The sequence below is a fragment of the Carassius carassius genome, chromosome 50 (assembly GCF_963082965.1).
Source record: "Carassius carassius chromosome 50, fCarCar2.1, whole genome shotgun sequence".
NCBI lineage: Eukaryota > Metazoa > Chordata > Actinopteri > Cypriniformes > Cyprinidae > Carassius > Carassius carassius.
The window spans coordinates 20,222,883-20,511,240 of record NC_081804.1 but is presented as its reverse complement, the minus strand read 5'-3'; the positions used below and the strand labels follow the sequence as shown (position 1 = coordinate 20,511,240).

At 40.3% G+C, this 288,358-nt stretch overlaps 2 protein-coding genes, 2 non-coding genes and 2 pseudogenes across 7 annotated transcripts; 1 reads left to right on the top strand and 5 right to left on the bottom strand.

Annotated features, from left to right (window-relative positions):
* Nucleotides 1–11,386: 11,386 nt before the first annotated feature.
* LOC132133834 (5S ribosomal RNA) lies at nucleotides 11,387–11,506 on the bottom strand. The gene has a single exon (XR_009429234.1). It is a non-coding gene; the product is annotated as a 5S ribosomal RNA (ribosomal RNA).
* Nucleotides 11,507–11,589: 83 nt separating this feature from the next.
* LOC132133889 (5S ribosomal RNA) lies at nucleotides 11,590–11,708 on the bottom strand. Its single transcript, XR_009429276.1, has one exon. It is a non-coding gene; the product is annotated as a 5S ribosomal RNA (ribosomal RNA).
* A 13,138-nt stretch (nucleotides 11,709–24,846) lies between these two features.
* Nucleotides 24,847–24,975, bottom strand: LOC132133856 (5S ribosomal RNA; annotated as a pseudogene).
* Nucleotides 24,976–29,549: 4,574 nt separating this feature from the next.
* LOC132133858 (5S ribosomal RNA) lies at nucleotides 29,550–29,669 on the bottom strand (annotated as a pseudogene).
* A 73,991-nt stretch (nucleotides 29,670–103,660) lies between these two features.
* Nucleotides 103,661–131,235, top strand: LOC132133021 (excitatory amino acid transporter 2-like). Of its 3 annotated transcripts, none has more exons than XM_059545677.1 (10): nucleotides 103,661–103,820; nucleotides 104,647–104,799; nucleotides 109,894–110,144; nucleotides 111,096–111,240; nucleotides 111,325–111,451; nucleotides 111,546–111,779; nucleotides 115,840–116,034; nucleotides 127,325–127,459; nucleotides 127,634–127,822; nucleotides 130,842–131,235. In XM_059545677.1, the coding sequence occupies exons 1-10, from the start codon at nucleotides 103,691–103,693 to the stop codon at nucleotides 130,843–130,845; spliced, it is 1,563 nt and encodes a 520-aa protein (XP_059401660.1). In that variant the 5' UTR covers nucleotides 103,661–103,690; the 3' UTR covers nucleotides 130,846–131,235. The 3 variants fall into 3 exon arrangements, with proteins under 3 accessions (XP_059401660.1, XP_059401659.1, XP_059401657.1); XM_059545676.1 differs by having other exon boundaries at nucleotides 127,634–127,868; XM_059545674.1 differs by having other exon boundaries at nucleotides 127,634–127,889.
* A 13,736-nt stretch (nucleotides 131,236–144,971) lies between these two features.
* Nucleotides 144,972–282,111, bottom strand: cd44b (CD44 molecule (Indian blood group) b). Of its 2 annotated transcripts, XM_059546374.1 has the most exons (8): nucleotides 281,961–282,111; nucleotides 172,805–172,892; nucleotides 157,613–157,778; nucleotides 157,384–157,523; nucleotides 157,229–157,300; nucleotides 148,886–149,344; nucleotides 145,999–146,077; nucleotides 144,972–145,367 (listed from the first exon to the last, which is right to left on the bottom strand). In XM_059546374.1, the coding sequence occupies exons 2-6, from the start codon at nucleotides 172,869–172,871 to the stop codon at nucleotides 149,073–149,075; spliced, it is 717 nt and encodes a 238-aa protein (XP_059402357.1). In that variant the 5' UTR covers nucleotides 172,872–172,892; nucleotides 281,961–282,111; the 3' UTR covers nucleotides 144,972–145,367; nucleotides 145,999–146,077; nucleotides 148,886–149,072. The 2 variants fall into 2 exon arrangements, with proteins under 2 accessions (XP_059402357.1, XP_059402356.1); XM_059546373.1 differs by lacking the exons at nucleotides 144,972–145,367; nucleotides 281,961–282,111 and having other exon boundaries at nucleotides 145,807–146,077; nucleotides 172,805–172,984.
* Nucleotides 282,112–288,358: the final 6,247 nt, after the last annotated feature.

Below are 288,358 nucleotides of genomic sequence, written 5' to 3'. Positions count from 1 at the left end.
ATTCTCACCATAGTCTCTTTTTTTAAATACTTTCTCTTTCAGTTCTTTTTTTTAATTATATGTCTCTTTTGTACATTCTCTAAATTTGGTTTTACCTTTAGTTGTCTTCTTCTTTTCCCAGTCATTTTTGTTGTCTTGTTTTCTTCCTTGCGTTGCTTTCTCTATCATTTGCATTTCCTGCCTTTCCTTTTCCTCCTCTCTTGTTTGTTTCAAGATTTCCGTTTGTATTCCATGTCCTTCTTCCTCTTGCTCTCTTTCCATTTCACAGTACTTCTGTTCCTCCTCTGCATCTTCTCCTATTTGATTCTCTTCTTCTTCCTCAGTCTGTTCTGTTTGTTCATCCTCCTTTGCGTCGTCCACATCCTGTGATTTCTCCATTTCATCTACTTGCTCATAGTCTTTATCTGTTTCAGTATCCTCTTCTATCCAGCATTCACATTTCACCAGTACTTTTCGACACTCCGGGCATCTTACAGCATCACATTCCCTTGAAAAATGTCCCTTTTCACCACAATCTCTACAGCTAAAGTCTGGACAGTCCTTCAAAATGTGTCCCGGTTTCATACACAATCTACAGAAAATGCTTCCGGCTTTGCTACCGTTCGGACGTTCTAGCGTACTGCTCTGCGCTTTGCTTTTTATTTCTGTACTTTTCTCTGATTTTTCTAAGATTTCTAAAATCAGCAGATCAGCACAGTGCTCAAAAAACAGATTTTTTGGCACAAACGCTTAAACTAAAAACTCTTTGGGACTGGAATAATATTACAAAAAGAAAACTTTGCCTCCCACTGCCAGCAGCTTACATTCCAGAGAGGGGAAAACAACTGCCTACATTCAAACAGAAGAGAGAAAAAATGCCTCCTGTTGGATCTACTTGTTGCATGAACTGCTGCAAACTTCTACAAAGGATTGTGATTCTTGAAACAAAGTTACTTGCTGGAATTCCAAAACAGACGGAACACTTAGCAGACCGTCGCCATGGACCCTCTCAGCATACAGCCGGTGAGTCCCATGAATCTTCTGAATCTCAACAGTTTATACCAAGTGTAGAGGAACAAGCCAAAACTGATCGCCACGCTAATCGATGGCACAAACTGGGAGCGAGACCCAAAGGAACACGAAATATCAGATTGTCACGAGTTTCTCGTATTGCTGCCGTAGCTTCCTCTACCCCAGATTCGACTATGACAAGGCTTGTGAATACTGGCATTCAACCACCCCCTATACATCTTGAGAACAGATTTGAAGCATTAATGAATGTGGGTGAGGAATCCCCAAATGTATTTAAAGATGGATCTGATCAGCCAGCAGCTAACATCGCTACTAACAGGCGCTCAAGGACGAGCAGACAGCGGCTTTCAGCTCAGAGCGCAGCCGAGCCAAGGACTCTGATAGTGGGTGACTCTGTTATCAGAAACATCCGTAGCAGGACTACAACAACATTCTGCCTTCCTCAAGCAACGGTCTCTGATGTGAACAAGGAACTTCAGAACATTCTGATGAAGCACAAGACTGCAAATCGAATCATCATCCATGTGGGGAAGAATGATGAACACATGGCTACAAAGATCTTGTAATATAAAAGGAGTAAATTTCATTGACAACTTCAATCTTTTCTGGGGCCATAGACAATTGTTTAAACCGGATGGCCTCCACCCAAACAAACTTGGTGCTAGAGTGTTTAAGGACAATATCTAATTTTCCCTCCGTCATCCTTCAGCAGAGTGTGTCAATCCATTCAGCACACACACACCGGGTCCGAGTCATCATGTGGTTGACATATCCCACAAGGACACTGATAACACCACACAGCCAAAACAAGCACTGCTCATGGACACTATCCCGGCTAAGCCCTGCCCACAGAGCTCCTCACAGACAGACTGTGATATATCAAAACAGCTACAAGATTCAGCACCCAGGGATTACTTTCTGGAAAACAGCCAGGGAAGGCAGGACAACATATCACAGCCACCGGAAACACCAGAGACACAGCCCATCTCACCAGACACATTATCACTTTCTCCAGCATCTCCACTTCTGTGCTTCTCACAGAAAATGGAGGAATTGGTGTATGCTGGGACTAAACTCTCTCACTCATTTGCTGCAAGCCCGCAGATATCACAAAAAAACGGCAGGCCCCAAAACCACCAAAGCCTGTGGTCCCTGCTCCTGCGAGAGCTCTTCGACCACTGCCACAACGCCAGGGCCCAAACCCTCTATCTGCTGAAGGTGAACCAAAATAAACTGATAGCAGCTCTCAGTGATATGTGTCGGGTCCCCGCTATAATAACAGCAACATTCACAAATGCCTACTGAACAAGCGGGAACCCAGTGTGCCTGTAGCTTTCTCTATTTCAGTTTTATCACATGATAGAAAGTCTAAGGCCATCTCAAGCCGAAGGGCAAACTCATCTAATCTGCGGCCTATTATGCATCAAACTAAAATTGATGTAAAGACACAAAGCACAGCCATAAAGTTAGCATCTTTAAACATTCGCTCACTAAAAAATAAATCATTTCTAATCAATGACTTTATAACCACAAACAATCTGGATTTTGTTTCTAAACGAAACATGGCTTGAAGACAGCTGCAATGCAACAGTCCTTAATGAAGCAGCCCCTCCTAACTTCACTTACATGAGTGTCTGCAGGACTGTTAGGAGAGGTGGGGGTGTAGCTGCTATATTTAAAGATGTCTATCAATGCAAGCAAGTGTCATTTGGTCAGTACTTGTCTTTTGAATATCTAGGGATTGTGCTGAAAGGTGCTCCACGCATTCTGTTTATTATTATTTACAGGCCTCCAAAATACTCTCCAGCCTTTGTTGAAGAGGTCACAGAAATGTTATCAATGATTTCCTCAGAGTTTGACTGTTTTGCTATTGCAGGGGATTTTAATATTCACATAGATAATTCAGAAAACAAAACTACAAAAGAAATGATAACGGTTCTAAACACTTTTGACTTGACTCAGCATGTGCATGGACCCACACACAAAGGTGGACACACTCTAGACTTAATCATCAGTAGGGGTCTAAACATTTCATCCATTGTTACTAAAGACATAGCACTATCTGATCACTTCTGTATTTTCTTTGATATTTTGATGTCTGCTACAACTGAATCTAGATCTTGCCTCTGTCAGAAGGAGATGCATTAATGAGAACACAAGTGTACTATTTATGGAGGCTATATCTTTAACACCAAGCATTTCTGCAGACTCTGTTGATACTCTCCTTGATTCATTCAACTCAAAAGTTAACAATGTTATTGATGATATTGCTCCAATAATAATCAGTAAGAAAACAAACAGACAGAAATCAGCTTGGAGAAGATCAACAGCAGTTCAGACTATGAAAAGACAATGCAGAAAAGCAGAGCAGATGTCAATGTCAATGTCACCTTTATTTATATAGCGCTTTAAACAAAATACATTGCGTCAAAGCAACTGAACAACATTCATTAGGAAAACAGTGTCAATAATGCAAAAATGATAGTTAAAGGCAGTTCATCATTGGATTCAGTTATGTCATCTCTGTTCAGTTAAATAGTGTCTGTGCATTTATTTGCAATCAAGTCAACGATATCGCTGTAGATGAAGTGTCCCCAACTAAGCAAGCCAGAGGCGACAGCAGCAAGGAACCAAAACTCCATTGGTGACAGAATGGAGAAAAAAACCTTGGGAGAAACCAGGCTCAGTTGGGGGGCCAGTTCTCCTCTGACCAGACGAAACCAGTAGTTCAATTCCAGGCTGCAGCAAAGTCAGATTGTGCAGAAGAATCATCTGTTTCCTGTGGTCTTGTCCTGGTGCTCCTCTGAGACAAGGTCTTTACAGGGGATCTGTATCTGGGGCTCTAGTTGTCCTGGTCTCCACTGTCTTTCAGGGATGTAGAGGTCCTTTCTAGGTGCTGATCCAGCATCTGGTCTGGATACGTACTGGATCCGGGTGACTGCAGTGACCCTCTGATCTGGACACAGACTGGATCTGGTGGCCACGGTGACCTCGGAACAAGAGAGAAACAGACAAATATTAGCGTAGATGCCATTCTTCTAATGATGTAGCAAGTACATAGGTTGTTTATGGGAAGTGTTTCCGGTTCCGGTTTACCTAATTAATGCAGCCTAAAATTCCTTTAACGGATTTGGATAATAAAAGCATATTAGTATGTTATGTGTATGCCAGGTTAAAGAGATGGGTCTTTAATCTAGATTTAAACTGCAAGAGTGTGTCTGCCTCCCGAACAATGTTAGGTAATTTATTCCAGAGTTTGGGCGCCAAATAGGAAAAGGATCTGCCGCCTGCATTTGATTTTGATATTCTAGGTATTATCAAATTGCCTGAGTTTTGAGAACGTAGAGGACGTAGAGGATTATAATGTAAAAGGAGCTCATTCAAATACTGAGGTGCTAAACCATTCAGGGCTTTATAAGTAATAAGCAATATTTTAAAATCTATGCGATGCTTGATAGGGAGCCAGTGCAGTGTTGACAGGACCGGGCTAATATGGTCATACTTCCTGGTTCTAGTAAGAACTCTTGCTGCTGCATTTTGGACTAGCTGTAGTTTGTTTACTAAGCGTGCAGAACAACCACCCAATAAAGCATTACAATAATCTAACCTTGAGGTCATAAATGCATGGATTAACATTTCTGCATTTGACATTGAGAGCATAGGCCGTAATGTAGATATATTTTTGAGATGGAAAAATGCAGTTTTACAAATGCTAGAAACGTGGCTTTCTAAGGAAAGATTGCGATCAAATAGCACACCTAGGTTCCTAACTGATGACGAAGAATTGACAGAGCAACCATCAAGTCTTAGACAGTGTTCTAGGTTATTACAAGCAGAGTTTTTAGGTCCTATAATTAACACCTCTGTTTTTTCAGAATTTAGCAGTAAGAAATTATATATCGACTATGCAATCCATTAGTTTTTCAAATTGGTGTGTTTCACCGGGCTGCGAAGAAATATAGAGCTGAGTATCATCAGCATAACAGTGAAAGCTAACACCATGTTTCCTGATGATATCTCCCAAGGGTAACATATAAAGCGTGAAGAGTAGCGGCCCTAGTACTGAGCCTTGAGGTACTCCATACTGCACTTGTGATCGATAGGATACATCTTCATTCACTGCTACGAACTGATGGCGGTCATATAAGTACGATTTAAACCATGCTAATGCACTTCCACTGATGCCAACAAAGTATTCAAGTCTATGCAAAAGAATGTTGTGGTCAATTGTGTCAAACGCAGCACTAAGATCCAATAAAACTAATAGAGAGATACACCCACGATCAGATGATAAGAGCAGATCATTTGTAACTCTAAGAAGAGCAGTCTCAGTACTATGATACGGTCTAAATCCTGACTGGAAATCCTCACATATACCATTTTTCTCTAAGAAGGAATATAATTGTGTGGATACCACCTTTTCTAGTATCTTGGACAGAAAAGGGAGATTCGAGATTGGTCTATAATTAACTAGTTCTTTGGGGTCAAGTTGTGGTTTTTTGATGAGAGGCTTAATAACAGCCAGTTTAAAGGTTTTGGGGACATGTCCTAATGACAATGAGGAATTAATAATAGTCAGAAGAGGATCTATGACTTCTGGAAGCACCTCTTTCAGGAGCTTAGATGGTATAGGGTCTAACATACATGTTGTTGGTTTAGATGATTTAACAAGTTTATACAATTCTTCCTCTACTATGGTAGAGAATGAGTGGAACTGTTCCTCAGGGGGTCTATAGTGCACTGTCTGATGTGATACTGTAGCTGACGGCTGAATGGTTGCAATTTTATCTATAATAGTATCGATTTTAGAAGTAAAGTAGTTCATAAACTCATTACTGCTGTGGTGTTGGGAAATGTCAACACTTGTTGAGGCTTTATTTTTCGTTAATTTAGCCACTGTATTGAATAAATACCTGGGGTTATGTTTGTTTTATTCTAAAAGAGAAGAAAAGTAATCGGATCTAGCAGTTTTTAATGCTTTTCTGTAGGATATGTTACTTTCCCGCCAAGCAATACGAAATACCTCTAGTTTTGTTTTCCTCCAGCTGCGCTCCATTTTTCGGGCTGCTCTCTTTAGGGTGCGAGTATGCTCATTATACCATGGTGTCAAACTGTTTTCCTTAACCTTCCTTAAGCGTAAAGGAGCAACTTTATTTAAAGTGCTAGAAAAGAGAGAGTCCATAGTTTCTGTTACATCATCAAGTTGTTCTGAGGTTTTGGATATGCTAAGGAATTTGGATACATCAGGAAGATAACTTAAAAAGCATTCTTTTGTGTTAGAAGTGATGGTTCTTCCATACTTGTAACAAGAAGTAGAATTTACAATTTTGGCTATATGAATTTTGCAAAGAACTAAATAATGATCTGAGATATCATCACTTGGCTGAATAATTTCAACACCATCAACATCAATTCCATGTGACAGTATTAAATCTAGAGTATGATTTCGACAAAGAGTAGGTCCTGAAACGTGTTGTCTAACACCAATAGAGTTCAGAATGTCTATAAATGCTGATCCCAATGCATCGTTTTCATTATCAAGATGGATATTAAAATCACCAACTATTAAAACTTTATCTGCAGCCAGAACTAACTCGGATGTAAAATCACCAAACTCTTTAATAAAGTCTGTATGGTGCCCTGGTGGCCTGTATACAGTAGCCAGTACAAACATAACAGGGGATTTATCATTAACATTTGTTTCTTTGGATAATGTTATATGAAGCATCATTACTTCAAACGAGTTATACTTGTAGCCTGCCCTCTGAGAAATCCTGAAAACGTTGTTATAAATTGAAGCAACACCTCCACCTTTGCCTTTTAGACGTGGCTCATGTTTATAACAGTAATCTTGGGGGGTGGACTCATTTAAAATAATGTAATCATCAGGTTTTAGCCAGGTTTCTGTCAAACAGAGTACATCTATATTATGATCAGTGATCATATTATTTACAAAAAGTGTTTTCGTAGAAAGGGATCTGATATTCAATAAGCCAAGCTTTATCATTTGTTTATCCATATTGCTTCTGTTTTTTATTTGTTGAACCTCAATTAAATTGTTAATCTTAACTTGGTTTGGACGTTTTTTGTTTTTTCTGGTTCGGGGAACAGACACAGTCTCTATAGTGTGATATCTAGGTGAAAAAGTCTCTATGTGCTGAGAATTAACTGACCTCTGTGACGGGAGGCAGCTAGCAGACGGTCGGTTTAGCCAGTCTGTCTGCTTCCTGACCTGGGCCCCAGTTAGTCAAGTATAAACACGAAGACTATTTGCCATATTTCTAGAGAGAAGAGTGGCGCCACCCCAGGAGGGATGAAGACCATCTCTTTTCAACAGGTCAGGTCTGCCCCAAAAGCTCGTCCAATTGTCTATGAAACCTATGTTATTCTGTGGGCACCACTTAGACATCCAGCCATTGAGTGATGACAATCTGCTATGCATCTCATCACCACGGTAAGCAGGGAGGGGGCCAGAGCATATTACAGTGTCTGACATCGTGCTTGCAAGTTCACACACCTCTTTAATGTTATTTTTAGTGATCTCCGACTGGCAAAGTTGAACATCATTAGCGCCGGCATGAATAACAATCTTACTGTATTTACGTTTAGCATTAGCCAGCACTTTTAAATTTGCCAAGATGTCAGGCGCTCTGGCTCCCGGTAAACATTTGACTATGGTGGCTGGTGTCTCTATATTCACGTTCCGTACAATAGAATCACCAATAACTAGAGCACTTTCATCAGGTTTCTCAGTGGGTGCATCACTGAGTGGGGAGAACCTGTTTAATGTTTTGATCGGAAAAGAAGAGCGGTGTTTTGACCCACGACTACGCTGCCTCACCATCACCCAGTTGCCCTGCTGCAAGGGCTCTGTTTCCGGAACCGAACAATGTACAGGAATCCCTGAGCTAGACGCATCCAAAGCCGTATCTAGAGCCCTAACATTTTTACTGTCCTCAATTAAAGTTTGGATGCGTGTCTCTAATTCTGAAATCTTCTCTGTCAGCCTAACTATTTCCCTGCATTTATCACATGTGAATCCCTCATCAGCGACAGAGATAGATAAACTGTACATGTGGCAAGAGGTGCAAGAAACAATGATAGGAGAAGCCATTACTCACCGTGCTTGATGAAATATTCTTACTGCGGTTGTTTGATGAACTTGTGAAAAACTGGAGCGAGGGAGAGGAGAAAAGAAAACAGCGATAGGTTCAAATAAAAACGCTAATGACAAGCTAACGAGTGCTAACGCTTTGCACGCTTTGCAGATGTGGCGGAAGACAAAACTTGAAATTCACTATATCATCTACAAAGACTTCCTTCATGCTTTTAATGTGAAACTAGCCACAGCTAGACAGAATTTCTTCTCAAACCTTATAAACAGTAACTTAAATAACATTCGTACTCTTTTTGCCACTGTTGAGAGACTGACAAACCCCCCAAGTCAGATTCCCAGTGAAATGCTCTCAGACAGCAAATGCAATGAGTTTGCATCCTTCTTTTCTGAGAAGACCATCAATATCAGGAAGGCGATTAGCACATCCTCAATTAATGCAGAGGTCAGACAGATTAGGCCACAATATAAAAATGATACTATGTCGATTTTTGAAGCAATTGATAGCAAAATTCTGGAAGACATAGTGCAGCACCTAAAATCGTCAACCTGCTATCTTGACACACTTCCCACATCTTTTTTCAAAAATGTGTTTAACTGCTTAGAAGCAGATCTTTTAGAAGTGGTGAACGCCTCACTTCTTTCTGGGACATTTCCAAACTTCTTAAAAAATGCAGTTGTTAAGCCCCTCCTAAAAAAGAGCAATCTTTATAACACCATTTTGAGCAATTTTAGACCAATATCTAATCTTCCTTTTATAGGTAAAATTATAGAAAAGGTCGTTTTTAATCAGCTGAACAAATACTTAAGCTCAAATGGATACCTGGACAATTTTCAATCTGGTTTTCGACCGCATCACAGCACAGAGACAGCACTCATTAAGATAATAAATGATATTCGCTTAAATTGTGACTCTGGCAAAATATCGGTGCTGGTATTGCTAGATCTCAGTGCTGCGTTTGACACTGTCGATCATAACATACTACTAGAGAGACTGGAAAACTGGGTCGGGCTTTCTGGGATGGTACTCAAATGGTTCAGGTCATACTTAGAAGGGAGAGGTTATTATGTGAGTCTAGGAGAGCATAAGTCTAAGTGGACGTCCATGACATGCGGAGTCCCACAAGGCTCAATTCTTGCACCGCTCTTGTTTAGCCTGTATATGCTTTCCCTAAGTCAAATAATGAGAAAGAACCAAATTGCCTATCACAGCTATGCTGATGATACCCAGATTTACCTAGCCTTATATCCAAATGACTACAGCCCAATTGACTCCCTCTGCCAATGCACTGATGAAATTAATAGTTGGATGTGCCAGAACTTTCTTCAGTTAAACAAGGAAAAACTGAAGTCATTGCATTTGGAAACAAAGATATAGTGTTCAAGGTGAATGCATACCTTAACTCTAGGGGTCAAACAACTAAAAATCAAGTCAGGAATCTTGGTGTGATTCTGGAGACAGACCTTAGTTTCAATAGTCATGTCAAAGCAGTAACTAAATCAGCATACGCGATCATTTAAAAAACATTGCAAGAATTAGATCTTTTGTTTCCAGCCAAGACTTGGAGAAACTTGTTCATGCCTTCAGCACCAGCAGGGTGGACTATTGTAATGGGCTCCTCACCGGCCTTCCCAAAAAGACCATTAGACAGCTGCAGCTCATCCAGAACGCTGCTGCCAGGATTCTGACTAGAATCAGAAAATCTGAGCATATCACACCAGTCCTCAGGTCCTTACATTGGCTTCCAGTTACATTTAGGATTGATTTTAAAGTACTTTTACTCGTATATAAGTCACTAAATGACCTAGGACCAAAGTATATTGCAGATATGCTCACTGAATATAAACCTAACAGAGCACTCAGATCATTAGGATCGAGTCAATTAGAAATACCAAGGGTTCACACAAAACAAGGGGAGTCCTCCTTTAGTTACTATGCCGCCCGCAGTTGGAATCAGCTTCCAGAAGAGATCAGATGTGCTAAAACACTGGTCACATTTAAATCTAGACTTAAAACTCATCTCTTTAGCTGTGCATGTCCGAACTGATTGCAATATATATTTTCACTGTTTTTTGTATTCAATTTTATGTAAAATCATTTTCTAACTGTTTTAATTCATTTTAAATAAGTACAGTTTTAATAATTTTAAAAGTTTTAAAATTGCTTGTTTTATTCTTGTTATTATTTTTCTTCATTACTATTTTACTTTCTTTTATGTAAAGCACTTTGAATTACCATTGTGTACGAAATGTGCTATATAAATAAACTTGCCTTGCCTACAGATCTTCATTTGACGATAATGTATGATCCAAAAATATTGCACTCCCTCTGCAGTATCAAATCTCGTGCTGTAAGGCAGTGATAACACCTCCTTAGGGAATTTTACACGGACATATCTTGTTCCATCTGTGATTGTAGTGTCTGGATAGTACCTTCTTCTTATTGCAGATGTAACTTTAACTCCCCATGTTCTCAATTTTGCCGTTATTTCTTCATCTGTTACATAAGCTGGTAAGTGCATGAATGAAACAACACACTCTCTTCCTTGAAGATTCCTCACTTCAGACACAATTCCTTTTACTGTTAGTCCATCCTTTAAAACTTCACATGCTTCTTCATCCGTTACTGTTACCTCATACTCATTATTTAATCTTGGTCTTACCGCTAACACTTTACTCAGTCCAACTTTTTCAATCACCGCTTTTATCACATCCTCCACCCTTCGATCTCTTACTTCTGTAGTATTAACAATTACTGTTGCCTCCTTTGAGTAATACTTTTGTTGTTCATTGTCTTTCATCTCATTCCTTTGTCTTCTCACCTCACTTGTCTCTGTTGATTTTCTTTGCTTTATTCTTTCTCCAGTATCTTTTTGAAGTTCTTTACTGTTGCTTTTTTCCTCAGCCACATCTTTGCCATCGCCGTGTTGTTCCTCCATAATCAAACTTTAAGAGCTTTAAAGCTCCTTTGGCCCTAAGCAGTAAATTCTGCTCAGGGCCCTAAAAAATAAAGTAACAAAACAAACCAAGAAAAAAATATATATATTTAACTAAATCCAATATGACATAAAACAAACCAAAACAAACACATGGGAGAGCCTTTCTCTCCCTACTGCCACCTCTTACTTCCTGGAATGTACCAACAATCACAGGTGCTCAGGTTGGTATGGCCGTAAGTGAAGGTGGCTTCAAAGAGAGGGCTATTTTAACATCAGCCACTCTAATCTCCAGTTCATTATATAAGTTCGGAAGAAAACCCAAAACTTACAGCACCTGGTATTCCCAGGTGGTCTCCCATCCAAGTACTAACCAGGCCCAAACCTGCTTAGCTTCCCGAGATCAGATGAGATCGGGCATAGACAGGTTGGTATGGCCATAAGCGAAAGCTGCTGCAAAGCCAGGGCTATTTAAAGATCAGCCACTTTAATCTCCAGATCATTATATAAATTTGGAAGAAACTCAAAAGCTTACAGCACCTGGTATTCCCAGGCGGTCTCCCATCCAAGTACTAACCAGGCCCAAACCTGCTTAGCTTCCAAGATCAGATGAGATCGGGAATAGCCAGGTTGGTATGGCCATAAGCGAAGGCTGCTGCAAAAAGAGGGCTATTTAAAGATCCGCCACTCTAAGCGCCAGTACATTATATAAGTAGGGAAGAAAACCCAAAAGCTTACAGCACCTGGTATTATCCCCAGGCAGTCTCCCATCCAAGTAGTAACCAGAACCAAACATGCTAAGATTCAGACATCGGGCATTTACTCTTTTTAATCTTTTTTTTTTTTTTTTTTTGCAAGCTTATTATATAATTAGTGAAAAATTTTCAAAAAGCTTACAGCACCTGGTATTCCCAGGCGGTCTCCCATCCAAGTACTAACCAGGCATAGCCAGGTATGTCCGTAAGTGAAGGCTGCTGCAAAGAGAGGGCAATTTAAAGATCAGCCACTCTAATCTCCAGTACATTATATAAGTAGGGAAGAAAACCCAAAAGCTTACAGCACCTGGTATTCCCAGGCGGTCTCCCATCCAAGTAGTAACCAGAACAAAACATGCTAAGATTCAGAGATCGGCCATTGACTCTTTTTTCTTTTTTTTTTTTGCAAGATTATTACAACCCGAATTCCGGAAAAGTTGGGACGTTTTTTAAATTTTAATAAAATGAAAACTAAAAGACTTTCAAATCACATGAGCCAATATTTTATTCACAATAGAACATAGATAACATAGCAAATGTTTAAACTGAGAAAGTTTACAATTTTATGCACAAAGTGAGCTCATTTCAATTTTGATCTCTGCTACAGGTCTCAAAATAGTTGGGACGGGGCATGTTTACTATGGTGTAGCATCTCCTTTTCTTTTCAAAACAGTTTGAAGACGTCTGGGCATTGAGGCTATGAGTTGCTGGAGTTTTGCTGTTGGAATTTGGTCCCATTCTTGCCTTACATAGATTTCCAGCTGCTGAAGAGTTTGTGGTTGTCTTTGACGTATTTTTCGTTTAATGATGCACCAAATGTTCTCTATAGGTGAAAGATCTGGACTGCAGGCAGGCCAGGTTAGCACCCGGACTCTTCTACGACGAAGCCATGCTGTTGTTATAGCTGCAGTATGTGGTTTTGCATTGTCCTGCTGAAATAAACAAGGCCTTCCCTGAAATAGACGTTGTTTGGAGGGAAGCATATGTTGCTCTAAAACCTTTATATACCTTTCAGCATTCACAGAGCCTTCCAAAACATGCAAGCTGCCCATACCGTATGCACTTATACACCCCCATACCATCAGAGATGCTGGCTTTTGAACTGAACGCTGATAACATGCTGGAAGGTCTCCCTCCTCTTTAGCCCGGAGGACACGGCGTCCGTGATTTCCAACAAGAATGTCAAATTTGGACTCGTCTGACCATAAAACACTATTCCACTTTGAAATAGTCCATTTTAAATGAGCCTTGGCCCACAGGACACGACGGCGCTTCTGGACCATGTTCACATATGGCTTCCTTTTTGCATGATAGAGCTTTAGTTGGCATCTGCTGATGGCACGGCGGATTGTGTTTACCGACAGTGGTTTCTGAAAGTATTCCTGGGCCCATCTAGTAATGTCATTGACACAATCATGCCGATGAGTGATGCAGTGTCGTCTGAGAGCCCGAAGACCACGGACATCCAATAAAGGTCTCCGGCCTTGTCCCTTACGCACAGAGATTTCTCCAGTTTCTCTGAATCTTTTGATGATGTTATGCACTGTAGATGATGAGATTTGCAAAGCCTTTGCAATTTGACGTTGAGGAACATTGTTTTTAAAGTTTTCCACAATTTTTTTACGCAGTCTTTCACAGATTGGAGAGCCTCTGCCCATCTTTACTTCTGAGAGACCCTGCTTCTCTAAGACAAAGCTTTTATAACTAATCATGTTACAGACCTGATATCAATTAGCTTAATAATCACTAGATGTTCTCCCAGCTGAATCTTTTCAAAACTGCTTGCTTTTTTAGCCATTTGTTGCCCCCGTGCCATCTTTTTTGAGACCTGTAGCAGGCATTAAATTTTAAATGAGCTAATTAAGTGGATAAAAGTATAAAATTTCTCAGTTTAAACATTTGCTACGTTATCTATGTTCTATTGTGAATCAAATATTGGCTCATGTGATTTAAAATTCCTTTAGTTTTCATTTTATTAAAATTTAAAAAACGTCCCAACTTTTCCGGAATTCGGGTTGTATATAATTAGTGAAAAATTTCCAAAAAGCTTACAGCACCTGGTATTCCCAGGCGGTCTCCCATCCAAGTACTAACCAGGTATAGCCAGGTAAGTCCGTAAGCGAAGGCTGCTGCAAAGAGAGGGCTATTTAAAGATCAGGCACTCTAATCTCCAGTACATTATATAAGTTTGGAAGAAAACCCAAAAGCTTACAGCACCTGGTATTCCCAGGCAGTCTCCCATCCAAGTACTAACCAGGCCCAAACCTGCTAAGCTTCCGAGATCAGATGAGATCGGGCATAGCCTTTTTTTTTTTTTATTAAGACGTTTCAATCAATAAAATACAATAGATTAAACACAATCGATAGAAAAAACAAAAAATTGTCTTTACACATCTCTACATTACACATCTTTCCTTTACATAGATAACTTAAAAATCTCCTTCACTTTCTGGCAGCTTCCACATTAAATCATTTAAAACACAACAAACTTTTGGGGTAAAAACATCATAAAAAGGGTCTAACATATTTACACCTTTAAAGTACACATACACTCTTTCAATATATAATTCTGTTTTTCTTTTAAACACAGTCCAAACATCCAACACAATTTTTTTCTTTTTAGCCACTGTTCTTCTGTCCCATATTGCACTTTTCATTAGCATTACACACAGATTAATGAAACTTTTGTTTTGACACTTTTTTTCCCAACCAAACATCACAACTCTGTTCCATTCCATTCAATTTTCATCCCACTCCTCAGTCACAACTTTGATTAAACATTTACATTTCCTTAAAAATTCCTCTAGCTCCCTTCAATGTAAAAACATATGTAAAATCCCCTCTTCCTCTTCCTGGCACACTTTACACAGAGCATTTTCTTTCATTCCTATTTTATTTAAAATAACCTCAGTAAAAACCACTTTATGCCTTATAAAATACTCCAAACATTCCAATTTTGTTTCCACACATTTCCCCGTCATGTTTCTCCATATACACTCTTTTTATAAATCTTTGAATTTCTGCAATATCCAGTATCCATTTGCAATCGGCTCTTTAAAAACATCATCTCTAAAAGCACAATAAATCATTTTCAGAGTACATTCCTTAAAATCATACAGTTTTTCCCCTAATTTCACATGAATACATTTCTCTTTTGGCTCTCCTTCCATACTTTCTATTCTTTTAATCCACTCTTTAGGTATTGCAGTTTTAATGATTTCATATTTATTTTTTATTTCTTGTTCACTGCAATCCTCTTTTGCCTCCTCCATTGCATCTACAATAAATTGTGTTGGTAAAAACCCTTCTTTAAATTCATACAAAACATCTCTCACTCTTGTTATCCCCACTTCCATCCATTTCTTTAAAAAAATTCCTTTGTTTTGTTTTAAAATGTTTTTGTTTAAGAACAGAGGTTGATTTAAAATGTTTTCTCTCCCATGTGGATCATACAAAATTTTCCCCAAGCACTAAACATTTCTCTATAAAACTCTGGTAAGCATTCTGTCATCCAATTCTTCGTTTTCATCCATAAAATTCCATCCCCCATGTTGAAATCCCCACATTTGTTTAAAAAATATTCCATTGTCTTTTTCCATGCTGTTTTGTGACCCTCATCTAGATATTATTTTACTATTTTAATTCTTAAGCTATTTTTTCTCTGTTCCACATCAATTAATCCCATCCCTCCCTTCCCTGCTTCTCCTATTAATGTACTATATGCAATTCTTGAAGGTTTACTATTCCATAAAAAATCAAAAAAACTTTTTTTCAACCTTTTTTCCACCCACATTGGCATAGCAGTCACATATAAAACATACCACAACTTTGACACCATTAACACATTTAAAATTAAAACCTTCCCTTTTAAACTTAACCCTTAAACAGGCAAGAGTGGAAAATGATTAGCAAAAAATATTTTCATGTCATTTTTTACATCATCTGAGCTTAAGTAAAACATATCCAAAATAATTTTTGAAATATTTGATATATTTTGGATTTCATGAGTTGTGACTCCCAGGTCATGTTGCCTTATTAGGGTATAAAAAAGGACCAAGTCATTAATCTGTTAACTGTTACTGGCCTACTTGCCACTGCATGCTTAAAACAATTATATCCTATACTTTACCTGATGTAATGTTGACAAATTATATATCATTCAAAAGCTTACGAACTCAAGATTCAGCCTGTGAAAACCATTTTGAAATCGGACCTTGCTTTACCATAAAAATGGTACTCTGTTACCCCCCATTTTTTAAATAGGCATTAAAGTGCACTATCCAAACTTAAATTGCTGTAATTTATGAACACTTTGGAATATAAACCTAAGATTGGTCTCTTTTTAAAGAAGAAAAGTGGATTTGTTTCAAGAAATTGAAGTATCAAAAAGTTATAGAAGTTTAAATGTACTGTAAATAATATGCGCTATATTAATTTTATTATATTTTATTTATTATAAATATTTTACATAACAGGTTTTACTCTAAAATTGGTATAAAATTAAAGCCTTGTGTCTAAATAAGTTATGTTACAAATTTGAAGTTGATATGAAAAAATTGAGGTTCATGTGAGATTTTATTTAGGGCGTCATACCACACACATCCACTGGGAGTCATCAAAACTATTTTGAATTTTGCTTAATGATTTTTTCTCTAGATTTCTCTGTGAATTTCACTTCTATCTCAAAATAACCACCAAATATGAAATCCTGAGACTCCTTTCCAATGACATGTTTGTTGCCAAGATTATAAAAAGTTTTGGTTCTAGAAGACCGTAATGCATAATTTTTTATGACACTTGACCCTGCCCAGTAAGGGGGAGGTGACCGCCATTAGATTTTAAAGAATCCATTTCCAAAATGGTTTTCACAGGATGAATCTTGGGCTTCTAAGCTTTCAAATGATATATGATTTATGATGATTACTAAAAGATTTAGTAAAAGACAACAGAGAAAAAACAACAACAAAAAAGAGTACCAAGCGTCCCACAGGTGGGACAGTGACAGTTATGGGGTTAATTTATTTTACCTAGCTCCTCACCTAGTGGGTGGTGTCAGGTTTTGTATTACACAATTTATTTGAACTACTTTATAAAAAAAACACTTTTCTAATCTTGACAAAACACATATCATCAGAAAGTTCTTACGGTCCCATCTGCCAACTGTTTTTTGATATTGAGACTGAAATGTATAAATTGGATACAGGAGAATGCATAAAAAAACACCCAGTGGCTATTTTTGGTACAACGCCTAAAAATCTCATGGGAAGTTACATTTTGTGATATCAAATTAAAATTTAGAACACAAATTGGTTAGACATATGACTTTGATTTGATAGTAATTTTAGAGTAAAAATTATTTTGTAAATATATATATTTTATATAAAATATTTAGAGTACATTTGACTTACAGTAAATGTAATAATTTTTTGAAGTTACTTTTTCTTTTTCTTTTTTAAAACAAGACCAAACTTATGTCTATATTCCAAAACATTCTTAAATTACAACCATTTAAATTTAGTGTAATGTTACATATATTCTCAATATACTCATTACTTTCTTTTTTATACCCTAAACAGGCAACGTGACTCAGGGGTCACATACATTTCAAAACGTGCTAAATAACAACATAAACAACATATGACTAATTTTTTTTCTTCAGCACCCTAAGACAATGTTCAGAATTAATGTTAGCAGTAATATATATTTTTTTTTTCCAAAAGAAAAGTAAGTTTAATATATAATTAACTACCTCAAAATCTGAACAATCTCCACCACTGGCAGCCATGTTGGATTTAGATCAGGCTGACTAATATACCACTGAAAACTTGAAGCAAATCATGTGACCAGCATACTTGAGACAGACCAGGCATTGATAAATGATAAAAGGATTTAATAAAAAAATTGTTCTTATGCCCCAAAAAAGACAATAAAAACTATGTGACTCGAGGGTCATGTTGCCTGATTTAGGGTTAATGTCCTCAATTTCCAAAAATTTAACCTTCTTTCAATTCCTCCTACTATTTCTTCCCACATTTTTTTCTTTAAAAAAACAGTCACTCCTCCAAATCTCATATATATTGTTTTTTCTTCATTTATCTTGCCTCCTGATCCCCTACAAAACATCTGTACTACTTCCATTACTTTATTAACACTCTCTGTATCTTTAACTATTATTGTTGTATCATCCGCGTATTGAAATATTTTTTCACTTCCCCCACTTCCATCAATGTTTATCCCTCTTATGTCTTCATCTATTTTTATAGCTAATCCCAATGGTTCTGCAACTAAAGAATATAAAAGTGCTGATAATGGACATCCTTGTCTTATTGACCTAGTCATTTTAAAACATTCAGTTAAAAAACCATTACACTGTATTCTTGTTATTGCTCCCCTGTATAAAATTGTAATCGACTTGACAAAATTTTCCCCAAACCTGTACCTTCTTAAAATTCCAAATAAATATTCAAGCTCCACTCTATCAAAAGCCTTTTCGAAATCCAAACTAATAACATATCCTTTTTTGTTTTTTTCTTTCATATATCTTATTCTATCTATTATACTTAAAGTTGTGTCCGCTATATCTTTCCCTTTAACTCCATACACTTGATTTGTTTCTATTATGCTTGGCATTACCTCTTTCAATCTGTTGGTTAAAAATTTTGTTAAAATTTTCAGATCTGTATTCAGCATTGTAATTGGTCTATAATTTTTTAAGTCTACTTTATCTCCTTTTCTTTTATATATCAACTTTATTAATCCAATCCCCATTCTCTGATTCATTTCCTCTTTATTAAAAATCTCTTCATATACTTCTTTTAAAATATTGGTTAAAAAATCTTTAAAAACTATATAAAATTCACTCCCCAAACCATCTATAGCTGGACTTTTATTTTTGTTTAATTCACTTACTGCTCTCTTTATCTCTTCTTCTCTTATCTCTTCATCACACTCTTTTTTGTCTACTTCTCCTACTGTTGTTTTTATTTGCTTAAGTAACTCCAATTTCTCTTCTTCCTTCAACCCCTCAGTACTAAACAGGTTCTCATAATATGCTTTTACTTCTTTTAATATTTCCCCATTTGTTTCCACCACTACACCATTTTTTCCTCTTATTTCTTTAATCATTCCAGCTTTCCCTCTTATTTTTTCTAGATCAAAGAAAAACATTGTACATTTTTCTCCTTCCACAGTATATTTAGCTTTACTTCTTAGTCTTGCTCCTTCATATTTTTTCTCTTCCATTTCTTTCAATATTCCCTCCACATCTTTTACTTTTTGTATATCTTTCCCATTCTCTTTTAATTCATTTTCCAATTTTTCTCTTATTTCTCTCTCCTTCTTCCTCTGACATATCTGTATTAATTTGCAATACTTTATTGTGAATTTTTTTTTACTAAATATTTAACATTTTCCCACTATATCCTTTTATCTTCACTGTACATTTCATTCTCCTTTTCTTTTTCAATAATTTCTTTAATACTTAACACATACTCCTCATTCTTCAAAACCTCTGTATTTAAAAACTCATACCCCCGGCCCTCTTTTCACTGAACTCCAGTCTACTTGTATAAAAAGTGGTTTATGGTCACTTAAGCTTGATTCTTTATATTTAATGTTACCTATAAATCCTTCAATGTTCCTTTTACATAAAATAAAATCAATCTTTGTTTTACACATAAAATTCCCTACTAATTGCCTCCTTGAATATTCTTTCTCTTTTTTCATTTCTTTCTCTCCATACATCAATCATATTATTTTCTTCCATTAATAATTTCAGTTCTTTTCTTCCTTTATCATTTTTAAAAACCATTCCCTCACCCATTTCTAATTTACTGAAAACGGTATTAAAATCACCCATCATAACTTCTTTATGCTTTTTTAAAAAATCTCTTAATACATTAAAATATTCCTTCTTTTCATTGTCTACAGTCGGTGCATGAATATTAACTACAATAACTTTTTTCTCCTCATACTCCATTTCAACCGCAATACATTTCCCATCTACGTCATTATATATTGTTTTACATGATACCCCACAGTTTTCTTTTATTAAAATCGCAACTCCTCTTCCCAGCCTCCCATCACCATTGTTATATAAAATCTCTCCGCTCCACCTTTTCCTTATTTCAGTCATGTACTCTTCCCTCCAGTTAGTTTCTTGTAATAAAATCACATCCTCTCTTTTACACATTTCTTTCACCTTTTCAAATTTACCCATGTCCATCAGTCCCCTTGCATTAAAAGTAACACAACTTAAAACCATTAAAATAAATAAAAATAAATACCTAAAAACCATTATTCTCCATCTTCTCCCTCCAGCCCTCTTAACACTTCATATCTGTTTACACTTTTTACTCGGCCCCTTGTCATTAACTTTTTTCTTGCATTTTCCACATTTGGTTTTACCTTTAATGTTCTTCTTCTACTTTGTCCTCTCTCCCCTCTGTCTTTTCCCATGTTGTCCATCCTTGTTTCTTCTTCACTGTCCATTTCTTTGTTTTGATCATTCATTCCTTGTCCATCCCTCTCCACATTATCCAAAAGATTTTTAAAACTGTCCGATATTTCCATTTCTGTCCATTGGGTATTCTGTTCTGCTGTTTGTTCCTCATCCATATCATTCTTTTTTTCTTCTTCTTCTTCCTCTTGGTTGCCTGTTCCTCCTTCTGTTTCCTTTTGTGGTAATCCTTCATCCCCTTGTCCTTCATCAATATCTCCTTCCTCTTCAGTGTTTCCTTCATGCACCTGTCCGTCCACCCGATGCTCCAGACCTACTTCCTCTCCCTCCATCCAACACTCACACTTTTTTAAGATCTTTTGACACTCCGGGCATCTGACAGCATTGCAATCCCTTGCAAAATGTCCCCTTTCCTCAAACTTGTGACACTTAAATTCAGGGCATTCTTTAAGCAGATGATCTGGGCTCATGCACAGCTTACAGGTCTTCACCTGGTGGCTGTGCATCACCCTAAAGTACTGCGGCCTTTCTGCTGTTTCCAGCTTTGTGCTGTAAGGCAATGATGCCACCTCCTTGGGGAATCTCACTTTTAAAATTTCAGTGTCCGGGTAGCATCTTCTTTTTAATTCTGATATGGGATTAACTCCCTATCCCTCCAATTTTCTAAAAATGTCTTTATCATCAAGGTAGACGGGCAGGTGCATGAACGAAACAACATAATCTCTTTTTTGCAGTTTCTTTATCTCACAGTTCACTCCTTTAATTAACAATCCCTCAGTCAGTTCATCACATATTTCTTCTTTTTCCATTGTCAGTTCATATTCCTTTCCTTGTCTTGGCCTTAGTGCTAAGATTTTACCATATCCACATTTGTCCGTCACTGCTTTAATAATATCCACAGCTCTCACCTCATTTACATTCTCCACATTCACAATCACAGTTGCCTCCTTTAAGTATTTCCTTTCACCAAATGTATCTCTTGCATCTTGTTTTTAACCGTGTCCTGCTCGTTGTCGATATTCCAGTCCAGGGTCATTTGCCATACGTGTCTCTCCAGCCAGTCCAGTATCGTTTGCCAATAATCCATCCATTGTACAAAAACACAAAAAAAAATTAACCACCCCCGAGCCAGCAAGATGCTGCTGTTAGGTGGTTTAAAACTGAAAAAAAAACACACACAGAAAATAAACTAAAGTCCAAAAACAACACACAAAACAAACACTTACAGAAGAATCAAAATGGAGGAGAGCCTTCCTCTCCCAACTGCAGCCAACACTTCCTGTACCTCTCTAGCGCCCTCAGGTTGGTATGGCCATAAGCGAAGACTGCTGCAAAAAGAGGGCTATTTAAAGATCGCCAGTGTATTATAAAAGTAGGGAAGAAAAACGAAAAGCTTACAGCACCTGGTATTCCCAGGCGGTCTCCCATCCAAGTACTAACCAGGCCCAAACCTGCTTAGCTTCCGAGATCAGACAAATTTTAAACTAACACATTGCATTCTTTACCATTTAAACCAAATAAAAACAAATTTTCCCACTTCTTTTCTGTCATGTCTTCATCATATTTTTCTTTCAACATTGACTTCACCATATATATTTTTTTCCCATAAAAACTTTACATTTTTCACAATATATAAACAAATGCAATAGTCCTTCTTCACATTGTCTACATACTCTACACTTTGCATCGCTTTCTATTCCAATGTTTTGTAACCTAATTTCTGTTAACATACAATTATGCTTCAATAAAAAGTTAAAATTCTCTAGAGTTTGGGCCATATACTGTACTTCATTCCTACATTCCTCCATATCTCACCTTCACTTAAATCATCATATCTTTCTCTCCAATAATTATTTAGGAGGTTTGATAAAAGCCATTTCTCTAAACACCAAATAAATTTATTTCACTTTACATTCAATAAATTACCAATTTCCCCCATTTTTCTTTTTGAAATACAATTTAGGCATTCCTCCCTCCTCTCCTTCTTCATTCTTTTCAATTCTTACCACCCATTCATTTGTTATAGCTTTCTTCAAAACATCATATTGTTTAGCCAGTGTTCCTTTTCCAACCTTTCCTTCTTTTTCAAATATTGTATCAACAATTGCTTGCAACGGAAGATATCCTTCTATTACTTCATACAACACAGCTTTTATTTGCCTTATACCAACATCCCACCATTTCTTATAATAAATCATAGTTCCCTCCCTTGTGATATTTTGATTTAAAAATAATGGTTGTTCTAGCAATTGTGCTCTTCCTTTTGGTATAATCAATACATTATCTAAAAATTCTCTCCAGGCTTCTAAAACTTCCTCATAGAATTTTGGTTACCCTTTCAACATATCTTTTTTGGTTTTCATCCACAATACATTATTTTCCATGTTAAAATATCCACATTTTTTATAAAAAAAAAAAAAATCCATTACATTTTTCCACATTGCTTTTCTCTTTACATCAACAAATTTTTTTCACTACTTTGATCCTTAAAGTTTTCATTCTTAGAAAGTGATCTAAAAGCCCCAATCCTCCCATTTCAGTTCCTCCAGTAAGTGTATTATAAGCAATTTTCACTCTTCCCTTTCCCCATAAAAAATCTAAAACACTTTCTTTTATTCTTTTAAAATACTCAGAGGGCAATGAGGTTACACACAGCACATACCAAATTTTAGAAAGCATTAACTCTTTTATCACCAATACTTTTCCCTTTAATGTTATTTTTTTTTAATTTCCAAAATCTCAGTCTCCTTTCAATTCCTTTTAAAACTCCCTCCCAGTTAAACACATCAGCTTTATTAAAATCCACACCTACCCAGATCCCCAATATTTTTATATGTTCTTCTTCTTTCTTAAAAAGTACTTGCTGAGGTAGAAGTTCCACCTTGCCAATTCTCATACACACACTCTTTTCGACATTCACCTTTGCGCCTGACCCTTTACAGTATTAAAGTAAAATGTTAATTGCCCTCATAACACTTTGAACGTCCTCAACCAGCAATGTTGTGTCATCTGCATATTGATATATTGGCTCTTGTTCAGCCTTTCCTTCTATTCTTATACCTTTTATGTCATTATCTGCTTTTATTGCTAATCCCAGTGGCTCTGCTACAAGTGAATATAGTAAAGCAGATAACAGACATCCTTGTCTAATCGATTTCGTTGGTTTAAAACATTCAGATATAAAACCATTGCATTTAATACATGTGTAAATATTAGAATAAAAAATCATAATCCATATTCTAAAATTATCCCCAAATCCAAACTTTTTAATTACATTAAATAAATATTCATGTTCCACTCTATCAAAGGCTTTCTCTAGATCCAAACTGATTAAATACCCCCCCCCCCTATTTTTCTCTCTCATATAAAACATTGCCCCCTACATTTAGCATTTAAATGCACTTAATTGCATCGCAATCCCTTGCAAAATGTCCCAGTCTTTGAACACATGTCCTGGATTCATGCACAATCGACATGTTTTAACCTGACGATCATGCATGATCCGGAAATACTGTGTTCCCTCCTCCGTATCGAACTTTGTACTGTATGGCAGGGACACTACTTCTTTAGGGAATTTCACCCTTAGGTACCCTGTACCATCCGCAATGTCTGTGCCTGGATACATTCTTCTTCTGATGTCTGAAACAGGTGTTACGCCCCACTTTTGTAATTTGTCTAAAATGTCAGAGTCCTCAATATAGGCTGGCAAATGTATGAAAGAAACCACATACTCCCTTGTTTCAGTTGTCGAATCTCACACAGTTTTCCTTTTATCATTAATCTTTCATCTAATCCATCGCACGCCTCCCTGTTTATCAGTGTAATTTCATATTCTTTTCCTTGCCTTGGTCTGACTGCTAGAATCTTTCCTCCTCCAATCCTTTCGTTCACTGCTTTGATAATGTCCTCTGCTCTTGCATCTCTCTGATCCGCCATGTCAACAATTACCAAAGCCTCTTTAGAATAAATCCTGTTGTTATAATCCATTCGTCCTTGTCCATCTTGTTGTCCTTTATCCATTTCTTTGTCTGTTAGCACTCGTCTTCCTCCTGCTATGTCCACTTCTTTGCCATGTAATCCATCCATTTTTCAAACAAAAAAAAAATTACTCTCCAGACAGCAAACTGCTGCTGGGAAGTGTAAAAACTATAACAAACAAAAATCTATAAGATGCAAAATAAAAAAAATCTATACTCAGATAAAACAAAACAAAAAATACAAGGTGAGCCTCTCTCACCTACTACCTTCTACAAACTGCCAAGTCACTTCCTGTGTAGCTCACTAGCGCCACCAGGTTGGTATGGCCGTACGCGATAAATGCTGCAAAGAGAGGGCCTTTTAAAGATCGGCCATTCTAATCAGCAAAGCATTAAACAAGTAGGGAAGAAAACCCCAAATCTTATAGCAACTGGTTTTCCCAGGACCAAACCTGCTTAGCTTCCGAGATCAGATGAGATCGGGCATAGCCAGGATGGCATGGCCGTAAGCGAAGAGTGCTGCAAAGAGAGTGCTATTTAAAGATTAGCCACTTTAATCGCCAGTGCATTACATAAGTAGGGAAGAAAAACGAAAAGCTTACAGCACCTGGTATTCCCAGGTATTCCCAGGTGGTCTCCCATTCAAGTACTAACCAGGCCCAAACCTGCTTAGATTCTGAGATCAGACGAGACCGGGCATAGCCAGGATGGTATGGCCGTAAGCGAGGGTTGCTGCAAAGAGAGGGCTATTTAATCACCAGCGCATTATATGAGTAGGGAAGAAAACCCAAAATCTTATAGAAACTGGTTTTCCCAGGCCCAAACCTGTTTAAATTCCGAGATTGGGCATAGAAACTTTTTTTTCTTCTTTTTTTTTTCTTTTTTTTTTATCAAGATTAGTAGATAATTAGTGAAAAAATCCAAAAGCTTACAGCACACGGTATTCCCAGGCGGTCTCCCATTCAAATACTAACCAGGCCGAAACTGGCTTTGCTTCTGAAATCGGACATACAATTTTTTTTTGCTAGATTCTTATATAATTAGTGAAAAAATCCAAAAGCTTACAGCACTTGGTATTCCCAGGCCATCTCCCATTCAAGTTCTAACCAGGACCAAATCTGCTTTGCTTCTGAAATCGGACATGAACTTTTTTTTTGCTAGATTATAAGATAATTAGTGAAAAAATCCAAAATCTTACAGCACCTTGTATTCCCAGGCTGTCTCCCTTGCAAGAACTAACCAGGACCAAACCTGCTTAGATTCTGAGATCAGACGAGACTGGGCATAGCCAGGTTGGTATGGCCATAAGCAAGGGTTGCTGCAAAGAAAGGGCTATTTAAAAATCGGCCACTCTAATCACCATAGCAAGATATGAGTAGGGAAGAAACCCAAAATCTTATAGCAACTGGTTTTCCCAGGCCCAAACCTGCTTAGATTTCGAGATCGGGCATAGAAACTTTTTTTTTTTTCATTTTTTTTTTTCATCAAGATTATTAGATAATTAGTGAAAAAATTCAAAAGCTTACAGCACATGGTATTCCCAGGCAGTCTCCCATTCAAGTTCTAACCAGGACCAAACTGGCTTTGCTTCTGAAATCGGACATAGAATTTTTTTTTTTTTTTGCTAGATTATTAGATAATTAGTGAAAAAATCCAAAAGCTTACAGCACCTGATATTCCCAGGCCGTCTCCCATTCAAGTACTAACCAGGCCCAAACCTGCTTTGTATCTGAAATTGGACATAGACTTTTTTTGCAAGATTGTTAGATATTCTTTACCAAGATGGCGCCGCACATGGCTGCTTCAGTGCTTGGCTCTCCAGTGTTTGTACTGTTTTTGTTCGTTTTTCCTGTTTTTTGTTTAACAAACACAATCAGTTTCACCAGGGATGAACTGCTGAACATTCGGCAGAACACACCACAAGATGTTTTTCCGGATTTCTATTATACAGACGTTTTACTGAACATTGTTATCGGAGGAGCAGCGGCGCTGATCAAGCGCTTCAGGACGTGCAGACGGGGAAAGCGAGCGGGAGCGCTCGTCAGACTCAGGAAGCGCGGATTTCGAACGCCGTTGCCTAGCATCCATCTCGCAAATCTCCGCTCTCTACCCAACAAAACGGACGAACTCCTTCTGCTCTCTCGGACAAATAAGGATTTCACTCACTCTGCTGCTCTGTGTTTCACGGAAACCTGGCTGAATGACGCCATACCGGACAGCGCACTCCATCTGCCGGGCTTTCAGCTGTTCAGAGCGGACCGCGAAGCAGAATCAACGGGGAAATCGCGCGGCGGCGGGACATGCTTTTACATCAATGAACGGTGGTGTACAGATGTAACTGTGTTAAAGAAGATGTGCTGTCCTGATCTAGAAACGCAGTTTATGAACTGCAAGCCGTTCTATTCGCCGCGGGAGTTTCACTCGTTCATTCTGGTTAGTGTTTACATTCCACCTCAAGCGCATGTGAGCTCAACTTTACAGAAACTCGCTGATCAGATCACAGACACAGAACAACAACACCCGGACTCTGTTTTAATCATTCTTGGGGACTTTAATAAAGCCAATCTCTCCCGTGAACTGCCAAAATACAGACAGCATGTTACCTGTCCCACCAGAGACAGTAATATACTGGATCACTGTTACACCACAATAAAGGATGCATATCACTCTGTTCCACGAGCAGCTTTGAGACGTTCTGATCACCTTCTGGTTCATCTTATACCAACCTACAGGCAGAAACTTAAATCTGCTAAACCTGTAGTAAAGACTGTGAAGAGATGGACCAGAGAAACAGAGCAGGATTTACAATCTTGTTTTGACATCACAGACTGGAGCGTTTTTGAAGCTGCTACCACCGATCTGGACGAACTCACAGAGACTGTAACATCCTATATTAGTTTCTGTGAGGATATATGCATTCCTACCAGGACTTATTTAACATTCAACAATGATAAGCCATGGTTTACAGTAAAACTCAGACACCTTCGTCAGGCCAAAGAGGATGCCTACAGAAATGGGGACAGGGTCTTGTACAATCAGGCCAGGAACACACTGAACAAAGAGATTAGAGCGGCTAAAAAGACCTACGCTAAAAAGTTGGGAGACCAGTTTACTTCCAACGACTCTACTTCAGTTTGGAGAGGACTGAGAGCCATCATAAACTACAAGACACTATCCCCTTGCACTGAGGCTAATCAACGACTTGCTAACGACCTGAATGAGTTTTATTGTAGATTTGAAACCCCCAACACCCACTCTGACCATCTCCCTACACAACCATTAACACCTCCTGCAATCCCCCTCTCCATACCTCCTGCTCTTCAAATCTGTGAAGATGATGTGCGCCAGGTCTTCAAGAAAAACAAAAGAAGAAAAGCACCAGGCCCAGATGGCGTTACACCAGCCTGTCTGAAAATCTGTGCTGACCAGCTGGCCCCCATCTTTTCACAGATCTTCAACAGATCTCTGGAGTTGTGTGAAGTGCCTTCCTGCTTCAAACGCTCCACCATAATCCCCATTCCAAAGAAACCCAAGATAACAGGACTTAACGACTACAGACCTGTGGCTCTAACGTCTGTCGTCATAAAGTCGTTTGAAAAACTGGTTCTGGCTTATCTGAAGGACATCACTGGAACCTTACTGGACCCCCTGCAGTTTGCGTACCGAGCAAACAGGTCCATGGATGATGCAATCAACATGTCATTGCACTTCATCCTGCAACATCTGGACAAAACAGGGACTTATGTGAGGATCCTGTTTGTGGACTTTAGTTCGGCTTTCAACACCATCATCCCAACAACCCTCCAGACCAAACTGACCCAGCTCTCTGTTCCTAGCTCTATCTGTCAGTGGATCACCAGCTTTCTGACAGATAGGCAACAGTTAGTGAGACTGGGGAAATTCATGTCAAACAACTGCTCCACCAACACTGGTGCCCCTCAGGGATGTGTTCTCTCCCCTCTGCTCTTCTCCCTGTACACCAACGACTGCACCTCTAAAGACCCCTCTGTCAAGCTCCTGAAGTTTGCAGACGACACTACAGTCATCGGCCTCATCCAGGACGGTGACGAGTCTGCTTACAGACAGGAGGTTGAGCAGCTGGCTGGCTGGTGCAGTCTTAACAACCTGGAGCTGAACACGCTCAAAACAGTGGAGATGACTGTGGACTTTAGGAGAAACCCCCCTGCACTTTCCCCACTCACCATCATGAACAGCACTGTGGCTGCAGTGGAGTCATTCAGATTCCTGGGAACCACCATCTCTCAGGACCTGAAGTGGGACAATCACATTGGCTCCATTGTGAAAAAAGCCCAACAAAGGTTGTACTTCCTTCGCCAGCTGAGGAAGTTTAACCTGCCACAGGAGCTGCTGAAACAGTTCTACTCAGCCGTCATTGAGTCAGTCCTGTGTACTTCAATTACTGTCTGGTTTGGTTCAGCTACAAAATCAGATATCAGAAGACTACAGAGAACTGTTCGGATTGCTGAAAGGATTATTGGTGCTCCCCTGCCCACCCTCCAAGAACTGTACACATCCAGAGTGAGGAAAAGGACTCAGAAAATCACTCTGGATCCCTCACATCCAAGTCACCCCATCTTTGAACTTTTGCCATCTGGCCGGCGCCTCAGAGCCGCAAATACAAGAACAGCAAGGCACAAGAATAGTTTCTTCCCCCAGGCAATCTACCTCATGAACAGTTAAATGTTTCCCACTTAAACTTATGCTTATGCAAAAATGTGCAATATCCTTATATTTATTTGTTACCCCTCCATCCTAGAACATTCCTGCATCTCACTCAATCCTATTCCATTAACATTTATAGCACAATTGTTTATACACTTATTTATTTGCCAATTTGTAATTCTCCTGTAAATTTTTTTTTTTTTTTTCGTCTGTGTGTTGTCTCTGTTTACTGGAAGCTTATGTCACTAAAACAAATTCCTTGTATGCGCAAGCATACTTGGCAATAAAGCTCTTTCTGATTCTGATTCTGATAGATAATTAGTGAAAAAATCCAAAAGCTTACAGCACATGGTATTCCCAGGCCATCTCCCATTCAAGTTCTAACCAGGACCAAACCTGCTTTGCTTCTGAAATCGGACATAAACTTTTTTTTGCTAGATTGTTAGATAATTAGTGAAAAAATCCAAAATCTTACAGCACCTTGTATTACCAGGCTGTCTCCCAAGTACTAACCAGACCCAAACCTGCTTAGTTTCAGATATCGGGCATAGACTCTTTTTTTGTTTCTTTTTTTTTTTTGCTAGATTCTTATATAATTAGTGAAAAAAATCCAAAAGCTTACAGCACTTGGTATTCCCAGGCGGTCTTCCATCCAAGTACTAACCAGGCCCAAACCTGCTTAGCTTCCCGAGATCAGACAAGATCAGGCATAGCCAGTTTGTTATGGCCGTAAGCGAGGGTTGCTGCAAAGAGATGGCTATTTAAAGATCAGCCACTTTAATCGCTAATGCATTATATAAGTAGGGAAGAAAAATGAAAAGCTTACAGCACCTGGTTTTCCCAGGCCCAAACCTGCTTAGATTCTGTGATCGGGCATAGCAACTTTTTTTTCTTTTTTTTTTATCAAGATTATTAGATAATTAGTGAAAAAATCCAAAAGCTTACAGCACATGGTATTCCCAGGCAGTCTCCCATTCAAGTACTAACCAGGCCGAAACTGGCTTTGCTTCTGAAATCGGACATAGAATTTTTTTTTTTGCTAGATTCTTATAGAATTAGTGAAAAAATCCAAAAGCTTACAGCACTTGTTATTCCCAGGCCATCTCCCATTCAAGTTCTAACCAGGACCAAATCTGCTTTGCTTCTGAAATCGGACATGAACTTTATTTTTGCTAGATTATAAGATAATTAGTGAAAAAATCCAAAATCTTACAGCACCTTGTATTCCCAGGCTGTCTCCCTTGCAAGAACTAACCAGGACCAAACCTGCTTAGATTCTGAGATCAGACGAGACCGGGCATAGCCAGGTTGGTATGGCCATAAGCAAGGGTTGCTGCAAAGAGAGGGCTATTTAAAGATCGGCCACTCTAATCACCATAGCAATATATTAGTAGGGAAGAAAACCCAAAATCTTATAGCAACTGGTTTTCCCAGGCCCAAACCTGCTTAGATTTCGAGATCAGGCATAGAAACTTTTTTTTCTTTTTTTTTTTTATCAAGATTATTAGATAATTAGTGAAAAAATCCAAAAGCTTACAGCACATTGTATTCCCAGGCAGTCTCCCATTCAAGTACTAACCAGGCCCAAACCTGCTTTGCTTCTGAAATCGGACATAGACTTTTTTTGCAAGATTGTTAGATAATTAGTGAAAAAATCCAAAATCTTACAGCACATGGTATTCCCAGGCCATCTCCCATTCAAGTTCTAACCAGGACCAAACCGGCTTTGCTTCTGAAATCGGACATAGAATTTTTTTTTTTTTGCTAGATTATTAGATAATTAGTGAAAAAAATCCAAAAGCTTACAGCACCTGATATTCCCAGGCCGTCTCCCATTAAAGTACTAACCAGGACCAAACCTGCTTTGCTTCTGAAATCTGACATAGACTTTTTTTGCAAGATTATTAGATAATTAGTGAAAAAATCCAAAATCTTACAGCACATGGTATTCCCAGGCCATCTCCCATTCAAGTTCTAACCAGGACCAAACCTGCTTTTCTTCTGAAATCGGACATAATCTTTTTTTTTTGCTAGATTATTAGATAATTAGTGAAAAAATCCAAAATCTTACAGCACCTTGTATTACCAGGCTGTCTGCCTTCCAAGTACTAACCAGACCCAAACCTGCTTAGTTTCCGATATCGGGATATCTTTTTTTGTTTCTTTTTTTTTTTTTTGCTAGATTCTTATATAATTAGTGAAAAAATCCAAAAGCTTACAGCACCTGGTATTCCCAGGCGATCTCCCATCCAAGTACTAACCAGGCCCAAACCTGCTTAGCTTCCGAGATCAGACGAGATCGGGCATATCCTTTTTTTTTTTTTTAGTAAGAAATTTCAATCAATAAAATACAATAGATTAAACACGATCATTAAAAAATACAGAATTTCTTCTATAAAAATCTCTACATTACACATCTTTACATAGATAATTTAAAAATCTCCTTCACTTCCTGGCAGCTTCCACATTAAACCATTTAATGTTTAAACCATTTAAACCACAACTAACTTTTGGGGTAAAAACATCATAAAAAGAATCCAACATATTTCCACCTTTAAAATACACATACAGTCTTTCAATATATAATTCTGTTTTCCTTTTAAACACAGTCCAAACATCTAACACAATTTTTTTCCTTTTTAGCCACAGTTCTTCTCTCCCATATTGTATTTTTCATTAGCATTACACAAAGATTAAGTAGGGTCCTGTGCCATTTCGATACTTTTAAAACATTACTGGTGCCTTAAAAAAAAAAAAGAAAAAAAAACATGGATAACATTAAAGAATATTACAAATATTTAAAATAAATCCATAGCTTTCTCACGATCCTTGGATGCTCTCATTTCCCAAGTTGTGCTTCCCTTACACTAAGGCTAATAAATGTATTTCACAATCTGGGTCATTATTTAATACAAAAACCACACGTAATGTTTCTACTGTATCCCTGTCAATCGCTCTGATATTTAGTTAAAATGAGTGCTGTCTGCCACTGTCTTTAATTAGTTCTGTGAATTACTGTATGGTCATTCTTTATAAAGTAGCAACAATGTCGTTTGTAAAGTACAGTATTGTGCAAAATTCTTAGGCACATTAGTATTTTCTCCCCAAAAAAAGGGTTTTAAGCCAGTTATTTATATATTTTGCTGTAGTGTGTCAGTAGACATATCAGTTTGCCATTCATTTTAATAATAATCTAGTGCGATTTTCAATACACAAGCAGTCTGACAATGGCAAAATGAATGTTTGGAAAGGTAAACTGATATTTTCTACTGACACACTACAGCAAAATATATAAATAACTGTCCGAACACCATTCTTTTGGGTGAAAATACTAACGTGCCTAAGATTTTTGCACAGTAGTGTATGTATAAAGTATGTATGAATTAAAGTATGTATTAAATTAATTTTATTTAAATAAGTACAATTGAAGTATGCATTCATTCAGATGTTAGTGTTGAGGGCTAGATTGTCACTGGAGGAAACAGCTGTGGTGTGATGAGCAGTGACAAGTGAAAACATTACAGTAGATGAGAAACCGACTGCTCCCTCTGGACCTTTTGTAAACTGTATTCATGACAATAAACTGCACAGATACGGATATTCTAACAATCTATCGATAAACACACACCTTGTGTCCTCTGTTTATGTTTAAGTGCACTCGCGCTGCTCCGCCGCCACGGTCTGCAGATTAAAGGTACGCTGAAAGACGAGGAGGAGAACAGTCTTTTGCCTTTTTCATATGAAATTTAAGCGGACTGACCTTGAGGCGATTGCGAATTTGTGTACAAAATCGGATATTAATTTATATCCGTGAGTGCATTACACCTGCAAAGCGTTAGCACTCATTAGCGTGTCATTAGCGTTTTCATTCGAACCTATCGCTGTTTTCTTTTCTCCTCTCCTCTCTCTCGCTCCAGTTTTTCACAAGTTCATCAAACAACCGCAGTAAGAATATTTCATCAAGCACGGTGAGTAATGGCTTCTCCTGCTATTGTTATTTGCACCTCTTGCCACATGTACAGTTTATCTATTTCTGTCGCAGATGAGGGATTCACATGTGATAAATGCAGGGAAATAGTTAGGCTGACAGAGAAGATTTCAGAATTAGAGACACGCATGCAAATTTTAATTGAGGACAGTAAGAATGTTAGGGCTCTAGATATGGCTTTGGATGCGTCTAGCTCAGGGATTCCTGTACATTGTTCGGTTCCGGCAACAGAGCCCCTGCAGCAGGGCAACTGGGTGACAGTGAGGCAGCGTAGTCGTGGGTCAAAACACCGCTCTTCTGTTCCGATCAAAACATTAAACAGGTTCTCCCCACTCAGTGATGCACCCACTGAGAAACGTGATGAAAGTTCTCTTGTTATTGGTGATTCTATTGTATGGAACGTGAATATAGAGACACCAGCCACCATAGTCAAATGTTTACCGGGAGCCAGAGCGCCTGACATCTTGGCAAATTTAAAAGTGCTGGCTAATGCTAAACGTAAATACAGTAAGATTGTTATTCATGCTGGCGCTAATGATGTTCGACTTCGCCAGTCGGAGATCACTAAAAATAACATTAAAGAGGTGTGTGAACTTGCAAGCACGATGCCAGACACTGTAATATGCACTGTTCCCCTCCCTGCTTACCGTGGTGACGAGATGCATAGCAGATTGTCATCACTCAATGGCTGGATGTCTAAGTGGTGCCCACAGAATAACATAGTTTTCATAGACAACTGTTGAAAAGAGATGGTCTTCATCCCTCCTGGGGTGGCGCCACTCTTCTCTCTAGAAATATGGCAAATAGTCTTAGTGTTAATACTTAACTAACTGGGGCCCAGGTCAGGAAGCAGACAGACTGGCTAAACCGACCGTCTGCTAGCTGCCTCACGTCACAGAGGTCAGCTAATTCTCAGCACATAGAGACTCTTTCACATAGATATCACACTATAGAGACTGTGTCTGTTCCCCGAACTAGAAAATACAAAAAACGTCCAAACCAAGTTAAGATTAACAATTTAATTCAGGTTCAACAAATAAAAAACAGATGCAATATGGATAAACAAATGATAAAGCTTGGATTATTGAATATCAGATCCCTTTCTACGAAAACATTTTTTGTAAATAATATGATCACTAATCATAATATAGATGTGCTATATTACGCAGCGTCTAAAAGGCAAAGGGGAAGGTGTTGCTTCAAACAACGTTTTCAGGATTTCTCAGAGGGCAGGCTTCAAGTATAACTCGTTTGAAGTAATGGTGCTTCATATAACATTATCCAGAGAAACAAATGTTAATGATAAATCCCCTGTTATGTTTGTATTGGCTACTGTATACAGGTCACCAGGGCACCATACAGACTTTATTAAAGAGTTTGGTGATTTTACATCTGAGTTAGTTCTGGCTGCAGATAAAGTTTTAATAGTTGGTGATTTAAATATCCATGTTGATAATGAAAAGATACATTGGGATCAGCATTTATAGACATTCTGAACTCTATTGGGTTTAGACAACACGTTTCAAGACCTACTCATTGTCGAAATCATACTCTAGATACTCTAGGTCACATGGAATTGATGTTGATAGTGTTGAAATTATGTAGACAAGTGATGATATCTCAGATCATTATTTAGTTTTGTGCAAACTTCATATAGCCAAAATTGTAAATTCTACTTCTTGTTACAAGTATGGAAGGACCATCACTTCTACCACAAAAGACTGCTTTTTAAGTTATCTTCCTGATGTATCCAAATTCCTTAGCATATCCAAAACCTCAGAACAACTTGATGATGTAACAGAAACTATGGACTCTCTCTTTTCTAGCACTTTAAAAACAGTTGCTCCTTTACGCTTAAGGAAGGTTAAGGAAAACAGTTTGACACCATGGTATAATGAGCATACTCGCACCCTAAAGAGAGCAGCCCGAAAAATGGAGCGCAGCTGGAGGAAAACCAAACTAGAGGTATTTCGTATTGCTTGGCAGGAAAGTAACCTATCCTACAGAAAAGCATTAAAAACTGCTAGATCCGATTACTTCTCTTTTAGAAGAAAACAAACATAACCCCAGGTATTTATTCAATACAGTGGCTAAATTAACGAATAATAAAGCCTCAACAAGTGTTGACATTTCCCAATACCACAGCAGTAATGACTTTATGAATTACTTTACTTCTAAAATCGATACTACTAGTGATAAAATTGCAACCATTCAGCCGGCAGATATAGTATCGCATCAGACAGTGCACTATAGACCCCCTGAGGAACAGTTCCACTCATTCTCTACTATAGGAGAGGAAGAATTGTATAAACTTGTTAAATCATCTAAACCAACAACATGTATGTTAGACCCTATACCATCTAAGCTCCTAAAAGAGGTGCTTCCAGAAGTCATAGATCCTCTTCTGACTATTATTATTTCCTCATTGTCATTAGGATATGTACCCAAAACCTTCAAACTGGCTGTTATTAAGCCTCTCATCAAAAAAACACAACTTGACCCCAAAGAACTAGTTAATTATAGACCAATCTCGAATCTCCCTTTTCTGTCCAAGATACCAGAAAATTTGGTATCTTCACAATTATATTCCTTCTTAGAGAAAAATTGTATATGTGAGGATTTCCAGTCTGGATTTAGACCGTATCATAGTACTGAGACTGCTCTCCTTAGAGTTACAAATGATCTGCTTTTATCATCTGATCGTGGGTGTATCTCTCTATTAGTTTTATTGGATCTTAGTGCTGCGTTTGACACAACTGACCACAACATTCTTTTGCATAGACTTGAACACTTTGTTGGCATTAATGGAAGTGCATTAGCATGGTTTAAATCGTACTTATATGACCGCCATCAGTTCGTAGCAGTGAATGAAGATGTATCATTAATCACAAGTGCAGTATGGAGTACCTCAAGGCTCAGTACTAGGGCCGCTACTCTTTACGCTTTATATGTTACCCTTGGGAGATATCATGAAATCTGCCTCTCCATAAAATTGGTCAGCAGGAGGAAGCATGATGTGCTCTAAAACTTCCTGGTATGCGGGTGTGTTGACCTTGGACCTCAGAAAACACAGTGGACCAACACCAGCAGATGACATGGCACCCCAAACCATCACTGACTATGGAAACTTTACACTGGACCTCAAGCAACGTGGATTGTGTGCCTATCCTCTCTTCCTCCAGACTCTGGGACCCTGATTTCCAAAAAGGAAATGCTAAATTTACTTTCATCAGAGAACATAACTCTGGACCACTCAGCAGCAGACCATTCCTTTTTGTCTTTAGACGCTTCTGATGCTGTCTGTTGTTCAAGAGTGGCTTGACACAAGGAATGCGAGAGCTGAAACCCATGTCTTGCATACGTCTGTGCGAAGAGGTCCTTGAAGCACTCACTCCAGCTGCAGTCCACTCTTTTGTGAATCTCCGCCACATTTTTGAATGGGTTTTGTTTCGCAATCCTCTCCAGGGTGCGGTTATCCCTATTGCTTGTACATTTTTCTACCACATCTTTTCCTTCCCTTCACCTCTCTATTAATGTGCTTGGACACAGAGCTACGTGTCATTGTAGTAGTTCGTGTGAGGAAAGGAAGAGGACAAAGGGGTCGGCTGGACTGCTGACGTATTTATTAACTCAAAAAGTAACAAACTTTATAAACACCAAATGGTGACTTTTACTCTGACATCAACACAGACGTGTTCGCACAACACTTCCAGTTTACTCGTTCCGGTTTCGGTTTCCAGTTCCTGTCAGCAGTCCGTCTCTCTCTCGACTGCTTCTGTCTCTCCTGGCATTTTATACTCTCTCCGCGCCAATTACTGAAACGTGAAACAGGTGCTGATAGTTTTTGCCCAAACCACTCACTAACCGCTCGTCTCCTGATTCTCTCTCCCACTGCAGACTTTGCTAAACCACGCCCCCCCTGCCACATACCCCCACCGCCCGTCTCAGCCCCGTCCATTTCTGGAGAGGAAGTCGGCCACCGCCATCTGAACACCCGGCCTGTGGATCACCTTGAACTTAAAAGGCTGAAGAGCTAGATACCAACGAGTGATCCGCGCGTTGGTATCCTTCATGTGGTGGAGCCACTGCAGCGGAGCGTGGTCCGAACAGAGGGTGAACTCCCGTCCCTAAACGGGAGGTGCCACTAAAAAGGAGGTGCCAGATACGGTCCAGTGGACGGAGCCGTATCAGCAGGCCTTTACCCAGGTCAAGGCTGCTCTGCGTGGCGGGCCGTTGTTACACTCTCCTGATTTTTCTCTCCCTTTTCTGTTGCAGACAGACGCGTCGGACAGGGGGCTGGGGGCAGTCCTGTCCCAGGAGATAATAGCGGACGGTGAGGATGGCCCATCTGATGGCAAGGCATTCTTTCTCTATAGTGCTGTACTTAGCCTCTCTCTTCGAGAGCTTCCGGCTAATGTACAGCACCGGCCGTTCCTCCCCCTCTATCTCCTGGGACAGGACTGCCCCCAGCCCCCTGTCCGACGCGTCTGTCTGCAACAGAAAAGGGAGAGAAAAATCAGGAGAGTGTAACAACGGCCCGCCACGCAGAGCAGCCTTGACCTGGGTAAAGGCCTGCTGATACGGCTCCGTCCACTGGACCGTATCTGGCACCTCCTTTTTAGTAAGGTCAGTCAAAGGGCTGGTGAGGTCCGAATAATTAGGAATAAACCGTCTATAATATCCCGCCAGCCCCAAGAACTGCCTTGCCTCCTTTTTGGTCTTGGGACGTGGGCAGGTCGCAATAGCGGCTGTCTTATCAATTTGGGGACGCACCTGTCCATGCCCCAAGTGGAAGCCCAGATACCTTACTTCCACACGCCCAATCGCACACTTCTTTGGGTTGGCCGTGAGCCCCGCTCCCCTCAGCGACATCAGGACAGCCCTCAGATGCTGCATATGCCGCTGCCAATCATTACTAAATATAATGATATCATCCAGGTAGGCAGCCGCATATGCAGCATGGGGCCGCAGAATCTTATCCATGAGGCGCTGAAAGGTAGCTGGTGCCCCGAACAAGCCAAACGAAAGGGTAACAAACTGGTGTAATCCAAACGGCGTTGTGAAAGCTGTCTATTCTCTGGATAATGGAGACAAGGGGATCTGCCAATAGCCCTTTGCTAAGTCCAATGTCGAATAAAAACCAGCCGTGCCTAGCCGATCAAGCAACTCGTCAACCCGCGGCATTTAATACACGTCGAATTTCGACACAGCATTCACCTTGCGGTAATCCACACAGAACCGGACTGAGTCATCCGTTTTCGGAACTAAAACTATCAGGCTCGCCCAGTTACTATTGGATTCTTCTATTACCTCCATGACAAGCATAGCGCCTAATTCAGCCTGAACTACTTTTTTCTTGTGCTCAGGTAAGCGATACGGCCGGCTGCGAACTACCACGCCCGGCTCGGTCTCGATATGGTGCTGAATCAGTTTAGTATGGCCCGATAGGGGCGAGAAGACGTCGGCAAACTCTGCCTGTAATTTCGTTAAATCAGTGAGTTGGGATGGCGAGAGGTGATCTCCACCTGGAGCCAGGGTGAGGGATTGGGGTTTGATATTCGCCTCTGGTCCGAGATCATCCTCCCCCCCAATCACCGTTGCCAACATCACTGATTCCGCCTCATTCCATTATTTTAGGAGGTTGAGGTGATAGATCTGACGGGACCCATTCCTATCAGACCGTATTACCTCATAATCGAGATCTCCGACTTGTCGTGCGACCTCAAATGATCCCTGCCACTAAGCCATTAATTTAGAGCTTGACGTTGGGAGTAATACAAGTACTTTCTCTCCCGGTGCAAATTTGCGTAATCTAGTTCCCCTGTTATAGAGCTGGCTCTGGCGGTCCTGGGCTTGTAACAAATTCTCCATTGATAGCCGCCCCAACGTGTGGAGTTTTGTTCTCAAGTCCAGCACATACTGAATTTCGTTTTTGCCCTGAGATGGTCCCTCCTCTCAAGTTTCTCTCAGTACATCCAGCACACCTCGGGGCTGGCGTCCATAGAGACGCTCAAAGGGGGAAAACCCCGTGGAGGCTTGTGGGACCTCTCGCACAGTGAATAACAAGGGCTCTAGCCACCTATTCCAATTTTTGGCGTCTTCATGAACAAACTTACAGATCATGGATTTAAGTGTGTGATTAAACCGTTCGACTAGGCCGTCGGTTTCTGGGTGATAGATGCTAATTCGAATCGATTTAATGCCCAACAATCACGCCACAACTGGGCACGCCACCATGTGGTCCTCCGCCAGATGGATGGCCGAGTCCAGCAACGTGGGGTGGTGGCACTGGACCCACTCGGCCGTCTTCTTGGATAGCCGAGCGATGAACTGCTCCAGCACCACCAGGTCGATGACATGCTCCATGTCACTTCCCTCGGCCAGTAGCCACTTGAGGCAGGAGTCCCGGAGCTGTTGGGCCATCGCGAAGGGCCGACGGGCTTCGCCCAAGTCCAGAGACCGGAAGCTCTGGCGATGTTGCTCGGGCGACCGGCCGACCCGCTGGATGATGGCCCTCTTCAGTTCGTCGAATACCAGGAGGTTCGCCACCAGAAGTTGTGCGCGGCCACCTGGGCTTCGCCGGAGAGCAGGGAGATGAGGTGCACCGGCCACTGCTCGCAGGGCCACCCGCACGCCTCCGCCGACTTCTGGAAGAGCTCCAGAAACGCCTACGGATCGTCCTGGGGCCCCATCTTGTGCAACGGCAGGTGCATGGGCGCGGCGGGCGGCCCGGCGGCCCGGCGGCCTCTGCGCGAACCCCCACGATCGATCCAGCTCCGGAACCTCTCGCGGTCCTCCTGCTGGGCCTGGACGATGGCTTGGAAGCACCTCTCCTGGTCGGTCCTCAAGTCCAGCAGGGCCTGGTGTTGTTCGGGGCGGCGGTCCTTCTTCCTCCCGGTTTTCGGCACCAGTGTAGTAGTTCGTGGGAGGAAAGGAAGAGGACAAAGGGGTCGGCTGGACTGCTGACATATTTATTAACTCAAAAAGTAACAAGCTTTATAAACACCAAATGGTGACTTTTACTCTGATATCAACACAGACGCGTTCGCACAACACTTCCGGTTTACTCGTTCCGATTTCGGTTTCCAGCTCCCGTCAGCAGTCCGTCTCTCTCTCGACTGCTTCTGTCTCTCCTGACGTTTTATACTCTCTCCGCGCCAATTACTGAAACGAGAAACAGGTGCTGATAGTTTTTGCCCAAACCACTCACTTACCGCTCGTCTCCTGATTCTTTCTCCCGCTGCAGACTTCGCTAAACCATGCCCCCCCGCCACAGTCATCTTTTGGACAACTGTCAAGTCAGCAGTCTTCCCCATGATTGTGTAGCCTACAGAACTAGACTGAGAGTCATAAGGCCTTTCTAGGTGTTTTGAGTTAATTAGCTGATTAGAGTGTGGCACCAGGTGTCTTCAATATTGAACCTTTTAACAATAATTCTAATTTTCTGAGATACTGAATTTGGGATTTTCCTTTATTGTCAGTTATAATCATCAAAATTAAAAGAAATAAACATTTGAAATATATCAGTCTGTGCGTAGTGAATGAATATAATATACAACTTTCACTTATTGAATGTAATTAGTGAAAAATCAACTTTTTGGTGATATTCTAATTATATGACCATCACCTGTAAAGTAATAGGAGATTAGACAAAATTTCCTAGAACATAAAAGGACTATACAATACAACATTGATGCAGAAACACAACAAAAAATTAAAGTAAAAAGTAAAATGAGACACAGACCAGAACACAAATGCAAAGCACTGTCAAATAATAAATGCTGATTGTACAATAAATATTGCTTTATAATAATAATACTAATAATTAATGTATGAATGCATCGTTAAAAATCAAATGACCCCACCAAAATAAAAACAGTAGGTTTTATAGGCCTAATCAAAGTAAATTATGATGTAATAATTATAAAATAATTATTTCTGCCATAATTATTCTAAAGCACAATTTCACAGAAATAGTGTTTAAAGAATAATATTAAAGTAAACAGCTGAAGCCTTCAAACAGTACTGCACGAGCTCACGGGGTCAGGGTTCAAAGTACAAAGCGCAAGGAAAATCTGTGCTGAAATAGTGGTATTCGTTAGTTGCTTAGTAAAAATTTTTATTAATTTTTACAAGGCATATGACAATCTATCATCTGACTATTTCTATCTGTCAGTCTATCTATCTATCTATCTATCTATCTATCTATCTATCTATATATATATATATAGTAGGTGGACAACCTAATGGGGATTACAGCCGCCGATTCAGTCGCGTGTTGAAATCATTCACGAAACTACCGCCAGGTGGCGCTAGGGTTGGGAATCGTCCTAAATGTTCCTGTTGAAATGACCTGTAAACTAAATAATCTAACCCTCATACTTGTATAACAATAGCAGTCTATTTATTTAGTGGTCCAAGTTGAAGCCAGTATGTATATTAATGACAATATGGGACAAATATAATGTAACTTAGTGGCAGTCAGACAAAACGATGTGCACAGTTATCGAAGGCGCGAGCGCACATACAGTCGTGCAAAACAATGTGTTCGGCAATTAAAGATGGGACAGCGCAACGAGTCTGTGGAATGCGCGTCATTGGAATCAATATGCTCAGTAATTAAAGAGGCAGGGAGGCGTGTCTGTTATTCGGTTCATGACATCCTTTACGGCAGCGGTTCTCAATTCCAGTCCTCGCGCCCCACTGCTCTGTATATTTTGCACGTTTCTCTTTGTTAACACACCTGATTCAGATAATCAGCTCTTTAGAAATGAACTCCGTGCATGAACTGTGTTCCAATTGTTCATTGCTCCCTACTCCCTGAGCAGGGGAAATCTGTTGAAGTTTACCTCACATCGAAACATTCATTCACTGATTTGTGCTGTGCAGCGTCTTTAAACATGGACAACTGTGACATCATATACCTCTGTAAATCAATACAATTTAAATTCACGTCTTGCACACTTCAATGCACTTTGATTGGAACATATAGCTATGTTCGCTTTGAACTGGAATCATGGCTGAATATCCTGTGAAGTCCACTTCGCAGGGCACTTATGTTCGAATAGAACAAATGTCTGAAGCGCCAAGAGAAACGTTCAAAATGTGCAGAGCAGTGGGGCGCGAGGACTGCAATTGAGAACCGCTGCTTTATGGGAAACGCTGAATATTCAGAACACCGGCGCAAGGCTGCTCACAGCGCTTGGTCACGTGTTGCACCAGAACCGTTTTCGGAACTGAAACCTAGAAATTGCTCACGGTTCCGGTTCATTTCAAATAAACGGTTCCCATCCCTAGGTGGCGCAAAGGGACTGATTGCGAAATAAATGTTATTGTAAAATGAGATAAAAGGAGGAAGTAAAACAATAATTATATTATGATATAACATTGTAACATCTTTAAAAAATATTAAAACATTTACAGTAAGATCATTTCAAAACGTTGGATGGTCTTAGGCCACAGTCTACTCATCAAAAATGTAAAGACCTTTACACAAAGGATCATATGCATACTATTGTAATTAAACAGCAAATAAATATAAGGCCTATGTATGTGTGTACATATATATATATATATATATATATATATATATATATATATATATATATATGTATGTGTGTGTGTGTGTATATATATATATGTGTGTGTATATATATATGTATATATATATATATATATATATATATATATATATATATATATACGGATAAAAAGCTAAATGTTTTCATTTAATTTTTATTTCGGTTCAATCTTGGATTAAAAAAAATCTTCAGGTTCCTATGCAGAGCGAAATGAGATTGGTGCAGCATTTAGCAATAATTATTATTAACTGTGTTATTATTCTTGATTTTTTCAAACTACTAACACTTTGCATTTTTGAATTATGCCTTATGTGTGACCAAAAATTGAGTATTTTCTGTTTCAGCAGTTTGATCGCGCTGGTGCCTCGCGCACATATTTACTGGAAACAGTGAACGTCGTTCACCAGACATTCAGCGTTACCAGCGGTCCACTTACTCCACATATTATTAATTATGATTTTTTTTTTCATCGATACTAAAACACGTGTGAACTACAAGGCCTATTTTACCTCATGCATAATAGTTAAGCTTCAAATGGGCAACATCACGAATATGGAAACGTTGGATTTCTCCCGAGTGAGAGAATGAAAAAGCCCAACCTTACCTTATGCTTAGCTTTAAATTATTATTATTTTTGTTTGTTTATAGCTAAGACTATATTATTATATACTGCAATTAAATTTATTCATTAGAATTATATATTTTTAATTCTTGTTTTTTTCTGATATATTTGTTAAATTTAAAGAGATTTTAACCCTGCGTGAGCACAGCCGGTCTTCAAATCAACTGGTTTTAGAAGTCCCAAGGTCAAAGTACAAGCGTTGGGGTGATCAGGGGGGTATTCCAGAAAGCAAGGTTAACTTACCATTTGGTAAATCATAACCTCTGGGTTGATTTACCCCAAACCCGCATACCATGAGTATGTCGGTTCCAAAACACCTGAGAAGAGTTAGTTTAATCAACCTCCTACTGGTTACCCAGAGTTAATGCGCGTGCATAAAGGCATTTTCAATGGATCGCCGATTTCACGAGTCAAAATGGAAAATGACAACGAAAAAAAAAGAGCGGCATACTTTACTGAGGCGGAGTTGGAGGTTTTAATGCACGCATACGAAGAATTCAAGCCAATAATAATGAAAAAAAGCAATACGGCTGCATGGGCTAAAGAAAGAGAGTTGGCTTGGCAAAAAATAACGGACAGAGTAAATGCGTGAGTGTATTAAATTGCAAATTTTATATTGCCTCCCCTTTTATTATAGTGCACAATAATTAAACACCCCTTCCGCATCCTTTTGACTGTTAAATCACTACGAAAGCATTTGCTTTTCCTGCCATTCATTTCTTCAGATTAAAATAGTGTATATTGACTAGGAATATATGGTTTCTTATTTAATAAGGTGTAATCCTTCTGGAGCCAGAAGAACTTTGAGCCAAGTCAAAATGAAACACAAAAACATTCTGCAAAAAGGTAATATTTGATTACACAATTACTGAACTATTTATTAAACACGATTTAGTATATTCTTTCTGTCATGTAGCTAATAGAAAGAAGGCTGAAGCCCGTCTAACTGGCGGGGGCCCACCACCACCTCCCCTAACCCCATCTGAGGAGCTGGCTCTGTCCCTTAATAAAGGGCGACCAGTGGTTGCTGGCATTCCAGGGGGCACTTCATCACACACACCATGCACCACAAGTAACATGGTGACATGTAAGTTTGCCACTGTGATTTGTTCTCATTATGACTTAATAAATTACTCTCTGTCACTTATAAAGGCTTTTTGAACATGCTTAACGTTTTTATGCAGGCTTACATTATTTAACTACATATGATGTATAGGCTACTGTGGTCTTAGTTATATTGCTTTGATATTTTTTCCTGCATTATTGGTTTCTCTTTGATAATATTGAGAATTGTATGGGTTGTATTTTCTTATAGATACTGACAGAGGGATTGTATTATTGGACCCTACAGAAAGAACACAGTCTGTCACAGCTGTAAGTGTTTTGTTGTCAGGTACCTTTAGTTGCTTTTAGATATTTTTTATGTTTATTTTTGCCAGATAATGTATACTTGCATATTTCCACTTAAGGATGAAGATGACGATGAAGAGACCACATCTGCTGTGACAGAAGTGGACAATGCTGGTAGATCCACTGAGGTATGATGCACACCATTATAATGTATGCCCCCTTTTTACATTAGAGTAACAAACTGTCATTGTCCTTTCACAGTACATACCTGGGGATTTGCCCACAGATGAAGGTCCTTCAACCTCAATGCACAATCTAACCAGAGTAAGAATTTGAGTGCAGTTGTCCATATTTTACTTTTATTGTCTGACAGAATCTCATTCATTAAACTTTTTTTGCCTTCCTAGCAATGTTCCCTCTAAGCTGCGCGCGTGCGCGGCCGCGCAGGCCAGTTGAAGTAGCCGCGCAATAGATTTTTCAGACCGCGCACATTTTTCAGACCGCACAATTTTTTTTTCAAGGGTTAAACATCTGAGCATCAAAGGCGATGCAGGCTAGGTAATAAACATTTAAAATACTGAGATGTGACAACCAAGCCGGATGTAGCCTACGTTAGAATGTTTACATACAAGTATCCTAGGTTACTCTTGGCGGGCGCCCCGCAGCAGTTATACAGTAGGCTACCATGGCGAAGAGAAAGGCAGATCAGGTGCCCCAGAAAAAGGTCTGCCTAACGTTTAAACATGAGTGGCTAGATGAAATAGTCCAAACTGACACAAAAGATGGTCCAGGTAGGATAAAACTGTCAGACATATTTACATATGAAGAAAGGAGTGGCGTGATCTGCAAATTCTGCTCGGAGGCAAAAGTGAAAGGAGAGTTCGCTCGGGGGAAACATTGGTCCGAGTGGAAGCTTGATTACCTAAAGCGTCATCTGACACAGAAAGTCCATGTAGACGCATTGAAAACATTAAGACTTAGACATGGGAACTCTATCGATAAAATTCTCACCGAAACTAATGAATCCCGAGAGAGAAGAATTCAGAGAGCACGATCCGACCCTGAACAAATAAAAATATTGATCGACAATGTGATGCTAGCAATTAACACCAACATGTCCATGTTATCAGTTCAGGATATACACGATCATATGGCAAAATACGTCGACCTACCTCAGAGTTGGAGAAGCAAAAATTATGCTTTTGAATTTGTGGAATGCATCAATTCAGTTGTGCAGACTGAGATGATAAGCAGCATAAGAAATGCTCGTGTCCACACACTAATTGTGGATGAAAGTACCGATATCTCAGTGCATAAGATGCTTGTCCTTTACATTAAGTTTCGGGAGCAAACTGATTTCAGTTACAAGACCGTTTTTGCTGGAATCATTCAGCTTTCAGGATGCACTGCAGAAAACATCCTTGATGCCATTACCAAGTTCTACGCAGACCATGCGCTAGACATGAACAAAATGGTCATGTTTACTTCAGATGGTGCTTCTGTCATGTTAGGCAGACATAAAGGAGTGGCTGCTTTACTGAAGCGTCAGGTACCGCACCTGACTGAACAACACTGCGTGGCCCATAGGGAGGACTTAGGAATCGATGACGCATGGAAAGATGTCCCTATAATGAAAGAGGTAGAAACGCTACTCCGGACAGTATACTCCATGTTTTGCAGATCATCTGTGAAGAAAGCCAAATTCACAGAGATGGCAGAGGTTTTAGAAGTGGATTCGCTGTCTTTTAGACCGTTGAATGAAGTGCGTTGGCTGTCACGCTACCAAGCTGTGCACGCTTTTTTGCGAAATTTCAGCGCGTTGACCGAATACTGTGCAAAAGATGCTGACTCTGACCCCATTGCGAAATACTGTCATAGAAAACTAACCGACACCAAGTACAAATTTGCTATCACTGTGCTAGCAGAAGTGCTTGAGGAACTCGCTCAGCTGTGCACCTGCTTACAGCGCAGTAATCTTACGGTCATGGATGGGCACTGCATTGCCAGAGCGAAAATACAGAAACTACGAGCGCAATATTTAGGAGAGCGAGTTCACTGGGGCAAACGAGCGCTCGCAGTTTTGGAAAGTGAGAGTGCAGTGAACACACGGGACATTCTTCTGTTTGTCCATAAAGTTTGTGAGCACTTGGATGCCCGCTTCCCTGAAAATGAGCTCAAAGAGTGGGCTGCGTTTGAGCCGGACACGTTGGATCATGCAGTTGGTGAATTTGATCATGGGCTGAATGACGTGACCAGTCTGGCGAAGAAGTTTGAAGCGCTTATGCATGAAGCAGACGATTCGGTCCCGGGGCGCATTTGTCAACAATACAACGAATTCAAGTTCATGGTTAATGAAAAAAGGAAAATCGGACTGCTCAGATCATTTTCTGAGATTGTAACCTGGTCGCTGAAAAGTGAGCATTTTCCAGATCTGGCACAACTTCTTGACATTTGTGGCACATTCCAAGCATCCAGCGCCGACTGTGAACGCGGTTTCAGCCTAATGAATGCCATTAAGACAAAATCGCGCAACCGCCTTGAAGTTTTCCATTTGGACCAACTGATGAGAATTAAATTAAGGCAAAAAGAGGGTCCTATAGACCTTGACAAGGTCTACAACCACTGGAAAGGGGACAAAGACAGGCGAGAGAAGATTTGAGGTAGAAATTTATTTCCAATATTTTCAATTAGACCTATTAGGCCTACAATATAGATCAAAGTGATCTTGATTACTGCAACAACATTTTGACATAATTATGTTTAGTCATTGAATCATGTAGTTTCATTCTGTTTTAGTATATTTGCAGTTGTTTAATGTAATAATGATTTTGTGTTTTGAAGAGAAATTATGTTAATCTTTTGGTTAACCTGTTTTTCAGATGCTGTTCTTTGGAGAGATGTGTCTTTCATAGGCCTGATAGGCCTATCATCCTCAAAGAAATTCAAACGTTTTGTAACCTAGTTTGTTGCACTAGTTTGTTGCAGTTATTCAATTGTTTATATAGGCTACATTTAGGAAAATTTACACCATGTCAATTTAATAGGCCTATTTTTGTTAAGCACAGCATTAGCATTTTTCTTTCAATGAAGTTCCACTTAAATGTTGTACCTGCTGAGAAATGACTAAACATCTTGGATACTTTTATTTTTTATATATCATTATCAGTCATAATAACCAGTGAACCAGTCATAACCTCTCTAAACCTTATTGAAACCTTATCAACCAAATATCCTTTAAGTTCAACTAAACTGACTGGTAAAACACCATCATTAAAATCTTCCCAAAGTCCAAACATTATAAAGGTTATTGAATAAATATCAACCTTGTAAACATATTGATGCATTTGCTGTCATCTCTTTAAATCCCCTATGGCTAACGCAGGCTCGTGGTCATTTTCGGCAGGTCGTGTGGTTGCGAATTGCTCACAGTACTGAAATGTGCGCTCAGAAAAAAAAGAATTTGCTCAGTTCTGGAAAAAATTAGAGGGAACATTGCTTCCTAGTTGCCAGCAAAGGAGCTGTATAAGGTCCATCTTCAAAAACAAATAAGAAAAAGTGACATGGAGATGGACCTTATACAGCTTCAAATTAAAAAAGCAAAACTTGAAATTGAATTACTGGAGCATCGCCTTAAGGTGAGAACTTCTGATTAATCTGTTGCATGTTAAAAGTGTTGTGTGTATATAAAGCATTGTAATAAAAAAACAACAAATTTTATTTCAAGCTTGTTTTGCTTCATTTTATTTCATTTTTACTTTCATTGTTTTGCAGGAAATCAAGAAATGAACTGCAGAGCAGACCAGTGCAAACATTTTAATAAAAGTAATTTTGACAAATCCTGTCTCTCAATAGTCTTCCATCTCTGTTGTGTGCAAAACCCTGTTGGGGTTCCTCTGGGCCATCTTCCTCAATCCAAGGAGGGTGGCTCTCTCCTCTTATAGTGGCAATGTTGTGAAGCACAACACAAGCCACTATGATGTCGCATGCCCTCTCTGGACTGACCCGGAGCCCACGCAGACACTGAAACCTAGACTTCAGGATCCCTATGGTCATCTCCACCTTGGCCCGTGTTCGGCTGTGAGCCAGGTTAAAGCGGGTCTGTGGTCCGGGATCAGGTTCAGGGTAGGGTGTCATTAAATAGGGCAGACAAGGGTATCCTCTGTCCCCCAGCAAGTAACCATTGTACTGTCCTGTAATGATTCAAGTGTACAATACAAATATAGTAAAAAAAAAAAAAATTATACAGCAAAACATACCCTCCTGAAATGCCTGACATAATGATGACTCGCGTAAAATTCTGGCATCATGCACAGATCCTGGCCATTTTGCCTCCACATTAGTAATGATGTGGGTTGCCTCACATATTACCTATAGTTAGTGGGAAAAAGTAATGAGTTTAATGATTTTAACAAGACAAAAAATTAGGAACACAAAATGAAATTGTTACCTGCACATTGATACTATGAATGGATTTCCTATTAACATAGTCTCCCTCATTTACTGAAGGAGCTTTAATAGGAATGTGTGTGCCATCAATGCACCCAATTACATTTGGAAATCCTGAAATAGAAAGTCATATATGGAAGTTTAAAGTGTGTGTGTGTGTGTGTGCAGGATGAATACATGTATAGATATAAATAGTATGACTACATATTTAATATGCGTCATAGATTTTACTACAAAGGACAAACCTGCCACTCTGTGGAATTCCTCTTTAATAACACGCAGAGGTTTATGGCCAGGGAACTGTACAAATGTGTGTAAGAATCGTTTAAGTGCCTGACATACTGTGCGAATGGCTCTACACACAGTTGCCTTTCCCACATGCTCTGCATCGCCCACATTGTACAAAAAATGCCCTGACGCGAAAAACCGAAGTGATATGCACAGAATGTTCTCTGTTCTAAGCGCAGACCCGCGGTTTGTGACATTTGCAATATGTGGTCTCAAGAGATGTGTTAAATAAATTAACGAATCTTTTGAAAATCGATAACGCTCTTTCAAATAATCATTAGGAAATGAAAATACATCAATTCGCGGTCTTATAACTCTCTCCCGGCGAAAAAAACCTCGTATAATTTGTGCCTCCACGTCCACAGGATCGTCATCAAAAGGGCACGCCATACTCAGTAACCTTCTGAAACAAACTAACCCTGGAACATAACCTGCTACCGAGCAGGTTATCTTCAGAGAGTAAGTCCCTATGGTTACATACATACCCAGAAAGTTACCTCCATTTTTGGAACCGAAAGTTGAGGTTATCCACTAACTTACCCTTAAACTTACCCGGGTATGTCACATAACCTGCTTTCTGGAATACCCCCCAGGAGTTTGCAGTTGCTGCCCCAAGACTTTGGAACAAGTTACCCCCTGATATCCGTACAACTGCAGATGAAACTCTTTTTAGGTCTAAACTTAAAACCCACCTGTTTAGGATGGCTTTTAATACATAGTAGTGGTGACACAATTTCCCTCTTGCTGTTTTCTTTTTTGTTATATGTATTTATTGTATGATATGTATTGTATGATAATATGTTTATTGTATTCTATGATGTGAAGCACTTTGGATACCTGATGGTTGTTGTAAAGCGCTATACAAATAAATGTTGATTGATTGATTGATTGATTTGTTGTAAAGTGAAGGGAACTAAATATATCCTGTTGGTACATTATAACATTATTAGACCAGCCATTATTATTTCTAAATGTAATAAAATGCAACTTATACATGAATTATATAATATATATATATATATATATATATATATATATATATATATATATATATATATTTTTTTTTTTTTTTTTTTTTTTTTTAAAACATGAAGCAAATGAAAATAGGCGATTAATCAGTTAAAATGCATCCTATACAAGACTATATTTTATATTTTTTCCTTTCACAAACTTAATTTATTTTTTAGTGTGTTTAAAAAATAAAGAAAGAAAGAAAACATGCAAGTTAAAATGTGTTACTCTGGGTTAACAGTAATTATAATTATTATATACTTCAGAGCGGAGCTATGAATTAGTAATATGTTATCATGTTTATTCTTGTAGAAAACAAGTATTTATTCTTGGACGATCCAAATATTTGTTTTGCTTCACTTATTTATCTAGGCTACAATTACTCAAAAATAAATAAATAATAATAAAATGTCATTAAAGAATACCATAGGCCTGAGTAAATTTGACCATTATAGAATTGTGACTTTAAAGGTCAATGATTTAGGAGGTGAAAATACTGTGAAATTACAAATGGCATTGGATTTTAGAGCATAATAACTGAAGGTTTATGAAACGTTAGCCAATAAAGCATTTTTTTACACAATGGAACTTAAAGTTGTGAACTAAAATATCATTTCAACCATCCAGCATGTGAATAAATAAAATGCATACTTTTCATAACATTTCATTATTCATAAAATGCATAATGTTTCTGGTGTTTGGATTTGTACTTCAATAAAATGAGCTCCAAGTTTAAAAATAGCCGGTTCTCTCTCTCTCTCTCTCTCTCTCTCTCTCTCTCTTTCTCTCTCTCGTCTTCCTTCAGGTAGAATGAATGTTTTCCTGCTTGGTAAATGTTGGTCTCGTGATCAGTAAGTTGTATTCGCCTCAATCTGATTCAGTAAAGTCAAACCGCAGACGGTGAAGCTGCCTCAGTGAGTGGAGTCCCGCGCGCTGTGAGGCAGAGCTGCTGATGAGGATTCCGCTTGGTCTTAAAGCCTTCCTCAAACATCTGCGATCACAAATAACAATGATTTTCATAAAATAATGATCAATTGATAATTTGTTATTATCATTATGGTCTTGTGAAAATAATAATATGGGCTGCGAGAAAATAATGAATACAAAGAGTAGTGCTGCTGAGTACAGGCATTTTTCAAATTAGTAACATAAAAACACATCGTTCCTCACAGCCAAAAAACAATCCGAATTCTGTTCAGCTGGAGGGGGTTGGGTTTTTTGGGGGTAGTTATGTATGTCTTGTGGGGGTCGAGATAAAGGTGTGAATCTCTTGCTCTTTCATATGGACAGTGTCTTATGAGGCTTTCAAACTTGCTGAACAGGTTTATGTTGTTTTGGTTATAGACTAAAAATTGGTCTGCCCCCACATAATATTTTTCTAGTTCTAGTCGTTCAGTTGTTATATTCAACTAATCAAAGGTTAGGCCAGTCGGAGATCACTAAAAATAACATTAAAGAGGTGTGTGAACTTGGAAGCACGATGTCAGACACTGTAATATGCTCTGGTCCCCTCCCTGCTTACCGTGGTGATGAGATGCATAGCAGATTGTCATCACTCAATGGCTGGATGTCTAAGTGGTGCCCACAGAATAACATAGGTTTCATAGACAATTGGTCTAGCTTTTGGGGCAGACCTGACCTGTTGAAAAGAAGATGGTCTTCATCCCTCCTGGGGTGGCGCCACTCTTCTCTCTAGAAATATGGCAAATAGTCTTAGTGTTTATAATTGACTAACTGGGGCCCAGGTCAGGAAGCAGACAGACTGGCTAAACCGACCGTCTGCTAGCTGCCTCCCGTCACAGAGGTCAGTTAATTCTCAGCACATAGAGACTTTTTCACCTAGATATCCCACTATAGAGACTGTGTCGTTCCCCGAACTAGAATATACAAAAAACGTCCAAACCAAGTTAAGATTAACAATTTAATTGAGGTTCAACAAATAAAAAACAGAAGCAATATGGATAAACAAATGATAAAGCTTGGCTTATTGAATATCAGATCCCTTTCTACGAAAACACTTTTTGTAAATAATATGATCACTGATCATAATATAGATGTACTCTGTTTGACAGAAACCTGGATAAAACCTGATGATTACATTATTTTAAATGAGTCCACCCCCCAAGATTACTGTTATAAACATGAACAGCGTCTAAAATGCAAAGGTGGAGGTGTTGCTTCAATTTATAACAACGTTTTCAGGATTTCTCAGAGGACAGGCTTCAAGTATAACTCGTTTGAAGTAATGGTGCTTCATATAACATTATCCAGAGAAACAAATGTTAATGATAAATCCCGTTATGTTTGTACTGGCTACTGTATACAGGCCACCAGGGCACCATACAGACTTTATTAAAGAGTTTGGTGATTTTACATCCGAGTTAGTTCTGGCTGCAGATAAAGTTTTAATAGTTGGAGATTTTAATATCCAATGTTGATAATGAAAAAGATGCATTGGGATCAGCATTTATTCTGAACTCTATTGGTGTTAGACAACACGTTTCAGGACCTACTCATAGTCGAAATCATACTCTAGATTTAATACTGTCACATGGAATTGATGTTGATAGTGTTGAAATTATGCAGCCAAGTGATGATATCTCAGATCATTATTTAGTGCAAACTTCATATAGCCAAAATTGTAAATTCTACCTCTTGTTACAAGTATGGAAGAACTATCACTTCTACCAAAAAAGACTGCTTTTTAAGTTATCTTCCTGATGTATCCAAATTCCTTAGCATACCCAAAACCTCAGAACAACTTGATGATGTAACAGAAACTATGGACTCTCTCTTTTTTAGCACTTTAAATAAAGTTGCTCCTTTATGCTAAAGGAAGGTTAAGGAAAACCATTTGACACCATGGTATAATGAGCATACTCACACCCTAAAGAGAGCAGCCCGAAAAATGGAGCGCAGCTGGAGGAAAACCAAACTAGAGGCATTTCGTATTGCTTGGCAGGAAAGTAACCTATCCTACAAAAAAGCATTAAAAACTGCCAGATCTGATTACTTTTCTTCTCTTTTAGAAGAAAACAAACATAACCCCAGGTATTTATTCAATACAGTGGCTAAATTAACGAAAAATAAAGCCTCAACAACTGTTGACATTTCCCAAAACCACAGCAGTAATGACTTTATGAACTACTTTACTTCTAAAATCGATACTATTAGAGATAAAATTGCAACCATTCAGCCGTCAGCTACAGTATTGCATCAGACAGTGCACTATAGACCCCTTGAGGAACAGTTCCACTTATTCTCTACTATAGGAGAGGAAGAATTGTATAAACTTGTTAAATCATCTAAACCAACAACATGTATGTTAGACCCTATACCATCTAAGCTCCTAAAAGAGGTTCCAGAAGTCATAGATCCTCTTCTGACTATTATTAATTCCTCATTGTCATTAGGATATGTCCCCAAAACCTTCAAACTGGCTGTTATTAAGCCTCTCATCAAAAAAACACAACTTGACCCCAAAGAACTAGCTAATTATAGACAAATCTCGAATCTCCCTTTTCTGTCCAAGATACTAGAAAAGGTGGTATCCTCACAATTATATTCCTTCTTAGAGAAAAATGGTATATGTGAGGATTTCCAGTCAGGATTTAGACCGTATCATAGTACTGAGACTGCTCTCCTTAAGAGTTACAAATGATCTGCTCTTATCATCTGATCGTGGGTGTATCTCTCTATTAGTTTTATTGGATCTTAGTGCTGCGTTTGACACAAATGACTACAACATTCTTTTGCATAGACTTGAACACTTTGTTGGCATCAGTGGAAGTGCATTAGCATGGTTTAAATCGTACTTATATGACCGCCATCAGTTCGTAGCAGTGAATGAAGATGTATCATATCGATCACAAGTGCAGTATGGAGTACCTCAAGGCTCAGTACTAGGGCCGCTACTCTTCACGCTTTATATGTTACCCTTGGGAGATATCATCAGGAAACATGGTGTTAGCTTTCACTGTTATGCTTATGATACTCAGCTCTATTTTTCTTCGCGGCCCGGTGAAACACACCAATTTGAAAAACTAATGGAATGCATAGTCAATATAAAAAACTGGATGACGAGTAATTTCTTACTGCTAAATTCTGAGAAAACAGAGGTGTTAATTATAGGATCTAAAAACTCCATTTGTAATAACCTAGAACACTGTCTAAGACTTGATGGTTGCTCTGTCAATTCTCCGTCATCAGTTAGGAACCTAAGTGTGCTATTTGATCGCAATCTTTCCTTAGAAAGCCACGTTTCTAGCATTTGTAAAACTGCATTTTTCCATCTCAAAAATATATCTAAATTACGGCCTATGCTCTCAATGTAAAATGCAGAATTGTTAATCCATGCATTTATGACCTCAAGGTTAGATTATTGTAATGCTTTATTGGGTGGTTGTTCTGCACACTTAGTAAACAAACTACAGCTAGTCCAAAATGCAGCAGCAAGAGTTCTTACTAGAACCAGGAAGTATGACCATATTAGCCCGGTCCTGTCAACACTGCACTGGCTCCCTATCAAACATTGTATAGATTTTAAAATATCGCTTATTACTTATAAAGCCCTGAATGGTTTAGCACCTTAGTATTTGAATGAGCTCCTTTTACATTATAATCCTCTATGTCCGCTACGTTCTCAAAACTCAGGCAATTTGATAATACCTAGAATATCAAAATCAACTGCGGGCGGCAGATCCTTTTCCTATTTGGCGCCTAAACTCTGGAATAACCTACCTAACATTGTTCGGGAGGCAGACACACTCTTGCAGTTTAAATCTAGATTATAGATCCATCTCTTTAACCTGGCCTACACATAACATACTGATATGCTTTTACTATCCAAATCCGTTAAAGGATTTTTAGGCTGCATTAATTAGGTAAACTGGAACCGGAAACACTTCCCATAACACCCTATGTACTTGCTACATCATTAGAAGAATGGCATCTACGCTAATATTTGTCTGTTTCTCTCTTATTCCGAGGTCACCGTAGCCACCAGATCCAGTCTGTATCCAGATCAGAGGGTCACTGCAGACACCCGGATCCAGTACGCATCCAGACCAGATGGTGGATCAGCACCTAGAAAGGACCTCTATTGCCCTGAAAGACAGCCGAGACCAGGACAACTAGAGCCCCAGATACAGATCCCCTGTAAAGACCTTGTCTCAGAGGACCACCAGGACAAGACCACAGGAATCAGATGATTCTTCTGCACAATCTGACTTTGCTGCAGCCTGGAATTGAACTACTGGTTTCGTCTGGTCAGAGGAGAACTGCCCCCCCCCCCAACTGAGCATGGTTTCTCCCAAGGTTTTTTACTCCATTCTGTCACTGATGGAGTTTCGGTTCCTTGCCGCTGTCGCCTCTGGCTTGCTTAGTTGGGGTCACTTCATCTACAGCGATATCGTTGACTTGATTGCAAATAAATGACAATAAATGCAAAATCAAGACATCTAACCCCATCTGCTCCCGACGAGCTGGATGGCGCCTTGAATGGCTGACACCACCGTCGGTGTATGAATGAGTAAGTGAATGGGTGAATATGAGGCAACTTGTAAAGCGCTTTGGATGGCCATGGGTCTGTTGAAAGCGCTATATAAATGCAGTCCATTTACCATTTAAATGCACAGACACTATTTAACTGAACAGAGATGACATCAATGAATTCAAGGATGAACTGCCTTATCATTTTGCATTATTGACACACTGTTTTCCTAATGAATGTTGTTCAGTTGGTTTGACGCAATGTATTTTGTTTAGGTGACTTATATTAAATTTACATAATCAAGTCTTAATATATTCCGCGCTTAAGCACATGCATTAAGTTTGCCAAAAAACACATGCAGAAGTAGCCTAATAATTGTGAAAAATTAGACATTTTAATTATTTATTAATAAACAAATGTTTTCTTGTCGGCTTCAAGATGAAATTCAGAGTGCTTTCTCTCTCCAATGAGAGAAATGCAACATTCACAGATTGTTGAATGTTAAATGTTGAATATTAAAGGTCACGTTTTTCGTGTTTTTTTAAGCTTTGATTGTGTTTACAGTGTGCAATATAACGTGTTCATGTTTCGAGTCTAAAAAAACTGTATTTTTCACATAATTAACTTATCTGTATACCTCTGCTTTCACGGTCATAAAAACAGGCTGATGACTTGTTCTCTGAAGTCCCTCCTTCAGAAATACATAACGAGTTTGTCAGGAGAAAGCAGGCTGGATTCAGGTGCGGGTAAACTCAAGGCTTTATTCACAAAGCGGAGACAGAGAAGAAAGAGTCACGCTCCACAGGTTTCACTCGCAGTGACAGGATGAACAGCAGATGAGTCACGTTTCATAGGATTCACTCGTAGTGACAGGATGAACAGCAGATGAGTCACGTTTCACAGGATTCACTCGTAGTGACAGGATGAACAGCTGAAGCTACTAAGAGCTCTGGGCTTGTAAGAACTAGAGCAGAGAAATAAGCCAAACACACTGGAGCCTGAGGACAAGACACGACAGGGTGAGTACAAAGAACTGCTAGATGATCGGAGCTATTGGAACGAATAACAACAGTCTGACAATAGACAGAGAAACACAGGGAATAATAAAGGGGAAAAAATTAGAAGGACATAGAGAACAGGTGGCGAGCAATTATGGTTAACAACGGGGAACAAGGGAGGCGGGGAAAACACAAACAGGCAGACGTGGTGAGCTGTCACCATCCCAACACACACACCCACACCAAAAAGACAGGTGATTAGCCCCGAGACCCGACAGAGTTCTGATATTTCGACAGCAGCTGAGTGCACACTGCCCTCCTGGAAATGTTATTGGGCTAGTTTTGGACTAGTTTTAAGAAGCAAGTGGTCAGGATTTGTTTTGAAAACCTGGCAATCCTGATCTGAACGCACATGCTGGAGATGTACTTCTAATCACAGAACGCCTTTACTGACGAGATGGGCTTGAAAATTGCATTAAATTTTTTGCACAGCCCTACCATCTAGTTAACAAAGCTAAACAGCATTGCCCTTTGTGTAATAAGTTACAGAAACTGTTAAACGCACCAACTTAAATTATAAAATACACTTACCAGTTGTGGTCCATAAACAACGCCTTCTCCAGACAAAGAGGGAACTTATCCATCTTTCAAGAATAATCTTTGACTGATCTTTGACAAAACTGATTGAGGAAGCTGTCCTCAGCAAAATGTACTGCACATAGTTTTACATGTGGATTATCGTTTTCAGGGAATCGAGTTAAACATAAATTCTAACCATTGATCTCTTAGTACAGCATCCATGGGAAGGCCAAACAAAGGTGATTCGACTCTGAGATGAAAATAACAGCGTTTCGACGACATGGCGACAAACGCACTCTTCAAATGCAACTCGGAGCGCAACAAGAGCACGCCCCTTTTTTGTGTATTCCTGTGGGCGGACGATTTCCCAAGCCTCCGTCAAAATTTCTCAAATCTCCATCAAAGTCCAACTGTCAAAAATTTTTAATCTAAACACACTGAAGCCCATTAGCCTTAATCAGACTTCCTTTATATGTACTATTACTAACCCATTCAAACTCATTCAAGCTCATCTATCTATCTATCTATCTATCTATCTATCTATCTATCTATCTATCATACATGCTAGAAACATGCTAGCAACATGCTAGTAACTTGCTAATCATGCTAACAAAATGCTAATCATTCTACAATCGTGCTAGAGACATGTTAATCACTTGCTAATCATGCTAGCGACATGCTAGTCACTTGCTAATCATGCTAGGAACATGCTAAGCATGATAGAAACATGTTAGCAACATGTTAAGTACTTGTAATCATGCTAACGTCATGGTAATCATGCTAACAACATGTTAATCATGCTAGAAACATGTTAGCATCATGCTAGTATCTTCTCCCTGCCATTCTCCCTACGTTAGCTTTTTTTGGGCTCACTGCGGGTGTCGCTGTTGGACAGTGTTTTCTCTGCTTCCTGTTGGCCTGCTGGCCAAGCTGGCCTTGCTGTAGCTGATCGTAGCTCCGTGAAGCTGTTTAGTTTTTTTTTCTCTAGAATCTTTATCTTACTATCTCTGTTTTTTTTTTGTTTTTTTTAAGTGATAAAATAACTTCTGATATTATCGATCAATCTTATCAGATTAATTTTGATCGTTCACTTTTATTTTATATCCATGAGTGCAGTACACCTGCATTACCTTAGCACACTTAGCTTGTCATTAGCGTTGTCATTCGAACCTATCGAACCTATAGCATGGTCTTCTCCTGCTATTGTTATTTGCACCTCTTTCCACATGTAAAGTTTATCTATCTCTGTCGCAGATGAGGGATTCATATATGATAAATGCAAGGAAATAGTTAGGATGACAGAGAAGATTTCAGAATTAGAGACACGCATCCAAACTTTAATTGAGGACAGTAAGAATGGTAGGGCTCTAGATATGGCTTTGGATGCATCTGGCTCAGGGATTTCTGTACATTGATCGAGTCTGGCAAAAGAACCCGTGCAGCAGGGCAACTGGGTGACAGTGAGGCAGCATAGTCGTGGGTCAAAACACCGCTCTTCTGTTCCAATCAAAACATTAAACAGGTTCTCCCCACTCATTCACCCACTGAGAAACCTGATGAAAGTGCTCTAGTTATTGATGATTCTATTGTACGGAACGTGAATATAGAGACACCAGCCACCATAGTCAAATGTTTACCGGGAGCCAGAGCGCCTGACATCTTGGCAAATTTAAAAGTGCTGGCTAATGCTAAACGTAAATACAGTAAGATTGTTATTCATGCCGGCGCTAATGATGTTCGACTTCGCCAGTCGGAAATCACTAAAAATAACATTAAAGAGGTGTGTGAACTTGCAAGCATGATGTCAGACACTGTAATATACTCTGGTCCCCTCCCTGCTTACCGTGGTGACGAAATGCATAGCTGATGGTCATCACTCAATGGCTGGATGTCTAAGTGGTGCCCACAGAATAACATAGGTTTCATAGACAATCGGACGAGCTTTTGGGGCAGACCTGACCTGTTGAAAAGAGATGGTCTTCATCCCTCCTGGGGTGGTGCCGCTGTTCTCTCTAAAAATATGGCAAATAGTCTTAGAGTTTATACTTGACTAACTGGGGCCCAGGTCAGGAAGCAGACAGACTGGCTAAACCAACCGTCTGCTAGCTGCCTCATGTCACAGAGGTCAGTTAATTCTCAGCACATAGAGACTCTTTCACCTAGATATCACACTATAGAGACTGTGTCTGTTCCCCAAACTAGAAAATACAAAAAACGTCCAAACCAAGTTAAGATTAACAATTGAATTGAGGTTCAACAAATAGAAAAAAACAGATGCAATACGGATAAACAAATGATAAAGCTTGGCTTATTCAATATCAGATCCCTTTCTACGAAAACACTTTTTGTAAATAATATGATCACTGATCATAATCTAGATGTGCTCTGTTTGACAGAAATCAGGCTAAAACCTGATGATTACATTATTTTAAATGAGTCCACTCCCCAAGATTACTGTTATAAACATGAGCCGAGTCTAAAAGGCAGAGGGGGAGGTGTTGCTTCAATTTATAACAACGTTTTCAGGATTTCTCAGAGTGCAGGCTTCAAGTATAACTAGTTTGAAGTAATGGTGCTTTATATAACATTATACAGAGAAACAAATGTTAATGATAAATCCACTGTTATGTTTGTACTGGCTATTGTATACAGGCCACCAGGGCACCATACAGACTTTATTAAAGAGTTTGGTGATTTTACATCCGAGTTAGTTTTGGCTGCAGATAAAGTTTTAATAGTTGGTGATTTAAATATCCATTTTGATAATGAAAAAGATGCATTGGGATCAGCATCTATAGACTTTCTGAACTCTATTATTGGGGTTAGACAACACATTTCAGGACCTACTCATTGTCGAAATCATACTCTAGATAATCTAGGTCACATCGAATTGATGTTGATAGTGTTGAAATTATGCAGCCAAGTGATGATATCTCAGATTATTATTTAGTTTTGTGCAAACTTCATATAGTCAAAATTGTAAATTCTACTTCTTGTTACAAGTATGGAAGAACCATCACTTCTACCAAATAAGACTGCTTTTTAAGTTATCTTCCTGATTTATCCGAATTCCTTAGCATATCCAAAACCTCAGAAAAACCTGAGGATGTAAAACTTTGGACTCTCTCTTTTCTAGCATTTTAAATACAGTTGCTCCTTTACACTTAAGGATGGTTAAGGAAAAGTCTGTCACAATGGTATAATGAGCATACTCGCACCCTAAAGAGAGCAGCCCGAAAAATAGAGCGCAGCTGGAGGAAAACAAAACTAGAGGAATTTCGTATTGCTTGGCGGGAAAGTAACCTATCCTACAGAAAAGCATTAAAAACTGCTAGATCCGATTACTTTTCTTCTCTTTTACAAGAAAACAAACATAACCCCAGGTATTTATTCAATACAGTGGCTAAATTAACGAAAAATAAAGCCTCAACAAGTGTTGACATTTCCCAACATCACAGCAGTAATGACTTTATGAACTACTTTACTTCTAAAATCGATACTATTGGAGATAAAATTTTTACAATTCAGCCGTCAGCTACAGTATTGCATCAGACAGTGCACTATAGACCCCCTGAGGAACAGTTCCACTCATTCTCTACCATAGAAGAGAAAGAATTGTATAAACTTGTTAGATCATCTAAACCAACAACATGTATGTGAGACCCTATACCATCTAAGCTCGTGAAAGAGGTGCTTCCAGAAGTCATAGATCCTCTTCTGACTATTATTAATTCCTCATTGTCATTAGGATATGTCCCCAAAACCTTCAAACTGGCTGTTATTAAGCCTCTAATCAAAAAACCACAACTTGACCCCAAAGTACTAGTTAGTTATAGATCTCGAATCTCCTTTTTTTTGTCCAAGATACTAGAAAAGGTGGTATCCACACAATTAAATTCCTTCTTAGAGAAAAATGGTATATGTGAGGATTTCCAGTCAGGATTTAGACCATATCTGTTACGATCGGAACCCAGGGAACACAGGAGACGAGAGATCCAAACGCAGTGTGATTTTAATGGGTAATCCAAATCAGAATCCAACAAGCAGGTGTCAAAACCATAAATCCATCCAGGAAACAGGAACAGGAAACTCGGAAAACGAGGAAAGTTGGAAGACGAGGAAACTCGGAAGGCAAGGAAACTGGGTGACGGAATGAAAGGACTCCATGAAGACAAACAGAAAAATACCGGTTAATATAGGCAGGGTAATGACTATCAAGTGAAGACACCTGAGTGCAATTAACATGAGTGCAATAAATGTGATGAAGGGACAAGGCTTTGTGGGAATTGTAGTGCCTACGGTGAGGTGCCTATGGGGAAGTGAGACCACTAGTGGAGACTCAGGGAAACAGAGACCAGACAGGGTGACATTACCCCCTCCTCCACGGAGCAGCTACCAGATGCTCAACCTGAACACAAGAAGAGACTAAGGAACACAGAGATCAGGAGGGAGGTGGAGTCGCGGAGGACCAGGGGGAGGGACGGAGGGCCAGATAAAATGGGGAAACAAAGACAAGAAGTGCAAAAAACAAAAACAAGGAGCCCAGGAGGGAGGTGGACCGCCAGGAAGCCCACCAGGGCGGTGCAGAAGACCACCACATCCATGCGGTCGAGACAGAAGCCCACACGGGCGGCGCAGAAGACCACCGCAACCGTGCGGTCGAGATAGAAGCCCACCAGGATGGTGCAGAAGACCACCACATCTGTGCGGTCGAGACCGAAGCCCACCAGGTCGGAGCAGTAGACCACCACATCCGTGCGGTCGAGACAGAAGCGCACCACCCGAGCGGCGCAGAAGACCACCACAGTGGGATCGATAACACAGGAGAGAAAGTCTGGTTAGGCAAGTATGAAACAGAGAACATGGACAAGTTAAGGGTGGCCTCCGTGGCCATGACAGGATCAGTCGAGCGCTCAGAGAGTTCGGCTGAGACGTGACGAGGCTCTGGAAGTTCCGCAGAGATGAGGAGAGGCTCTGGTAGTTCAGCCAAGATGAGGAGAGGCTCTGGTAGTTCAGCAGATACGTGGGGAGGCTCTGGTAGCTCCGCAGAGGTGTGGAGAGACTCTGGTAATTCCGTGGTGTTTAGACTGGATTCAGGAAGATCAATGATGACTTGACTCTGCTCATGAAGATCATTGGTGACTTGACTCTGCTCATGAAGATCATTGGTGACCTGACTCTGCTCAGGAAGATCAATGGTGACTTGCATTTGTTCATGAAGATCAATGGTGACTTGCCTTTGCCCATGAAGATAGTCGGTGACTTGACCTTGCTCATAAAGAACACTGGTGACTGGACTTTGCTCATGAAGATCAGTGGTGACTTGCCTTTATCCATGAATATCAATGGTGGCTTGCCTTTGCCCATGAAGAACACTGGTGACTTGACTTTGCCCATGAAGATCACCGGTGACTTGACTTTGCCCATGAAGATCACCGGTGACTTGACTTGACTCCGGAGTGTCAACAGTGACTTGCCCTGACTCTGGAGTGTCAACAATGACTTGACCTGACTCTGGAGTGTCAATGGTGATTTGACCTGACTCTGGAGTGTCAACGGAAAACCATAAATCCATCCAAACAATAAACAAACAGGAAAGGAACAGGAACTGGAACAGGAAACTCGGAAGACGAGGAAACTCGGAAGGCGAGGAAGATGGGTGACGGAATGAAAGGACTCCATGAAGACAAACAGAAAAAGACCAGTTAATATAGGCAGGTTAATGACTATCAAGTGTAGACACCTGAGTGCAATTACTGTGATGAAGGGACAAGGCTTTGTGGGAATTTTAGTGCATACGGTGAGGTGCCTATGGGTAGTGAGACCACTAGTGGAGACTCAGGGAAACAGAGACCAGACAGCGTGACAATATCATAGTACTGAGACTGCTCTCCTTAGAGCATAGACTTGAACATTTTGTTGGCATTAATGGAAGTGCATTAGCATGGTTTAAATCGTACTTATATTACCGCCATAAGTTCGTAGCAATGAATGAAGAGGTATCATATCGATCACAAGTGCAGTATGGAGTACCTCAAGGCTCAGTACTGAGCCGATACTCTTCACACTTTATATTTTACCCTTGGGAGATATCATCAGGAAACATGGTGTTAGCATTCACTGTTATGCTGATGATACTCAGCTCTATATCTCTTCGCGGCCCAGTGAAACACACCAATTTGAAAAACTAATGGAATGCATAGTCGATATATAAAACTGGATGACGAGTAACTTCTTATTGCTAAATTCTGAAAAAACAGAGGTGTTAATTATAGGACCTAAAAACTTGATGACTTGATGGCTGCTCTCTCAATTCTTCGTCATCAGTTAGGAACCTAGGTGTGCTATTTGATAGCAATCTCTCCTTAGAAAGCCACGTTTCTAGCATTTGTAAAACGTACTCGGTTACTAACGTAAACTCGGTTCTCTCTAGAAGAGGGAACGAGTACTGCGTCTTAGCTAAGACGCTACGGGAAAAGTCTCTTTTCACGAAATACTGAAGCAATTGAATTGTTGTAAAGCGCATTTGCAGCAGCACGCAGCCATAGGCAAGACGGCTCGCTCGCTCATTGGCTGCTCTGCGGCAACTGCACAAGCCTATCGAGCACAGGCTGATGCATGCCACTTCCCGCCGAAACGGGAAGCCCTATAAAGGCAGCTCGAAAAGGCTGACTCACCTGATTTATTTCATCGCCAAAGCGAACCAGAGTGAATCGTGCGGCAGAGAACGCAGTACTCGTTCCCTCTTCTAGAGAGAACCGAGGTTACGTTAGTAACCGAGTACGTTCTCTTAGGAGAGTTCTCTCGTACTGCATCTTAGCTAAGACGCTACGGGAACCCCATGTAAAGCGCCGTGCGCGCAGGGGATCACACACCAATAAACCTGGAAGCAACGCCCAGGATTTACAGTGCACAGTCACCAGAGGGACTCACAGAGAGTCCAGAACAGGAGGGGGGGACCCTCCGTCCCATATCTAGCAGCGTCCGTAGGCGCGGCAATATGACATCACACAGTCAAGGCAAGGCCTGACCCATGTGGTAACGCGGGTCTTACGCAATACTGCCCATAAAATAGTCGGCAGCGCATAGCGCTTGCGATCTCAGAGTTCCAATCAGGGCCCTGATTCGGCTATACCAACAGCAGCCCTGCTTGCAGGGCGGGAACCTCCAGGTTATAGAACCTGATAAATGTAGACGGCGAGGCCCATCCTGCCACCATACATATATCCTGTAAGGAGATCCCACTAGACCACGCCCACGACGAGGCAACGCCTCTTGTGGAGTGTGCTCTGACGCCCAGTGGGCACTGAAGGCCCCTGGAAGCATAAGCTAACGCTATGGTGTCAACTATCCATCTGGATAGGCTCTGTCTCGAAACAGCCATTCCCTTGGAACGTCCACTGAACAAGACAAACAGCTGCTCAGTCTGTCTAAAGACAGCGGAGCGAGACACATAAGCTCTTAAAGCCCTAACGGGGGAAAGAAGACTCGAGTCTCCATCCTCTCCTGACACCGACAGGGCAGACAGGGAAATAACCTGAGCCTGAAACGGCATGTTGAGGGATTTTGGCACATAATCGTGCCTAGGTTTGAGTATGACCCTTGAGTCATTAGGCCCAAACTCCAAGCACGTCGGGCTCACCGAGAGCGTGTGCAGGTCATCCACACGCTTCACTGAAGCGAGAGCCAACAAGAACACTGTCTTGAACGACAGATGCTTGAGGCTAATCGTTCGGATAGGCTCGAAAGGGGAATCTTTCATGGCCTCCATAACCGTCGAGAGGTCCCATACAGGGACTGAAGGAGGTCTGGGAGGATTCAGCTTCCTAGCTCCTCTAAGGAAGCGGATGACCAAATCGTTCCTTCCTATTGACTGACCGAGCGTTGTCTCAGAAAACGCTGCGATAGCCGCCATGTAAACTTTGAGCGTGGAGGGGGCTCTGCCCTTATCCAACAGCTCCTGTAGGAAGGAGAGAACCTCCGTCACCTCACAACTAAGGGGTGAACATCCCAGAGCTGTGCACCAGCTGGAGAACACCGACCACTTCGAGGCATACAGCCGTCGTGTCAACGGAGCTCTAGCCTGAGTGATGGTATTTAGCACTCCCACTGAGAGATCAGCGGGTAACCATTGAACGCCCACACATGGAGGGACCACAACTCCGGTTGCGGGTGCCAAATCGAGCCCCTGGCCTGCGAGAGGAGATCCCTCCTCAGCGGCACTGGCCACGGGGCAGTGTCTGCTAGCTGCATCAAATCTGGAAACCATGGTTGGTTCTTCCAAAGTGGTGCTACAAGCAGTACTGAGCATCTCGTTTCCCTCACCCGTTCTACCACCTGCAGAAGTAGGGAGACGGGGGGAAGCATAGAGCGGGCAGCACGGCCACCTCCTTGACAGCGCGCTTTCGTTCTTGTAAAAGAACGCGGGGCAGTGAGCATTTTCATGGGATGCGAAGAGGTACACTTCCGCCCTGCCAAATCTCTCCCACAACAGCTGGACTGCCTGCGGGTGTAGAGACCATTCGCCCGTGGAAATGTTGCTTCTGGACAGCCTGTCTGGATCCAGATTCTGTAGCCCAGGAACATGAACTGCTCTCAGCGAGCGCAAGTTGCGCTGAGCCCAAACCAAACCGAGGCGTTCTGCCAACCTGTACAGGTTTCGGGACCTGAGACCACCCTGGCGATTTATGTAGGACACCACAGACATGTTGTCCGAACGGACTAAGACGTGGTGGCCTTTGATTCGGAGACAAAAGCGCGTCAGCGCGTTCTCCACTGCCAGCATTTCCAGACAGTTGATATGTTGGAGCTTTTCCCGTTCTGACCACAGGCCAAAGGACGGTCTGCCCTCGAGCAGCGCTCCCCATCCCGAAGTGGAGGCGTCTGTCGACACCATCTTCACTCTCGAGGAAGTCCCCAGGCTTACACCTGATTGGTACCAGTCATTCGCTGTCCAGGGTTTCAGGGCTGTAACACAGCTCTGATTGACCCTGAGACGCAACCGACCGGATATCCACGCTCCGCGCGGTACTCGCGCTTTCAGCCAGAACTGCAAGGGGTGCATGCGGAGCAGGCCCAACTGAAGAACTGGAGATGCTGAGGCCATGAGACCTAGCATCTTCTGAAATTCTCTGAGCGAGAAGGTCGTGCCGCAGCGGAGAGAGCTCGCTGCGCGCTGAATGCCCAACGCGCGCTGTGGCGACAGCCGCGCCGTCATGGAACGTGAGTCCAGAACTATACCCAAAAACAGCATCGTCTGACTGGGTTTCAGCGAACACTTCGTCCAGTTGACACTGAGACCGAGTTTCTCGAGGTGATCGAGTAAAATGGCCCCTTGTTCCACGAGCTCTGATCGTGATTGAGCCAGAATCAGCCAGTCGTCCAAATAGTTCAGCACTCGCATGCCTCTGAGTCTGAGAGGAGCGAGCGCTGGGTTCCATGTACCTCGTAAACGTATGAGGAGCCGTGGACAAGCCGAACGGCAGGACTGTATACTGGTATGTCTGGCCCTCGAAGGCGAATCTCAAGTATCGCCTGTGACGTGACGCTATCTGTATTTGAAAATATGCGTCCTTCAGATCCATCGACATGAACCAGTCCCCTCTGAGAATATGCGCGAGGAGTTTCCTGGTTGTAAGCATTCTGAAACTGTCTTTCACCAATGCCTTGTTCAGCTGTCTTAGATCCAGTATGGGCTTGAGACCCCCGTCTTTCTTGGGCACTAGAAAGTATCTGCTGTACAGCCCCCCTTCGCTTTGAGCTTGAGATACAGGCCCCACAGCCCCTTTGCTCAACAGTTTTGATATTTTGGCCCGAAGTAGGTGTGCTACTTCTGTTTTGACAGTAGTTTCGACGCGCGCTTAAAAAAAGCGCGGAGGGCGTCGAAAAAACTGTAGCGATTAGCCTCTCTTTATAATGTCTAGCACCCAATCCGAAACCCCTGGAAGCGCTGACCATGCATCTGCATGAATGGCTAAGGGTTGGATGCGAAGTGCGCTCTGTTGACTGGGCAACGGCGACGCTTCGATGTGCTGCAACATGGGCGTTATGCCTGTGGCATTTGAGGCGGGGAGCGCGCTGATCACAGCGGGCAGATCGCTCTTCCTCGACCCCGCCACGGTGCTTAACCGAGTGAGGGAGGGCTGAGTGGGTCCCGTAGGACTCGTGATGTCTGCGAGTAACTGTGGGCTGTAAGCGTGCACATTTACTGCTTTCGACTCGCTGTCTGCCTGGGCAGAGCATACGTGCTTGTGTTTCGTTTTAACAGAAACCACGCGCCGTGTGTGACATAGTGTTTGTGGGCACTGAGGAGTGGGCACGTTTACTTTGTAGTGCGCGTGATCGATCTGAGTCGATCTTATGGGCGCGAGCCCTGTGTGCAGGGCTGTGCTTATATGTGGAGATGGGCACTGAGGAGTGGGCATCGTCACTACATTTAGAGCACCATCGGCCGTGGCCGGGACACCAGAAATTACACTCTTTTCGGGAAATATCTGGGTTGCCGTGATAACGGCTTTTGTGTGCAGGCAAGCGGGCAACTGTGCAGGCTTGCACGTTGCAGAAAACGCTGAGACAGTCACCTTTATTTATTTATTTATATAGCGCTTTAAACAAAATACATTGCGTCAAAGCAACTGAACAACATTCATTAGGAAAACAGTGTCAATAATGCAAAAATGAGAGTTAAAGGCAGTTCATCATTGGATTCAGTTATGTCATCTCTGTTCAGTTAAATAGTGTCTGTGCATTTATTTGCAATCAAGTCTACGATATCGCTGTAGATGAAGTGTCCCCAACTAAGCAAGCCAGAGGCGACAGCGGCAAGGAACCGAAACTCCATCGGTGACAGAATGGAGAAAAAAACCTTGGGAGAAACCAGGCTCAGTTGGGGGGCCAGTTCTCCTCTGACCAGACGAAACCAGTAGTTCAATTCCAGGCTGCAGCAAAGTCAGATTGTGCAGAAGAATCATCTGTTTCCTGTGCTCTTGTCCTGGGGCTCCTCTGAGACAAGGTCTTTACAGGGGATCTGTATCTGGGGCTCTAGTTGTCCTGGTCTCCGCTGTCTTTCAGGGATGTAGAGGTCCTTTCTAGGTGCTGATCCACCATCTGGTCTGGATACGTACTGGATCCGGGTGACTGCAGTGACCCTCTGATCTGGACACAGACTGGATCTGGTGGCCACGGTGACCTCGGAACAAGAGAGAAATAGACAAATATTAGTGTAGATGCCATTCTTCTAATGATGTAGCAAGTACATAGGTTGTTATGGGAAGTGTTTCCGGTTCAGGTTTACCTAATTAATGCAGCCTAAAAATCCTTTAACGGATTTGGATAATAAAAGCATATTAGTATGTTATGTGTATGCCAGGTTAAAGAGATGGGTCTTTAATCTAGATTTAAACTGCAAGAGTGTGTCTGCCTCCCGAACAATGTTAGGTAGGTTATTCCAGAGTTTGGGCGCCAAATAGGAAAAGGATCTGCCGCCTGCAGTTGATTTTGATATTCTAGGTATTATCAAATTGCCTGAGTTTTGAGAACGTAGCGGACGTAGAGGATTATAATGTAAAAGGAGCTCATTCAAATACTGAGGTGCTAAACCATTCAGGGCTTTATAAGTAATAAGCAATATTTTAAAATCTATGCGATGCTTGATAGGGAGCCAGTGCAGTGTTGACAGGACCGGGCTAATATGGTCATACTTCCTGGTTCTACTAAAAACTCTTGCTGCTGCATTTTGGACTAGCTGTAGTTTGTTTACTAAGCGTGCAGAACAACCACCCAATAAAGCATTACAATAATCTAACCTTGAGGTCATAAATGCATGGATTAACATTTCTGCATTTGACATTGAGAGCATAGGCCGTAATTTAGATATATTTTTGAGATGGAAAATGCAGTTTTACAAATGCTAGAAACATGGCTTTCTAAGGAAAGATTGCGATCAAGTAGCACACCTAGGTTCCTAACTGATGATGAAGAATTGACAGAGCAACCATCAAGTCTTAGACAGTGTTCCAGGTTATTACAAGCAGAGTTTTTAGGTCCTATAATTAACACCTCTGTTTTTTCAGAATTTAGCAGTAAGAAATTACTCGTCATCCAGTTTTTATATCGACTATGCAATCCATTAGTTTTTCAAATTGGTGTGTTTCACCGGGCTGCGAAGAAATATAGAGCTGAGTATCATCAGCATAACAGTGAAAGCTAACACCATGTTTCCTGATGATATCTCCCAAGGGTAACATATAAAGCGTGAAGAGTAGCGGCCCTAGTACTGAGCCTTGAGGTACTCCATACTGCACTTGTGATCGATAGGATACATCTTCATTCACTGCTACGAACTGATGGCGGTCATATAAGTACGATTTAAACCATGCTAATGCACTTCCACTGATGCCAACAAAGTATTCAAGTCTATGCAAAAGAATGTTGTGGTCAATTGTGTCAAACGCAGCACTAAGATCCAATAAAACTAATAGAGAGATACACCCACGATCAGATGATAAGAGCAGATCATTTGTAACTCTAAGAAGAGCAGTCTCAGTACTATGATACGGTCTAAATCCTGACTGAAAATCCTCACATATACCATTTTTCTCTAAGAAGGAATATAATTGTGTGGATACCACCTTTTCTAGTATCTTGGACAGAAAAGGAAGATTCGAGATTGGTCTATAATTAACTAGTTCTTTGGGGTCAAGTTGTGGTTTTTTGATGAGAGGCTTAATAACAGCCAGTTTGAAGGTTTTGGGGACATGTCCTAATGACAATGAGGAATTAATAATAGTCAGAAGAGGATCTATGACCTCTGGAAGCACCTCTTTCAGGAGCTTAGATGGTATAGGGTCTAACATACATGTTGTTGGTTTAGATGATTTAAGAAGTTTATACAATTCTTCCTCTCCTATAGTAGAGAATGAGTGGAACTGTTCCTCAGGGGATCTATAGTGCACTGTCTGATGTGATACTGTAGCTGACGGCTGAATGGTTGCAATTTTATCTCTAATAGTATTGATTTTAGAAGTAAAGTAGTTCATAAAGTCATTACTGCTGTGGTGTTGGGAAATGTCAACACTTGTTGAGGCTTTATTTTTCGTTAATTTAGCCACTGTATTGAATAAATACCTGGGGTTATGTTTGTTTTCTTCTAAAAGAGAAGAAAAGTAATCGGATCTAGCAGTTTTTAATGCTTTTCTGTAGGATATGTTACTTTCCCGCCAAGCAATACGAAATACCTCTAGTTTTGTTTTCCTCCAGCTGCGCTCTATTTTTCGGGCTGCTCTCTTTAGGGTGCGAGTATGCTCATTATACCATGGTGTCAAACTGTTTTCCTTAACTTTCCTTAAGCGTAAAGGAGCAACTTTATTTAAAGTGCTAGAAAAGAGAGAGTCCATAGTTTCTGTTACATCATCAAGTTGTTCTGAGGTTTTGGATATGCTAAGGAATTTGGATACATCAGGAAGATAACTTAAAAAGCAGTCTTTTGTGGTAGAAGTGATGGTTCTTCCATACTTGTAACAAGAAGTAGAATTTACAATTTTGGCTATATGAATTTTGCAAAGAACTAAATAATGATCTGAGATATCATCACTTGGCTGAATAATTTCAACACCAATTCCATGTGACAGTATTAAATCTAGAGTATGATTTCGACAATGAGTAGGTCCTAAAACGTGTTGTCTAACACCAATAGAGTTCAGAATGTCTATAAATGCTGATCCCAATGCATCGTTTTCATTATCAACATGGATATTAAAATCACCAACTATTAAAACTTTATCTGCAGCCAGAACTAACTCGGATGTAAAATCACCAAACTCTTTAATAAAGTCTGTATGGTGCCCTGGTGGCATGTATACAGTAGCCAGTACAAACATAACAGGGGATTTATCATTAACATTTGTTTCTTTGGATAATGTTATATGAAGTACCATTACTTCAAATGAGTTATACTTGAAGCCTGCCCTCTGAGAAATCCTGAAAACGTTGTTATAAATTGAAGCAACACCTCCACCTTTGCCTTTTAGACGTGGCTCATGTTTATAACAGTAATCTTGGGGGGTGGACTCATTTAAAATAATGTAATCATCAGGTTTTAGCCAGGTTTCTGTCAAACAGAGTACATCCATATCATGATCAGTGATCATATTATTTACAAAAAGTGTTTTCGTAGAAAGGGATCTGATATTCAATAAGCCAAGCTTTATCATTTGTTTATCCATATTGCTTCTGTTTTTTATTTGTTGAACCTCAATTAAATTGTTAATCTTAACTTGGTTTGGACGTTTTTTGTATTTTCTAGTTCGGGGAACAGACACAGTCTCTATAGTGTGATATCTAGCTGAAAAAGTCTCTATGTGCTGAGAATTAACTGACCTCTGTGACGGGAGGCAGCTAGCAGACGGTCGGTTTAGCCAGTCTGTCTGCTTCCTGACCTGGGCCCCAGTTAGTCAAGTATAAACACTAAGACTATTTGCCATATTTCTAGAGAGAAGAGTGGCGCCACCCCAAGAGGGATGAAGACCATCTCTTTTCAACAGGTCAGGTCTGCCCCAAAAGCTCGTCCAATTGTCTATGAAACCTATGTTATTCTGTGGGCACCACTTAGACATCCAGCCATTGAGTGAAGACAATCTGCTATGCATCTCATCACCACGGTAAGCAGGGAGGGGACCAGAGCATATTACAGTGTCTGACATCATGCTTGCAAGTTCACACACCTCTTTAATGTTATTTTTAGTGATCTCCGACTGGCGAAGTCGAACATCATTAGCGCCGGCATGAATAACAATCTTACTGTATTTACGTTTAGCATTAGCCAGCACTTTTAAATTTGCAAAGATGTCAGGCGCTCTGGCTCCCGGTAAACATTTGACTATGGTGGCTGCTGTCTCTATATTCACGTTCCGTACAATAGAATCACCAATAACTAGAGCACTTTCATCAGGTTTCTCAGTGGGTGCATCACTGAGTGGGGAGAACCTGTTTAATGTTTTGATCGGAACAGAAGAGCGGTGTTTTGACCCACGACTACGCTGCCTCACCGTCACCCAGTTGCCCTGCTGCTGGGGCTCTGTTTCCGGAACCGAACAATGTACAGGAATCCCTGAGCTAGACGCATCCAAAGCCGTATCTAGAGCCCTAACATTCTTACTGTCCTCAATTAAAGTTTGGATGCGTGTCTCTAATTCTGAAATCTTCTCTGTCAGCCTAACTATTTCCCTGCATTTATCACATGTGAATCCCTCATCAGCGACAGAGATAGATAAACTGTACATGTGGCAAGAGGTGCAAGAAACAATGATAGGAGAAGCCATTACTCACCGTGCTTGATGAAAATTCTTACTGCGGTTGTTTGATGAACTTGTGAAAAACACTTTAAAAAACAGAGAGTGATAGTAAGATAAAGATTCTAGAGAAAAAAATAAAATAAAAACAGCTACACGGAGCTACAATTTGCTACAGAAGGCCAACAGGAAGTAGAGAAAACACTGTCACAATTCCTGGAACTGAAACAGCGGCGCGCTTGGGTGGGAGCTCGGCCACAGCGGAACTCGTACACCGGCGCTTTCCTAGAAGTGCTAGGATGAATTCGGGGCTTCCGGCTTCACCGTAATCCTCTGCCGCGTCTCCCGTGGCGCGGGGCGACCGCTGGTAGAGCGAGAACGGGGTCCCGAGCTGCGTTGCTGGCACTGTCGCGATGAAGCAGCTGGAGGCGGGGGGCGTGACTGAGAGCTTTGCGGGGCCGGTCTAGCGCGACTCGCTGCAGAACCGGAGCGCTTCGGCAAGAAGTGCTTAAAAGCTTGCGACGCTTTCTGGTCCTCAACGAATCTTTCAACGAACTCGTTGACAGACGATCCAAATAGGCCAGCAGGAGTCAGCAGTGCGTCGAGGAACGCAGCGCACTCAGACTCTGCCATGTCTGAAAGCGTTAGCCATAAATGTCTCTCAGCCACAGTAGCGGAAGCCATAACCTGTCCCATGGCCTGTGCAGCGGACTTAGTAGCGCGGAGGGAGAGATCCGAAGCACTCCTCAGATCCGCGAGACAGATAGCTTCAGGTCCCATCTCATCCAGCTTGCGGAGGAGATCACCCAGGAAAATCTGCAGCGTGGCCATGGTGTGTAACGCAGACGCAGCCTGCCCAGAGGCAGAGAAGATCCGCGCGATCAGAGATGACGTCATGCGGCAGGCTTTCGATGGCAACGCCGCTTTCGTCCGCCGTCCAGCAGAGGGCGGGCAAAGATGCGTGGCTATAGCCTGTTCCACCGGCGGAAGTGACTGGTAGCCTCTGTTTTTAGCATCGTCCAGTGTGGAGAATGCTGGCGAAACAGACGAACGAGTTCGAGCATTCCAAGCTTTTGCCACTTCTTCGTGAAGCTCAGGAAGAAACGGGGCGGGCTTTGAGCTAGGAGAAGTACGCTCATCCGGAAGAAAGCTACCATCCAGCCGGGAACGAGAGGGGGGCGCTGGTGCAGACCACTCGAGGCCGAGGCTCGTCGCGGCCAGCGTGAGCACTCGCATCAGCTCCTTCTCAATATCAGCCCGTCTGCTGGGCCTCAGAGCAGAAGGCGCAAGATTCCCCGAAGCTCACCCAACCCTCACTGCCCGAAGCTAGCAGAGAGCACGTGTCTTCTTCCCCAGATGCGGCCCTGAGATCCACTTCCTCGGAGGACGCGGCAGCAGACAGCGGGTGCTGACCATCGGGAAGTGATGCAGGGGAGGCCGGCGAAGCAGGGAGAACGGGCGAGCTCGGTTGAGCTGGAGGCGGTTCCGGTATACGCTTTTAAAGCGTATCTTTAAAAAGACGCAGCACTTTTATGGAGCCGTCTCGCCTATGGCTGCGTGCTGCTGCAAATGCGCTTTACAACAATTCAAAATTAAGGATAATTTTTTGCTTCAGTATTTCGTGAAAAGGGACTTTTCCCGTAGCGTCTTAGCTAAGACGCAGTACGAGAGAACTCTCATAAGAGAACTGCATTTTTCCATTTCAAAAATATATCTAAATTATGGCCCATGCTCTCAATGTCTAATGCAGAAATGTTATTCATGCATTTATGACCTCAAGGTTAGATTATTGTAATTCTTTATTGGGTGGTTGTTCTGCACGCTTAGTAAACAAACTACAGCTAGTCCAAAACGCAACAGCAAGAGTTCTTACTAGATCCATGAAGTATGACCATATTAGTCCGGTTCTGTCAACCTTACACTGACTCCCTATCAAACATCAACTAGATTTTTAAATATTGCTTATTACTTATAAAGCCCTGAATGGTTTAGCACCTCAGTATTTGAATGAGCTCCTCCTACATTATAATCCTCTACGTCCGCTATGTTCTCAACACTCAGGCAATTTTATAATACTTAGAATATCAAAATCAACTGCGGGCGGCAGATCCTTTTCCTATTTGGCTCCTAAACTCTGGAATAACCTACCTAACATTGTTCGGGAGGCAGACACACTCTTGCAGTTTAAATCTAGATTAAAGACCCATCTCTTTAACCTGGCATACACATAACATACTAATATGCTTTTAATATCCAAATCCGTTAAAGGATTTTTAGGCTGCATTAATTAGGTAAACCGGAACCGGGAACACTTCCCATAACACCCGATGTACTTGCTACATCACTAGAAGAATGGCATCTACGCTAATATTAGTCTGTTTCTCTCTTATTCCGAGGTCACCATAGCCCCCAGATCCAGTCTGTATCCAGATCAGAGGGTCACTGTAGTCACCCGGATCCCGTACGTATCCAGACCAGATGGTGGATCAGCACCTAGAAAGGACCTCTACATCCCTGAAAGACAGTGGAGACCAGGACAACTAGAGCCCCGGATACAGATCCCCTGTAAAGACCTTGTCTCAGAGGACCACCAGGACAAGACCACAGGAAACAGATGATTCTTCTACACAATCTGACTTTGCTGCAGCCTGGAATTGAACTGCTGGTTTCGTCTGGTCAGAGGAGAACTGCCCCCCCCCCCCAACTGAGTCTGGTTTCTCCCAAGGTTTTTTTCTCCATTCTGCCACCAGTGGAACTTTTTTATCTAGTTAATGTATGCAATGGTGAAAAAAAAGGCAAAATGGATGAAAACATTTGAAAAAAACATGTTTCATTTTGTTCAGCGTCGGCTAAGAATTTTCTGTCACAGTGTCTGGGTTGTGTTCCCTGGGGTTCCACTAGGTGTCCTCAGTTCCCACTGTGTTTATCATATTATCACTTCCTGTCTCCTTATTTGGTCACCTTCCTCCTTGTTTAGTTAATTGATTGTTCCCCACCTGTCTCCTGTTTCCCCATTATCCTTTTGTGTATATAACCCGGTCTGTCTTAGTATGTGTCACGGAGTCGTTGTTAATTCATGTCCGTCATCTTGTCGTGCTCTTGCCTTGTGTCCTTGTGTCCTTGTTTGTTTATGTTTGGTTTGGTTTTGTTTGGTATCGACCTCTGCCTGGACTGTTTACCCTTTTGGATTGCCCTTAATAAAAGACTTACTCGCAATTGGTTCTATCTCTGTGCCTCATTGGATCCCTGCCGTGACAGAACGACTCCGTCATTCTATGAACCAGCGGTATGTCGTCTTTCCGTTCCCCAGCCAAGATGGCGGAGCGGCGAGCCAAGTATCTTCGGTTGATCGCCCTCCGCCAAGAGGGAAATGAAGTGGGTGCCCTGGCTCAGGTGTTCTGGTCCCTGGCCGAGGGCATGGGCTACAATGATGCGGCCCTCAAGGACTATTTCAATGGCGGGCTGGATGATCCAGTGTCTCAGGAGGAGATGGCGCAGTTAGAGACACTGGAATTCTGGGAATTTGTGCGCTACCTGCAGCATCGGCTTCGGTGGGATGCCCCAGCCACTTCTGTCTCTTCCGGCGGGGTGGTCGTCAGCCCAGCACCACTGCCCAGGATGGCAACCAGCCAAGCGCCACAACCCAAGATGACCGCCATTCCAGCACCACTGCCCAGGATGGCTACCAACCAAGCGCCACAACCCAAGATGGCCGCCAGTCCAGCACCACTGCCCAGGATGGCTACCAGCCAAGCGCCACAGCACAAGATGGCCGCTAACCCAGCGCCAATGCCCAAATTGGCCACCGTTCCAGCGCCACAACCCAAGATGGCCGCCAGTCCAGCACCACTGCCCAGGCTGGCTACCAGCCAAGCGCCACAGCACAAGATGGCCGCTAACCCAGCGCCAATGCCCAAATTGGCCACCGTTCCAGCGCCACAGCCCAAGATGGCCGCCAACCCAGCGCCAATGCCCAAATTGGCCACCAGTCCAGCGCCACAGTACAAGATGGCCGCCAGCCCAGCGCCAATGCCCACTTTGGCCAACGGTTCAGTGCCACAGCCCAAGATGGCCGTCAGCCTAGCGCCACAGCACAAGATGGCCGCTAACCCAGCGCCAATGCCCAAATTGGCCACCGGTCCAGCGCCACAGTACAAGATGGCCGCCAGTCCAGCACCACAACCCCAGATGGCCGCCAGCCCAGCACCACAGTACAAGATGGCCACCTGTCCAGAGTCATGGCCCAAGATGGCTGCTTGCCCAGCGCCGCTGCACAGGATGAGAGTCTCAGCTGACCCTCCAGAGTCGAGTCAGGTGCCAGTGGACCCTCCAGAGTCAAGTCAGATGCCAGTGGACCCTCCGGAGTCGAGTCAGGTGCCCGTGGACCCTCCGGAGTCGAGTCAGGTGCCCGTGGACCCTCCGGAGTCGAGTCAGGTGCCCGTGGACCCTCCGGAGTCAAGTCAGGTGCCCGTGGACCCTCCGGAGTCGAGTCAGGTGCCCGTGGACCCTCCGGAGTCGAGTCAGGTGCCAGTGGACCCTCCGGAGTCGAGTCAGGTGCCAGTGGACCCTCTGGAGTCGAGTCAGGTGCCAGTCACCGATGACCCTCCGGAGTCGAGTCAGGTGCCAGTCACCGATGACCCTCCGGAGTCGAGTCAGGTGCCAGTCACCGATGACCCTCCGGAGTCGAGTCAGGTGCCAGTTACCGATGACCCTCCAGAGTCGAGTCAGGTGCCAGTCACCGATGACCCTCCAGAGTCAGGGCTAGTCACCGATGACCCTCCAGAGTCAGGGCTAGTCACCGATGACCCTCCAGAGTCAGGGCTAGTCACCGCTGATGCTCCAGAGTCAGGGCTAGTCACCGCTGACCTTTCAGAGTCAAGTCAAGTCACCTTTGACCTTTCAGAGCTGAGTCAAGTCAAGTCACCTTTGACCTTTCAGAGCTGAGTCAAGTCACCTTTGACCTTTCAGAGCTGATTCAAGTCACCGGTGATCTTCAAGGACTGAGTCAAGTCACCGGTGATCTTCAAGGACTGAGTCAAGTCACCTCTGATCTTCATGAACAAAGGCAAGTCACCTCTGATCTTCATGAACAAAGGCAAGTCACCTCTGATCTTCATGAACAAAGGCAAGTCACCATTGATCTTCATGAGCAAATGCAAGTCACCAATAATCTTCATGAGCAGTGTCAGGCCAGCACCGATCTTCTGGAGTCCAGTAGAGACACCATGGAATTACCAGAGTCTTGTCCTCCCGTTGATCCGGCCGCACGGAAGTGGTGGGCTTCTGATCCGCCCTGGGGAACTCTGGCCTCGACCACAAGGTTGTGGTGGTCTTCTGCTCCGCCCTGGGGGGCTTCCGCTCTGACCACACGGACATGGTGGTCTTCTGCTCCGCCCTGGGGGGCTTCCGCTCTGACCACACGGACATGGTGGTCTTCCGCTCCGCCCTGGGGGGCGCTTGCCCTGACTACACGGTTGTGGTGGTCTTCCGCTCCGCCCTGGAGGGCTCTGGCCTTGACCACAAGGGTGTGGTGGTCTTCTGCTCCGCCCTGGGAGGCTTCATGTTGTTTTTTCCTTTGGTTTTTGTCTGTCCCTGTTCCTTTCTGTTAGTCTGGCCCTCCGTCCCTCCCCCTGAACCTCCTCCTGTCCTCCTCCCTCCTGGTCTTTCTGTGTTGTGTTTACATTCTGGTGCCTGTTCCCCATGTTTTTCTTTTCTGGCCCTCCGTCCCTCCCCCTGAGCCTCCACCTGTCCGCCTCCCTCCTGGTCTCTGTTTTGTGTCTGTCTTGGAGCGTCTGGGAGCCGCTCCGTAGAAGGAGGGTACTGTCACAGTGTCTGGGTTGTGTTCCCTGGGGTTCCACTAGGTGTCCTCAGTTCCCACGGTGTTTATCATATTATCACTTCCTGTCTCCTTATTTGGTCACCTTCCTCCTTGTTTAGTTCATTGATTGTTCCCCACCTGTCTCCTGTTTCCCCATTATCCTTTTGTGTATATAACCCGGTCTGTCTTAGTATGTGTCACGGAGTCGTTGTTAATTCATGTCCGTCATCTTGTCGTGCTCTTGCCTTGTGTCCTTGTTTGTTTATGTTTGGTTTGGTTTTGTTTGGTATCGACCTCTGCCTGGACTGTTTACCCTTTTGGATTGCCCTTAATAAAAGACTTACTCGCAATTGGTTCTATCTCGGTGCCTCATTGGATCCCTGACGTGACATTTTCATTTTGGTGCATCCCTAGTAGGCTATTGGTATCAGTGATACTATCAGTGATATTTGTTAAACATAAATAAATAAATAAACAAATGAATAAATAAATAAATATTGCAACAAACATTTTAAATATTTGAAATAATTTCTTTGATTTCACATTAATTTGAAAATACAGTTGAAAATTTTTTATTATAAATTTTGAGTTATGCAATTAATCACACTAACAATTATTTACATTTACATTACATTACATTTACATTTATTCATTTAGCATACGCTTTTATCCAAAGCGACTTACAGATGAGCAGAGGCGTCATGCCCATTCGAAGTGAGGGGGCGCGTGCCCCCTCAGATTTCTGATCCAAGTGGATTTTAAATGCAGCTTCCAAACGAAAAAATAAAATAAATAAATAAATTGGATGAATAATATTTTTAATATATTTGATACATTATCACACCGGTGTGATTAGATCATTCAGTGCACAGCATCAGCTGCTAAATTCAAATCTGCGTTCGTACAACGCTTCATGATAACCAATCAGAAACATTTCTGTTGCACTTATGACTGCAATGGCCAATCAGAGACGTGCAGAAGAGTCATCACTGAAACACAGTGTTTTGTTAACTTGCTTGCTGACTGAATTATTTAGCGAATTCTCTCATCAGAAACAACAAAAAGTGCAGATGTGCATACGAATGTAAGTAAGATATTCGTTTCAGAATGTAAAGTGCTTCAGTGATTTTAATGGGAGTTTTTGAGAGTGCCTGAACTCTGGCTAGACTGAATGAAAATGTTTTTTGATAATGTACATTTTCTTAACTCTCTGTAAAATAAAAGTGTTAATATAAGTAACTTACAATATTGTTATTAAAATTTACATTAAATTCAAATTCAGTCGTATTAAAAATATTTCATGGCATGATATGGCACTTAAGTAACAAGTCTGGGATTTATGTGTAGTTAATAGATTACACTACTTTGCCCATCCCCATATATTGATCAAATAACAATCTATAAAGGTGCAAAACGCGTTAACTTACACATATTTGAGAATCGAGATATTTCCTGATATATTAAGCATGTTTGGAATTCTTTGGATAAATAGGAAAAATAAATAAATAAAACATAAGCCTATATCAGTTATACAGTGCTATCGTAGCTGCTGACATGACAACCATGACTTATATCCCCCTCCATGTGCCCCCTCAAAAATCATGAATGCATTACGCCCCTGCAGATGAGGACAGTGGAAGCAATCAAAAACAACAAAAAGAGCAATGATATACAAGTGTTATAACAAGTCTCAGTTAGGTTAACACAGTACACGTAGCATGGGATTTTAAATAATATAATAAATAAAAAGAAAACAGATAGAATAAAAAAGAATAGAGCAAGCTAGTGTTAGAGGTCTTTACACACACACACACACACATACACATACAATTGCATAATAAATGAAGAGAAAATAGAATACAAAAAGATTAGAAAGGTAGTTAGATTTTTTTTTTTAAGAATAGAATTAGAATAGTGAGTGTTAAAGTTAGAGGGTCAAATAAAGATGGAAAAGATGTGTTTTAAGCCGATTGATATTTGATGTATGATATTTACATGATTAAGTATGGATTAATTGATTTATTCATTCATTATTGGGCTGTAATGCATCTTCAAATGAATTACTCAGAGGTTAGAGGTTCGATCTCTTCTCACTACACTGCAGTCAATAAGCAGTATATATTATAAAAGGTCATTGCACTTCTTTCTCTCTCACACATAAACCACATCAAAATAGCAATATGACACAAAATACTTTTTTTATATATAGACTATATGGGAGCTTTATGAAGTGAAATTGCTTAAGATATAGTGAAAAATAGTGATAAAACTAGTGAGCACTCAGCAGTAGTGCTACAAGCTAATTTCCATATTCCGTTATGGTTCCTATTTATTTATTTATTTTAACTAACGTTTTGCAAATTTGCCAGGTGTGGGAATTATACTATACTATACATTTAAAATGCAGATTTGTAACAAAGGCAAAAGATTCCACTCCTAACATAGCCATCGGTGGATCGAGAGCAGATCCAGGAATGTGGTTTTACAAATTCATACAAATACGTCACTAATTGCCTTGAAACTGCTTTGTTTCTTCTCATCCTTTCATCACTCGACACATCACTTTCTTGCATCGCTTTCCTTCTGCTCTCTTTCCATTCATATCGGATCAAACATTCCTAAACACACCCATTTCCTTACTAAAATTATTTAACCATGGTTTTACTACAAATAAATCCAAAAAACATGCATGGTTACTATAGTTAAACCACAGTAAACACAAATTAACCATGGCTTTGCTACATTTCCCATAGTTTAACCATGGTATTTGTTGTAAAACTGTAGTTATACAAATAGTCATCAATAGCTACGCCTAAATAAATTTGCGTAAGGGTTGCTGTTTTACATGAAACGTCAGTTAACTGTGGTAGCCTACATGCCAATTATTAAACAATTCGCGAACGTCAATTTATGAAATGAATGTGAGTGGAATTACTCAAAGGTAGCCCACTTTAGAGTGTGAAGATAGGAGGAATGGTTGATGTGAGGCGGGGCGGGAAGAGTGTAAACATCGCCTGTGTTCTCACTGAGGTAGTCTTCCTTCACTGTGATTGTAGATGTGCTCGGAACACCGGATTATCCAAACAGAACGCTGCACGCGCGTCTCTTTCCGCTGCGCGCTACCAACGCGTCACATCTCACCAAAGTGCATGAAAGAACGAGAGCAAAGGGTGAAGAAAACACCAACAATTACCCGTTCCTGAATCTTCCAGGGTTGACAGGTGAGATCTGTTTAGGTTAGATTGTGTGTTTTCAAATCAGTGGATCCATATAGTAACCATAGATACATACTTGCATTAAGATTTACTAATGCGATCAATGTAATGTGTTTGAAATTGCTCTTGGGATCTTTCTTTCTTTCTTTCTTTCTTTCTTTCTTTCTTTCTTTCTTTCTTTCTTTCTTTCTTTCTCAGTCTGCATGACTGTATGAGCTGGTTGAAGCAACTGAATTATTCTTTGAGCTGTAAGAGCATTAAACTCATGTAGGCTACATTCACCTGTTATCAAATGCGCAGTTTACTCAAGAGAATAAAGAGATATCATTCAACTCTTCTCAGAATAGTACAGCAAAATAGTAATAATACAAAGAAAAAAAATATAAATTTCATACATTTTCAGTAAGATCTGGAGCCCTTAGGTGTGAGTATTTATTATATATTTATTTATTACATTTTAGGAGATGTGTGAGAGAGCCTTCATGCAGATAATCCATTATGTTCATTCTGTTGGAGTTCAAAAGCCTCCTGAGTGGCAAAATTACAAGTCCCCCTTTCATTGTGTTAAGGGACCTGTGTGTGTGTGTGTGTGTGTGTGTGTGTGTGAGAGCATAGATGCATAATGTGCACACAAATGTGTTTGTGCAGTAATAGCGTCACCATAGAATCTATTCTTATTCAAACCTTTACGCTACACAAACAGGTTGAATTTGAAGCTTATTTTTGCAGGTTGTTTCATACTTTGATTTGGAAATACAGTGGTAGATTATGAAGTATTCTTTGTCAGACCTTTTTGTGATATCCTCCCCCACTCATGTCATATCAGAGCCTTCAGCCAAAGGCTAGCCGTGAAGGCAGGTGTGATGGGGGTGAAATTAAGGCTGGGGGTTGGTGTGCTCAGGAAAAATCAATGTAAAGTATATCCCCAAGGAAATAGAGCATGCTGTAAATTCCTCTTCAACAAAGTGTAACCAGATATTAATAATAATAATAATAATTATTATTATAATAATTCAGGCATGTCTGTTTTGAACGTGGGAGTTCAAAGAGAATCACAAAGAGCTTTATTGCCAAGTGTGCTTACACACACAAGGAATTTGTCTTGGTGACAGACGTTTCAAGTGCACAGACAGATTTACAAGTAAAAAGCCAGAGAAAAAATAAATAAATAAATAAGTGAATAAAAATAAATATGTAAAAACAATAGACAAAGAGACAATAGACAGTATGTTCAGAAGTGCTATATACAAACTACACAAGGGAATGTGAAATATGTCAGATATATATTCTATACAAAAAATTTAGACTTGCACTCTATTTATTTACTAACTGCTTGATTTCTTTAAAAAAAATGAAATTTAACACTGGCTTCTAATATTTTTGTATTTCTATCTATTTGTTTGCTTTTTATTTATTATACAATTAACAAAAGCAAAAAGGCTTCTAACACTAGCTATTCTATCTGTTTTTATTTGATTTATTATATGATTCAAAAATGAATACATAAATAAATGAAAACCTTGCTACATGTACTGCGTTAAGCCAACTGAGACTTATAGCACTTGTGTATCATTGCCCTTTTTTTGATTGATTCCATTGTCCTCATTTGTGAGTCCCTTTGGATAAAAGCGTCTGATAAATGACTAAATGTAAATGTAAATATATTAAATCAATAGCATACGCATAAATATTAAGTATGGATAGTTGAGTATTGTACATGCTTTATTGCAAAGTGGGGAGAATATTTAATGAGGTAGATGGCCTGAGGGAAGAGGAGAAATGAATGAAGGTAAAGGTTGTTTTTGGATACTATGAGCATAGTAACCTACTCACATGCTCACAGAAGACTACTGAAGAGGAAGAAATGAGACTAATAAAAGTGAAAAGCTGGATGTTGAAAAATAGTGGATAAATATGTTGTGAGAGAGAAATTTAAAACGGCTTAAGGGGTGTTAGAAGTGAAAACACGAAGGAAAGAATGGCAGAGAGAGTGTGTGTGGGTGTGTGTGTGTGTGTGTGTGTGTGTGTGTGTTTTTAGGCTTGAGTAATCCTCCTGGGAACACGCCTGTGCTGCCAAAGTGCCATCCAACTTATTTCTCTCTGCGCTCTTCATCACTCCTTTCTTCCTCCTCCATCTCTGTCTCTCCATAGCCTATGTAGACTTCAAATAAATTTGGTCATGACAATGAGTAAAGATGGTGTCTTGCTCTTTTAGCTGTCAGATCTCATCTTCTGAAGTGCTAGTATTTCCCCTCACAAGACAATAGCCTCAGAGCTGGATTCCTGGACAGTAGATATCTATCTGTGTGACATTCCACAGTGTTTAACTACATCACAGAAATGAAATTATTTGTTTATATGCAATCTTGTTTTTATTATAAAGGCTCATGATCAAATATGCCTCCAAACATATGATCTTATGTAGCTCATGATCAAATATGGACTAGTTAAATCAGACCTGCTCCATTCAGGATCATGTGTACAGCCATTACTAAGTGGGATAAATACACAGGTTCTCTTACATCATGTTATAATTGTGATTGTTGTGATCCACCGGAGGGATGGGACTGTTGACTTGTCTGTCTTAGCAGTCTGTCAGAGGAACTGTGAGCTCCCTGATTTGAAATCTTTGTGAGCGAATGAACAGAAACAATCATCTGCAGAAGTGTCCAATGTTGTGTTCTGTAAAGTTAGCCACACCTTCAACACACACAATCAGAATCGAACGATGTGAATCAGTGTGTCGATGCTACAGTTTGTACATGGTGTAGCTGTTAGCAAAAAGATTAACATTCGGGTCCATAGATCTCAAACTGGAAGAAAGGGGGCTGTTTTTTTCTCTCTCCTCAACCCTTGTTGGCAGTCCTATCCAGCCCCATCCTGCCGGTGCCCCTCCCCAACCCCAGAAACATGAACCTTCTCAAAGCCACCATTTCCACTAGAGTCTCTTAAAGCCCTTTAAGGTAGCTTTGTGAGTATCTTTGTGTGCACTGTCGGAGATCACGGGGCATTAATTTCACTCTTGAGCATGTAAATAAGTGAATGTGTGGGAGCGCAGAGCCGTTACTCACTTCATCCGAGAGAGCTTTATCACCCTCGTCTTCTCTTAACGGACACGCATGAGAATCTCAGCAGCACACACAATGGCAGCACTATGCCCATCTCCATCAGCTTCCGGAGGGCCTCCATCTCTGTCTGTTTCTCCCCCTTTCCGAAGCACCCCTGGGGGAACACAGGGGTGCGTTGTGTTTACCTCCGGCTGTGGGCAACGGAACACAAAACAATCCGTTCATTGCCTGTTTGTCAGCCCCGAGCCTTTTAAAAAACCAATGAAAAAGAGAGATGAGAAAACAATTAAAAGGCCCTCCTGAACGCTGCACTAACATTTTCCCAGCTCAGGGAGCCTGTGAACAGGGACGGAGCCTCTAAACTGCTCCATTATTTCTTAGTACTTGGCATGATGCTAGAGCTGTTTGTGTTTGAATGGACAACTCCACACAGAGGCCTATTGTGGGGAAACTTGGCTCAGCACGCATGCACTGCTTAATTAAGATCTATCTGTCTGTCTGTCTGTCTACAGAATCTATCTGATCATCATAAGGTTGTGGTTTTTAGCAAAATAGCATTATATTATATAATATACTTAAACTTGAAAGATAAGATAAGATGTAAGTCTATTTTTAAAACTTACAAAATGTAGTTTTTTGCAAAAATGTAATAAATAGAATTGAACAATCCCTAATTCATTTCGTATTATGAATTACATTTACACTATATTTATGCATTTAGCAGACACTTTTATCCAAAGCGACTGACAGTGCATTCAGACTATACATTTTACCAGTATGTGTGCTCCCTGAGAATTACAACCTTTTTTCGCTTGTAATGCAATGCTCTACCACTGAGCCACAGGAACAATATGTTACACACATTCATATTTTATATGGGTGAAATGTAATTTTATAATTTTTAAAATTATAAATTATATTATTATATTATAATTTATATTATATAAATTTTATTATTGTAATTTTATTAATTTTAATTTAATATTACATTTAAACTTTGACATTAGCCTAGACATGTTGCATATTAATTGTACTGAACCTCAAAGCATATGTTTGTGTATTCTGTGTTACTCCATAATTATGTTCTATTTGAGGGCATTTGTAGTGTAGTTATAGTATAACCAGATAAGGAGCTTACATATGCCTATGTTTTTTTGTTTTTTTTTTTAAAGCAAAAGTCCATCTTTCTCATCCATGCGATATGTATATATCCATGTGACCATGCTTAAGACTACAAGACTTGATATGAGATATAGACTAACATTTCAGCATGTTTATATATTTTCATAAGAATGAAATACTTATTTTTGCATTGTAAACACAATTGTCTGACATCTGAATGTCACTCACAGATCATTTAAAAAAAAGTGAAAGTTACATGACATGTCGGAATTAGTGCTCTGCCTTCATCCCATAAAATTCAAGGGCACCTCAGTTGTGGTATTGAAGGTGGAAAGAGTGCAGTACAAACACTCTCCCTGCTGGTACGAGATTTCAACCGGCAACCTTTGGGTTACAAAACCAACTCTCTAACCATTAGGCCACGACTTCCCCCAGATGCAAATCTTACCATTTCCTTTAAATAAAGTTGTACAGTAATGATTTTAATGTTAGATAGCCTCACATGGCCTCACACCAGTGTACTGGATTTGGGCTTATATATTGATATTAATAATAGGTTTGGGCATACTATTTTACTGGGCACCAGATTGGAATTTCACATTAATAGTAGAGAAAACTCATGGAAGATTGTTAAAGAAATAAGAATTACACATATTGGAGCAAGTTGTAGTCTGACCAATCTCAAGGACTTCAGAGATATCATTAACTTGTAGAGCCTCTTACTGAATTATCAAAACAGAAGATACAAGTGTAATATAATGTTTTTTTATTAACAAAAGATAATTCTAACAGTAATAACTTATAGATGCAAGTGACTGAGTTGGATGTTTCTATGGATGTTACACATTATCTTATGGAAAGATAAATTATATTTCCTTTGTCGGTAATAAAATGCACCTTATTCTGAATTCAACAAAAATACTAAGAGATTATTTTTTATTAACTGGCATCAGTTATATAAAATCTAATGAAAATTAGATAATCATATACTGACAATACACACAAATACCAACAGTCTGCGAAAAGAATGATATTGTGCCTGATCATGTGCTGAGTCTGGGCCACATGTCTTCCACTTGTTTACCTGAGCCACGAGTGGAAAGAAAGGAGTCATATCCATTCCACAGTCTTGAACACAAAGCACTGGTGGACGATGAACTCCTGAAGATTGAGAAGTTCCTGCAGGTTTGCAAATATGAAAATAGAGGAGCCTTGAAGGTGAAGTTGTCCAGAAGATGTGGACCATCTGGAACATGCAGGAAAAGGATCCCTGAAGAGAAGGCTCTGACGTTGTTGTTGAAGATGGGGCACTAAGCTTGTGGTCGTTGTTGCTGTTTCCAAACTGCAAACTTTGTTTCTCCTTGGAATACCTTAGCGTAGCAGCTTAGCAACATAAGGCTTAGCACTTACAGTAGACAGTTTCTTTGTCTCTGAGAGAACCTTTGAATCTTTCCTGAGAAGGAGGGATTTGAAAGTTGATGCCTTTCAGATCCAGCGTTTTGATTTGCAGATGATGCCAGAGGTCATGATATGAGGTCTATATGAGGTTTCAGCTCAATCCAGCAGATATGTTTGACATTGAATATTTGCAGTATAGTGATTGTGAAGTGAGTGGTAGTCTACATGAGCAACAGAGCTTTGATGCACTGCCTGCAGTGTGACATTGTGTGTGGGTTTTTGCTGGTAAAATGAGTAAATCTAACAAAGCTATGTGTGACGAGTGGGGTGGGGCCGAGGGATGTGGGAACACGAGCGAGGCCGGTGGAGTGATTGGGAAATCAGCGACACCTGCAACCCACCACCGGTCTTGAGTCCCACAGAGGAGATGGAAGGATATAAAACTGGAGCGACGACAGTGAAGGACGAGAGAGGACCAGGCCTGGGCTTTATTTTATGTTTTGCTTTTACTTTGTGCGCATCAGTCTCCGTGAGGGGCTGATGCACTGTTTTGTGTTTATTTTGAATTATTAAAATATCATTTGATTGTCCGCCGGTTCCCGCCTCCTTCTTCCCGAAGATTACGGAGTTTTATTATTACACTATGTTAAACTCTTACCATCACAGCAGTAATCATAAATCATAAATATGAATTAAACTAAATCAGTTTCAGCTACTGGACCATTATTAAAGTGATTGGTGCTTTCAAAACACTTGATAAATTTTATAGTAGGTTCCATTTTAATGTCAAACAGACAATCCAAAACGGGGAGTGATCGTTAATAATTGGTCTAGTTAGCCAAGCCCTTATCTTTTTTATGTCTTCTGCATATTTATGTGATGAAAGGGTATGTAATAAGTGATACAACTGTGTGTTATGCCTTAAATGGCCTAATGGTTAGAGAGTCTGACTTGTAACCTGAAGGTTGGGGGTTCAAGTTTTTGTACCAGCAGGGATTGTCATGGGAGAGTGAATAACAAGTGCTCTTTTTCACCCTTAATGGTGAGACCCTTGCTCAAGAACCAAACCCCCAACTGATTCCCAGGTGCTGCCTCAATATGGCTGCCCACTGCTCTGGGTGTGAGTTCACGGTGTGTTTGTGTGTGTGTGTGTGTGTGCTTGTTACAAGCAGAAGTGAAGGTTTGTCAGTATCCACTATTGTCTTTTCATTGCTTGTCCGCTTTGTTTTCTCTGGTTCTCTCTGTGTGGACATGTGGGGGATGGGTGCTTGATTTAATGAGCTCCTCTGAGGTTCAGACTGAGATGATCAAATGCTGCTCTTCACTACAGTCAGATAACAGATGCACGGCGTTTCATGCTAGCTGAGCTTAACTCGTTGGCTACCTATACACGCACACCAATAATGAAAATATTGCTAAGAATCATGGATTTAATCCAATTATGATGTTTACATGATGACATGAGCAAACCTCTTCAGTTCTGTTTACATGCAGTTTAAAGATTGATTAAGGATAAAACTAAGATTGATTAAGGGATAAAACAACTGGGTAGTAAAATAATGGGGAAAAAGCAGTTTAGCTTGGCCCAGTGTTGGTGTTGGCTCAGTGTGGTGATGATACTCTGGAGTGTGATACAACAATGACACATATCCTATAGTAATTGAGTCTCTGAAGTTGCGATGGATCATGAGTTTCAATCCCTCCCCCTAGCATTCATTTTAGAAACATGCTTTTCTTAATAAAAGCTTTGATATATAGCAGATATTGTGAACTAATTTAACTCAAATCAATAATTCATGTTCACATATTTATTTGGTGGGTAGCTGTATAATAGGTATAAAATGTCTGATGTGCAGTCAGCTGGATATGATCTCAAAATAAACTCATATGACCCTGTATTTTATGATAATGATCTGTTGATTACATTATCTTTAGTCAGAATGAACTCCTCAGATCCTGTCATCTTCTACACCACTGTTTTGAACATGGCTTGAGCCATCATCCAGTAGTATACACATTTTAGACAGAGCAGAGGAAATTTGATTAAAGTATTCAGTAGTATTCCACATACCATACCCTCGTTATGGCTGCTCTGATTAGAAATGCTATTTAACATAATTGTCATAGAATTTAATGTACATCAAAGAATGATTACAGATTTCAGGAAACATCTTTACAGTCAGTCCCCTTACAAATTGAGTCAGCAAGAAAGACAGGTTTGAACCTTCAGGAGACATTTTTGGACAGTGGATGTTTTGACATGCACTGACAATTGTGCTTATTTCAGTTAGTCTATTCTATTATTGGACTTGTGGTCTATGCTCTTCTGGTTGTGCATTACTGGTGTAGTGAGACCTGAAAAAACGGGGTTGGGGTTTATCTGGATTCATGATGTAACAGACCCGGAAAGAAGCTCGTTGTGGTCCATTACCAGGCGTTTTTGTAGGCATTAAACTGCCAGAATTTTAAAAGAGAATATATCAGTTTGCATTGAAATTTCAGTGCTGCAATTTTGCAGATATTGTTAAGCTCAAACAGCGAAATCACAATCAACCACCCCTTTAAAAGAATGTTTACTTTACAAATGTATCTAAATTCACATACACGAGGGAACTATTTTTGCTAGCACTCCTTGCACAAATCACCTCCAAAAAACATTAGATTGAAAAATCCTGGAATATTCCTCTAGAAAAGCTTTGTGGAAGTGTACAAGACTTAAAAGAGAAGAACTTAAGACATAAAGCATAGAGTCAAAGAGACAGACAAAGCATGTGAAAAAAAAACTAAGAGAAAGAGAGGGAGAGACTGTAATGGCCCATGGCCCCTGCAGTGCCCCTCTGTGCGCTCACTATAGATGAATGGGAGCCTGGTAACCCTTCAACCAGAATGATCTTTGAACACATCATTACAAATCACATCTGAAACCTGTGCACAACACACAATTCCCTAATCACTCCCTCTTTACAGGCAGAATGTGTTTTCGTGCACAATGAGAGTGCGCCCATGCACACTGATAGAGCGCACATATGGGTCAGTAATGTGCTCATATTTTACCTCACAGCTCCTACAAAACCTGGAAAATGATGGGGATGGTTGGTACTGAATAAAACTACAGAAATGACAATAAAACAGTTATTTTGTTATGTTTCGTAAGTGGAGAAATGTATACATTAGTAGTTTATGCTCACTGCTCTGCACATTTTGTATGACGTCCTTATTTAAGGCTCCTGATTCAGATTATTAGCTCTTTAGAGTGTGTCTGATATGAGATACAAGATAATTTATTAATTTATTTGAACAATTTAAAATGAATGCAGTGATAATTTTAATTTAAATCCTTTTAAATATTAATTTTGTCAAATTATTTGTGAACTTGAACTATTATCAGCTCAACTGTATTAATAAATGTATTAATATATGTAAACTTACTGACAAGTAAGGCAAAAAGTAAGGGATAAACAAGGGGTTGAAGGGATTTATTCTGCAATAACAAGCAGCTGGATGTATATTATCCTGTTTATTACATGGCTGCTTGCTACATAAGTAAATAAAGTTGAAATATGAAGAATAACCAATCAGAATCAAGAGAGAGACATGTAATGATCCAGAATATTCTTGTGATTTATACATGCTGAGTCGTGCTTACTTTCCCCCCTAGATCTTTACTTTACTACTTAATTGGTCAATATGTTTTGAATTTGTATGTTTTAAGACAGAATCTAGTTAATTTGGTATTGGGTTGCATTGTTAGTGTGCTTCAGTCCTTAAAACTCAAATGCTAATTTGTATTTGCTATTAGTTTTGACCTAATGGGAATATACGTGTGTGTCCTCTGGATTTGACATTTACTGTTGCCCCGAGTCTTGACCCTCAACAGTGTGTGTGTGTGTGTGTGTGTGTGTGTGTGTGTGTGTGTGTGTGTGTGTGTGTGTGTGTGTGTGTGTGTAAGAGCTTATGGCACCACAGTCGTGACTCGTGGCTTTAACCTGGTTTGGACAATATGATAATGATAGATGTGCTATTTTCTGCTATTTTAACCACAATTATTGTTAATGTTATTACAATTATTGTTGAAGAGAGATTTCACAGTAAGATCACACAGTTCCATGCAGATTCTGGAACAGAACCTACAATAATGGCCAATCATGTGAACTTTGCTGTACATATAGCAATCCAAGCATGATATATTAGATCAGCACTGATATTATCCAGACTTACTGCATAGTCTGCATAGGAAATTTTGGTAAAACTTTCTAAGAAGCCCGTATTTATAATACATTATAAGGGTATTCTTAAGGCATTATAATGAATGCATAATGCATTACAGAAATATCTTATGTTATATCAACAACAATTATAATACATCAAAATACTAACGTATTTGTGGTTATAAGTTTAAGAGTAGGATATCATATTAAATCTGGAGCTAATGTTAATTAATTGATGTGAGTGCAATGTTTTATATGGTTACATTTTATTTTGATGGTCCCCTTAATCAATCGACTATAAGCGACTTTGGAACTACATGCCAACTAACTCTCATTACAGTATTAGTATGCTCAAAAATGGTAAAATCTAGTATGGTAGAATAAGCTGGTGTACTTCCAAAGACACTTAAAGTATGTCAGTTTATCTGTTGGTTGACCATCAAAATAAAGTGTTAGCATTTATTTACAGTAGCAGACATACTTATACTCTTCTGACCGCTAGTTGATGTGTAGTGTTACTTATCAACAGCCGTCTAAAGGGAACCATCAAAATAATCAAACTAATATTATAATATAAATAGTTAAAAGCAAATGTTGTCATTATTATTATTATTATTATTATTTCTACTTATAAGTGGTCTTTGACCACTTTAAGTAAAGTAGCATCACACAAATGGCAAGATATGAGACTTATAGAATATTATAACTATGAGAAATATAATCCATTGTAAAAGTGGATGCAACATGTTCATTGTGTTATAAATAATCATACTCTTAAAAGCTATAACCACAAATAATTAAATATTATATTAAGACTGTTCTTATAAATATTAATGAGATCATAAAACATATTATAAGTTTTATTATGATGCATTATGCATTCTTTATAATGCTTTAAGAATACCCTTATAATGTGTTATAAATACAGGCTTCATAGAAAGTGTTACCAAAATTTCTAGTCTAAAGCTCGCATGTATATTGTACAAATCATGTCATTAGATTACTGATTTAACATATATTGCTGTAATGATGTTTTCTTTTTACTTTAGATGTTTCAGTATATTTAATCTATATTTAACTCCAGTTTTTATTATGTTAATAAGCTGTTGATGACAGCCGTGTGTGTGGGTTGGTGTGTGTTTGTGTGTGGGTGGGTGTGTGTTTGTGTGTGTGTGTGTGTGTGTGTGTGTGTGTGTGTGTGTGTGTGTGTGTGTGTGTGTGTGTGTGCCTGTGTGTGGGTGTGCGTGTGTGTGTGTGCGTGTGTGTGCTTGATTGAAGAAGGGCCAAAAGGTTGTATTAGCTGTCAGAGAGAGAGACACAGGAAAGAAATAGAGTCAGAGAGAGAATCTTCTCCTCTGGAAGGTAGCATAAAATTGGGATAATCGCCATCAGTTGTGCCTCACAGCATGCTGCCATTACTGAAAGAGTGATTCATCCCGATAGAGAGCGGATTGAGTGAGAGGAGAATGGGTCTTTGCCCCCCTCCAAGTCCATCCGCTGCTCTCTCACGGTGGGCATATGCATGACATCAGTGGGCTGAATGGAGCTGGCATCCTCCTCACCCCTCTCCATGCCAGATAAAACCCAAATCTTTGCCCAGGGGAGTAAGAGGGGGGCACTGCCACTTTTTCGGGTAGGACAAAAGCCTTAAAATGGGTAGCTGGGAAACTTCACATGGTCCTGGCCAAGTTAGAGAGAAACAAAAAGAGTGAATACCTTTCACTGGCCTCCTTTGGCATTGCATTGAGTCACATAAAACACACACACACACACACACACACACATAGATATGTACACACATACACACACACACACTCTACAGTCCACCCATGTAGGCTTCCAAATGATGCCTGGTATAGGGAATTTAAACTCAGGGGAGTCTGTGAAATCCTAAAAGTGAAAGAAGTGAAATTGTCAAGAAATCATAATTATCTGATGTTCTGGATTGGGTACTTGTCACAGTGTCTGGGTTGTGTTCCCTGGGTGTCCACTAGGTGTCCTCCGTTCCCACGGTGTCTGTCATATTATCACTTCCTGTTTCCTTATTTGGTCACCTTCCTCCTTGTTTTAGTTAATTGATTGTTCCCCACCTGTCTCCAGTTTCCCCATTATCCTTTTGTGTATTTATACCCGGTCTGTCTGAGTCTTTGTGACAGAGTCCTTGTCTTATGTGTGATACATTTCATAGTCTGCTCTCGCCGTGTGTTCTTGTTTTGTTTTCATGTTTTATTGGATTTTCTGGTTGTGACCCTGCCTGGACTGTTTACCCCTTTGGATTTGCCCTTTTAATAAATCTCACACCTGCATTTGGATCTCTCCTCGTTTTTTGTATCACCGAACGTGACAGAAGGACTCCGTCATGCCTAGATCCAGCGGTGTGGGATTTCGAATCTGTTCCCCAGCCACCATGGAGGAACGGAGGGGGAGATTCCTGAACTTAACCACCCTTCGTCAAAGGGGGAGTGAGGTGGGTGGCCTGGCACAATTGTTTTGGACCATGGCAGTCGGGTTAGGTTATAATGACGCAGCACTGAAAGACTTGTTTAATGATTGCCTGGATGACCCTTTGCCTCAATGGGAGATGAAGGGGTTGGAGATCCTGGACTTTTGGGGGCTTACCCATTACCTGCGCCATCGTGCTCAGTGGGATGCAGCAACCACACCTGAGTCTCCAGACAAGACTAACGCCAGCCCAGCGCCACAGCACCAGATGGCCGCCAGCCCAGCGCCACAGCACCAGATGGCCGCCAGCCCAGCACAACAGCACAAGATGGCCACCAGCCCAGCACCATTGTACAGGATGGCCGAATCTACACCTGTGTTACCAGACATGATGGCTAACTCGACGCCTGAGTCTTCCGTCAAGGTGCCACCGGCTCGCCATCATAGAGGGCGGAGGAGGAGGAGACAGGCGTCCTCAAAGCCCGGAGGACGTTCCCGAGCGGGCCGCTGCCGTCCAGGAGGACGTTCCCGAGCGGGCCGCTGCCGTCCAGGAGGACATTCCCGAGCGGGCCGCTGCCGTCCAGGAGGACGTTCCCGAGCGGGCCGTCGCCGTCCCCGAGGCGGTGACCGATGCTGTTCCGGAGGCCGAGGCAGTGCTCGATGCTGTTCCGGAGGCCGAGGTGGTAGTCGATGCCGAGGCGGTGCCCGATGCTGTTCCGGAGGCCGAGGCGGTGCCCGAGGCTGTTCCGGAGGCCGAGGCGGTGCCCGATACTGTTCCGGGGGTCGAGGCGGTGCCCAATGCCGTTCCCGAGGCCGTTCCCGAGGCGGTGCCCGATGCTGTTCCGGAGGCTGAGGTGGTGCTCAATGCCGAGGCAGTGTCCGTTGCTGCTCCGGAGGCCGAAGCCGTGCTCGAAGCCGTGCTCGAGGCCGTGCTCGAGGTCGTTCCAGATGCAGTGCCCGAAGCCGAGGCATCTCATGTCTCCACAGGCAGTCCTAAGTCAAGTCACGTGCCCATTGACTTTCCAGAGTCGAGTCAGGTTCCAGTTGACCCTCCAGAGTTGAGTCAGGTTCCTGTTGACCTCCCAGAGTCGAGTCAGGTTCCAGTTGACCCTCCAGAGTCGAGTCAGGTTCCAGTGAACGCTCCAGAGTCGAATCAGGTTCCAGTGAACGCTCCAGAGTCGAGTCAGGTTCCAGTGAACTCTCCAGAGTCGAGTCAGGTTCCAGTGAACTCTTCAGAATCGAGTCAGGTGTTCGTGGACCCTTCAGAGTCAGGGCTAGTCACCGATTACCTTCCAGAGTCAGGGCTAGGTACCATGGACTTTCCAGAGACAAGGCTGGTCACCGTTGAACTTTCTGAGTCAAGTCAAGTCACTGGGTGGCCTTCTGCTCCGCCCTGTTGGACTCCGGCATCGACCACAGGGGCATGGTGGTCATCCGCTCCGCCCTGGAGGACTCTGGCGTTGACTACACGGCTGTGGTGGTCTTCCGCTCCGCCCTGGGGGGCTTCATGTTGTTGTTTTTGCTTTTTGTGTTTGTGTTCACTCCTGTCCCTGTTCCTTTCGTTTAGTCTGGCCCTCCGTCCCTCCCCCTGAACCTCCTCCGGTCCTCCTCCCTCCTGGTCTCCCTGTTTTGTGTTTTCAATTCTGGTGCCTGTTCCCCATGTTTTTCTTTTCTGACCCTCCGTCCCTCCCCCTGAGCCTCCGCCTGTCCACCTCCCTCCTGGTTTCGGTTTTGTCTATCGTGGAGCGTCTGGAAGCCGCTCCGTAGAGGGGGGGTTCTGTCACAGTGTCTGGGTTGTGTTCCCTGGGTGTCCACTAGGTGTCCTCCGTTCCCACGGTGTCTATCATATTATCACTTCCTGTTTCCTTATTTGGTCACTTTCCTCCTTGTTTTAGTTAATTAATTGTTCCCCACCTGTCTCCAGTTTCCCCATTATCCTTTTGTGTATTTATACCCGGTCTGTCTGAGTCTTTGTCACAGAGTCCTTGTCATATGTATGATACCTCCCAGAGTCTGCTCTTCCGGTGTGTTCTTGTTTTGTTTATATGTTTTGGATTTTCTGGTTTTGACCCTGCCTGGACTGTTTATGCTTTTTGGATTGCCCTCAATAAACCTTTTTACCTGCATTTGGATCTCTTCCGTGTTCCTTGTATCACCGTACGTGACAGTACTTAAAGGGTTAGTTAACCCAAAAACTAAAATTAGTCCATAAGTTATTTGTGGACTTTCAATACCATAATGCCTGATCTTCTCTCAGCCAAACTGTCTCCTGATAGACAGGCAGCAGCTGGTGAGGTTGGGCAATCTCATATCCAGGACCCTCACAATCACCACTGGTGCCCCTCAGGGATGTGTGCTCTCCCCACTACTCTTCTCCCTGTATATAAATGACTGCACCTCAAAAGAGCCTTCTGTCAAGCTCCTGAAGTTTGCGGACGACACTAAAGTCATGGGCCTATCTGCTTACAGACTGTTTAAGAGGTTAAAAAGCTGGCTGTCTGGTTCAGTCACAACAACCTGGAGCTCAGCACTCTCAAAACAGTGGATATTATTGTGGACTTCAGGAGAAACCCCCCTGCACTCCCCACTCACCATTATAAACATCACTGTGGCAGCAGTAGACTCATTCAGGTTCCTGGGCACCTCCATCTCTCAGGACCTGAAATGGAACATTCACATAGACTCTATTGTGAAAAAGGCCCAGCAGAGGTTGTATTTTCTTCTCCAGCTGAGAAAGTTCAACCTGACACAGGAGTTGCTCAAACAACATTGAGTCTGTCTTGTGTTCATAGGTATGTTTGATTTGGCTCAGCTACCAAATCAGACATCAGGAGACTACAATGGACAGTCAGGAATGCTAAGAGAATTACTGGTGCCACCCTTTCCACCCTTCAAGATCTTTACACTTTCAGTGAGGAAAAGGGCTGGTAAAATCACTATGGACTACAGACACTCGGCACACTCCCTCTTTGAACTGTTGCCCTCTTGCCGGCACTATAGAGCACTGTGGACCAAAATGGCCAGACACAAGGACAGTTTTTTCCCCCAGTCCATATCCCACCTGAACAACACATAACTTACCTCAGGACTGTAAATAACTCATCAAAACTTTCATCTGTAAATAGCACATATGTACATTCACATTTCTGTCAACTGACATTTTCTTTTTCTCTATATTTTATTACTATATTCTTATTCATAACGTTTTGTCTATTCTCTTTATTATTAGTGTTTTATTACATTATATAAATATGTCTGCAAATGTGTTTGAACTTTCTGTACCGGAAGCCTTTGACAACAAGACAAATCCCTTGTGTGTAAACAAACTTGCTAATAAAGCTTTTTTCTGATTCTGACTAATTTCAACATACTACAATTTTGGACATACTAATTCTATTTTCGAATACTATTTAGAATGGCTAATATGCAAATTGGGAAGTAGCATCAGACTTGCACTCTCAGACACCTGCACTTCTGCAAATGACTTCTTTTTTATGACGAATTGTATTCAGATTCTGCTGTTCTGTGGCCATGGATTTGCAAGTCTTTTTACTTTTTCTCCTTCAGGTGTCTGGCAGGACGCTAAACGTTATGATACTAAACTAAATTGAATCATTTAACTTCCACAGTGTCTCATTTCTATTGGCAACATGCACATTTTGTATCAGATACAAGTATCATCGCGGGTACCTGAGAGTACAGGTGACAATTGCAATTTTGTTTATTTTTTCTTGTCTTAACCACCTGACTACTATTGATAAAAAATTAAAATAAAAAAATAAAAAGATTGAAAGTGATGTCACTTGCGGAAGTACAGGTGTCGTAGAGTGTAAGTGCATGTCTGCAGCTAGATCCTATTGAAAAACTATAGTCAAGTTGATGGGCGGCCTCTCTAGACAGTATGACCTTTCCTTCAACAGCCATACCCTTGTAAACATACTCCCCTCGCCTGTAATCATTGCCCCGATTACCTGGGATATCATGGAGGAGATACAGCTCAAAGAATAATAAGGAATAAGGAAATAGGAAATAATAGGGAAATAATAAGGAAATGGAGCTTCAAATGAATGACTTGATTATTAAAGATCCATTTTCTATAGCCACCAATTTTAATAATTTCTTTATAAATTCTGTGAAAGAGATTACGCAGCATTTTGATTCAGCTCTGTGTTTTGACAATGTCTTTGATCCACATCAGCCTGTATTTAAAATCACTGAAATCTCAGACTATGAAGTAACAAAAATTATTGTTGGCATGAAAAATTCAAAAGCTCTTGATGCATTTGGCCTTAATACATACTTTTTTAGAGAGTACAAGGATCATCTAATATGTCCAATAACCCATCTTCTTAACATGTCCTTTAACCATTCTATAGTCCCTGCAGATTGGAAAGTGGCTGCAGTGACACCAATACTTAAATCAGGTGCTATAACAGACATGTCTAATTATAGACCTATCAGCATACTTCCCGTTATATCAAAAATAGCAGAGAAGTGGGTAGTCAGACAGTTGACGGCTCATCTGGAAAATGTCCAACCTTCACTACATCCATTACAGTTCGGTTTTCGGAACCATCACTCCACCGATAGTGCCCTGTGTGTGTTAAAAGAAAACATAAAAGGTCTGCTTGACAAGAGTCCTTATGTCGGAGCTATCTTCTTAGATTTGAAGAAAGCCTTTGACTCTGTTAACCATCAAATTTTAATATCCAGGTTGACTCAATTTAACATCTCTGATCAAGCACTTTTATGGTTTAAATCCTACCTGTCCCACAGGAAACAGTATGTGGTAGTAGATGGTGTCAAATCTCCTTGCTTAGATTCTGGAGTTGGTGTCCCGCAGGGGTCTGTTCTTGGGCCGGTTCTGTTCTCTCTCTTTATTAATAACCTTCCCAATTCATGTCCAAACGTCTTCTCGCAGATGTATGCGGATGACGCAGTAATTTACACTCAAGCAAAAACCATCCAACAAGCAGCTGCTGATCTCACAGCTGCCTTATCTTATGCGTAGGACTGGCTCAAGAATTCATGCCTCATGTTGAACACCAGAAAAACCGTGTGCATGTACTTCTCAAAACGTCACGTCGAAGTAAGCAGGTCAAATGTCTCTTTGAATGGAGAAGAACTTCACCTGGTTTTAGAATTCAAATATCTTGGGGTAGTCCTTGACTCAACACTTTGCTTCAAAAATCATGTAAAAAAAGTAGCAAAGGTCGTCAAATTTAATCTTCAAAATTTTTGTCACATTCGAAATAATTTAACTATGGGTGCTGCTAAAACATATTTTTATTCGATGATTATTTCTCATTTTGATTACTGTCTGACTACCTGGTCTCTTGCTTGTCCTACAACACTTAAAACCATAGAAAGTCTATATAAAAAGGCATTAAAAACATTAGATAAAAAAACGCTATCACACCACCACTGTCAAGTGCTAAAGAAACTAAATATGATTAATTTGAAAATGGCCTGTCTGATATATAAGGTCCTTCACTCCCTCGCTCCTTCACCGCTGATGGACTTTATTAAATCCAAAGAAAATTCTCTGAGGACCACACGAGCCTCTACTAGAGGAGACTTGATAATACCTCACAGGCGTACCACCTTCGGTCAGACGGTCCTGTCTGTCCGGGGTGGGAACCTGTGGAATAGTCTTCCTCTAACACCAAGAGAATGTACTACGTATAGCTCGTTTAAAGTCCAGCTGAAAAAATGGCTATGGGCAAATCAAAGCTGTACACATTAGTATGTATGCTTTATTCTTTTTTTAAATGGATGAGTGTTTGTGAAGTTGAATGTAGTCTTGTTTGAATATTGTATACAGGACTTAGCTAATTTATGAACTGACTGTAGATGTAAATTTTATTTTACAATGTTTTTGTGAGCTGTGTGATCCTAGCACGTGGGACTACGGATGGAAATTAGCCTTTGGCTATAATCCGGCATTTTTACATGCATGTACTCCATGTTATGTTCATTAAAATGCACTGTCCCAATCAAATAAAAAAATTAAAAAAAAAGAACCAGCCCCTGCTAACTGCCCACCTTGAAATATAGTCTCCTCTGACCAGACGAAACCAGCAGTTCAATTCCAGGCTGCAGCAAAGTCAGATTGTGCAGAAGAATCATCTGTTTCCTGTGTTCTTGTCCCGGTGGTCGTCTGAGACAAGGTCTTTACAGGGTCGTCCTGGTCTCCACTTTCTTTCAGGGATGTAGAGGTCCTTTCTAGGTGCTGATCCACCATCTGGTCTGGATACATACTGGATCCGGGTGAGTGCAGTGACCCTCTGATCTGGATACAGACTGGATCTGGTGGCTACGGTGACCTCAGAATAAGAGAGAAACAGACATCGGGTGTTATGGGAAGTGTTCCGGGTTCCGGTTCACCTAATTAATGCAGCCTAAAAAAATCCTTTAACGGATTTGGATATTAAAACCATATTAGTATGTTATCTGTAAGCCAGGTTAAAGAGATGGGTCTTTAATCTAGATTTAGATTTAGGTCGTCTTGTAGGCAAGCATCAGTACCTTGAATTTGATGCGAGCGGCTACTGGTAGCCAGTGTAACCTGATGAGGAGAGGAGTAACGTGAGCTTTTTCTGGCTCATTGAAGACAACCCTCGCTGCTGCATTCTGGATCAATTGCAGAGGCTTGACAGTACATGCAGGAAGGCCTGCCAGGAGAGCATTACAATAGTCCAGAAAAGGAATGCGAGCAGCTACTGTCGGGTCATCTGGTTGGAATGAGAAGTAGAGTTGGGTGTCATCAGCTTAGCAGTGATTAGAAAAGCCATGCTTCTGAATGACAGATCATAATGATGTCATGTAGATGGAGAAGAGAAGTGGTCCAAGTACTGAGCCTTGAGGAACCCCAGTAGCAAGGTGTTGTGACTTAGAAACATCACCCCTCCAAGACACACTGAAGGATCTGTCAGAGAGGTAGAACCCACAGAAGTGCGGTTCCTGAGATGCCCATCTTTCTGAGGGTGGACAGGAGAATCTGGTGATTAAAGAGAAAGTCTTGAAGAGTGTCCGAGCATCACAACAGCTGTTAATTTTGTTGTGGTAGTAGGATGTTTTAGCCGTGAATATATTTGCAGAGAAGGAAGAGAAGAGAGCCTGATACACACTGAGGTCGGTAGAGTTTCTTGATTTCTGCCATTTCCTCTCTGCAGCCCTGAGTTTAGAGCGATGTTCACAGAGAACCTCGGACAGCCAGGGGGTAGATGGGGCAGTGCGTGCTGGTTTAGACAACAGTGGGCAAAAGTTGTTCAAGCAAGATGTTAAAATGGAGCAAAGAGTGTCTGTAGCGCTGTTCGTGTCCAGAGCTGAAAACTGAGAGAGTGCAGGAAGCAAGGATGAAACCACAGAAGATAGGCGAGATGAAGAGAGTGAGCGTAGGTTCCGTCAAAAGGTGACCTGCGTTGGAGTGTGTGACGCTTCAGGAGTAAGTGCTAGGTTAGCAGTAATGAGGAAGTGGTCTGATGTGTGTAGTGGCGCAACTGAAGAATTGTGATTTGTGAGTCGCTGTAGTAGACACTCGCTTGAGATCAAATTAGGCGAGCAGAGTTTTGAAGTCAGCAGCCTGGGGTTTATCTAGGTGGATGTTAAAGTCACCACGCAGCACCAGAGGAGTACCAACTTCAGGAAACTATAAACTGAAACAAGACTATGAAAGCTATAAACTGAAACAAGACTATGAAAACTAGAAACTGAAACAAGACTATGAAAAATATAAACTTAAACAAGACTAAGAAAACAAACACGGAATGGCTTGGTATCGCAGCTAGGGGAGGGATATGTGCATAACAATACTCTGCAATTTGAAAATGATCTAAGTGAGTGCTATATAGTGAGTGTGTGATGGGTTACAGCTGTGTGCAATCAGTGCATTCAGCTGTGTGTGTATAATCATTACCTTCAGTTGTGTGTGTGTAATTAGCGCAATGGATGATGGGAACTGTAGTCCGGGGTGACGTGCAACAGTTAGTGTGGTGCAAGAGTCCATGTAGTGAGCGGGTGACCTCTGGTGGCGAGTGAATGGAAGTTCATAGACCAGATCATGACACTCATACAGGTTTGGAACAAGTGGAGGGGGGGGGGGGGGGGGGTAAATGATAATGAAAATTTGCAGAATGAACATGAAAATGTTCATTCTGCAAGTGAACTACTCCTTTCACACATGCACCGCTAGTTTTATATGCTCAAGCAATTTGTGTGTGTGCTCTTTCTCCTCAGCTTCATAAAGAAAAAGTGTGCATCAGAGTGAGGATTGTCCTTGTGTACCCAATAGACAGTCGTCCTCTGTCCCATGCCCTGCTGCTACTCAGAGGGCTGGTGGGAAAGAGGCTTGCGTGTAGAAATAATCTCAAAGAATAAGCCACACAGGTGTAATTGAAGTATCATTCCTTCCAATTATTATATTTGTAATATTTTATAATAAATAATTCAGATTCTGTTAAGCATTTCAGTTTTGATAATGTATTTTTAATAATTAGCCAAACAACTTATAATCATAATGGATAAATTATAGATTACTGTTTTTCACATAACATTAACCCTTTCGGCATCCATTTATCTGTCTGTCTCTGTGTTGAATGTCTTTGTGTTTTATAGTATTGTGTAAGAATTGTCCTCCCAGAAAAGACAGTAATAACCCATTAAACAGAACAGGATTCATATATCAGTTAACAACACACTGAACTTAGTAAAAGTGGTGTTAATTTGATATTTGGATGACAAATTTTCACTACTTTAAAAATAACAATACTTCATGATCTCCATCTGTGTTCCTTGGAGCTGAAGAGGAGATCTTCCCGTAGGGAAACCAGCATTGTCTCATTAAGACAAACAAATATGCGCATGCTGCCAGTTCCTTTCAACACGCAACCAATTAAAAATGTGCAATTACATCAGATCACACATGATCAGCCAACATGAACATCGGAGTTTTGTGTCTGTGAAACAGACTAATGCATTTTCTAGGTCTAGATGGTTTTATTTAAATTTCCTGTTTTCATTTTTTTTCATTTTTGTACCATTTTGAGGATCAGTTATGAGTTTGTTTGTTTGTTCATTCGTTCATTTATTTTAAAGTGGTTTGCTTAGATTTCAATATGTGGATTAAACAGGATTTTCAGAGATATGTAGAGCTCATTTGAAACTGCTGATATCTGACATCAGCTGATTATTAGCTTTTTTGCATTGGCCGATTACACAAAATCAACACTCATAAGAAGCTAAGTCATAGTCTCCTTATGAGCGAACACGTGGTGCTATTGTTTCAGCTTTTTCTTTCTTCAGTGCACAGTTTTCTCAGCCTGTTGTCCTATGACATGAAGTAGAATAAGTCCCCTTTTGCATGCCATCTATGGCTTTTAGAAAGTATCTTTGTATGCAGTTTATCATCTGTGGGTTTAATCAAAGGGGTAATTCATATAGTAATGCCTGTACCGAAAACCACTTTTCCAGTATGAAATCCATTCTTTTCTTGAAAGGGCAATAGAAGATGTTTCCCTCGTCAGATAGAGTGCAGTCTTTAATTTTTCTTGTGTCCAAAAATGATGACAGTATGCTTCCTATTTTGGACCTAAGATATGTCCTTTCAGAAAGCTAATGCAGAAGTATATAATGTCGGGATTGGTTTGATGTGACAGATATGAAGGCTGCAGATCTTCACCAATCTGCATTTTGAACCTGCGGATGCCTCGAATGATTGGTTGGTGCTAGCACACATTGAGAGTCTTGCTACATAACACTGAGATATTGTCAGACTGATCACATGTTCATCCCATGTATTTACTTATTTACACTTTTGTCGTTTTCTCTCTGTAGTTCTGGAAACATGCCGAAGCACGTGGAGGTAAGGATGCACGAAAGCCACCTGGAACCCATTGAGGCGAGGCCAAACTCCAAATGGGGCACAATATGCCAGAAGCTGCGCAAGAACCTGCTGCTCACACTGACTGTGATGGGTGAGTGTTCTTCAGCAATCCACAGTGAGGAAAGGGAAGAGTAGACAGAGACAAGAACACAGCAGGCATAGCATGGTCTGATGCTGCAAAGCAGAGCTACTGCTGAATAACTGCTATCTGGACAGCAGAGGCTCAGTAGAGAGCAGGTGACAGTAAAGTTTAATATTTATTCATTTTACTATTTTATCTTTCTGCAAATAAGCATGGTACATTGTGGGGAATGTATATTTCTGAAGCACTGTTTAATACAGAGTGAAAACAAGGGAATTCATCTTTATATTGCATTAATGAAGTACTTGAATAGGTGAATATATTCCTGGATGGTCTTTGGATGGTATGGATAGCAGTGCGAAAAAATCCTGAGTGGGCGAGTGTGATGCATGTGTGATTATGTGTGTGTTTCAGGATATAAAAAACAAGCTTCTTTTTAGGATTCTAAACTTAGAAACTAAAGTGCCTCGGCAGGGGTGTGTTAGTGCCATAGAGACTGTAAGGTAGGTGGTGGCTGGGACGGATGCTGAAGAGTGCACTGTGCCCAGGGATGGAATGCCTCTGTTCCACAGATATGGTTCCACAACACAACATCTGGAAACGTCCCATAGTTGATGGTATATATGACTATCTGGACCTGCATTCTCAATAAGACACTTTTTTTCCAATTCATGTACTTGTCTTGCATTATTGCAACTATTCATATTTGATTTTTTTTCTTCCCTACCTATGACCCAGAGGGACTGGGTGGAGTGATTTATTTGTTTGGAATCACATATGGCCATATATTTGTATTTACATTTAAAGCATGTTCTGGAATATTTTCCTTTCATAGGTGTGATTTTGGGAGCTGTTGCTGGTATGCTGCTGCGTGTAGCGTCTCCAATCGATGACAACATTGTCATGGTTATTTCCTTTCCTGGAGATATTCTAATGAGGATGCTAAAAATGCTCATCCTTCCCTTAATCATCTCCAGCTTAATCACAGGTAATCTGTCAACAACTTGATTGGAAATGTTAAATACATTGGCGAAACCACAAACAACTAATTCAGCTGAGATTAATGCTTAGGTGTGTTATTTTACTAACAAAGGGAGTGGAAAACAGTGAGAGAGAAAGAGAGGTCATATTTTAACCTTAGGCCTTTTCAAAATATGCGTATGCCTTTGATCTAATTATGCTAAAAGTCTTCTGATGTGAGAAGAACTGTGTTCCATATTTGTAATGTTTCGTGTTCTCACAGATTATGTTTGCTGTTGCTTCTGCTTTGTAGTTCTTTACTTCATTTAAATTGTCTATTTTGGGATCAGAAATTGTAAAAAAATATATATATATATATTTTCTGTGCATTCATTTAATTTATTTTAATACATTAATATTTAGAGAAAGGTATTTTCAGTCATTAGGTTTTGTGTCAATAAAGGTCAATGGTTGTGCCCTACATTGGGAGAAGCAAAGAGAGAGAGTTTGCTGTGATATGTAGGGTTAGGGTTAAGAGACAGAATATACAGTTTGTACAGTATAAAAACCATTACACCTATGAAGAGTTAATGGACAGTGAATATGAATGCAATTAATTTTCAAAAAAGGTTGGTAAAGCACTTAATTTATGACATTTTCCCATTTTCTGTGACCTAATCTAAGCGAGAACTACTCACAATTCATTTACTTTGAGCTAATTACTGCCTTTAACATTACTGCCTTTAACTGTCATTTTGCATTATTGACACACTGTTTTCCTAATTAATGTTGTTCAGTTGCTTTGACGCAATGTATTAATGTATCAACTATAGTTTATAAACTATGAATTAACTATAAACTAATAATTTGTTAATGATTTGTAAGTGCTTTTTTAGTGTATACTTTAGGGCTGCACGATTAATCGCATGCGATTGTCATGCGTGTCTCGTCAGTAAAACCGGCACCTGCTTTCAAATGGAGCGGCACTTACTACACAGAGCCGTAGCTCGCTGAGAAGCTATGCGATACTGTATCATAATCGCAGATGAATCGCATTCGGCGAACTACGACTCTGTGCCACTCCATTTGAAAGCAGGTGATGGACATTTACTGCTAATCACAGAACCGGCTTTACTGATGAGACACTTATGATAATCGCATGTGATTAATTGTGCAGCCCTAGTATACTTATTATAAAATGTTGCCGGAGAGGGTTTACCTTATTTCTCCACACTGAATTTGGCAGTGCTAATGCAGCATAACTTCTATAATCATGTGAGCGGCAGCTTCTGTGTATTACAGTCAGAGGTGCTGTCAAGTCAATGTCAAGACAGCAAAGTACAAAACCTGGATCATCATCTTGATCAGTACAAAACTACAAATTGTATCACATGTTGTCTCTAATGCTGTATACTCTCAGTCTAGTCAGATCTGCTAATCCCATCAAGCCACAAACATCTGCCAATCAAACACAGAATGTATCAACATGTCTGCTGTGTAGAAGTAACCACAAACTTAAATTTTATCTCATGCCAATTCACTGAAATTTAACACAAGTGTAAAAAATAAATAAATAAATACAAAGTGTTGAATCTATTTGACATTTTTGTTTTGGATAGCAACGGTAATACTATCGTTCTTGTTGTGTAAATCACAGAGGTGGAAAGTAACGAATTACATTTACTCGCGTTACTGTAATTGAGTAGCTTTTTTGTGTACTAATACTTTTTAAAGTAATTTTTTAAATTTGTAATTTTACTTTTACTTAAGTATATTTTGATTGAAGTATTGTACTTCGCTACATTTTAAAACACATTAATTACTGAGTAAAAAAAATAAAAATAAAAAAAAAAAATCGCTCCCTGGAAACTACGGCAGTAAATAATGGGCAGGAGGGCAAACTGGCGCTAAAATCACAAGAAAGATGCAGACGGACAAAACAGGCGCTAGTGGTGCAGACACCGCTGAAAACGAAACCCCGTCATATTCTGAAGTTGAACTCGAAGGAAATGAAGTGAACCCCTGGCCATATGTATGCTCTATTATGCAGTGTAAGCTGTACTTGCCTAAAACCAAACTAGCAGTTTATAAAATCTCGACAAGACATCAACCCTTCGCAAGAAGAGGTAAGCTAAATAATTGCATCGTTGCATTGGTGGTTAAAATGAAGCTTTGACATTTTAGCAAGAGGTTTTGCACAAATTAGCCAAAAAGACAGTGGTGAGGAGTGTGCTGTTTTTGTTTTAATGATGTGCGCGCGCATTTATAGTGCGTTCTTTCACTGTGTGATTCAGTCTCCTAAAATGCATTTAGAATGATCGCGAAATTGAAGATATAGGGGCAGAAAATTCACATATTTATATAATTTCATATATATTAAATCAAAATCACACAAAGAATGCCATCTTTTCCATGAATATATACATACATATATATATTGCCTTTTTTAGCTCTATTTCTACAACAGAAAATAATTCCAAACACAGCCACCAAAGCACAGTTTTGCGTCTCTGAGCAACGTGACAGTGTTTCGTTTCTGAATGAATCAAACGTTTAAATGATTCGGTTCAATCGCAATGACTCACTTATTGACAGTGACTTGCTGACACATATGGCCATTTTAATTTCACATTTAAAGTAGGCTATCTTTTGATTTTTTAAAATAATTAATTTCTTATCATTTCAAATGAGTATTCAACATTTTATGTCTTGTATATCAAAACATTATTCATGCATTTGTAACTGCAGGTTAAATGCATTCTTGTCCAGCACTACACAGTGTGATACATCTAAATGCCACTTCCAATGAATCTTCTGCATTTCCTCTGCATTAAAAGATGAGTTTGTTGATACTGATTTCCTTGGCAACAGCCCAAATGTTTTATTATTCTAAATAACTGATTCCTTTAATTAAAAACAACTACAACCCGAATTCCGGAAAATTTTAATAAAATGAAAACTAAAAGACTTTCAAATCACATGAGCCAATATTTTATTCACAATAGAACATAGATAACATAGCAAATGTTTAAACTGAGAAAGTTTACAATTTTATGCACAAAATGAGCTCATTTCAATTTTGATTTCTGCTACAGGTCTCAAAATAGTTGGGACGGGGCATGTTTACCATGGTGTAGCATCTCCTTTTCTTTTCAAAACAGTTTGAAGACGTCTGGGCATTGAGACTATGAGTTGCTGGAGTTTTGCTGTTGGAATTTGGTCCCATTCTTGCCTTATATAGATTTCCAGCTGCTGAAGAGTTCGTGGTCGTCTTTGACGTATTTTTCGTTTAATGATGCGCCAAATGTTCTCTATAGGTGAAAGATCTGGACTGAAGGCAGGCCAGGTTAGCACCTGGACTCTGCTACGACGAAGCCATGCTGTTGTTATAGCTGCAGTATGTGGTTTTGCATTGTCCTGCTGAAATAAACAAGGCCTTCCCTGAAATAGACGTTGTTTGGAGGGAAGCATATGTTGCTCTAAAACCTTTATATACCTTTCAGCATTCACAGAGCCTTCCAAAACATGCAAGCTGCCCATACCGTATGCACTTATGCACCCCCATACCATCAGAGATGCTGGCTTTTGAACTGAACGCTGATAACATGCTGGAAGGTCTCCCTCCTCTTTAGCCCGGAGGACACGGCGTCTGTGATTTCCAACAAGAATGTCAAATTTGGACTCGTCTGACCATAAAACACTATTCCACTTTGAAATAGTCCATTTTAAATGAGCCTTGGCCCACAGGACACGACGGGGCTTCTGGACCATGTTCACATATGGCTTCCTTTTTGCATGATAGAGCTTTAGTTGGCATCTGCTGATGGCACGGCGGATTGTGTTTACCGACAGTGGTTTCTGAAAGTATTCCTGGGCCCATTTAGTAATGTCATTGACACAATCATGCCGATGAGTGATGCAGTGTCGTCTGAGAGCCCGAAGACCACGGGCATCCAATAAAGGTCTCCGGCCTTGTCCCTTACGCACAGAGATTTCTCCAGTTTCTCTGAATCTTTTGATGATGTTATGCACTGTAGATGATGAGATTTGCAAAGCCTTTGCAATTTGACGTTGAGGAACATTGTTTTTAAAGTTTTCCACAATTTTTTTACGCAGTCATTCACAGATTGGAGAGCCTCTGCCCATCTTTACTTCCGAGAGACTCTGCTTCTCTAAGACAAAGCTTTTATAGCTAATCATGTTACAGACCTGATATCAATTAACTTAATTAATCACTAGAGGTTCTCCCAGCTGAATCTTTTCAAAAATGCTTGCTTTTTTAGCCATTTGTTGCCCCCGTGCCAACTTTTTTGAGACCTGTAGCAGGCATTAAATTTTAAATGAGCTAATTAAGTGGATAAAAGTGTAAAATTTCTCAGTTTAAACATTTGCTATGTTATCTGTTCTATTGTGAATAAAATATTGGCTCATGTGATTTGAAATTCCTTTAGTTTTAATTTTATTAAAATTTAAAAAACGTCCCAACTTTTCCGGAATTCGGGTTGTAGTTTGAGATTAATAGACCTATCACAGGGGTGTCAAACTCAGTTCCTGGAGGGCCGCGGCCCTGCAGAGTTTAGTTCTAACCCTGCTCCAGCACACATATCATGTAGTTTTCAAATAAACCTAAATGATTAGATTAGCTGGATCAGGTGTGTTTAATTAGGGTTAAATCTAAACTGTGCAGGACTGTGGCCCTCCAGAAACTGAGTTTGACAACCTTGGCCTGTCCCATTTTTGACTCCCTCCCACTGTTAAAATGTAACTAAGTAATTTTTACTCTGAGTAAATTTTAAATGAGCTACTTTTTACTTTTACTTGAGTAGATTTTTTAGACTGGTACTTTTACTTGTACTTAAGTAAAATTTCATTAATGTAATGGTACTTTTACTTGAGTAGAATATTTTTGTACTCTTTCCACCTCTGGTAAATCATGCATTATGATTATAAACTGTAGTAGTATATCATATATTCACAATTCATTGTTCAGAGCAATCTGACTGAACTAGATTGGCAAAAACTGGATATAAAAATATGTAATGGCACTGAAAAACACAACATTTGAGTTGTGAATATGACAGAATGATTATTTAAAATAACATGCCACTTTTCCCTTACCAAGGTCTTTCCGGTCTGGATGCAAAGTCAAGTGGACGTCTGGGTTCCAGAGCCATGATTTATTACATGACCACTACTATCATTGCTGCTGTGCTGGGGGTTATCCTAGTGCTCCTCATCCACCCCGGAAATCCTAAACTCAAGGAGAATCTAGGAGAAGGAGCTGAGAATGATGAGGTTTCCAGTCTTGATGCCTTTTTTGACCTCATCAGAAACCTCTTCCCTGAAAACTTGGTTCAGGCTTGCTTCCAGCAGGTAAGCATTTTTGCTGTTTAACCCTCTGGAGTCAAAGGGTATTTTTGGGGCCTGGAGAAGTTTTGTCATGCCCTGACATTTGTGCTTTTTTCAGTTTCTTATAAATATCTAAATGGGTAAAGTCTAATCTCACTGTAATCAGCACAAACTGGGCTATAATAATTGAAAATAATAATAATTGAAAATAATGTTGAAAATAATTAAGATAACATCATTTTTTCCTCAAGAAGCTGTGCGAATGTTCTGTCTACATATCTTTTGGGTAGCATTACAGTGTTTAGTAATTAAAGGCACCCAAAAATGAGAATTTGCTGAAAATGTGCTCATCAACAGGCTGTTAAAGATGTAGATGAGTTTGTTTCTTTATCAGGACAGATTTGGAGAAATTTAGGGTTACTGAATCAGGAATGACTGACAAACAGAAACAGCACCAAACACACTATAGAAACATAGCTACATGTAACATTACAATGGCTGTAGGTGGATATTATTACAAATTTACTTCAATTGAAAGTTTTTATAATATAAATTGATAAATCAATCAGTCTATCAATTTAGGCCTGGCTTACAGGCATACTGTTCTATCGAATGGCTAAGTAATTGCTGATTTTATGATTTCACTGTTATCATAGTGCTTATAGTAGAAAGATGCATGTTTTTTTAAATATGAAATATCAAAAATATGACTCAAAATAGATGTTATTTAAACATTCTTTTGGTGATTCAATTATGAAATATTTATAATATGATTTATGTTAGGTTACTATCAATGGTGAAATTAATTAAAGAATTCTGTGCAATTAATGCATGAAATTATAGAAATGTTAAATGTTTAATTTAATAATGTGCATTGCAGTTAAAGACATCTGATATAAAGTGGAAAGTGTACATTACATTGGTGTAATAAATTAGTGGATTGATTGAGGTGATGTGGATTGATTGAATTCACAGATCCAGACCGTTGTGAAGAAAGTAGAAGTTCAGCCTGATTTCGATGACACCAACAGCACTGACTATCTGTCAAATGCCACCAAACCACCCCCTATTTTCAAAGACAAGAAGTCTCTCCAGTTCAAGAGTGGAATGAATGTGCTGGGTAGGGTGACCGTACTCCTTGTATGAATTCCTTCCCTTGTCGTTGATTGACTGATTGATTATTTATCTTTGTCTTTCATTCCAGGGCTAATTGGATTCTTCATTGCCTTTGGTGTTTGTATGGGCAAGATGGGAGAGAAAGCTAGGCTCATGATTGACTTCTTCAGCATACTCAATGAGATTGTGATGAAACTAGTTATCATGATCATGTGGTGAGTTGTAATTTTTATGGTCTCTAGCTAAGAACAAAGTCCAGTAATGTTACGTTTTATACCGAGGGTCTCACATTATGGACTGACTTTATAGGTACTCTCCCTTTGGCATCGCCTGCTTGATCTGTGGAAAGATCATCTCTATTAAAGATCTGGAAGTGGTGGCCAGGCAGCTGGGGATGTACATGGTGACAGTTATTATTGGTCTGATTATCCATGGTGCCATATTCCTGCCATGCATCTACTTTGCAATTGTACGGAAAAACCCCTTCTCTTTCTTCATGGGTATCTTCCAGGCTTGGATTACAGCTCTGGGCACAGCCTCTAGGTATGAAATTACACTGCATGGCATAAATTATATATGAATTCTTTTAAGCCATACATTTGTATGTAAATGTTATTGAAAAGTAATATTAAGCCTTCAGGACATCAAGTCATGGCCAAATGCTTAGAGATTTGGGATCAAATCTCTTTGGGATAATCCAAAGGTTGTGAGTTTGAGTCTCGGGTTGGCATAAATTGTAGGTGGGGGGAGTGAAAGTACAGCACTCTCTCCACCTTCAGTACCATGACTGAAGTGCCCTTGAGCAAGGCACTGAACCCCCAACTGCTCCCATGCACCGCAGCATAAATGGCTGCCCACTGCTCTGGGTGTGTGTGCACTTTGGATGGATAAAATGAAGAGCACGAAATCTGAGTATGGGTCACCATACTTGGCTGTGTCATGTCACTTTTTTTTTCACTTTTCATATTTAAAAGCCTGATGGATTTTTTTATTTGAGTAACACTTTTCACAATACACATAGTATGTATCACATTGAGAGTAGCATAAAACTAATTCACAAAACTCCAGCCCCAGTCAAATATAGCAACACATCAATAACATCATATCTCATTGGTACTTGTGTCAAGTCATCATGACATTAAGTCACATGACACATCAGAAGCAGTGTGGTTTTGTGTTATTGACCTGTCACCATATTTTTCAGAGTCTGTTCACCCTTTAAAACCATTTAAAATTATTATATATTGTTGCTTAGCAGCCTGAAAAGAAGATGGACACAGTTTTTTGTCTCATCCATCTGTTTTTACTCAGTGTAACTTGTGACATTCGAGTGAAAGATAGGACACCAACATGTCAAAAAAAAAAAAAAAAACTGAATTACTGAGTTGGAAAAAGGATCACTCCCTTGTGTCAGTATTTTGTTGTAGAACCTTTTGCTCTAATTACAGCCTTTAGTCTGCTGGGATTTGTCTCTACTAGCTTTGCACATCTAGACTTTGCATTATTTGCTCACTCTTCTTTGTAGAACTGCTTAAGTTCAGTTCAATCTGATGGTGCGCATTTGTGGACTGCGGTCTTTAAGTCACTCCACAGATTTTCAGTGGGGTTTAAGTCTGAGCTCTGACTAGGACACATGCAAGGACATTCACCTTTTTCTCCTTCAACTGCTGAGTTCTCAGTTCTGCTGTGTGCTTTGGCTCATTGTCATGTAAGAACGTAAACCTTCTTCCAACTCACAACTTTCTGGCAGAGGGCGGCAGATTTTTCTCCAGAATTTCATGGTATTTTGCCCCATCCATTTGTCCTTCTATCCTGACTTGTCAAGTCAAGTCAAGTCACGTCACCTTTATTTATATAGTTCTTTTAAAGGGTTAGTTCATCCAAAAAAATTTATTATGTCATTAATTACTGACCCTCATGTCATTCCAAATCCGTAAGAACTCTGTTCATCTTCGGAACACAGTTTAAGATATTTAGATTTAGTCCGAGAGCCTTCTCCATCCATTGAAAATGTATGTACGGTATACTGTCCATAATGGCCGTAGCCAACTATGAAGTCACCGAGGTCTGGATCTCTGTAAATGTTTCATGTTTGAAAATAAAATTTGTTCTCTGATTGACTAATTTGCGGCTACACTCCTCATATGAATGTCTGCATGTATAATTCAGAATGTTTAGCATCCGTGGTATGAAAATGATCGCTGCGAGACGCTTCCGAAGTGAACGACTCTTCAGACTGTTGTGAACTAGAGCGCGAGACGCAGCCTCTGTGTTGCCAGATCCAGCTATTGTAAGCGTGTTTTGACTTGTTTTCCCACTAAATTAAAGTCGTCACCTTTATTTATATAGCGCTTTAAACACAATACATTGCGTCAAAGCAACTGAACAACATTCATTAGGAAAACAGTGTGTCAATAATGCAAAATGACAGTTAAAGGCAGTTCATCATTGGATTCAGTGATGTCATCTCTGTTCAGTTTAAATTGTCTCTGTGCAATCATTTGCAATCAAGTCAACGATATCGCTGTAAATGACGTGACCCCAACTAAGCAAGCCAGAGGCTCCGGGTGACTGCAGTGACCCTCTGATCTGGATACAGACTGGATCTGGTGTTTATGGTGACCTCGGAATAAGAGAGAATCAGACTAATATTAGCGTAGATGTCATTCTTCTAATGATGAAGCAAGTACATCGGGTGTTATGGGAAGTGTTCCCGGTTCCGGTTTACCTAATTAATGCAGCCTAAAAATCCTTTAACGTACTTGGATTAGAGGTCGACCGATATATCACTACACTACACACTACAGCGCTACTCCGCCCCGTTCACAGACAGCACCGTGCTCGGAGAGATAGCTTTCCTGGAGCTGCCCAGAACGGTAAATGACATTTGTTCGGAAGCATGGTTTGATGCAGACAATAGGTTTCCATCCAACTCATTTGCATTTAGGGAAGTCAATATTCTATAATTTCCATGATCGATCGTCATTTAAATTAACGATCAATTAATAACCTTTATGCTGCAAAATGCGTCTGCAGTGGTATTATTATGTGCAAAAGCCACTTGGAAAAAAAGCTTTCTCACCTGAATTAAAGGGGTTTTAGTTTGAATAAAATGCTAGTAGCAGGACTGTAAAATGAATGGATGTGATTATGATCATTTGATAAAATGAAGAGAGCGCGCCATACGTTTGAGATCATTTTACTTTACATCATTTTAGATACATTTTTACCGTCAAGGAGACCGCTGAATGCGCCTCTTTAAATGGTTTTGTGGTGCTCATTTTTTGTATTTTAAAATGCAATTGCAATGTTTTCAAATGATGTATTAAAAATAAAATAAAACTGTGGCGCTTGTGGCTGTGCTGCGCAGTCAGTGAACCGCTTTTTTCACATCAAACATTTTATGCAAGTATTACGACCAGTACATCATTTGTTTGATCCTGTTCTGCAAAATATTCAATTTATTTAAAGGTTATTGCTCACGTCTCGTCTCGCACATATCCAAATGTTTCCATATTCACAATGTATCTGAATGTTAAACTATAATCGTTTTTTTTTATGTAAAGAAGACAGAAAAGATCATCCTCTTCACATGAGCAAAAACGTCCTTGGCATAACAGCATAGTGGACCAGTGGTACTGGTGTACTGTGGTCTATTTAAACTGACTAGTGTAACCTTGTATATGTTTGGTTGACTGTTTAATAATGAACAGACTGCAATGTAAGTTTGAAATTACAATGCTCTTTAGATGTTCTGTGTCATTTATACAAAACACAAATGTTGCTGTTTGCTAGTGTGTTTGCAACACTACTATTATGTTTTTTATATATATTTAATTTTTTATATTTTTCAGTTTAATTGATTTTTATTTATAAAATTGTATTTAAAATTGTAATATTTATTTATTTATTAGTTGTATTGGATTTCTGTCAGATATATAATTTGGTGTTGAGGCCAAATAATTAAATTTGAAGTCTCATCTGCCTCAGAGTCTTCAAGGTGTGTTTTGGCAAAGCTCAGTGGTGACTGCATGTGGCCTTTGTTTCTTCAGCCCCCCCATACAAGCCACATTCTTTTTGAGAATCTGTGATATTTTTGTCACATGCACACAATGACCATTCTTTCATGAGTTCGCCTTACAGATAATAAAGCAATGGTATGCGTATTTGCCATACTGTCGGGGGAGAGGGCCTGGAGCTTGGTAATTCCTCCCGAACCCAGTGTACTCCCCTGTCCGGTTCATTTAGCCCGGACCCAGAGCATTCCTCCCCAGTGCTCCCCTCAAAATGAGCACAGCTGAAAATCAAATGGTTCTGTGTGCCATTGAGAAGGTGATCCTTTTTTCAGTGATTCATTTTTTTTTTTTTTTTTGACACATTGGTGTTTTATTTTTCACTTAAATGTTATAAGTTGAAGACAGCTGGATAAAACAAAAACTGTGTCCATCTTCAATTCAAAATGTGAATGTGATTATTTTAAAAGGGGGGTGATTCCTTTCTATGCCCACTGTATAGAATTACTATTATTGGAGAAAATTACAACATAACCACAAGCATAATTCATTATCTGAATTATAATTATGTTTTCCTTTTCTTCTTCTAGTGCTGGCACTCTGCCAGTAACGTTCCGTTGTCTTGAGGAAAACCTTGGTATTGACAAGAGAGTTACACGTTTCGTGCTTCCTGTTGGAGCAACAATTAACATGGACGGAACAGCCCTCTATGAGGCTGTAGCTGCCATTTTCATTGCCCAGATGAACGGAATAGATTTAGATCCCGGTCAAATCATCACTGTCAGGTAAGACAGAATATTTTCAAAAATATATATTATGAACTAACATCTACCTAATTAATTAGTTTGCTGTGCACCAATTTAATCAAGTCAAGTTAAGCTTTATTGTCATTCCGCTACATGTGTAGACATACAGTGGAACAAAATGTTGTGCTTCAGAGGACCATGGTGGGACATAAATACAGACATACAACAATTTAGTAAAACAGTATAAACCTATACACAACTAACCTACTGACAGATTTTGACTCTAAATATACTATATATAAATGTTTGCCTACTACAGGTGCCTTGTTACCACAGGTGGTTTGTACAGGCCCACTCACCTGCGAGTAGCACACTTCGAATTGCACATGGAAAAAAAGAGTTTCAGACAGTTTTTCTGTGATGTGGTAAAGTTGGGGGGTGTTTGGAGGGGTGATATGGTCTATGTTTCAGGAGGTAGTGGGTTTGTGTGGGGTTTCAGAGGAGGGCGGGGTGATTTGAGTCCAGGTCTCTCATAGCCTGGGGGAAAAAGCTGTTGAGCAGTCTGGAAGAGCGAGCTCTGATGTCTCTGGAAGAGACTGTGGGAGGGATGGGTGAGGTCCTTCACAATACTATTGGCTTTTCTGGAGCATCGTATAAGGAAAATATTCAGGATGGAGGGGAGAGGGGCACCGCTGATCTTTGCAGCTGTGTTCACTGTCTGCTGGAGGGCCTTGCGGTCTGCTGCACTACAGTTCCCATATCAGACAGTGATGCAGCTGGTCAGCACATTCTCAGTGGTTTCCCTGTAGAATGTAGTGAGGATGGTTGGAAGGAGACTTGCTCTTTTCAGCCGGCGGAGAAAGTGTAGGCGCTGTTGTGCCTTCTTGGAGAGTGACATGGTGTTGGTGGTCCAGGTGAGATCCTCTGTGATGTACACCCCCATGAATTTAGTGCTGCTGACTCTCCCCACAGTCAAGCTGTTGATGGTCAGTGACCTACCACAGTTGTGCCATTTGCATCCTTGATGATGTGGTTGGAGCTGAACTTGGTTGTGCAGATGTGGGTCAGCAGTGTGAAGAGCAGTGGACTGAGCACATAGCCTTGTGGGGCACCTGTGGGACTTTTGGGGAAGTTGTGGCTTAATGATTAGACAATTTGACTCCTAACCTCTAAGGTTGTGGGTTCGAGTCTCAGGCTGGCAATACCACGACTGAGGTGCCCTTGAGCAAGGCACCGAACCCCCAATTGCTTCCCAGGTGCCGCAGCATAAATGGCTGCCGACTGCTCAAGGTGTGTGTTCACTGTGTGTGTGTGCACTTTGGATGGGTTAAATGCAGAGCATGAATTCTGAGTATGGGTCACCATACTTGGCTGTATGTCACGTCACTTTCACTTTCACTGTACTCAGTGTGGTAGTACTAGTGATCCAATAACAAAGAGGGGTATTTAGGCCCAGCAGGTTTAGTTTATTAATGAGCTGTTGTGTTGAATGCTAAATTGAATTCGATGAACAGCATTCTGACATAGAAGTCCCTATTCTCTAGGTGGAAAACAGCCAGGTGGAGAGTTGAGGATATTGCATTGTCTGTTGAGTGGTTTGGACAGTATACAAACAGGAGCGGATTGAGTGTGTTTGGGAGGCTGGTTTTGATGTTGTGCATGACTAACCTCTCAAACGGACGGTAATAGTTTAGACAGGACACAGGTGATTTCTTTGGTACCAGTAGGATTGCTGTGGATTTGAGATATGTGGGGATGACTGCCTGGCTCAGCGAGGTATTGAAGATATCTGTTAGGACATCTGTCAGCTGTGAAGCACATTCTCTCAGTACATGGTCAGGTATGTTGTCTGGACCCGCAGCCTTGCATGGGTTAATCCTAGATAGGGTCTTCCTTATGTCAGCTGGAGACAGACAGAGCGCCTGGTCGTTTGGAGCTATGGGCAGTTTTTGTACAGGTGTGCACATTCTAAATGTCAAATCATGAATAAAAGTGGTTGAGTGCAGGAGGGATGTGTCTTTGAAGTGATTGTTGATTTTTTTGAGCATATGACAGTTTTGCATTTTTGATGCCACCAGGCAGATTGACTCTTTCTGTTTTGAACCTGTTTTTGTGGTGATGGTCTTGGTGACTGTTGCATCATCAATGCACTTTTTGTATAAGCAGTCACTGTTTCAGTGTACTCCTCCAGGTCTGTGTGGTTGTTGTAGGTTGCTGCCTCTTTAAACATGTTCCAGTTTGTGCACTGAAAGCAGTCCTGTAATGTTGAGGTAGAATCATCTGGCCAAATTGTAATGAGTTTTTTTAACCGATTTGGTGAGTTTCAGAAGTGGTCTATATGCCGGAATTAGCGTAATAGAGATGTGATCCGAGTACCCAAGGTGGGGGCGGAGTACAGCCTTGTATGCATTCTTTTCTGTTGTGTAGACAAAGTCCAGTGTGTTTTTTTTTCTTGTTGCAAAGTTCACATGTTTGTAGAACTTTGGCAAAACTGCCTTTAGGTTTGCGTGGTTGAAGTCACTGGGTATTACGAAAAATCCATTAAGGTTATTTGTTTGTTGTTCGCTGATGGCGCTGTACAGCTTGTATAGCGTATCCTTGGCATTTGCACACGGGGGAATGTAAACTGCGACAGTAACAATGGCCGTGAACTCCTGTGGCAGATAGAATGGTCAACACTTCACAAATATAAGCTTCACCAGTGATGAACAGCATTTTGTCACTACCACAGCATCGTTACACCACTCTTTGTTGACATACACATACAAGGCACCGCCATGAGTCTTACCAGACAGGGTTGTATCTCTGTCTGCTTGGAAGCAGGTTGAACCTTGCAGGTGAATAGTGGAGTCCATGATATTGTCGTTTAGCCATGTTTCAGTGAAAACAAACACACAACAATCCCTTGTCTCATGCTGTGTAGACAGACTGAGTTGAATTACATCCAGTTTATTTTCCAGAGAGCGAACGTTTGAGAGCATGAGTGATGGAATTGTTGTCTATTGGGGTTAGCCCTTAGCCTAGCTCATGTGCCTCCACACTTGACATGCTTCTGCCCTTTATCACACCGCCGACATTGCCATTTTGTGCAGGTTGCGTTAGTAGACGAGGCTGCGGTCTCTGGTTTCAGCTTCAGCAGCAGACAGACTTGGGACCTGGAGAAGCCACTGCATCCGACCATGCCACCATATTGGTTTCTAAATGTTACAGAAAGGTGGAGCTGTAAATCTTATATTAACCATATTTTTCTGTTTTCTTTTTTTTCTTTTTTTTTGTAGGTAATTATGACCAACCATAGACCTTTTTTGGTCCCACTTTATAGTAAGTGTCCCTAATACCTGTGTACTTCAAAAACACTCCAATCAGTGAGGGTGAAACAGGCTTTCAACCCTCTGGAGTCTAAGGGTATTTCTGGGGTAGTTTTGTCATGCCCTGACATTTGTACTTTTTTCAGTTTCTTATAAATATCTAAATGGGTAAAGTCTAATCTCACTGTAATCAGCACAAAGTGGGCTATAATAATATGTGAAATGCATGTATGTACATGTTTGTATTTTTGAGAAAAAAAATATTATAAGTAAAATAGAGCTGAAACAACGAATCGATTTAATCGATTAAAATCGATTATCAAAATAGTTGTCAACTAATTTAGTCATCGATTCGTTGCTAAATAATTTTATATAATTTATATAATTTTATTCGTCGTAAGCGGCTCATTTCGTGCATATTTCAAATCTGCGGTGACCAAAGTGTGGCAGTAATGAGCCACCGGAGGTTTTACTCAGCCAGTACAGCAGGAGAAGTAGCGAATAGCCAATAGCTGGCCTCGTTTTATGTCACGTGCTTCCCGAACAGCGTCTCTGCAGCATTCAAGTGTGATGTGGGAGTACTTTACTTTGAGCCTTTAAAAAAGAAGAGTAACCTGTAAACTCTGCACTACTGAACTGTTTAAGGGGACGTTCACATATCACGTCTTTTGCGCGCTCAAGTTCGTTATTTCCAAAACCGCACCGCATCGAGTAAAAACATTTCAACGTTTCAGAATGCCACAAGCGCACCGCGGGTCATGTGACAAGAACTAACCAATCAGCTTCATCCTTTCCCGTAACAACGTTAAAAGCTCAGTCAAGATGAAAGGAACAGCTGATCATAGTTGTATATGGATTTCCATTTTGAAATAAATTTAGTAGCAGAGCTACTGCAAGCGATTTTTTGAGCTGCAAATCCATTTATCCTTTGCTGAAATTTCCGCGTCTTCAAGGAGAGAGCACGTCATGGTTGCTTAGCAAAGGCAGATGCCTCAGGGGCGCTTCTGCACGAGCGCTTTGGAAAGGAGGAGAAAGCGGTGCGCCTAGCGTTTTCCACGCGTTTTTAGGTGCGATTTGAGAACGGCCCCTAAGACTTTCATTTGTGCAGATTCTCCAGTACAATGTTGTTTGCAAATGTTTAGTCGTAAAAGCTGATAACATTGCTTTTTAACAGTTAACATTTAAAGCTTTACAAACATGTTCTGTGATCGGTTTGTCGTTTACCAGTTCAAAATTCAGTCTTGCAACCTAATTATGACTGAATGAGAGATGTAAATGTTTAAAGATATTTGAAATGTACTTTTTTTTTTTTCTAAGTATTCACTGCTCTTTTTCACACAGCAGGTTTTTTGTGTGTGTCCAATTTTTTTTCTGGACAACCTTCTGATGGATTTTACTTTAAATTGTGAGTTCCATTCAGGTTTCATGCCATTGGCACTTTTTTTTGAAGGATTGTTTACAATTTCACAGCATAAGCTATAAAGCTGTTTCCCAGTAAATAATAAAATACAATGCACTGCAATTTTATTCTGTTTTATCCTTATTCTTCGTGAAAATATGTTCTGAAAGATTCCTTAATAAGCTTTGTTCGGGATGTTAAACTACTTTAGGAGGTCTAAGGACTGCCATGGTGAAAACATTATTTTAAATCTCCTTGTGAAATTTGGTAGAGTATGGGTCAGTGTTCTGATTGCAGAAGAGTTCGACAAAGGATTACTAACACAATAAAACAACTCCAGGTATATTTTTGATGAGGATATGACAGTGCAAAATGGTTAAAATCTCTTAAAAATCTATGCTGAAGGATAAAGACCATTTATTAATAATTTACTTGGGGAAAAAAATGGAAACAACTAAAATATAAGTACATAAACTGATTAATCGATTAATCGTAAAAATAATCGACAGATTAATTGATTATCAAAATAATCGTTAGTTGCAGCCCTAAAGTAAAAATGTTAAATCACTTGAATAAGGCAATAAAACACATAAAGAACATTGGTTCCCAGGACTTTTGAGAACTGGAGCTTATTGCCTAGAATTTTTCTTTCTAAATTATGTGAAAATCATCTTGTTTACTCACTTACAGAAAACAATATATTGATTTAAATTTTTAAGACACTTTTTGTTGGTAAAAGTCATATGCGAGTAGGCGTCAACTATCATGAATATCATTGTGATTTACACCTGAGAAGACAAAGGCCTGCATAATGAGCTGCATAATGAGCGTTAAGTCAGCTTGTGTCACTGAGGGGGAGGAGTTACAAGAAAGAATGTGAGGACAAAATAAATGTATATAATTTTATGTTAGTTTATTTAGAATATATTTCATTATCCCACAACATAATTTAATATCCACTTGGGGATAGCAAGCAAAAGTCAGTGTGGATTGAATTAATGAGGGATTTATATAGCAGATTATTGTGTATTGCTGTACACCCAAATTATTGTGTATTGCTGTACACCCAATGCGCTTTAAAATCATATCAGGGATCTCTCCTCAACCACCACCAGGCAAGAGTCAAGAGTTAACTATGCAAATAACTATGCAAATGACAAATAAATGCTTCTTGAAGTCAAGCATAAATTATTTTCTTTTATATTAGCAAAACAAGAAATGAATAAATTAAACCTGCACGATTTATCTAAATCAGTGAAACTCTAAAGATTGGACTGATTAATAAAATGTCCTCACGTTTAAACTCAAGTTCTCTCATTATAATCAACAAAATGCACACAATGTAAAAAAAAAAAAAGCTTCATTAATTGACAACTTCAGTGATTCAAGTTTCAAGATTTTTATTCGTCACATTTATATAGAGCATATATAACCAGCAGTGGAATGAGTCAGGTCAGCTCCATGGACAGTGCAATTATTAAAGAATACAGCACAGATGAAAATATACATAAATATAGCTATGAAAGAATGAAATAAAAGTAAACAATACAAATATAAGAATAAAATACAAAAAATATGTATATTGTAGAATTAAATATAGATTTTAACAGCTGTGCTTCTGCAGTGTTTGAGGTAGATGTCCTGCAGAGAGGGGAGAGCAGACCCGGAGATGCGCTCAGCTAAGCGCACAACTCTCTGCAGGGCTTTGCAGTCTTGACTGGAGCTGTTCCCATACCACACTGAGATACACTGAGTCAATACACTTTCTATAGCCCCTGAATAGAAAGTTTTAAGGATTGCTGGAGAGACCCTGAATTTCCTCAGCTGTCGCAGATGGTACAGTCTTTGCCTGGCTTTATTAACCTGTGTTTGAATGTGAGTAGTCCAAGTCAGGTCCTTGGAGAGGTTTACACCAAGGTACTTGAAGCTGCTCACCCTCTCCACAGGAGTCCTGCTGATCATAAGAGGTGTATAGTGCTGCTGCTGTCTCTTCCTGAAGTCCACAATCAGCTCTTTAGTTTTACTCACATTGAGAGAGACAGTTTTCCTGGCACCATGATGTTAATTTCTCTACCTCATTCAAGTATGTAGTCTCATTATTGTTGTGAATGAGGCCCAGAACCACAATATCATCAGCAAATTTGATAATAGATGTGGAGCTGTGCGAAGACACGCAGTCATCTGTGTAGAGAGAGTAGAGCAGGGGACTCAGGATACAGCCCTGTGGGGCTCCTATGTTCAGGGTGATGGAATTGGAGGTGTACTGGCCTAGTTTCACCACTTGAGGCCTTCCAGTGAGGAAATCAAGAATCCAGTTGCAGAGTGAAGAATTCAGGCCGTGGTCCATGAGTTTGGAAGCCAGCTTTAAGGGGACTATAGTATTAAAAGCTGAGCTATAGTCGATAAATACCAGCCTTACATAGTTCCCGTTATTGCTGTCAATGTGTGTGAGAGAAGAGTGCCGGATGTGAGAGATTGCATCATCAGTAGATCTGTTTGGGCGATAGGCAAACTGAAGAGGGTCTATAGTATCCGGGATGGAGGAGCAGATGATGTTTTTAACCAGTCCCTCGAATACCTTCATGAAGACAAGAGGATTTATTGTTCTTAGCCACAGGGATGATGACCGATTTTTTGAATGAGGTGGGAACCACCGATGTAGCAAGAGACTCATTAAAAATGGATGTAAACAAACCAGCGAGCTGATCAACGCAGGACCGCAGAACACGAAACCAGCCAGACCTGATGGGATTTCTGGCCATGAGGTTCACTCACTTTAGTGCCCTCCGAACCTCGTCCTCCGACACGGTGATCACATGATGATCGCTGCTCTGACTGCTGCTTCCTGACGCGCTGATCGGCAGACTCACACTGCTTAGATTGCTTTCAAAGCAGACGTAGAAAGTGTTTAGCTCGTCAGCCAGCGACGGATCTGCTCTCACCTCTGCAGAGGATTTGTTTCCAAAGGCACAGATGGTCCTTAGTCCTTGCCACATGCGTTGGGAGTCATTTAGCTGGAAATGTGACTCTATACGTTCCCTGTATCTGTGTTTGGTGGCTCTTACTGTACGTCGGAGAGCATAGCACGATGCTTTGTACTCGCTCATGTTTCCCGTCACAAGACCGGCGTTGTAAGCAGCAGTTCGTTTGTTTACTGCTGCACGGATTAAACTGTCCACCCACGGTTTCTGATTAGAGAAGGTCCTTATAGTTATTGTATCTTGTTCTTGTTCGGTGATGTTAAAGGGAGCCTTCTTTACTTGCTTTCATATATAATAATAAAATAAATAAATAAATTGCAACCGCTTTTAAATGCAGGTGTGTAAAATATCAGTGTACAAGATTTGCACGGCACACTTGATGCTGAGTGCACGTGCAGCATTTATTCTTATTTGTCTACATATTTTATCTTCATTACAAATCTTGTTTGGTTTTATTTTAGATAAGTGCATGTAAAAAATTATTTACTTTGTAATGCATATGCAAAATGTGAATTACTATTCATATTCAAGTGTGAAAATTATTAATGCGCAAGCATGACAGGGAGGCGCCCTCTCGATCACTTGAATTTGTTTTCTGATAATGAAATACAACTTAAAATTGTGGTGTCTCACATACATGAGAAATATATCTACAGAAAGCTTGAAATGTCTACTTTTAAACTAAACAATTAAAAAAGAAAGCATTATGTAATCTGTGAAGGTTGCATTTCTCTCTAAAGGCACGTCCATGTAGAGAGAGGCAGCATTGTGAATTTCATCTTGCAGCCATCAAGAAAACATTTGTTTATTAATAATAAACAAATGTCCTTTTTCACAATTACTAAGCTACTTCTGCATGTGCTTTGGGGCAAACTTAATGCATGTGCTTGATTGCAGAATATATTAAGGCTCATTATGGGTTATAGATGTAAATTTAATATAAACCTGCGATTAGTTGAATAATGGCAAATGAACGACTAGCAACTAGAAAAATCTTACATGGGGGCAGACCTATCAAAAACCCTCGAGATCTCGTTTTTAAAGCATTTTATACATGTTTGCATAAATTTCAAACGGTCCGTAATGGAGAGATGCCTTAACATTGAATTTTAAAATTTATATTTTATGTTTTGAGAATGGCCAACCCTTCTCTGCAGATATTGTGGCTTCTGGGTTGTGCATTTTAAATTGTTAAATAGAGAGTTTAAAAAAAAAATAAACATAAAACTACTGTAGGCTATTCTTAAACTAGGACCTCATTATATTGAAGTACAAATCCAAACACCAGAAGCAACCTACACTCTATAAGTGTTCTTTCATTGAAAAGTATGCATTTTGTTTATTCACAGGCTATATGGTTGAAATAATATTTTAGTTGAAAACTTAAGTGTCATTGTTTTAAAAAAAAATGCTTTATTGACTAACGTTTCATAGACCTTCAGTTGTTATGCTTTAAAATCCCATGCCATTTGTAATTTCAAAGTATTTTCACTTCCTAAATTACTACCCCAATTCTATAATGGTAAAATTTACTCATGCCGATGGCATTTTTTTATGACATTGTTTATTTTTTTTTTTATTTTTTTTTTAGAATAATCGTAGCCTACATAAATGTGTGAAGTAAAACAAATATGATAACTTTGTAACTGCAGGCAGATATAGGCCTATACTATTAAAAATATATTATCATTACAAATATTTGGATCATCCCTTATTCTTTACCTTATTTTCTTAAAGAATAAACACTTATTTTCTACAAGATGAAACATTATAAATAAAGAATGAAAGAAAGAATCTCAATTAGCCCTTATTTTCCATTTCTGAAGTTAACTGGCAACTCTAATGAGGATGTAATTATCTTTTGACTCCCTGACAGTGGCACCTTGCTCAAAAAAAAAATTATATATATATATATATATATATATATATATATATATATATATATATATATATATATCAATAATAATAATCCTCTGTTGTGGGAGATATGCGAGTGAATAATAGATTTTAAAAAGAAAAAAGTGGGTGCCTGGTTTCGGAAAACGAATACAGGTCGTAAAAAATGATATGATGAAAAAGTCATAATAACATTTATTAATTCATAGAAATAATTTAACCAATTAAAATTTTTTTATACTAGATTCAACTTGAATTTCAATTCTATTAAACTTACTTTAAAATCTCAAGGAGTTTATAAGTTGAAATGGTAAGATGGATCACAGTGGATGTTAAATTGCCTAAATGAACTTGTATCTTGTATAGTATCCGAAGACCTTGATTGCATGTTAGCATAAAACTAACAATTTATTTAGAATTGTTTTAAATGAACAATTCCTGTATAAAATGGGACAGCAACCTTTATATCAAACATTTTGAAATCATCCACAGCTGAGCAAAAAATAAATTAAGTTTGTGAGAGGAAAATAAATATAAGTCATGTATAAGTTGCATTTTATTACATTCAGCAAATTATAACGGCAGGCCTAATAATGTTATAGGCTAATGTACCAACAGGATGTTTTTAGTTCCCTTCATTTTACAACAAATCCTTTAAATTAAACAAATTTATCAGAACAGAACAAGAATTTCTCTTTTGATACAAAACCAAATGTTTCCATAATCGTGATGTTGCCCATTTGAAGCTTGAAACTATTATTCATTAGGTAAAATGGGCTTTGTAGTTCACGCGTGTTTCAGTACAGATGGAAATCATAATGAGCAAAAACATGCCAAAGTGGACCGCTGCTCGAGCCGATGGCACAGTCAATGACTGCGCTATTTCAAATGAATATGTGGGCGTGAGGCACCAGTGCGATCAAACAGCTGAAACAGATAATACTCCATTTTTGGTCACACATTAAAGACATAATTTGAAAATGCAAAGTGTTAGCAGTTTGAAAAATCGAGAATAATAACAGGGTAATAAGAATCATTTCTAAATGCTGGACCGTTCTCATTTCGCTCTGCATAGAAGATTTCTTTTAACCAAGAATGAACCGAAATGAAAACATTTAGCTTTTAATCTGTGTAATGACTGTTTAATAACAATAGAATGCATAAGAGCCTTTGTGTAAATATATTTCTTTTAATTTTTGATGAGTAGACTGTAGCCTAAGACTATCCCATGTTTTTAAATTAGCTCACTGTAAATTTTCTAATGGTTTTTAAGGATGTTACAATGTTATATTATAATGTTATCGTTGTTTTACTTCCTCCTTTCATCTCCATTAACAAACCAACATTGTACTATTACATTCAGTTCACAATCCGTCCTTTGGTGCCACCTGGCGGTAGTTTCGCGAATGATTTTTACACAGACGACTGACTTACAGCAAACGCCACGGCTCTTTGGCAGCGGTACACATGGCGGTATTACCCAATCTGGAGGTCCACCTACTGTACCACATATCTTGTGTTCTAAAAATAGTTGACTGTCTGTTGCCCAGTCTTTTGAGGCCACCCAATGTCAAAGCTTAGGTGTTCAGTAACTTGTTTGGCAAAATTCAGAATATCTTTGCCCTTTTTAAACAGTAGCCTGTTATTTTCACTTTAAGTTGCTCTGGACAAGATTGTCTTCTATTTTCTACTACTTTATGTGTAAATATGAATATAACATAAGTGTTTGCGTTCCCAAAATGTAGTCTTACAGCAACACTTGCCAGTGTTGGGGCAGCGAGTATCCCCAGTGCTGGATTGGTCACCATGTTACTCATTCTGACAGCCGTTGGACTTCCTACTCAAGACATCAGTCTGCTGGTGGCTGTTGACTGGCTTCTGTGAGTATTCTGAATCCCGACGTATTTGATGCAGACTGGGACTTGTAAATGCTAAATGAAAGCCTTCCCTGAAGCTGTTATTGTCATGTTTAAGATTGTCCTGCTGTTGTTCAGGAAATATGTGACTGCTGAACAGAGCATATCATCATTTGTTTTTGTTTGTTTTTTTCTCAGGGATCGTTTCCGTACCTCAGTTAATGTGGTTGGAGACTCATATGGGGCTGGCATCGTCTACCATCTGTCCAAGGCAGAGCTGGATGCTCTGGACGCCCAACATGCAAAGTCTGATGACATAGAGATGATGACCAAGACCCAGTCCTACTATGATGACCTCAAAAACCATCATGAAAACAACTCCAACCAGTGCGTCTATGCTGCTCAAAATTCAGTCTTATTAGATGATTGCAAGGTACAAGTCATGCTTAAGGAGGTAGAGACATCTACATAACACATCCCTGCATGTCTCTTTTCTGATATCTTTTGCATGTTCGCATATATGCATATGCATATGTATAATTGCATATTTACTCATATACTTATATTTCTTTGCATCTTTTCATAGAGCATATTTTGAGGATATTACAACATAATATTATGTTTTGAACACCAGTGCATCATAATCGATATCAAATCAAATAATTCATTATTATTTTTACTTTTACCTACACCAGTTTTTTAAATAGTATGTGAATAATGTTCACTTTAAGTTCAGTTGATATCCATGATTTAAATAATAAACTACAAGCTAAACCTATGAAAGCACCTTTCCACCAGCAGGCCGAATATTCAGAGCATGGTGTGGAATGGTTCCAGTTGCAGTTCCACTTGAGCATGATGCGAATGCAAACCATCCGTGATAATGTTTTTATAGTATTGTAGACTATTATTCTACAAGCTTTTTTCAACAAGAGGCTAGCACATTGAAACATATAATATGATATTGTTTCCTTTTTTAGCTACTATGGGAACCTTTCCCTTTCTACATGATCATCCCATACTACATAAAGGGCCCTATCATACCCCCGGCGCAATGCGATGCAAGGTGCAGCGCAAGTGTGTTTGCTGGCTTTCAGTCCAGTGCCATTCACACTTTCCCGTCCAGCGCCACGTCGTTTAATTAGCAAATGCATTTGCGCTCATTTTTGCGTCCATGGGCGTGCTGGTCTAAAAAAGAGGTGTGTTCAGGCGCACTTGCTGGCGCATTGCTATTTTAAGGAGCTGAACATAGACTGCGCCATAGACCAGCTCAGACCTGGTTTAAAGTCTGGAGCAATGTTTTTTCTTTATTTAAAGAGCGTGTTAGTATAGGCGCGTCAGCAACACGCGTACACGCTGCTTATTAAACACAGGGAAGCACAGCAGAACACAAACATGCCAAATATAAAAAGTTAAAGGATTGCAATGCATAAGAATTTTTTGTAGGCTAATTAAATATAAAAATGGCTACATGTCATAATGGATAGTCATCGCATGTATCAGAACTAGGCTATCTATTTGCTCCGTTTCATCTCGGAGACGCATTCTGTCTTTGCGCTTGCCAAATTCTGCTTGTAAATAGCAAATCTGTCATGGCAAAGCCCAACTGGCTCTTAAAGGGAATGGAAGATAAGACTCTGATTGGTTTATTGCTCGTTACGCCCAAAAAGCACCCATTACTCATTAAGAGTAATGAGTAGGGTGCGCCAACCTTTTTTCTGTCGTTAAAATAGCAAAAGTGGATTTGGACACACCCTGAGTGCAGCTGCGCCGTGCGCTTTACACTTTGCATTTAGATCATCAAAAAAGTGCCCAAATGCTCCAGGGTTTATTCACAGTATCATACCGTCACCAACTCTTGCGTCACCAAAGTAACATGCATCCTAATCTTAAAAAAAAGAAACTGTGGCAACTGGGAGCCATCTTGGTGCATGGTTTGGGAACAATTACCCTTCGCCTGATGGTGGAAAGCAGGCTTTATTCAACTCTGATGTATTTATGATACTGATGATTTATTGAGTGATTCAGTTTAAGTAATTATTAAGTTAAGTTTACATAAATTAACTGATAATCAAGTTTGAGAACATCAGCAATTAAGCATTGCCTGAGACTAAACAAACATTTATGGGAGTTAAGAATGAAAGAGAAGATCCGTCCTCCTGAGTAGACACATCTTCATCTTTTAGTTTTGAAAATTTTACAAAACAGACAGTTAGACCCATATGGTTCATGTTTTTGTTGTGTTTTACCTTGATGCAAAATAGACTAGACTAGACTAGAAAATCTGCTTCTGTTTTCTACTGTCTGTTGTTCTTGCATGCTCTGGATGCAAACAATAATTTAACAAAAACTAACACATTTTATCTGAAAATGCAATCCATTGTAGAAGCCTTGCAAAGTAACCACTCATTAATGCTTGTCCTATTGTTGTACCTTGCTATTTTTATTTATTTATTTATTTTGAGTCGAATGTTATAGAGCAGTCTGTGTATTTGTCACTGAAAAATCTCATACAGGTAAATGGTCAAATGGCTTTAGTGTCAAGGTCTATATATCTTGGAGCACAGAATTCTAAATGACAGAAACAAAAGTATTCATCACTATGCAATGTTTCATAGTAACAATTAAACAACTGGATTCAAATTTCCTGAATTAAATGGTCAAACGCAGAAGAGTGCCAGAGTAAACTATGATAACAGGCATTCATTATGACATCAGCACTGGCAGTTAGATTGTGAATTTGTTTAGTGTAAACTTTAATCATCCACATCAAGAATGATACCTGTAAAAATAACTATAACAAGTTAACTCTCTAAGAGAATCTGGCTGTTAAACCTGGTGACATGCCTTTTCTGGGACCAAACTCACTTTCAGATCACAAAGGCAAACAACATACAGTGCTAATATACTGTATGCACATGGTGTGCTGTGTAATATTTCCAAAAAATCATGGTCTTAACCAACATCTCCCAAACGAAATCTCACTTGTGATTGATCTTTTCTGAATTGTTAAAATATTGGTGTCTGGGACGCTGTAACTGGAGACTGTTTGTAGTTTTTAAAAGTATTCTCAGTTGAAACGGAGTGGATGCTTTGACCTTGAAACATTATTATACATCATGACAACAAACATATAGTGCAGTCCACACCACAACAATAATGGTAACGACACAAAGGAACAATACAAAATTGTTCCGCTTTTGGGATCACTTTTAGAAGGTTCTGAAAGGTTCAAACAGCCATCCATCCTAATTTAAATTTTTTTAAATCAAAATATTTTTTCTGCTATATTTGTACTTGTGCTAAAAGTCTCAGAATTCTTTGCTCCGGAGCTCCAGAGAGATCTTACAATTACCGTTGAAGATTCACATGGATATGACCTCAAATTTGTTGATAACTCTTTCAGGTAACCTTGGCAGCCACAAACGGCTCAACTGCGGAGAACACACTCGTTGAGGAAGAACCTTGGAAAAATGATTAATGCAAGCACACAGACCCCGGAACCCCAAAAGAGAGAGAAAAAAGCAACCTATATTCATGAACATAGAACAAATGGGTTTTGTAGTTTATTTCTATGGTTTCTATTATTTTCTAACATGTTTAACAATATCATACTGTCTCATGTAACTCACGAAAATGAGGCCAAAAGCTCACATATGCAGCTGACATAATGTTATTGAGGCAGTTACATAAATTATTTGTGATGCTAAATATATACATAAACTTCCAAACATATGTATTTTGAAAAGGGGTGAAAATTGAGGGAGAACAGACAGATAACATAGCTTCTTGCAGAGCCATCGTCTCTAGTTCCTTCGCCTTACACTAGACAGCTCAACTACGTTGCACAACACTGTAGCACCTCTTGGTCCGAACAAATGTTACAACCACTTCTCAGAAGTCTAATATGGTGTTGCTAGGATACAAAAGTAGGGATGGAGGCTACCGATGGAAGGTAAAGCACAAGTCTCTGGAGCTCCTTTTATCACAGTGCTCACTGGAGAGGGTTTTTTTTCCTATATTCTGTCAAGGAAACGGATGATAGGGTGTTTCTCGTATGTATGTTGGTGAATCAGTGGCACAATAGCACAAAAACCTTTCAGGCACATTCTATATTTACTATTTCAGGTCTTACAAGAGCCCTTTGCGTCATTCAGAAGTACTGAAATATGCAATGCATGCCTTATGTTCAGTTCATTATAAAGCACAAATTGTCTATTTATGTTGTACAACCAAAACAACGCCTGAACACTGTCAGTCATACAGTGAACATACAGCTGATGGCTTCAGTGCATCTTTTAAAATAACATGAGTATTTTTATATAATTCAGTGTGGTGTGTGCTAAACCTGGACTGGCATTATTAGTATGTCCAGTATGTTGAGAGCACACACCCCATCTAAAGTAGTTAAATGCCTTTACCCACAAACGGTATACATTTAGCCTATTTTTCATTCCACTGGTAAGATATAGAGGTATACTCAGGCATATAAAATATATACTATTTGTTTTTTCCAGGAAAAATTTTGTCAGGGAAAATAATAAAAAAATAACATTGCTAATGCACACAGAGATCATTTGTATTAAGGCCCAGTTAGCCTGCTGCAGAGAACTGTTTACCTGTTTTTATAATCCAAGTAGATATACACAGTTATAAATACTTAATGCCTTCATTTCTTTTACTAATAATGTCAACTAATTTCTTTTTTTTTTTTTTGCAATTAACAGAATTTCTTACCTCAGAGAGACATTACCCCAAGGCTATTATAACTGTTTTAAAGCAGTTTTTATATTGGGCTTTTGAAAATCAGATCTAAATTACAGTAACAATGAAGCCAAGTAGTATTACAATTAAAGGGTTAAAGCATAATAAAGAGAAGGAGTTTACAACTGAGCTGATCTGATATGCTACCTCTGGATGTTCTGTCCTCTTATTCATCTCTGACAGCATCGTTCCCTCATATTACAAATGACTGTTTCTTAGCCCCACCATGCTGCAAAACACTCATAGGCCAACTTTCTATCACTTCCTGTCAGACTGACCAATCAATATGCACATTCCACATACCTCACTATGCCAATCAGAGATTCAGACAAAAGATTCTTTCAAAAGAATGATACATTCAGACGAGCACACTTCTTCCCTGTGTGTGATCTTGGATCACAGGATTCTAATTTTGGCCTTTTTTATTTTTTAATTTGTTTATTCGTTTGATGATTCTTTTAAACATCCTGTATTTGACAAAACTAAACAAAGATATCAATAGAATTCCACCCCTAATATGATTAATTAATTTGAGACATCTCTCTATGATTCCTTGAATTCTAAACAGCTATTTGACGTTCCAGTGTTTTAACCCGTGCCAAGAGAATAAATGCCATATGAGCACAAGTTCATGTTGCCACATTATATAGAAACATAATCTGAATTTTAGATGTTGTGAGAGTTGCCCATCAAAAGGCAGATGTTTGAGACTGTTGAGATTGTTTGGTCGTTGAGTGTTGAGCCACTCTTGTCTTTTATTTCATTGCATGGACATTTAGTGTTTTGCACCAGTTTCTTAAAAAGCATGAATTTTAAAGTGTCTCCACGCAGTTTTTGTACATATTGAAGGCAGAGGCGTTGCTAGTGGGGGAACAGCGGGACAGAGTGCAACATCCTCTCTTCCTCCTCCACCCCCCACTGAGGGGGACGACAGTCCACAATTCCTATTGAGGGATATTGACCCATTGAAATGTGCTGTACAGGGGGCCAAGAAAACCTAGCGAAGCCACTGATTGTAGGTAACACTGAGTTGATGTTTAATTGATGTGACAGTTTTAACTAAGTGTTTTTGTAATCCTATAGAAAATGTATACCCTTTCTGTGCTGCATAAGATAATACTATAGTGAAAAGTATAGAAAGATAGTCTTTTGCTTGAGTTTAGTTCAGATTAGCTCTCAACAATTTCATATCAATTATTCTATCTGATCTATGTTTGGAATTTTTTCCCCTACATACATCTATGTGTCCTTACATTTCTATGTAATCTAACATCAGACTCAAAACGAAGATATTTGTATATTATTTATAGCATCTCAAAATATTCAGGCTATATTTTTGAAGATGTTATACAATAAAATATTGTTTTAATGTGATAGTCGTACATATGTTTGTTATATGTACATCAGATATATGTAACATTTTAAAATTATGATAAGATATGCTTGAATGTGAATTTGAGTTTACTTGATGATATAAAGCACACTGTATTAAGTCTGTGTTGAGCCACATCCACAGTATCTGTAAAACAGATCCTGTTCCATGCTGTCCATTTATGCACTTGACTTTCCAATGTATCTTTTCAATGTTTCTGATATATAAAAAAAAATGCACACACACACACACACACACACACTCACACACACACACTCACACACACACACACACACACACACACACACACACACACACACACACACACACACACACACACGCACACACACACACACTCACACACACACACACACACACACACACACACACACACGCACACACACACACACTCACACACACACACACACACACACACACACACACACACACACACTCACACACACACACACACACACACACACTCACACACACACACACACACACACACACACACGCACACACACACACACTCACACACACACACACACACACACACACACGCACACACACAGGGCAATTGTGAAACATTTTTTCTAGAATATCCCAGGTTTATTATTCTTACTCAATTGAATACATCTGAAACCATCATTAATAGATGGTCTGCATTTCTTACACTGGTCCTTTACGTAAACTCATCTGCTTCTCTTTTCTCTTACCCTTTTTGTGATGTGATTTTTTATGTAAAGGGAGAGGAAAATATAGTCAAAATGAAAGTGGTAAAATAAATGATTTCCTGTTTCATATCTGTGAAATAAAAGTGTATTCATGCATATCAATATGTGTTGTACCATTGGTGTACATACAGTTATTATAACTAATAAATGTTGATTCAGAACTAAATAATGTCTTTTTTTTTTCTTTTCATTTTTTTGACATGACGGTATTTAAGAGAGATGAGGATCTAGTGGGGAAGGGGGTTTGGAACTAATATTGTAGTTGTTTAAGAAATTAAGGTTAAAGGGAGTCTATGCCATTGAATACTGTGACTAAGCATGTGTTTGCATCATAAGAAATATAGAGCAGTGGGCCAAGAACAGAACTCTGAGGGACACATCAAGAAACAAAAGCTACTGGGAAAGGTTTCAAAGGGTTTTTTTTTTGGAGCAAAACATTTCTCTATTGGGAGGACATTTTTGTCACCTGAGAAAAAAACATTATACCAGAACTGTAGAGTGTGCACACACAAAAAGTGTGTAACTTTTAATTGTAATATGTTATTTGATTTGAACCTTGATGTAACTAAATTATGAACATTTTAGTTTAGTAAAATTCAATATAATAAAAAATGTAACAATTATTGCTAATGAATTCCCTTTTTGAAGTCAATTATTTATTATAATATAATATCAAAAATAAAAAATTTCAGTTAATATTTTCAAAAAATGTGAACATTTGAATTCTTATATAGTTATCTAAACACCCCTATGTACAAACCCGATTCCAAAAAAGTTGGGACACTGTACAAATTGTAAGTAAAAAAGGAATGGAATAATTTACAAATCTCATAAACTTATATTTCATTCACAATAGAATATAGAGAACATATCAAATATTGAAAGGGAGACATTTTGAAATGCCATGCCAAATATTGGCTCATTTTGGATTTCATGAGAGCTACACATTCCAAAAAAGTTGGTACAGGTAACAATAAGAGGCAGGAAAAGATACATGTACATATAAGGAACAGCTGGAGTACCAATTTGCAATTTATTAGGTCAATTGGCAACATGACTGGGTATAAAAAGAGCCTCTCAGAGTGGCAGTGTCTCTCAGAAGTAAAGATGGGCAGAGGATCACCAATTCCCCTAATGCTGCGGCAAAACATAGTGGAGCAATATCAGAAGGGAGTTTCTCAGAGAAAAAAAAAATCATCCAGAGATTCAGATAATCTGGAACAATCTCTGTGCATAAGGGTCAAGGCCAGAAAGCGGTCCTGGATGCCTGTGATCTTTGGGCCCTTAGACAGCACTGCATCCCATAAAGGAATGCTACTGTAATGGAAATCACAAATTTCAGGAATACTTTCAGAAAACATTGTCGGTGAACACAATCCATCATGCCATTTGCCGTTGCCGGCTAAAACTTTATAGGTCAAAAAAAGAAACCATATCTAAACATTATCCAGAAGTGCAGGCATTTTCTCTGGGCCAAGGCTCATTTAAAATGGACTGTGGGAAAGTGGAAAACTGTTCTGTGCCCAGACGAATCTAAATTTGAAGTTCTTTTTGGAAAACTGGGACGCCATGTCATCTGGACTAAAGAGGACAAGGACAACCTAAGATGTTATCAGCTCTCAGTTCAGAAGCCGCATCTCTGATGGTATGGGGTTGCATGAGTGCCTGTGGCATGGGCAGCTTACACATCTGGAAAGTCACCAAGTTCTAGAACAACATATGCTCCCATCCAGACGTCGTCTCTTTCAGGGAAGACCTTGCATTTTCCAACATGACAATGCCAGACCACATACTGCATCAATTACAACATCATGGCTGCGTAAAAGAAGGATCGTTTGCAGACTGTTATAAAAAGAAGAGGGGATGCCACACAGTGGTAGACATGGCCATGTCCCAACTTTTTTGAGATGTGTTGATGCCATGAAATTTAAAATAAACTTATTTTTCCCTTAAAATTTTAGATTTTCTCAGTTTAAACATTTGATATGTCATCTATGTTGTATTCTGAATAAAATATTGAAATTTGAAACTTCCACATCATTGAATTCTGTTTTTATTCACAACTTGTACAGTGTCCCAACTTTTTTGGAATCGGGTTTGTAGTAGATTTTGCACACTACTACACCTGCGTGTTGGCTAATTGTAAAAGTTTTGTTACCATTCTGTGTCCATCATCTGCTATTTCCACCACTTCTTCAAGCCACTCTTCTGTAAACCTTTCCTCAAACTGCCTTGGAGGACCCAGTTTCTTCATTGCTCCTGATGTACTAAGACATAATTATCTGCCATTTCTGCTGCTGCACAAATCAGTTACCTCCTGCTTATTAAAATGCACTGCAATATGTTTGGGTAAACTATTTTTAAATTGCTCCAGTTCCATTAACTGCTTCAAATCTGGAAAGAAATATGTTTCAGTGGCTCAACCATTTAACAGAGTATTTCCTGCTGCCTAGCTAAATCAATATAGGTCTGGCCTTGCTTTAACCTACCTTTCCGAAACTGCTGCCTATAGGCCACAGGCGCTGATGCATATGCCCGCAGAATGGCCTGTTTCACAGTTTTGTACTCAGTGTACTGAACAGCATCAAGGGCTACATAACATTTCTTGAGCTTTCTCAGCAAACTCACTCCTAACCACTGTCACCCACTCAGATTGTGGTCAATCTCTTTAATGTCTTGGAAAATACACAGACTGCATAATGAAAATCATGAAATCGAGGCAAAACAGTTGTATCAAATCTTGCTTCCTCTGTTGCTGTCTATTTAGCTGATTTGCTCTATCACGCTCCAGCTCCAATCACAGACATTCATTTTCCCAATCATGCTCCTTACTTCTCCTAATGGATTCACCTTTTTTCCCCATTAAGTTTTTTAAGCCTAGAGAGCTTTCCCTGCGTGATCTCACCTGCACAAAATTGATCCACTTCAAATTCTGGCATCCTTTTCACCTACAGAAAACAATGCACCTAAACCAGTTTGTTGCTCAACTAACTACCGGTTTTTCCGGACTATAAGTCACACTTTTTTTCATAGTTTGGCTGGTCCTGCGACTTATAGTCAGGTGTGACTTATTTATCAAAATTAATTTGACATGAACCAAGAGAAATGAACCAAGAGAAAACATTACCGTCTACAGCCGCCAGAGGGCGCTCTATACTGCTCAGTGCTCCTGTAGTCTACTAAAATGGCGGACACTTGCTAAAAACTCAATGCCACCCAACTCAAATGTTAAATCACACACACTCGGCAGTGACACAACAATTGTCTAATAACACAAATATATGAAACGCCATCCCTAGGATAAATTCTACTTTACCTAAACTACAAAAACATCAAGCAAACACGTCAACCATTCCCTACAATATACACACAACTATTCCAATCCTGGACGTGCCTCCACAACTGTTACGTCAAACAATACTCCTGATGAAATGAAATTTATTCAACATGAAAGATGAAATAATCACTTGCAGAAATATGTTAATGATATAAAATATGTAATTCCAACAATTAATAAACATACTTCTTGATATCTGTAAAATAATTCCTACATTAAAATTTAATTCACTAGTAAGACAAGGCAAGTTTGTTTATATAGCACATTTGGTTCCTTGCCGCCGTCGCCTCTGGCTTGGGGTCACTTCATCTACAGCGATATCGTTGACTTGATTGCAAATAAATGCACAGACACTTTTTAACTGAACAGAGATGACATCACTGAATTCAATGATGAACTGCCTTTAACTGTCATTTTGCATTATTGACACACTGTTTTCCTAATGAATGTTGTTCAGTTGCTTTGACCTAATGTATTTTGTTTAAAGTGTTATATAAATAAAGGTGACTTGACACATTGCAAACACAATGGTAATTCAAAGTGCTTTACATAAAAGAAAGTAAAATAATCATGAAATAAATCACAAAAATAAAACAAGTAATTAAAAAAAATAGAAAATGATTTAAAAATTGACTTAAAAAGAATTTCAGACAGTTTAAAAATAGAAAATGATTTTACATAGAATTGTCAGGACTCAGGCATGATATGTCCTTTTTTCTCTTTCTTTTTTACTTTGTTCTTTTTGTTTATTTTTTAGTTTCAGCTAATTTTCCTATCATTTTATTAATTTTGTTTCCGTTTTTTCTCTCTCATTTATTTTAATCTATTTTCTCTGGTTTCCCTTTCCTTCACTCTAGCGCCAGCTGATCCCGTTTAGCAATCTATGCTGTGACTTGTCTGACAAACCTGTTCTCTATCTCGTTACTCATCCTATTTATTCTGCTTGATTTCAGTACTCTTTGTCAGTGTGTTCTGTTATTTTTTGGTGTTTTCAGCTTCGATTTCATCCTGTCTCTCTTCTCTGGTCTGAGCGCTAGATTGTTTGTCTGCCCAGTTGGTGTAACGTGTGTTTTGCCCTCAGAGTTTCTCAGACTTTTCTTCTGGTTCTCGACCTGTTCTGCCTGTTTTTGACCCCATTGCTGTCCGCTATACTCAGCCCTGTCTGCACCTCACTTGACCACCCGTCTGCTCTACTATTCTTCTGTCTCCGTTTTCGGATTTGTTGCCCCGTTCTCTCCTGGTGCTTACAGAGGCAGAGCACATTACCTGTACGCTGTGCAGTTGAAAGCTAAAGACTGAGCCATTGTAAAGATGCCAAAAAAGATGGCGCCACCGTGTCCAATCGCCGTCCAGGTCGTTCCGCTTAGATTGTGTTTTTGTATACTTTTTTACCTACTTTTGCTTTCTCTTTTTACACACATAACCTCTGCACTGATCATTTACGACAAAGAAACACTTTTGGACATTGGACATCGCTTCACTGACCTGTTTCAGGACACTTTATCCTCCAACCCATCATGGCCATCTGAGATTCTCTGGAATGCCGAGATGAAAAATGGCCACATGAATAACCACCCGAGGTGACGGATCAAGAAACACAGCGGGAAACGCGCTGGGATCCGCAACAGACTGAGAAAAAGAGCTCACAGTCCTCCTCTACCGAGCATTCTGCTCGCCAATGTCCAGTCACTGGGGATTAAGATGGACGATCTTAGAGCCAGGATAAGTTTCCAACGGGACATTAGGGACTGTAACATCCTGTGTTTGTCTGAAACATGGCTCACGTCCTTGGTCCCGGACGCTGCTGTAACGCCGTCTGAAAACTTCTCTGTTTTACAGATGGACAGCCGAGGCCGGCAAATCCAAAGGCGGAGGAGTGTGTTTCATGATTAACAAGAATTGGTGTGACCCCAGGAATATCTCCACTCTGTCGCGCTCCTGCTCGCCTCATCTGGAACATTTATCCATTATTTGCCGCCCATTCTATCTGCCCCAGGAGTTTCCCCAGGTCATAACTGCTGTTTACATCCCACCACAAACAGCTTTGTCTGAGCTTCACGATGCGCTCAGCGGCAACATCAACAAACATCCTGACGCTGCTATTATCATCTCTGGGGACTTTAACAAAGCCAAACTCAGGCAAGTTATGTCTAATTTTTATCAACATGTATCTTGTCCAACCAGAGGACCGAATACACTGGATCATTGCTACACTCAGTTTAAGAATACCAACAAAGCTCGCTCGCTTTGCTTTTGGCAAATCGGACCATGTCGCAATTTTCCTCACACCGCCAAACACAGATACAGGGAACGCATAGAGTCACATTTCCAGCTAAATGACTCCCGACGCATGTGGCAAGGACTAAGAACCATCTGTGACTTTGGAAATAAATCCTCTGCAGAGGTGAAAGCAGATCCGTCGCTGGCTGACGAGCTAAACAATTTCTATGACCGCTGTAAAAACATTCTAAGCAGCACGAGTCTGCAGATCAGTGCGTCAGGAAGCAGCAGTCAGAGCAATGATCATCATGTGATCACCATGTCGGAGGACGAGGTTCGGAGGGCACTAAAGCGAGTGAACGTCAGGAAAGCAGCTGGACCTGATGGGATTTCTGGCCGTATTCTGCAGTCCTGCGTTGATCAGCTCGCTGGTTTGTTTACATCCATTTTTAATTAATCTCTTGCTACATCGGTGGTTCCCACCTCATTCAAAAAACCTTTCATCATCCCTGTACCTAAGAACAAAAAACCCTCTTGTCTGAATGACTATTGTCCAGTTGCCCTCACATCAGTAGTCATGAAGGTCTTCGCAGGACTGGTCCATCCCAGATACTTCAGACCCTCTTCAGTTTGCCTATCGCCTAAACAGATCTACTGATGATGCAATCTCTCACATCCTGCACTCTTCTCTCACATACATTGACAGCAATAACAGGAACTATGTAAGGCTGCTATTTATCGACTATAGCTCAGCTTTCAATACTATAGTCCCCATAAAGCTAGCTTCCAAACTCATGGACCACGGCCTGAATTCTTCACTCTGCAACTGGATTCTTGATTTCCTCACCAGCAGACCTCAGGTGGTGAAAGTAGGCCAGTACACCTCCAACTCCTTCACCCTGAATGTAGGAGCCCCACAGGGCTGTGTCCTGATTCTCCTGCTCTACTCTCTCTACACACATGACTGCGTGTCTTCGCACAGCTCCACATCTATTATCAAATTTGCTGATGATATTGTGGTTCTGGGCCTCATTCACAACAATAATGAGACTGCATATTTGGATGAGGTAGAGAAATTAACATCATGGTGCCAGGAAAACTGTCTCTCTCTGAATGTGAGCAAACTAAAGAGCTGATTGTGGACTTCAGGAAGAGACAGCAGCAGCACTATACACCTCTTATGATCAGCGGGACCCCTGTGGAGAGGGTGAGCAGCTTCAAGTACCTTGGTGTAAACATCTCAGAGGAAATGATTTGGACTACACACATTCAAACACAGGTTAATAAAGCCAGGCAAAGACTGTACCATCTGCGACAGCTGAGGAAATTCAGGGTCTCACCAGCAATCCTGAAAACTTTCTATTCAGGGGCTATAGAAAGTGTATTGACTCAGCTGTGGTATGGGAACAGCTCCAGTCAAGACTGCAAAGCCATGCAGAGAGTTGTGCGCTTAACTGATTGCATCTACTCTCCCCTCTCTGCAGGACATCTACCTCAAACACTGCAGAAGCAGAACTGCTAAAATCATCAAAGACTCCACCCACCCCAGTAACCATCTTTTCACTTTGCTGCCATCTGGTAAGCGCTTCCGTAGCCTGATGGCGAAAACAGAGAGACTCAGGAACTTAAACTCAAAACCAGCCTCTTAACATCTTCATGTCTCCACTTAACATTCCCTTATTAGTAAGATATTCATCATTCTCTACCTCTACTGGAAGTGTCAACTTGTTTGCACATTTGCCTCTTGTACATTCCAGTGTATCTTAATATTTAAGACTACAGTATAATGCACATATACACATTGCCTCTTGCACATCCCTGGGTATCTTAATATTTAAGACTACAATTTACTTTCATGCACATTATTTCCGTTATATATTTAATTCTACAGTATACATCTTTTTTTATATTTTATTTTTATATTTTTATTGTTTACTTTTATTTCAATCTTTCATAGCTATATTTATGTCTATTTTTATCTTTGTTGTATTTTTAATATTTGCACTTTCCATGGAGCGGACCTGACTCACATTTCACTGCTGGTTATATATGCTCTATATAACTGTGTATGTGACAAATAAAAATCTTGAATCTTGAAGGACCTGAGGACTGGTGTGATACGCTCCGATTTTCTGGTTCTAGTCAGAATCCTGGCAGCAGCATTCTGGATGAGCTGCAGCTGTCTAATGGTCTTTTTGTGAAGGTCGGTGAGGAGACCATTATATTAGTCCACCCTGCTGGTGATAAAGGCATTAACAAGTTTCTCCAAGTCTTGACTGGTAACAAAACATCTAATTCTTGCAATGTTTTAAATGATAGTATGCTGATTTAGAAACTAAGGTCTATCTCCAGAATCACAGCAAGATTCCTGACTTGATTTTAAGGTGTTTGACCCTTAGAGTCAAGGAATGCATTCACCTTGACAACTTCCTCTTTGTTTCCAAATGCAATGACTTCATTTTTTCCTTTTTTAACTGAAGAAAGTTCTGGCACATCCAAATGCTAATTTCATAAAAGCATTGGCAGAGGGAGTCAATGGGGCTGTAGTCATTTGGAGATAAGGCTAGGTAAATCTGGTTATCAGCAGCATAGCTGTGATAGGTAATTTGGTTATTTCTCAAACTGATTTCTGTCTGTTTGTTTTCTTACTGACTATTATTGGAGCAATATAATAAGTAACATTCTTAACCTTTGAGTTCTTTTGAACTTTTTCAAAGGTTTTCAAAAAAAAAGTGTTTAAAACAGTTATCATTTCTTTGTAGTTTTGTTTTCTGCATTGTCTAAGTGTATATTAAAATCCCCTGCAATAGCAAAACAGTTAAACACTGAGGAAATCATTGATAACATTTCTGTGACCTCTTTAACAAAGGCTGGAGGGTATTGTGGAGGCTTGTAAATAATGATAAACAGAATGTGTGGAGCGCCTTTCAACACTATCCCTAGATATTCAAAAGACAAATACTGACCACATGACACTTGCTTCCATTGATAGACATCTTTAAATAGAGCAGCTACACCTCCACCTCTCCTAACAGTCCTGCAGACACTCAAGTTAGGAGGGGCTGCTTCATTGAGGACTGTGGCACTGTTGCAGCTGTCTTCTAGCCATGTTTCGTTTAGAAACATAAAACCCAGATTGTTTTTGGTTATAAAGTCATTGATTAGAAATTACTTATTTTTTAGTGATCGAATGTTTAAAAATGCTAACTTGAGGGCAGTGCTTGACATCAATCTTAGTTTGATGCATAATAGGTTGCAGATTAGATGAGTTTGCCCTCTGGCTTGAGAAGGCCTTAGACTTTCTATCAATGATACAACTGAAATAGAGCAAGCTACAGACACTGGGTTCCCGCTTGTTCTGTAAACATTTGTGAAAGTTGCTGCTATTATAGCGGGGACCCGACACATATCACTGAGAGCTGCCATCAGTTGTTTTTGGTTCACCTTCAGCAGATAGAGGGTTTGGGCCCTGGCGTTGTGGCAGCGGTTGGAGAGCTCTCACAGGAGCAGGGCCCACAGGCTTTCATGGTTGTGGGGGGTGTTTTTTTTGTTTTGTTGATATCTGCGGGCTTGCAGTGAATGAGTGGGAGAGTTTAGTCCCAGCATACACCAATTCCTCCATTTTCTGTGAGAAGCCCAGAAGTGGAGATGCTGGAGAGAGGGATAATGTGTCTGGTGAGATGGGCTGTGTCTCTGGTGTTTCTGGTGATATGTTGTCCCGGCTTCCCTGGCTGTTTTCCAGAAAGTCGTCCTTGGGTGCTGAGTCTTGTAGCTGTTTTGATACATCACAGTCTGTCTGTGAGGAGCTCTGTGGCCAGGGCTCAGCCGGGATGGTGTCCATCAGCAGTGCTTGGAGGGAAAAGTAGATATTGTCCTTAAGCACTCTAGCACCAAGTTTGTTTGGGTGGAGGCCATCCGGTTTAAACAGTTGTCTATGGCCCCAGAAAAGATTGAAGTTGTTGTTGAAATTCACTCCTTTTATATTGCAAGATCTTTGTAGCCATGTGTTTAGCCCAAGCAACCGTGAAAACATATTTGTTCCCCTTGCTGGGAGTGGTCCACTGATGAACGACTGAACTTTGAGTCTTCGAAGTGTTTCGAAGAGTTCACTGAAGTCCTTCTTAAGGAGTTCTGACTGCTCTTTCCAAATAGCATTCTTCCCCACATGGATGATGATTTGATTTGCAGTCTTGTGCTTCATCAGAATGTTTTGAAGTTCCTTGTTCACATCAGAGACTGTTGCCTTAGGAAGGCAGCATGTTGTTGTAGTCCTGCTGAGTCACCCACTATCAGAGTCCTGGGCTCGGCTCGGCTCCTCTCTGAACTTAATGTCTGCTCATCATTGAGCGCCTGTTAGTAGCGGTGTTAGTTACTGGCTGATCCTATCCATGTTTAATCACATTTGGAGATTCCTCACCCACATTCATTAATGCTTCAAATATGTTCTCAAGATGTATAGGGGGTGGTAGAAAACCAGTATTCACAAGCCATGTCATAGTCGAATCTTGGGTAGAGGATGCTATGGCAGCAATATGAGAAACTCTAGAGGGCATTCCCCATAGTGCCCTCTATGTAAGCCATGTATTTTATCTTCCAGCTAATAATTTGTAAAGGTATCATTGTTATGACTTTACTTAATAAGCATACGATCATAAAGGGTTGAGGAGAAGTCTAGATGGTAAAAGTGTTTCTCAAGAAAAGAAACAGACTGAAGATGCAGATGATGCTCAGAAGACACGTGAGAGAAAAGGTAAGAAGTCCTTTCTCATGGTTACGCAGGACAAAAATTCAATTAAAAAACTTTTGAAAAAAAGTTGTGCAGTGAATGTAATGTCAAATAATGTATTTGAAGGATGGGCAAATTGATTAAAATCATAAACATTGGACCATATTACTTAATAATTAGTTAACAGAGTTAATAGTCAAGTGTCTCACCAAGTCATAACATAATGATATGCAAACCATTAGCTAACATGTTTATTTAATTATTTTTTTATTTATATTATTATTATTTTTAATCAGAACACTGGAAATTGCAATACATGGCTTTGACCCAATGTGGTAATTAACACATTGATTTACACTATTAGTTAATGTTAGATGTTGGTGTTGAATTAATACATGACACATTTAATTAATTCTTTAATTAATTATTTCTTAATCTATTAATCACACACTATATCAGATGCTGATGTAATTGTTAATGTATGGCTTAGTTCTACATAAATCTTACATTATCTAAAGATTATCTGTGCATTAATTCAGCTTTAATTAGTGCATCTGTATTTGTTGTTAGTGTAAAACTGCTTGTGTTCTCCTTATGCCATCTGGGTTATCTCTGTTCACTTCTCTGGACTGACGCTCACCAGCTCTGAGTCCTCTCTGATCTTCTCAGTGTTCACGAGTTTGACCATCTCCTGCTCCTTAGTCAATGAAGCTGCTGCAGCATTTTCTTCACTTCTGCTCTCTTTTGTAATAATCAGAGTCTGTTTCTTGCCACACCATCTATAGAAAAATAAATAAATAAATAAATGACTGGCAGCTATTTTATGAATCCAAAAGTTTTAAAGTTAGAAAGTGTAAACTAAACATGTTCTTTATTCCTGTGTTTCGGGGGTGGGTTCAAATCTACTGTAGCTGTTGACACTACTGTCTACTTATTATTTTGGAGCATATATGGTTGGTTAAGCATACTTGATTTAAACACATTTAGCCTGTTCAATACCCAAACTTGTGCTCTTGCCCACTTCAGGGTGCACACATGTGACAGAGAGGAAGTATAACAAGACTGTTAACACTAACACACACTAAATTCAAAGTGCAACCCACAAGCCTTCCTTCCTGAACAAAGCCGCATATTTTCACCTGCATGACAGCGATGATATTGTTTTCTAAAACTAGCTGGTATGACCTAATAGCAACTGTTTTAGCAACTTACAATTTATGATAGCTGTGTCGGTGAAACATTCCTTTATACACATTCAAGATGCACACTTGCACACAGTGGCCTGAATTATTAGCAATTCATAACACAATTAGGAAAGTCCAAATTGACAAGTGTGGGTTTTGTGGCAGGTTGGTGGTATTTTTTGTGCTTCTGCTGTGGGCTGTAATTATCTGCATTAAAACAACATACCTTTTTCTGTTGGCTGCAATAACACAGACAAGCAGAATGAAAAAAACTGCCAAAATGACCAGTAAAATGATCAGCCAGTCTGTAAGAGGATTAGAACAAATGACATGTTATTTCAAACCAAGCAATGATGAAAAATCAGTGCAGTTGTTCAAGTCTGTGTGCAAATTTCAAAATAATCACTTTGGCAGGAGGTTTAGGTGTCCTTAGGGCCAGACCTACTTATGCTTTTGCCTATTCGTGTTCTCCCAGAATGTGAGGGAAACTGCTGGTTTGTCTGCTGTCAGCAAATAATCAAATACATATTTACAATTTTTAGACGACCAAAAGCTGTTATGTACAACTGTTTGATAAACTTGTGGTTTCATTTCATTTATTCAGTACAACAGCACTCAGGGTCATCTTTGTTTAGCAATTGTATTTGTGCCACAAATTTATTTATGGGAATAAATTCTACTTAACTCCCACAATTATGAGAATATTCTTGACTAGGAACATTGTTCTGTTTTCCTTTGGTTTTGCAAGCAGATTGAGTTTTAGGGGTCAAGTCTAACTCAGAAAAAGCTGTACCTAATCATTGAAAATGCCACAACCCTTTATTTCACCCATCCATTGATGATGGTGATCATACCCCCTAAAACAGGTTTTTTTAACTCCAGTCCCGAAGGGTCAGTGTCCTGCTGAGTTTAGCTTCAGCTTGCCTCAGCTCACCTGCCGGGAAGTTTTTAGTATGCCTAGTAAGAGCTTGATTACTTTGGTTCAGGTGTTTGATTGGGGTTGGAGCTGAACACTGCAGGAAAAGTGTGTGAAAAATTGTACAACCTTCAACAGAGATGGGCATAAACACATGAACATGTATTTAAAAAAAAATGCAAAATACTGTGTTTTTATTTAAATACAAATACAATATTTTGTATTTTGAAATACACAAAACATGTGAAATTGGCCATCTATTGTAGGCATCCCTAGAGATGTGTACCACTGCTTAGAAACCTCAGTTTCCATACCTCTTCCCTACAGTGTGTATATATATATATACATATGTAAAGGTTATTTTGTTTTATATAAAGTTTATTAAAATAAGAAGGTTTATCTAAAATGTACATTTTAAAATTAGAAATCATTTAAATAGCATTTAAAACAATTTTCTGTAAGTATTTGCTAAGTTTATTTTTATTTTTTTATTTTTATTAACTATAAAAGCCAAAGCTGAAGATGTTTTGTGGTACCATTCATCAGTGTTTGCATCAGTATTATAATCAATAATCAGTATTGTTCAATTTAATGTTATATATGTTATCATATTCTAACAGTAGCCTTTGTTTTCTTCTATCATCACAAGTCATAATCTCAAGTTTACAGGGTTTTACACGATTCTTTGATTGTTTTGAATGGGTCTAAACAGGGCCAGCGCTAGGAAAATTTTGTATGTGTAAATTTGTATGTGTATGTTTATTTGTGTAAAAACTGTCAAGCAAGTCTCAAAAAAGTCGCACCCGTTTAGAGAGGAAAGTGCAGTCAGCAGGTTCACTCAGGATTAACATGCAATAATGCTCTAAACACATTTGACAAGATAGTTGGTAAAAATAAAAACTGATTAACTATCAAAAGTGATTGGTTAATGCTTTTTCTTCCCTTGATGGTGCTATTCTTTCATGTTAACTGAAGGCAAATCTGAATGATGCACTATTTTAACTTTAATCATCAAGTACAGCTGACCATGACATCCTCACCTTCTCTCCTTCCAGTCGCTCACTCAGAGCTGAATGGAGCTGTACAGCAGCAGATAACGTGAGGAATGTTGGGTTCAGAAGAGACTGTCTGAACTAGATGATGCACCAAATCAGCACCCTGATAAAGAGGGTGACTGGCACAAAGGATTTTATGTGTTTTGAAAATACAAAAGTACTAATCTTAAAAGTATTTAAATACAAATTACATTAGAGCTTTAAGATACAATATGCAATCTAGCATTTTGTATTTCAAATACGTATTTTAAATAAATGTGTCTGAAATACGGACCATCACCACAAAATTGTTACTTTATTGTAAAATATATAATTTTTTTCTACAACTGCTACCAGTATTACAACATCAATATTGTAAATAATTTGTAACATTTGAACTTTTAATTTAGTGCAATATTTTAGCTCAGCCTTCACTAACAACTGCGACTGGGTTTATATTGTAGGCTATACCTAAATTCACTGTTATCCCACCAGTCACTTTGTCACCAGCACCGTATTTACTCATTCTATGAGTTCAACAAAACTAAATATATTCATTTATTAATATTAATAAATGTATTGTCAATTCATGTATTAATATTATACACCTTAAAGATAATGTGGACCAAATATCTTTGTCATATCTTTATGTTAATACACTTTATAAGCCTTTTGTTTTGGAGCTTTGATGCAGTCATCTTCTCATGGTGTAAACCAGAATTAAACTGCTCTAGTCATGTGACAGTTTGCACTAACTTTGTGACACTGCACATATTTAATTGAGACCCTTTATTTTTTTCCATATTTGCAGAAAATGCACTAAAACATCAGACAGTAAGGTTTTTAGAGCTTTATAAATGAAATCTTTTTTATGACTTAAATGGGTTAATCAAACATGCCTGAAACTAGGAGTTCAGAGTTGCTTGCTAATTACAGACGGATGGGTTTAATTGGGATTGGTAGTAAAGTTTCCAGGACCCCGGCCCCCGGGACTGGAGTTGTTGAAGAGCCCTGACCTAAGACTGCATTATAATTCACACCCTGATGAAATTTTGTCAGAATGTTGTCAATCAAGGCTTGTTAAAGCAAATAGTAGTCTCAAATTGAGTTCAATTGATTTGGGCATTACTTTTATTACATGATTTATATTAAACCGGTCATACCTATAGACCTGTTGTTTGCGATGGCTTGTTCTGGAGTGACAACTAGACAGAAGCACAGAGACATAACAGTTCAAGTAAGAGGTCAGAAGTCATTTTCAGTAATAATCACAAACAATCCAGATAGAGAACAGTATACATTTAGTAAAGAATGAACTATCAGATATGGCTAAAAATTCCTATAATGACTTTAAACTGAAACGTCACCTGCTGTATTTGCTGATGATTCAAACACTCCCAGCCCTGTGGTGTCTGGATTTGGATGTGAAGTTGTCGACTCTATATGAGTATAACGGTTTGTCTGATCATCTGTCTGATCAGTGTGGTTCTGTTCCACGGTGCTCTGTGTGGGACTGGTCTGCGTCCAGCGAACTGGAGTAGAGGACTCAGACACAGATGTGACTTCAGATGTTGAATTTTCAGAATCTTCCCCTCCAGCATTTGGTCGCTGTGTTGTGACTTCTGTCAAATTACCATTATGCACAACTTAGTGTATCTTCTCATCAAACACTGATTGTATGAAAGAAAATGGTCCATCATGTTGTCTTATAGATATTTACATTAGTTTATTAGACAACCAGAGTTATTAGCGAAGCTAATGATCAAAACTAAACATTCAGAGCTTAGCATTCATTTGGTCATGTTTTTTGTTTTTTACAGATAACACTGGTCTACAGAACTTGTCTGCTTCAGAGATAAAATATGATATTTATTGTGTATTTTGATGTGCTGAATTCAAATACGACAATTAAAACAATTTACTTCAAAACAATTTACACAAAACTTTACGTCTATAGTACTTGTCACCTCTCCCATTTAAGTAAAACTGGTCACACTTTAATTTAAGGTACAAATATCGCTATCAACAAACAATTAGTTACAACTTTTGCCTCAATAAACTCTTAACTTGTTGCTTATTAATAGTTAGTAAAGTAGTTGTTAAGTTTAGGTTTTGGGTATGTAAGTATATAAGCTTTATAATAAACAGCCAAGATGCTAACATGCATGCTAATAAGCAACTAGTTAATAGAAAATGCACCCTATACTAAAGTGTTACCATAAAATCTATAATGAAACAAAAGGCCAAAACTATTATATACTGTAGTCCTATTAAGTGTCTACTCTGCACTTTTTCGTATTCATTAAATGGAGCATCTCTTTGAAGCGAAATCATTCACTGTGCTCGTCGTTGACTGCTCTGAGGTTCACTGGGGGGAAAATCTAGATTAAAGGGATAAGATAAGATATTTTAGATTTAGTCCGAGAGTTCTCGTTCCCTCCATTGAAACTGTGTGAACGGTATACTGTGCATGTCCAGAAAGGTAAGAAAAACATCATCAAAGTAGTCCATGTGACATCATAGGGTCAGTTAGAATATTTTGAAGCATCGAAAATTCATTTTGGTCCAAAAATTGCAAAAACTACGACTTTATTCAGCATTGTCTTCTCTTCCGTGTCTGTTGTGAGAGAGTTCAAAAAGCAGTTTGTGATATCCGGTTTGCAAACGAATCATTCTGTCACGATCATTAGATGGAGTGCCCATGAACTTCAGTAGAGGGCACTCCAATCAGGACCATTCCACATCAACCACCAGATGTCACTCGGACTCTAGCACTTCTCATCTGTTGCACCACACCCAAACTACATTCCCCATGAGTCACTGCATCACAATCACCCTGCCACACCTGCACATCATTCATCAGCCAATTTCCTTGCCACACCTGCACCTCATTTACACACACATAAAAGCAGCACACTCACTCCCACTCTCTGCGAAGTCTTGTTTAGCCAGTCTGACATTTCCGAGCGTTTTCCTTGTGTTTTCCTTCTGTTTTCCTTCATATCTGACCTTTGGATTGTTTATACCAACACTGATTCTCTGCTGCTTGCCCCCGACATCTGCCTGTTTCTGTTATCGATTCTGGTTATCCCTACATACCTGACGCCGTTACTGATAATTGCCTGTCTGACCATTCTCATCATTAAAGTTCTGCACATGGATCTAAACGTCTCTGTCTCATCATTACAGAAGACTTCGCCAAACCAGGATCCAGCAGCTTTATTGAACCCCAGACCAGGTATGGAGCCAGCTAAAAGTTCATTCAACCCTGTAGGTGTGCTTTGCTCCATTTTTCAAGATGGCCGACCAATTGAGCTCTTTGTGGAGGAATTCATCCAGTATAGTCACCTTTTGGCTGGGGATGAGGATCTGGTAAAGGACTGTTTCTGGAGTGGTCTTGACGATAAGATAAGCTTAAGTTTACCAGAAGAAGACCCTAGCTGGACCCTGGGACAGTTTATTGACTTTGTATTGCAGTTTTGTGGCTCTCCCTTTACACTTGAGGAGGTCACTTCTACAAGGTATCCAGCTCCTATCCATTCGGTGGTCCCTGTACCTGAGCTTCTGCATAAGATGGCCACCAGCCAAGCGCCGCTGAACAAGATGTTCGCCAGCCCAGCGCCGCTGCACAAGATGGCCGTCAGCCCAGCGCCGCTGCTCAAGATGGCCAGCAGCCCAGAGCCGCTGCTCAAGATGGCTGCCAGCTCAGCGCCACTGCTCAAGATGGCTGCCAGCTCAGCGCCGCTGCACAAGATGGCCACCAGCCCAGCGCCACTGCGCAAGATGGCAGCCACGGTCGACTTTCCAGAGTCAAGTCAGGTCCCCGTCGACTTTCCAGAGTCAAGTCAGGTCCCCGTCGACTTTCCAGAGTCAGGTCAAGTCACCACTAACACACAAGAGTCAAGTGAAACAACAGTTAAACTTCATGAGTCTAGTCAAGTCTCCGCTGACCGTCCAGAGTCAGGTCAAGTCACCATTACCCTCCTTGAGCCAAGTCAAGTCACAGTTGATCCTCAGGAACCAAGGCAAGTCACCAATGATCTTCATGAGCAAAGTCAAGTCACCATTAACCTCCGTGAACTAAGTCAAGTCACAGTCAATCTTCAGGAACCCAGTCAAGTCACAGTCGATCTTCATGAATCCAGTCAAATCACCACTGATCTACCAGAGCCTCGTCACATCTCAGCCGCACTTCCAGAGCTCTCGTCCTATTCTGTCACGGCCATGGAGGCCGTCTATGAGCTCTCATTCATTCCGGTCATGGCTACGGAGGTCCTCCATGAACTCACCGCCTGCCCTGTCACGGCCATGGAGGCCAGCTACCATCTCATCACGGCCACGGAGGCCGCTATTAACCTGTTTATGTTCCCTGTTTCAGTCCCACCTGACCAGACTTGCTTTCCTGTGCCATCAACTCCACTGTGGTGGTCCTCTGCTCCGCCCTGGTGGGCCTCTGTCATGTCTGCTCAACTATGGTGGTCCTCTGCTCCGCCCTAGTGGGCTTCTGTCCCCTCTTCTCAGCTGTGGTGGTCGTCTGCTCCGCCCTGGAGGGCTTTTGTCTCCTCTTCTCAGCTGTGGTGGTCGTCTGCTCCGCCCTGGAGGGCTTTTGTCTCCTCTTCTCAGCTGTGGTGGTCGTCTGCCCCACCCTGGTGGGCTCTAACGCCACCTGCTCTGCCTTGGTGGACCCCTGTTCCCGAGTTAGGCCCACAGCGGGTTCCTGTTACCGAGTTAGGCCCATGGCGGGTCCCTGTTTCCCCTGTCAGGCCCAGGAAGGGCCCTTGTTTCCCATGTCAGGTCCAGGAGAGGCTCCTGATCTCCATTTTAGGCCCAGTTCTGCCTGCTCTGCCCCGGTCCTCGACCACTGCACTTCCTCATGGACCTGGCCCTCCGTCCCTCCCCCTGTTCCGCCTCCACTCCACCACCCTCCTAGATTGTTTTGAGCATCTGGAATCCGCTCCTTTGGTGGGGGGGCTATGTCACGATCATTAGATGGAGTGTCCATGAACTTCAGTAGAGGGCACTCCAATCAGGACCATTCCACATCAACCACCAGATGTCACTCGGACTCTAGCACCTCTCATCTGTTGCACCACACCCGAACTACATTCCCCATGAGTCACTGTATCACAATCACCCTGCCACACCTGCACATCATTCATCAGCCAATTTCCTTGCCACACCTGCACCTCATTTACACACACATAAAAGCAGCACACTCACTCCCACTCTCTGCGAAGTCTTGTTTAGCCAGTCTGACATTTCCGAGCGTTTTCCTTCTGTATCTGACCTTTGGATTGTTTAAACCGACTCTGATTCTCTGCTGCTTGCCCCCGACATCTGCCTGTTTCTGTTATCGATTCTGGTTATCCCTACATACCTGACGCCGTTACTGATCATTGCCTGTCTGACCATTCTCATCATTAAAGTTCTGCACATGGATCTGAACGTCTCTGTCTCATCATTACACATTCGATGTAACCGGATCTTTTTGAACCAGTTCACCAAATCGAGCTGAATAGTTTTAAACGGTTCGCGTCTCCAATACGCATTAATCCACAAATGACTTAAGCTGTTAACTTGTTTAATGTGGCTGACACTCCCTCTGAGTTAAAACAAACCAATATCCCGGAGTAATTAATTTACTCAAACAGTACACTGACTGAACTGCTGTGAAGTGAGAACTGAAGATGAACACAGAGCCGAGCCAGATAACGAACGAACGCCAGATAACGAACGAACGATTGACTCATCGGTTTTCGGATCACCAGTAGTTCTTTCAGACAGTTCGATTAAAAAAACCGGGTGAAGAAAACGGTTCACCGGTTCTTTTGCGCTCGACGTAATGGCGTCATTTGCGATGATTGCCCTTGATTCAAGCCTTCGGTTTACCCACACTCATAACATTAGCACAGAATCAGTTCAGAATCAATCACCAAAAGAATCAGTTCGGTTCAGACGCTCTGTGTGTCAGTCTGTTTCACGCTGAATCACAAATGCACAGTATCATCAGCTCCTCGGTTCTCGAATCGGACACGTCTGACAGAAACGGTTCTTGACTCGTGAACGAGTCAGTCTTTTGTTCGTTATCTGGCTCGTCTCGGTGTTCATCTTCAGTTCTCTCTTCACAGCAGTTCAGTCAGTGTACTGTTTGAGTAAATGAATTACTCTGGGATATTGGTTTGTTTGAAGTCAGAGGGAGTGTCAGCCACATTAAAAAAGTTAACAGCTTAACTCATTTGTGGATTGATGCGTATTAGAGACACGACCGTTTAAAATTATTCAGTTTGATTTGGTGAACTGGTTCAAAAAGATCCGGTTACATCGAATGCTTCGTTCGCGAACTGGATATCACAAACTGCTTTGTTTTGAACTCTCTTACAACAGGCACGGAAAAGAAGACAATGCTGAATAAAGTCATAGTTTTTGCTATTTTTGGACCAAAATGTATTTTCGATGCTTCAAAAAATTCTAACTGACCCTCTGATGTCACATGGACTACTTTGATGATGTTTTTCTTACCTTTCTGGACATGGACAGTATACCGTACACACAGCTTCAATGGAGGGACTGAGTATGGAATGATATTCCGGACTTTATTCAAAAGGAATTGCAAATTGTATTTGCAATTGCGTTTTCAATTTGTGGACGCATAAAATGTGACATAATCCAAACGCAAATGCAAATCGCGCATTACCGTTTGCATTTTCGTTTAAGCGAATGCACAGTGTCTGCCAAATTTAAAATGGAAATGCAAAGTCCATTTGCAATTGTGTTTCCCATATCTTACGAGCTATGAGCCTGTCATATTTAAATAGCAATATTACTTACCACATTTGCCTTTTCACTCTCTCTGCACTGTGCATGTAAACTGCCAAAACTCAAATGGAATCGCAATTCCTTTTGCATTTGAATTTCCAACGTCTACACGGAAACCTGTCAATCAAGTGACATGGGTGGGGCCATTTTATTGGGCGTGTTTGCATTGGTAAGTGACATCACTCACAGTCGACAGTAATAAAAGAGGCAATTGATATAATATTTAGTTTCATTTGTAATGACTGTTTATATACACATTTTCTTGAACTAAGTACATTTCTGCTGCTATTATTATGTTTAAATGAAAAATGAAAGGAGGCAGTGGTATTTCATATCCTTTTTTGTTTTATTGTAAATATACAGTGAGGAAAATTGCAGTAGTCAAGGCGAGCTGACTGAAGTTATCATGTACGCTGCTGTTTGCAGAATTACCGGACCTGCGTCCTCACAGACATCACACTCCCGAGTCGAATGCACAAAGTCTGAACTACCGAGGATGCATGTCCAAAATCAGCGTCTATTTGCCTAATCTTCCAGGTGTTACGGTTTAACTGGTTACTGTGTTATCTGGTGACCAACTTCCTGGTTCAGGACAGGTCTCTGCTGCAGATGTGCTGGAACGACGGAAGCAGACTCGGCAATTCTGAAGGCTCAAACTGACATGATATTAAGTGTTTAATAAACGCAGACTTGCTCATTGCATGATTCAGATATTCTTGTAACGGTTTCAAGTTATTAGTATCATCGCCCGTTTCGCGGCAGAAGTAAGTAGGATAAAAAAAAAAAAAGTACGTCTGTGATGGCGCGGGTTTCGAACACGCGCTAAATGACGGAGCACCGCGCCGCGAGAGTCACTAACCACCAAGATACCGATCTACACCGAATCAGCTCCAGATCTCTCGATTGAAGACAGGACTCTCTGCGTCACATCGTGCAGCTGCTGAATCAAGGAAATGTGACCGTGTTAACTTGTGACCTGTGTTTACCTATTATGAAAATAAACCATAGCAGACCACTGACTACATTTTATGGTTCATGATGTTAAAGAACATTTCATAACGTCTCAGACAACTGTACATTTGTGGCTACTGTGGTTTAATTATAAACACTATCGATAACTCATATTTACCATAGTAAAACATGGTACATTTTAGTATGATCGAAGATACAAAAATTCTTCGAGAACAGACTTGTATATGTGCATTCCCAGAAGAGATGGATTCGTGTTCAGCATCACAAAAAGAACATAAAGTATCAATATCAGGAAACATCTTTTTTAAGTAAAGCTTCACAGGATAGAAAAGATGAAGTAATTTTTAAGACACATCCTTAACCCTATTGGTTATTAAGTATTTAGATGACACTAATTAATTAATAATTATTTATTACCGTCGACTGTGAGTGACGTCACTTCCCAATGCAAACATGCCCAATAAAATGGCCCCACCCTTGTCACTTGATTGACAGGTTTCCGTGTAGACGTTGGAAATTCAAATGCAAAAGGAATTGCAATTCCATTTGAGTTTTGGCAGTTTACATGCACAGTGCAGAGAGAGTGAAAAGGCAAATGTGGTAATTAATATTGCTATTTAAATATGACAGGCTCACAGCTCGTAAGATATGGGAAACACAATTGCAAACGGACTTTGCATTTTTATTTCAAATTTGGCAGACACTGTGCGTTCGTGTAAACGAAAATGAAAATGGTAATGCGTTTGGATTATGTCACATTTTATGCGTCCACAAATTGAAAACGCAATTGCAAATACAATTTGCAATTCCTTTTGAAAAAAAGTCTGGAATATCATTCCATAACTGAGAGCTCTCGGACTAAATCTAAAATATCTTAAACTGTGTTCTGAAGATAAACAGATGTTTCAAGGGTTTGGAACGACATGAGGGTAAGTTATTAATGACATAATTTAGCTATTTGGGTGAACTATCCTGTTTGCTGTGCCAATGCAAAAGACTGCAAATTTCATTTTAGATTTTTTTCCACTGAAGGCATAGATTTTATTTTCCAGTACAGCCACTGCAATTTTTTTTGCATTGTGTTGCAGCATGTGTGTGGGGCCCAAAATGAGTACTGATCTCCCATTTTGCAGCCAAAAAAATGTGGTAAGGCATTTCCTAACTGTGCTTTTCTGGTGCTAAAGTCACTTCACCACAAACATAGCAGAAGTAATCTGCACTGTTTAGACCATGCATCTCTGCTTGCTTTGGCTAAACAGAAATGTGTCCCTTTGCAAAATCAAGCACTCACAAATAAGAGAGCACCACACTGTATGATTTCCAGAGCTGATATAGGGCGATGAGTTCAACAGCGTTATATAAGCTTGAATTTCGGGTTGCTGTGTTTCTATATTCTGTTTCTGTCTTTTGCCATTCCCAAGTCAAGGGATATATATACTGACCCAATAGCATATCTTAAAAAAATAGAGCCAAAAAAATAAAATAAATAAGCCTCATTTTAATTCCCAGTGACTCAAAGTTAGTAAAGTTTAACTACATTTATTTCAGAAGCATACTGGCTGTAGACCAATGTAAAAAATAATGTGTTAAGAAAACAAAACCAAACATTAAATAGAAAAATTAAATCCTGTGGCATGCCTTGAATACACTTTTTTCTTTCATACAAAAGTGCCTTCCAAATGCATGCATTTAAAATGCTATTCATTGCTAACTCATACCTGTAGATGCTGAGTCACCATCTGTTTTGTTCAAACTCTCGATCTGAGCTGCGCAGTTCTTCTCTGACGTATCTGATCAAAATGAAATTTTGTTATCAAAAAAAGATGATCGATCATGTGTTGACAAAACTTACAGCATGTTTCACAAATCTAACCTTTAGCATCAAAACAGTAGGCATCAAATCTTTTTCTATCTGGAGTTTTCTTGATGATGCCAGTTTGGTTGCCAGCACAGATTTTATTTGGCTTCTGACGGACTATCACCACCACATCTGTGTTGTTTATCCATCCATACCTGCAGACAAAACATATGTTTATATTTTTGTTAATAATGAGCCTGTATGTTTAATTGTTTAATTGTTATGTTCAGCTGAATGTGAGAACCTGCATGTCTGTAGTCCTTTACTGTAGGCTTTTTCCACCTGCTCCAGATTGGCTAATGAAGAGGATAAATGCTCACACAATATACCGGCCTTCTCAAATGTCAGATTATAGCGATCTCTCCCCTCCACGTGAAACACTCCAACATAGCTGCAGCTCCGTGAGCGCACTACAACAGGTCAAACAGGACATTAATGATAGTAATTAATGGATTTTATTCATATAGTGCCACTCTAGATGCAAGATTGTTTGTAATACATAGCAGAAGAATGGAGACAAATGAAACAGTTATAGAGACTAAAGGTTAAATGAAGATTTTAGCTTAAATCTTGAAGAAGGAAAATGCTAACATCACATAAAAATCAAGAGCTTTGGTACAGTTAATAACTTCATGTTTAACTGGCAAATGTTCGTTTTAATGAAAGTATCAAAATAAACAAATAACCAGGAACACATGGTGCTTGAGAACAGAAACATGAGCAAACAGAAAGACTACAAACTGAAATAGCACATGGGACAAGAAGTAATACAAAAGTCCTAAGAAAACAAAAGGAATATGTAACATTACATTCAAATGTTGCAATCAGACACACATAACTTAAAGAGGTGGTTCACCGTTTTTTTTTTTTTTTCTAGGCCTGATTGTGTTTATGGGGTGCAGTCTAACGTGTTAATGCTAAAAAAAAATCATTATTTTTCACATAATTCATCTTTATTCCACACCGCTCTATCCCTTCTCTGAGAGACGTACTGATCATGTCAGATCTCGTCAGATCAGATGTGGGCCGGTTCTGGGCCAAAACTGCTTGCTGTTTGGGAACAGCGTCAATAATATCGCTTATCAGTTTTGAGCCTGCTTGAGAGGCAGAGAATATTACTGAAGAGGATCCTGCAGAACCTGTGCAAGCACGACTTTTAATGGTAGGCCTATTTTTTTAGTTTGTTGTTGTCTTAGACTTTTAAATATGTTGTTATTTGTAAATGCTACTGTTTATGTTATCTTTTAATATACGGTTTTATCCTTATTAAAGCTTCAGTACAGTATGGCAACTGCGCACACATCCATGTTTAATGCCTCTCATAGCTATGTGAAAATAAGTGTAAACTGCAATTGTAACAGTTGATTGCTGGAGAGAGAGAGACAGAGAGAGACAGAGAGATGCAGAATAAGGCAATGGGAGGAACAGGATTGAGAACTGCTGCTTTAGAACATTGATTTTAGAACTTGTGAATCCATTAGAATCATTAGAAGACAGAATCGCGATTCATATCTGAACAGATTTTTATGTGCACCTCTAGTTTGTCTCACCTCCTTTTGCTGCCTTTTCCAGAGGGCGTTTTTATCTGGGTTTGTGATGTCACGAACCTGGGAAGTAACTCATTGTAGTCCTTACCAGTTGTTTTTGTAGGCATTAAACTGCCAGAATTTTAAAAGACGATATCTCAGTTTGCATTAAACTTCCCAGACTCGGGCCAGATCTGGGCCAACACTATGTTGCTGTCTGGGTTGCAGCTTCATAACTTTGCAGATATTGTTTATGCTCAAACAGCAACATTACACTAGCTAATGTTCAAAAGGTGAAATCGCAATCAACCACCCCTTTAACACAAAAATCACAAACAAACAAGGTGATGATCAACATTTTTTTTTTAAGATACAAAGCATGCTTTGTTATTTGTGAAATTGTTTGTTCAGGTGACTTAAAAGTTATTACTCAATTTAATTCTTTTGTTGTTGTTGTTAAAATGTTTAGAGTATTCTTGTTTAGATTACACAAAATAATAAAATGACTCTTCAAGCTACTTTTTACTTTTGTTAGTAGAACACTTTGTCCTTCCTTGCACCACTATTGGTAGGTCCTAACCACGGCATACCCAGTCATCTAGCCATCACTATTTGGCCCTTGTCAGACTATTTTTTCCTTTTTCCAGAGGCTGCCAGTTGACTTGCTGCCTATATCCCACCGCTTGACAGATTCTATTCTAGTGATATGATCAATGCTATTCACTTCACCTGTCAGAGGTTTTAATTTTTTTTGGCTGATCAGTTTAATAATTTTGTAAACAGGAATTCAAAACCGTTTAACTTTCCAAGAGTTTACCGGTGTAAAATAATCTGACTGAAAATGTAACAACTCTCTTATTCACCAACCTACTTCTTTTCACTTTTTATAATATTATTTCCAGTATAATGTGTTGATTTAAATTAATAATCATGAAATTATTATTTTTATTTATTTTTTAATCACTCTTTGTGCTTTACCTGACATGTGTTCAGGAGATCTGGGCAGATCTAATGCATGGCAATGAGATGTCACTTCTCGTTCTCTTTTTTTTTGTGATCCGTGTTTGCAGTCATAACCTAGAGGTTCCCATTCATAGCGGAACTGTGTTGAAACTATGGGGAACCAATGTGTCACCATACTAAGGGAGTGCCTTTCTCACTAGACTATAGATATGCAGATCATAGTGGGCATAGAATATCCTGACTCTACAGTTCAACCAGCTAGAGTCAAGACGCATAAATCTCTTGGGAGCAATATGCTTCCCAATATGATACGCAAAATTCTACACGCTATAGCCAAGGAAGTCTATAGGAAGTTTTTTTTTTTTTTAACTGTCTCAAGAGATAGTACCAGTCAGTAGCGGGATGGCCTGGGATCCCTGTGACATCTAAGTCCACCCTTTTCGAAAATTAACCATGGTTTTATTGTAGTATGGTATGGTTATGGTTGATTTGAATATTGATTAATCATAGTTTAACCATGGTATTTGTAGTAAAACTGTGGTTAAACAAATGGTAGTGTAGCAAAACCATGATTCATTTGTGGTTACCAAGGGGGCGGCAGTGGCTAAGGGGTTTCATGTAGGTTGTCTACAAGCCGGAAGGTTAGTGTTTCAATCCCTGGCTCCACCTGACCAAATGTTGAGGTGTCCTTGAACAAGACAACCAACCCCAGCTGCTTCCGACGAGCTGGATGGCGCCTTGCATGGCTGACACCACCGCCACTGGTGTATGAATGAATGGGTGAATGTGAGGCAACTTATAAAATTTTTACATTTTTTGGAAAATGCATTTTGTGGTATTAATAATTAGAATAAAGTATGTTTATATGAGAAATAATAAACTGGTGTAGTTAAAACACCGCACATAATTGTTATTTTATTATATACAAAATCCACAATAGAACACAAAATACAAACACTCATAGTGAGTTCTGGGCAGAAATATTGTATTATTCTAAAACTGTGTGTAGTTTTCGCTCTGAAATAGATGTTCTAAAAGATAAAGCACTGTATGGCGTTTTACTTGGCACTGATAACAGGTAATTCCTGAGCCATTCTGATACTGTTTAAACTTCTGACTTTCATTGGTTTTCCTTTGAAATGCTAAAATTTACAACTCCCCAGTGGCATGTCTCTCCAACCAACAGAGTTTACTACCATTCCCTCAAAACAAACAAACACAAGTACACATTTCACTTTGACATGTTTCATGCTGAGTTTTTACACAAAACTGAATGTCTTTTTCACGCTGAGCGTTGAGCACTCAGGCGTTTTTTCTCAGCACTGAGATAAAAAAAAAATCAACTTTGGGTAAAACCAAAGACCACTGCTGCATCTGAAAGCTCGAAAATGCTGCCCTCTGAGAATGAAACTTCTAAATTATCTAAGCTAACAGACTGTGTTAAAAATGTAAAAGATTGGATGACCAATAATTTTCTCTTAGCAAATTCGGATAAGACAGGGATATTACTTATTGGACCAAAAAACCCTACACAGAATCTTGTAGATTACAATCTGCAACTAGACGAATGTACTGTTACTTCCTCTACAGTCAAAAATCTGGGTGTTATATTAGACAGCAACTTGTCTTTTGAAAATCATATTTCCCATGTTACAAAAACTGCATTCTTCCATCTTAGAAACATTGACAAGCTACGAAACATGTTGTCTGTTCCTGATGCAGAAAAGCTAGTTCATGCATTCATGACCTCTAGACTGGATTATTGTAACGCATTTCTAGGTGGTTGTCCTGCTTGTTCAATAAACAAGCTACAGGTTGTCCAAAATGCAGCAGCTAGAGTCCTTACCAGGTCAAGAAAATATGATCATATTACCCCAATTTTACAGTCTCTGCACTGGCTACCTATTAAGTTCTGTATCAGTTACAAAATATTATAACTTACCTATAAGGCCCTAAATGGTTTAGCTCCTGCGTACCTAACTAGCCTTCTACCACGCTACAATCCATCACGCTCCCTAAGGTCACAAACGCTGGACTTTTGGTAGTTCCTAGGATAGCAAAGTCGATTAAAGGAGGTAGAGATTTTTAGAGATTGGCTCCCAAACTCTGGAATAACCTTCCTGATAATGTTCGGGATTCAGACACACTCTCTCTGTTTAAATCTAGATTAAAAACACATCTCTTTGGCCATGCATTCAAATAATACATCTCATAATTTTGTACTGCTTGTATTATTATCCTTTAGCTTGGGTTAAACTAATTAATTTTACTTGGTTTGAACAGCAACTACGCTAATTATGTCTCTATTTGTCTCTCTGTTTTGCCACGGGATTTACACAAGCTCCAGTCTGGATCCAGAACACCTGAGAAGAGTTGATGCCAACCCTGAAACAACAAACAGAACTACCAAATTTTATATAAGTTTGATTGCATCATATAATAATATCTGTTAATAGTGTTCATCGTCTGTCTGGTTACATTTAAAAAAACATTTCTGTACATTTTTGCCATATGCACATTAACTGACAGTCACAACTGATGAGATAATACAAAATATTGTAGAAACGTAAAGTTCTGTAAAGTTACTTTGCAACGTTTTATATTGTAAAAGGCACTATAAAAATAAACTTGAATTGAATTGAATTTATTTAAATGTAATGTCTGAATCCAAAGTTAGCTTTACTTCCTGTCTCATAAGATACCTTAATCTGATTGATTTTTGAAGGCAGCATAGATATACTTCACTGCCTTTGATATCCCACAATCATGTGCATTCCATTCCATGATGGGCAGCCAGCGACGCAGTGAGACAGCACTTGCCGAGCCCTACTTGTGCCTGAGAGGGCATTTGAAAATAAAAAAGTTTCACTCTGGTAAAACGCAGCACTCATCACTGTTACTTTTTAGTCAGCTGACCAATCACAGTGGAAGAGGGGCAGGACTAAATACTGATGAGCTGTCATATAATGCATCAGGGTTACCAGGTTTTCACAACAAATCCTCCCAATCGCTACTCTAAAACTAGCCCAATCGCGTCCCCATTAAAAATCACGTTTTCGGAGGTAAAATACACTTTTTTTTTTTTTTGCATCCCAGGGGCTAAATATAACTAATTGGGTTGATTCAATCCGTGGACATTCAAGATTTTAAAATAAATATGGTCGGCAACTTAAAGACACGGTTTACAGATCACAATGCAAGCGGGATAAGTCTTATATTATGGTCATCACAACCGTGGATGAGAACATCCCAGATCAACACTGTTCATCTATCGCAGAGTACGATTAAATGAATGTACACTAAGGTAGTTTAATGTGGAGAGGCACTGAAATGTAGACATTCGTTTATGTGTTTTTGACATACACTGTACAGTCGTGGCTAAAAGTTTTGAGAATTACATAAATATTAGTTTTCAAAAAGTTTGCTGCTAAACTGCTTCTAGATCTTTGTTTCAGTTGTTTCTGTGATGTACTGAAATATAATTACGAGCACTTCATACGTTTCAAAGGCTTTTATCGACAATTACACAACATTTATGCAAAGAGTCAGTATTTGCAGTGTTGGCCCTTCTTTTTCAGGACCTCTGCAATTCGACTGGGCATGCTCTCAATCAACTTCTGGACCAAATCCTGACTGATAGCAACCCATTCTTTCATAATCACTTCTTGGAGTTTGACAGAATTAGTGGGTTTTTGTTTGTCCACCCGCCTCTTGAGGATTGACCACAAGTTCTCAATGGGATTAAGATCTGGGGAGTTTCCAGGCCATGGACCCAAAATTTCAACATTCTGGTCCCCGAGCCACTTAGTTCTCACTTTTGCCTTATGGCACGGTGCTCCATCGTGCTGGAAAATGCATTGTTCTTCACCAAACTGTTGTTGGATTGTTGGAAGAAGTTGCTGTTGGAGGGTGTTTTGGTACCATTCTTTATTCATGGCTGTGTTTTTTGGTGCAATCTTAGTAGCCACAATATCCTTGCCTGTGAAGCCATTTTTATGCAACGCAATGATGGCTGCACGCGTTTCTTTGCAGGTCACCATGGTTAACAATGGAAAAACAATGATTTCAAGCATCACCCTCCTTTTAACATGTCAAGTCTGCCATTCTAACCCAATCAGCCTGACATAATGATCTCCAGCTTTGTGCTCGTCAACATTCTCACCTGAGTTAACAAGATGATTACTGAAATGATCTCAGCAGGTCCTTTAATGACAGCAATGAAATGCAGTGGAAAGGTTTTTTTGGGATTAAGTTCATTTTCATGGCAAAGAAGGACTATGCAATTCATCTGATCACTCTTCATAACATTCTGGAGTATATGCAAATTGCTATTATAAAAACTTAAGCAGCAACTTTTCCAATTTCCAATATTTATGAAATTCTCAAAATTTTTGGCCATGACATGAGGTGAGAACAGTTCGCTATTTAGGTTTGTAATAGTATTGACTCACTAACATTAACATTAGTTACAGTAGTTTAGCCAGAGATAACTTGCTGAAACGCAAGATGACATTAACGTTCTGCTTGAGCAGATGAAATTTGTAACTTAATCAGGGCTTGAAAACGGAAAAAAAATCTATCCGTTCACTCCAAGCAGAATCGATATTTTAACGTTTCTGTTCTGCGTTCCTCTGATATTATTACCGTTCCGAAACTGGTTCAGGTGGAAGAAATACCGGTTAATATCGTATTTTTTTTAAACAATATTATTTGCCTAATAATAATATAATAATAATAATAATAATAAAGTATAGCGTTTTCTTTACTCACAGCCAATAAGCTACAGCATCATCATCTCTAGATTTTGGCCAAATGTAAGCTACTTAAAAAAAAAAATATATATATATATATATATATATATATATATATATATTTTATTTTATTTTTTTAAGTAGCTTACATTAGTAAGCTACTTAAAAAAAAACATTATAAGATTGCGTTTTGAGAGTAAAAAAGAAAAGGAAAAAAAGTCGCGGCCCACGTCGCATTTTATTAGCCATATTACTTCCGAAATAATAAAGGCTAAAATTCCTGTAGTCTAAAGCAAAATGTTTAAAAACATTATAAAAACAGTTATTAGTTTAGGCTATAAAAACGTCAATCCAAAAACAAATTAATCTAAGGTGAAGCTGATGCCTACCTCTCTCTTTCGGCATGAATCCAAATGTTTCCATGTTCCCGACGTATCTGGATGCTATTTAATATAAACAATATAGAATAATAGTAAATGTATAATAAGTAACGCTGTATATGCGTCTAAAAGTTGGACTCCAAATTTCATTCTAAGAATTATTTTGAGGTTAATATAGCAAATGAAAACTGAGAAGCTCCGCTAGGCTATTTTAGTTCCCCTCACTCCACAACAAAATAATTTCAATTAACAGTATTTAGAAAAGAACAAGAATTAAAAATATAAGAAGCTATAGCAATAACTACAAAATAAAACTAATTAATTTAGGCTAAAACGAAACTGAAACCAGTGGGTCTCTCATTCGACACAAAATCAAAGTTTCCGTATTCGCGATGTATTTGAATGACAAATGATTATACAAAATAGCCTAGTGTTTATTATAGCCTAATGTTTGTAAAAATTTTGTGTGTGCATTGTCTATTTCTGAATGAAATAAAAAAAAGTTCCTCTCTAAAAAACGTATAGGATGCATATGATCCTTTGTGTACAAGTCTTCTTTTAATTTTTGATGAGTAGACTGTAGCCTAAGACTATCTTACGTTTTAAAATTAACTCACTGTAAATGTTTGAATATTTTTTAAAGACGTTACAATGTTATATCATAATGTTATTGTTGTTTTACTTCTTCCTTTTATTTCATTTTACAATTACATTCATTTCACAATCTGTCCCTTTGCGCCACCTGGCGGGAGTTTCGTGAATGATTTTAACACGCGACTGAATTACAGTAAAGCCCAATTAGGCTGTCTACCTACTGTATAGGCTATACAAGTTTTCTCTCTCTCTCTCTCTCTCTCTCTCTCTATATATATATATATATATATATATATATATATATATATATATATACGCGTAGCTTTTTTAACCATGCAGCAAACCTTTTTAAATATTTTGATAATTTATTGAAAATAAATAAATGACTTTTTAAACCGTTTAACCAATTATTAATCGGTCAAAATTAGCTGATACAGTTTGCTACATTCATGCACTCAGAAACCGGTGACTGTGAACGAATCAGCAGAGCTTGTACGAGCTTTTGTCATCGCTGAATCTTTCTCAGACGTTTCCAAATGTCGAAATTGTTTAGCGCATCTATCTGTGCATGATGATGTCCAGTGCCCCCGGTGAGTGGAGCCTTTCAAAGTTGGGAATAATCAAAGGAGAGCTGCGGTCCTCAGTTGGGCAGGAAAGGCTAAGCATGCTGGCGCTTGAGTGTAGAATGCACATTAGTGATGTGTTGTTCGTGAACGAATCGTTCTTTTTGAACTAATCTTTTAGGTGAACGAATTGTTCTCGTTCACGTAATCCACTGACTCATATTTCTCCTTCACTAAAAGTCATGCGCAGCTCTGTATACCGGGTATCTGTGAAATGTTTCCACTGTCTATGATCCAATGGGGTCGCTGTGTCCATTTCTTTTACTGTCTATGAATGTTTCATCCTGTCAAAGCATTACCAGAGAATGTCTAAAATGGCGAGAAGTTTCACTCTCACTACACTTCCGGCTTCTGAACTGGTTACAGTTCCACTCTGATTCCATATGAGGGCACTCACAGGACGATGCAGAATGAATGGAGGTCAATGGTGGTATACCCCTCAAAATCCACTTTTCTCAAGATATAATTTTTTGTCTAGTAATTTGAATGTTGTATTCGATAGGAGTTGCAAAGAAATTACACATTGCTGGGTGTTAGATTTTTAAGATTAACTTATTTGCTTTAAAAAGTCTTTTAAAATGTCAATGACATCATACACATCGTACGACCAGAGATACTGCTTTACGTCAATCCTTCAGTCACTTTGGTGCTTTCAGAGAATGTCTATGGTGCTTTCCAGAGCCGTTGAAAAATTTTATTAACGGCTCTGGTGCTTTGTGCTCTGCACTTTCTTTTCTCTCGAGGCATCGACAACACAGCTGACACAGGTAAATACAAGTGCTAGAAGAGTTTTTGTTTTGTTGTTTGAAAGACCACGCCAAAAATACACACACAATGCCTTTGACAATTAACACAGTCCACATGGGTTACCTTTTTTCGACCTTGGGAAATAGGTCAACCCTTGCCCACTATTAGAACAATTTATCATTGCACACCTGCAAGGCATTTTTTTCCCTTTTTAAATTTTTATTGATATTTAGCACTATTGAGCGTGACATTTGTTTGTGTTTTTTTAAAGTGGCAATACTTTACCATATGTATCCAGTATTTCTTAACACAAGAATAACACAACAAGTACTCAAATTCAATTTATTTTCCGTGTACATTTCACAGTACATACATAACAATAGGCAGATAAAAGTGCCAGCAACCAAAAAAAAGTTGAGGCGAAAAATTCCGCCTTAACATTCTGATCCCACTGATTCTGATTCGGATGCCATCAAGCGGTATCTCTGGTCGTAATCAGTCCTTCACTGACCAATCAGCGTTCATTAGCATAATGCTAGCGTGTTATGGGCAACAACAAATCAACCTGTAAGAAATCGAAAGGACATAAGTACTCGTTCATTCAACTTTCGACCTATAACCCATGTTGAACTTGCAAAACCTACAATCAGATCTGAGATTTCTCAATGGCAATGGCAATCGGGTGAAAGGGACAAATTTAGCCGTCTAGCCCCATAGACTCCCACTCATGACGATCGCCCCAGTGGAACTCTGGTGGTACTGCAACAAAAATTTGGTACAATAAGACTTAATAGGGAGTTGGAAGGCTCTCCGTAGACGGGCTCTGCTATTACTTAACCTCGAGCCAATAGCCTTCGAGTATGAGATGTAACGGAGCATGTAGTAGATTTGTTGAATGTAGTGAACGAATACGCCCTTCACTGAACGCGTTTCATATGAGTCTGATTGAGATCTAGAGATCTTATCATTCTTGAACGAAATGATTGATCTGATACCCATGTCGTTCGCGAACGAGTTGAATGATTTAGTAAATCTAGTTTGTGAATGAAATGACTGAACTGGCACACATGTCGTTCGTGAATGAAATGAACTGGTACATACTGGTAGTTTTATTGGATCTTAGTGCTGCGTTTGACACAATTGACCACAAAATTCTTTTGCATAGACTTGAACACTTTGTTGGCATCAGTGGAAGTGCATTAGCATGGTTTAAATCGTACTTATATGACCGCCATCAGTTCATAGCAGTGAATGAAGATGTATCCTATCGATCACAAGTGCAGTATGGAGTACCTCAAGGCTCAGTACTAGGGCCGCTACTCTTCACGCTCTATATGTTACCCTTGGGAGATATCATCAGGAAACATGGTGTTAGCTTTCACTGTTATGCTGATGATACTCAACTCTACATTTCTTCGCAGCCCGGTGAAACACACTAACTTGAAAAACTAATGGATTGCTTAGTCGATATAAAAAACTGGATGACAAGTAATTTCTTACTGCTAAATTCTGAAAAAACAGAGGTGTTAAATATAGGATCTAAAAACTCCGCTTGTAATAACCTAGAACACTGTCTAAGACTTGATGGTTGCTCTGTCAATTCTTCGTCATCAGTTAGGAACCTAGGTGTGCTATTTGATCGCAATCTTTCCTTAGAAAACCACGTTTCTAGCATTTGTAAAACTGCATTTTTCCATCTCAAAAATATATCTAAATTACGGCCTATGCTCTCAATGTCAAATGCAGAAATGTTAATCCATGCTTTTATGACCTCAAGGTTAGATTATTGTAATGCTTTATTGGGTGGTTGTTCTGCACGCTTAGTAAACAAACTACAGCTAGTCCAAAATGCAGCAGCAAGAGTTCTTACTAGAACCAGGAAGTATGACCATATTAGCCCGGTCCTGTCAACACTGCACTGGCTCCCTATCAAGCATCGTATAGATTTTAAAATATTGCTTATTACCTATAAAGCCCTGAATGGTTTAGCACCTCAGTATTTGAATGAGCTCCTTTTACATTATAATCCTCTACGTCCGCTACGTTCTCAAAACTCAGGCAATTTGATAATACCTAGAATATCAAAATCAACTGCGGGCGGCAGATCCTTTTCCTATTTGGCGCCTAAACTCTGGAATAACCTACCTAACATTGTTCGGGAGGCAGACACACTCTTGCAGTTTAAATCTAGATTAAAGACCCATCTCTTTAACCTGGCATACACATAACATACTAATATGCTTTTATTATCCAAATCCGTTAAAGGATTTTTAGGCTGCATTTATTAGGTAAATCAGAACCGGAAACACTTCTCATAACACCCTATGTACTTGCTACATCATTAGAAGAATGGCATGTACGCTAATATTTGTCTGTTTCTCTTTTGTTCCGAGGTCACCGTGGCCACCAGATCCAGTCTGTGTCCAGATCAGAGGGTCACTGCAGTCACCCGGATCCAGTATGTATCCAGACCAGATGCTGGATCAGCACCTAGAAAGGACCTCTACATCCCTGAAAGACAGCGGAGACCAGGACAACTAGAGCCCCAGATACAGATCCCCTGTAAAGACCTTATCTCAAAGGAGCACCAGGACAAGACCACAGGAAACAGATGATTCTTCTGCACAATCTGACTTTGCTGCAGCCTGGAATTGAACTACTGGTTTCGTCTGGTCAGAGGAGAACTGGCCCCCCAACTGAGCCTGGTTTCTCCCAAGGTTTTTTTTTCCTTGCCGCTGTCGCCTCTGGCTTGCTTAGTTGGGGACACTTCATCTACAGCGATATCGTTGACTTGATTGCAAATAAATGCACAGACACTATTTAATTGAACAGAGATGACATAACTGAATTCAATAATGAACTGCCTTTAACTATCATTTTTTCATTATTGACCCCGTTTTCCTAATGAATGTTGTTCAGTTGCTTTGACGCAATGTATTTTGTTTAAAGCGCTATATAAATAAAGGTGACTTTGACTTTTGACTTTATTATCTCGTTCGAGAGCTAAATGAATGAGTAAACCGGGTCAGTTGGCAATTTAGCATGTCAATCTCTCAAAATGCAAAGCGCAGTTATAGGTAAAATTTAAATTAAATTTATGCATTTAGCAGACGCTTTTATCCAAAGCGACTTACAGTGTATTCAGGCTATCAATTTTTACCAATCATGTGTTCCCAGGGATTTAAACCCCCAACCTTGCATACAAGGACATAACTAGCATACAGAACAGAACATATTTGGGGGAAGTCGTGGCCTAATGGTTAGAGAGTCGGACTCCCAATCGAAAGGTTGTGAGTTCGAGTCCCGGGCCGGCAGGAATTGTGGGTGGGGGGAGTGCATGTACAGTTCTCTCTTCACCTTCAATACCACGACTTAGGTGCCCTTGAGCAAGGCATCGAACCCCCAACTGCTCCCCGGGCGCCGCAGCATAAATGGCTGCCCACTGCTCCGGGTGTGCGCTCACAGTGTGTGTGTGTGTTCACTGCTCTGTGTGTGTGCATTTCGGATGGGTTAAATGCAGAGCACAAATTCTGAGTATGGGTCACCATACTTGGCTGAATGTCACTTCACTCACTCTCTCTTTAGACCTTAAATCCCCGATTTATGAATGTGAATAAATAATATACGAACTGTCTGACAAAACAATTAAAATGCTAATTATGCAAGAAAACCTTGTGCTTTGTTCATCTGAACAACTTAATTAGACTTTATATATTGAATGCGATTATGCACACATTTTAATAAAGCCAAATCAGTTTTTGCCACAAGTGAATACGTTCGTCGACTTAAGACATAACACATAATACACTCTTTTTCGCCACCTGCTGGCATATTTTGTGTAATACGAAGAAATGGTCACTGAACGAATCAGTGAACGAATCTTTTTGGTGAACGAACTGAAAATGAACTAATCTCTCGAAAGAATCATAATTTCCACCACTAATGCACATGCACCAAACGCCTAGAAAAAAGGCCCTTTTTGCGCTGCGTCATCATGCCTAATTTGGTCTTAATCCGGCCCTGAAGGCGGTGCATTGTCATTGAGACTCTCCTATGATGAGTTCACAGCTGAGCGGACATTTCACTCGTTGGCTTCAGTGTCATATTTGCATATGCCAGAGTCTACTGGAATTCATGATTGGTTGACAGCAAATTTCAAATATTAAATGGAACGATAAAATAACGTTATTAACCGGTTATTGGCCATTTCAAATTTTCGATTCTGTTCGGAACTATAAAAATTGATTTCGTTTCCGTTTCTGGTTGTGTTCCTGTCAAAATTTTGTTCGTTTCCGGTTTTCGTTTTCGTTCCTTGAACTGGTTCGGAGCCCTGAACTTAATGAGAGTATGATAACCAGAAAATGAACGTTTTCCTCTTCATTGGGATTAGGGTTGAATGCTTAGGGGCATCGTGCTCGGTTTTGTTTGGATTTAGGAAATGTAATAAAATAAATTATATTGCCCATCCATCAGTGTTACAAGTATCCCAGGCACATTGTTTTTACATTTTTATAGCATAAAAACCATTAAACCGATGTGAGCTTCGGATCTTCCAATGTTTCTCGATGGCGCTGAAAGTGCTCCCCGTGTGGCTGATACTCGACTGCCATTGGCTCATCTGCGTTTGAGGGGAGGGGCTTATCCAATAGGTCAATTCTGCGGGAAATCTGCAACACTGGCTTGACTTGGCAACACTGCCCTGCATGTCATGACTGAAGTATTGAGTATTTATGTCTTTACCACATGGAATTGCAGGACTACCATATCATTGTAATGAAACATGAGGCTTGCAAAAACATTTCATTCATGATGCATCTGCCATGTTACTTCAGCGGATATCCATGTCAAGCCGTGGTCACACTACACTTTTCGTTCCATTGAATTCCATTCATACATTAGAATGCATCAGACCGGAAATGCAAGCCCATGCAAAAAGTTCAAACTTGGTGAATTCTGGCCTGTGAATTAGCATTACGTGATACTGTGTGACCAACAGCAGATCGATACATAACAGCTTGACCTCCTATCTGAATTAAAATAATATAAATCTAAAACTGCAGTGCTGCAGGAAATGGATTTGATTGTGTTTTTACATTTTAAGGTGTATTATTATTGTTTGTGTGTTGAATTTGTTTTTGTTTTTTAAATGCTGCAAAGCATGATGTCATGTCCCGACCCCAAACGAATTTTGCACGCTCAAAGTGTAGTGTGACCACAGCTTCATAGCAACCGCATCTCTACTGAAAAGACACTCACAGCTGGGCGTTTTCTGCAGAGCACCTGCCATTTTCAGCTGGCTAAAAAACGCTTTGGTGGACACAACTGAGTTTCACTTTGTTCTTCATTAAGGTATTCATTAGTATTGCTTTCATCAGTAGTGCAATCATAGAGAACCCTTAGAAGGGATTTAAGATGTGAAGAAGAGATAATAAAAATAATACACCACAGCAGCCAGATTTATCCACTCAAATGTGTCAAGACAACGGTCAAAGCTTTCAAGAACTACATGTGACAAACTTCAGAACTAAATGTTACCACAGTAACTGCTTACAGAAACAGTGACTGCATTTTTGGAGAAGTTTTAATTTCTTCGTTGCATGACAACACACAGAGATGCTACAACACAAGTTGAATATTTGTATGTGTTTTTAAGAACAATCTGATACCAGCCATTAGTCATTCCCCATCTTTCTTTCTTTTCAAACAGCTTAAACTCTTCTGGCTCTTTACTGCCATTCAGCATATCTGTCTTTCTTCAGAGCAGCTGTTGAGCAGCTGTTTATCTGTACTCAGGCATACTGACGCTGTCAATATAGACAGATGTATAATGTTCCTGTGACGGCTTTTCTTACCTGTGGTATCTTCTGATCCCAAGGAGACCAGTAATCCAGAGGCGAGTCCCAACAGCATAATCCACATCCCGATGGCTGGTGAGGAAATCTCTGTGTGAATCCAGAGGGTGTACAGTAGAGCTTAGAGTTTGCTGTCAGTTTGGAGTTTTGTAAGGTGAGATTTCAGTGTCACAGCTAATAAAGATCAGAGGAAAGGGAGGTGCATGCTTCAACACACCCCTCTATATTTCCCCATCCACTCGCCTTCACTCTCTCTCTCTCTCTCTCTCTCAGGCCTCTGTGAGCCTGACACTTTTAGTGTGTTAGTTTGGTAAGTGACCATGATTATCTGTAAATCGCTGACTGACGTAATTCTTGAATCTTCCTTCACCTCTAAATCACCCTGCTACTGATTCTCGTCATGCTTTACATTTATTTTGGCAGTCAAATAAAATTAAACTGTATGATTCAAACCAGTGCTAAAGAGATGAACAGTCACTTGAATTTTTGTTTTGTTTTGTTTCTTTTTTTCAACATATTTAAACATGTGTTGGTCTTTTTGTGTGAGTAGAAAAGATGCAAAGATGGTGAAAATAATTTTGGCAAGGGGAAAGTTTCCAAAAACTACACAGTACAACGACTGTCAGCTTACAAAGAGATCTCATGCACCGGGTCAATATAAAAAAAATATTCAGGCACAAACCAAATGAAAAAATACATGAAGCCTATTTAAGGATGAGCAAGATTTGTGACATTATTATATGTATTATTTTCAACACATTTCCCCACAAATTCTCATTAATGCATTAAACTATATATATATATATATATATATATATATATATATATATATATATATATATATATATATATATATATATATATATATATATATATATATATATATATATAAAGTTAAGAAATATTATTATGCAGTGATTTTTTTTTCACTTCCAAATTAGAAGCAGCACATCTACAACACAAGCATTTATCTTCCACATCAGTGACTTATTGAAATAACCCAAATGATTTCTCGGTTTAAGATTAACAACAGGAAGTTTCTTTGAAAAACAACAACAGCCGACAAACACAACAATATGAACAAACCTGACATTATTAGCTACATTTCAAGTTTCTCACTGTCTTCTTGTGAAAAACAGAAACTGCTTTTTGAATGAAGGTGAATTGCTTCATTGATCTTACTGCTGTTGCAGTCACAGGTCATCATGCTGTGTTGTCAACAGTACTGTTGTTATGAACAGAGTAAACAAGACACTGTCACTTCCTGTAGAGAGCTGTTGGTTTCATAGTGTTATGATTCCATACTCTGCTATGGTGATGCACAAAAACAAATGTACACAAAAACCCCTAAAGACGGATTAAGTAAAGATGAGTCTAGTCGAATGCAATTTCACTTTAACACTTTATAGTGCCTAATTTAATGTTTGTGCCATAAAGCTAATTTAAATTCACAATTAAGACATATATGAGGCACAAATCATATGGCTGCTACTACAACACTTTACTGCTCATAACGATCTGACAAAGTACAAAAAAATAAACAAATAAGTAAACATTTCTTCCCAGAAATGAAAAATACTCTCAACATTAACAAAACATAGAAAGCAGTGTGTATGAGAACAATTGAAGTCAATTCAACAGTTTCTGGTTGCTCCAGTTCAAGTTTGGTCAAGAAATTAATATATAGGTACGATTTATTTTAATTTTGAAGTGTGAAAGATGGCAGATGGCAGAAGAGTTGAGTTCGTCATGAGTTCAGGTAAGTGGAAACAACGATGCACAGCATGCCCTCTACACAAGAACTGAAGATGTGCTAAATAATGCTAACTATGTAGAGTTATTTAGAGTCTGGTTCCTGCTGGAATTTTGCTGTAAGTATTAAATTATTATTAAACATCTTACAAAGAATTCTAAAGAATTGCATTTTCACAAAATCACACTGAACTGGAAAAAACAGGAAGTGGTTGTAGTGGTTGCAGTTTTGCAATCTCACCATGGTAACACAAAAGTTTAGATGCCAATGAAACACTTCTAAGCAAGGAATTATCAATATAACCTTGCTTATCTAGTGTTATTTACATCCAACCGCTTTTAAAAGTTTACTGATGATTTAGGTTATTTCACCAAACCTACAGACCAAACTGACTGAACATTGACATATATAAACTGAATTTCTTTCATTAATATAATCAAATAAATGCATTTATATTATTGATATTATTTAGTAATTCATTAGTATTATATATAGTAGAACTGTATTAACATTAATTTTAAAACGAATAAACTATCAACTATCATCATTTTTAATGAGTGAATTCAAGCAGGAAATACATCAGCAAAGGCCAATAGTTTTGATATCAGGGCTGACTATTTTTCAGTATAAATAATTACATGATTTGCTCATTAATTAATCAATCTAAGAAAAAAACTAAACAAATGAAAAATTATAAAATGAATTGTTGCAGACAGGGCGTTGAATAAAAAACACACAAAAAAAGGGGGCTTTAAAAGTCACCATTATTTCAACACACACTTTAGTATTCTGTCTAGATTATGTTTCTGGTCCACCCAAAGATTAAAAAAACTCTCATCATTTACTCAGTCTTAATGCCACACCAGATGTTTTTGACTTTCTTCTCAAAGAAAGATTTAGTCCATATAATGCAAGTGTAAAAGTCACAAAGTGAACAAAATGGTCAAATGTAACATCTAAGTATTTTTCTTATAGACGTTGCTTCACTTCAGAAGACATTGATTGATCAGCTGTAGTCACATGGACTACCACTGTTCACTTTGTGTAGTTTTCAAACATCATCTTTGGACGTCCCATACACACTTACAGTATATGCAGAGATTATCATATGGGTTTATTTTTGTCTTTTTTTTCTGAAAGTCTTTGTTAATCATTTATATACGCAATGACTTGTTGGTGTAAAATATGGGGGTTCCCTATAAGGACTGTATTTTCTGTGAAATAAGAAAAAAAATTTGCTGAGAAAAAAAACTAAACAAATGAACAATTACAAAATGAATTGTTGCAGACAGGGCGTTGAATAAAAAACACACAAAAAAGGACTGTATTTTCTGTGAAATATATGTGCGTGTTAAAATCTTGCTAATTACTTATATAGCCCGAATGGTGTGGCTCCTCAGTACTTGAACAAGATCTCATCAAAATATATAGTTCTTCTCATATGCTGCGATCTCAAAACTTTTGATCAAATAGCCAATCTGAAATAGATTATCTATCTATCCTTTATCTAGAATATCAAAATCAACTGCGGACAGCAGATCCTTTTAATATTTAGAGCCAAAACTCTGGAATAACCTACCTAACATTGTTCGGGAGGCAGACACACTCTTGCAGTTTAAATCTAGATTAAAGACCCATCTCTTTAACCTGGCTTACACATAACACACTAATAAACTTCTAATACTCTAATCTTTTAAAGGATTGTTATGCTGTATAACGACTGCATCAGTTTGTCTGTTTCATTCTTATTCCGAGTTGACTGTAATCAGATGGTGAGAGGAAATGAGAGTGAAATCTTGCAGATGTGTCTTTGCAGCTATGGTAATGTTTTTTTTTTTTTAAATCTGGGTGTTAGTAACAGTCTGACAGTTGTTCCCCAAACACTCTGTCACCTAATTTACTTGTTGGACGAGAAGCATATATTTAAAAACAACAAATAGGTGTGTCTGTCTCAGGCACTACACAAGAAACATGACTTTATAAAGGACTCCAGTAAAAACACTGAAATGTAAAGTCTCAGCTTGCTGTGTCCCTGTGGAGCCATACGGAAAGATAATATATTCACATATACGTGAAGCACTGTTAAATATATTTTTAAAATATATTTTAAAAATACACGTTGCGTGTGTCTTTACATAGGCTTTTTGTGAAATTATATACATGCCTTATATAATTTTTAATCAGTGTGTTTTTGCAAGCATTTTATTTCTACACTTTACAATTTTTAAAGCTATTATATTATATTATGTTATCAGTGTTACAGCTTGCTGGTGTGTGAATGAAGGCGCACGAAGGAGAAGATATACTAAAGGGTACTTTTAATGATCGCGGGAGAATAAGGGCACAGCCAACATAATACAATACATCAACTCAGCATGCAACATCACTACATCAATCACGGACAAGGAGGAACTCAAAAGACAGGGTATTTAAACACGAGGGAGAAATCAGGTGAATGGAGACAGGTGGGGATTAATCATTTAACCAAACAAGAAAAGATGACCAAATAAGGGAACTGAAAGTCCATGTACGTAACAGTTCGCCCCCTCCTGGAACGGTGCGTCCTCGCACTGCAAGAGGAATACCAATACTGCAAGAGGTGGGTGTGGAGCAGGCAAGGGGGAGGCAAAGAGGGAGCAAGGAGCTTAGAACCAGGGTGGAGTAGATGGAAGAAGGAGCCAGGGGAGGAGCCCGGAGCAGGAGGAGCCAGATGGTGCTCCAGAGACCAGCCAGGATGATGATCCATGGTGGAGTCAACGGCGGGAGGAGCCATGGTGGAGGAGGAGCCGACGACACCAGGGGCCGACTGACGGAGACTGCGCCTGTGGGTGAGGAGCCCAAGATGGAGCAGAGCAGCCACAGAGCCAGGGTGATGCAGAGGGTCCGGAGGTCCAAGGCAGCGCTGAAGGAACCGGCGACCGAGGCGGAGGCAGGGCTCCAGAAGCCTGCTGCGGAGTCGGCGTGACTGAGAACGGAGGTGGAGTCGGAGGGAAGGAGGAGCCTGACAGAGCCAGAGGGATGGAATGACGAGGTGAAGCCATAGGAGTGGAGTCCCGAGGCGGCAGATGGTCGACGACTGACCAAGGTGGAGCCGGAGGGACGAGGGAGCCCGGTGGAGCAGGTCGGATGACGGGCCACGGTGAAGACGAGGGATCAGGGTGCCAAGGCGGAGCCGCAGGGTCGAAGGACCGAGGTGGAGTCCAGGGCTCGGAGGCTGGAGGCAGAGACAGGGAATCCACACGCCAATGCGGAGCTGGAGACTGGAAGTCCCTTGGTGAACCATCGCGCCCAGATGGCACTGACTGAGGGTGGGCTGCGGGACTGACTGGCACCAGAGGAGATGAGGTCGAGGAACTGGCTGGTCTAGGAGGAGATGAGAGAGGGAGTCCAGGAGGAAACACAGGAGGAACCGGGCTGGACAGAGCCAGCGGAGAAACATGAGATTCAGGGCTGGACGGAACCAGCAGAAATGGAGCAGAGGAACTGACTGGTCTAGGAGGAGGTGGGAGAGGGAGGCTGGGAGGGAACACAGGAGGATCAGGGCTGGACGGAACCAGCAAAGAAACAAGAGGATCAGGGCTGGACGGAACCAGTGGAGAAACAGGAGATTCAGGGCTGGGCGGAACCAGTGGAGAAACAGGAGATTCAGGGCTGGGCGTAACCAGTGGAGAAACAGGAGATTCAGGGCTGGGCGGAACCAGCGGAGAAACAGGAAATTCTGGGCTGGATGGAACCAGCAGAGAAACAGGAAATTCAGGGCTGGGTGGAACCAGCGAAGACACAGGGGATTCGGGTAAAACTCACTGAACAAGTCTATAAGGTCCATTTGAAAAAGGTCCATTAATTCCTCCATATAATTTGAAAAAAAACAATTGCAGCTCACCCTCAGTCACAGGAGTGTGGGCAGGGCTTTCCTCCATGCCCTCGATCTCCACCAGTAATCCCACGATGCACGGTGTTGCCGGCTCACACACCTGGTCAGTCGCGCTCTCGAATCCTTGCTCCCCGACAGTGATTGGCTCGGGCTCTGCGGCTGCGATGGGCTCTGGCTTTCGCTCCGTGCAGCAGGATGGCGGCTGGCTGGTCTCTGGTTCGGGAGTGGGGCTGGAGATATCCTCTTCAGTGGTGCAGATGGTGAACGAAGATCCATTTTTCTCCAGCACCCACTCCACGAAAGCGGTGAAATCCTCTCTGGGACCGCTGGCTGGCAGGCGTGCCTTACACCGCTCGCTCAGGCTCAGTTGGGTCCATGATTCTGTTACGGCTGCTGGGTGTGTGAATAAAGGCGCATGAAGGAAAAGATATACTAAAGGGGACTTTTAACGATCGCGGGAGAATAAGGGCACATCCAACATGATACAATACATCAAATTAGGATGCAACATCACAACATCAATCACGGACAAGAAGGAACTCAAAAGACATGAGCGTTAGGGCGTTAGCACTCATTAGCTTGTCATTAGCGTTCTCATTCGAACCTATTGCTGTTTTTCTTTTCTCCTCTCCTCTCTCTCGCTCCAGTTTTTCACAAGTTCATCAAACAACCGCAGTAAGAATATTTCATCAAGCACGGTGAGTAATGGCTTCGCCTGTTATTGTTATTTGCACCTCTTGCCACATGTACAGTTTATCTATCTCTGTCGCTGATGAGGGATTCACATGTGATAAATGCAGGGAAATAGTTAGGCTGACAGAGAAGATTTCAGAATTAGAGAAAAAAAGGGGGCTTTAAAAGTCACCATTATTTCAACACACACTTTAGTATTCCGTCTAGATTATGTTTCTGGTCCACCCAAAGATTAAAAAAACTCTCATCATTTACTCAGTCTTAATGCCACACCAGATGTTTTTGACTGTCTTTCTTCTCAAAGAAAGATTTAGTCCATATAATGCAAGTGTAAAAGTCACAAAGTGAACAAAATGGTCAAATGTAACATCTAAGTATTTTTCTTATAGACGTTGCTTCACTTCAGAAGACATTGATTGATCAGCTGTAGTCACATGGACTACCACTGTTCACTTTGTGTAGTTTTCAAACATCATCTTTGGACGTCCCATACACACTTACAGTATATGCAGAGATTATCATATGGGTTTATTTTTGTCTTTTTTTTCTGAAAGTCTTTGTTAATCATTTATATACGCAATGACTTGTTGGTGTAAAATATGGGGGTTCCCTATAAGGACTGTATTTTCTGTGAAATAAGAAAAAAAATTTGCTGAGAAAAAAAACTAAACAAATGAACAATTACAAAATGAATTGTTGCAGACAGGGCGTTGAATAAAAAACACACAAAAAAGGACTGTATTTTCTGTGAAATATATGTGCGTGTTAAAATCTTGCTAATTACTTATATAGCCCGAATGGTGTGGCTCCTCAGTACTTGAACAAGATCTCATCAAAATATATAGTTCTTCTCATATGCTGCGATCTCAAAACTTTTGATCAAATAGCCAATCTGAAATAGATTATCTATCTATCCTTTATCTAGAATATCAAAATCAACTGCGGACAGCAGATCCTTTTAATATTTAGAGCCAAAACTCTGGAATAACCTACCTAACATTGTTCGGGAGGCAGACACACTCTTGCAGTTTAAATCTAGATTAAAGACCCATCTCTTTAACCTGGCTTACACATAACACACTAATAAACTTCTAATACTCTAATCTTTTAAAGGATTGTTATGCTGTATAACGACTGCATCAGTTTGTCTGTTTCATTCTTATTCCGAGTTGACTGTAATCAGATGGTGAGAGGAAATGAGAGTGAAATCTTGCAGATGTGTCTTTGCAGCTATGGTAATGTTTTTTTTTTTTTAAATCTGGGTGTTAGTAACAGTCTGACAGTTGTTCCCCAAACACTCTGTCACCTAATTTACTTGTTGGACGAGAAGCATATATTTAAAAACAACAAATAGGTGTGTCTGTCTCAGGCACTACACAAGAAACATGACTTTATAAAGGACTCCAGTAAAAACACTGAAATGTAAAGTCTCAGCTTGCTGTGTCCCTGTGGAGCCATACGGAAAGATAATATATTCACATATACGTGAAGCACTGTTAAATATATTTTTAAAATATATTTTAAAAATACACGTTGCGTGTGTCTTTACATAGGCTTTTTGTGAAATTATATACATGCCTTATATAATTTTTAATCAGTGTGTTTTTGCAAGCATTTTATTTCTACACTTTACAATTTTTAAAGCTATTATATTATATTATGTTATCAGTGTTACAGCTTGCTGGTGTGTGAATGAAGGCGCACGAAGGAGAAGATATACTAAAGGGTACTTTTAATGATCGCGGGAGAATAAGGGCACAGCCAACATAATACAATACATCAACTCAGCATGCAACATCACTACATCAATCACGGACAAGGAGGAACTCAAAAGACAGGGTATTTAAACACGAGGGAGAAATCAGGTGAATGGAGACAGGTGGGGATTAATCATTTAACCAAACAAGAAAAGATGACCAAATAAGGGAACTGAAAGTCCATGTACGTAACAGTTCGCCCCCTCCTGGAACGGTGCGTCCTCGCACTGCAAGAGGAATACCAATACTGCAAGAGGTGGGTGTGGAGCAGGCAAGGGGGAGGCAAAGAGGGAGCAAGGAGCTTAGAACCAGGGTGGAGTAGATGGAAGAAGGAGCCAGGGGAGGAGCCCGGAGCAGGAGGAGCCAGATGGTGCTCCAGAGACCAGCCAGGATGATGATCCATGGTGGAGTCAACGGCGGGAGGAGCCATGGTGGAGGAGGAGCCGACGACACCAGGGGCCGACTGACGGAGACTGCGCCTGTGGGTGAGGAGCCCAAGATGGAGCAGAGCAGCCACAGAGCCAGGGTGATGCAGAGGGTCCGGAGGTCCAAGGCAGCGCTGAAGGAACCGGCGACCGAGGCGGAGGCAGGGCTCCAGAAGCCTGCTGCGGAGTCGGCGTGACTGAGAACGGAGGTGGAGTCGGAGGGAAGGAGGAGCCTGACAGAGCCAGAGGGATGGAATGACGAGGTGAAGCCATAGGAGTGGAGTCCCGAGGCGGCAGATGGTCGACGACTGACCAAGGTGGAGCCGGAGGGACGAAGGAGCCCGGTGGAGCAGGTCGGATGACGGGCCACGGTGAAGACGAGGGATCAGGGTGCCAAGGCGGAGCCGCAGGGTCGAAGGACCGAGGTGGAGTCCAGGGCTCGGAGGCTGGAGGCAGAGACAGGGAATCCACACGCCAATGCGGAGCTGGAGACTGGAAGTCCCTTGGTGAACCATTGCGCCCAGATGGCACTGACTGAGGGTGGGCTGCGGGACTGACTGGCACCAGAGGAGATGAGGTCGAGGAACTGGCTGGTCTAGGAGGAGATGAGAGAGGGAGTCCAGGAGGAAACACAGGAGGAACCGGCCTGGACAGAGCCAGCGGAGAAACATGAGATTCAGGGCTGGACGGAACCAGCAGAAATGGAGCAGAGGAACTGACTGGTCTAGGAGGAGGTGGGAGAGGGAGGCTGGGAGGGAACACAGGAGGATCAGGGCTGGACGGAACCAGCAAAGAAACAAGAGGATCAGGGCTGGACGGAACCAGTGGAGAAACAGGAGATTCAGGGCTGGGCGGAACCAGTGGAGAAACAGGAGATTCAGGGCTGGGCGTAACCAGTGGAGAAACAGGAGATTCAGGGCTGGGCGGAACCAGCGGAGAAACAGGAAATTCTGGGCTGGATGGAACCAGCAGAGAAACAGGAAATTCAGGGCTGGGTGGAACCAGCGAAGACACAGGGGATTCGGGTAAAACTCACTGAACAAGTCTATAAGGTCCATTTGAAAAAGGTCCATTAATTCCTCCATATAATTTGAAAAAAAACAATTGCAGCTCACCCTCAGTCACAGGAGTGTGGGCAGGGCTTTCCTCCATGCCCTCGATCTCCACCAGTAATCCCACGATGCACGGTGTTGCCGGCTCACACACCTGGTCAGTCGCGCTCTCGAGTCCTTGCTCCCCGACAGTGATTGGCTCGGGCTCTGCGGCTGCGATGGGCTCTGGCTTTCGCTCCGTGCAGCAGGATGGCGGCTGGCTGGTCTCTGGTTCGGGAGTGGGGCTGGAGATATCCTCTTCAGTGGTGCAGATGGTGAACGAAGATCCATTTTTCTCCAGCACCCACTCCACGAAAGCGGTGAAATCCTCTCTGGGACCGCTGGCTGGCAGGCGTGCCTTACACCGCTCGCTCAGGCTCAGTTGGGTCCATGATTCTGTTACGGCTGCTGGGTGTGTGAATAAAGGCGCATGAAGGAAAAGATATACTAAAGGGGACTTTTAACGATCGCGGGAGAATAAGGGCACATCCAACATGATACAATACATCAAATTAGGATGCAACATCACAACATCAATCACGGACAAGAAGGAACTCAAAAGACATGAGCGTTAGGGCGTTAGCACTCATTAGCTTGTCATTAGCGTTCTCATTCGAACCTATTGCTGTTTTTCTTTTCTCCTCTCCTCTTTCTCGCTCCAGTTTTTCACAAGTTCATCAAACAACCGCAGTAAGAATATTTCATCAAGCACGGTGAGTAATGGCTTCGCCTGTTATTGTTATTTGCACCTCTTGCCACATGTACAGTTTATCTATCTCTGTCGCTGATGAGGGATTCACATATGATAAATGCAGGGAAATAGTTAGGCTGACAGAGAAGATTTCAGAATTAGAGACATGCATCCAAACTTTAATTGAGGACAGTAAGAATGTTAGGGCTCTAGATACGGCTCTGGATGCGTCTAGCTCAGGGATTCCTGTACATTGTTCGGTTCCAGAAACAGAGCCCCTGCAGCAGGGCAACTGGGTGACGGTGAGGCAGCGTAGTTGTGGGTCAAAACACCGCTCTTCTGTTCCGATCAAAACATTAAACAGGTTCTCCCCACTCAGTGATGCACCCACTGAGAAACCTGATGAAAGTGCTCTAGTTATTGGTGATTCTATTGTACGGAACGTGAATATAGAGACACCAGCCACCATAGTCAAATGTTTACCGGGAGCCAGAGTGCCTGACATCTTGGCAAATTTAAAAGTGCTGGCTAATGCTAAACGTAAATAAAGTAAGATTGTTATTCATGCCGGCTCTAATAATGTTCGACTTCGCCAGTCGGAGATCACTAAAAATAACATTAAAGAGGTGTGTGAACTTGCAAACACGATGTCAGACACTGCAATATGCTCTGGTCCCCTCCCTGCTTACCGTGGTGATGAGATGCATAGCAGATTGTCATCACTCAATGGCTGGATGTCTAAGTGGTGCCCACAGAATAACATAGGTTTCATAGACAATTGGACGAGCTTTTGGGGCAGACCTGACCTGTTTAAAAGAGATGGTCTTCATCCCTCCTGGGGTGGCGCCACTCTTCTCTCTAGAAATATGGCAAATAGTCTTAGTGTTTATACTTGACTAACTGGGGCCCAGGTCAGGAAGCAGACAGACTGGCTAAACCGACCGTCTGCTAGCTGCCTCCCGTCACAGAGGTCAGTTCATTCTCAGCACATAGAGACTTTTTCACCTAGATATCACACTATAGAGACTGAGTCTGTTCCCCGAACTAGAAAATACAAAAAATGTCCAAACCAAGTTAAGATTAACAATTTAATTGAGGTTCAACAAATAAAAAACAGAACCAATATGGATAAACAAATGATAAAGCTTGGCTTATTGAATATTAGATCCCTTTCTACGAAAACACTTTTTGTAAATATGATCACTGATCATAATATAGATGTACTCTGTTTGACAGAAACCTGGCTAAAACCTGATGATTACATTATTTTAAATGAGTCCACCCCCCAAGATCACTGTTATAAACATGAGCCGCGTCTAAAAGGCAAAGGTGGAGGTGTTGCTTCAATTTATAACAACGTTTTCAGGATTTCTCAATGGGCAGGCTTTACGTATAACTCGTTTGAAGTAATGGTGCTTCATTTAACATTATCCAGAGAAACAAATGTTAATGATAAATCCCCTGTTATGTTTGTACTGGCTACTGTATACAGGCCACCAGGGCACCATACAGACTTTATTAAAGAGTTTGGTGATTTTACATCCGAGTTAGTTCTGGCTGCAGATAAAGTTTTAATAGTTGGTGATTTTAATATCCATGTTGATAATGAAAAAGATGCATTGGGATCAGCATTTATAGACATTCTGAACTCTATTGGTGTTAGACAACACGTTTCAGGACCTACTCATTGTCGAAATCATACTCTAGATTTAATACTGTCACTTGGAATTGATGTTGATAGTGTTGAAATTATTCAGCCAAGTGATGATATCTCAGATCATTATTTAGTTCTGTGCAAACTTCATATAGCCAAAATTGTAAATTCTACTTCTGGTTACAAGTATGGAAGAACCATCACTTCTACCACAAAAGACTGCTTTTTAAGTTATCTTCCTGATGTATCCAAATTCCTTAGCATATCCAAAACCTCAGAACAACTTGATGATGTAACAAAAACTATGGACTCTCTCTTTTCTAGCACTTTAAATAAAGTTGCTCCTTTACGCTTAAGGAAGGTTCAGGAAAACAGTATGACACCATGGTATAATGAGCATACTCGCACCCTAAAGAGAGCAGCCCGAAAAATGGAGCGCAGCTGGAAGAAAACAAAACTAGAGGTATTTCGTATTGCTTGGTGGGAAAGTAACATATCCTACAGAAAAGCATTAAAAACTGCTAGATCCGATTACTTTTCTTCTCTTTTAGAAGAAAACAAACATAACCCCAGGTATTTATTCAATACAGTGGCTAAATTAACGAAAAATAAAGCCTCAACAAGTGTTGATATTTCCCAACACCACAGCAGTAATGATTTTATGAACTACTTTACTTCTAAAATCGATACTATTAGAGATAAAATTGCAACCATTCAGCCGTCAGCTACAGTATCACATCAGACAGTGCACTATAGACCCCCTGAGGAACAGTTCCACTCATTCTCTACCATAGGAGAGGAAGAATTGTATAAACTTGTTAAATCATCTAAACCAACAACATTTATGTTAGACCCTATACCATCTAAGGTCCTAAAATAGGTGCTTCCAGAAGTCATAGATCGTCTTCTGACTATTATAAATTCCTCATTGTCATTAGGATATGTCCCCAAAACCTTCAAACTGGCTGTTATTAAGCCTCTCATCAAAAAACCACAACTTGACCCCAAAGAACTAGTTAATTATAGACCAATCTCGAATCTCCCTTTTCTGTCCAAGATACTAGAAAAGGTGGTATCCTCACAATTATACTCCTTAGAGAAAAATGGTATATGTGAGGATTTCCAGTCAGGATTTAGACCGTATCATAGTACTGAGACTGCTCTCCTTAGAGTTACAAATGATCTGCTCTTATCATCTGATCGTGGGGTGTATCTCTCTATTAGTTTTATTGGATCTTAGTGCTGTGTTTGACACAATTGACCACAGCATTCTTTTGCATAGACTTGAACACTTTGTTGGCATCAGTGGAAGTGCATTAGCATGGTTTAAATCGTACTTATATGACCGCCATCAGTTCGTAGCAGTGAAGGAAGATGTATCCTATCGATCACAAGTGCAGTATGGAGTACCTCAAGGCTCAGTACTAGGGCCGCTACTCTTCACGCTTTATATGTTACCCTTAGGAGATATCATCAGGAAACATAGTGTTAGCTTTAACTGTTATGCTGATGATACTCAGCTCTATATTTCTTCGCGGCCCGGTGAAACATACCAATTTGAAAAACTTATGGAATGCATAATTGATATAAAAAACTGGATGACGAGTAATTTCTTACTGCTAAATTCTGAAAAAAACAGAGGTGTTAATTATAGGATCGAAAAACTCCGCTTGTAATAACCTAGAACAATGTCTAAGACTTGATGGTTGCTCTGTCAATTCTTCGTCATCAGTTAGGAACCTAGGTGTGCTATTTGATCGCAATCTTTCCTTAGAAAGCCACGTTTCTAGCATTAGTAAAACTGAATTTTTCCATCTCAAAAATATATCTAAATTACGGCCTATACTCTCAATGTCAAATGCAGAAATGTTAATCCATGCATTTATGACCTCAAGGTTAGATTATTGTAATTCTTTATTGGGTGGTTGTTCTGCACGCTTAGTAAACAAACTACAGCTAGTCCAAAATGCAGCAGCAAGAGTTCTTACTAGAACCAGGAAGTATGACCATATGCACTGGCTCCCTATCAAACATCATCAAAATCGTATAGATTTTAAAATATTGCTTATTACTTATAAAGCCCTGAATGGTTTAGCACCTCAGTATTTGAATGAGCTCCTTTTACATTATAATCCTCTACGTCCGCTACGTTCTCAAAACTCAGGCAATTTGATAATACCTAGAATATCAAAATCAACTGCGGGCGGCAGATCCTTTTCCTATTTGGCGCCTAAACTCTGGAATAACCTACCTAACATTGTTCGGGAGGCAGACACACTCTTGCAGTTTAAATCTAGGTTAAAGACCCATCTCTTTAAGCTGGCATACACATAACATACTAATATGCTTTTAATATCCAAATCCGTTAAAGGATTTTTAGGCTGCATTAATTAGGTAAACCGGAACCGGAAACACTTCCCATAACACCCTATGTACTTGCTACATTATTAGAAGAATGGCATCTATGCTAATATTTGTCTGTTTCTCTCTTGTTCCGAGGTCACCGTGGCCACCAGAACCAGTCTGTGTCCAGATCAAAGGGTCACTGCAGTCACCTGGATCCAGTACGTATCCAGACCAGATGGTGGATCAGCACCTAGAAAGGACCTCTACATCCCTGAAAGACAGCGGAGACCAGGACAACTAGAGCCCCAGATACAGATCCCCTGTAAAGACCTTGTCTCAGAGGAGCACCAGGACAAGACCACAGGAAACAGATGATTCTTCTGCACAATCTGACTTTGCTGCAGCCTGGAATTGAACTACTGGTTTCGTCCGGTCAGAGGAGAACTGGCCCCCCAACTGAGCCTGGTTTCTCCCAAGGTTTTTTTCTCCATTCTGTCACTGATGGAGTTTCGGTTCCTTGCCGCTGTCGCCTCTGGCTTGCTTAGTTGGGTCACTTCATCTACAGCGATATCGCTGACTTGATTGCAAATAAATGCACAGACACTATTTAACTGAACAATGATGAACTGCCTTTAACTATCATTTTGCTTTATTGACACTGTTTTCCTAATGAATGTTGTTCAGTTGCTTTGATGCAATGTATTTTGTTTAAAGCCGGCAGCCATATCACCCTAGAGCCCAAGACCGGTTTCCCACTGAAGCTAAGCAGGGCTAAGCCTGGTCAGTACCTGGATGGGAGACCTCCTGAGAAAACTAGGTTGCTGCTGGAAGAGGTGCTAGTGAGGCCAGCAGGGGGTGCTCACCCTGTGGTCTGTGTGGGTCCTAGCGCCCCAGTGTAGTGATGGGGACACTATATTGTCAACAAGCACCGTCCTTCGGATGAGACGTTAAACCGAGGTCCTGACTCTCTGTGGTCATTAAAAATCCCAGGATGTCTTTCGAAAAGAGTAGAGGTGTGACCTCGGCATCCTGGCTAAATTCGCCCATTGGCCTCTGACCATCATGGCCTCCTAACAATCCCCATATCTGCTGATTGGCTTCATCACTCTGTCTCCTCTCCACCAGTAAGCTGGTGTGTGGTGGGCGTTCTGGCGCACTATGGCTGCCGTCGCATCATCCAGGTGGATGCTGCACACTGGTGGTGGATGAGGAGATACCCCCAGACTATGTAAAGCGCTTTGAGTGCCTAGAAAAGCGAGTTTAAGGCGGACTGCCACCGGGCTAATGATCTTGGTGACAGTAAACGGGCCAATAAATTTTGGAGCCAACTTATTAGATACGGAGCGGAGAGGAATGTTCTTAGTAGAAAGCCACACTTTTTGACCCACGACGTATACGGGAGGCGTAAACCGGTGGCGATCGGCTTTGGCCTTAGTGCGCACCCCCACTTGGAGTAGAGTCTTGCGGGCTCCTGTCCAAGTGCAGTGACACCTCTGGACGAAGGCGTGAACGGAGGGGACCACGACTTCGGATTCCAGACTGGGAAAAATAGGTGGCTGGTAACCTACACTACACTCAAAAGGAGATAGGCCCGTAGCTGATACTGGTAAGGTATTGTGGGCGTACTCCACCATAGACAATTGTTGGCTCCAGGAGGAAGGATTCTTGGAGACCAAACATCGCAACACCCTTTCCAAATCTTGGTTGGCTCTCTCGGTTTGACCATTGTTCTGGGGATGAAACCCTGAGGACAGACTTACAGTCGCTCCCAGCAATCTACAGAATTCTCGCCAAAATTTGGACACAAATTGGGGTCCCCTGTCGGAAACCACGTCTATCGGGAGGCCATGTAAACGAAAGACGTGATCTATGACGGTCAACGCTGTCTCCTTGGCTGAGGGTAATTTGGGCAAGGGAATAAAGTGGGCTGCCTTCGAGAACCGGTCCACCACGGTTAAAACTACCGTGTTGCCCTGGGAGGGCGGGAGTGCGGTAATGAAATCTAGAGCAATGTGGGACCAGGGTCTCGAAGGGACTGGCAGCGGTTGAAGTAACCCATCAGGGGGCCGATTGGAAGTCTTACCAGTGGCACAAACCGAGCAAGCCAAAACAAAACTGTGAATGTCGCGAGCCATAAGTGGCCACCAGAATCATTGCTTGACTAAAAATCTAGTGTGGTTAACCCCTGGATGGCAAGCTACATTAGAGCAATGTCCCCACTGGATAACGTTGGACCTTAATCCCTCCGGCACAAATAAGCGATTCGGTGGGCACCCGGACGGAGGCGTTACCCCTTCTAAGGCCGTTCTGACCTTCGATTCGATCTCCCATGTGAGTGCGGAGACCACTAATGTGATAAAATACACTCGGGAGTGGACGGGCGTTCGGAATGGTCAAAAATACGTGACAAAGAGTCGGGTTTAATATTTTTTGGAACCTCAGCTGTGTCTGACCACCTGAACGCAGTCTTGGCGGAGGTCAAGGTGGTCAGAGGTGCGGCTAGTTGGCTGAAGTTGCGAATAAAATGCCGGTAGAAGTTGGCGAACCCCAGAAACCTCTGTAGGGCCTTACGGGAATCTGGACTTGGCCACTCTACTACAGCCTTAACCTTCTCGGGATCCATGCGTATTCCCTCAGTCGACACGATATACCCCAGAAATGGAATTGACTGTGCATGAAACTCACATTTCTCCGCCTTGACAAAAAGCCCATTCTCTAGCAACCTCTGAAGCACTTGTCAGACGTGCTGCACATGTTCCTGGAGAGAAGAAGAAAAAATCAATATGTCGTCCAGGTAGACATATATGGACTGATCAATCATATCTCGCAGCACGTCGTTGACGAGTGCCTGGAAGACCGCTGGGGAGTTGGAAAGCCCGAAGGGCATGACCAAATATTCAAAGTGCCCTCTGGGGGTATTAAAGACGGTCTTCCATTCATCCCCCTCCCTGATACGGACCAAATGATAAGCATTGCGTAAGTCCAGTTTTGTGAAAATTGACGCTCCTTGCAACCTCTCGAAGGCGGAAGACTTCAACGGCAAAGGATAAGTATTCTTTACCGTGATGTTGTTCAGTCCCCGGTAATCAATACAAGGTCGCAGTGATCCGTCCTTCTTTCCCACAAAAAAGAACCCCGCCTCCGCAGGAGAAGAGGAAGGGCGGATGAACTTCGAAGCTAGAGAATCAGAAATATATTTTTCCATAGCCTCCCTTTCCGGACCAGAAAGTGAATATAATTTGCCTTTAGGCGGAGACTTACCTGACAATAAATCTATGGCACAGTCGTAGGGATGATGCGGAGGAAGAGAAGCAGCACGAGACTTACTGAACACTTCCTTCAAATGGAGGTACTCCACGGGCACGTTAGACAAATCCACCCCCTCCTCCTGTAACACAGACATAGACACAGACGCACAGGCAGACACTAAACCAGACTCATGACACTTTTTACACCAGGAAAGAATGGAATTGGAGGACCAGTCTATTTTGGGGTTATGGAGGAGGAGCCAAGGGTGACCGAGGACTATGGGTGCCAGGGGAGAGTCAAGTATGTGGAAGGAAATAGTTTCAGAGTGATTGTCTGATGTGATGACGGTGATGTCTTCAGTGATGTGCGAAATGGCTGGGAGTTTCTGTCCATTGAGGGCGTGAACCGTGATGTGGTGCGGAAGGGCTCTGAGGGGAATGTGGAGTCTGTGTGCCAGTGTGTCGTCCATGAAATTGCCCTCTGCCCCTGAGTCCAGTAGTGCTTGACAGTGGTGGGTCTGTGCTGACCATCTCAGTCTTACCGGAAGCAGCGTAGATGATGATGATGAGGTCTTCTCGGCGGAGATCCCACCCAATAGTAGCCTCATACGTACTACCGAGCTTGGCACTTTTACCGGACAGGTGTAGGCTTGATGTCCGGCTCCCCCGCAGTAGAGGCACAGGCCAAGGGACCTCCTCCTCTCCTTCTCCTCCCGGGAAAGCCGAGCTCACGATCGTAGGAGGGGCTGGCCGCGTCCCTGCCGCTGAATCGCACGTCCGCCGCTGTTCTGGATGTGGTGCTGGGTAAGCTCCTCCTCTCCATCTGCATCAGACGTGCATCGACCCGCAAAGCCAGTTTGATGAGCCCATTGAGAGACGAGGGGAGATCCAGGGCGTAGATCTCCTTCTGGACGTGGTCAGCCAGCCCATGCAGGAACATGTCCCACTGCGCCTCCTCGCTCCAATGACACTCCACCGCCAGGGTTCGTAACTCAATGGAATAGTCCGAGACGGATCTCTCATGCTGACATAACTCCGCCAGCCTCCTGGCCGCCTCCCTCCCGAGCGCGGCCCGATCGAAGACCCGTCTCATCTCGGCGGAGAGTGCCTGAAATGAGGCACAGCATGGATCCTGGTTCTCCCACACCGCTGTCCCCCATAATGCCGCCCTCCCAGAAAGCAGGGTTAGCGCAAAGGCCACTTTGGCCCTTTCATTGGTGAAGTTTCTGGGCTGAAGGGAAAAGTGCATGTCACAGCGGGTTAAAAATGCTCTACAGAAGTTGGCCTCACCCGAGTAAGTCTCCGTAATCGGGAGACGTGGTTCCGGCTGGGAGGGGGTCACCGATGGTACTGGTAGAACAGGCGGTGTGGGTGGCGCAGTGGGAGCTCGTAGTAGCTGGAACTGTTGGGTGAGCTCGGACACCTGCGTCACCAAGGCTTGAACCGCGCGACCAGTGTCGTTAAGACTCCTCTCCTGGGAGTCCATCCTCCGAACACTGGCGCTGAGAAACTCTTCGAGGGCGGAATGTTGACTACTCGCTGCTTCCAAAATGGTCAGATCATTCTGTAACGACTCGTATGGAGGACAGGAGGCAAATGCAAGTAAACAGAGTTTATTGACAAGAGGTGTGATGGATGAAGGTTGGAGAAAGATGCAGGTACCTCGACGGCAGCACAGACTGGTGAGTAGGTGGTTTGAGTGCGCTGGTAGAGATGATGGTGGTGGTAGATCCGTGAGAGGTGAGTATAATCCGTGAGTGAGTGATACAATCCAGCAACGACCGAACAGGAGACAAAGCAAGGGCAGGAACACGAGAGACTGAACAGACATCAACACGGAGGACCTCAAACAACGATCTGACAAACAAGAGACGAAAGACAGGGCATTAAGTAGGCTGTTGGAATGAGCTGCACCTGCCGCTGATCAGACGATCAGCGGCAACACCCACATGAAACAATCAACATGACGTAACATGAATACAGCAGGAGACGGTGCATTCATGAACCGTGACATAGAGGCTAGCTATAAGACGTAACACAGGTGATCTGAAAAACCTTATGTAACGATATCAACCTTCATATTCATCCGGAAGAAGGAGGCGGGAACCGGCGGACAATCAAAAACATTTTAATAACAAAATAAACACAAAACAGCGCACCAGCCCCTCACGGACGACTGGTGCGCATAAAATAAAAACCAAAACACAACTAAAAGCCCAGGCCTGGTCCTCTCTCGTCCTTCACTGTCGTCGCTCCAGTTTTATATCCTTCCATCTCCTCCATGGGCCTCGAGACCGGTGGGACGAACAGGTGTAGTTCATCTCCAATCACTCCCCCGGCCTCGCTCCCATGTCCCTCGGCCCCGCCCCACTCGTTACATACCCCCATCGCCCCTCGCAGGCCGGGGGGTACTCCCGAGACTGCGCTCTACTCCCCCTCCCCCCCCTCCCTCCGGGGGGGCCGCTCCCGGGGACCTGCGGGAACCTGGGGGTAGGACAGGCGAGGCGAGAGAAAAGGAGATGGAAGGAGGAGCGACAGAGACGAGAGAGGGGAGAGAGGAAAAAAAAAAAAAAAAAATTCCGGTTCCCAGACGCACCGCTGCTCGGCCCTCCACCAGCTGGGTGATCTCCTCCGCGGTGCCTGGCGGTGGCACTGGACGGCCCTCGGCGGACGGCATGACACTCCTCCGCCGCCCGGTGGACGGCGACGGCTCCTCCGGTTTTGGGCAGCCGGCAGGAGTCCCCCGTTCCCTGCTCCTCCCCGTTCCGGCGGAGGCAGCAGGCTCCGGCCACCTGGCGAACGGCGCCGACTCCTCCGCTCCCTCACGGACGGCAGCCGTCTCTCCACATCGTGGGCGGCCGGTAGCGAGCTCGCCCGTCCCCGGCAACTCGCTCCAGTCCACCGCCTCGAGCGTCCATGGCGGCACACTCCTCGCCAGCTCGATGGCACCGCGGATTCACCACAGCGGCGAGGGATCTTCAGCAGCGCGTCCCTCCTTCTCCCGGGCTTCGGCACCACTGTAACGATATCAACCTTCATATTCATCCGGAAGAAGGAGGCGGGAACCGGCGGACAATCAAAAACATTTTAATAACAAAATAAACACAAAACAGCGCACCAGCCCCTCACGGACGACTGGTGCGCATAAAATAAAAACCAAAACACAACTAAAAGCCCAGGCCTGGTCCTCTCTCGTCCTTCACTGTCGTCGCTCCAGTTTTATATCCTTCCATCTCCTCCATGGGCCTCGAGACCGGTGGGACGAACAGGTGTAGTTCATCTCCAATCACTCCCCCGGCCTCGCTCCCATGTCCCTCGGCCCCGCCCCACTCGTCACACCTTATTAAATAACTTAAAATGCTTTTTTCACAATATATTTCACCTATATCATCATGCATCTTTAACTAGCCTCTACGCGTTAGAAAATCATTTTCTCCTGATAACCCTGAAAAGATTTGAAATTACACTTTCAGTTTTGATCGTACAGATCAGAACAATACATCAATCGAATATGTAAAGGGTCTACTTATATTTGAATACAGACTTAATAACAACAAAACTTTGTGCATTTATAAAATAAATATAACAAACAAGATGTGCTCTCTGCAGCCTTTGTCTGCGCTGATCTTCATTTACAAATGCATCATTAAAATGAACTACGCCCACACAACAGAAGACAACGCAGCGAGACTGTTCAAGTTTTTTATTTATTTTACTGTTTGCTTCGCGATGAGAGAAATAAGACATAATTCACCCCAAAAAGATGTGATGAGGATTACCTCAGGATTTGAGATTTGGATTTCCTCAGAAAAAAAAGAATGAAGAGCTGTATTCACCAGAGATCATAAACATGAGTAAGTCTTTTTTTATTCATTTATATACTTGTATATATACTACTTATATACTCGTTTTCACCTAACGTGTAAACATTTTACTAGTTAGACTTTTTCCAAACTATAATTCCTGACTAAATGTATAATCAAGTGAAACATTATGAAGTTTCAATAACAATATACAATACTATACCATTCAAAAGCCTGATGTAAATAATATAAATGTAACAAATACATGTAACTGTAATAAATGTAACAAACAATGCTGTACTTTCAATTTATCCTCCCCCCCAATAAAACCTGAAAAAATATTCTCGGCTCTTTTCAACATTAATAATAATAATGATGATAATAATAACAATAAATGTTTTTTTTTTTTTTGTAGAAAATAAGATTGTTAAGGGGATTTCTGAAGGATTGTGTGACTGGAGTAATGAAATTTAGTTTAAAAGTCAGCTTTGATTGTTCCTAATAAACTGTTTAACTGCACTTCCAAGTGGATATTAAATTATGTTGTGGGATAATTAAATATATTCTAAATAAACAACAAACATAAAATTATATAAATTTATTTAGTCCTCACATTCTTCTTTTAAGTCTTCCCTCTCGGACACACAGATGACTGAAAGGCTCATTATGCAGCTCATTATGCAGGCCTTTGTCTTCTCAGGATTAAATCAGAGCCGTTGAAAAACAGAGTTGCGACTCCCATAGACTGCCATAGGAACTTTGGAATGCGGAAGTAGCACTAGTCGTGGAGCAGCCAATATTTCCAAACACTGATAGTTCCAGCGCTGAACTCCACACATTTTCAATGTTTCTGAAGTACTCTCGCTGGTAAGTTGATGAAATTACTGTATTTTCGACATTTAAACGCATTTAGCCGACCTCTCATGAATCTATATAATAGTTGTATTTTATGTAGCCAGTTTTATCTTAATCGCTGCTATCTTAAGTAACAAACACTTAAAGGGTTAGTTCACCCAGATAACAAAATTATGTAATTAATAACTTACCCTCATGTTGTTCCAAATCCGTAAGACCTCCGTTTATCTTTGGAACACAGTTTAAGATATTTTAGGTTTAGTCCGAGCTCTCAGTCCCTCCATTGAAGCTGTGTGTACGGTCTACTGTCCATGTCCAGAAAGGTAAGAAAAACATCATCAAAGTAGATGTGACATCAGAGGGTCAGTTAGAATATTTTGAAGCATTGAAAATACATTTTGGTACAAAAATAGCAAAAACTACGACTTTATTCAGCATTGTCTTCTCTTCCGTGTCTGTTGTGTGAGAGAGTTCAAAACAAAGCAGTCTGGATATCTGGTTCGCGAACGAATCATTCAGTTCACCAAATCGAACTGAATCGTTTTAAACGATTCGCATCTCCAATACGCATTAATTCACAAAGCTGTTAACTTTTTTAATGTGGCTGACACTTCCTCTGAGTTCAAACAAACCAATATCCCGGAGTAATTCATTTACTCACACAGTACACTGACTGAACTGATGTGAAGAGAGAACTGAAGATGAACACCGAGCCGATATTATACACAGACCTCTAAAGTCAGAGTGTGAAGTGAATGAATGTAAACTTTATGAATGAAAAGACCGCTAACACACTGCTGTTGCCTCTCCATGCATCTCTCAAAAATCAGAGCTTGGCAAGAATAATATCACCTATAATAATACATCATACACGTTCTATTGTATATATTCAAAAGGCAATGCTTTAAACCTTAGGCTACGATATGATACGAATGAATGGATTAAGCACAGCGCACTCACCAATCAAACAGCCGTGCTGTGCTGTGCGTCTCAGTCTCTCAAAAACCAGTTCTCTCGAGAGAGCACGCTTATAATCAACTTAGATATGGATGCATTTTCTACTTGTCCTACATGTTTGCATCTTTATCTTTTGCTGGTTTGCGCGGCGCACACACTTTGTTTAGTGAAGTTAAAGAGTTAATTGCTTAAAGAGTTAATGTAATGAAAATGTGCGCATTGAATTGATCCAGTCGTGTTCAAATGATCACTAAACGTTTGTCATTACATCTCTCTGCTTGCATGATAAATATTATTTTAGAAATTATTAATTATTTTAGTTTGACACGGCATACTTGTTCAGTGATAACTATGAAAAAAAGATAGCCATAGCGGTATTATCAAGTACTGTACGACGTTGTATGCAAATGCAGATACAAAAATGTTGTGATTGTTACAGACACACATACAAATACTGGCTGTTACATGAAAATGTAAATATGTAATGTCATAATAGTTTTGACAATTTATATATGTAATTTTTGCTTAAGGCTATGAATTAAGCGTTTATTGATAATAAAAAAAAACTATGTAATGTCTTTTCATTTACAGTAGCATGAACCACGAGTAGTCGAGTAACGAGTATTTTTTAAATAATAAATCGACTAGTAGAAATCAGTAGCCATGCAACCCCTAATGTACATACATGCTGCTCACATATTATTATAGCCCAGTTTGTGCTGATTACACAAACTAGACTAGACTTTAGCCATTTAGGTTTATAAGAAACTGAAAAAAGCACAAATGTCAGGGCATGACAAAACTTCTCCAGGCCCCAAAAATACCCTTAGACTCTTAGAGGGTTTAAACCTAAAATTGTAAATTCTCTTTTCTTAATATTGTTTGTATGTTCTGTACATTATTCTTTCTCTTTTCTGCATTTCTCCTCTGCTAAAGTTTATTTCTAATAAATCTGACATTGTATACTACGTATTGTTGACTCTGTCACAAATTGTTTATGTTCCTATATTCTTCCACGCTGATGACCGTACAGCGGACCTCTTGTTGAAGAACTTCTCCAGGCACTATGAACCATCTGACTAGTAAGTAAACCCTCAAACATTCAAAAGTTTATTAGATATTTAAAAAATATATGTATGTCTTTCTAGGCCATCCTGTGTTTAACACTGCACTGAGGACACTACAAGACACAGATGATGATAAAAAGTGCTTTGAAATGAAAATTAATAATGGTAAGACAGAACTGAGTACTGTGACTGTGCCTCACTTCAAAGTGCTATGGTCTGTAATGGTCATCTGCCATGCCAGATCGATGGAGAAGGAAGGAATAAGTAAGATTTTCTAAAATTTAAATGTAAAAAAGTGTTTGTTCAAGTATACTTTGTTGCTTGTGGAAACCTAACACAAGCCTGAAAGGTGCTTAAAACTTAAAATCTTATTTGCACTCTTGAAAACTGTTCCCTTAAAACTAAATTGCAGTTCGGCAGAATTTTCTGCCCACTTCACTACCAAGATCAAAACGAGCATTGTGAATGTAAAAGCTTCACATTACATTTATAACAACCATTTTAAATATTTGAATTATATTTCAAGGCGGTTCGTGATGTTGTGACAACCTGGACAGAATTCAGCTCCAGATCCACCCTCAACACCAGATTTCTCACGCACAAGGATTGCTGTCTACTAGCATATTATGAGTTCTCTTCAGAGGTAGGTGCATGAAGATATACATATACATACACAGTATCTCACAGAAGTGAGTACACCCCTCACATTTTGGTAAATACTGTATTTTATTATATCTTTTCATGTGACAACACTGAAGTAATGACACTTGGCTCCAATGTAAAGTAGTGAGTGTACAGCTTGTATAACAGTGTAAATTTAATTTCCCCTCAAAGTAACTCCGCACACAGCCACTAATGTCTAAACCACTGGTCACAGAAGTTAGTACACCCCTACGTGAAAATGTCTAAATTGGGCCAAATTAGCCATTTTCTCTCCCCGGTGTCATGTGACTCGTTAGTGTTACAAGGTCTCAGGTGTTAATGGGGAGCAGGTGTGTTAAATTTGTTGTTATCGCTGTCACTCTCTTATACTGGTCACTGAAGAGTAGTAGATATACTGCACCACCTGCCAAGATTTGATTGATGACTTTGACCTTTGGCCTATCCCCCACATGACCGTGACCATTTGACCTTGAACTCTCCCCATTCGACCTAGACCCCCCCCCCCACCTGACCTTGATCAGGTCACAGGTGGTGCTCTGACATCTGTTTGTAATAAATCAAGGTTATACATCAGCCATGAAATGACACCATCCGTGAATAATGGGCAGCTGTGACCCATCATCTGTTTCATAATATATCATGTCATAAGGGATTATCCTAATCACAAGTGTGATGGTCACCTGTTTGAAAAATAGACTCCGGACCTCTGGTATGTGACCATGTCCTTTAGGTGACAGATAAATCTAGTCTGTGCGTGACCATCTGGTGACCGGTGAACTTAGGGTGAAAGATCTTATGGTCTGTCACTTGTGGGGCGGGGTTTTCACAGCAGCAGCGGCAGCGGATTGGATTCACTTAGATAAATAGGATCCCCCTCAGTTTTCTGAGGAAATAAGAAAAAGAGCTGTGAAAAAATACATAGACATGGAATTCTTATACTCACCTAAACCCCCCCCGAGAAGGAATTGGATGAAGAGATGACGGAAAGCAATAAATGTTTAACAATAAATAAATAACAATAAATGTTTTTTTTTTTTTTTTTGTAGAAAATAAGATTGTTAAGGGGATTTCTGAAGGATTGTGTGACTGGAGTAATGAAATTTAGTTTAAAAGTCAGCTTTGATTGTTCCTAATAAACTGTTTAACTGCACTTCCAAGTGGATATTAAATTATGTAGTGGCATAATTAAATATATTCTAAATAAACAACAAACATAAAATTATATACATTTATTTAGTCCTCACATTCTTCTTTTAAGTCTTCCCTCTCGGACACACAGATGACTGAAAGGCTCATTATGCAGCTCATTATGCAGGCCTTTGTCTTCTCAGGATTAAATCAGAGCCGTTGAAAAACAGAGTTGCGACACTCCCATAGACTGCCATAGGAACTTTGGAATGCGGAAGTAGCACGTGTCGTGGAGCAGCCAATATTTCCAAACACTGATAGTTCCAGCGCTGAACTCCACACATTTTCAATGTTTCTGAAGTACTCTCGCTGGTAAGTTGATGAAATTACTGTATTTTCGACATTTAAACGCATTTAGCCGACCTCTCATGAATCTATATAATAGTTGTATTAGTTGTGACCTTGATCAGGTCACAGGTGGTGCTCTGACATCTGTTTGAAATAAATCAAGGTTATACATCATCAGCCATGAAATGACACCATCCGTGAATAATGGGCAGCTGTGACCCATCATCTGTTTCATAATATATCATGTCATAAGGGATTATCCTAATCACAAGTGTGATGGTCACCTGTTTTGAAAAATAGACTCCGGACCTCTGGTATGTGACCATGTCCTTTAGGTGACAGATAAATCTAGTCTGTGCGTGACCATCTGGTGACCGGTGAACTTAGGGTGAAAGATCTTATGGTCTGTCACTTGTGGGGCGGGGTTTTCACAGCAGCAGCGGCAGCGGATTGGATTCACTTAGATAAATAGGATCCCCCTCAGTTTTCTGAGGAAATAAGAAAAAGAGCTGTGAAAAAATACATAGACATGGACTTCTTATACTCACCTAAAACCCCCCGAGAAGGAATTGGATGAAGAGATGACGGAAAGCCTGACTTTACCCTGAGAAAGCCGTACAACAGACATTTGTGCCTGGCGAGGTTTCTCAGTGAAAATACTGACAGCTCGGGAGAAAAATGAATCAAGACCAAAGATAAGAGTGTGCGTACCCTCAAATATAATCTGTTGAGTGTATAAAACGTTTCACAGCAATATAATAAAGATTTTAAGGAAAAATCTAAATAATTAAATGGAAATAAAACAATCAGTAAAGAAGATGTATAATACAAGTTTTAAATAAATATCCTAACAATTAAATTGAAATAAAAGCAATCAATAAAATACGGACAGCGTGCAAGAAAAATTAATCAAGAACAAGAGAATGTGACCTCATATCATAATAAGAATCGTATAAAAGTTCCTCTTAGTACTAGTTGAATCCTCTAAAACATGGCCTCTCTTTCTCCCCAGTCTTGGAGTCTCTCTCTCTGTGTGTGTGTGTGTGTGTGTCTGTGTTAGAGACAGCCGCTCCTGGCAGTTTTGTGAGATTCAATCCCCATCTCTTTACACTCTTCCTTTGTGTTAAAACATGTAAGGTATCCATACGACGTGAGCATTTGTCGTTTCCCCAGGATATTGATCGATGATTCATCAATATTACAGTCTCTCCTCTAATCCTTTCTCATGCCGTAGACGCATCTGTGGATTACGTGGTACAAGTATTACGGTGCATTCATGTCTCTCTCTCTCTCTCTCTCTCTCTCTCTCTCTCTCCCTCTCATACACGTGAACACATTCAATTGTCTCTGAGTCTTATTTTCTTCTTTTAAATAAAAATAAACAAATGATACATTCACACACAATATAAAACAAAACATTTTCAATAGTTTTGGTCATCACTAAAAATATACATTATGCCAGGATCCGAAAAAAGAAAAAAAAATAAATAAAAAAAAAAAAAATATATATATATATATATATATATATATATATATATATATATATATAGTCGTGGCCAAAAGTTTTGAGAATTACATAAATATTAGTCTTTCCAGAGTGCTGCTAAACTGCTTTTAGATCTTTGTTTCAGTTGTTTCTGTGATGTACTGAAATATAATTACAAGCACTTCATACGTTTCAAAGGCTTTTATCGACAATTACATGACATTTATGCAAAGAGTCAGTATTTGCAGTGTTGGCCCTTCTTTTTCAGGACCTCTGCAATTCGACTGGGCATGCTCTCAATCAACTTCTGGGCCAAATCCTGACTGATAGCAACCCATTCTTTCATAATAACTTCTTGGAGTTTGTCAGAATTAGTGGGTTTTTGTTTGTCCACCCGCCTCTTGAGGATTGACCACAAGTTCTCAATGGGATTAAGATCTGGGGAGTTTCCAGGCCATGGACCCAAAATTTCAACATTCTGGTCCCCGAGCCACTTAGTTCTCACTTTTGCCTTATGGCACGGTGCTCCATCGTGCTGGAAAATGCATTGTTCTTCACCAAACTGTTGTTGGATTGTTGGAAGAAGTTGCTGTTGGAGGGTGTTTTGGTACCATTCTTTATTCATGGCTGTGTTTTTGGGCAGAATTGTGAGTGAGCACACTCCCTTGGATGAGAAGCAACCCCACACATGAATGGTGTCAGGATGCTTTACTGTTGGCATGACACAGGACTGATGGTAGCGCTCACCTTTTCTTCTCCGGACAAGTCTTTTTCCAGATGCCCCAAACAATCGGAAAGGGGCTTCATCGGAGAATATGACTTTGCCCCAGTCCTCAGCAGTCCATTCACTATACTTTCTGCAGAAGAGCAATCTGTCCCTGATGTTTTTAATGGAGAGAAGTGGCTTCTTTGCTGCCCTTCTTGACACCAGTCCATCTTCCAAAAGTCTTGGCCTCACTGTGCGTGCAGATGCGCTCACACCTGCCTGCTGCCATTCCTGAGCAAGCTCTGCACTGGTGGCACTCTGATCCCGCAGCTGAATCCTCTTTAGGAGACTATCCTGGCGCTTGCTGGACTTTCTTGGACGCCCTGAAGCTTTCTTTACAAGAATTGAACCTCTTTCCTTGAAGTTCTTGATGATCCTATAAATTGTTGATTTAGGTGCAATCTTAGTAGCCACAATATCCTTGCCTGTGAAGCCATTTTTATGCAACGCAATGATGGCTGCACGCGTTTCTTTGCAGGTCACTATGGTTAACAATGGAAGAACAATGATTTCAAGCATCACCCTCCTTTTAACATGTCAAGTCTGCCATTCTAACCCAATCAGCCTGACATAATGATCTCCAGCCTTGTGCTCGTCAACATTCTCACCTGAGTTAACAAGACGATTACTGAAATGATCTCAGCAGGTCCTTTAATGACAGCAATGAAATGCAGTGGAAAGGTTTTTTGGGGATTAAGTTAATTTTCATGGCAAAGAGGGACTATGCAATTCATCTGATCACTCTTCATAACATTCTGGAGTATATGCAAATTGCTATTATAAAAACTTAAGCAGCAACTTTTCCAATTTCCAATATTTATGTAATTCTCAAAACTTTTGGCCACGACTATATATATATATATATATATATATATATATATATATATATATATATATATATATATATATATATGTATAATTGAACAGGCTGAAGGATATGGGCCATTGGGGATCCTGGACAAATCATTGACACAATTCACTTCACTTCAGTTCACATTAATTGTCACAAAACATTTTCTACATTATATTTAGAACATTTTATATTCATATTCACATCATATTAATGATTATTGTAATCACCCCTTAAACCTACCAACACAGTAAACATTCTAAAGATCATGTAGTATAACTGATCTTTTTCAAAAGCTGTATAATTATATATTTTTACTGTACACCTATTACCACACAATACAATTCTGCATGCACATACATTTTTAATTAAATTGAGTTTTTAAGCGATCTGAATTATGACTACTCAATAAATTTCATCATAAACCACATGTACCTTGTTATATTAGTGTAATATCAGTGCCACTACAAATTTGTATTCTGATAAATCATATAAACAAGCAGACATATATATGAACATATCAAGTTAAAAAGAGACTTTTTTTTAAGATAATGAAAAACACCAATGTAGGGGCATGCCAAAATATCTCCAATGCCCCCAAAACCCCCTCAGACTCCAGGGGTTACAGAATATGGAAATAAATAATTATATAATGACATCATGCTACTAAAGCAATTCATTCATTTAAAAAAAAGTATTCAAACTTATAAAACACACCATTCTCTTCTTTTAAAAAAGAAGAAATATATGATTTTATTACCAAAAATCTGATTTTATATAACATACTATATAAAATAATATGTAAAATAATATATAAAAAACTCAGACAGCTCCGTCAGCCCAAAAAAGATGCTTACAGGAAGGGGGACAATGTCCTGTATAAACAGGCTAAATACACACAAGAAAAGGAGATCAGAGTGGCAAAGAGAAATTATTCTGGAAAAATAAGGACTCAGTTCACTTCCAACGATTCAGCATCATTGTGGAAAAGTCTGAAAGAGATTACCAACTACAAGACATGACCGCCCAGCACTGCGGAGAATCAACGACTGGCAGACGATCTGAACAAGTTTTACTGCGGTTTTATAAGTCTTACTGCAGGTTTGAAAGAACACCCATCACCCGCCCTGAACACCTCTCCAAACAACCATTCACACCATTCACAACTCCTGCAACCCACCCTGAACATCTCTCCAAACAACCATTAACACCATTTACAACTCCTGCAACCCACCCTGAACGCCTCTCCAAACAAGCGTTCACACAATTAACAACTCCTGCAATCCGCCCTGAACGCCTCTCCAATCAACCATTCACACCATTAACAAATCCTGCAACCCGCCCTGAACGCCTCTCCAATCAACCATTCACACCATTAACAACTCCTGCAACCCACCCTGAACACCTCTCCAAACAACCATTAACACCATTCACAACTCCTGCAACCCAGCCTGAACACCTCTCCAAACAACCATTAACACCATTCACAACTCCTGCAACCCGCCCTGAACGCCTCTCCAATCAACCATTCACACCATTAACAACTCCTGCAACCCGCCCTGAACGCCTCTCCAATCAACCATTCACACCATTAACAACTCCTGCAACCCACCCTGAACACCTCTCCAAACAACCATTAACACCATTCACAACTCCTGCAACCCACCCTGAACACCTCTCCAAACAAGCGTTCACACCATTCACAACTCCTGCAACCCGCCCTGAACGCCTCTCCAATCAACCATTCAATTCAATTCAATTCAATTCAAGTTTATTTGTATAGCGCTTTTTACAATACAAATCGTTACAAAGCAACTTTACAGAAAATTATGTTTCTACAATATTTAGTAGTAGCTAGTAGTTTGTGCACGTTTGACAGGATTTTAGAAAAATAAAAATAATAATAATAATAATACAAGACGTAGTCAGCTAGATGATGAACTATCAATATTATTAATTAATAGTAATTATAGGATGCAGTCACACATGTAGCAATAATTGTTAGTTCTGTTTGTTGATTCAAGGTTAGCATCATCTGGGGTCCTCTGAGGGTCAGCATCATCTCTTCTCAGGTGTTCTGGATCCAGACTGGAGCTTGTGTAAATCCTTACACATTGTGTAAATGTAAATCCCGTGGCAAAACATAGAAACAAAATAGAGACATCATTAGCATAGCTGCTGATCCAACAAAGTAAAATTAGTTTAACCCAAGCTAAAGAATAAAAATGCAGATGCAACTACACTCACAATTTAAGAGATACATTATTCGAATGCTTGGCGAAAGAGATGCGTTTTTAATCTAGATTTAAACAGAGAGAGTGTGTCTGAACCCCGAACATTATCAGGAAGGCTATTCCAGAGTTTGGGAGCCAAATGTGAAAAAGCTCTACCTCCTTTAGTGGACTTTGCTATCCTAGGAACTACCAAAAGTCCAGCGTTTTGTGACCTTAGGGTGCGTGATGGGTTGTAGCGTGGTAGAAGTCTAGTTAGGTACACAGGAGCTAAACAATTTAGGGCCTTATAGGTAAGTAATGATAATTTGTAACTGATACGGAACTTAATAGGTAGCCAGTGCAGAGACTGTAAAATTGGGGTAATATGATCATATTTTCTTGACCTGGTAAGGACTCTAGCTGCTGCATTTTGGACTACCTGTAGCTTGTTTATTGACGAAGCAGGACAACCACCTAGAAGTCCATTACAATAGTCCAGTCTAGAGGTCATGAAAGCATGAACTAGCTTTTCTGCATCAGAAACAGATAACATGTTTCGTAGCTTGGCAATGTTTCTAAGATGGAAGAATGCGGTTTTTGTAACATTGGAAATATGATTTTCAAAAGACAAATTGCTGTCCAATATAACACCCAGATTTCTGACTGTAGAGGAAGTAACAGTACATCCGTCTAGTTGCAGATTGTAATCTACAAGATTCTGTGTGGTGTTTTTTGGTCCAATAATTAATATCTCTGTCTTATCCGAATTTAATTGGAGAAAATTATTTGTCATCCAATCTTTTACATTTTTAACACACTCTGTTAGCTTAGATAATTGGGAAGTTTCATCTGGTCTCGTTGAAATATATAGCTGAGTATCATCAGCATAACAGTGGAAGCTAATTCCGTATTTTCTAATAATATTACCAAGGGGCAACATGTATATTGAAAATAGAAGGGGACCTAGGACGGATCCTTGTGGCACTCCATATTTTACTGATGATAAATGAGATGACACCCCATTTAAGTAAACAAAATGGTAGCGATCGGACAGGTAGGATCTAAACCATCTTAGAGCCTGCCCTTGAATACCTGTATAGTTTTGTAATCGATCTATGAGTATGTCATGATCTATGGTGTCGAACGCAGCACTAAGATCAAGTAAGACTAGAAATGAGATGCAGCCTTGATCTGACGCAAGAAGCAGGTCATTTGTAATTTTAACAAGTGCAGTTTCTGTGCTATGGTGGGGCCTAAAACCTGACTGAAATTCTTCATACAGATCATTTTTATGCAGGAAGGTGCTCAATTGAGCAGACACAACTTTTTCTAAAATTTTAGACATAAATGGAAGATTTGAAATAGGCCTATAATTTATAATAATACACTAGGATCTAGTTTTGGTTTCTTAATTAGAGGCTTGATAACCGCCAGCTTGAATGGTTTTGGGACGTGACCTAAAGATAACGACGAGTTAATGATATTGAGAAGCGGTTCTTCGGCTACAGGTAACAGCTCTTTTAGTAATTTAGTGGGTACAGGATCTAATAAACATGTTGTTGGTTTAGATACAGTGATACGTTTATTTAGCTCTTCCTGTCCTATATTTGTAAAGCACTGCAGTTTATCTTTGGGTGCGATGGATGAAACTGAAGTGTTAGACGCTGTAGAATCTACATTCGCTATTGTATTTCTAATGTTATCTATTCTATCAGTGAAGAAATTCATAAAGTCATTACTATTTAACGTTGGTGGAATATTTGAATCAGGTGGCGTCTGGTAATTTGTTAATTTAGCCACTGTGCTAAATAAAAACCTTGGATTGTTTTGGTTATTTTCTATGAGTTTGTGTATGTGCTCTGTCCTAGCAGTTTTTAGAGCCTGTCTATACCTGGACATACTGTTTTTCCATGCAATTTTAAAAACTTCCAAGTTAGTTTTTCTCCATTTGCGTTCAAGACTACGAGTTACTTTCTTGAGAGAGTGAGTATTACTGTTATACCATGGCACAGTACGTTTTTCTCTAACCTTTTTCAATTTGATGGGGGCAACAGCTTCTAATGTATTAGAGAAAATAGTGCCCATGTTGTCAGTAATTTCGTCTAATTCATGTGTATGTTTGGGTACAAATAGCAGTTGAGATAGATCAGGCAGGTTATTTGCGAATCTGTCTTTGGTGGCTGGAACAATAGTTCTGCCCAGACGGTAACGCTGAGACATATAGTTAATATCAGTTATACGCAGCATGCACGATACAAGGAAATGGTCTGTAATATCATCACATTGGGGTACAATATCTATAGCAGTAAGATCGATTCCATGCGATATAATTAGATCTAGTGTATGATTAAAACGACGAGTGGGCCCGGTGACATTTTGCTTGACTCCAAAGGAGTTTATTAGGTCAGTAAACGCAAGTCCTAATGTATCATTTGCATTATCAACGTGAATATTAAAATCTCCCATGATTAGCGCCTTATCAACTGTAACTAGAAGGTCTGAGAGGAAATCTGCAAATTCTTTTAGGAATTCTGTATACGGCCCTGGTGGTCTATACACAGTAGCCAAAGCAAGAGATACATTAGATTTCTTTTGCATGTCTGACAGTGTAACATTTAGCAGAAGTATTTCAAAAGAGTTAAACCTGTATCCTGTTTTCTGGGTAACATTGAGAATATCACTATATATTGTTGCAACACCTCCGCCACGACCAGTCTGACGGGGCTCATGCTTATAACAGTAGTTTGGTGGAGTAGACTCATTTAGACCAAAATAATCATTTGGTTTTAGCCAGGTTTCAGTCAAGCAGAGTACATCAAAACTATTTTCTGTGATCATTTCATTTACAATAACTGCTTTGGGTGTGAGTGATCTAATATTTATGAGCCCAAACTTTAAAAATTGTTTTTGTTCATTTACTTTACATTTTTCTGGTTTAATTACGATAAGATTTTTTCTAGATCCTACATTATATTTTGACCTCACTATTCGGGGAACAGACACAGTCTTAATAGTTTTTACAGCACAAGTACTTTTATCATTTAAGCGGGTGGAACAAAACTCATCATAATAGTTATTAGAGAATTGTCTTACTAGTCACATGGAGCGAAATGTCCTGGAGATGTTGTCAGAGAGCAGCTCCGCTCCGATTCTGCTGGGGTGTAATCCATCAGCGCGAAACAGCCTAGGACGCTCCCAGAAAAGATTCCAGTTATTAACAAATAGCAGTTTCTGTTCTTTACACCATGACAACAGCCATTCATTTAAAGCAAAAAGTCTACTGAACCTTCCGTGTCCTCGTCGATACGTGGGCAGTGGTCCTGACACGACGATCGTCTCCAAACAACCATTCACACCATTAACAACTGCAACCCGCCCTGAACACCTCTCCAATCAACCGTTCACACCATTCACAACTCCTGCAACCCATCCTGAACACCTCTCCAAACAACCGCTCACACCATTCACAACTCCTGCAACCCGCCCTGAACACCTCTCCAAACAACCGCTCACACCATTCACAACTGAGTGACAAGTGAGAGATGTCTCCAAGAGAAACGGCTAACATTGTCTTCTCCTTTTGCCCTAGACAGCAGCGTGTGACCGCCAGCCCCAACGCCACAGGAGAGCACGGACCCACACTGCACTAGAGCACTACCAAGACAGGGCGCCGAGCACCGAACATCCAAACCACCTTACAGCACCGCCAGTTCTCACACGGATTCTTTAATAAATCCACCCTTCGGGGAATTTACCCTCCTCCACGTGTCGTGTCCTACTTCACCCCGCCACAATACATAACTGCTTTTTGTAAAATACCTGCTTACAATTGTCAATTTGTATATTGTCATTCCTTACCTACTTATTTGTATTTTTTGTATTTGTATTCTTTTATTATGTGTTTTATGTTCTGTCGCTATCATTCTGTTGTACTGCGGAGCTTCTTTCACAAAAACATGTGTAAACATACCTGGCAATAAAGCTCATTCTGAAATAAACATTTCTGATAATTTATATTACGTATAATATTTATATTTGATATTATATATAATATATAATAATTTATATAATATGTCATATTATATATATGATTATATTATATTAGATGTGTTACGAATTAATCACTTTAGATTCTTTAAACGTTCTTATTTTTAGCATGATCTTGGAAATTTTAATACCCTCCCTCTCTCTCTCTCTCTCTCTCTCTCACACATATACACACACACACACACACACACACACACACACACAATGAAACATGAAGCCAGAGTCTTTCTGTATGTTAAAAATAAAAATTAAATCTTATCTAATGGCTGTAATTCTATTTTATATATTTTATATTAGAAGTATCTTTACTATCCATATTATATACTTCATATAAATATAAAACAATATATTTAACTGGCAGTATTCCCCCAACAGTTGTTTGGCCTTTAGCCTTTTCTCTTCTAGCCTTTTTTACGTAGTGCTTTTCATTTACTGTAAGATCGCTTTACACTAGTGTAATGAAAGTAAACATTCCTTAAGGTTTATTGCTGTATTTTACTGTATCTGCATCCTCCTATTTATGTCGTATACACTCAAAAAAATGATTCTTGTCAGTAATTGAAATGAAGCGATCTATATAAATAAAGTACATTTAAAAAAGCATAAAATAATTATTATTATTCCGAATTACGCTTTCTCAACATGAACGTAATGGATCCGAAACCAACCTGATCAAATTATATAACCTATGCCTAATTCGTTGCAGTAACGCGCGAATGCAGATGTTGCGCATGCTCATTAGCAAAAAAAAACTAGGCGGGAAGTCGACTAGGGCGCGACGACCATAGACATCATATGCCGACGACGGTGAGCGGTGGGAAGATTAATTTAGAATGGATGAGGGGATTATACAACTATATGTATAGTTGATGTAGACTTTAAAATATAAGCTATTTTGTATTATTTGATCGATCTTGATTTACTGTAGCTGCCAACTGCTATTTTTAGCGAATGAACTAACGTTAGCATTTGATATTTTCGGCCTTCCCGGCTAATTTTTTCTTTATCATTTTAAAATTCACTATCGTTTGAGTAACGTTATGTAGTCTACATTGTTATTTTGCACTTAAGATTATGCATGATTTCTTTAACTGTCATTTAGACATTCACTTTGCAAATATGTTAGAACATGTAACTTACGTTAAGTTGACTGTTAATGTTAACGTTTATCGTTAGGATCTCACGTAAAAACATATTGATAACATATCATTACAAAAATCAAATCATGTCGTTTTTAATATTCCAGAGACTTCGTTGTGACATAATTCCACATTGAATCTGATTAAAGTCAATCAATCACTTACTTACGGTATGTATAGTTTGTCTTTTGTAATATGTTTGTGTTTTGTAAACTGTACTCGTTTCATTTCTTTGTAAAAGTTTTGATCTTTTCTCTCTTTTTTGACATTAAGAAAACAGCAGTACAGGCCTATCAGAGATAGTATTTATTGCAAGGAAAACTATTTTTTTTTGTGGAGAAGAATTAAAATGATCTTTGTCATTGTACATTGATGATTTTGAGCTCGGTAACCCCTTAGGCACCTCACGTAAAAAGCACAAACTTTGTGGTGTCTATTGGATTTTAAATAATTTGCCACCCGGTTGCAGTTCCACTCTTTCATCTATTTATCTGGCAGTTTTATGCAAGACTGAACATGTGAAGTCCAGGCTGAATCGGTTCAGACCGGAGACTTTGCCCCTAGAACAAAGGAAATTCATGATGCACATGTTACATCTGCAAAGGAAAACTCTGCTACATTTTGTGGAGTAAAAAGAGGTTGTGTGTTAACAGAGAATTTATCTCACTTTCATGTTACTAGAGGCTATCCACCTGATATTAATTAACAAACAATGGGATAAATTATAGAACTGGTATGCTGATTTCATTTGGGTCAGCTGGTGGGCGACCAGAGTTTGCTGAAATTCTTCATATCTGTATTGTCAAAAGCAGTTTGAATTTTGTTGTGAAGGTACTGTGTGCATGGTATCAAGAACATTTAAAAGCTTTTCAGTTGATTGTCTCTCCCGATAGAGAGGTTGCCCTGGTTGATCTAGATCAGCTAACTGATTCTTATCTACTGTATGACTATATAGTAGGAGGAAGACAAATGGTGACCCTGAAGAGGCACATCCTCATTTAAGGTAATGTATTTATGAGGTGTTTTTATTTAAAATTACAGCACAAAAATTGTATTACTGATTACCTTTTTTAGAAAAGGAGAGAAAAATGTTGAAACCGGTCATTCTGAGGATTGTTTTTGGTGGGGATGATGATGCAAGAAAGCGTACACTTATTACATGAATCCCAAAGTCTGTGGATGACCTTGTACTTGAAATAATGATGTTAATAAATAATAATGTTTTTGGGGTGCAGCAAAAGTTCAGGCTCCAGTACAAAGATAAGGACTTTGGAAATGATTACATGAATCTCATGTCAACCAGTCAAATTGAAGGCAGGGATACCCTGAAACTGATTTTTCTATCAACTGATGACTATAACTCCTGCATGCAAGAGACTTCACCTGATGCACCTTCCTGTTCCAGCATTCTTATTCCTTCACCCAGATCAATTTGTAGCTCTGACACTCTTGACACAAGAGATGTTAGCCCTTGTGCCATTGACTCAGTCCAGGAATTCAACTTGTCTGATGACTCATTTTCCAGCAGCGCTGAGACTGTCTTTTTCATGTTCTGCTGAAATTCAGTTTCAGAGAGCTGACACAGAGTTCAACAAAAGTGGTAGTCAGCTTGATCAGGCAACTGAAGCCTTGATAAATGTCCACCCTTGCTTGAAGAAAAAAGAAACTTGCACTGGCCATGAAGGATGGAAACGCTACCTAAAGATTAAGATGGCTAATTTTCACTCCAAACTCAGCAAGATTGGGCACCCTGAAATTACTGTGAACTCTCTTAGCAACAAACCTAAATGTCAGGGTAAAGCAGCATCAAACATCAAAAAGCCAAAAAAAGCTAAGAGAATTTCCTTCCTTGCCATCCAAAAGGAGAAACAGCAGAAAGCATGGAGAAGGAAAGAATTGCTCTCTTAACTGAAGTGAAAAAGAAAAATAACGAGGCAGTCGTTAAGGAAAAAATGCACTTGACCTCTACCTATAGGAGGTGGCAAGAGTTGGTTGAGGACTTGCCAGTGGTTTCTGATTTACAAAGCAGGTGGCCTGCGCTGTTCACAGTAAATGAAGTAAGTGTTATTCATATTAACACAATAAATATTGTATAAGTTTCAGTGAATTTAGGGTGCCTAAAGAAGGGTCAACAGGGAAGTCGCATCGACAGCTACTTTCTGAGAAGCAGGCTGAGTCAGTCGACAGAAGTTCAGCAGCAGGACACACACCACAGTCTGCAGGACATCAACAACCCTGCCCTAAACGAGGAACAACATTGCACAAGAGGGCAACCTGAACCCAACCCAACAGGACCAACAGCAGAGAAGAAGATCCAGGGGCGAAGGCCATTAGTCAAGTGGCCAAAGGCCTGCAACAAGACGATGTGGAAGGAGGCCAACACCGATCTCTGCAACATGCTGGCAGGGATCAAAGACACAGCCATGAAAAAGTTGGATAGGATGGGCGATCTTATCTATGCCATGGATATGACAAACTGCTTTGTTTTGAACTCTCTCACAACAGACACGGAAGAGAAGACAATGCTAAATGAAGTCATAGTTTTTGCTATTTTTGGACCAAAATGTATTTTCAATGCTTCAAAATATTCTAACTGACCCTCTGATGTCACATGGACTACTTTGATGATGTTTTTCTTACCTTTCTGGACATGGACAGTAGACCGTACACACAGCTTCAATGAAGGCACTCGGACTAAATCTAAAATATCTTAAACTGTGTTCCGAAGATAAATGGAGGGCTTACTGGTTTGGAACGACATGAGGGTGAGTTATTAATGTCATGATTTAGATTTTTGGGTGAACTATCCCTTTAAGCTACCCTCAAAGTCTCAGGTTCACATTTGAATTCTTCCAGAAGGTACTGATGAATTTAGATGGCAGCAAGCTTTCCCCAAAGGTTCAAGCATTTAAAATTAAAATGTTTCAGTGAATAGGACATTCACTGGTTGCCTACATATTTCCAACAACTGGAGGAACATTGAAAACTTTTAGACAAGAATGACCTTGAAATAAATATTTCTAAAAACTGATGACACTAACTCCAGCATGCAAGAGACCGCACTTTCCTGCTTCCTGTAGCTCTGAAACTTTTAATACAGGAGATGTTACTTACATTGCTATTGAGTCCAGGAAGTCAACTTTTCAGATAACTAATTTTCCGGTAGCTTTGAGGCTCTCTCTCGACTTAACGATTCCGGTTCTTAGCCTCGTTGTAGTACTTTGTCGTTTTTCATTTTCTGCTTAAATTCAGCTTCAGAGAGTGAAAACAGAGTTCAATAAAAGAGGAATGCTACTTATACCACCACCAAAACAAAGGTCTGACATTATTGAAGGCATGGCTGAGAAGATCTTTTGGTATGCAGCACACCCCTCTGCAGTGAGTAGGACACGATGTAATGGCCTAAATGCTGAAATGTGAAAATCTGTTATATATTTTTTTTAAATATATTGAAAACTTGATATATGTGAAGTCAAATATTTGCTTTTCTTTTTTCCCTTTTATTTTAATTATTTTATTTATTTGTATCTTTTTTATTTTATAAAGGGTCCTGGTTATTTCATTGTTTTAACAAATATTTAGGAAGAGAAGGGACCATTTACATTTGTTTTTTTGTTTTTTTTATAGATCAGGCGAAAGCACATTGTTTACTGTACTATGCAATAATATGACAGTGTTACCTTGAAAATGTTAAATTAATCTTTGATGTTAAAAATATGGTTTCTTGTTGATCCCTGTTAGTTGTGGGCATTTCCACCTCCATTGCGTTGGAGAAGCAACCCCGTGTAAAATGCAGTTTGCACACTCCAGCTGTAGGCGGGAACTCACAGTCTTCCAGCCCAAGTGCATGCAACCACTGGCGCATAATTTTAAAGTCTGCTGGTAAACTATGCAGTCCAGCAGTGCTGTCGCAACCAGCAACACACCTACGTACCATCCTCACCACTGTACTAAATACAGATAAATCTACGCTAACTTGAAGATATAAATAACTCTATAATTGATATGCTAAATAGATGCTATAATAGTCTATCCTGATTGTTTTCAATACTAGCAATTCCAACTCCTGACTCACTACAGTGATTTTGACGGAACAAGATGGTTTTATACTGACAAGGGCGTGGTAGCTCGTACCAAGGGGCGTGGTGGGCTGGAAACTGCTTACGTGACCTGCCACCGCTTACGTCACTTGCCACCGCAACATCCAATAAGAAAAATCAACTGCAGTAGCCACCATTCAACCTGAAGAGGGCAGCACTCAGACGTTTTTACACCATATATTGTAGAATTAAAACACTTTATACTCAAATGTCAAAAAAGTTACTCGAATCAATGAACAGCACTAATAAAGCCCCATTCTTATAGATCATTAACTAAAAAAAGTTGGTTTAGGGTTTAGTTACTCTTTAAGTACTAGAGCTGCACCTAACGATTATTTTTTTCTGTCCACTAATCTAACATGGGCGCCGAAAGTTAGGACGATTCCAAGGGCCCGTGACTGACAGGGGCCCCAACAAATAGGTTAAAACGAATATATATTTTTTATTATATTATGTATATTTCAAATAATAATACAATGAATGATGTCTTTGAATTTACTTATTTTGGCAATAAAACTTAAATATCAAAATTGACCAAAAAATAAAACATCCATATTGACCGACCACCCCCCTGTATCTGCATGAAATGGTTTGGTCCTGCCTTAACGCACTCATCAGTGACGGTGTTTAGTTAGTTGCAGAGTCAATGCACGGCGCTAGAAATACAGAGAGAGACCATAATGTTTATGAGTAAAAAAAAATCTGGTTTTCAGAAAAGGACAGAGAGAAAAGACAAAAGAAAGGGTGTCGTTTGGTATCCCAGTTTTTCACAAAGAAAGGTGGGTAACGTTAGCCTTTAGTCTGTGAGTGGTATTAACCTGTTGTCCATAGTGAAATAAGCTAGCTAGCTGCAGGCTAGTGTTAGCCTACATTTCATCAACATTTAATCAGTACAGGGAAAAGTTTAGCAAAATATTCATATTAAATCATTGTCCATGCCCCTTTTAGCGCGTTAACAGATGAGTCAGCAGCACCCCAGTCTCCCCATAACTACACCCCTCCCTGTCCCAGTGAAGAAGGTGAGCAACACTGTGTTAATGACTTAGCATCAGTCCAGGGAGTCTGTGTGGGGTTCTCTGTCTCTCTTGCTTTTTTTTTTTTTACCATAACAAAAAAGAAAATGAAATATTTATTAATGACAGAAATCAAACACAAATTATTTTCTCACATAATGACCATTATGACATAAAAAACAACCTCCTGTATGTACTGGATGCAGTTAGAAACAATGAGTAGCTTACCTCAACCTGTTACAGACAATATTAAAATAATCCAGTTGGTTGTGTTCATTTAGACTGAATTTTGGCCGTTAAATGACATCTATAGATACAGACTTTATTATTCCCATCATGAAGGGCAATTTATTTGAGAGGCTTACACACACACACAAATCTATCGTATCTAATGTATGTAATCAAGTGCTGATAATACAGAACTATAGGTAATTTGTGTCAATGTTCTGTAGTGTTAGTGTCATTTATTGGTATATGACATTTTAATATACTGTATCTATCACAGTATATATGTATATCCACATGCATTGTGTGCATCCTACAGAGCCAGGGCCCTCTCAGGTAGAAGGAGGAAGAAGTGTGGAAGGAAGGGTAGAAGGGAAAGAAAGTTACATGATGATGAGAATGAGAGATGCATGGTGGAAGAAGGCAGAAGTCATAGGCAGGATGTTGACCCAGGTTTGTGGCCAGCAGATTTGACTGACAGGGACAGGGAGGCTTTTGTGAGGGCACTGTCTACCAGAGATGATGGTGATGTACTACTGCCACAGGATTCTGAGGGAAAACCATTCCCAGAATACTTATTGTACAGCAAGGCAGCCAATGGGAGGGAAAAGGTGAAGAGAGACTGGGTAACTTACAGCAAATCTTCTAATGCGCTGTATTGCATCCCATGTGTGCTTTTCTCTCATTTACAAAAAAGACCTTCTCTTAGTGCACTGAACAGCCAAAAGGGATATAAAATGTCTGATGTAAAGTGGCATAGGATGTATGATAAATTCCCTGTCCATGAGAAGAATGCTATCTGAAATGGAAGAACTTGCATCAGTCAGTAATGGCTGTTAGTGGCATTGACTCTCAGTTGCAAAAGCAGATCCAAACAGAAACCGAGATAAACAGAGCTCTTTTGCAGAGAATCCTGGATGTAACACTGCATTTGGCATCAAGGAATTTACCTTTCAGGGGTAAAACCAAAGACCTAGATGATACTCATAATGGAAATTTCTTAGGCACACTAGAGCTTTTGTCTCATTACGATCCACTGCTAAATGAGCACTTGCAAAAAGTCAGGGATAAAAAAAGGAACCAGGCTGACACATTATCTGAGCTCTGACATTCAGAATGAATTTATTGATTTATGTGGCAGAAGAATTTTGAGAACAATTTTAAAGTAAAGGGAAGATGCTATTTATTTTTCAGTCATCTGTGATGCTACACCAGACATTTCCCACACTGAGCAGAATGTGGTGCTCATCAGATATGTGAGGTATAACAAAGAAACAGACGACTGGGAGATCACAGAAAGGTCACAGAACAACAGGAAGTGAGATGATTGAAAATGTGCTTGATGACAAAGGGCTAGACATTGGGGACTGCAAAGGCCAAGGATATGACAATGGGGCAAACATGTCAGGAAGGGTCAAGGGAGTCCAAGCCCAGATATTAAAGAAAAATCATCTAGCTACATTTTCACCCTGTGCCTCCCACACCTTAAATCTTGTAGGTGTGCATGCTGCACAGACAAGCCCAGAAGCCTTTACTCACTTTTTAGTGCCAGCCCAGAATGCTGGGCCATCTTCAAAGAGAAAACAGGTTGCTCTTTGCATCGCCTCTCAGATACCCGCTGGAGTTCAAGAATCATGGCTGTTAAACCTGTAGAACACCTTCCTTCTGTCATTGATGCCCTTGACACTGTACTCATGACATGTAGTCTCACCAGCGAAGCCAGATCAGAGGCTAGTGGACTGAAGAATTACTTTGTTTCATTTAATGCTATTGTCCTACTCACTGTCTGGCTCAAAGTACTGCAGTGCATTGATGACAGCAATGTGGTTATCCAGTCCGGAAAAATCTCACTTGACACAGAGGCATCCAATATCAATGCCTTAACAAAAGAGATGCTGGCTCTTAGAGATGGATGGGAGTCACTCCTGTCTGAGGCAACACTGATTGCAACCCAAATTGATGTTGCACCTCAGTTTAGCAAGGAACACAGTCGGCAAAAGAAAAGGAAGAGATTCCATGATGAGACCTCTCAAGAGACAGTTCATGACAGTGCAGCAACAGTGTTTCGGAACACAGTGTTTTTTACTGCTATGGACAGCATCATAAGTGATCTGGACACCAGGTTCTGCACCACTGCTGAAATAGTTGAGGAATTCTCTGCTGTTTTAAAAGTTGGGCAGATTAGTGAGGATAAAGTCCCTTCTGTGTGCCAACCACTTATCAAGAAATATTCCAGAGATCTCACGTCCGAGTTTGAACATGAAATAAGACACCTGAACAAAGTATATGCTGCCACTTTCCCTCCTAACTTGTCCCCTCTTGGTCTCCTGAATGCAATTAACAAGATGCAGCTACATAGCATTTTTGGAGAAGTCTGCATTGCTTTACGTATATTTTGTACATTGCCTGTGACTGTTGCTGGTGGGGAGAGAGCTTTCAGTAAGCTAAAACTGATAAAAAAATATTTGAGGTCCACTATGTCTCAGGACAGGCTTTGCAGTCTTGCCATTTGGTCCATTGAAAGTCAGTTGGCTAGAAAGCTAGACTTCAAAGACTTGATCAATGACTTTGCTAGCAAGAAGGCTCGGCGCTGGGCTCTTGGTGAGTCAGGCTGAACAAGGTCTAGTGATAGCTCTCAAATGGCATGGCTATGGAGATATGGGATATTACTAGGGCTGTAGCTATCGAATATTTTAGTAATCGAGTATTCTACCAAAAATTCCATCAATTAATCGAGTAATCGGATAAAATGTGTTTTTGCTTAATTAAAGTGCAATATTTATTATGCAAGAGAAAATAAGACTCCTGGGTCTTGTGACGGTCACGGAGGGACCGCTCTTTCAACATGGACGTTAATACACACACATACGCACAAACACACATCGAGACTGTTTGTAATACAAGAGTTTATTGTAATTATTGATCAGAAAGTGAATGAAATACCTGTAAACTATGTGTATTGTTCCCGTGTAGCGTTTGTCCCGTGATTTTTAGAGTCCTGGTAAGAAACAATGGCAGGAATTATTGGTTCCGCTTAGGGTGGGGATCTACCATGTATTAATTGAGCGTGGGGGTTTCAGGGGCAACGTGGCCGAGCTGTTGCTGTTACTTCCTGTTTAATGTGAACAAATTAATAACATCAAAGTAGATTTATTAAGTAGAACATCATGCCAATATGTTTCTTTCAGACTCTGTATGTTTAAGGGAACATGTGTAAAGTGTTTTCTGTGAGTTTGTCCCTCCACATGTGGTAATGGTGCTGGCCACCAGTATAAATGTGAATGTCTTTGTAACGGAAGGTAGTCTGTGTTTGTTTCTGCAGTGGAGAGTGTGGCCTGAGGGTTGCAGGTATTTTATTCACTCTCTAAACAATAATTACAATAAACTCTTATATCACCAAACAGTCTCGGTGTGTGTTTGTCCGTATTAACGTCCATGTTGAACGTGCGGTCCCTCCGTGACCGTCACAGGCCTCTTAAAATGAATAACTAAGTGTCCTTTTTTAGAAAAAAAAGATTTGTATTTTTGAAATGCATAGAATGCAATGCATACATCAAAAATAAACATTTAATTATTACCCATTGTTTCTCTGTATGTACAGTACTTGTACTGTGAACAATGACAAGAAAGTGCCATTCAGTTGGGGTTTTAAATAAAGCATTTTCTGAGATGCACATTAAACACATAAAACATTAATTTAATTTATCTTTTAATTATTGATTATTAACTTTTTGGTAAACAAAGGGGGTTTACTATTAAATATAAAACATGGAAGAAATGTTGTGTGATTAAACCTTAAAAAAAATAATGTTTGATTTTTTTTTTTTTTTTAGTAGTAGGCTATGTACATTCTGCTGAGTCTTTAACCGGACTTTTATTTTGATGGGTTGACGTACCTTTACAGTTCTGTGTATGTGATATGATGCTAGTTTTACTCAAATCAAACGATCAAATGCTCATGAAGTGACTGTCAGAGCAGTTCTGGAGATGTTCCTCATGTGTTCACGTCTTTATTGAGTGAGAGGAAAGACGCTGAAATCACCAGAGCGTCACGCGCGCTTCAGTGTGTGTGATAAAGGAACTTGCGCTTCTGCTCCATTCATTAACAGAGACACGAAGAACATGCAGTATTCATATTTAAAAAGACTGTTCCGGCTTAATATTTACAGATATTAGTCCATATCGTGATTTGATGTAAGTGCAATGACCTATTTTTGATTAATTCATTCAAAATTTGGCAAATTCCATGCCATTCCTCGTTAAACTGTAAATTCCGTTTTTATGACTGGATTCCGCGATTCCCTCCACGTTTTCTGCATCGCGGAAATCATAGGGCCCTATTTGTGGTATGCCAGCTCTATCTTGCAGTGGACACATGCCACGACGTTCTCTTTACGTTTGCCCGCGCCCTCAAATCAAAACACTGCTGACTCCTTGCAGTATGAGATTTCGGAAGCAGCGCTTGTGTCTCCTTTCGCTTTGTGGGTGACGTAAACGCGTTGTGTCACATTAAAAAAATCACTGTGAAAGAACCTGACGTGAGATTTAAAATAAATTAAAAGAGGCTTCGAGGCAGAGGAATTTGCCTCTATCATTTTTTGTAATCGAATTACTCGAGGAATCATTTCAGCCCTAGATATTACTACAGACATAATGCCCACAGCCTTAAAAACAAACTGAGAACAAGATGTATGGCTGAACTGCCAAAAACGTGTTAAGCTGTTATTTAAGAGAAAAGTCTTGGGGTCCAGGGGCCTCATGTATCAACACTGCGTACACCACAAAAACACGGCGTACGCCAGCTTTCACGTTCACGGTCAGATGTACTAACAGTGAAATTAACGTAAGAATGTGCGTTCCTCCACGTAAACTTCATGCCAGGCGTACGTACATTTGTCGTGATTTTTGTCCGTTGGCGACTCATAGAGGCCATAAAGTGAAGTGGCAAACATTACACTACGAATTGTTCTATCGCACCACCAGCTGTCAGATTGCTTATAATTTGTAATTCATAAATTATTTGACATATTATTGTCACACGAGTCTTATTAAAATATTCTATTAATTATGCAATTAAGTAACATATATAAAGCATGTGCAAATTGATAGCCTACAACCCGTCTAGCAATGGCAGTGTTGGCTTTATTAGAGGACATTTTCAATGGACGAATCCGGAGAGAACGAGTTTTTAGGGACCACAATGATTTTCTGGCCCACGATGATGACTGGCTTATCAGCCGTTTCAGATTTCCAAGGGCTATACTCTTGGAGCTCTGCGCTGAGTTGGGTCCGAATTTGGAAAGAGAGACAGTGAGGAGCCACGCATTACCCGTTCCTTTACAGGTGCTTACTACACTTGGTTTCCTGGCAACTGGTTCTTTCCAAAGAGAACTAGCAGACCGCTCAGGTATAAGCCAGTCGTGTTTGAGCCGTGCAATGCCAGCTGTATGGGACGGGATCATCCGCTTGTCTACCCGGTACATAACGTTCCCATACGATGCAGGTGATCAGCCAAACATTAAAGCGCAATTTGCAGCGATAGCCGGTTTTCATAATGTAATCGGAGCGATCGACTGCACACATATTGCTATAAAGGCGCCATCTGAAGAATTTGCATATGTGAATCGGAAACATTTTCATTCAATAAATGTACAGATTATATGTGATGCACAAATGCGCCTAACAAATATTGTGGCAAGGTGGCCTGGGTCAACCCATGATTCATTTATCCTCACAAACAGCATGGTTGGGATGAGACTCCAAGCTGGCAGGGTGCGCGATGGGTGGCTACTTGGTAAGTTATGCATTTAAATGTATGGTTCTATCTAAAAGTTTAATGTTTGTGTGTGTAATTATTCAACTGCCCATCAGGAGACAGTGGTTATCCACTAAAGACGTGGCTGTTAACCCCCCTCACCAACCCACAAACTGACCGAGAGCGCAGATACAATGATGCCCATCCTCGCACTCGGTCAGTTGTGGAGCGGGCGATTGGGCAGCTGAAAAGTCGGTGGCGCTGCCTTGACAGGACCGGGGGGATGCTGTTATACCGCCCTGACAAGGTTTGCCGCATCATACTGGCCTGTGGAGTGCTGCACAATGTTGCGCACAGGCATGGCATACACCTTGGTGAGGTGGGGGCACCGCTAGATGACCCTGACCCAGGACCAGTATATGTGCAGCACAATCAACAAGCCATTCAGGCCCGTCAACGTGTAATTGCGACAATATAAATGGTACTCAGACAAAAAAGTTTATTTTTTGACCAATTATTTTAATGAATGGCTTATTTCTGTAAGTGCGTCAGTGACATTTTTTAAGTGACTGTTCATTTCTTCAATGGCCCTAACAATTTGTTGCTGTGACTCCAGAACAGCATGAGTCAAGACGCGACCAGATGGACGGGGTTCAGCACTGGGGGGAGCATTAGAGACACCGGAGACGCTGGACTGAATGGGCTCTGGCTGCTCGGGTGGTGCGGACTCTGAGTGCGTGCCAGTGGACGTTTCTGCTGTTGTTCCTGCGGTTCCTAAGTCCAAATAAACACAGGAACATGTTAACTGTATTTGAGTCTGTTCCTTATTAATGGGTACATTACTACATTGCATTTTAAAATTAAATGGTGGCTGGTAGGCTATGTATCAAAGTTAAGGAAATAAATCTTAAATTAGTCACCTTGCTGGCAGTCCTGTAGTATATCCGAGTCTCCCACATCAACGGATACGATTCCAGAGATTAACGTGTCTCCTACAATAGACGCAACTCTCTGATCAAAGGGTGCGAGTTCATCTGCCCCTGTACCACCGCCTGTTCTGCCCACACTTTGTCGGTGCGCAGCAGTTCTCCGCTTAACTTCCACCTTTATGTCAGACCATTTCTTCTTCAGTTCATTTACGGTTCAACTCTCAGATCCCACCACGTTGACGGCATCAGACAAACTCTCCCACTCTTTTTTCTTTCTTTTATTATTAATTCCAGAGGACAAAGTTCCAAATAAAATATTTTTTCTTGTTTCTACCTCTGTTAGTAGGACCTCTAATTCATTTTCAGTGAAATTTCGTTTCTTGCTTGCTTTAGCCATGTTCTAGCAGGTTTCTTTTGCCAAATTAGACTAATTACCATATTTAAATTAATTTAATTGAGGGAGGAGACAGGGTGTGGGGTTGTGCTCGTGCATGTGCGCTCAATTTCGCGTTAATTGGGATGTACAAAGAAAATGTATGTGGAATGCTGCGTACGCAGAGATGAATAAATCTGATTTTTTTTGTGCGTACGCACATTTACAGCTTTGACCGTAAGCAATGTTTTAGTATGAATTCAACGCAAGTCTTTGTACATGAGGCCCCAGGAGTCCATTGTTCTTATTTGTACCATGTTAACTTACCTTTTAATTTGATGTCATTGGTACTGTTAGTTTGTTATGACCATATTCCAAACCCCAAAACCTATTGCTTGTTGTTGCGATATATGTGCAGTTATGTTCAAAAATCTGATGTTTTCATTGTTTTGATATGATGATGTTCATTTATTTTGATTAAAACATTGATATATATTTCAGTTTTTCGTTTGTCGTTTTTTAAAAATCTGTAATTAATTCTACAATAAAAATACATTGAGATTGTAAAGGATTGCCTTAAAGCAACACTATGGAACTTTTCCTCTTTGATCGCCCTACAGGTTGGAAGTGGAATTGTCCATTACCGCTGTCGTAAATTATTTAGCCTACCGCAGCCTACTGTAGCACGCATGCTCACTGTTTATCCAGCACCGGCTTTGGAATGAACGATGTGCACAGACAAGGTAGAGTATGTTGCATGATTTTATGAAACTATGATGTATTGCGACATCAGAAACGAAGAAAAACAAAATAATGACTTTTGTAACGCTTGACATAAAGCAAGTCAAATTTGTAGTTTTCTTATGTCTCATTAGAAATCTTACATAGTGTGGTAATAGCAGATATAAGGAAGCAAAGCGGAGGCGTAAGTGCCTTTCACCCTTTTACGACTTGATGAAACGATTGAGGAAACATTATTTTAAGGTATAACATGTTACATAGTGTTGCTTTAAAGGACATTTCTATGGTGCCTTTTAATCTTGCATCAAATAGTGAACTGCATACTGTATGCAGACTTGCATTTACAAATCACCAGCAGTAAATATTGTGGTAGTACTAGTATTGAACTACAAGAAGCAAGACAGTTGCAAGCCTTTGATTAGAGTTATGTAAAGCTTTTGATGGGACAGTTAGGTCCTAGAGATGTGGTGACAATAGCTGCCCAGAGGGGGCCCAATTAGATTTTTTTGTCATGGGGCCCAAAATTCCAGGCGGCGCCCCTGATCTAACGATTATTTTTTCGATTAGTCGACTACTCTAATAAATCTTTTTATTACAATAAATAATTAATCTAATGTTCTTTTTTTGATTAGCTAATGAAGCCTTTGGATAACTTTACAAAAATATAAGTACAACTTCTAATATAATATTTAAACCTTTACTCATTTTCAACCAATGTGGTTGAAGTTTTTACAGTATACAAAAATTATTTTATTATGGTAAATATGAGTTTACGATAGCGTTTATAAATAAACCACAGTAGCCACAAATTTACAGTTGTCTGAGACATCATGAAATGTTCTTTAGCATCACAAACCATAAAATTTAGTCAGGGTTCTGCTATGGTTTAGCATGGTTAAGCGCACCGCGGGTCATGTTACAAGAACTAACCATTCAGCTTCATCCTTTACCGTAACAACGTCGAAAGCTCAGCTAAGATGAAGGAACTGCTGATCATAGCTGTATATGGATTACCATTTTGAAATAAATTTAGTAGCAGAGCTACTGCAAGCGATTTTTAGTGCTGCAAATCCATTTAACCTTTGCTGAAATTTCCGCGACTTCAGGGAGAGAGTGCGTCATGGTTGCTTAGCAATGGCAGACATCCCAGGGGCGCAACTGCATGAGTGCTTTGGAAAGAAGGAGAAAGCGTCGTGACTAGCGTTTTCCACACGTTTTTAGGCGCGATATGTGAACGGCCCCTAATGCGTGTTCGCCAACACAGACTTACTTTATTTTTTATTTTATCCTTACTTCAGCCGCTATGGGTGATCATACCAATAACTTGTAATCTTTACAAGAATATCAGAATCATGCAATGAGCAAGTCTCGTTTATTAGACACTTAATCATTTCACATCAGTTTGTACTTTTAGAATCGTTCCATCACATCTGCAGCAGAGACCTGAACCAGGAAGTTGGTCACAGATCACACGGTAACCAGTTAAACCGTAACACCGGAGAGAACACCAGGATGTTTTCCTCTGAGGTGCTTGTGCATCGCAGTTGTGCTGCCGTGATACACCATATCAGTTTTTCAAAGGGAACAAATGGCCATTTTATTTGGCCTCTGTTTGAAGTATTCCCATACTTTTGATAAATGTGGTCTCTGTTTTTGTGATAGAATGCAACTTTCTCCATTCCCAGTATGCCATTACGCGAGATGTAAACAGTGTGACGCATCGACGGCTGTTTCACGCACTATGACGTATTTTTGTAGTCGACGTAATCGATGACGTCGACGCGTCGTTGCAGCACTATTAAGTACTGCATTACAGTATGTGTTGCTTTCATGCTTTTTTTTTTGGTCAGATTGGATGTTACTTTCAACTCATGGACCAATTACAGCAAATAAATGTTTGAAAATTTAACATGTTTTGTCCATTTATTTAATAGAATTAAGAAAATGTAAGGTGATTATATAAAGCAAGTAACAATAAGTTATTGAAAATGAGTACAGTTTATGTATTATACAAGCTTAAATCAAAGTTCATCAGTTTTCATGAAATGTATTTAATTCATTTACGTTAACTGAACATGAAAGGTTGAAGCTTAAACAAATGTTAACTTTTGCGTTGGATTTATGTGATTAAATTGGATGGAAAATTGACATCTAATTGAATTACATAAATTTTAATTTTTGGGGTTAAATATTTTTTTTTTGAGTGTCCTGTAAGAGTCACTGACTAGCAAAAGGATTCCTATTTCCCAAAAGGAGGTCTTCGTAACAGTGTTTTGAAACCTTGAACTTCAGGTTTGTGTATCATCTGCGGCCAAAGTTTTAGTCTGACAAAAGAGAACATGATTTTGTCAGACTGTTTGATTTTGACCTGGAAGTTTGAAGTTTGCACAAGTTGGTGTGTAGTTTTGAAACTGTGTTTGTAGATGTGAGAAAATGATTAATTGTTTCATAAATTGTGGGTTAGCAATTGATACAAACTCTAATGCGTTTTTAATGCCACAGAACATTGTAAAACTCACACATGCAAGTCAAAAAGCATACAACACCACACATTACATACTCAGCACTTCACTGCACTCAAACACACACGCAAACAAGCCCTCAAACATTGTGTAATATATACCACACACACATACAACACTGCAGATATAAAAAGCATGTTGATACTTACTGGTCAGTATTTTTACTGTATCTGTATTGTCATTTTTTTAATTGTTTTAAAAATGTTTAAAAGATTTGCATTAGTAAAAAAAGAATATTTTTCATTTAATATTCACCAGTTGTCTGTCATGTCTTCCAGTCATTGTTATATATAACTAATGTAAGTACTGAGCATTACCTAGGTATAATAAAATACAAGAACTTAAAATTATCAATCAAAATGAGTTAAAATTTTATAATGGGGTAAGCAAGACTTTTATTGTAGAAATAACTTACATTTATTAGTAAAATGTACTTAAAATATTGTTACACCAACTAATACATTTGTTCATTGGGATACTCAAATATGCAATTATTGTCGACTAAAGATTTTAAGGTAACACTGCTTAAAATTCCATGCTACATTTACTTTACTAAATGATGCACTATATTTTTAAGTAAATAGCATATTTTTTTCAGTGCAGTTTAACACTTTCAACTGAAACATCTCATCTTTGCGGTCAAAACTAGAAATTCAGTCAAGTTTGAGGTTGACACTCGACACTCATAAAAAATAAAATAATGTTGTGCACACAGAACCCGTGTAACTGAATCACTAAGAAAATTTGCATATGAATGTGGAAATTTCAAATTGTGACCATTTGGGTGTGTTCTTATAAAAGCTGCTTTAAATTTCTTTCTTTTCTTTTTTTTTCCTTACGCCACTAGATTTAGACCTCTTGTTCAGATAGCTGATGACAATGTTCACATTTTACTCGTCGTATTCGTTTCCTTCCTATGTGTACACCCCATCGGTCATAATTATTAGCATCTACCGAGTGGTACACTTAACTATTTTGCCTAAAATTGTGAGATTTCTTGACTTTATCACTGTGTTTAATGGACGCTAGATCTTATCACGCTGTATTAAAATAATATAATTTTTCTTCTTTTTTTAAAAGAAGAGAATGGTGTGTTTTATAAGTTCGATTAACTTAAATGTTGAATACTTTTTTTTTTTTTTTAAATGAATGAATTGCTTCAGTAGCATGATATCATTATATAATGATTTATTTCCATATTCTGTAACACTTGGAGTCTGAGGGGGTTTTGGGGCACTGGAGATATTTTGGCATGCCCCGACATTGGTGTTTTTCATTATCTTAAAACGTATGAATTGCTAAAGTCTGAATATACATATGTGAGCAGCATGAATAAGGTAAGGTAAGGTAAGGTAAAGGATTTTATTGTCATTCCAAAGCATGTACATGATCTGGAACGAAATCAGGTACTGAGGTCCGGTTAAAACCATTCACAATAAATAACTAACTACTCATCAATAAATACAATAGATAAAATAACAAATAATACAAGCCCATATTAATATATGAGTACAGTCTCTCCACACACTAAAAACCCTTAAAAATTACCAGCATAGTAATAAAGTTAGTGCAATCTAATATAGGACAGCAAGTTCAGTTTATCAATTCTGTAGTTGTCAATGTTAAAAAGTCTCACGGCTTCTGGATAGAAGCTGTTTTTTAACCTTGATGTCCTAGCTCTGATGCTGCGCAGCCTCCTGCCTGAAGGAAGAGGGTCAAATAGTCTATTGGCAGGGTGAGAGAAGTCTTTCATGATACTTGCAGCCCTAATCTTGCATCTGTTGATGTATATATCTCCAATTGCAGGGAGACTACAACCGATGACTTTCTCTGCCGTCTTAACCACACGCTGTAGGGCCTTCCTATCTGATACAGAGCAGTTTCCATACCACACTGTTATACAAGATGTTAGGATGCTCTCCACCACACACCTATAAAAAGATGTGAGAACTGTAGTTCCCAAGCCAGCCTTTTTAAGCCTCCTCAGAAAATACAGCCTTTGATGAGCCTTTTTTACCAGACTGTTACAGTTGGATTTCCACTTTAAGTCATCGTTGATATGTACTCCTAGATATTTGTATCTGGAGACAATTTTCACCTCAGCTCCCCCAATACAAATGGGAGGGGGGTGTCTCCTATTGGTTTTCCTAAAGTCCACAATAATTTCTTTAGTCTTTTCCACGTTAATGCATAGGTTGTTATCCTTGCACCAGGCCACCATTTGTTCCACCTCTGATCTATAGGCTGACTCGTCATTCTGAGAAATGAGTCCCATCACCACAGTATCATCTGCAAACTTGACAACATGATTACTCGAGTGTCTGGCTGAACAATCATATGTCAGCAGTGTGTACAACATTGGGCTCAGGACACAGCCCTGCGGTGAGCCGGTGTTAAGAACAATGGTGGAAGAACATTTATTATGGATTTTTACAGACTGTTTTCTGTTTGTTAAAAAGTCCAGTACCCAGTTGCACAATGAGTAACTCAGTCCTAGAATTTCCAGTTTGTGTATCAATGTCTGTGGAATGATTGTATTAAAAGCCGAACTAAAATCCATAAAAAGCAATCTCACATAGGTGTCTTTGCTGTCCAGATGGGTAAGAGCCAGATGTAAAACTGATGAGACGGCATCTGCAGTGGACCTGTTCTTTCGGTAAGCGTACTGATTCTGGTCAGTGCTACCATCAATTTTCTCACTGATTTGAGTCATGACCAGCCGCTCAAAACACTTCATCACTATTGGGGTGAGTGCTACCGGGCGACAGTCATTCAAACATGACACTGTTTTAGTCTTAGGAACAGGAATGATAGTAGCAGATTTAAAGCATGAGGGTACAACTGCTTTTGACAGTGAGATATTAAAAATGTTAGTCAGTACCTCTGAGAGCTGAAATGCACAGTCTTTCAGAACCCTGCCTGGGATGTTATCTGGGCCTGCAGCTTTCCTTGGTTTGACTCTCTGAAGGACCCGCCTGACATCTTCTGTGGTTACACTGGGTGGCGGCTCACCAGGTGGTACAGTGAGTCTAGTGCTAGGAGTGTTATTAGAGACCTCAAAACGAGCATAGAAAGTGTTGAGAGCATCAGGAAGAGATGGATCTCTGGAGCATTCAATATCTCCTCTTTTATAATCAGTGATGCTCTTAATGCCAGCCCACATTCTCTGGGGGTCGTTGGTAGAAAAATGACCCTGTATCTTGAGAGCATAATCAGCCTTAGCTCTTTTTATGCCAGAATTCAAATTCCTCCTTGCCACTTGAAGCGCCTCCGTGTCACCCTTCCTGAATGCTGAATCTCGTGCTCTCAGAAGTGATCTGACCTCAGCAGTTAGCCAGGGCTTCTGGTTAGGGTGGATAGTTATTGTCCTAGTGGTAGTAACATCATCCACACACTTACTTATGTAACAGGTGACAGAGGATGCATACTCAACCAGATCCACCTCTCCAGCATCTGTTGCTGCCTCCCTGAAGACCTGCCAGTCAGTACTTTCAAAGCAGTGCTGCAACACAGAGGCAGCATTACTGGGCCACACTGTAATTGACTTTTGTGTTGGTTTCATTGTCTTCACAGCAGGGCTGTAGGAGGGAACAAGCATAACAGAGATATGATCAGACAGTTCAAGGATAGGAAGAGGGAATGCTCTGTAGGCTCCGCGTCTGTTTGTGTACACACGATCGAGGGTGTTATTCCCCCGGGTTGCAATAGTAACATGTTGATAAAACCTTGGTGTAATGTCCGTCAAATTTACATGGTTAAAATCTCCAGCAATCACATAAAATGCATCCGGGTACTTGTTTTGGAGAGAGACTATGTTTTCATGTAGCTCTCCTAGCGCCTCATTAGCTTTTGCACTCGGGGGGATATAAACAACAACAATGAACACCGCTGTGAGCTCTCGCGGTAGATAATACGGCCGGCATTTGATGGTCATGTATTCAACATTTCCAGAGCAGTGAGTGCTAATAATGGAACAGTTAGTGCACCAACCTTCGTTGATATACACACAAAGTCCACCTCCTCGAGTCTCCCCCGATAACTGACTCCGGTTGGCCCGTTGGAGTAGCATGCCACTGATCTGGAGTACCGAATCTGGTACGTTGTCATTAAGCCATTGTTTCCGTCAATAAAAGCACACAGCAGTACCTCATCTCCTTGTACATATTAATTCCCAGCCTTAATAAATCCATTTTGTTGTCCAAAGCCCGAACATTGGCTAAAAAAAGAGACGGAATAACCAGCCTTTTATTGTTAGCCTTTAGCTTAGCCAGCAAGCCGGCTCGCTTGCCTCTCTTCTGCTTCCGAGCACACCGCTTCCTCTTGCCTCTATGCCGGCGTATGTTGCACTGCCATGCCGTTGTCCTCAGAAGTCCCATCCTACCCAGCTCTGACTTAAGATCCGGTGATAGTTTTGCTCCATACATGCTGTTAATTTTGCAGAGTTCAAGTGGGTTATACCTCACAAACATCCTTGCACGCATACACTCAATAGCCAGTGAAGCCGGCAAAATACTAGTTAAACCGGGAGCTCGAGAAGCCGCTGCGCTACTGCGCGCCGCCATCCAAATTGCCGAATATATATGTCTGTAATTTTGTGAAGGCAATGTTTATGACCAGTTTTTGTTTAAAATATGTTTAAAATATGTTTTATAAGCTCAATAAACATAAGTATATGTGATTAAAATGTATGATAAATGATTTCCTTTGGTTTAGTAACATGTCTGTTACTGCAATGTGTTTTATAAGTTTGATAAACTTAAATGGTGAATACTTGTTTAAAATGTATATTCTGCTTTAGTAACATGTTTTTACATATATATTTTTATATTTAATTTATTTTTTTCATATTCTTTAAAACAGAGAAAAGTCTATACAAATTTGGAGTGGCACTGATATTACACTGATATAACAAGGTACATGTGGTTTATTATTAAATTTATTGAGTAGTCATAATTCAGATTGCTTAAAAACTAAATTTAATAAAAAATGTACGTACATGCAGAATTGTATTGTGTGGTCGTAGGTGTACAGTAAAAATATATAATTATACAGCTTTTGAAAAAGATCAGTTATACTACATGATCTTTAGAATGTTTATGTGTTGGTACACTGTAAAAAAAATGCTGTAAATTTACAGCAGTAAATAACAGTAGTGAACCGTTTTCTAAAATTACAGTTTCTTACCATAAATTTGCACATGCTCTGTGGGGGAGGGGAGGAATGGCAAGAGTGAGTGAGTGATACCAAATTGTCTGGTGATAGACGTCTTTTCGGTGGAATCTGCAGTTTTCATTGTGTGAAGTTACAGCTCATTTACAGGTAGCAGACCACGGGTGAATCTAAAATAAGTGTGTTCACTTTTTTGAGGAATCCCCAAATGTATTTAAAGATGGATCTGATCAGCCAGCAGCTAACATCGCTACTAACAGGCGCTCAAAGTCGAGCAGACAGCGGCTTTCAGCTCAGAGCGCAGCCGAGCCAAGGACTCTGATAGTGGGTGACTCTGTTATCAGAAACATCCGTAGCAGGACTACAACAACATGCTGCCTTCCTCAAGCAACGATCTCTGATGTGAACAAGGAACTTCAGAGCATTCTGATGAAGCACAAGATTGCAAATCGAATCATCATCCATGTGAGGAAGAATGATATTCGGAAAGAGCAGTCAGAACTCCTTAAGAAGGACTTCAGTGAACTTTTTGAAACACTTCGAAGACTCAAAGTTCAGTCATTCATCGGTGGACCACTCCCAGCAAGGGGAACAAATATGTTTTCACGGTTGCTTGGGCTGAACACATGGCTACAAAGATCTTGTAATATAAAAGGAGTGAATTTCATTGACAACTTCAATCTTTTCTGGGGCCATAGACAATTGTTTAAACCGGATGGCCTTCACCCAAACAAACTTGGTGCTAGAGTGTTTAAGGACAATATCTACTTTTCCCTCCGTCATCCTTCAGCAGAGTGTGTCAATCCATCCAGCACACACACACCGGGTCCGAGTCATCATGTGGTTGACATATCCCACAAGGACACTGATAACACCACACAGCCTAAACAAGCACTGCTCATGGACACTATCCCGGCTGAGCCCTGCCCACAGAGCTCCTCACAGACAGACTGTGATATATCAAAACAGCTACAAGTTTCAGCACCCAAGGACGACTTTCTGGAAAACCAGGGAAGCCAGAACAACATATCACAGCCACCGGAAACACCAGAGACACAGCCCATCTCACCAGACACATTATCACTTTCTCCAGCATCTCCACTTCTGTGCTTCTCACAGAAAATGGAGGAATTGGTGTATGCTGGGACTAAACTCTCTCACTCATTTGCTGCAAGCCCGCAGATATCAAAAAAAAAAACGGCAGGCCCCAAAACCACCAGAGCCTGTGGCCCCTGCTCCTGCGAGAGCTCTTCGACCACTGCCACAACGCCAGGGCCCAAACCCTCTATCTGCTGAAGGTGAACCAAAAACAACTGATAGCAGCACTCAGTGATATGTGTCGGAACCCAGTGTGCCTGTAGCTTTCTCTATTTCAGTTTTATCACGTGACAGAAAGTCTAAGGCCATCTCAAGCCGAAGGGCAAACTCATCTAATCTGCGGCCTATAATGCATCAAACTAAAATTGATGTAAAGACACAAAGCACAGCCATCAAGTTAGCATCTTTAAACATTCGCTCACTAAAAGATAAATCATTTCTAATCAATGACTTTATAACCACAAACAATCTGGATTTTATGTTTCTAAACGAAACATGACTTGAAGACAGCTGCAATGCAACAGTCCTTAATGAAGCAGCCCCTCCTAACTTCACTTACCTGAGTGTCTGCAGGACTGTTAGGAGAGGTGGGGGTGTAGCTGCTATATTTAAAGATGTCTATCAATGCAAGCAAGTGTCATTTGGTCAGTACTTGTCTTTTGAATATCTAGGGATTGTGCTGAAAGGTGCTCCACGCATTCTGTTTATTATTATTTACAGGCCTCCAAAATACTCTCCAGCCTTTGTTGAAGAGGTCACAGAAATGTTATCAATGATTTCCTCAGAGTTTGACTGTTTTGCTATTGCAGGGGATTTTAATATACACATAGATAATTCAGAAAACAAAACTACAAAAGAAATGATAACGGTTCTAAACACTTTTGACTTGACTCAGCATGTGCATGGACCCACACACAAAGGTGGACACACTCTAGACTTAATCATCAGTAGGGGTCTAAACATTTCATCCATTGTTATTAAGGACATAGCACTATCTGATCACTTCTGTATTTTCTTTGATATTTTGATGTCTGCTACAACTGAATCTAGATCGGTCTCTGTCAGAAGGAGATGCATTAACGAGAACACAAGTGTACTATTTATGGAGGCTATATCTTTAACACCAAGCATTTCTGCAGACTCTGTTGATACTCTCCTTGATTCCTTCAACTCAAAAGTTAAGAATGCTATTGATGATATTGCTCCAATAATAATCAGTAAGAAAACAAACAGACAGAAATCAGTTTGGAGAAGATCAACAGCAGTTCAGACTATGAAAAGACAATGCAGAAAAACAGAGCGGATGTGGCGGAAGACAAAACTTGAAATTCACTATAGCATCTAACAAAAAGACAGCCTTCATGCTTTTAATGTGAAACTAGCCACAGCTAGACAGAATTTCTTCTCAAACCTTATAAACAGTAACTTAAATAACACTCGTACTCTTTTTGCCACTGTTGAGAGACTGACAAACCCCCCAAGTCAGATTCCCAGTGAAATGCTCTCAGACAGCAAATGCAATGAGTTTGCATCCTTCTTTTCTGAGAAGATCATCAATATCAGGAAGGCGATTAGCACATCCTCAAGTAATGCAGAGGTCAGACAGATTAGGCCACAATATAAAAATGATACTATGTCGATTTTTGAAGCAATTGATAGCAAAATTCTGGAAGACATAGTGCAGCACCTAAAATCGTCAACCTGCTATCTTGACACACTTCCCACATCTTTTTTCAAAAATGTGCTTAACTGCTTAGAAGCAGATCTTTTAGAAGTGGTGAACGCCTCACTTCTTTCTGGGACATTTCCAAACTCCTTAAAAAATGCAGTTGTTAAGCCCCTCCTGAAAAAGAGCAATCTTGATAACACCATTTTGAGCAATTTTAGACCAATATCCAATCTTCCTTTTATAGGCAAAATTATAGAAAAGGTCGTTTTTAATCAGCTGAACAAATACTTAAGCTCAAATGGATACCTGGACAATTTTCAATCTGGTTTTCGACCGCATCACAGCACAGAGACAGCACTCATTAAGATAATAAATGATATTCGCTTAAATTGTGACTCTGGCAAAATATCGGTGCTGGTATTGCTAGATCTCAGTGCTGCGTTTGACACTGTCGATCATAACATACTACTAGAGAGACTGGAAAACTGGGTCAGGCTTTCTGGGATGGTACTCAAATGATTCAGGTCATACTTAGAAGGGAGAGGCTATTATGTGAGTCTAGGAGAGCATAAGCCTAAGTGGACGTCCATGACATGCGGAGTCCCACAAGGGTCAATTCTTGCACCGCTCTTGTTTAGCCTGTATATGCTTCCCCTAAGTCAAATGATGAGAAAGAACCAAATTGCTTATCACAGCTATGCTGATGATACCCAGATTTACCTAGCCTTATCTCCAAATGACTACAGCCCAATTGACTCCCTCTGCCAATGCATTGATGAAATTAATAGTTGGATGTGCCAGAACTTTCTTCAGTTAAACAAGGAAAAAACTGAAGTCATTGCATTTGGAAACAAAGATGAAGTGTTCAAGGTGACTGCATACCTTGACTCTAGGGGTCAAACAACTAAAAATCAAGTCAGGAATCTTGGTGTGATTCTGGAGACAGACCTTAGTTTCAATAGTCATGTCAAAGCAGTAACTAAATCAGCATACTATCATTTAAAAAACATTGCAATAATTAGATCTTTTGTTTCCAGCCAAGACTTGGAGAAACTTGTTCATGCCTTCATCACCAGCAGGGTGGACTATTGTAATGGGCTCCTCACCGGCCTTCCCAAAAAGACCATTAGACAGCTGCAGCTCATCCAGAACGCTGCTGCCAGGATTCTGACTAGAACCAGAAAATCTGAGCATATCACACCAGTCCTCAGGTCCTTACACTGGCTTCCAGTTACATTTAGGAATGATTTTAAAGTACTTTTACTCGTATATAAGTCACTAAATGACCTAGGACCGAAATATATTGCAGATATGCTCACTGAATATAAACCTAACAGAGCACTCAGATCATTAGGATAGAGTCGGTTAGAAATACCAAGGCTTCACACAAAACAAGGGGAGTCCTCCTTTAGTTACTATGCCACCCGCAGTTGAAATCAGCTTCCAGAAGAGATCAGATGTGCTAAAACACTAGTCACATTTAAGTCTAGACTTAAAACTCATCTGTTTAGCTGTGCATTTATTGAATGAGCACTGTGCAATGTCCGAACTGATTGCAATATATATTTTCACTTTTTTTTTTATTTAATTTTATGTAAAATCATTTTCTAACTGTTTTAAATTCATTTTAAATAAGTACAGTTTTAATAATTTTAAAAGTTTTAAAATTGCTTGTTTTATTCTTGTTATTATTTTTCTTCATTACTATTTTACTTTCTTTTATGTAAAGCACTTTGAATTACCATTGTGTACGAAATGTGCTATATAAATAAACTTGCCTTGCCTTGCCTTGCCTTTTAATCTAATTAATTTTATGTATTTTTGCATTTTAGGACAGTGGATGTAGCTAAATATATTGTTCCTCAAAGTTAAGTATGTATGTGTGCTTGCAGCTGGTTGCATATTTTTGTTCTTTTATTGTGCAAAAGCTACCCTAATATAGAGGGAAATATAAAATAAGTGCTTTCGTTGGATTATTTTATTAAATAGGTTTTTGAATTTGCCGCCTTTGGGCAGTGTTTTTTACGTGGTGGAGGAAGGTGGAACAGCTAACGTTAGGTAGCACCTGTTTTTATACACTCTATGGGTAGCACAAGTGAATTGCACAGCATACATCTATCTCAGTGGAAGTCATCTGAACAGGTTTAATCTTAAATCTCATGTACAGGTAGTAGACCACGAGTAAATCTAAAATAAGTGTTCAGTTAATCTTATTAATTTACTTTTAATTTTGAGCTTTAAGACAGTGGTTGTAGCTAAATTTATTGTTCCTCAAAGTTAAGTGTGTGCGCGCGCACGCGTTGCATACATTTTTGTTCTTCACCCTATGTCACCAAATGTCACCCTAATATAGAGGGAAATGTAAAATAAGTGCGTTCGTTTGATTAGTTTATTAGGTAGGCTCTTGAATTTGCCGCCTTTTTGCAGTAAGGGTTTTTTTACGTGGTGGGGGAAGCAAGGTTTTTTTAGCACAAGTGAATTGCACATGTCTGTTTCACTGTACGTTACCTGCACTGATTAAATAAGTCTCGTCTAAAGCAATATGGGGTTATCTAAATTTTATTATCTTGACTTTGTACAGAATTTGAGTACAGTCGTATTAACAGCATACTTTTGCACTTAATAAATTTGCTCGAACTACGTACATTGAGCCGTCGATTTAACAGATGAAATTAACTTAAATGTTAACATCCTTCTTAACAACAAGTTAAAACACGTGTGTGTTGAAAGCTGGATTGTGCTCTTCCATAGTGGAAAATGTTTACTTGCAATCTTTGTGCACACACATGCAGTACTTTACCTGCATTTGTGAGACACATGCGCATTCACATTCAAGTAGCGAATGTCAGGTTTAATTGTGCATTGCCAGCTTGTAATAAGAGTTGTAAAAAAATTCAGCTTTCAAAGCTCACTGTTATCGACACAAAGAGGGTAAATCTAAACTCAAATCTATGCCATTTACCTCATTTGAATTAACTGTCACGATCCACACAAGAAAGAGGAAAAGTAGATCCAATTGCAGCAAGTTTTAATAGTGGAGTGGAGAAGCTATTCACTTACTAGGAGTTAAATCGACGAATAAATCATTTAACATACTTGGGTAATGATGCAAACAACAAACCCAGTGATGTTGTTACAGGGAGTGAAAAACTTTCTGGCCATGCAGTTCAAAACTGGTATTTTCTCAGGATGTTGCCAGGATTGATTGGAGACATGATTGTAAACCCATCTGAAAATGAGACGTGGCAGCTGATTTTGCAACTACGAGAAATAGTAGAACTTGTATGTGCACCAGCTGTGTCCATCGGTCAGATAGCTTACTTGCAGGTTCTAATTGATGAGTATTTGCATACTCGATGGCAGTCTTTTCCCAATCATCCACTCAAACCAAAACACCATTACATCAGTCACTATCCTGACCCGATTTTTCACTTTGGCCCTCTAATTGATTTGTGGACAATGCATTTTGAAAGTAAACACTCCTATTTCAAACAGTGTGCTCGCAAATCGCATAACTTTAAGAATCTATGTCGAACACTCGCTGAGAAGCATCAGCTTCTTTTAAGCGGGTGTAAGGGAAACAGGTCAATTTAGCTCAAAGGGAATCATTTAAGATTTTAAAGGGAATTTGAACAGAATCACTGTTTCACGGCTGATCACTGAGACGCCCTGCGATTCACTGAACGAGCCGTTTAACATCAAATCTGCGCTGGATATTAATATCCAAAGTATAGTGAAAACACTATCAATTAGCACAGTAACAAGATCGGCAGTTTTAGACATTAACTTGTAAGCACAAAACACAAGATACTTCTCTTTTCAACATGAATAAGGCTTTATAAGGTAAATCTAAGACATATAAACTAATCTAACACATAAACGCACGCACGCACACATTCACACAAGTTGCAGGAAGGTCGAAAGTTAGGGAAAGATGAGTTTAAGAGAATGGAAATGTGGAATCCCAAGTTAAATTGCATAGACATGAACAACCATCAATCACTTAATTAACCCTCGCATTGAGTTCCTCAATGAGGTTAAAATTATATTAGATACACCAGTCCAGTACAAATGTCTGAAGGTACATTGCCTGAGTAAAGGTGTCCCTTTGTTGTTGCTGATTGGCTGGAAGTTCAGTAGTTGTTGAAGTGACATCTTGAGAACCCGTGGTTGGGCGTTGGCTGAAGATGCAGAGAGTTGTGTGTAGCTGGCTAAAGTTGAACTCGACGTTACAAAACTTAACTCAGAACACGAAACTCTCAAATGGAAAAGAAAAGAAGTAAAGTTTGAAGAGACTAGGTTGTGTTTCTTCTCATCGTGGCTAAGTAACAGCAGGCGTGCAGCCTGAAGTATGCTGGAACCGCGCTCAAAGAACAGTGATGACAAACAGCATGGCTAAAAGCTAAAGCTAAGAAGCAAAGCTAAAAGCAAACTAAAAGCAGGCATGACTAATAGCAGAAGCTAAACGCTAGAGACTAAAAGCAAGATTTTATGGTGTCCTGAGTATTTAAACTGGCCTGTTGGCCACACCTCAAATGTTGTCTTGACCAATCAGATATTGTCTTGGCTCGGGGGTATCATAAATCATATGTTTATCTTACCAAGCATGTGGTCCGAATTTTCCCGCTCTTGCAGGGTATAATTTTGGACATGATTCCTATAACAAGAATATGATACATTTGACCAATAACTGATCAGGACTATTTCAAGCAAGCAGATTCGATTACATAGATACTAGACATGACTATGTATCCTTAAGCTATCCCATAGTTATTAAAAGACATACACAATAAGTGATTATAACATGATAGTCAAATGTGTGGGTTACATATAAATGAATATGGAGTTAAGTGATGTACTGATATTCATTTAGAAGTCATTTTGGAGTTCATTTTGGTCCATATACATGTAGAAAAGACAGTTTCTTTGCCATTCTCTTGACAAAGATTTCTGTGGAGACCAGAGGTTCAAAGCCCCTTCCCCCTTAGGAATTTCAGTCTGGTTCTGCTGGGTGGGGGAAGTCAAAAGATCTTGTGAAATACTCTCATCGGTTTACACATGATGTCCGGCGTTGCTTATCAATTACTAACAACAAATTTGACAAATCTCTTCTCCGAATTGAAATTGTCAATAATTGTTCTAGTGGTGTTAATGTTGAAAGCTGTTCTGTGAAAGCGTTGGTTGGTTATCTTGCTTGGGACTTGTGGCACAGAATGTTTTATGACTCCCGGTTGCCTTACTGAGGAATTCATTTCGTGTTTCAGTCACAGCCCTGACCGACTCTTTAATTTGTCTGGTTCGAGTCATTTCTGCTACACGGGAGTTTTCGTACTGTAAGGGGCCGTTCACATATCGCGTCTAAAAATGTGTGGAAAACGCTAGGCGCGCCGCTTTCTGGGTTTTTTCCCCCAAAGCCTTCGGGCACTTGCGCTCCTGAGGAGTCTGCTGTTGCTAAGCAACCATGACCTGCTCTTTCAATGAAGACATGGAAATTTCAGCAATGGATAAATGGATTTGCAGCACTAAAAACTGCTTGCAGTAGCTCTGCTACTAAATTAATTAAAAAATCCACATACAGCTATCAGCTGTTCCTTCATGTTGGCTGAGCTTTCAACGTTGTTACGGAAAAGGTGAGGAAGCTACATGACCTGCAGTCCGCTTGCAGCATTCTGAAAAGTTGAGATGTTTTTAACCCGATGCGGTGCGGACGCGCCTGGAAAAAACGAGCTCGTCGCACCGCGTGCGTGTCGCGACCGCATCGCTTCCATTATGAGCGCGCATACCGCGCTCCTACATTTGAAATAACGAACTCGCGATATGTGAACGGCCCCTTATGCGTGTGTGTGCGCCGCGCTCGTTCTTGTTGTGTGTGTGTGTGACTGACAGACAGCCTCTGCGGCGCACATGAGAGATCTCGCAGACAAACGTCTTAATATGATCGCACATTAGAAATGTTTGGTGAGATAAAATGTGCACAATAACATTATTAAGCAAAAATAAATAGTACATTAATTTTTTTCTCTCCAGTACCGAAAGCAGAATCGATAGCGTCAGATCTTACTGATACTACGGTCTTTCCTAATTTAGCCCCGGAGCCATTTTAATAACGGGTTTCGGTACCCATCCCTAACTGTGAGAGGCACAAAATACAAAAAGAACATGTTTGTATTGTTCAGTGACTCTGATGAGGGGCTTGTAGTTGGAAAGATCAGGCTAATTCTCATTCATCAGGATGTGTCTTTACATTTTGTTACTTAGGAATATCAGGCTGTTCACCTTCCAAACATGGGTGTTTACAGAATTACACCAGCAGAAAGAACTTGCTGTGTAGATCTAAGGAATATGCTGGATTACTACCCATTGCTTGTGTACACTGTGTGTGGTATGCCTGTACTGATTCTGCACCACTCTTTTCTGTAGACCAATGTCTAGCTGGTTTGAGGAGGTTGAACGTATAATTCTTCAGGCATTGTCTTCTGACATTCTGCAACAGATCGTTTCCAGTCTTCAAAGCTCAGGACTACAATGCAACGAAGACCTCAGATTTGTTCAGCAAGAAGACCTTAAGGATATTTTACCTGTAATTCAAATCAGAAAGCTTCTTCAGATGTTTAAATCAGGTATGATGACATTTTAATCTTCATCTGTTATATATCTATGTAACCCCCAGGGGGCGCTCACACCCAAATTTGTATAGATAAACTAGAAACCCCAAAAACCCACACTCCCTTCTTAGATATTGAGGCAGGTGGTATCCAGTGAAGGAAGGGACATGGGACTGATGTACTCAATTATAAATTTATTAAACAATAAATATAATAATTGGCAGTAAAAATAGACAAATATTCCCTCCAGGTAACAGTAAGCAATTTTACAATAAATAGATCACAGTGAGTTAAAGCATCATAGTGCATGGATACAGGATATAAAGTCTAACAATATCAAATCTACAGTGCATAAAGTCTACTAAATAAGTACTGCTCACAGAACACTCAAACACTGCAAGAAATACTCCAAACCAATACTACCATACAGACACACACAACACAGCATTTCACACTTCACTAGTGAACATTACATTACAAAATGGATACTGTTTCCAAGTGAAATATTGCACAATGCCCATAGGCCGAATGTTAGAATGGCTTAAGCCCAACTAGATCCAAGTCATCACTGGTAGTAGCCGCTCCTCAGGACGCACACATACACACACAAAAATAAAAAAATAAAACAATGATTAAGCTCAGGAAAAACAGTGGCTAGTGACCGACGTGGGCAATCCTCCTATAAATCACAAGTAAAGATGGTTTATGATGCTATAACAATTTAAAATAACTAATTAGAGAATTAAGGCAAAAAGCTGGATAAAACTTACATTTTTCTTTGCATCAAAGTCGTATGCCCCATAGCCATTTAATTAAACGATGTGGATGACTGAAAGCTGTGCACACTCTCTATTGTTGCTTCTATTCATACATATTAACAAAACAGGAAACAATCAGCGCTAACAATTATACATTTTATCTAAAAGGAAAAAAAAAGGTCAGCGTTACTTACGTTGCTGCAACACCTGCGTAAGATCACTACGCTAGTTCTGTAAGCTCTTTACTGCTGGTACCATTTACTGGACACCATAAACACAGACCCCAGACCGAGCTACAAAACAAACAAACAATGAGCTGTGGTAAGCGGCTCAATGACTTTAATATCACGCAACGAACTGGCGTGAACTTCCACAAAGACTTGCGCCACTTATGTTGAGCGCAACACCTGTGTAAGATCACTCCTTACTATGATGACCGCAAGTTTCTGTACGTGCTCTACTGCTGGTACCATTTACTGGACACCATAAATGCAGATACCAGCCCGAGCTACAAAACAAACAAAGAGCTGTGTTAAGCGGCTCAATGAATTAAATATCAACAACAAACCGGCATGAACTTCCAGCAAGACTTGCGTTACTTACATTGCTGCAACACCTGCGTCCAATCACTTGCTATTGTGAAAGCAAGTCTCTATAAGATAGTCACTGCTGGTTCCATTTACTGAACACCATAAAAGCAGCTGTCAGACCGAGCTCCTCCCGTTTGCACAACTGATACACAATAAGACTCACCCTTCAACTCACACCGCATGTTTTTCCTGTTCATATCTCCCCACATTTAAAGGGACACGTCACTTACGCCACCTGATCCCAATAATCAGCAAACCTTAAAGGTACACTTCCCAAACTCACCACCTGACCCACTACATTCACCGCCCCTAAAATGTCACCGTCTCGGTGACAGATGGCAAGTACTACAACCAGGGCCTAAAAACAACATTGTGGGAGCAAACGATTGAATGGGCTTCCCCAGGCTCGTCTTCAGGTGATTGTCCAGTTAATGTACACGGGAGGTTAAAAGGGTTTGAATGGTAACCGGCTGTTGTTCTATTGGTCCGCCTTGGCACAAACTCTCGCTCCGGTATTGGCATTTCAGCTGCTAGAGCATGTTCCACAGGCGGATCCTGCCGGGTCTGCTCCTGTTGCACAAAAGTTGAAGGTGACTGGTCACCAGCTGAAGTGGGGACATGACTAATCTGCCCCTCTCTGCCAGGAGTGTCTAAGGCTACCAGTAGTGCCAACTCACCACTGTCATCACTGCTACTGTTTGAATCCTCGGAACCCAGATCAGACTGGTCTAATGTGGGCTCTACGACTGCCAAAGTAGACGGGGGTTGACAGGGGTCCACCGGAAGGGGACGCAGCTCCTGTCTATGAATGTTCTTCTCTGGACCCTGCTGGTCCCTTGGTCTAATTTTATAAAGGGTGCCAACCTCATCCAAACAGTTCACCACTTCATATACTACCTGGTCCCAGTGGTCATGAATTTTATGACGACCAAGCGGGTGACTCCGTCGGTACACCAAGGTACCTGATGGTAGAATGGGCAAAGGAACAGCTTGATGCTTTGCTCGCTGCCTGGCGGCTGCCTCAAGATTAGCTTGCGCCCGCCTATAAACTGACGACAAATGTTCCTGATGTTCTCGAACCCACTCTTCTGTGATCAGTTCTGCTGGGGGATCAACTGCACCCAAGAGGGAGTCGAGAGGGAGGATGGGCTTCCGCCCGAACATTAATTCATATGGTGAAAACCCTGTTGATTTATGGGCTGTAGTATTATATGCAAACAGCACCTGAGGCAGGTGTTGAGGCCACCTTTTCTTCTTTTCTACAGGCAGGGTACGAAGCAAATTGTGAAGTGTACGATTAAATCGTTCACACTGTCCATTGCCCTCCGGGTGGTATGGACTTGTACGGGACTTATGAATACCATATAGTTGACACAGTCGCTGAAACAAATCTCCCTCGAATTGATGACCCTGATCTGTATGGATACGTTGTGGAACCCCATAAGTATAGAACCACTGTTCGGTGAGCACCCGCGCTACAGTCGTGGCCTTTTGGTCCACGGTGGGATAAGCTTGCGCAAATTTAGAAAACACGTCAGTTATAACCAAAAGATTTTTCTTTTCCATCACTAGACTTTTCCAGTGTGGTAAAATCCATGGCTAGAATTTCTAAAGGCCTAGACGCAAGAAGACTACCCATGAATGTTCTCAGCTTTGGCTGCACCGCTTTTGCCACTACACACCGTTGACATTCTCGGCACCAGCGCTTGATGTCTCTCCGCATAAGAGGCCAATAACAACGTTGACGAACAAGTATATTGGTCCTTTCCACCCCCTGGTGTCCATGATTATCGTGCAAAGCCGTCAAAACTTCCTCTTGTAGCAGCTGAGGCAGCAACAGTTGCATTATTTTTACATTACCACCGGGGACATGACTTTGCCGGTAAAGCACACCATCTTGTTCCTGTATGTTAATCCACTGACGCACCAGTTCTACCACCGCAGGGGACTCTTTAGCCCTTTCCAATGCTGTAGGGGGTTTACCTCTCCTCCAGTAAACTAAAAAGGCCCGTAGCACCGGATCTTCTGACTGAAGAAGCTGGAGATCGGCACTAGTTCTCACTGGGGAGGCATCCATAGCCTGAATGTCAACAGGCCCGGAGAGGTGAGTTGCCACCACGCCTTTAATCTCCGTAGGGACAGAGATTCCTGGTGCTACCGCTTCAATAGAGTCTAAAGCTGGGGATGTAGGCAAGCGAGACAATGCATCTGCATTTCTATTACACACACCTCGGCGGTATTCAATTTTAAAATCAAAAAGAGCCAGCTGTGCTGCCCAGCGTTGCTCTACCGCTCCCAATTTGGCCGTCTGCAGATAACAGAGGGGGTTGTTATCGGTCAGAACCGTGAACTTTACACCTAATAGATAATCTCGAAATTTGTCTGTTACGGCCCATTTAAGGGCCAGCAACTCAAGCTTCATGGCGGAATAATTGTCCATATTCCGTTCTGTTGGTCGCAACCCCCTACTTGCATAGGCCACTGGCCGCCGCTGTCCCTCCCCCTGCTCTTGTGACAAAACAGCACCCAACCCAAGCCCACTCGCATCTACCTCAAGGACAAAAGGTTTGCTGAAATCTGCATAGCCCAAGACCGGTGCAGTTATCAGTTTCTCTTTTAGGGTTTCGAAAGAACTTTCACAGCCCCAATCCCAGTGGTCTCGCAAAGTAGCATTAAACCCTGCTCTCTTCCTTGGGGCTGGCTGTAATTTTGCTACCAACTTATGCAGTGGCGCCGCATACCTTGCAAACCCCTCAACAAAACGTCTATAATATGACGCAAACCCAAGGAAGGAGCGCAATTCTGTGATGGTAGCTGGGACTTTCCAGTCCCTCACTGCACTGATCTTATCAGGGTCAGTTGCAACTCCCGAAGCTGAAATAATGTGTCCTAAGAACTTCACCTCCGCCTGAAAGAAATGGCACTTCCCCAAATTAAGTTGGAGGCCATGAGAGGCCAACCTGCCTAACACGAGTTCCAGTCGTTCCAGATGTTGCTGGAACGTGGATGAAAACACCACCACATCGTCAAGATACAAAAGAAGGGTATGGAACCGCTGATCTCCAAAGATTCTTTCCATTAGTCTCTGGAAAGTTCCTGGGGCGTTGCACAATCCAAATGGCATCCTCTGAAACTCAAAGAGACCAAATGGTGTGCAAAATGCTGTTTTTGCCCTATCCTTTTTTGCCACCGACACTTGATTATAACCGCTTGCTAAATCAAGAGTAGAAAAAAAACGAGCACCTGAAAGGGCATCCAAGGATTCCTCAATCCGAGGCAGCGGAAAGGCATCTTTTCTAGTCTTCGCATTCAATTGTCTATAATCAACGCATAAACGGATAGACCCATCTTTTTTTTGAACCACCACAATGGGTGAAGAGTAAGGGCTACAACTGGGTGTTACTACTCCCTGTTCCAACAACTCTTGAATGTGGGCCTTCACCACATCATACTGCGACGGTGGCAGTCTACGGTAGCGTTGCCGCACTGGTATCTCATCGACTAATGGAATCTCGTGTTCAATAAGGTCTGTACAACCCAACTCCCCTTCCCCACAACTAAAAGCTGCACTGTGCTTTTGGAGCAAGGACTTCGCCTCTTGCTGCTCCAAGTCTGTCAAATTAGGCCACGTCGTATTGGCAAGACCAGGAAGGCGAGAGGCAGTAACCTCCACAGACTGGATGACAACAACAGAGCCCTGGTTGTCATCCTCTTCCTGAAAACAAATGGACTTATTAGCAGAACATACCTCTATCATATGTATTTGCCCTAAGATGGTGCGTGGCCGTATCCACCGATCCTCCTTTCCCACATTGACGACCGGAACATCAACTGTGCCATCACCCATGGGGAGTAAAGAACTGGGAATGAGCAAATCTGGTGGCAACTGCCACTCTAACTCTCCTGGTTCTATCAACACTGCGGAAATCAACGGGCAAAGCCCTTGCCTGCATAAAGCTGGAATTAACTTCATTGATCCAGCAGGCACAAGAATAGAGGCCCCTGGGGGGGTGGAAACCTTACCCAAGAAGCCAGAGTTTGCCAAGTCTTCAAAGCTTTGACACGCCAACAGAGCATGTTTCCAGATTGAAGGAACATCTGCAGAAGAAGCAAACAAACTTGTGCTCCCTTGACAGAACATTTCTCGCAGACAACAACGAAGCACATTCATTCCAATAAGACCTGGGACAGTGTTTTTTTTTTATTTTGACCCGAGATTTGGGGGGTCATGAACGACCAGAATACCTACAGAGGGGAGCACCTTACCCAGAACTTCTATGTCCAGCTCTAAATAGCCGCGATAGGGGATATCCAACCCATTGGCTGCTTTTAACTGCAGCCATCCACAGGAGCGTAACTGGTCTTGCCCCTGAACTTGGAAGTGCTCTTTAAAAAAAGATTCTGTGATTGTAGATACCATAGATCCGGTGTCAACAAGGCACGCGATAGGCACCCCTCCCATTTTAACGTCAGCCACCGGACACTGTCCTATAAGTACAGAATGAGAAGGTGGTATCGGGCGGAAAGAAACTGAGCCTGTTGAGGCCCCGTCTAGTGTTTGGCTCCATGCACTAGAGGGTGCTAGTTTCCCTGCAACCCACTGGATTGACTCTCAGCTGCCCTCTGACCAGAATCACTCCGTACCCATGGTCCCTGCCGACGAACTGTCGAACAGTCCCTGGCCATATGTCCAGCCTGGTCACACCGCAAGCAAATAGGCCGACCATCAGCTTCAAATCTGTAACGTCTGGATGGATTACTTGGTCTGCTATTTAGATTAGAATTTACTGGACCGGAAGACAAATGTTTCAAAATGGTGTCCAATTGAGTTTGTTGCCTACGCAAACAATCTTTAAGTTCAGCTAATTCATCGTTTGGTTTTGCAGCTACGGCCTGGGTTTCCGCTCCCCATTCCCCTACTACCCCCGAACTAACATCGCAAGAGAAAGCTCTAGCGCGCACGGGGCGGGCACTCTCCCCATCATCAGCCCAACGAAATGACTCTTTACGCACCTCCAAAAACTGCGAGTTAGGATTAAGGCGAATGAATTGTTTCAATTCTCTACGCAACGTTTTGTCTCGAACATTTTCCACAAACTGATCACGAAGAACTGAGTCAGGGTTTGAAATAGCAGTTGAATTTTTACGCTGACAACTTTCCATTAGGACCATTAAGGAATGGGAAAACTCACGCAACGATTCTCCCTCACGCTGGCGGCATTGGAAGAATTTTTGCTGGGCCTCAATATATGAGTGTGCACAGCCAAACGTCTCCAATAATATCGAAAAAATTCTCTCGGGGTCAGCCCTATCGGTAGCTGGACGAAGTTTAATCTCCAATTTAGCCTCCCCCTCCAGGAGATCATATACGAAGTATGCCTGTTCGCTAGGGGACATAGGTCTAGCCTGTAAACATTTACGAACCTCTTCAACCCATTCCTCCAGAGGAGGACATTCCGGACCTGGACTACCAGAAAATTTGGGATATTTGCGTTCTCTGGGCACATAGACATACCTCATACCGGATGGACCTGGCACTGCCCGACTCGGCTCTCCCTGATTTGTATCCACTGAGGGTACTACATTTCCCTGCCGAAGTCTTTCATTGTCTGCTTGAAGTTGTTGGATCTGCTCAGTTAAAAGTCTAACCTGATCCTCCATAGCCTATAGTATTTGGGCAGAATAGAAAAACACCAAAGAAACAATTAAACCCCAAACACAAACCACTTTATATGTTTAGAGTGTCGTCGTCCCGGCACCTCTCCCCAGCCACTGTTTTTCCTGTAATCAATATAACCTTGGTTATTAACACAAAAAAAACAACCACAACAAAAAAAAAAAGTACATAAACAAAAACAAAATTCACAGATATTACACCAGTCCCAATTACCCTGCCGACTACGCCAAATGTAACCCCCAGGGGGCGCTCACACCCAAATTTGTATAGATAAACTAGAAACCCCAAAAACCCACACTCCCTTCTTAGATATTGAGGCAGGTGGTATCCAGTGAAGGAAGGGACATGGGACTGATGTACTCAATTATAAATTTATTAAACAATCAATATAATAATTGGCAGTAAAAATAGACAAATATTCCCTCCAGGTAACAGTAAGCAATTTTACAATAAATAGATCACAGTGAGTTAAAGCATCATAGTGCATGGATACAGGATATAAAGTCTAACAATATCAAATCTACAGTGCATAAAGTCTACTAAATAAGTACTGCTCACAGAACACTCAAACACTGCAAGAAATACTCCAAACCAATACTACCATACAGACACACACAACACAGCATTTCACACTTCACTAGTGAACATTACATTACAAAATGGATACTGTTTCCAAGTGAAATATTGCACAATGCCCATAGGCCGAATGTTAGAATGGCTTAAGCCCAACTAGATCCAAGTCATCACTGGTAGTAGCCGCTCCTCAGGACGCACACATACACACACAAAAATAAAAAAATAAAACAATGATTAAGCTCAGGAAAAACAGTGGCTAGTGACCGACGTGGGCAATCCTCCTATAAAACACAAGTAAAGATGGTTTATGATGCTATAACAATTTAAAATAACTAATTAGAGAATTAAGGCAAAAAGCTGGATAAAACTTACATTTTTCTTTGCATCAAAGTCGTATGCCCCATAGCCATTTAATTAAACGACGTGGATGACTGAAAGCTGTGCACACTCTCTATTGTTGCTTCTATTCATACATATTAACAAAACAGGAAACAATCAGCGCTAACAATTATACATTTTATCTAAAAGGAAAAAAAAAGGTCAGCGTTACTTACGTTGCTGCAACACCTGCGTAAGATCACTACGCTAGTTCTGTAAGCTCTTTACTGCTGGTACCATTTACTGGACACCATAAACACAGACCCCAGACCGAGCTACAAAACAAACAAACAATGAGCTGTGGTAAGCGGCTCAATGACTTTAATATCACGCAACGAACTGGCGTGAACTTCCACAAAGACTTGCGCCACTTACGTTGAGCGCAACACCTGTGTAAGATCACTCCTTACTATGATGACCGCAAGTTTCTGTACGTGCTCTACTGCTGGTACCATTTACTGGACACCATAAATGCAGATACCAGCCCGAGCTACAAAACAAACAAAGAGCTGTGTTAAGCGGCTCAATGAATTAAATATCAACAACAAACCGGCATGAACTTCCAGCAAGACTTGCGTTACTTACATTGCTGCAACACCTGCGTCCAATCACTTGCTATTGTGAAAGCAAGTCTCTATAAGATAGTCACTGCTGGTTCCATTTACTGAACACCATAAAAGCAGCTGTCAGACCGAGCTCCTCCCGTTTGCACAACTGATACACAATAAGACTCACCCTTCAACTCACACCGCATGTTTTTCCTGTTCATATCTCCCCACATTTAAAGGGACACGTCACTTACGCCACCTGATCCCAATAATCAGCAAACCTTAAAGGTACACTTCCCAAACTCACCACCTGACCCACTACATCTATTTTATTGTACTTTTTTTGCTTCAACAAAACACATCAAATAAATTATTGTCCATACTTCAAGCCCTTGAAATATTTTAATGGAATTTGTCATGTATACATTTCTTGTACTTTCAGCATATTTTGAATGAATCAGAAATATAACTGATATCTCATTCTTTTAATCTCTTTACTACTTTTTCTCTATGCTGTGATATTTTAAATCCTTTCAGAAACAGAGATGGTCACTCTGAATTTTGAAGTACTACCAGCTCTACCAGTGTGTTCTTTACCTTCTTCCTCAACCTCAACACACAGTCTGTCTTGCCTTGGATCTCACTCAGAGACTTCCAGGCCAAGCCTGACCTCTACACAAATGGCCAGCATTTCCAAGACGTGGGCTGAAAGTTTTCAAGTCCCTTGGGACAACATGCCTCCTGAAATCCGAGCCAAATGGTTAGAGTTTTGGTTGACGAAATGCGAAAGTTTGAAGTTTCCCCAACACGTGCACAGTGTCTTACAATCTGTCAGAAGATTGCAAGGGAGTACCTTAACACTTTTGGAGACAAATTTCCAAATGGCTCATTAATAGGAGGGATATACATCTCTCCTAATTCAAGTAAAGACTTGAGTGGAAAATTTTAACCGTGAGAAGCTTTGTCTGTCATACAGCAAAGCCAAACTCAGGATGCAAAAGAGGACCATCGGACACCTATGGCTGTGTGAGATTTGAACTGCAGCTTCCACCAGAAGAGACAACAGACACAGATTTACAGCCATGAGGGAATTGGAGGTGTGGAGAGAGCAGAAGTAAAAACTCTCATGGAGACTACATTCTGTTTTTTACTCTTCCACCAGAAGTCTATCTGTGCCCACTTTAAGTTGCTCACTGACATTGATGTTCTGAATGCTTTCGAGATGTCCATTATTGAATGTGGAAACGCTATCATTGAGTACGTCAAGAACTAATCAAAGAATGAAAAGGTGAAGGATGTCCTTTCCCAGTCTGAAAACACAGAGATGGCATGTCAAGCTTCTAATGTCCCATTTTCAGGAACCTGAAGATGGACTGGTGTTGCATGCAGATGTGAGTATTTAGTTTTCTTCTTTCTCCTTTGCTAAATGATATTATTTATTCTGACTTGTGTATTCTGTGTCCTCTACAGGTTGCTGCATCCAAAGCTAATGTTGAAAAGAAACTTAATCTACCTTAAGTCCCCGTCTCATTTTGCTGGGTTAGTGTCTTATCAGGATGTTAAAGGATTAGTTCACTTTAAAATTACAATTAAATTCATAACTTTATAATAGCTGTGAACAGGGGTCACGAGTATGAAGCTGAAGGATTTGCTTCCATCCACCTTCATCCATCATAAATGTACTCCACACAACTCCGGGGGGTTAATAAAGGCCTTAGGAAGCGAAGCGATACATTTTGTGTAAAAAAAATGAATAAATAAAAGATCCATATTCAACAAGTTATGAAGTAAAATATCTAGCTTCCGCCAGACCACCTTCCGTATTCAAAGTATGAAGAAAGTGTAATGTCTTTCACAATTCAAAATTATTGCATTAAGTCCTAGACCTCCCCTATTCACTGTACTCAGGTCTTCCTCAGTCATCGCTTTCACACCTCCAGTTGGTACAAAATGCAGCTGCAAGCCTGCTGACTGGGGAAAAAAAATATGACCATGTCACTCCAATTTTAGCTTCTCTTCACTGGCTTCCAGTCCATTTTAGGGTTCAGTTTAAGATACTGTTGTTTGTTTTTAAAGCTCTTAACAATCAAGCTCCATGTTATCTTAAAGATCGTATCATCCCTTTGTCATTTACCAGTCTTTTAAGATCTGCTGACAGGGCTCTTTTATCTGTACCTCGTTCGCATATGAAAACTAAGGGTGACAGAGCCTTTTCAGTCACTCTCCCCCGTCTCAAATAAGATATTTATTTAAATTTAGGTTAAACCCCTGGAGTCACATGGATTACTTGATGTCTTTACTACCTTCCTGGGACTTTAAAGTCCTAGTTGGGTAGGCTGTCAGTGGAGTGACAAAGTTCTCAGATTTCATTAAAAGATCTTAATTTGTTTTACAAAGATAAACAAAAGTGTTAGGTAGGTGATAGGTAATTTATGAGTTAAATTTTTTGGGTGAACTAACCATTTAAACTAAACCATTCTAAACACCAGACAAACCTGGGTTATCTTGATTCATGTTTCGCATTGCTCGTAATTTACCCAGGTTTTTTTTTTTTGGCATATTTGCTGTGTCTTTGCCATAGATTATGAATGCTGCTCATAACCTATAAAGGCTATGAAATTGTGCATTCTTAAAAGGTTAGATCACCCCAAAATGAAAATGTCATTAATTATAGTATATGTTAATTAATCACTTCTGATCGTTATGCGCATCTCGTCAGTAAAGCTGGACCATGATTAGTTGTAAATCACCAGCTTTCAGATTGAGCTGCTTTCACTACACAGGGCCATAGTTCACTGACAATAGGCAATATTGCGTTCGATAATACAGACGATATATCCTAGCTTGTCAGTGAACTATGGCTCTGTGTAGTGAAAGCAGCTCAATCTGAAAGCAGTTGATGGTGATTTACTACTAATGAACAATCGAATGCGAATAATTGCACAGCCCTAATTAATTACTCGCCCTCCTGTTGTTCCAAACCCGTAAGACTTTCGTTCATCTTCAGAAGACAAATGGAGATCTTTTTGATGACAAGATGCTGTCAGATTTCCTTCCATAGATTGCTTTTGCAACTACCACTTTGACGCTTCAAAACCGTCATGAAGAGATCAGAAAACTAATCAATATTAATAGAGCTGTTTAGTCCAAATTTTCTGAAGAGAATTGATAGCTTTTGATGAAAAAATGTCATTTAAGCTTTTACTCGCATGTAAAAATTGATCAGCTAACTTGCTTGCTGTGTAACATACAAGAATGAACCTCATTTGTTACGCAGCACATTTGAGATTCCAGAAGAGGTTCTTTGGATTGTGTTAGCTGATCATAACAATTGATCAATTCTTTTCCGAAAATTTGGACTAAACCGCTCTATTTATATGGATTAATTTTCAGATCTCTTTATGAAGTTTTTGAAGCTTCAAAGTGGTAGTTGTAAAGGCAGTCTATGGAAGGAAATCTGACAGCATTCAGTCATCAAAAAAGTTCTTCATTTGTGTTTTAATAAACATGCATTAGGATAAACGAAGGTCTTATGGGTTTGGAACAACATGAGGGTGAATGATTAATAATAGAATTTTCATTTTGGGGTGATCTAACCCTTTAAATTTACCTGAGTTAAAATAAGGTTAAGAAAGAACAATAACCCAGAGTTATGTGCAGTAAAGCCCTTTTTTGTGACTTAACAGGCTGCTAGATATAAAAATGCCTGCCGCCTCTTCAAGCTCAAAATGTCTCCCCATTTACTCTCTCCTTAAAGGGTTAGTTCACCCAAAAAAAAGAAATTTGTCATTTATTAACCTTGTGTCGTTCCACACCCGTAATACCTTCGTTCATCTTCTAAACACAAATTAAGATCTTTTTGATAAAGTGCTAGAGGTTTCTGTCTCCATAGAGATCAAATGCAACTACCACTCCAAGAGACTTTGAGATCTTTCAGACTAAACCTGCATCAGTTTGAAGATTCTGAAATGGTTTTGGCCTGTTCCTGTTCCAATTACTTGCCAGGTTTTGACTTGGATTGACTTTAAAATTAAAATCAACTTCAAAGGTTTTCACATTCTTTACTGTTTCTTAACTGGTGTTTTTAGGGGAATGTACACCCCAAGCACGTTCTTGGCATGTTCCTTTACCAAATCCAATTGACTTCTATTGACTTTGATTAAGCTAAAATCAACTTCAAAGGTTTTCATATCATTTACTATTTCTTAAGGGCTGTTTTTAGGGAAACACAAAAAGATTATTCTATTGGTTCAATTATGAGTTTTTGTTTTGTTAAAGTATTCAGATTATTGGTCACTATAATGTGTCAATACATTTTGTGCTATAAGTAGTACCCTCTTGATCCTGTTTTTTGTTGTTGTTGTTGGGAAAATATAATAAATATTACACTACCAGTTTATTTGTACTTGTGTGTGTGTATATGTATGAGGCCAGAGAGCTGGCGGAGGCCACCCAACACCGGGAGGTTGGGGAGAGAACGCTGCCGTGTCCCCGAAGGGAGGTCCAGGAGCGGCGCTCGCCGGAGGGCACCCAGCGACCAGTGAGCAGGCCGGCGGTTCCCGGTCCTCAAGATGAGCCCATTCCCACCGAAGCACCCCGCTCTCCGCGACGACCTTGGCAGGCTACACCGTGCACACGGAGAATGCGCCGCGGGCGGAGGTGGAGCTGAACGGATGCCCCTTCCTCACCCTTCTGGACTCTGGCAACGCGGTCAGCCTCGTGAAGACGTTGATCCTACCCCCGCAGCCCGAAGCCAAAACGAAGCTCTCCATCACCTGTGAGCACGGTGACACCAGGGACGTGCCAGCACGACGGGTTACCATCGCCGCAGCACCCGGCGCCTGGCCCATAGACGTCATGCTGGTCAAGGATCTGCCGGTGCCGGTCCTTACCGCTGCCCATCATTGAGGTGCCCTTCGAGCGGATCGGGATGGATCTAGAGGGGCCGCTGCCAAAGTCTGCCTGGGGACACGAACACATCCTGGTCATCGTGGATTATGCCACCCGCTACCCTGAGGCCATCCATCTCCGAAAAGCCACCACTAAAGCCATCGCACAGGAACTCTTCCTACTGTGTAGTCGAGTCGGCATCCCTTCCCAGATCCTGACTGACCAGGGCACCCCTTTCATGTCCCGGATGATGGCAGACCTCTGCAAGCTCTTGAAGGTCCAGCAGCTCCGCACCACGGTGTACCACCCCCAGACCAACTGGCTCGTCGATCGGCCATACGTACTCTTCGGTGTTGGGGAGGTCCCTCAGGCCTCCACCGGCTTTACCCCGTTCGAATTAGTCTTCGGCCGCCAACCCCGGGGTCTGCTCGATGTTGCCTGAGAGGCCTGGGAACAACAGCTGGTCGTACACCGTACCACTGTGGAGCACGTGCGTGAGATGCGGGAGCGGATCGACCGAGTGATGCCCATCGTCCGGGAGCACCTTGTTAAGGCTCAACAGGCCCAGCAGCGACACTATAACCGGGCGGCCCAACCACGGGAGTTCCAGCGAGGAGACCATGTTCTGGTGCTGGTCCCCACAGCCGCCTGCAAGTTCTTGGCCACCTGGCAGGGGCCATACACCGTAACCGAAAAGGTCCGTGACGTACTGTGTGCGGCAGCCCGGAAGACGGAGGGAGGACCAGCTCTATCACATTAACCCTCTGGAGTCTAAGGGTATTTTTGGGGCCTGGAGAAGTTTTGTCATGCCCTGACATTTGTGCTTTTTTCAGTTTCTTATAAATATCTAAATGGGTAAAGTCTAATCTCACTGTAATCAGGACAAACTGGGCTATAATAATATGTGAAATTATTGTACGTACATGATTTTGTTTTTGAGAAAAAAAATTTTATGCGTGGTTATTGAAAAACTAAAAATGTTAAAACACTTGAATAAGGCAAAAAAACACATAAAGAACAATGGTTCCCAGGATTTTTGAGAACTGGAGCTTGTAGCCTAGAATTTTTCTGTCTAAATTATGAGAAAATCATCTTGTTTACTCACTCACAGAAAACAATATATTGATTTAAAATTTCTAAGACACTTTTTGTTGGTAAAAGTCATATGCGAGTAGGTGTCAACTATCATGAATATCATTGTGATTTACACCTGAGAAGACAAAGGCCTGCATAATGAGCTGCATAATGAGCCATTCAGTCATCTGTGCCACTGAGAGGAAGGAGTTACAAGAAAGAATGTGAAGACAAAATAAATCTATATAATTTTATGTTTGTAGTTTATTTAAAATATATTTAATTATCCCACAACATAATTTAATATCCACTTGGGGGAGCAGTTAAACAGTTTGTCAGGAACAATCAAAGCTGACTTTCAAACTAATTTTTTGCATCATTACTCCAGTCACACAATCCTTCAGAAATCCTTTTAACAATCTTATTTTCTACAAAAAAAATTTATTGTTATTATTATTATTGCTCTTATCTGTACGATTAAAACTGAAAGTGTAATTTAAGTTCTTTTCGGGGTTATCAGGAGAAAATGACTCATAACGCGTATCCGCGTTAATCGACTCCAGAGGGTTAACCTTCTGAAGCACTGGATCGGAACCGGGCCTCAGCTCTCGGCCTACACCGCCTTTGACTCCCGTGGTTGTGGACATGGACCCTCAACTCTCCGCCGCCCAGAAGACAGAGCTGCAGCACCTGGTCAGTCAGGTTCCGGATGTGTTCTCTCCCCAGCCTGGGCAGACCCACGTACAGGAGATGCTGAGGTTAGGGGTAATTGAACCATCTCACAGCCCATGGTCCAGCCCCATCGTCATGGTTCCGAAGCCCAACGGCACCCTCCGCTTCAGTAATGACTTCCGTTGCCTCAACGAAGTCTCCGAGCTCAGACACGTGTCGCGAGCTCTCATCAGCGTCGCCCTGGAAACCGAGCAGTCACACGTGCACCTGCTTGTCACGAGCTGAGCGGCCACAATTGCGCCCCATCAAGCGCTGCCTTCTTAAACACAGCAAACGAACACAGAGGTGAGAGATCTCTCCACGAAACCCGGCTAATCCTAATTGTCTGTCTTGCTTACAGAGAGCAGTGTGTGACCGCCAGCCCCACCGCACACGGGAGAGCACAACGGACCCACACCGCCACAGCGCACACACTGAAGAGGAAGCCGAGCACCCTGCACCAAACCACCTCACGCCACCGCCTTCTGCCATCTATTTATTAATAAAATCCACCCTTCGGGGAACTCACCTGTACCTCCGCGTCGTGTCCTTCTTCACCCCGCCACAATATATATATATATATATATATATATATATATATATATATATATATATACAGTAGGTGGCCAGACTAATTGGGCATTACCGATGCGATGCCGCGGCGGTAACTGTAATTCAGTCGCGTGTTAAAATCATTCGCAAAACTACCGCCAGGTGGCGCAAAGGTGCGGATTGTGAAATGAATGTAATTGTAAAATGAGATAAAAGGAGGAAGTAAAACAACAATAACATTATGATATGTCAATGTCACCTTTATTTAGATAACGCTTTAAACAAAATACATTGCGTCAAAGCAACTGAACAACATTCATTAGGAAAACAGTGTCAATAATGCAAAAATGATAGTTAAAGGCACCGAAACTCCATCGGTGACAGAATGGAGAAAAAAACCTTGGGAGAAACCAGGCTCAGTTGGGGGGCCAGTTCTCCTCTGACCAGACGAAACCAGTAGTTCAATTCCAGGCTGCAGCAAAGTCAGATTGTGCAGAAGAATCATCTGTTTCCTGTGGTCTTGTCCTGGTGCTCCTCTGAGACAAGGTCTTTACAGGGGATCTGTATCTGGGGCTCTAGTTGTCCTGGTCTCCGCTGTCTTTCAGGGATGTAGAGGTCCTTTCTAGGTGCTGATCCAGCATCTGGTCTGGATACGTACTGGATCCGGGTGACTGCAGTGACCCTCTGATCTGGACACAGACTGGATCTGGTGGCCACGGTGACCTCGGAACAAGAGAGAAACAGACAAATATTAGCGTAGATGCCATTCTTCTAATGATGTAGCAAGTACATAGGTTGTTATGGGAAGTGTTTCCGGTTCCGGTTTACCTAATTAATGCAGCCTAAAAATCCTTTAACGGATTTGGATAATAAAAGCATATTAGTATGTTATGTGTATGCCAGGTTAAAGAGATGGGTCTTTAATCTAGATTTAAACTGCAAGAGTGTGTCTGCCTCCCGAACAATGTTAGGTAGGTTATTCCAGAGTTTGGGCGCCAAATAGGAAAAGGATCTGCCGCCTGCAGTTGATTTTGATATTCTAGGTATTATCAAATTGCCTGAGTTTTGAGAACGTAGCGGACGTAGAGGATTATAATGTAAAAGGAGCTCATTCAAATACTGAGGTGCTAAACCATTCAGGGCTTTATAAGTAATAAGCAATATTTTAAAATCTATGCGATGCTTGATAGGGAGCCAGAGCAGTGTTGACAGGACCGGGCTAATATGGTCATACTTCCTGGTTCTAGTAAGAACTCTTGCTGCTGCATTTTGGACTAGCTGTAGTTTGTTTACTAAGCGTGCAGAACAACCACCCAATAAAGCATTACAATAATCTAACCTTGAGGTCATAAATGCATGGATTAACATTTCTGCATTTGACATTGAGAGTATAGGCCGTAATTTAGATATATTTTTGAGATGGAAAAATGCAGTTTTACAAATGCTAGAAACGTGGCTTTCTAAGGAAAGATTGCGATCAAGTAGCACACCTATGTTCCTAACTGATGATGAAGAATTGACAGAGCAACCATCAAGTCTTAGACAGTGTTCTAGGTTATTACAAGCAGAGTTTTTAGGTCCTATAATTAACACCTCTGTTTTTTCAGAATTTAGCAGTAAGAAATTACTCGTCATCCAGTTTTTTATATCGACTATGCAATCCATTAGTTTTTCAAATTGGTGTGTTTCACCGGGCGGCGAAGAAATATAGAGCTGAGTATCATCAGCATAACAGTGAAAGCTAACACCATGTTTCCTGATGATATCTCCCAAGGGTAACATATAAAGCGTGAAGAGTAGCGGCCCTAGTACTGAGCCTTGAGGTACTCCATACTGCACTTGTGATCGATAGGATACATCTTCATTCACTGCTACGAACTGATGGCGGTCATATAAGTACGATTTAAACCATGCTAATGCACTTCCACTGATGCCAACAAAGTATTCAAGTCTATGCAAAAGAATGTTGTGGTCAATTGTGTCAAACGCAGCACTAAGATCCAATAAAACTAATAGAGAGATACACCCACGATCAGATGATAAGAGCAGATCATTTGTAACTCTAAGAAGAGCAGTCTCAGTACTATGATACGGTCTAAATCCTGACTGGAAATCCTCACATATACCATTTTTCTCTAAGAAGGAATATAATTGTGTGGATACCACCTTTTCTAGTATCTTGGACAGAAAAGGGAGATTCGAGATTGGTCTATAATTAACTAGTTCTTTGGGGTCAAGTTGTGGTTTTTTGATGAGAGGCTTAATAACAGCCAGTTTGAAGGTTTTGGGGACATGTCCTAATGACAATGAGGAATTAATAATAGTCAGAAGAGGATCTATGACTTCTGGAAGCACCTCTTTCAGGAGCTTAGATGGTATAGTGTCTAACATACATGTTGTTGGTTTAGATGATTTAACAAGTTTATACAATTCTTCCTCTCCTATGGTAGAGAATGAGTGGAACTGTTCCTCAGGGGTCTATAGTGCACTGTCTGATGTGATACTGTAGCTGACGGCTGAATGGTTGCAATTTTATCTCTAATAGTATCGATTTTAGAAGTAAAGTAGTTCATAAACTCATTACTGCTGTGGTGTTGGGAAATGTCAACACTTGTTGAGGCTTTATTTTTCGTTAATTTAGCCACTGTATTGAATAAATACCTGGGGTTATGTTTGTTTTCTTCTAAAAGAGAAGAAAAGTAATCGGATCTAGCAGTTTTTAATGCTTTTCTGTAGGATATGTTACTCTCCCGCCAAGCAATACGAAATACCTCTAGTTTTGTTTTCCTCCAGCTGCGCTCCATTTTTCGGGCTGCTCTCTTTAGGGTGCGAGTATGCTCATTATACCATGGTGTCAAACTGTTTTCCTTAACCTTCCTTAAGCGTAAAGGAGCAACTTTATTTAAAGTGCTAGAAAAGAGAGAGTCCATAGTTTCTGTTACATCATCAAGTTGTTCTGAGGTTTTGGATATGCTAAGGAATTTGGATACATCAGGAAGATAACTTAAAAAGCAGTCTTTTGTGTTAGAAGTGATGGTTCTTCCATACTTGTAACAAGAAGTAGAATTTACAATTTTGGCTATATGAATTTTGCAAAGAACTAAATAATGATCTGAAATATCATCACTTGGCTGAATAATTTCAACACCATCAACATCAATTCCATGTGACAGTATTAAATCTAGTATGATTTCGACAATGAGTAGGTCCTGAAACGTGTTGTCTAACACCAATAGAGTTCAGAATGTCTATAAATGCTGATCCCAATGCATCGTTTTCATTATCAACATGGATATTAAAATCACCAACTATTAAAACTTTATCTGCAGCCAGAACTAACTCAGATGTAAAATCACCAAACTCTTTAATAAAGTCTGTATGGTGCCCTGGTGGCCTGTATACAGTAGCCAGTACAAACATAACAGGGGATTTATCATTAACATTTGTTTCTTTGGATAATGTTATATGAAGTACCATTACTTCAAACGAGTTATACTTGTAGCCTGCCCTCTGAGAAATCCTGAAAATGTTGTTATAAATTGAAGCAACACCTCCACCTTTGCCTTTTAGACGTGGCTCATGTTTATAACAGTAATCTTGGGGGGTGGACTCATTTAAAATAATGTAATCATCAGGTTTTAGCCAGGTTTCTGTCAAACAGAGTACATCTATATTATGATCAGTGATCATATTATTTACAAAAAGTGTTTTCGTAGAAAGGGATCTGATATTCAATAAGCCAAGCTTTATCATTTGTTTATCCATATTGCTTCTGTTTTTTATTTGTTGAACCTCAATTAAATTGTTAATCTTAACTTGGTTTGGATGTTTTTTGTTTTTTCTAGTTCGGGGAACAGACACAGTCTCTATAGTGTGATATCTAGGTGAAAAAGTCTCTATGTGCTGAGAATTAACTGACCTCTGTGACGGGAGGCAGCTAGCAGACGGTCGGTTTAGCCAGTCTGTCTGCTTCCTGACCTGGGCCCCAGTTAGTCAAGTATAAACACTAAGACTATTTGCCATATTTCTAGAGAGAAGAGTGGCGCCACCCCAGGAGGGATGAAGACCATCTCTTTTAAACAGGTCAGGTCTGCCCCAAAAGCTCGTCCAATTGTCTATGAAACCTATGTTATTCTGTGGGCACCACTTAGACATCCAGCCATTGAATGATGACAATCTGCTATGCATCTCATCACCACGGTAAGCAGGGAGGGGACCAGAGCATATTACAGTGTCTGACATCGTGCTTGCAAGTTCACACACCTCTTTAATGTTATTTTTAGTGATCTCCGACTGGCGAAGTCGAACATCATTAGCGCCGGCATGAATAACAATCTTACTGTATTTACGTTTAGCATTAGCCAGCACTTTTAAATTTGCCAAGATGTCAGGCGCTCTGGCTCCCGGTAAACATCATCATCTTCAATACCATGACTTAGGTGCCCTTGAGCAAGGCATCGAACCCCCAACTGCTCCCCGGGCGCCGCAGCATAAATGGCTGCCCACTGCTCTGGGTGTGTGCTCACAGTGTGTGTGTGTGTGTTCACTGCTCTGTGTGTGTGCATTTCGGATGGGTTAAATGCAGAGCACAAATTCTGAGTATGGGTCACCATACTTGGCTGAATGTCACTTCACATTTGACTATGGTGGCTGGTGTCTCTATATTCACGTTCCGTACAATAGAATCACCAATAACTAGAGCACTTTCATCAGGTTTCTCAGTGGGTGCATCACTGAGTGGGGAGAACCTGTTTAATGTTTTGATCGGAACAGAAGAGCGGTGTTTTGACCCACGACTACGCTGCCTCACCGTCACCCAGTTGCCCTGCTGCTGGGGCTCTGTTTCCGGAACCGAACAATGTACAGGAATCCCTGAGCTAGACGCATCCAAAGCCGTATCTAGAGCCCTAACATTTTTACTGTCCTCAATTAAAGTTTGGATGCGTGTCTCTAATTCTGAAATCTTCTCTGTCAGCCTAACTATTTCCCTGCATTTATCACATGTGAATCCCTCATCAGCGACAGAGATAGATAAACTGTACATGTGGCAAGAGGTGCAAGAAACAATGATAGGAGAAGCCATTACTCACCGTGCTTGATGAAAATTCTTACTGCGGTTGTTTGATGAACTTGTGAAAAACTGGAGCGAGGGAGAGGAGAAAAGAAAACAGCGATAGGTTCGAATGAAGACGCTAATGACAAGCTAACGAGTGCTAACATTGTAACATTCTAATATAACATTGTAACATAAAAAAAAAAAAATTATTCGCTTTAAATTATTATTATTATTTTTTTTTATTACTAAGCCTATATTATTATTATATACTGCAATTATATTTGACCATTAGATTTATATATTTTTAATTTTTGTTTTGTTCTGATAAATTTGTTAAATTTAAAAGGATTTGTTGTAAAGTGAAGGGAACTAAATATATCCTGTTGGTACATTATAACATTATTAGGCAAGCCGTTATTATTTCTAAATGTAATATAATGCAACTTATACCTGACTTATATTTTTTCCTCTCACAAACTCTGATTTATTTTTTAGCGTTTAAAAAAAAAACATGCAGCAAACGAAAATAGGTGATTAATCCGTTAAAATGAAACCTATACACGACTCATATATTTTTTTCCTCTGACAAACTTAATTTAGTTTTTAGCGTGTTTAAAAAATAAAGAAAACATCCAGCAAATGAAAATAGGCGATTAATCCGTTAAAATTTGTTACTCTGGGTTAGCAGTAATTATAATTATTTTATACTTCAGAACAGAGCCTAGGCTAGGCTATCAAGGTTTTTTTTTTTTTTCATTGCATCTGAAAATGACTTCGTTCATTACATTCACTTGACGCGGTCTGGCGCAGATCCCCCTCTCGCGTTGCTCAGCTGTGGACGATTTAAAAATGTTTGATATAAAGGTTGCTGTCCCATTTTATACAGGAATTGTTCATTTAAAAAAAATCTAATTATATTGTTAGTTCTAATTATATTGTTAACACAAGTTCATGCACTGTGATATTTTACCATTTTTACTTATAAACTCCTTGAGAGTTTAAAGTTAGTTTAATAGTATTTAAATTCAAGTAACAAAAAAAAGGTTTTAATTGCTTAAATTATTTTTATTAATTAATAATATGTTATCATGTTTATTCTTGTAAAAATACGTGTTTATTCTTTAAGAAAATAAAGGAAAAAATAAGGGATGATCAGAATATTTGTTTTGCTTTACCTATTTATGTAGGCTACAATTATTTAAAAAAAAAAAAAAAAAATGTCATTAAAAAATACCATTGGCCTGAGTAATTTTGACCATTATAGAATTGTGACTTTAAAGGTTAGTGATTTAGGAGGTGAAAATACTGTGAAATTACTAATGGCATGGATTTTAGAGCATATAACAACTGAAGGTTTATGAAACATTGGACAATACAGCATTTTTTTTAAACAACAGAACTTAAAGTTGTAAACTAAAATATCATTTCAACCATACAGCATGTGAATAAGTAAAATGCATACTTTTTATAACATTTCATTATTCATAAAATGCATAACGTTTCTGGTGTTTGGATTTGTACTTCAATATAATGAGCTCCATGTTTAAGAATAGCCCTAGACTAGTTTCTCTCTCTCTCTCTCTCTCTCTCTCTCTCTCTCTCTCTATATATATATATATATATATATAGATAGATATATATATATATTTAACAACATTAGCTCAATGAAATACATCTTCCTTCTGTTAGAATGAATGTTTTCCTGCCTTGCAAAATGTTGGGCTCGTGATCAATAAGTTGTATTCGCCTCAATCTGATTCAGTAAAGTCAAACCGCAGACAGTGAAGCGGAGTCCCGCGCGCTGTGAGGCAGGAACAGAGGATTCCGATTGGTCTTAAAGCCTTCCGCAAACACCCATGATCACAAATAACAATGATTATAATAATAACAGTAACACACCGTTCTTCACAGCCAAAAAACAGACCGAATTCAGTTCAGCTGGAGGGGGTTGGGTTTTTGGGGGTAGTTATGTATGGCTTGTGGGCGTCGAGATAAAGGTGTGAATTGCTCTTTCATATGGACAGTGTCTTATGAGGCTTTCACTTGCTGAACCGGTTTATATAGGACTGTCGTTTTGGTTTTAGACTAAAAAATGGTCTGCCCCCACGTAAGATTTTTTTTTAGATGTCAAGCGTTTGGGCCGTATATCTGAACAACATAACCGGCCAGCTGGAATTCCGAACTTAGCCGGCTGTTATACTACCCACCTCTTAGTATTTCCGACGGACATTAGCTCGCATGTACTGCGGAGTACGTGTATGAAATCAGTTAGTGTTCCGGTTAGGACGGGAATATGCTGTTCATGTAAATACAGTCATTGTTACAAAAACCTACTATATTAACGATAACGACAAACTCTCTTTTCTGTTACCACCTCTCAGACTGCGTAAACCCTGGGTGCTCAACACTACTCCTGGCGATCGACTGTCCTGCAAAGTTCAGCTCCAATCCTAATCAAACACACCTGATGCAACTAATTAAGGTCTTCAGACTCACTTAAAAATTAAAGGCTAAATTAAAAGCTAAACTTTGCAGGACAGTAGATCGCCAGGAGCAGGGTTGGGCACCCATGACCTAAACCCACACTGAGAACCAGAGCGGCAGCGCCTATGTTTGCCTGTCGTTACGTCATATGACGCGTTCTCTGGGAAAAGGTGGTTTCTTGGAGCGTAGCTTAGAATAGGTACACTTTTTTCTTAATTTCCGGGGTTTGGGTGTTGTAAAATTTGGGTGTTGTAAAACATATGTATTCTTATGTATTTCTTTTTAAATTAATATTTTCATACAAGATTCCGTATAAATTAAGTTATACAGTTAAATTGAAAGATGGCCTTTAAGTGACGAGACGACGCCTCCCTGTCATTAATGCGCATTAATAAGTTTTGCACAAACACTTGAATATGAGCGTCGTGGTTTTCACTCGCTCCAAGATGCCTCCATCACGAGTACAATTCATGCCAACAGCCCATAATATAACTGCATATTCAGCAAGAATTCATGTTAAACATATTTAGCTTGATCAGAAGGTTACAGTGACTGCAAGAGTCGAGTGGGATGTTAAGAGTTTGTCTGTTTCTTTTACTGATTATTTTCGGGTTAAAACATGATTTAAACAGATTCACAAGCAATCACTTTAGCAATAATGCGTTCAAACAAATGTAATCTTACAGTGCTACTACATTATCAGCATGCTATCTGATTTTGAAATATTGAAGAAGTTAATCGATCTGTTTAGATAAAATAACTGACAAAAACGTACTGTTATTTCTATCACAAACAAAATGTTCACAGCAGAAAGCAGCAATTAAAGATTTAATGCTTACAATGTTATTAGTTTGGCATGTGATATAGGGAAAAAGTTTACACAAAATAGCTTAAGCCACTTTGAAACTCTTATTTTTTTTATTATTATTGTATATGCTACGTTATGAACATAACATTTCAAACATACTGAAATACTTTATCCATGGAGTGAAGGCGGAGCGTGTTTCTGGTATCAGTGCGCGCGGAGGGGAAGTTGTTGCTGCTCACAGACTCTGCTGCGAGTGAGAGAGATGTTTCACCTGACGAAATGAAGACCGCGGAACACAAGCACAGCATATCCGCCAAAAATCAACCTGCAGCAATGCTCGTTGATCGACTCGCCAAGCTTTACTTTTGTAGGTCGCATGGCAGTAAATAATACGATAATATGACCATGCAGTCAATACAGATATTTAATAAAAACATTAAAACAAGCAGGGCTGTAAAATAAAACAATAAAAAACGCACGCCAGGTCTACATCGGACACAAGTGGAGCAATCCAACAAAAGACAACAGAACACAGTGATGGATACACTGGACTCGATCCCCATCAGTGAACTGATGCTCGTTCTGTTTATGATGAAATGTTCTGACACTGTGTTCAGATGATTTGACACAATACAAATACAATAGTGACACAATAGTGTTATGTCATCAAGTTTAGACACACTTTTCGCTGTGGGGCACGGATGACAACTCTCGTGTCTGGTGTAGACACACAGAAAGTGTCTGCTCTATTTACAAATAAGTTCTATAAGAAAAAAAAAACTAAACCAGCGGCATAACAAGATGGAAATATAGACTAGAAAATATATTAACAGGTCCTCCGTCCATGACACTGACTCACAGCGGAGCTGCCAGTTTTAATCTTAACAGCTCTTAACGCAGAGTGGATGGTTAGATGTATGATGGGCTAGTATTAAATAAATAAATAAATAAATAAAAATAAAGGTATTTCCAGCATTAAGGTAATAACATTACTGTTTTTTTTTAATCATCTTGTTGCAGTTATAAATTTGACTGCTAAATGAATGATAAATCATAAATCTGGGACTTTTTTTTTTTTTTTTAGGCCATATGCCTAAAAAATGAAATAGGCCATATGATATTACCCTACTTTAAAAGCAAGTAAAGAAGGCTCCCTTTAAAATCACTTAAGTTGTCAATTACTAAAGCTATTTTTTACATCGTGTGAATTTTGTTGATTATAATCAGAGAACTGGAGTTTAATCGTAGGATGTTTTATTAATCCGTCCATTCTTTAGAGTTTCAAAGATTTAATCGTGCAGGTTTAATTTTATTCATTTCTTGTTCTCTTACGAGAGATCTCTCGTACTGCGTCTTAGCTAAGACGCTACCGGAAAAGTCTCTTTTCACGATACACTGAAGCAAAAAAATCTCCTTAATTTTGAATTATTGTAAAAGCGCATTTGCAGCAGCACACAGCCATAGGCGAGACGGCTCGCTCGCTCATTGGCTGCTCTGCGGCAACTGCATAAGCCTATCGAGGCTTCGCGCCCTCCATGCCACTTCCCCCCGAAACGGGTGTGGCCTAGCCCTATAAAGGGAGCTCGAAAAGGCTGACTCACCTGATTTTTCATCTCTTCAGCGAAGCTCAAGCATCGTTGATCACGAGAAGAAGCAACGCGTCGTCTGATAAGCATCTCAGCGGGAGGAGCCATTCCTGAAGCTGCTGGCAACGCCGCCTTCCACTGCCGTTCCTGCTGCGCTCTCCGGCGCCCATATCCTTTTCAATTCCTTTTATCCTGTGTGTGTTCGCCCTGCGACACACACTCGTAAAAGAGCTGCGTCTTTTTAAAGATGCCTTCTTGCGGCTCGTGCAGAGCCCCACTCAGCGAGGGAGACCGTCACGTCATCTGTGTCTCCTGCCTGGTTGAAGATCATGCAGCGCTCGCGCTCGCTGACGGCGGATGCCCTCACTGCGAGCTGTTGCCAATGGTGACTCTGAGGACTCGCTTGGCTTTTTTCTCTGAGCCTGCATTCTCCGCTGCGCTGCGGCGCCGTAAAAAGCGCCACTTCCAGTGGATTTCGGAACCGTCTCCAGCTCAACCGAGCTCGCCGGTTCGCCCTGCTTCACCGGCCTCCCCTGCATCGCTTCCTGATGGTCAGCGCCCACTGTCTGCTGCCGCGTCTTTCGAGGAAGTCGATCTCAGGGCCGCGTCGGGGGAAGAGGACACGTGCTCTCTGCTAGCTTCGGGCAGTGAGGGCTGGGCGAGCTCCGGGGATCTCGCACCTTCTGCCCAGCAGACGAGCTGACATCGAGAAGGAGCTGATGCGAGTGCTCACGCTGGCCGCAACGAGCCTCGACCTCGAGTGGTCTGCACCAGCGCCCCCCTCTCGTTCCCGGCTGGATGGTAGTTTCCTTTCGGATGAGCGTACTTCTCCGAACTCAAAGCCCGCCTCATTTCTTCCTGAGCTTCACGAAGAGGTGGCAAAGGCTTGGAACGCTCCATATTCAGCGCGAACTCGTTCGTCTGTCTCACTAGCATTCACCACACTGGATGATGCTAAAAACAGGAACTACCAGTCACTTCCGCCGGTGGAACAGGCGATAGCGACGCACCTTTGCCCGCCCTCTGCTGGACGGCGGACGAAAGCGGTGTTGCCATCTAAAGCCTGCCGCATTACGTCATTTCTGCTCGTGCAGATCTTTTCTGCTGCTGGGCAGGCTACGTCTGCACTACACACCATGGCCACGCTGCAGATATTCCAGGGTGATCTCCTACGTAAGCTGGACGAGATGGGACCTGAGGCTATCTTTCTCGCGGATTTGAGGAGTGCTTCGGATCTCTCTCTCCGCGCTACTAAATCCGCTGCACAGGCCATGGGACGAATTATGGCTTCCGCTACGGTGGCTGAGAGGCATCTATGGCTGACGCTCTCAGACATGGCAGAGTCTGAACGCACTGCGTTCCTCGAATCCCCGCTGACTCCCGCTGGCCTCTTCGGATCTTCTGTCAATGAGTTCATTGAGAGATTTGTCGAGGACCAGAAAGCGTCGCAAGCATTCAAGCACTTCCTCCCTGAAGCGCTCCGGTTCTGCAGCGAGTCGTGCTAGACCGGCCCCGCAAAGCTCTCAGCCACACCCCCCGCCTCCTGCTGCTTCATCGCAACAGCGTCAGCAACGCAGCTCGAGACCCCGTTCTTGCTCTACCGGCCGTCGCACCCCGCGCCGCGGGGACCACAGCAGAGGATTACGGTGAGGCCGGAAGCCCCGAAGCCATCCTAGCACTCCTAGGAAAGCGCCGGTGCACGAGTCCCGCCGCGGCCGAACTCTCACCCAAGCGCGCCGCTGTTTCAGTTCCAGGGATTGTGACCGTCTCAGCGTTTTTTGCAATGCGCAAGCCTGTACAGTTGCCTGCTTGCCTGCACACAAAAACCGTTATCATGGCTACCCAGATATTTCCCGAAAAAGAAGTAATTTCTGGTGTCCCGGCCACGGCCGATGGTGCTATAAATGTAGTGACGATGCCCACTCCTCAGTGCCCATCTCCACATATAAGCACAGCCCTTCACACAGGGCTCGCACCCAAAAAAAGCGACTACATAGTAAACGTGCCCACTCCTCAGTGCCCACAAACACTATGTCACACACGTCATGTGGTTTCTGTAAAAACGAAACCCGTGCACGTTCGTTCTGCCCAGGCAGACAGCGAGTCAAAAGCAGTAAATGTACACGCTTACAGCCCACAATTACTCACAGACAGCACGAGTCCCACGGGACCTGCTCAGCCCTCCCTCACTCGGTTAAGCACCGTGGAGGGGTCGAGGACGAGCGATCTGCCCGCTGTGATCAGCGCGCTCCCCGCCTCAAATGTCACAGGCTTAACGGCCATGTTACAGCACATCGAAGCGCTGCCGTTGCCCAGCCAACAGAGCGCGCTTCGCATCCAACCCTTAGCCATTCATGCAGATGCATGGTCAGCGCTTCCAGGGGTTTCGGATTGGGTGCTAGACATTATAAAGAGAGGCTACTCGCTACAGTTTTTTCGACGCCCTCCGCGCTTTTTAGCGCGCGTCGAAACTACGGTCAAAACAGAAGTAGCACACCTACTTCAAGGCGAAATATCAAAACTGTTGAGCAAAGGGGCTGTGGAGCCTGTATCTCAAGCTCAAAGCGAAGGGGGGCTGTACAGCAGATACTTTCTAGTGCCCAAGAAAGACGGAGGTTTCAGACCCATACTGGATCTAAGACAGCTGAACAAATCATTGGCGAAACGCAGTTTCAAAATGCTTACAACCAGGGGACTCCTCGCACATATTCTCAGAGGAGACTGGTTCATGTCGATAGATCTGAAGGACGCGTATTTTCAAATAAAGATAGCGTCACGTCACAGGCGATACTTGAGATTCGCCTTCGAGGGCCAGACATACCAGTATACAGTCCTGCCGTTCGGCTTGTCCATGGCTCCTCATACATTAACGAAGTGCATGGACGCAGCGCTCGCTCCTCTCGGACTCAGAGGCATGCGAGTGCTGAACTATTTGGACGACTGGCTAATTCTGGCTGAATCACGATCAGAGCTCGTGGAACACAGGGCCATTTTACTCGATCACCTCGAGAAACTTGGTCTCAGTGTCAACTGGACGAAGAGTTCGCTGGGTATAGCTCTGGACTCAGGCTCCATGACGGCGCGGCTGTCGCCACAGCGCGCTTTGGGCATTCAGCGCGCAGCGAGCGCTCTCCGCTTCTCGCTCAGAGAATTTCAGAAGATGCTAGGTCTCATGGCCTCAGCATCACCAGTTCTTCAGTTGGGCCTGCTCCGCATGCGCCCCTTGCAGTTCTGGCTGAAAGCGCGAGTACCGCGCAGAGCGTGGATAGCCGGTCAGTTGCATCTCAAGGTCAATCAGAGCTGTGTTACAGCTTTGAAACCCTGGACAGCGAACGACTGGTACCAATCAGGTGTAAGCCTGGGGACTTCCTCGAAAGTGAAAATGGTGTCGACGGACGCCTCCACTTCGGGATGGGGAGCGCTGCTCAAGGGCAGACCGTTCTTTGGCCTGTGGTCAGAACGGGAAAAGCTCCAACATATCAACTGTCTGGAAATGCTGGCAGTAGAGAACGCGCTGACGTGCTTTTGTCCCCGAAATCAAGGGCTCCTCGCTGAGAGCAGTTCATGTGCCTGGGCTACAGAATCTGGGTCCAGACAGACTGTCCAGAAACAACATTCCCACGGGCAAATGGTCTCTACACCCACAGACAGTCCAGCTGCTGTGGGAGAGATTTGGCAGGGCGGAAGTGGACCTCTTCGCGTCCCACGAAAACGCTCTCTGCCCCGCTTTCTTTTCCAAGAATAAAAGCGCGCTGTCACAAGGGTGGCCGCGCTGCCCGCTCTATGCTTTTCCCCCCGTCTCCCTCCTTCCGCAGGTGATAGAACGGGTGAGGGAAACAAGATGCTCAGTACTGCTTGTAGCACCACTTTGGAAGAACCAACCATGGTTTCCAGATTTGATGCAGTTAGCAGACACTGCCCCGTGGCCAGTGCCGTTGAGGAGGGACCTCCTCTCGCAGGCCAGGGGCTCGATTTGGCACCCTCAACTGGAGTTGTGGTCCCTCCATGTGTGGGCGCTCAACGGTTACCTGCTGATCTCTCAGTGGGAGTGCTAAATACTATCACTCGTCGACTCGACGGCTATATGCCTCGAAGTGGTCAGTATTCTCCAGCTGGTGCACAGCTCGGGGACGTTCACCCCTTAGTTGTGAGGTGACGGAGGTTCTCTCCTTCCTACAGGAGCTGTTGGATAAGGGCAGAGCCCCCTCCACGCTTAAAGTTTACGTGGCGGCTATCGCAGCGTTTTCTGAGACAAGGAATAATTTGGTCATCCGCTTCCTTAGAGGAGCTAGGAGGCTGAATCCTTCCAGACCTCCGTCAGTCCCTGTTAGGTATGGGATGATAACCGGTTTCAAGGTTTACCGCGGTTTGAAAAAGTCACGGTTTCAAAAGCGCAAACAAAAAAAGTTATACCGTTCCTACAATATGTGCATTTTTTGTGTCGTCAAAGTGAAAGCGCAGGACTCCCTACTAGATTGTGTGTGTGCGTACCTGCAGCGAAAACAATGCAGCCCCTCCCCCACCGGTTACTGCTGGCAGGCGCGTGTATGTGATTGTGCGCGTGATCCGCAGTCAGTGAGACTCAGCAGTAATTTAAGTTCAGGATGGCCGAAGGAGGTGAACCCCCACAACTTTTCCCCACATCAAAAAAGACCAAGTCAGCGGTGTGGGATTTTTTTGGGTATCGGAAAAATTCTGACGACCACGGCTTGGAAGAGGAAGGTCAACCGACATGCAAATCATGTTTAAAAAGAGTCGCTGCTAGAGGAGGCAATACATCAAATATAATTTCTCATCTACGGGAGCACCATCCAGCACTCTTCGCTAAATTCAAGGTGAGTTGTTAACTTAAAGCTGTCTTGAAATGAACTTTTGCAAACATCTAAGTTACCGAGTCAGATAACACGGCTAATTAATAAACATTAGCTAACATCAAATAATTTCCTCTTGCACGTTACTTTACAGAGTGGGGAATAGCAGGCTATGTACTAACGTTACGTTTCTGTGATTAAACATTAGTACAATAATTAAGTTAAGGTGAAATCACGTCTTTGCTTTTAAGCCTTCTGCTACGTTAACATCTTTTCAAAATCATGCCATTAAAAAAAAAAACTCCTCGCTGGCTCTCACGTGTCTTTGAGTGTTCGTAAACTGATGAGACTGTGTGTGTGTGTGCGCGCGCGCATGTGTGCAGTACACTCGCACTCTCTGCGTTAATATGCATCTACAGTAACATTTATTTTAGAGCATTATTTTGATATTTTTAGCAGTACTATTTGTTTTTACACACACAAAAAATTAAATAATGTAATTAGTTGTTTTTGTTAAATCTAGTAAATTACCACATCACATCTATTTTTAAAAGTGTACTGATTAAAAGATGAAGTGAAAAAAAAAGACTAGTTACAGATTTAGCTTAAATTTAACATGTCAGTCTTTGTTTTTCTTCTTTGTAGAGCAGCTGTGGCTTCAGCAACAAAGGACCATCCTCCTAAAAAGCTGCAGGTCAGCCAACAATTCAAGAAACTTTTGAGAAACAGCTTGCTTATGCACCCACATCCAAGGCTGCAAAGGACCTGAACAGTGTGGTGGCATACTTTATTGCAAAAGACATGATGCCTTTTCAAACTGTGGAGAAACCTGGTTTTTTAAAACTAATGAAAACAGGAACACCTTTATACAAAGTGCCATCAAGAAAATTCTTTTCAAAGAATCAAATCCCCAAGATGTACACAGAAGTCAGGGGTCATGTGCAAAAACAAGTGGCAGAAGGGGTGTGGTTTTCTGTTACTACAGATGTTTGGATCAGCAGTGGTGGTAGTGGAGAACCATACATAAGCTTCACAGTTAATTTCCTCTCTCCAGATTGGGAATTGAAGTCCTTCTGCCTCGAAGCTGTTTTTTTTCCAGACGACCACACAGCTGAAAACATCTTGGAATTTTTTGAAAACATACTGCAGGAGTGGAGCATCACAAGGGACCATTTGTCCAGCATCACAACAAACAATGCGTCAAACATGAAAAAAGCATTCCAAGGCTTACCCTGTGTTTTGCTCAGCTGTTTTGGCCATAACCTAAATTTGGCTATAGTAAAAGTGCTAAAACTTCAAAGAGTTGAATCCGCTGTTCAAGCATGCAGGCATCTTGTTCAAGGATTCTCTCGCAGCTGGAAAAGAAAGAGGGAACTAAAGAAAAATCAGGGACTTCTGAATATTCCGGAAAAATCACTCATTCATGATGTAGTGACAAGATGGGGGTCCACCTTCAAAATGATTGAAAGATTTCTGGAACAGCAGCAGGCTTGTTGTGCAGTGCTTGCAGCAGACAGAAGCTCATGCCATTTAATGCCAAAAGACAGTGATGTGCGCACTTTGGAGATGGTCTGCCAACTTCTGAGGCCTCTAAATGACTTCACAGATCTACTGGCTTCTGAAACAAAGACCACCCTGTCATCATTGAAGCCTGTTATGGAGCACATCACTGGCATACTGGAAGAAAAAGAGGAAGATGATGCCCTAACAAAACAAATGAAAAAAGTAATGAGGGATGATCTGCAACAGCGTTACTCCTCTGAGGATGTCAGTAAGCTGATTGACATTGCTTGCTTCATTGATCCCCCGTTTCAAGGGCAACTTTTCGCAGAACAAGGATGAGACTGTCATGTTCACTGTAGAGGAAGCTGTGAAACTGGAAGAAATTACATCACAGCCACCTCAAGAATTACCTGCCTTCACTACTGCTCAAGAGCAAGGAAACAGCACTTCCACAACCACTGTCCCTTCTGCTGCAACAAAGAAGAAAGACAAATCTCTGTCTTGCTTGCTCAAAAAAATTACATCAGCAAAACAAGAAATGGTCAAAGAAGGAGATGTCCCATTAAAAGAAAGAGTGATAGCAGAGATTAAATTGTATATGTCTCAGCCTCCCATATCCTCTGATACTGACCCACTGGCATGGTGGAAAGTTCATGCTCAAGAGTTACCTCTACTTGGCAAGGTAGCAAGAAAATTTCTCTGCATCCCAGCCACCAGTGTGCCCTCAAAAAGGGTGTTCAGTTGTAGCGGACATATCCTCTTACCTCACCGGTCCAAACTTAATCCAGGAAAGGTGAACATGCTCACATTCCTGCATCTTAACTTGGACTGAACTGAATAAAGAATGTGTAAAAAGTGAGCATGTCTACAAAAATTGTTGAGCTGCTAAAATGACTACATTTATTTATTTTTGGAACTGTGACAAATGGTCATGTTTTTGTTTTGATTAGTGATTGCATTTTTTCCATTTAGAAGGAGGTTTTTGAAAATTTTATTTATGTTTATTTATGTTGATTATTGTTGAGCTGCAGGATTAGGCTCACACAAGTGACTGCAATTTAATTTAATTAAGAAGATTCAATTATTTATTTTAATTATTTTGCCTGATGTTCAATGTTAGAAAATGTTCTAAATGTTTCCTAAAATAAAATATACTGTGTTCAGTTGAAAAAAAAAAAGAGTTGTTTTTTTACCCAGACATTTAAATATAACATTGTAAAGCAGTAATTACAATACCGTGATACCGTGAAACCGTGATATTTTTATCCAGGATTATCATACCGTCAGAATCTTATACCGGCCCATGCCTAGTCCCTGTATGGGACCTCTCGACGGTTTTGGAGGCCATGAAAGGTTCCCCTTTCGAGCCTATCCAAATGATTAGCCTCAAATATCTGTCATTCAAGACAGTGTTCTTGTTGGCTCTCGCTTCAGTGAAGCGTGTGGGTGACCTGCACGCGCTCTCGGTGAGCCCGACGTGCTTGGAGTTTGGGCCTAATGACTCAAGGGTCATACTCAAACCTAGGCACGGTTATGTGCCGAAATCCCTCAACACACCGTTTCGGGCTCAGGTTATTTCCCTGTCTGCCCTGTCGGTGTCAGGAGAGGATGGAGACTCGAGTCTTCTTTGCCCCGTTAGGGTTTTAAGAACTTATGTGTCTCGCTCTGCTGTCTTTAGACAGACTGAGCAGCTGTTTGTCTCGTTCAGTGGACGTTCCAAGGGAATGGCTGTTTCGAGACAGACTCTATCCAGATGGATTGTTGACGCTATAGCGTTAGCTTAAGTTTCCTGGGGCCTTCAGTGCCCACTGGGCGTCAGAGCACACTCCACAAGAGGCGTCGCCTCATCGTGGGCGTGGTCTAGTGGGATCTCCTTACAGGATATATGTATGGCAGCAGGATGGGCCTCGCCGTCTACATTTATCAGGTTCTATAACCTAGAGGTTCCCGCCCTGCAAGCAAAGCTGTTGTCGGTATAGCTGAATCAGGGTCCTGATTGGAACTCTGAGATCGCAAGCGCTATGCGCTGCCGACTGTTATATGGGCAGTATTGCGTAAGACCCACATTACCACATTGGTCAGGCCTTGCCTTGATTATGTGATGTCATATTGCCGCGTCTACGGACGCTGCTAGATATGGGACGGAGGGTCTCCCCCCTCCTGTTCTAGGACTCTCTGTGAGTCCCTCGGGTGATTGTGCACTGTAAATCCTGGGCGTCGCTTCCAGGTTTATTGGTGTGTGATCTCTGCACGCACGGCGCTTTACATTGGGTTCCTGTAGCGTCTTAGCTAAGACGCAGTACGAGAGAACTCTCGTAAGAGAACATACTCGGTTACTAACGTAACCTCGGTTCTCTCTAGAAGAGGGAATGAGTACTGCGTTCTCTGCCGTGCGTATGATTCACTCTGGTTCGCTTCGGAGATAAAATAAATCAGGTGAGTCAGCCTTTTCGAGCTCCCTTTAAAGGGCTAGGCCACACCCGTTTCGGCGGGAAGTGGCATGGAGGGCGCGAAGCCTATGGCTGTGTGCTGCTGCAAATGCGCTTTACAATAATTCAAAATTAAGGATAATTTTTTGCTTCAGTGTATCGTGAAAAGAGACTTTTCCCGTAGCGTCTTAGCTAAGACGCAGTACTCGTTCCCTCTTCTAGAGAGAACCGAGGTTACGTAAGTAACCGAGTACGTTTTAGGCAAATTAGGCCTAAATAATGGGAACGAAATTATACAGTTTAAACATGAAGCAATTTCTTAATCAGTTTACAGACAAACGTCTTTTTCCCAATAAGTTATGTCAAAATAAAGGACAGGTAATGAATAACAAAAATGCATGTTGTTTTATTAAAGGAAAAAATATATTTATATTTAAAATATAAATTAAAATATAGGCAAATATATGAAAATATTGACATTTTGCATATTAATCCATTTAGCCTACATTCCAAAATACCTGTAAATTCTGTGACGTCATTAGCCTCTAAACAGCTGCGCTTGTATTTGTAAACATGATGGTGGTATATGCAGTCAGTATTTTTGTTGAGGTTACATTTTTGTTTTAAACTTTAGCATTCATGCAACTGCTTTCGTTACAGACTACAAACCAAAATACTGAACTATAGGAGATAAAATGTTGCCTGTTGTCACATCTGTATGCAGCTACCTGCAGCTAAAAAAAGTTGGTGCCTCAGTAAGTGTCGGCAGACTGACTCGATCATTTCATATTATGTCACCGATACAAACCAACCAGCTTTATAATAGACTATTATAGGCTAAATATTATTATATCTAATCGATTACATTCATTGAAATAAATATATCAATAATTATACTCACCATTAATAAAACACCTGATGCTGTCATGAGCTGACCAATTTAATGAAATTCGGCTTGAAAGGATTAATAGCACAATGAAGTGGCAATTGTAAATTGCAGTCTGTAAGACACGCGACATTGCAGAAAAGGTGCGTTCACAAATGTAGCAAATGCTGATCCAAATTAATATCAAATAGTCTATGTGCCGTCAGCACAGCTGAACAGTTCTGTGTTCAAATGCGTTCAAAATGAGATCAAAAGATGGCGCCAAGCACTGGCAAAAGTAATTACCGTGAATGTGACAGGAGGGGTATAGTAACAAGATATTTGAATTATTTACTAATAAACTAGTGTTTTCTGAGTCTGTGTCCCAAAGATGAAGTTGCCTGTCTCATCATCTCCTCATTAGACGCGTATCTATACGGATTATGGTTGTAATGAAAGGTTTTTTTCAGTAGTAATTCAAAGCTTTTTATAGATATATTTATCATGTCTGTGCGGCATGTATTCGCTGAGTTTCGGTTCATTTTTGTAAGTGCTCCTGTTCAAGACGAGACGGCAGAAAGCATGTTTGTTTTCTTTATATTATGATCGCACTAGCACCTCCATGTCCCAAAAAGCATGCTTTATCTTGCACTCTCCGCTCAAAATATTGCATAGAGCGCACATTTATCTGGGTTTAACGTTAAAACATCGTTACATGCTTGAATTGTTTTATATCTTTAGATTTTATTTTAGACAATTCGTGATGATTTGAGAAGGCTGATCAAACATAGGCTGATCCGCTTACTCTCTCGCTTGGTGGTTACTTCAAAAACATTTTTTGTGATGGTAGTTTATTTTTTAGATATTTAAAACGCAATGTTTTCAGTTTATTGATGATCTGACTCCTGTGAATGCGTCACATTGTTATGATTGGCCCGGAGTAGACGTCTTACGTCACCGTGTTCTGAACTCGTACGTGCTCATACCGGTAATTTTCCTTCTGCGTTCACCCACCACATAAGTACGGCAATTTACTGGTAATGTTACAACTTCTCATACCGGTAAATTGACGGAACAAATTTACCCGTATTTTTTAAAAGATCCTGTTCACATATGATCTCTTTACGGCAATTTACTGGTAACTTTCCGGAACAGTCTGTATGTGTAAAAGGGCTTATTAATATGATGTGAATATGAATATAAAAGGTTCTAAATATAATGTAGAAAATGTGTTGTGACAATTAATGTGAACTGAAGTGAAGTGAATTGTGTCAATGATGTGTCCGGGATCCCCAATGGCCCATATCCTTCAGCCTGTTCAAATATATATTTACACATATATATATATATATATATACAGTACAGACCAAAAGTTTGGAAACATTACTATTTTTAATGTATATATATATATATATATATATATATATATATATATAAAATGTCACATATATAGTAGCCTAAGAACAAAATAGCCAACGTATTATTAGAGGCACTTTCTTGCTGAATTCCACTGAACATATCAGACAACAAGGGTGCATGAGAGACGAGTCTTTTTTTCTGCGCTCTGATCTCAATCTCCTGCGCTTGGCGCTTCTCCGCATCCAGCATGGCCTGGAGCATTTCTCATGTGCGCTGCCTTATTTCTGCATCGAAGTAATGGTCTTTATAACGTGGATCAAGCACATTCGCGATGAAGTGCAGAGGATCCGAAAAGATCTCAGTGAGACGTGTGCTAACAGACTCTATAAGACTGTACTTTTCTTTGTTTTCACTTCGTGGTCCATCTTAATCTCTTTGTTAGGAGACGCTTTAGTGCTGCGAATAAAGGAATAAGAATAGAGAGTATCTTCTCTATTAAGACCCACTGGTGTGAAGTGAATGTCACGGGGAGCTCGTGGTCTGCGCTATGCAGGTGCACGTCGCGGTTTCTGTTTGTCATCACAACATTTCGGCCGTGTTGTTTCGGTGATAAAAGTCTATTCGGCCACCAAAAATTTTCGGTGGCCGAATATTCGGTGCATCCCTACCTGAAACTGAGCTGCAGGATGGTGGTCAAGACTTCAGTCTTGAAGGGGTCAGCTTTTCAGTGCTCAGACCATACACACTGCATTAAATTTGTCTGCATGGCCGTCGTCCCAGAAGGAAGCCTCTACTAGAGATGATGCACAAGAAAGCCCACAAACAGTTTTCTGAAGACAAGCAGACTAAGGACATGGATTAATGGAACCATTTCCTGTGGTCTGATGAGACCAATATAAACTTATTTGGTTCAAATGGTGTCAAGAGTGTGTCTGCAACCAGGTGAGGAGTACAAGTGTGTCTTGCCTTCATTCAAGCATGGTGATGGGAGTGTCATGGTCTGGGGCTGCATGAGTGCTTCCAGCACTGGGGAGATACAGTTCATTGAGGGAACCATGAATGCCATCATGTACTGTGACATACTGAAGCAGAGCATGATCCCCTCCCTTCAGAGACTGGGCCGTAGGGCAGTATTCCAACATGATAATGACCCCAAACACACCTCCAAGATGACAACTACCTTGCTAAAGAAGCTGAGGTTAAAGGTGATGGACTGGACCCTATTGAGCATCTGTGGGGCATCCTCAAATGGAAGGTGGAGGAGCACAAGGTCTCTAACATCCACCAGTGTGATGTCGTCATGGAGGAGTGGAAGAGGACTCCAAAACTAAATGTGTGTCAGTGTGCAGATTCATTAAATTTGGTTCGCTGTATTACATCTATTCAGAAGTGCACCAGTGAGAATCATAATTTTCCCCACATTTGCTGTATATCCATAAAGTGATATCTTTGTCATAGTATTCTTTTAGTGGTTCACTAACTCAAGGTCTCTTGCTGCCAACTACTGGTATTAAAAATTTAACCTGCAATGTGTTTGTTTGTTTGTTTTTTGTTTGTTTTGCATATGATTTCCAATTAATTATTGGAAGTGGGTTGGTTAAGGGCCTGATTAGCTGATGCATTACTTGATTTGGGTTCAATAGGGGAGCATGTGATTAGTTGAGAAACTGTGCATAGTTAATGATATTAACGACGATAATGATAATGAAATACAGTGTGCTTAATGCCTACTAGAGGTCTGCTATCTGACCCGAGCCCGACGGGTCCCCAAATGCTTTCGGGTCGTGTTTAGGTTAATGTTCAATGAATAGCTTTGGGTTCGGGTCAGGCTGGGGTTTGTAGCTAAACTAAAACTATATGCAGCAGGGTACGCTGGTTAGACGCACGGACACACAAATATTGCCTACAGAAATCAGAGATTGCACAGCGCATGGACACTTTTATTTGTAAAATAGCTTCCACAGGCTACTGACTCGCAATGTTATATTTCTCTGCAATGAGTGGGTAAAAATTTTAGCTTTTGAAGAAACTAGCCTCATTGCTTGTAGAGAAAGACACGCAGACGCAGGTTCACATACGCAACTTTCATCTCTTGAGTGAGAGACGAGTGGGAACAGTTCTTGCTGGAGCCATGTATTTCACCAGATGAGGATCCCATTCAGTGATGAAACCAAAACACGAAGCGCTTCACAAAACGTATTCACTTAGCACACCTTTATTTGTGAGTCCCGACAACATCTGTGCCGTCAGAGCGCGTTTTCTCCTCGGCCGGCCTTATTGTTAACAGACTAAGGAGCCAACTTTCCCCTGATCATGTTTACATGCCTGTGTTTCTTAACAAGAACATGTAAAACAATAGAAAAACAAAAGTAAAAAAGATTTGCTGATAGTTTCAAAGTTAAGTGTAAGCATTCTGTACAATAGCCTAATTGCTGCAGGCTGCTTTACGTTTTTTCTTTGTTCACTTTTTTTTTCTTTTTTTTCGCTTTTAATCTGTACTTTTGTTTGTTTGCACGCATTGTTAAATGTTTTCAGCTACAAAACACGATGTGTAATGTTCAAGCTTATTGTGTGTAATCTTTGTAATTCAAAAATTACGGAAACAATAAATGTTGCTGAAAAGTCTCATTAAACTTAATTTAACCCTTGTGGATTGTTCAAATTCACTACCCTTTGGGTATGTTCGGCATGAAAACATCCACTCAATTAAACTGCTGTAAAAATGTATCAGATTCATATTTTTTTTTCAATTTTTGTTGCACAAATCTGTTAATAAACTTCAGTCCTGATCAAAACTACCAAATGTTTTTAAAAAATCCAAGATTTTAACTCTTTAATTGCCAAGTTCATAAATGATGTCATTTGGGGGGAAAAAAACACACAAAATGACTTATTTTCAATATAAAACTAATTGTGGCTGGATTTTTTTTTTTACTTTTTATAACAGTCTTGGGCAAGTCAAAGATTAGTAACAAGATTGGCTTCGATGCATTTTTAGTTTTTGTGCAGCATTAGATTTAAATTTTTTCTTCCTAATTTGTTGTTGGTGGCTGTTTTTGCCCCATTGACTTCCATTATAACGACATTTTTTGATTGCAAAGCCATGACACCATATAATCATGCATTCTTGATTGTTTGTGGTTTTCCCTTTTGGGAAGAGGTAAAATTTGTTATTTTTACAGTTGATCACTAGGTGAGACCATTAACCCTTTAGATAGGCCTGTGCAAAAAAAGCTTAGTTTCTGACTTGTATATGAAGCTATATGGAGTATAACAGCATATTATATTATGTGTGTATTTGTGTGTGTGTGAGAAAGAAAATAAGACTCAACTTTACCCCCTAGTGGACGAAAACGTCCCCAACAACGCATAAGGGTTAAATAAACGAATATTCGAATAGACAGATGTTTTTGTATTTGATTACATCTTCCCAGCTTAGCAATTTATGGTTATTGAGGATAATACAATGATGTGAAAAGTAAGGCTTCTTGTCCAAAACCTTGAGAGTTTTTTTTATAAAGAGTTGCTAATGGCTTTAGTGATGAGCTATTAATTTGTCCCCAGCTTGTCAGACAATGTTAGATGTGACATAATCATTGCGTCCATAAATAATTTAGCATTAAAAGTAAGTGCATTTATAATATATCTAAAATTAGCAAAGTCTATTGCACACTTTCTTAATATGTGCTTTAAAAGAAAGATTTGAATCAATAATAATGCCCAAATACTTAAATTGTGGCACAATACTAATGTTTTGACCTGAAATCGTTATGTTTGACACAATGTTACATTGTCTTTTTGTGAAAGACATTCCCACAGTTTTATCTACATTTAGTTGAAGGCATGAACGATTTAGCCAACCTGTGATCTGGTCCATGGCTGTAGTCAGTTTGTCAGCAGCCAGATGTTTTGTCTTGGCATGCACATAAATTACAGTGTCATCTGGATACATTATTGTATTGATATCAGGGCAAACTGATGGCAGATCATTGATATATAGGCTAAACAAAAGCAGGCCAAGTATTGATCCTTGTGGCACCCCGGTGCATAAATTAAGAGCAAATGAGCGATGGGTGTTCACAGAAACGTATTGAGTTCTACCAGTTAAGTATGACTCAAACCATTTGAATGCAGGAGAAAAATTAAAAGTAGAGAGTTTGGCAATAAGGACCTGATGGTTGATGGTGTCAAAAGCTTTACGAAGATCTAAAAACACAGCATCAACAACACCTCCTTTGTCCACCATTGCGCAAACTGTCTCTAAAAAGAAACAGTTTGCTGTTTCTGCAGAGTGATGGGCCCTGAAGCCAAACTGCATCAGATGAAGAGTGAATGGACTATTATTAAAAAAGGAGACAAGCTGCTCTGATACATATTTTTCCAGCAAACTTGGAGACCACAGGTAAAATACTAATTGGGCAGGAGTTAGATATGTTCAGAGGGTCATTTGACTTTAATATGAGAGTTACAATTGCAGTCTTCCAGGTAGTTGGAAATATCCCCTCAAATACTGACTGATTTACAGTTTGTGTAATAGGGTAGGCTAGATGTTCTTTCAGGAATTTAACCATTTTAGAGTCCATTCAATAAATATATTTTGCTGATGAGATTTTAAGAGAATTAATAATTAATAATTAATAATAATTTTAATTTCAGAGATAGCTTGAATGCTAATTTGACAATATCTCCAGTTGTTAGGGGAAAATTCTGTGCGATTCCATCCACAGAATTGATCAAATATTAATTAAAAGCTACAGCTATTTGTGCTGGATCTTGTATTAGTTTACCATTCAGGTTCAACTCTAATTGGTTTCTAAGCCTATGGCTAATTCCCATCACATTCTTAATCTGTTCCCAGATCAGCTCTGTATTCCCTTTCCCTCATTAATAATTGTCATAAAAAAAATTGGCTTTAGCCTTTCTGATGACTTTGATTACTTGATTACGTAATGAAGTGGACCTATGCCCATCACTATTAACTTGGTTTTTAATGATCTTTTTAAAGCGAAGTCTCTTTCTTTCATCAAATTGAATATTTCAGTATTGAGCCAAGGGAGTGCATTTGTTTTTGTTTTGTTTTTTTCCTTTTACCTTTCTAGTAAACTCCTTAACTAGACTTTGTAGCTTGGAAGTAAACATCTTGCTAACTTCTTCCATGTTGATCCCAGAAAATATATCTATCCAATTAGTCTGCCGTACTTCCCTTTCTAACTCTAACGTCTAAGTTAGAGTTAGTAAGAAGATGATGTACTTGTTCAGACTTTGGTGTGAGGCTGCGGATGTTCATATGCCCTCCAAAGAGACCCCTAGGTTTGAGTTGATGATCCCAAATCAGTCGAGAGTGATTGACGGTTTTAAAAAAGTTCAGTTTGCGGTGTTTTTTCAGAGCAGGTTTTATAATGCTTTTGAATCCACTGTAGGTTGTACCATTTAGATTTGCACGCTTACCTTGAACGCAATGACCAGTTACCGTGACATCCGGACGATATGATCCCGTAAGGTCAGAAACGTGGGGCAAGGAGATGTTTGCTCCTCAACGACGAAAGCCCCGCCACCTTCGATCCACGCGCCGACAGATGGCAGCCCAGGCCCTCGGCGCTCACCAGGCCTAGCGTCACAACCCTCGCTGTCCGAAATCTCCGCTCCCTAGCTCCACAGCCCTATTTGGGTGTGCTTGCAACCTTGAAGCTGGTACCTCGGGGAATCGGACCTAGGCACGGGTGCACCCCAGCAAACAGTAACGTCCGCCAACGAACGTTATAAAGCGGACACACTGCGCACCGGACGTTCGGAACGTCGTCTGAGACAGTGTTTGGCAGTAACTAGTTACATGTAACTAAATTACGTAATTTAATTGCAAAATAAGTAGCTGTAATCGGTTACAGTTACTGAAAAAAAAGGTGTAATTAAATTACAGTTAATGATGAAATTGTTAATGATTACAAAGGGAGTTACATTTGAATATTTTCACACATATACATATTTAAAATATGAGACACAAATGTTTCTGGAGTTGAAGACCCTAATATGACACATGCTATTTTGGTTTATGTATATGATTATTTATTTGATTTATTTATTTATTTTTAGATTAACTGCCTTTTTTCCAAGGCATTGTTAGATGCCAATGTTTCCTGTCATAGCTATGCAAAGATTTAATTTCAAAAACAGTATCATAGCATCATAGCTATTAAACTATATGATTTTAAATCTGTATTTAACCTCAAAAAGATTGCAAAGTAAAAAGAGCTGCTAAAGTCCTATTTTGAGGTGGTTGTACTTTACAATTAAATTATAGTCTTAATTTAAGTGAAGAAGGATTCTGAAAGTCTGAGAGTAATCAGTGTTGAGTACCACTGTAACATTAACCCTGCCTGCTTTAAATGATTCAGAATAATCAACATTTGAAAACAATAGAAATTTAGAAAAGTAATCAAATGTAATCAAAAAGTAATCAAATGTCATCAGTTACATTACTTAAAGTCACTTGAAACCGAGACACTACATATTACATTTTAAATAAGGTAATTTGTAATCTGTAACCTATAACATTTCCAAAGTAACCTTGCCAACACTGGACCTGACACCTTGCAACTCAGATAAAGATAGTTGACAAAATCAAACTAATATAAACTCATATTGGATTTTAAAGGGTATTTTTGCCTAAAGCAAAATCCTTAAAAAAAAAAAAAAAAGTCATAATAACAAAATGCAAAAAAAAATAAAAAAAAATTTTTGATTTGCAGATTGATATTATAATTTTTTACTATATAGATTTGAATACATTGTAAAATAAAGTTGTTAAAATGTTAAATTAATAATTTTCATTTCTGGAAAAAAGAAAATAGGAGTAACTTTAATTAAAAATGTCATTAAATCAGGAGTCTGTTTTCAGCATTTAAACTTCAAAATCATGATGCCTTTCAATAATATAATTGAACATATAGCTACAATTAGGTTTATGCATGAATGAAGAAAATATGTTTGCATCCCAGGAGCTCTACTAGAATGATTATTGAGTGAATGCCAAGGAAAACATGAAAAAAAAAGAAAATGGAAAATAACACCAGTAAGACAAATAAATTAATTATTTTCATTTACGTATTAAACTGTTTATTTGTGCTATATAAATAAACTTGTGTTGTATAAACCGTTGGTAAGCCGACAAGAAAAGTTATTTAGGAAATATATTATTTTAGTTATTGCATTTAAGACTGCTATACTACATGGAGCTCTAATAAAAAAAGTAATATAGGATAAGATAAGGATAGAATAAGACAGGATCCAAGCAGGTGGCATTCACTAAATTCCAGGGGTTTCATTACCACGACGTAAAATGGGCGTTTCTGAAGGTCTTGGTAAAACGCCCTCTTTCAAAAAAAAAAAAAAAAAGGTCACGATCATGCGCAGAATGCTGTTTTTTTTTTTTTTTGCGCGGGCATTTTTTTATTCTAGGATCAACTCGATGGATGGATAATGGATAATGGATGGATAAAGTCATACCTACGATGGAGAAAACAGTCATACAGGTAGATATTATATTTCATATCTATTATGTTTTATTATCTTACAGTTAAGCTATTTTCAAAAACAAATAACCAAAAAATGTAAAACGTGCAGTAACGTTAGTACTCTACTTATGTTTTACTGTAGGTTTTACTACAAACCAAACATGGTTATTGAAGTTCATGCTAATCACAAAATATTTACTCATGTGTTCGATAAGCCACTCACATTCAGACAGGTACAACAGTGTTCCTGTTCACACATTTTAACCCTCAAACATTTTATTGTGCTCTTGATTTATCGATTTCTTTCTCTGTAGTGTGACAGTCCACTCTTCAGAAAAGTGATGGTTTGGGAGATAATACATCAGAAGATCCTGAAAGCCCTGAACCAACCAGTCCTTCAAACAGTTTCAAACATCTTACGTTCTTTCTGTGTAAATTCAATTTAGGATAGAATTATGAATAGTTACAAGGGTTTTCTTTACAAGCAGTGGGCTTTGGAAAAGTACTGAGATGAATTAAATCTGAGGTTTAACTGCAGACTTGTCTTGTGTGATAGAAATCATGATAGAATGGATGTAAAGTCAGTAAACTTATGGAAGTGAAATAGGTATAACACAACTGAATAATATATTGTGAACATGAAATGATCAGTACAGGTTTCTGAAGTTATAACTGTATTAATGTAATGAAACACCTGAGATTAAAAAAAAAATGTATGTATATATATATATATATATATATTTAGACATTATAGCTACCGTTACTACTGTTTATCTGCTAATGCTTACATTTGATGAAGTTTACCTTTTTAAACCTTTGCTGAAGTTGTCCCGCGTGGCTGCTGAGGTTAGGCCATGTAAACACTTTCGAAGTTAACGTTAGCTTGTAAAGCTGAAATGATTAAAAGTATATAATATTGGCAGATATTGAACTTAAATATTCAATTTCCATAAGGTAAAAATACACACTGAGACGCCTATATGTGGCAAAAAGGCATATGTCTGCTAAATTTCAGACCACTTGGTCTAAATCCAAACTGTCAAGAGTCTTTACAAATCTTTTGTCAATAGATAACCGATAGTCCTAGACATATAAAATCATAACACTACTGAATGTGTTCATTTTGTTGTTTTAGGTTAGAAGAAAATGGGAAGAAATGCCATCGACTAACCACATCTGACAACCAGAGACACGCCGACACACACCCACCAATAGACACACACACATACACACACACACACACACGCACGAAAATAGCCCTGCAACTTTACGATTGTTCAATTAAAATAAACATATTTTGCTTCATACAGTGTGTCTGTTGTCTTTGATTAGCTTAAAAGTACAATAAAAGGACATTCAGAGGATGTAAAGTGAAAGTCCCCTAAACGTCCCGAATGGCCGCTGCACGTCCTGTGAACGTCCGGAGGACGTAAAGCGGACCCTACACGCTGACGTCCGGGGGAAGTTCGCAGAGGCCATTTAGGGGACGTCCTGGGACCTTTTTTTTACCTAAGATTACAAGCGGTAAACAGCATACCCCTTTATAAACTATTTTTATTAAACCTGGGCTTATCAAAAAAGCATACCCCTGTTTAAACTGTATTTTTAATTAAAATTGACACACTCCGCTATAAAACTCAACTTCCGGTATGCTATTCTGACAAAGTATGCTACATCGACATGAACACCGCAGTGTTTACACGTTTAAACATTTGCATTAAAATATGCTTCCCGTGTCCTAAGTGCTTTACTGATGTTGTTTCTCAGTAAACTGATATATTTTGGGAAACTCGCTTTGTGTTAACAAACGTTCCCGAATCCATAAAGTTTAAAATAACTCCAAAAACTAAAAGTGCCAGGAAAGCTCCTGACGCACCTGTCCGCTTTTTTTTTATTTTCTTTTTACATTTTTCAAATGAAATATATTAAGAATTCATATATGGACATATATTTCAAATTAATTTATGGACAAAGTCTGATATCTAAAGGTATTTACATATAAAGTAAATAAATATATGTAAATATTTCAGATAAAAATATATTAACATTTAATATGTGAAAAATATTAAAAAGTGGACAAAAGCAAATATTTAAATATATATTTTAATATACATCTCAAAATATTTTTACATATATTGTATAAAATATATTTTCATGTACATAAATGTAATATGTGAACAAACATTAGAAATAAATATAAGGACATATATTGGAAATTAATATATTTACATAGTCTGAAATCTAAATGTATTTAAATATAAAGGAAATGAATATATGTAAATATTTCCGAAACAAATATATTTACATATATTTCATATATGTGAAAAATATTTACAAGTGTTCAAAATCAAATATTTAAATATATTTGTATATATATTTCATTTAAATTTATTGTATAAAAATATTTTCTATTTGAAGAAGACATTTAAATATATCAAAATCTATTTATTAAAAATATATTTCAATCTATGTGACTTCTGTATGTGGAACTTCTGAGACCTTCTGAGGATAAAAAAAGAAAACTTGATTTGGGAAAAACTTACTTACTCTTAAAACAAATGTCATTCCTTAGCACAGACAAGCAGACAGCAGCCTACTATTGAGTGAGGACCTGTGGCCTTAAAGGGATACACCACCCCAACATAAAAATTGTGTCATTACTCAATTACCTCCATGTCGTTCCAAATCCATAAAAGTGTTGTTCATCTTTGGAACACAATTGAATATATTTTAGAGGAAAACCGGGAGTCTTGTGACTGTCCCATTTACTGCCAAGTAAAATACACTGTCAAGCTCCAGAAAAATATGAAAAGCATTGTCAGAATATTCCATCTACCATCATTGATTCAACCGTAACATTATGATGAGAATACTTTTTGTACGCAAAAAATAACTACAAAAATAACATTACATGGTATAATCATGTATACTTGAACTTACTTTCTCATCAACTCTAACTGTTCCATGCTGTTCCTGTCAGAGAAGTAAACTCTTAAAGATAATGTGCACTGCTTGGTGTTTAGAGGTGTCTGAGGAACTTCTGCAATGACATTTCTCTTGGTTACTACAAAACATAGGTTAAAAGACATTTGTGGCACATTTAAAAGAAATATTGTTATTTCTGTATGTCTCTACATGCTAAGTGAAGTAGCAACACAATTGTAAATCTGTGTTCTGTCTGTTGTAGTTACATGTGTTGTGGCAGTAGTGAGCAGCTGTACATATACAGTAAGTCTGCTTGGTTACACTTTGTTTCGATAGTCCACTTTAGACATTCTACTAACTATAAGTAACTTTGCAACTACATGTCTACTAACTCTCAGAGTAGACTGTTACCAGAACCAGAAAAATGTCAAGTAAATGAACAAAAAAACAATCTTTAAAGTTTGGGCTCATAAGTATTAGATCACTCACACCCAAAGCAGTTATTGTAAATGAAATGATCACAGAAAATAGTTTTGATGTACTCTGCTTGACTGAAACCTGGCTAAAACCAAATGATTATTTTGGTCTAAATGACTCTACTCCACCAAAATACTGAGCCTCGTCACACTGGTCTTGGCGGAGGTGTTGCAACAATATAAAGTGATATTCTCAATGTTACCCAGAAAACAGGATACAGGTTTAACTCTTTTGAAATACTTCTGCTAAATGTTACACTGTCAGACATGCAAAAGAAGTCTAATGTATCTCTTGCTCTGGCTACTGTGTATAGACCACCAGGGCCGTATACAGAATTCCTAAAAGAATTTGCAGATTTCCTCTCAGACCTTCTAGTTACAGTTGATAAGGCGCTAATCATGGGAGATTTTAATATTCACGTTGATAATGCAAATGATACATTAGGACTTGCGTTTACTGACCTAATAAACTCCTTTGGAGTCAAGCAAAATGTCACCGGGCCCACTCATCGTTTTAATCATTCACTAGATCTAATTATATCGCATGGAATCGATCTTACTGCTATAGATATTGTACCCCAAAGTGATGATATTACAGACCATTTCCTTGTATCGTGCATGCTGCGTATAACTGATATTAACTATATGTCTCAGCGTTACCGTCTGGGCAGAACTATTGTTCCAGCCACCAAAGACAGATTCGCAAATAACCTGCCTAATCTATCTCAACTGCTATTTGTACCCAAAAATACACATGAATTAGACGAAATTACTGACAACATGGGCACTATTTTCTCTAATACATTAGAAGCTGTTACCCCCATCAAATTGAAAAAGGTTAGAGAAAAACGTACCGTGCCATGGTATAACAGTAATACTCACTCTCTCAAGAAAGTAACTCGTAGTCTTGAACGCAAATGGAGAAAAACTAACT

Bases quoted from the DNA above. Each gene is read 5' to 3' on its own strand.
- cd44b (XM_059546374.1), bottom strand. From the start codon at position 172,871: ATGTGGATTATGCTGTTGGGACTCGCCTCTGGATTACTGGTCTCCTTG. The intron at 157,301-157,383 runs GTTAGATTTGTG...CATTTTGATCAG, and splicing joins CTACTGTTTTGATGCTAAAG to ATACGTCAGAGAAGAACTGC. The intron at 149,345-157,228 runs GTATGAGTTAGC...GTAATTTGACAG, and splicing joins TGGTGACTCAGCATCTACAG to AAGTCACAACACAGCGACCA.
- LOC132133021 (XM_059545674.1), top strand. From the start codon at position 103,691: ATGCCGAAGCACGTGGAGGTAAGGATGCACGAAAGCCACCTGGAACCC. The intron at 111,452-111,545 runs GTGAGTTGTAAT...CTGACTTTATAG, and splicing joins CTAGTTATCATGATCATGTG to GTACTCTCCCTTTGGCATCG. The intron at 127,890-130,841 runs GTAGAGACATCT...TAACTCTTTCAG, and splicing joins TACAAGTCATGCTTAAGGAG to GTAACCTTGGCAGCCACAAA.